The sequence below is a fragment of the Haliotis asinina genome, chromosome 11, assembly GCF_037392515.1.
Source record: "Haliotis asinina isolate JCU_RB_2024 chromosome 11, JCU_Hal_asi_v2, whole genome shotgun sequence".
In the NCBI taxonomy this organism is placed as follows: Eukaryota; Metazoa; Mollusca; class Gastropoda; order Lepetellida; family Haliotidae; genus Haliotis; species Haliotis asinina.
The window spans coordinates 37627729-37832528 of NC_090290.1; the positions used below are offsets into that span (position 1 = coordinate 37627729).

Below are 204800 nucleotides of genomic sequence, written 5' to 3' on the forward strand. Positions count from 1 at the left end.
ACGAAAGGACACCCCTTAAAGGCACACTATCACACCGCACTTCTCTAAATTTAATAATGCATTTCTCTCATTAATATTAGCTATCAGCCTTCAGAGAAGCTACCATATTATTTATTTGTTTATTTTTTACCTCTTTAGATTACAATATCAAATTAAAAAGTTCGAATAAATTAATTGAACGTTGAATTTTCGCGTCCTCTACCTTATTTCAAGCCAACCAACCAGAGTTATGTCCATTGGAACGCTCTTTACGAATATCCAAAGCATAACTTGTGAGTGAGGCCAGTGCGGCAAACACCGACAATACAGCGTGCTCCTGTCTTCGATATATAGTAATCGTTTACATTCCATCTATGGCAAACGTTCTCTGTTTGGAAACTGTTCGCCTTGAAGTTTCAATTATAGATTTCAGGCAAGTTGACAGAGATAATAAGTCCGTTATTGCATCCACAGTGAGCTAAAGTGGTTGCATATGCCCCAATACATATAATATAGGCCAAAATACTGTGTAACATGTGTGACACTGTGCCTTTAACGTTGTGCAGAGAACGAAAACATTAAACAACTAAGTCTCACAATGTGCGAAATGTCGGTGTAATATGTTCTTCAAAACATAATGATACAAATTTAAATATAAGTAGGATTGATTTAAAAATTGTCAGTCACTAAAGCTAAATATCCAAACGTTCTCCTGGATCAGCTGAGAGCAGAACAATACATCAACCTGTAAATACAAAATTAGCTATTTGCCCACGTGTTTCAATGGAGTCTTGATATCGAAGTGCTGTCATTACCGTCACAGAATACTTGTCGTGCGTCTATCACACACCAGGCTGACAGTGGGTTCTTCATCCCAACGATATGACGACTTAATAGTTTGTTTGGAAATAGCTGGTTTAGATGGCAATATCCATCAAGCATTGAGATCCTTATTATGATGAGACGATTAGAGAAGAATACATAGGGTAATAATTGAATCTTTGCTCTCAACGATTCCATTAAAGGTTAATATGAGGCGAGTCTCACAGTGAGAGCACGAAATGAGGCTGAGATGGGAGAGAATGGCACTTAACGTTGAACTTTATCATCTTTACAAATAAACAAGTGACATGATATCTTTCACATTGTACTCTGATGGTGATGATAACAAATATTGCAATATATAGAAGCAAATGAAGCAATTACAGAGATAAACAGAATTACTTGGCGTTTTCGTATTTTATATATAAAAAACAGTCATTGAATCAGTGAATCAGCCAGTCAGTTGATAGGTCCGGTAATCAGTGAAGCAGACAGTCAGCCAGTAGATAAGTCCGGTAATCAATAAATCAGACAGTAAGGGGATAATTAGAGTAATCAGACGGTCAATCGATGGATAATTCCGCTAATCAGTGAATCAGACAGTCATTCAATTGATAAGTCCTTTAGTCAGTGAATCAGTCAGACAGTGGATAAGTCCTTTAGTCAGTGAATCAGTCAGACAGTGGATAAGTCCTTTAGTCAGTGAATCAGTCAGACAGTGGATAAGTCCTTTAGTCAGTGGATAAGTCCTTTAGTCAGTGAATCAGTCAGACAGTGGATAAGTCCTTTAGTCAGTGAATCTGTCAACCAGTGGATAAGTCCTTTAGTCGGTGAATCTTTTCGTCAGTGGATAAGTCCTTTAGTCAGTGAATCCGTCAACCAGTGGATAAGTCCTTTAGTCAGTGAATCAGTCAGACAGTGGATAAGTCCTTTAGTCAGTGAATCAGTCAGACAGTGGATAAGTCCTTTAGTCAGTGAATCTGTCAACCAGTGGATAAGTCCTTTAGTCAGTGAATCTTTCCGTCAGTGGATAAGTCCTTTAGTCAGTGAATCTGTCAGTCAGTAGTACCTCATCAGGAGTACAACATGTATCTGTGCGTCTGTACGTTGTTTCGGAGCTGACATTGTGATCATCTCAATACTCAGCTTAGCTCTAGTATTGTTACAACTTAATTTACCTAAACGAATGCCATATTTGGCACTACTTACGTTCAGTGAATCTCGACAGAGACATAGAGACATGGGATTACCTTTTCGTGACGTTTCATGGATATGCGACAGTTCGTTTGGTGTTACACTGTAGCATTAACATCTGATCACGGCTGGGGCAGACCTGTACTTCACATACTTTGAATCGAACCAAGATCGTCGGAATGAATGTAAAACCAATTACTCGGATTGCCAACGTTCGGATGTTCACCAAGCTCACAGACTGAAATATCGTTAAAATGGCGCTTGATAACACCGCTTCTTAAGGCGTTACGAGTTAACCACACTAGATCAGCAACTGCGGATTTTAAAGCTCACTGGCAGTGCACAAAATAATCGGCTAATGAGAACTGCACTTATCTCACTGTGCTTACAAACCGTCGGTGACATCACGCCACTATACTGCCTACCACAATGTGCGTCATAAATGCCACGGAACTGTATGATCTACGGAATTATTACGCCATGCCTGGGATTGTAACACAAACCTCCCTTGACTTTGAACTATTACTTGTTTTGAAGACTGACAGAACTTTGTTTTGATGTCATTGAATGCGACTGTAAAATATCACATTAGCGATAACTTCCAACACATAGTGTCGATACCTGGTTTCGACCCTTCACTAGATAGGTAGTTTTATCCACTAGGCTACGAAGGATGGCTGTAAAGAATGAGACCGTATTTCCTCACAAGCCAGGTAGTGCGGGCAGCATCTGTGCAGGGCACGGGTAGCGCGTGCAAAGCACGTGCATTGCCTGTGCAAGGCAAGGTGTCGGCTGCCATTCTCGCCCTAGATGATTTCAACAGTAAATTCCACAAACCGAAAATACGTCTAAAGGATATCTTTAGTCGGTTAGTAAGCTTGATAACACATTAACCTTGTGGTTTTTGAAGCCCTCACCTTCGGGATAAACACCCAGGACCATAGCCCCTCGTGTTTGAGGGATTTTAAATTTCATAAAAACCCTCTGGCATGTTTTATCATGTGGCTAAGGAGGAGCTGGTGGTTTAGAAGGTGGTGTAGTTGGGGGTGCTCAAGCTGGAGCTGGTGGTTTAGAAGGTGGTGTAGTTGGGGGTGCTCAAGCTGGAGCTGGTGGTTTAGAAGGTGGTGGAGTTGGGGGTGCTGAAGCTGGAGCTGGTGGAAAAGGATATGAAGGGGCAGGGGTGGTAGGTTTAGGAGGAGCTGGCAGAGTAGGAGGTAGTGCTGAAGCAAGTGATGGTGGAGGAGGAGGTGGTGGAGAAAGTTATGACAAAACGAGGCGGTGGAGACGGAGGTGCTGAAGCAATTGATGATGGAGGAGGAGGTGGTGGAGAAGGATATGACAAAGCATGAGGTGGTGGAGAAGGATATGTTCGAGACGGAGGTTGTTGAGCAGGTTGTGGTGGAACAGGTGGTCATAGCGTATGAGGTGGTGGATTAGAAAGTCGAGCAGGAGGTGGGAAAGAGAAGTAGCTAGGGAATGGTTGAGCAGCAGGAGGTGCTCGAGCACGAGGTGGTTAGCAGGCGGTGGTGGAGCAGGATGTAGTGAAGCAAGGAGTGGAAGCACAGGAAGTGGTTAGCAAGAGGAGGTGGAGCAGTGGGTACTTGGGTAGGGGGCTGTTGAAGCAGGAGGTGGTGGGGTAGGAGGTGGTGAAGCAAGGAGTGGAGGCACAGGAGGTGGTTAGCAAGAGGAGGTGGAGCAGGAGGTACTTGGGTAGGGGGCTGTTAAAGCAGGAGGTGGTGGAGTAGGAGGTGATGAAGCAGGGGATGGAGGCACAGGAAGTGGTTAGCAAGAGGAGGTGGTTAGCAAGAGGAGGTGGAGCAGGGAGGAGCTGGGGTAGGAGGTGGTAATGTCTTTGCTTTAATAGTCATCATCACTTACCAGATTGATGAAAGAAATATTGACTAAGGTACACATTACATATACCGACTTTCCAAAACGTTTTCGTTTTGTTATAATTAGACCCATATATATCATATCAGAATTCATTAATATCGGACCAATTTCATTCCAAGAGTGAAATCAGCAGGTGAATTGATTACCAATTTCAGTTGAGCTTGTGAATAGGGTTATTAGTGATGGTGTGGTGCCTCAAGGTCAAATTTTAGCTTGGTGAAGTGTGCTTTTTATGGATGTGTGGGCTAGATTTCTGGAACGAGACTGATTCCTGACACGACACCCAAACAAACAGGATGACCCCAGAGGTGATCGAGTGAGTGGGTGAGGAGTGCATACTGGAGGACTAATGATTTGTTCTCTCTGTTGCGCAACCGTATTTGCGCAACAGTTTGCCACTGATCATCTTATCTTTGTTCCCAAATTGTAGCATTTTATTGAGCTGGGCCAGGAATTTATGTCGATGTACTTTCATTGATTTGCAATGAGCAGTTTATTTTAAGTTTTAATATTGTGAAATACTGAGCAACATAAAAAGAAATAAGTCCAGAGTTTCCCTTTGTTTATTGCTGTGACCGTAAAATATAAGATACAACATTCATAAAGTAGCTTCTTTTTGATGGTGAAAGAACATTTATGATCTTTATAGATACATGGCTTAGGTCAGGTGACCTCTATGTATGTGACTTAAACCTGAAATTGATAACCTGAACTGTACACTATGGTTATCAATCCCGTTGTCGTTTATGGTTACAGAATGACAACGTGTCATTTCACATATACTGTAAGTCATATAAGAAAGTAACGTAGCATTTTTTTGCACAAAAACAAGTATTATTTGAAAGTTATAAAAATTACCCTAAATTTTAAGGGACGTATTACGCGTGACACGTGCACTTTGTGGGCAATGAAATTACTCACATTTTGCATACTTTTTGACACCTGGTTTTCAAAAACCTGGCATTGAAAACTACAGAACAGTTGAACATTTTCTTGCCACTGAATATTGCGGAAAACACGGTAAGTTGAATGTAAACTGCGTGTACATCCTGCCACGACTTACAGAACATCAGCGTCTCCGCGCCGTGGGTATGCTGAAGACTGGAATGGCCCTAAAAGAAGAGGCCAGACATTTTGGTGCCCATCCAAACACGATTTCATCTCTATGGAGACGTTTTAACACGAGAGGTTTGCCTTGGACTGGCCGCCCTCTCGTAACGTCATGTCAGCAAAACAACCACACGTAAGCGGTCAAGGCATTGATTCCAGTCTGCCTGTTTGACTGCTCGGTAAATTCCTGGTTTATGTCAGTTCCAAGACTGTACTGAGCCTACTGATGGAGCTCCACATCCGGACCCGACTGTCTGCAATACGTCCAGTTTTGTTCCAGCGTCATCGATATGTACGTCTTGCCTGCTTGTCTTGCTGTTGGCAGCATCTACGGTACAGGAGATAAGACTGGGATGGTGTTTTGTGAAACTCACTCACTCAATCAATCACTCACTCGATCAATCAATCCATCGACCGACCGACCGACCGACCAATCAATCAATCAATCAATCAGAACTCTCACTAAAAAGTGAGTAGTGAGTTTTTATCAATATTTCGGCAATATCACGGCGATGGACACTATATATAGGCTTCACACATTGTACGCTTGTGGGGAATTGAACCCGGGTCTTCGGCGTGACGAGCAAACGCTTTAACCATAAGGTTAAACCTCAACCCAAACTTACAACGTCGAACATAAACGTGGTATTTTCAACTTCGTTTATGTATTTGTCTCAGGTTATGGGTTTCTGTTAGCCTTTCGAAACCTTTGAAGTGTGAAGATGTAAAACATTCTTAATTTTTTTATGTTTCCATTTCCTAGCTGATTGCTTACTGATCTATTGGAGAAGTTGTATATACAATCACGACGTTTGATACTACAAATATGACGCTCTCGGTGATAATGTTATGGGTCTTTAAATAATAAAAATAGATTTGTTAGTGTCATATTTGCTTTTCAACCGTAGATGTGTTATTAAATATCCATTTCAGATTTCTACTTAAGGTGATCCTAGTGTACACCTCTGATTTACGGTGATCAAAGACGGAAAAGTGAATCTATATGTTTAAGAACAAGATCGGTAAAGTAATTAAAAGGTTGAATTTAAATTCCGAGAGAAGGAATAAGAGATGAGTAAAGGTCTTCACGAAGAGCAATAAAAGATGCATCTGTATCAGTTATTTAAAAAGTCCTCAACGCACTGACAGATGTTCTGAAGGATCCAAATAGTTTGTTTATTTGTTTGGGTTTATTTTTTTTGTTTTTTGTTTGTTTGTTTTTTTTGGGTGGGGAGGGGGTGTGGTTGTTTGTTGCAATTACGTCAGAATGACGTGCTGGAATATTCCTAAAAACGGCCGATCACCAAATTTAGTCAGTCAGTCAGTCAGACACATGATTATACCTGCCTTCAAACAACACTGTACCCGTGAAGATCCGGGTTAGAATTGATCTTCACAAACCCATGCTTGTCGTAAGAGGCAACTAACGGGATCGAATGGTCAGACTCGCTGTCTTGGTTCACATATAGCACATCACCGAGTCCAAATGGCGTATATCGATATTCAAGATCCGGGTTAGAATTGATCTTCACAACCCCTGCTTGTCGTAAGAGGCAACTAACGGGATCGAATAGTCAGACTCGCTGTCTTGGTTCACATATAGCACACCACCGAGTCCAAATAGCGTATATCGATATTCAAGATCCGGGTTAGAATTGATCTTCACAACCCCTGCTTGTCGTAAGAGGCAACTAACGGGATCGAATAGTCAGACTCGCTGTCTTGGTTCACATATAGCACATCACCGAGTCTAAATGGCGTATATCGATATTCAAGATCGGGGTTAGAATTGATCTTCACAACCCCTGCTTGTCGTAAGAGGCAACTAACGGGATCGAATAGTCAGACTCGCTGTCTTGGTTCACATATAGCACATCACCGAGTCCAAATGGCGTATATCGATATTCAAGATCCGGGTTAGAATTGATCTTCACAACCCCTGCTTGTCGTAAGAGGCAACTAACGGGATCGAATAGTCAGACTCGCTGTCTTGGTTCACATATAGCACATCACCGAGTCTAAATGGCGTATATCGATATTCAAGATCGGGGTTAGAATTGATCTTCACAACCCCTGCTTGTCGTAAGAGGCAACCTTGGGGATCGAGTGGTTAGGGATTGGTTGGTTACATGGTATGGTATCCCACTTGCATAGATCGATGCTCATGCTGTTGGTCAATGGACTGTCTGGTCCAGGCTAGATTATGTACAGACCGCCGGAGTCGGCGTAGAACAGGCCTTCAGCAACCCATGCTTGCCAAAAAAGGCGACTATGCTTGTCGTAAGAGGCAACAAACGGGATCGGGTTGTCAGGTTCGCTGACTTGGTTGACACATGTCATGGGTTCCCAAATGCGCAGATCGATGATCATGCTATTGGTCACAGGATTATCTAGTTCAGACTCAATTATTTACAGACCGACACCATATAGAGGGAATATTGTTGAGTGCGGCGTAAACTCAACTCACTCACTCACAGGCCGCCGGAGACATTAGTGCTTGCAGGGTTAAAAAACAAACCTAACATCAAAGAACAGTTGCTTCTACCCTACAAGCTGACAATTCCTTGAAGCGCTGTAAAATAATGTCCTTCGCTCCACCTTGTCAGTCTCATACACGTCTCACTTAAGTGGAACGGGGGTTGATACGTAACTGAAAGGCACCGTCGTCCAGGCTCTCTCAGGTACAGAGTTGTCTCCCGTGGTCGTGGAAGGATCACGGGGCTCCTGGTGCGAATTCGGACGCTTTTCTATTCCTCTCTAATATTCCATTGTAATATTCATAGATTATTCTTGATACTGTTGGAATCCTGTGACCCTAGGTTTTATTTCGGACGCTCCTCGATTCATTGTAATATTCATAGACTATTCTTAATACGACTGGAATTCTGTGACCCTAATTTTTATTTCGGACGCTCCTCGATTCATTGTAATATCCATAGACTATTCTTGATGCTACTGAAATAATATTGTAATTCTTATGATAACGATATTGTGCTTGTTTTTGTTTCACCGGTATGTTTCATTTACAACTCCACTTTCGTAAGTCTTCCTCTCTGCCCTTGCCACGCGCGCTTGCGTGTATGCGTGCATGCGCGCGTGCGCGCACGTGTGTGTGTGTCTATGTATGTCTGTGTACATTTAAACTGTATCATGAGAAGTGCCTGCTACATCCTAGGTCATTTGTATTTTTCCTGATTTAGAAGAATTATGAAATAGCTATGTTAACCGGGGTTTGCGAAATAGAACCGTATCCTGTCTCACAAGTTTCTCACATCTGTCATAAACACACGCACAGACAAGGAAATAGTTTACTCTTCATGTAAATCGCGAGCGGCAGTTACTACCGGTTAACAGGTCAAGCTTAACCGTTTTGAAACAAACACGTGGTGTCTAAATTGATTTTTACTGATTTATTACCGCAAAGCCCAGAAATCTTTCGCCCCAAAGTGTCGGGCCTGTTTGTTATCTCTCCTTGATGTCTGACATCAAATTACGTTTGACACAGAAAGCGACTCTCAACAAATTCACCACTGACAACGCCATCACATTTACTAATAACTAGGAGCAAAAGAAGTTTCATCCAGAGTGAGTTTTGTTTTACGCCGCACTCAGCAATATTCCAGCTGTATGGCGGTGATCTGTAAATAATCGAGTCTAGATCACACAATCCAGTGATCAACAACATGAGCATCGATCTGCGCAATTGGGAACCAATGACCAAGTCAACCAAGTCAGCGAGCCTGACCACCCCCATCCCGTTAGTCGCCTCTTACGACAAACACAGTCGCCTTTTATGACAAGCATGGGTTGCTGAAGACCAATTCTGTTGTAAAAGGTGAAGTGGGGTGAAATGAGCTTTAATGGTGCACTTAAGAATATTTCACTCATGTGACACGAAATACGAGAACGTATTCGGCAGTATATGGTGTTTTGATCACTTTGCATGATTGATGTGAGGTGATGTGAAATAGCATTTCACGTCGTGCTTAAAAATATTTCACTCACATGACGCGTGTATGCATATGTATGTGTGACTGCTTGTACTTGCCTACAGTCTAAGGCTGGTTTTATCGTACAAGCTTACCGAGACACCATGCGTCAGTTAAGCTTGAATACCCTACTCAGGCACATTATACTGACTCCGAGCCGACCGGTCCTTTTTGTACCTATTAATGCAGAACATCGGCCTTGGACCAACAAGTACCATATTTTTACGACTCGGCCTGGGATTGAACTCGCGACCTTTCGCTCACCGGGCGGATGCTCTAACCACTACACCACGGAATCGGTCCTGTAAAAGGTAATATGTTTGCGGGTAATTTTGGGTAAAAATGATTTCGTTAAATGAATACGGGGGTGGGAAATAAATTACATTTTGCATCTAAATAAAACATGCCATGTTTGAAATATTGTAAATCTTCGACAACAAAAACACAGGCTTCAAAGATCAGCACATATAATATCAACGGACGTGCTAAACGCAAAAACATGTTTTTGTATTATTATTTCAAAAGTTTTAAACAAGTACATTTAATATCTTAAAATCATAAACCAATTTAAAGCATCATGTGGGTGGTGACTAAGAGTCAGTATATATATGAATCTTGTTAATAGATAAAATGAACTGTGAGGTATAGTTACATGTATCCTCAGTTTATTTTGGTTGCGAAGGAATGCTCGTCATATTTTCATTTGTTGTCATCATGAGTTGAATGACACCCATATTGTATATTCACACCAGATGATAAAATGGACGACTACATCTATCGTGTGACAGGTGCTACAATGTGCTGTGAGATGGTATAGTCCTTACTCTTTTGAGTATCGATCACCGTCAGTGCCACACCATTAGCAGTGGTTTTGACGATAGCCTGTAAAGAGTATATACTGCTACAAGGAATTATCTATGCTGTCTCTAGTCAGACAGGATGAAGGCAAAGGTGAAGGAACACATTTTATGGATGATCAACTTCTTTATTTTCACAATGGCGACGTTTCGGTATGGATTCTTATACCGTTTTCAAATTTTCTGGATGATCAACTTCTTTATTTTCACAATGGCGACGTTTCGGTATGGATTCTTATACCGTTTTTAAGCCATAACTGAATCCATACCGAAACGTCGCCATTTTGAAAATAAAGAAGTTGATCATCCATAAAATGTGTTCCTTCACCTTTAGCTCAGCAACTTCTAAAATGCCTCTAAAACAGTTTAGGATGAAGGCAAGTCTGTCCACGGGATTTGGTTTGGTTTTGGTTGTTGTTTAACGCCGCAGTATTCCAGCTATATGTCTGTAAATAATTGGGTCTGAGCTGCAAAATGCAGTCATCAACATCTTAAGAATCCGATGCCGTGTCAACCAAGTCAGCGAGCCTGACCACTCGATCCCATTAGTCGCCTCTTACGACAAGCATGGGTTGCCGAAGATCACTTCTATCCCGGATCTTCACGGGTCTGGTCTTTGGAGAGATTCACTTACGTAATTATAACTGGACGACGATCACAAATCAATTTAAAGTTCTAGTTTAGATGTAAATACCTTGTTCAGCTTTACTGAAATAGATCGGTAATTTATAAAGATCGTTGGTGTTTATAAATAATCTAGTCTGGACCAGAAATTCATTGACTGACCACCAGGAAACTTGTACATGGATGCATTCAGTCACCCGAGTCTTTCATCAGCCATAACAATCCAATTGCAGCTGTCAATTCTTTCCACAAATGTGATCTTCCCACCTGCAATTGTTCTGGGCAGCTAATGCTAAAAGTCTTTCTCTATCTGTATGTTTCCTTTACGCCTAGGTACGAAGTTGAGCATGTCCCTGTACAATTAATATGCTCGTGGAAATAAATCAGGGAGCAAGTGTTCCCTTATTTGTTTCGATAAGTATACAGAAACACTCTCTCTCTCTCTCTCTCTCCCGACTAACGATGAAATATGCAGCTCCTCACTACAACATGCTTCAGTCAGCAATATTCGCGGCGGGTGCGTGTACATATCTGACCACTAGATCCAATTCTCTGTCAGTTTACAAGTAATGGAACGTTGGACAAATTTCTATGGCAAATCATTATGCTGTTTCGGTGCTCGGAGTCTTGTTTGAGACACTGTTTAGAACACACTTCCGAAATGGATACTTTCACTCAGCAAAACATGTTTAGACTCTCGAAACAATCTTGTTTTTTCACTGACACTTTTAATTTTTACACGTAAAACATTCAATTTCTTTTTCAAACTCCTGAAGAAATTTCTTTGGAAATAACCCCCTTTCGTAGAGCGTGGTATCTGGTACCTTGCTAAACCATTATTCTCTTGAAGTCATTGTATCATTGCCATATGGGAATATCCTCGCGTTGTTTGATCAAGGTTACAGGATAGAAGACGCCTGTATAGTTTCATGGTGGACCTGTTGGGGACATTCTTTGATGTGACTCATTAGTGACAAAAGTGTCAGATGCAAATAGATATTTCTACTTCAACAAGAGGAACATCAATTGACTACTCATCTTTTCTCAAACACCTGATGCCATCACCTTGTGACACTACTTTCATAAACACTTTCTCATGAGATAGATATAATCCACAGCTGACTCTACCTTGGTAGGGAATGTTGTTTTGTTATGTTTATGAGTTGATGTTTTGTTGCTTCAAACTTCATGTTACACCAATGACACTTTGAGGGCAGTCATGGAACAAAAGCTATGCAACACATACTAAGATGAGTAAAGACACATTTTTCGTCAAAAAATGTTTATGTTCTATACTTTTTAATGTCAGTAATGAGTTAGTCACTACCTTGAGCCTGGAGACACGAAAGTTGGGATGGATATTGATCGACAATATGAGTTCTTTTCATAAATACGTTTGTTAACTCAGACACATTTAACCCCTTTTTCTTACTTCGGCAATTTCTTGGATCTAACCGCAAACATGCCACGCGGCACTCCATTGGCGAAAAGTTTTCAAGTTGAAACTGACTTTCTCTGATCGATTTGAACACTGCCAGGTCAAAATGTCGACGTAGATGTTGACGACAGGTGTCCGTTTGATGCGTTGTTTTTTGTTGTTTTTTCTCAAGTCGAATGTCACGCTACGTCACCTCATGCGTCTGCGAGATACATCATCAAGTGGGCATTCTCTCATGGCAACGGCATCGTGTCAACACCAGAGTAATTCGTCTCCCTAACACGCCGGATAATTAAGGCATTGGATGGCCACTGATGGGACATTGCAACAATGAGAGCGTCGGTGGCTGCGTTTTAAGAACCACACACAATCTCGCCGTGGGAAACAAGGCACCCTCTCCGAGCAGCCGTGGTGACGGAGGCCGCTGTAGCGAGCAGACGACATTGTTGGCAGCTCTGGCAGACGATTGTGCCCCGCCTTGCTGTTTCCAAGTGCTAATTACACAGTCTAAATCTTAGCCTTACCTCATTTCCTGGATGAAGCGCAGATTCACTGATTGAAACCCAATATGGCGTCGGTCGCCGCCTTCACATCAGAGCAGACGACGGCCAGCAGACGACAGTTTATTGTGTGGGACTAATTTGATACACTCTTCAAGACTGATGATTTTAGCTTTGAACTTAAACAAACAGTTTAATCTTGAAAGGAATCATCTAACCAGTTTTGAAAAGCAAGTTTCACGCCCCGGGAGAAAGGTAAGAATTTGAAAAGATTTCCTAGTCAGGATATGATACCTGTTTGACAAATGATGTTTTTAATCACCCGTAGGGTTTAAAAACACACACTTATCCTAACCACGTTATACATTTTGCAATAAAGGTCACTTGAAAGAAGATACTCTATATTTCTTTTGGGTATTTTTCTGATTTCTAATCCATATATGGTATACGCCAACATTTTGTAATAGTTGGACAAAAAATACACAAGCGTTAATGAAGCAAGAAGAAAAATGAAGCAGGTATTGTCATTATCAGTTTGAATTGGTTTACAGATACCATCCAAACAGGCTTATATCATTTTGATAACATTTGTAATCATGTATGCTAGCTATTGTCAGGTTTATCTGCATTTTGCCCGTTTCTGTTATTTTTTTTAGTTAAAAATCTGAAGGAAACAACTCTGTTTATCCCTGTCCCTCCATGGTATATCATAAGGGGAGTAACTTTATCGTGTAATAGTATATGGAGAGTGGCTTTATGGTATAGTATACGGAGAGTGACACCAATATAAATCATAAGGACAGTGGCTTTATGGTATTGTGTAAGGATAGTGGCTTTATTGTATCTTATAAGGAGAGTGACCTTCGGATGATCATGAGAATGACTTTATGTTATGTCGTAAGGGAAGTTGCGTTATGGCATATTATAAGGAGAATGGTTTTGTGGTATAAACGCAGGCAGAGTTTATGATAGAGTATAACGAGCGTGACTTTCTGGTATTGTCAAAGAAGAATGACTTTATGGTATATCGTAAGGAGAGAGACGTTATTGTATAACAGTATATGGAGAGTGACTTTATAGTATAGTATACGGAGAGTGATTCCTATGTATATAGTATAAGGAGAGTGGCGTCATGGTATAGTGTGAGAATAGTGGTTTTATTGTATGTTATAAGAAGGATGACTTTATAGCATGTTGTAAGGAAAGTGGCTTTAGAGCATGTTATAAGGAGAATGGATTTGTGGTATATCCTAAGCACAGTTTAAGGTATAGAATTAAGATCGTGACTTTATGGTATTGTATAAGAAGAATGACTTTATGGTATATCGTAAGGAGACTTTGTGGAATAGTATAACAAGAATTACCTCATATATAGCGTTAGGAGTTACTTCACAGTATATCACTAGGAGATTGATTTTGTGGTATGGTATAAGTAGAGAAACTTCATGGTATAGTATAAGGAGAGTTACATCATGGTATAGTATAAAGAATACTACTACAAGGTATATCACAAGGAGAATGACACTATTGTATAGTGTAAGGAGAGTTACTATATCGTATAGTATAAAGAGGGTTTGCTTCGTGGAATGTTACAAGGATAGTGAATTTATGGTATTTTAAGGAGGGTAACTCCATGGTATATCGTAAGGAGAGTGATTCTATAGTATAGTATAAGGAGAGTGATATTAAAATGGAAAATCAAATCAGACCGCAAGTGATTCCGTACCATCACCCCAGACCATTACCAGGCGTCCAATCAAAGACGAAACATTAGATGTTAAAGCCATTGACTGTCGCTAACCTTGTCTTGAAACAAACAATGCCTTAGCTTGATCAACACGATGCTTATGGGTCAATAATCAGTTCAATGAAACTAATGAATAATGTCTGGCGGGAGGTTCATGTTGACAGGATTGTGTTGATAACATGTAATATTATACTCGCTTGATAATTAGTAGTGTCTGAAGGGCTTGATTGTAGCTATCAGCGGGATCCAGATGGACAGACCTCGAGGTCTGGAAGTCGTATTAATTGTAGCTATTAAGAATTGGCGTCTTGTTTACCGGCGCAAGGAAACAAACAAACATATCATTTTTGCGAAAACGTGTGGGTGGCGGGGGCTGACCCATTTCGTCGGCACCTAGCTTCATTACTGATTTTCAGACATCTAATCCCCCTTTCAAAAAGTACTAAGGTGATTGTAAGTCACTTAGATAACCTTAGTGTTAACCTTAGTAAAGGCTGCTTCCTTATAAGAGCCGCTGGAAACTATTTCGCACACTGAATTCAATTACATGATAATTATTCGAGTAAAACGTGACGATTACATCAGCTGTTTGTTATTTGAACCTATAAAAACGCATTTTCTTACTGAGGTCATCGTCATTATTGCGTCGGATTTTGACTGACCTCGTGCGTCAGACCTTAGATGTGGGTGCTGTTATACAAAGCAGAGCTAACGTTACGATGTCGTAATTAAGGTATGGACTTACGATCATATTAGTGTTAAGATCGCTTCGTACAACTGTTGATTTTGGTTTCTTTGGGGTTACTCATGGTGAAATCAAGCCTACACCATCGGTAGTGTGTTGAAGTCACAACTTACGGTATTTGCTCTCAAGGGTTTCTATAAATGTTAGAGATGAAAAGCAACTCATGTGAGTGCTTTTAACAATATGGTGGAAAAAAACTGAAAATGTCAGTCAATGTTTGTTAATGATACGAAACTGTATCGAAATATCGATAAGTAAAGCATTTTCAAATGCCTCACAACTGGCCATTTGTATCATTTTCCCTTGTTTTCCCCCATTTTAAAATACGGCAACAGTATAATATTATATTCAGTTTTAGCAAAGTTTGCTTCAAATATTTGACATGAATTGCTTAGTAAAGGAAATTACTAACAGAGTTAAATTCACAACTAAAGACCTTTTAGCAGTATCTATACATTACTCTTTGCTCTGTAACCCACACATGCTTAAAGTAACCAAAGCAAGATCGTATTTCTTATGATAACAGATACTGTGCGAATGAGTTTAGTTTTACGCCGCAATCAGCAATATTCCACCTGTATGGCAGTAAATAATCGAGTCTGGACCAAACAATCCAGTGATCAGCACAAATGGGAACTGATGACATGTGTCAACCAAATCAGCGAGTCTGACTACCCGATCCCGTTAGTCGCCTCTTACGACAAGCATAGTCGCCTTTTATGGCAAGCATGGGTTGCTGAAGGCCTATTCTACCCCGGGACCTTCACGGGTCTGGTTGCTGAATCACAGGTACTGACTTTCACAGTGATAGTTATAGGTATTTCTAATTTCGAAAAAATACTTATTTTAATGACAAATCCTATTTTTTCCTTTTTTCAAATTAACGATTGAAACGACAGGGATATTCCAATGTCGTCCAAATTTCACGTAGATTTGTCAGTATGACAACAGTGACTTGTCAGATGTGGAAATCTGTTAACTTCAGCCATGAATGCTTAATGAATTCTCCGAAATCTTCTGAGAGACAGACAAAGCACATGCAACTTAATGATATAGAAGGTTTAGAGTGATACGGTTGAAACTGAAATTATTGGAATTAACAATCAAACAGTTGGACAAATGTAAATGTTGCCTTATTGTAAATGTTGCCTTAATGTAAATGTAAATGTTGCCTTAATTTAAATGTTGCCTTAATGTAAATGTTGCCTTAATTTAAATGTAAATATTGCCTTATTGTAAATGTTGCCTTAATGTAAATGTAAATGTTGCCTTAATGTAAATGTAAATGTTGCCTTAATGTAAATGTAAATGTTGCCTTAATGTAAATGTTGCCTTAATGTAAATGTAAATGTTGCCTTAATGTAAATGTTGCCTTAATGTAAATGTAAATATTGCCTTAATGTAAATGTTGCCTTAATTTAAATGTAAATATTGCCTTATTGTAAATGTTGCCTTAATGTAAATGTAAATGTTGCCTTAATGTAAATGTTGCCTTAATGTAAATATAAATGTTGCCTTAATGTAAATGTTGCCTTAATGTAAATGTTGCCTTAATTTAAATGTAAATGTTGCCTTAATTTAAATGTAAATGTTGCCTTAATGTAAATGTTGCCTTAATGGGAACTTCAAGCAGATCATGGGGCGGTGGGGTAGCCTAGTGGTTAAAGCGTTCGCTCGTCACGCCGAAGACCCGGGTTCGGTTCCCCACATGGGCACACTGTGTGAAGCCCATTTTCTGGTGTCCCCCGCCGTGATTTTGATGGCGTCTTGCTAAAAACGGCGTAAACTCACTCATTCACTCACTCACTCAAGCAGATCATTCTGAAATAGTTGACGTAATATGAGTGTTTATATCCCATGGTAGTAGGGAACTTGATGTAATTACAGACCCGAAATAGGCGTGGTTGGTCAAGCTGTGCCTTAACCGACGTGATCAGTCACCGGGCAGTCACTAGTGTGCCCTGTCCGGACTCGATATATTACAAGTTGCAGTGTTAAAACTTGGTTATTCCTGGTTGCGGCTTAAAACATCACCACTCAGTTACTCACGATCTCAGCCATCTTTGGTGGAAGTCCTCAAGAGTAGAGTTTTTGAAGATATCTATCTGTGTCTTTTTTGTGCAAGGGCGGAAGTGTTTATAAGGTTTAGTTTCGAATTAAAATAAAAATAACGCCATCCGCCTGTGAGTCCTGCTTAAGTTCCGATAAATTGGTTAGTGAACATGATTTCAAGAAGGATTTTTCTTGAAAAATGCTGTAAATAGTGTATGGTAAGTAGAGACTGGGCCGCCCAGCAGTAATCAAATTATGTAAAGTGAGAAGCAAATCAGAAAAAAAACATTAATCAGCTCTACTTTCTGCATTTTATCTGCTTTCATTCCCATTCGATTGCTCTTTGGGATCGATTGCATACTTATGTCCCATAACAGATCTTCACTGGCGTGTAGTGTTGAAGTATGTAAATGCTGATCCTCTGCCCACTCGTCGAACCAAGGGAGCAACCCCTTGCTGCATTAACTACGAATGAAATCAGTTGGAAACGATATTAACCCTTGACTACATACTGACGTTCGTGCATGGTCCCTGTTTATGTAAACGTGGTCATCAACGACGAAGATAACGTGGAATGCTAAGTACTATGACAACTTGGACGTCATCTGTGACCTTAGTCGATCCAATGGAGCATATTTTCCATTCTGTAAATCAAACTTTAAATACAAAATTTTGTTTGAAGGCCCGCGTATTAACCAAGGCTGCTTGTGGTGAGATGCCACGAGGCAAATCATTCATTAATTGTCTGCTTCGTCAAACCTGTTGGATACAAATCCTCGATGTTGGCGATTGTTTGTCATTCCCATCACTAACTGTCAGTGAAACAGTGTTAGCGTGTTTATCAACAACGTGAAGGGGCCAGGGCTTGAGAATGCGTAGGTGTTTCCATTGTGAACATCCTGTGATAGATGGTTTGTCAGATCACTCTGAAAATCCATGTAACAGTAATTCCAAAGGAAGGATAGCATCCCGCTGTCTGTTCTTTCTGGGCATTCTGCCTCAGCTGGAAGTAATGCCGTAGCATCTTCCATCGGAGTAAATGGCTAATATAGTCTGACAGTTTCCAATTCTTTTCATTACTGGATTTAGATTTTTTTAATTTGTTGTCGTTCTATGCCGCGAGGGTCATATCATTTTTGACCTTGTCTTCGCCGTGCTTTTATATTCTCTCAAAATGCATTTTCGTTTCATTAAACAAACAAAACCCCTATACCATTTTAAGTCCTATCCCATCTTTAACCCTGTAAATCCCATCTTTAAGCCTATCCCACTTTAACCCTTATACCGGTTCTATCCCACCTTTAACGTTTATACCACCTTTAAACCCTTTGTATCCCATCTTTAACCCTATCCCATTTTAACTCCAATACCATTTTAACCGCTATCCTACCTTTAACCCCTGTATATCATCTTTAACCCCTGTATATCCCATTTTAACCCTTTCCCACTTAAACCTATACCATTTTAACTGCTATCCATCTTTAACCCCTATCCCACTTTAACCCCTCTGCCTCTTTAACTCCTATCCCATCATTATCCCCTATCCCACTTTAACTTCATAACATCAAATATTCATGCAAGAGGTCAGGTGTCAGAATCGCGGACTTGGTTGACACATGTCATCGGTTCCCATTTGCGTAAATCAATTCTCATGCTGTTGATCACTGGATTGTCTGGTCTAGACTCGACTATTTACAGACCGCCGCTATATAGCTGGAATATTGCTGAGTGTGGCGTAAAACTAAACTCACTCACTAAAATAAACGATCATATACCATTACTTTGTCAAATAACTCGACGACATTTAACAAAATATAGAGGGCAGTGCAGAAAACAAAGGGAGCGTCATGACTCAGTACATTGACGTTTCAAACACCTTGTATCACCTGCGTCTCTGAAGTGATGGTTTCACACCTTACCTTCTATCATTTACCAGCTGTTCCGGAAACAATCTCCGTCGGTATAGTCCACACATTTAAAGTCCATAAAAGGGACAAGACTCTTTCCACATCCTCAAGAATATTTAGCCAAGTCGACTGTAACATATAAGCATGACTGTACTTCATGAGCATGTCTTTTCAAAACAGTGATGACACAAGGTACCCAGAGAGGGACATGTCACAAACACTTGAAAAGGCTAGTCAATTGTTCGCTTAATAATTCAAAGGTTCCTACAGTTTTTGTTGTAATGCGTCAGATCTGGAAATGTCCACCACCTGTCCGCCATAAAGCTTGTTGAAGTCATTCCTAGGGTCAGACAGCCGTGTAGAGTGTTTGAGATCTCTCAATCTCAATCTCAATCTCAATCGCTATTGGAGTTATTTAGCTGTAAATGGGAAACGTGTGATTCTGCCTTCCGTTCCCGTCCTGTTTGGTTCAGTGAAGCCTGAGTTAAAATGCTCGGTGGGGTTACCTTGTTTCACCTTTGCTGAACAGAAACGTTAACTCTAATTCATATTCGCTAAGAAACTGATCTTAAAGGAGGGTTACACGACTTTATCCCGAGGTTTTACTTAGTCTTTATCAGCATTTCGCATGTTGTTTTCTCACTCAACTCCACATAACATTTGTTTTCATTCATGATACTTCTGAAGCTCTAAAAAGGGCAGCATTTTCATATTTTGTGTTTCTCATCGCTCGACTGACCCCTCAAACTTAATTGCCGACCCCCAAAACTGTTTTCCTTCCAACATCGCCGACTCGAAATTAGGATGTACCGTCTTGTCATATCTGTTTATCTCTTAATCAGTTGCTCCCACAAGACCCAAAGAAGGCGAGATATTAAAATTACAATTACAAGAAATTAGAAACAAGAACACACACAGATATTTACAATGTACTAACAAACAGACGTGTAGCTATATGCATGCTCCAAACGTTTACTAACAAATGCCCCATGGATTAAATGGGGAAGTGTTTCGTGGAGTTTGTCTTTTGCCTTTTGTCGCTGCCAATTTGCGTCTATCAGTGTCTGCCCACCTGGTATCACCACTTTTTGATGGTGATTCATACACGCATACTCATCATAACGTCTTTGTCGTCGTTCGTCATCATCGTGCAACATCGTCCTGCCTCATCGTCCTGCATCATTGTCTTCCATCATTGTCGGTCATCATCGTTGTGCGTCATAGCCGTGCATCATCGCCCTGAATCATCGTCGCCCTCATCGTCGTGCGTCATCGTCGTGCATCACCGTCGGGTGTCATTGTCGTGCAGATAAAACGTGTTCAAATAGAAGCGACAAATACATAAGCTTTATATATCAAAATCACAATAATGACTATATCACGAACACGTGTTTATGTGTCACTAGCACAAAGTGACACCAGGAGGTGGCGAAAAGGTGGATTTTCCACCCAGTGGTGGCACCGGTCATAAACACATGCAAAGGCCAGTCATTTATTTATCTGAAAATATTCGAGAACGCATGGCACAAGTCAGAATCGGGAACTGCGTCAAAGTCGTGAGTATGCGTGAGTGAGTTTGGTTTTACGCCGCTTTAGCAATATTCCAGGTACATCATGGCTTCATTGTAACCATGAGGGGAACAGACCTCAGGACATCGGAGTGACGAGCGAACGCTTTAACCACTAGGCTACTCCACTGCTCCCTTAAAATTTGTATCTTCACTCATGTCTTAAAACTTATTCGTTTGGAAAGGAGCAAAGGAGATAGCCATATGATCAACGTCAGGACAAACAGAGATGAATTAACTAACTACGCGAATGTTATAAAAGACACGCACCGAGAGTTGACATTACTGTACGTCCTTGTCATATGGGGTCATTCTCGGCGTTGATAGACACATCTGTCAATCTATATTCACCACGTGTCAAATCGTGAACGAGTTGAAGGACTTCTGGTGTCTGTACTTGCTGACAATAATGACTTTGACAAATATTAGGAATCCCTACAAACAGATATCAGTATAGAGAAATTAATCCGCACGGCTCACAAACACAAAACCTGGCCTGTCCGGCACATAAGATCATCACATAACGCTACCAGATGATGATATTTCTGTACAAACATTTGCACAGAGCTGAGGTTTATTTCTGGAATTTGGGCCTTGTCGTTTATATTAGTTACAAATGCCATAAGGCAGGGTTCGCGTGTAACGGGTAATTTTCATGTATATATATAGCATGTGGTTTCTGTTTAACCTGCAGTTTTCATACACACACACACACACACACACACACACACACACACACACACACACACACACACACACACACAAACAAACAAACACACACACACACAAACCACACACACACACATACATACATATAATCTAGTTTACATAATGTACTAGTTTACGTTTATATAACATGTCGCTTACATATACCGCCTAATTTACGTATATTTAATATGTAGTTTCCACGTAACGTCAAATGTAAGTATATATATCATGCAGTTTACATAATACGTGTAATTTACATATATGTAACATGCAGTTTTCATATGTATATATGTTTCGTGCAGTGTATGTAATGTACAGATGTTTAACAGTTGGTCTACCCGTAGCATAAATATAATGCATATTGCACGTTATTTTACATATATATAATATTTTACACACACACACACACACACACACACACACACACACACACACACACACACACACAAATAAGCTTATCTATTAGCCTCGTATACAGAAAGTTATTTTCATACTAGTATACGTTTTACAACTGTATGGTATACTGTTGAATACAAATACGATGTATGTTTTAGATACACAGTGAGTGAACAGGTATATAGTGAGAAGAATATATTTCGCCTCACATTTCAATTCTCTTAAGTATATTTCTTAAAGGCTGCTATTTATGCCTTTATGAAACAAACAGTACGATTCATTCAAAATCAAAGGGGATATTTCTGCAGTATCTGTATGTATTTCCCCATTTACCTAGTTTTCTATTCCAAATACCTTAAAATTATGTATTTCAAGTACGTTAAAATAGTGAAAATATTATTCTCCTATTCTTTTATAATAGCCATTGTACATGAGAAGTAAAGTACACTTAACAGCAACAAAAAACAGCAACTCTGGCTTTTCGTCAACTTTTTAGACAGATGACATACACGTGATCGCTTACTTTTATGAGGTTTCATTTTTTTCGAAAATTGCGTTTCTTTTGCTGTTTAGTATACTTTACGAAGGCAGTTTTTACGTTTTACCAAAACTCATACTTTCACGGAAATCGGTAGAAATCTTGTTCTAGTTATTCTTGCTTGGCATTTGTACCTACACGCTGACTCGAAGTGGCTCTTTGACAATGAATGATCGTTTGTTCATGGCGCTCTTAGTGAGCTATGTGACTCTGTTACAAGACATTGACCAAATTGATTAACTGACACTTCAAGTGTTTGTTAACCAAATCTGTACAGATAATTATACGTTCTGGGTGTCGCCAAGATATCACTTCCAGATTCAACCAAATGAGTTGCCTGACGACACCTACATAAGGTGGATGCCTGTATACCCATCATACTCAGCAAAAAGGCGTCAATATGTGGTGGTTCTTCTTGTGATGGAGGTGCTCGCCTTTGTGCCGCTAATTCTAAGAGTAAATGTGAAATGTAAATCATTTCCATATTTGTAAGTCATATCTGCTAAAAGCACAGCCTATTGTATCATTCCAAATATATCTTGAACTTGTGCTTAGAAACACTGTCAAATAGTGGTAACACAAAGGTTGAGTCCTAAGAAGATGTTTCGTCTTGAGACCGGGATGTTCGCTCTTTTGCCACCAATTCTAAGAATATAATAAGTACATACAACATTTCACATCTGTAATATCTTCTAAAAGCAGAGGCTATTGTATGATTTCAACTCCACAGCTAGCTTTTGTTAAGAATCATTCTCAAATAGTGGTACTGCCGCTCGCGAAAGGGAGATCACATCCTGAGCCTTTATGTAGAAGAAATCTATAGAAATCTTTGCTCCAAATCAAACTAATATTCCGACTGTATCACAGGCGTGTGTTTATGAATCATTCTCTATTAAGGATGACTTGTGTTCGCGAAGACGTGAGTGGAGTGGGTATAAACACTTACAACAGACATGGACAATATGTCTGATCATTAGATCGGAAGCGTTTCGGGTTACAAAGAATTCTGACGTCATATTGTTAGAGTTACTGAGGGTTATCAAAAAATAGATATGGAAGAAAAACGTCTTTATTCACGTGAAACGACATTTCAATGCAGATTCATATATATGAGACATGAGATATAGATATATGCAGATAAATAGATATATATCGATATATATATGTGTGTGTGTGTGCGTGTGTACTATACATTACAAATCAGATAATGAACAGTCATCCCCTAGTGCCTACCTAGACCATTAGTTATTCTCCTCGTTAAGAACTGCCCAGACCACTGCTGACAACCACCTCGACGAATCTACTAAGTCTGTACACATCAAGACGTTTTGTCCTTATCTGATTAAGCAACTTCTAGACATGCCACTGAAAAAAGTCTGTTATTCTACTTGCTGCGTGTTTTAGTCCTAAAACGTCTTTGAGTGGCATTTACAAGTTGTTATAATGAACCACAGGGAAAGTTCCATGGATCTTCAACTTTGTTATTTAATGACAGCGTCGTTTCGGGTAGATGTTAACATCGTTATCACGATACATGCTTGACGGCTGTGTAAGGTTCGGGGCCGGAACGTCACTTACACATTATGATAGAGACGTATTCATTGAACGTTTGTATATAGGAAACTAGTACCCTTTAAATTCTTCATGCACTGAAAGGCAAGGGAAACTTCGCTGGAGATTGTGTAGACGTACTGTGGTTTGTTATCGTTCATCTCCCGTTAACCTAGCCATCTATGTTCAGAAAACAAGTGAACGACTGCCAGTCAAGCCCGCAATTTATGACTGAGCAGACATGATACTCATGCATCGCGATTTCAATCGCCAGCAAAACATTATTGGGTTATACGACCACGATTCAGGTTTTCCTCAAACTTTACTTTGGGTGATTATATTTAAAAGGTTCAAATACACCAAATTGATACTTAAATGTCATTTCCAATATGACAACGTTTCTTAAACCTTCCAGTATAATTTATACTGTAACTGTGCGATTTTTATATCAAACTACTTTGATAATTTCGCAGACTTTGAAGATGCTAATAAATACAGATTCAAATTTAATTTCAGTTTTTAACATGTGAGTATGCTATGAACTGATACTGCATGAGCACTTGTATTTTCACAAAGTGCATACTCCACGACTAACTTACATTAAGCCACACACCAAATACCGGAATATCCAATCTGTGACGGTCCGATCCGACTACACGGCTTAACTCAACTCGATGGGTTTTGAAACCTGTGTGTGTAACCGCCAAACACTGCTTAAAGTACATTCATCAGCCTGGTGTCCGATTTTCGTCTCTCAGTACTTAAATATGACAGCTGAGGCCTATCTATGGCTGTCGTCTGCCACGTCAGCCGCTATCGCAACCATCCTTTAAGAGCCTCTTCCTCAGAGACTTCCTCCAATATGAGATTCCTGTAATGTGCTTCATTCATTGCCCACATCCAACGAGACATCGCTTGAGCAAGCAATAAGCTGTTAAACCATCAGTGAAGTGTGATATAGCCTAGATAGATAAGCATTGGATCGGAAGATAATCTTGTCTGGATGTTGACGCTCAATGGCGAGGAGGTATGATATGATATTGATGCCATGTTACCTGCAGCAGACATTGCTATAAATAGGTATCGGGTTACCAAGGAATTTTCTACGGGAAATTCAAAATGACTTCGTGTTAATCACTCAGCTACCAATTCTGCAGAAATTCTGCCGTGTTATCGATTAAATATTTCTGATAATAACTTTCGACGTCTTTTCTGTTGTTTGACCTTGATTGTATTTATCAAAGCTAGGTATCTTTCTCTGTAGCTGACCTTCTTCGAACTATATTCTAAAGTATACCGTGTGATGTGTGAAAATTTGTATCGACATTGTAAACAATACCTGGTCGTGCCTGTGAAAGATAATTTAAAGAACGAATTTTCATTTTGCAGTATATTTCGAGTGATTGTAATTAAAAGAAAAAGTGAAATGAGCCCTCTTATGCGATGCATTCAAAAACATTTGAGAAATACTACCTATATTAAATACTAATTTCATATCAGTGGAGAGACGAAATGACGTAGATTGTAGACGTTCAGTTTTAAATCTCTCTCCAGAGAATAGCCAGTCTCGATTTTCCGACATAGATTCACTTACACGTAAAGGCATATTAGGGGTGATAGTTCCATAAAAATATAACCAAAAATCAACGTTGACACCAAGTTTTCAAAAAGAATGGTATGTTGATGACATTAAATCGGGGTCAATTCGGGATTAGAACTCATCAGGCATGTCCAGCGTCTTGATGACATATTGTAGCTAATATTCCTGGGCCTAGATTTTCGAAGCATTCTTAGCGCTAAGATAGTCGTAAGTGCCATACATGAGCATTAAAATACGACTAACTTAGCGCTAAGAGAGCATCGAAACTCTAGGCCCTGGATCTTACAACTCAGACTGAAAAATACATATTGAATATGACTTGACGATACGGCCATGATTATCACATTTATAGTATTTCACAAGTTGTGATAAACGTTTAGCAATATCAGGACGAGTTACATCAAAAATAGCTCCAACACATCGCCCCAGGCTGTGAAATCGAATCTTCGTCTTCAGACGTCAAGAAGAAACGCTTGAACCACTGGGCCACCTCGCTACTCCTTTGGAGTTCGAATTAGGGCAGTGTTTTTATTCTTCTACTTCTCTCATCGCCCGACCGATCTTTCGGTACTGTGTGTTTATCTTTGAATCAGTTACTCCTACAGGTCCAAAGAACAAGAGAAAATAAAATAAGAATGACATTAAATGAGAATCAGTGACATTATATTAATAAGATAACTTGGTCTTTATCATTGTTCTTTATTTATTTTATATTATATTTTCTTTCATATTTTTGTAATCTTCTACTTTTAATTTATTTGTCGCCCGATCCATGTTCAGAATTTCGTGGCTACTCGAGGTAATTTCGCGAAACACACAAAAAATGATGATGCCGTTAAAAAGATTCCATCCGTGCTCAATCGGAATACGGGCGATGGGACTGGTATCAATAGATGCAGAGATGCTGGGGAACAGCGAAAATAGACTTTATATGTTTTGAAGTAGTTGATGTGATCGATGAGACGTAAAGCTATTACGTTGTGACAATACCCACTGCTGAAACACAGCATTGCCTGAGACATGAAGCAGGCTTTGAGGCCATTGTTACAATAGACTGTTTTCGGACAAGACTTCCACCAACGAACTACCGACATAATCTGTTTATCCAGCTGCCTTCAATGTTTATTGATTATCTGTTGACCGGATTACCGGGGTTTCTTACCAACCGTAATTGAAATTGTTTCGGATCTATTTGATAATGTTTCCTTGTTTATGTGTTCTGGTTTGGAGAACTTGCTCAACGGGGTCTTGTATAATGCCTACATCTAAACAGGTCGAACTGAACAACATTGACTGCTGTTTCTACGAAACATAATGAAATTGAACGCAACAAAACCATTTTAGTGTACACATGTTTTATTCATAAAGAATTGAACAAGGATTGGCAAACAAGCCGTTGTAGCTTATTTGAATATCTCTGCATTATATTAATATATGAATACAACAAATACTAAACATTAAGGAACATGGTAGAAAAGCAAGCAGTCTGCGTATCATCCTCAATCATTTATCAAACCTGCAAATTTATAAAAGTATGTACAAAACTATGTTCATTCCCAAGAAGCATAGCCGTCCCCGGTAAAATATCACATACAGTATGGTTCAAAATTATTGAGAATAGCTAATCCTATACACAGTAGAAAGAGGAGTTCCTGTTCTCTCTGCCATTGTATTTACATCATCAATTCCTTGATTACACAACTCAAAAATCAACCTTCTTTTATCTTCAGCAGACATTGTTGACAGTGCTGAGGAAAATGACGTCTGCTACAAATTCAGGGGTGGTAACTCTAATTGTACTATACTCAGTAGGCCAAGATGAGTTACCTCCCTTATACCATTACTTAGTTTTAAGTATCAGTGAATCAGTTGAGGGGTTAGGATAGCTCAAAGTAAGAAGAAAAATTCTCAATAATTATGAACCAGACTATATATCATGGGCATGCGTCTATTTATCTCACAGTGATAGTACCAGCATCCTCAATATCTCCAGGGTATACGTTCCGATAAGTCTCTGCTATAGGTTTTACTGAAATCTGATCAAAAAACATTTCAGCACGATAAAAATTATACTTTTCGAAATATTGTCAGAAAGAGAATGATTAAATGTATTTCAAAATATAAACACCGATTTCTGGATCTGTTGCATTGCCCAACAAACGTGTGGTTTTATTTCAAATATTACTTCTTCAAGTTCCCACTGCGAAGTGTTTGTTTGTTTACTTGTTTGCTTGTTTGTTTGCTTGCTTGAAGTTTGTTTGTTTGTTTGTTTGTTTGTTTGTTTGTTTACTTGTTTGCTTGTTTGTTTGCTTGCTTGAAGTTTGTTTGTTTGTTTGTTTGTTTGTTTGTTTGTTTGCTTGCTTGAAGTTTGTTTGTTTGTTTGTTTGTTTGTTTGTTCAACGCCGAACTCAGCAATACTCTAGATGTAGCCTTATCGTCTCCAAATTATTGTGACCGGGCAAGATAAACTAGAAATTGACATCATGAGCATCGCTCAACGTAATTAGGACACGGTGACATGTATCTAGCAGATTGATAAGACTGACCACCAGATCACGTTAGTCGCCTCACACGAGAACACAAAGTTCGTAAAGTAATTGGAAAGCTTATTATATGCAGATTAGTAAAGAATTGCATTAGTGAAGTCACGCAGTGTCAAACGTGAGTGAGTGTTGTTTTACGCCACTTTTAGCAACATTCCAGCAATATCACGGCGGAGGACATCAGAAGTGGGCTTCGCGCATTGTACCCAGGTAGGGAGTCGAACCCGGGTCTTCGGTGTGACCAGCAAACGTTTAACCATTAGGCTACCACACCGTGTCAGTCATGAACAACTCACAACAAAAGTCTGTTTATCTGAACCTCTGAAGATCCGGGATAGAACTGGGCCCTTATTCTCGAAAGGTTCGTAGTCCTAAGAATTCTGAACGTTCATCGTAGCCAATGTGTTAAGACTGGGCTTAAGTCGTTCGTAGGGCTACGAACGTTTCGAGTATAGCTAGCCAGGTCTTCAGCTAAGCATACTTGTAGTAAGAGACAGCTAACGGGATCGGGTGGTCAGACTCGCTGACTTGGTGGACACATGTCATCGTATAGCAATTGCATAGATCGATGCTAATGGTGTTGATCACTTGATCGTCCAGACTCGATTTTTTAGAGACCGCCGCCATATAACCAGCGTTATGTCTGACGATGTTGACAGTATCATTAGAAGACTGAATGACATATGGCTCACGGCTATGTCAAACCGATTGAAGATTTATAGACTAAAAGAGAAATATGAAGCAAAATCAATTTAACATAGCGCAGTATTGACACATGTCTACACCAGTGGCTTAGTCAATACACATGAAGTTTGAAATGCAACGAATGTTTTATCGCATTATCTGCTTTACGTCAATGGCAACGCGAGGTACATTACGTCTTGAAATAAACAAAACGGAAATACTGTCGCATTTGTTTCTCAGGATGTTTTTTTCTAAATTTAGACATAGTGACGAAATTGAAAGCATTTTGAGAGCTGGTCACCCGAAATACGCCCAGGTTTACATTAGAGAAACTTTCTACCCCATAAAAACACCCTCAAAAAATACATTCTTTATATATTTCATACCGAGTATAGTGTATACATTAAGCGTATACGTATTCTATGTGGCAGAAATGGCTGTTTCCATTATATAACAATTGAAGTTATTTCAGAACATCTTTTCTTAGTTAAAGCTATATCTTGTTGGTTAGGATTTGTTTTTATCTTTTGTACTACAATGTTGACGTATAAGTACTTCAATACATTGGGATTTGATTAAAGGTTGCTATTATTCCTTTTGTTAATACCTTCAACGTGTACGCTGTATGTCCGTTATGAATTAACAGTCCATATGAAACCCCGAAGATCCGCTCAAAAATAAGATTTGTAAGAGGTGACTAAGGGAATCGGGTGATCGGGCTCGCTGACTTGGAGGAGACGTGTTGTTGTCTCCCAATTGCGAATTCGATGCCTATGGTGTTGTTCAACCTTTTGTCTGGTCCACACTCGAAATGTACAGACCGCCGCCATGCGGTTTTAATATGACCGAGTACGGCATAAAACATCCTACAATCAATCCTTATGTCAAATAGCGAAATCCATGCGAAGAGGTCTGATAGGGTGACGCATGTACAGATATTATTTCAACAAATGTGTGTCGACGTCGATGTAGTGTGCATAAGGCGCCAGCGATGATAATATACCAGTGAAGATGTAAAACAAACAAGACCATAAACTCAATCGACAGGTAAATATAGAGCATGCTTCCTACTGGTGTTCTCATCTGAGTCTCCATGCCAAGCTGATACCAAAAACCCAAGTTATACAATCGACGATGTTATTTGAAGTCGTTCCTGGCTTCCATGGTCACATTAACCTCGGACAAAGCCGTTGTGAACACAGCCGGGCAAATGGATCCAAAGGTGTTTGATATCCAAGATCAGACACATTTGCCAAGGTGCCTCTCCAGAAATAGCACAGTTCCTATAGTCAACAGGAAAGTGGAGTCTGGTAGTCATTATCTGTTTTATAACAATTGTTCCAACCAGCGACGGAAGCGAAAATAAGTCACATTACTGAAAACTAGCCCACTGAAATCTCATAACCGAGGCGGTGAGATATGTTGATAGTGTTAGGAGGAGAGTGGATAAATATATGTACCTTCATCACTACGCAGTGGATCTGAAAATCCATTAACTCCGAATGAGGTTCTTCAGAGATGCTTCCATTTCCATGTTGGTCACTATTTTTTTACATGTGATAGACTGTTTTGGATATAATATTCCAAGACTATGGCTGGAAGCATTTGCCCGAAAGTATTTAGCCTGACCACAGATCCTTTAACTCTCATAAATGGTGCGGTACACTAATGGTTAAAGCGTTCGCTCGTTCAAGTCCTGGGTTCGATTCCCGACATAGGTACATTGTGGGAAAACCAGCTGGATATTGCTGGAATATTCGTGAAAAGCGTAATACCATACTCATTCACTCACTCACCCACTCTTTAACTTGCCCCTTGCGGCAGGCTTAGGTTGGAGTCATTTTCTAAACTGGCAATTTTCCTTAGTGAAATTGCCCAATAATTGTATTCCTGCCAAGGTAATGTTTTACTTCGCTGAGAGAATTACATACAGTGAGTAAAATCACTCAGAGAATTACATACAGTGAGTAAAGTCGCTCAGAGAATTGATGCGCTGAAGAGGCAAAACGCCCAATGAAAGAAATGCAATGTTGCTTGCCTTTGCATGTGTTTGTGACTGGCGTCTCCGTAGAAGGTAATGTTTTACTTCGCTGAGAGAATTACATACAGTGAGTAAAGTCACTCAGAGAATTATATACAGTGAGTAAAGTCACCCAGAGAATACCATACCGCGAGTAAAGTCACTCAGAGAATTACTTTCAGTGAGTAAAGTCACTCAGAGAATTACATACAGTGAGTAAAGTCACATAGAGAATTACATACAGTGAGTAAAGTCACTCAGAGAATTACATACAGTGAGTGAAGTCGCTCAAAGAATTACGTACAGTGAGTGAGTATGTGTCTAAGCCGCTTTCAGCAATATTCCAGCAATATTATGGTGGGGAACACCAGAAATGAGCTTCACACAATTGTACCCATGCGCGGAATCGAACCCGGGTTTTCAGCGTGGCGAGCCATTAGGCTACTACATTGCCCCTAATTAATCGATAGAGAGTACGTCCAAGAATGAGAGTTAAATGCAGGTAACACAGGCATTAAAACAATTGAGGTTAACCAACTCCGGATTATCACTAATTGATGTGTTGAAGCGAAAGGCAAAACACCCAATGAAAGAAATGCAATGCTGCCTTGCCTTTGCATGTGTTTGTAACTGGCGTCTCCGTAGAAGACGATTGTTGTTCTGGTGGTTGATGGTGCTGTAACGATACATCGAACTATCAATGGATTGCAACTGTTGAGTCTCCGATAGCAATTGAACGATGGTACAAACACAAAACTATCGATGCATCGCAAGTATGTGTGAGTATAGTTTAGAAATTGACTTACGTTGATAAATGCGCGGCGTAAAATACGGGAAGTACCAGATCTAGTCACTTTGATTTAGAGTTATCCGCCCCTGTTATGTTTTAACTGTTTACTTGATCTGGATTACAGGTTTCTTGTCGTTTATCAAAAGACATATAAGCTACTTCAGTTTGCTTTAACTGTACCTTCATTACGGAAATTACTTCAAATTAGACAAGTCAAGGAGAGAAAAAAACTATTGCAATAGTACTGCAATAGTTGCTTGCAAAAGACTCTCGCAATAATATGTTGCAACAGACTATCCCCTCAAATGGTCCCTCCACGTTTTCGCACACATATGGTATGAATGCAATCCAAGAGAAATTAAAGCCACTTTTGATACCGTATAACGCTCAACCAGAGAATGGTTGAGTTCATTTGGAAACAGACTTGAATTGAATCCAAATTAAATTTCTTTAACATTTGGATTTTGTATTTTCATGGTTTTGCTTATTTTTAATCTCACATATAATTTATTATGAAAACAGTCGCGCCATATGTTTCAATAAGTACTGGGTAAAATTGTTTTGTTCAACGAACTGTTACCGCGTCAATGTTTAAGTAGTTCGATGCAGCTGTCGCCCCCGTATAAACTAACCCACCGATTTATTCCGGTCTTAAACACCCCGGGGGGAACAAAAACAGGAATGAGATATACCCCGGAGATGTGTTTACCGCTGTCTCCGATTTAAAGGGTCCCCTGTGGGTGTTTCAGAATTCTTTGCCGAATTGTATCGTTTATTTCACGTCGTCGTTTATCGATGATTTGAGTTTAAAACCTCCACTGGGTATGCGAATTGGAAATAAATACATTGCAAATTGTTTCCAAAAGTGTTTGGGTAGGGTTAAAAGGGTTATAAAATATATTAACTGTATTTTCATTACCTTGGATTAAATTGATTGAATGGGTCAAACAAACAAGACATTATTCACTTTCTAAATCATCAGTATTACATCATATGAGATTCAGATTTATTCCCCATAGGACCACCAAAGGTGGCAGTAGAAAGAGTGATAATACAGTAAGATAAGCGAAATGGTAGGACATGTAACTTAAAAAACAATAGAGAAATGCTAATACATCATTGCTGCAACAATATTTATACATTTTCAGTTCCAGATTTCAGTTCCTTTTGTGTTACTGAAAGAAAAAGAGTAATTTGAAAGAGTGGAGCCTGGCAATTCTTTAGTATATTTAAATTGTTCAAGATTTTTTTATGCCTTTTAAGTGATTTACGGCGAAATATGTTACGAAATTCGTCTGCTATTGGTGGTGAATTACAAAGGTTGCCGGTTCTATTATCTATCGGTGTATTGGTCCGCCAACTTTTTTCAGTTCTTTAGTTCTTAATGTAAGTAAAGCATAAGAGATATATTTTTGTAGATAAAGGTAATTTTTAAATTTAGGTAATTTCTTGTAACATTTAAAGTAAATGCCTTTTGATTTGCTATTAACTGTTCCATAATTTGAAAAAATCGATCACTGAGAGTCGTGTCAATCATACTAACGAACCACTGTCTGTCATATAGGCTTGGCGTCAATAATGCATATACACATATGTTCACTATTGATTCCATGTGGCTCTTCAAGTGACAAGTGACAAGTTTATTCGGTGATAAGGCCTCATGGCCAAGAGCACATAAAAGTACATTTCAGGCTATTCGAAGATGACTGATAGATACCTCTGCTGTGATAAAAGTTAACAGGTCACTCGATAGTTTATCCGTTCCTGATATCCTTTTTCAGAAGCCGTTTATCATTCTTTTAGCTATCGGAATTATTAATGGTTCTGGATATCTCGAAACAGGTAATCTCATTAGCGTCTTGTTCGTCACCGTCGCGGCACAAACTGAATAAGTCGACGGTGTTTCTCTTGCGGAATTCTTCTCCACTTTTCATGAAATGCGATGGCCAGTTGAAGACGTGTCTGCGGCGTGTTTTGACGTTGACGTACTTGTCGATCGAATTCATCCCATGGATGATGTTCTACCGGGTTTGGCACTGGTGAACGGGAAGGCCATAGCAAGACAATGACGTAAACGGTTAGAATTGGCAAGGCAGCGGACCTCGACGCGAGCTGTGTGTGAAGTAGCATTGTCATGCTGGAACAATTCCCTCTGTCGGTCCATAATTGCAAGCATGTGACGTGCAAGGAGCTCGTTGATATAGAGATATGCCGTCAAATTCCCTTGAACCACCACTAACTCAGATCTGTGTATGCTGGATAACTCACCTCACACCATGCCAGTTCCTTCGTGAAATCTGTCGAGAAGTGTCGAATGTAATTCGGGCAAGGCGTTCATTTCTGCGACGCTCTCCTCCACCTCGCCGGTGAAGAATAATTCATGATTCATCACTGAACAAGATTCGCCACCAGTCTACGACACCACGGCAAATGAGTGAGCCGATGGAAGTTTCTCGAATCAGGGGCGACAGCTGGCCTTCTTGGTTGATTCCCAACTTCAAGCGTTGTGCGGTCTCCATGGTAGTGGCAAGACGATGACACAAGTGAGCATCGGTTTGGCGAATAGTTCTTCAAACATATCTAAAACAAAGAAAAAGTTAAAGTTGTCGCGTTTTGGCTCTGAAGTTATTTACAATCACACAGAGATGACGTTTTGCAAAGAAATGGTACATTTATATTGTTTTTGCCGCAGCTGCAGAGCCCAATATTTTTCAAAATCACCAATGCGTTACTTTTTTTGAAGAGTGTACCACCCAAGTGCCGCCCACCCGATCATCAGCTTGTGGTCTGTTAGTGGTCGTGGCCGTAGTTAATTATGGAACGGACATGCGGAAAATATGTTTGGTTAGCCAATCAGATGCCAGGAAATTACTTGGATTGTATTTACCGTTACGTAACAAAGATCACATATTATAACGGTAGATGGGCTTTGAGTGATGATTATTTCCACGATCCACTGACTCAAGCGAGGACGAATATTTACTGCTGCATAGAAGGTTTTTTTCACCTGCAACGTAAGGCCTCGATGTGTAACTTTTTTTATTGTATTGTGGTATGTTGTTCTTCTGTGTTGTTGTCATTGTTGTCGATATTTTTGACGGTTTGGTTTGCATTTACCTTTTTAAACTTATTTTTTAACTTTATTTATTTATTTATTTATTTATTCAGAGGGGGGTCGTTCTGTCGTTCTGTTAACATGGGTAGGTAGAATACTGTTTGTGCACATTGTATCCGAACATCGTATATTTGTTTCTTGAATTTGCCTTTGCTTTTGTTTGTGACACCAACTAGGCAACGCCCGTTATCATCACTGTTTGAGAGTGATTCGTAAATACGGGCACATCATATAGACGGAATCGTACATAGGTCCTGCTTCTAAAAGAGATGCTTGCCATGCCTATGGACAAGTTTTGTTGCTTTAAGTATAATGGCTAAATATATTTTTCTCGTTTGAAGAGTACAGAGACAATACTACAACTATGCATGTCATCTTTTCAATTTACACAAAATATTTGCCGTTTCTTATATAACATATCTGTGTTGCTTGATATCTATTTCTTGTCTTTATAAAACTAAACAACGGGAAATGATATTACAATATGGACATGTAATTACGAAAACAGTCTTGCTTGAAACATATTTTAATCTGTAACACTTAGTCATTCGTCGTCTCTATGTTCTGGCGAAACATCTGGTATTTGTTAAGGGACTCTAGTACTGTAGAACCCTATTAATTTGTACGGCATCCTTTGGGTGAAATCGTACGGATTAGCGGATTGCCGGCTTAACGTATCGTAAATGCGAGCAAATTACTCTTGTACACGTCGGCCAAGTGGTTCCAACTATAAGAACCATCTTAAGGTGAGATTTAGGGCTCCTGGCCAACAAGTCTGCTATCAAAGTCCGATATTGATTATACATTGACATGTCTCTAACTGTTCACTGGCGTTAGTCATTTGACAACCTATTCAAGTGATTCTTCTTTTCTTTTCTTGTTTCCATCATTGGCGTCATTTTTCCATTATCTATATTGCGCCATTGCATCGTTATGTTCTATGCATCACCTGTGTGTCTTTTTCTTTTTTGTATCTGTATTGTATCATGTTTTCCTTGGCGTATTCTTCTTTTCATCATGTTTGCATCACCTTATTATGTCATTTTCTTCTTTGTATTTTCTTTGCATCATCTTTGTGTCGTTTCCTTTATAAACTACCGACAGAAAATAAGGGAACCAAGAAATTGAATGTAGATGACTTTGACTGTGACAGGGTCCGTTATCGTGGCGTATCTCCCAAACGCAATGACAATGGAATTTCGCATAATGCATGCCCAGCACGTGCTACACGTGCATACAGAAGTTAACTCCTGTAAATGTACTGGAGAAGTCGCAATCGCTAATGCAATAGAGATTGACACTTACTGACAGAAATGCCTCCGAGGCAGTATCTCGGGGGGGGGGGGGGGGGGGGGGGGGGGGGACATCATTTTGTGAAGTTGCCCGGCAGATGGGTAAATCAAAAAGTGTAATTTCACGCCTGTGGGATAAGTACCGTCAAACGGGTGGGGTTGCAACGAGACCTGGGCGTGGTAGACCAAAATCAACGACACCACGACAGGATCGTCTCATTACGTTAATTGCTCTACGCGATAGGTTTAAATCGGCCCCCTGCCATCAATAGAGAATTCCGCACACTCACTGGAAGACGCATTTCAACCTCAACCGTTTAAAACCGACTCTATCAAGCTCGTCTGAAAGCAAGACGGCCTTTTAAGGGTGTCACCCTTTCAGCTCACCATAAGCGCCAAAGATTGGCATGGGCTAGGCAGCATCAGGGACGGGCTATGCGCCACTGGCGTTACACCATGTTCTCTGATGAGTCAGGGTTTTGCCTACGATTCACAGATGGCAGAAAACGTTGTTGGCGTCGGAGCAGGGAGCGATATGCCAGAGCAGCAATTCTTGACCATGATCGATATGGAGGTGGTAGTGTCATGGTGTGGGGTGGGTTTACACATGACAGACGATCAGATCTGGTCATCATAAACGGAGCCATGACTGGTCAGCGATACGTTGACCAAATATTGTGTCCTGTTGTGGCTCCATTGGCTAGAGTTATCGGCCGAAATTTTGTATTCCAAGATGATAATTCCTCTAAGTCCCCAGACCTGTCCCCAATTGAACATCTCTGGGACGTTCTTGGTCGAAGGGTGTACGCCAGGGACCCAGGACCCGCCAACCTGGCCCAGCCTGGTGCAGCTCTCCAAGAGGAATGGCGGGCAATTCCACGGGCAACCATCCGGAAATTGATTAACAGCATGCCATCAAGGTGCCGTGAATGTGTGGACACACCAGATATTGAACTTGACGCCTAAAATTGATTTAGTGGATATTTAAAGCAGTTTCAAATTCGCTATTATTTCATTAGTTCCCTTATTTCTTGTCGGTAGTGTATACAAGTGTTGTGTCATGTTTTCAATTGCGTTATCTTCTTTTCATCATATTTGCATCTTATTTGCGTCATTTTCTTCATTGCGTCTTTTTTGCCTCTTGTTATTTGCGTCATGTACTCTCTGCATCATCTTTGCATCACCTTATTTGCGTCATGTTCTTCTTTGCATCTTTCTTGCATCATCTTTGCGTCATCTTAGTTGGCCATTTTCTTCTTTGCATTATTTTATTTTCTTTCCAACATCTTCTTCGTGGCTCCAAGAGTAATTAACACATTTAATCAAAAGGAATGACTATCTCAGACCTGTTCAACAATCAGTCTGACACGTGAACTACACAGATCTCGCGCTTATTAAGCTACACCAGAAGAATATATGTTTTATTTCTGCCCTCCAGTGTAATTTAAGGCCATCATATTCATCAACTCTGCAAATCTGCTACCTTGCACGACACGTGCGAAATTAAATGTCATCACGTCCAGTTGTGTATAATTGGTAATAGGTATTCACAATAACGTGTGCCTTGTAACGTGTCTGGTTAAAGTTATATTAACATCCTTAGATGTCCAGGTACATATTCGATAAAAGCTATATCTCTCCAGAAACCCGACGTGTCAAAACAATGACCATTTGGCCATTCACTGGCGAGAGATGGAAAGGGTTAAACAGAGATTATATGCTTTTAAATTATATTTCCCAAGCTGTGGATCACTTAATTCTATCTTTGTATAAACCCGCCACCCAATGGTCTGTCAAGCCGAAGAAACATATGTCCAGTAGTTTGTCATGTATCCGAAAGGTTGTCTTTTTTCCAAATATTGATCAGAATACTGGGAGACCAAAATCACCTATGAGAAGCAAAGATAAGTTCTTCTCAACTGGCAGCTACTCCAAGAAAGGTTATACGTGGAAAGCTGGCATATCATTGAGGACTGCTCCAGAAGTTTATCATCATCATTTTACTATTGAACAGAAACAAAATCAGGAAAAAATGACGTTAAGGACCACAAGTGTTCAGTTCGACCACGGTTGACAGGTCTTAGAGAGGATACAGGCCCTCTCAGAATCACAAGACCTTGACATGTCAAGTGACTTGTTAAAACAGAGAGTCTTCACAAGAAAAAAAATGGTGATTTACAAAAATTTACAAAATGTAAGTGCCATATTTACAAGCATTTACAACGATTGTAAAGGTGAGGTTTACAGGGTTTGTACATTTTTGTAAATTTAGGAAGGATTTTACCACTACTTCTTTCAATTTTGCCATTTCTCAAGAATCCCCATGACTCTGTAGACTTACTATTTTATTATTTCTTTTGTTCTGTTAGGGTTCTTAGTGTTGATATGCATGATGGATCTTGCATGTGACATATTTATTCATGAAAACTCCTCCCCGATCCAGGCTGTCTTATTACACGTACGTTATTATACTCAGAACACAGCAGTAGGACTAGCTCAGTGTCAAGGTCGACGCCACTGGTTTGACGTCATGGAGAATGTTCCTGAAGTCCATTTCTCTTGTTCACGACTGACAGCCCAGCTCGTGTTTTTGCGCTACAGAAACACATCATATACTCAAATGAATGTAATGGAGTATGAGAGTGCCTGACTGTAAATCTATCTTTGTGACGATTTGAAAAAAGTGAATAGACAACTGTGCATCATTGACATCCTCGACAGAGTTGTTCTACCACACTTCAATAGCCGCCCTCTAAAGTTCAGTCTTTATTAAAGACAATGTAAGGTCACTTTATTTTACGTCATGAGGACATTACCTAGGAGTCCAGATTTCAATCCCAAACAACATGTTAGGACGTTGTCAGTCGCAGTCTACCCTAGTGAAAAGCTTTCAAAACAAAATTGTGAACGTCCCATACTGTCAATGAAGAGAATCGTCGATATTAACTGTGTATTCGATTATTGGTACGTAAAGTTATACGACCACATTTATCAGTACTATGGAAGGAGTCCGTATTTTGCCATTCTTGCAACTCTGAATAATCTACAGTTTTTCGTTCTTTTTGCGTTTAGATTTGCCAATTAATTACTCCTTGAGGATAAAAATTTCCAGAACGTTCATTAAATTGATATGGCAATATTATAGTCACACTATGACAAAATTGGATGTTGCAATACTTATTGTCATGTGAATAGTTACCACATGATTATGCATGCTCTTGTCTTGTGTTGCAGAATGGCGATCGGGCCACGCGATGTGGCGGTCCTGCACGTCCTCTTTGCTGCCATCTTCACCATTGTTGTGGCTACCGTTCGAGCACCATACTGGCAGGACAACTGCCAAACACTGTCCACGGAAGTTGATATTGTAAAGAACATTGTAGCCGAGGTTAACGGTCAGAGATTACAGGTCAGCTGCGTTGCCAGGTTAACGGTGAACAAATGTGAGGGTGTCTGTGAATCAGTCTTGTCCCCAAGTGTACATCACTACCCCTTCAAGAAGGTAAGCATAGTTTAACTGTGTTCACTCATAGCATGGGCTTTTTAATGAACCCTCCATAGGTTAACCCAATAGCATATAGGATGCTGTAAGTAAGCTTGCAAAGATGGGTTCTCTGGGTGTGCCGTTTGCCGATAGTGCTGGTAAATTTAGAAACATGATTGGGCAAAGTGGGAATCGAGCCTACAACGATATATTTCTAGGCCGAAGGGTCTCGCTGCAAATTGCAACTCCTTGGACGGCGCTGCTACCAGATCCCCAACAGTCACACAGTCAATAAAACACAGTCACTCTTGTTAGGTTAGTAGAAAGGATGCTGGGACGTCATGCCAAGAGGTTGCTTACTTTTTAATACCAGACTCGGTAATATTGCAACTATATGATCTCAACCAGTATAATGATCGTGAGTGAGTAAGTGAGTGAGTGAGTGAGTGAGTGAGTGAGATTTACGCCGCTTTTAGCAATATTCCAGTAACATCAAGGCGGGGGACGCCAGAAGTGGGCTGCACACATTGTGCCCACATGGGGAACCGAACCTGAGACTTCGGCGTGATAAGCGAACGCGAACGAATATTACAGAGCTAAATTGAAATCATGAGCATTGCTCTACACAGTTAGGATACCATGACAACCTGACCACTCCACTCTTTGTAACATTGCTAAACTTTTGCTTAACTCGGTGCAAAACCCAGTTCCCTCACTCACTTTACTGACGTATACTGACTTGCTTCTCCAGGACTGCCGTTGTTGCCGTGAAGGGGAACAAGCTCAGAGGCGCATCGTGATGCAGGAGTGTTACGGTGAGGACGGCAATCTCATGCCACATCTCCATCCGACAACGACAATCAAGGATCTGCGCAACTGTGACTGTTTCCGGTGTGAAAACTGATACAAACGGGCTTGTGTTGGTGTGTACTGCATCCGGTTTCAGTCTGAAGAATTAGAATTCCGATTCATTATAATCAACCGACTCTACAAACTGTCTCATAGGAACCGATTGCCCGATTTGTGTCCGGGACTGCTGACGGACGCTGCTGTTCCTATTTCCGCGATATCTGATGGACTCGACGACCATCACATATGAGAAAGGCTTTTCCCCTACATGGTTGTGACCCGGATGTCTTCATGTCAACTAGAACCGGTTTTCTACTTGTATGGATTGACCGCTTAAACTAGACCAGAATTCATCATAGGCTGCATTTAAAAAAATGTTTCTCGGGCAAATTTTTTTTCAAATGTGACGAGGACGGAAGGACTTTTTTTGTAAAATTTTGGACAGAAAAAAGGGGGGAACACATTTTGCTTTTTTTCTGTCATAAATACAGCATGGAAAGTTTAGCACGTGTTAGTAAGTTGTAGATTCAGTCACACCCATTCTTACAGACATTCATTCATATAGTGGACAAAGGAATGATTGGGACGCGGCAAAGTCATTTTTTGTTCTTTAAATGGCAATAAAAATTGCTACGCGCGCAAAAACATGTGACGCGCCAATGCCCGAGAAGCATTTCTCTTTTGCTGTTTAGCCTAAGCCTCTGGATGTGTCTACTCCGAGTCCGATAATAGTTATACTCACGTCTGAAAATATACATACAGGCGTTTGATTCTATTTACAAACACGTCTTTAAATAGATATTGAGACGTTTTGTGCTAATTATAATCACGCTTGACAATTGTTATATGCGCGGGTTATGGTAGTTTCAAATGTACACCCAGTTAAGTTATAGTATATTTTACCACGCCATGAATACTCGAATTTTTTAGTCTTAAACAGACAATTCAAAGCATTTCAACATACAGTCTGAGATAATGGGTAGAGAAGTATGTTTTCTAAAATGTCCTCTTTAGAAGTGCAATAAGCCAGTGCTAGGTGTTATTAGTTGACCTCTGATGCAATACCTCTCGACAGTTCAGTCTTAATAAATGAATTAGAACAATGACATTGTGTTTTCAGAGAAAAGCGAACGGCACTGATACACAGAAAGACAAAAATAACGGTACTTTTTCAAAATTATTTGAATATAAATTTTGTTCTTGTTCTTGTTCTTGTTCTTGAAACAACAAGATGACTTTAGAGTCTGTGGAGAACTAGTCAGAGAAACAGTGTGTTAATGGTTTGTGTACATTTCAGGGTTCGAAATTAACGCTTTGGGGTAGCAAATTTGAAATTCAACATACTGTTTTACTTCATAATTGGTATGTTTTAGTGAAACCGATTACGTTCACCAGTTACCCGTCATTTTCAAAGGAAAGACCTCCACTTGTGCACTTTCACTCGTTAAACGTACCGATATTGGTATTTTTTTTTTAACAAAAAAAATGCTCATCGTAACTTTTCTTGGTCACTTGCGCCGTGGCGACGGAGAACCAGTCAGCTCAGTGCGCATGTGCAGAGGTATAACATTACTGCTTCCTGTGTTTGATAATGAACATTCATGATTTCCTGAAGCGGAGATAAAACGTTGTCTTCTAATACAAGCAAATGTATTACTTTTGCATAACTTGATATATACCAGTAAGCAGAGGTAATTAACATGCTATGAACTGATTATATGATGTATTTTACGCATTTCGAAACATTGCTGCTGCCAGGTGAGGGGCTTTGCTGCCCTTTTTTAAACCAGGTAGGAAATACTTGCTACTGAATGAAAAAGTTAATTTCGAACGCTGGATTTGTTTTATGTTGGTGTTGGATGGATTTTAGTGTTGATTATTTACTCGACCGAATGAGATTATCAAGTCGTGTTAATTGTGAAAGAAAGAAACCACTGGCACCAAAAATACGTGCTTATGTGGTGAGATGTTTAGATCTTCATATGTTTCCTCACTGCGATTTTTGTCCGCAAATGACGGTCGCACACACTGTTCAATGTATTTGCTGAGATAGTCTGTTGTTGCCGTTGTTGCTGTTGTTGCTGTTGTTGGCGTGGCAGTTGTTAATGTTGTTGTTAAATATCATGTTCTATGGAAAGTTACTTAATTTTCACATTTAAGACGAACATTGGATATGCTGGTTAATGAAAATACGTGCAGAAAACTAAAGGTAAAGCCGATTATATAATGAACTTGAACTTAGGGCCACGAAAACATAGATATTCAGCTCCAAGAGAAACGCGAATCACGTCAAACTGTGATTGATGTTTACATATGAAAACATACAAAGACAATAACGAATAACCTGAACTCACAAGTGATCTTATTCATAACCAGAGGTGTTTTGTTCCTGTCATAAAGATGTAGTTAAATGTCGCCATTTTGGTCATGGAAACATGGGAAATGATATCCCAGTATCGACTGTGGCCTCCAAACGTCATTTTGGCATCACGAAAACTAACAACTGACATGCATGACTATTTCGTGCATTTTGTCTCATTTCATGTAAATTTGAACATTTCTAATAGTTGCGTTTCTTTTGGAATTGAGCAATAATACGTGTATTACACTGACAACAGAATGTAAGTCCACCAATAGCCCTGTGACTCACATTAATACTCCTAGGCCAAATGTAGAGATATCATGAAAATCAGGTAATATGATACACCCAGCCTTATCACCCATACTGCATATCTTGACCATGTTGAACACCAGTGTTGTCACCACACATTAGACAATGTCATCAATTCTCAAGCAGTTTGTGCATGAACATGTGAACACTGTTTCAACAGTGGACTGAACCCAGTTAGTTTTTAGTAACCTGATACCTTCTGTAGCTAGTTCCACATCAACAAGAATTTTTGGAGGGTGGGAGGTGTCATAGTAATTACTGAATAACGCGTTTACTGCTGTTGAGAGATCCTAAAAGATAGGGACTTTTCTAGCATTTGGCCTTGGACTGTTAAAGCAGACATCAAGTCGATTCCATAAGGCCTGGCCCCTTTCAGCAAGTATCGAAAAATGTAGGCTTATAGTCAATCAAACGTAAGCATAGAGTTGATCATCATAATTACAATAAACTTTCTCACTTATTTGTGAAACTCATCATCGCTGGCGAAGTGTCACTACTTTCACTGATTACAAGTACGGTTTTCGGACTATCCAAATCAATATCCATCAATAGTATATTATTCTTTTCGTGATAATGTTTGTTAATTCACAGGAATAGATGACTTTTTACAATAAAAGTCAAATATCCTCAGATATTCCAGACGGATTTGTAAATGTGCTTGTTGTTGGCACTACAGCGAAGCTCACGTTACCGAAGTTTCCTTTCATGGAGTCTATTTCACAGCGTTAGACTAGCATGCACTCCTTATGAAGAGGTCACTATCCGAATGTTCTAAATTGTTTGTTGTTCATTATATTTTGTGTGTTAAATAAACTGAATAGAATGGTATCAACAGAACCCCATTATTTCTGAATAAATCACTATATTCTTTAACAATGTCTTCTCGCCTGTTAATTTATCCATGGCTGGTGTGGAGCGGTGGGATAGCCGAGTAGTTAAAGCGTTTGCCCGTCAACCCCGTTCGACCGGGTTCGACTCCCAACATTGGTGCAATGTATGAAGTCCATGACTGGTGCTCCCCGCCGTGATATAGCTGGAATATTGCTAAAAGCGGCGTAAAACTAGACTGACTCACTCATGGTTGATAACAGCAACCAGATGGAGAGATGGGAGTCACGCCAGTCTCGTGGTCTTGGCTGATACCAAACACAAGTATACTTATAATAAACACCAACGTATTGTAAATAACAATCACCCATACACTTTAATATAAAGCGCCTGTGCTCCTTACATAACAACACATATCAGGGGCTTTGTTTCAGTACAATGGCTAAAGCGTCCGTCCATCTTCGGTAAAGAGACTGTACAATGTATGAATCCCATTTCTTGCCTCCCCTGTGTAAAACCATATTCAATGACAACAGATTATTATTATTTATTTTATGTTAGACGAAATAAGTGCAGCAGAGGGGGTTCGGATCCTGGCACAGTCAGGCTGGTAAGGTTCACAATGTTTGAATCCCATTTCTTGCCTCCCCTGTGTAAAGCCATATTCAATGACAACAGATTATTATTATTTATTTTATGTTAGACGATATAAGTGCAGCAGAGGGGGTTCGGATCCTGGCACAGTCAGGCTGGTAAGGTTCATAATCAACGCTGGGCCCTTGTTCCTTCTACATGCAGCCCACAACCCTGCGATTTCTCCCAGGAAGTGCACTGCCATAAGCCACTAGTCGGAACCCACCAAGAATTTACTGGAGAATATGTAGACTCCCCAATACTGCAGCCTTTTCCATTACCCAGAGTGTCAGAAGGACTGTGCTCCCGGAGGAGAACCCGGACACTCGTCTGATCTGCGTCAAGTGATCAGAAGGTACAAAACTACTGACCTTTGATTCCTTGACTTTAGATTCTGTTACATTTTCTAGAATTACCTACTTCCATTTCCCCTGCCAGCTTCCGGTTCAACGGAGTGTAATGGACAGAGAGATTCTGATCTACTTCATTTTCAAAATTATCTTAAAACAGCGACACATTTTCTAGAATTACTTTATCTACACCCTGATCTAAAGAGCACATGGTCTGTGTACAGTATGTCACAACGAACATGATAATTTAATCTTTCTTGTTCAGTGATACATAACACATTTACCTTACTTCGTATATAAATGTCGCTCTCTGACTGGTTGAGCGCTCTTCTATCATATTTAATGTACCTCGCTTACATGCGAGTATCATTTTCTATTTACCACAATGGGAATGCCGAGCTCATTTGGTACTCCATGGTTGCAATATCTCGTATAATATTAAACCACGTATGATATACGGAAATTATCGATGTTTTGCATGGAAGGGAGATAACTCTAAATCAGTTTTTCTTGTCTGCAAAATCTAGTAATGGCTACGAAGGCTTTTGTACCCGTGCCTCAAACAGTTCAAAATTAACATTGAGGTGTTCGCCAAGACAAATACGTTGTTCAGTGGCCCCTCGGGGCCCATGGGTTGATGAACCTCAATATTTGGGAGGTTTTTTTATACCCTGAGCCTATGACGAAACATCAGGGTACGTCAACCCATGTTCCACTCATGACCTGTGAACAACTTATAATGTCAACTGTTACCTGTTGATTCCCAAGCTGAAACAAACATAAAAACTAACCGAGAATCGGTAAGTATGCGTGAAAGACAACAAAGAAACGTGCTGTAAATAACAGCTGCATTCTAAAATTGAATAACAAATCAACAATACAAAGGTGTGTGTAGCAGAACAAATCCAAAGACAGTATAACACAAGAGCAGTGGTTTAGCAATATAGGCAGTGGTGGTATTATTTACCTTTCAGCAACAATAGGCAGACCTAGGCAGGGTATATGACCATCCCACACAGTGAGCTACAATGATTAGAGCTGCAATGTGAGATGACAAGCAACAGCTAACTCTCCTTCTGTATAATACTGTGGGGTAGAAGAACACGGTGGAAGCCTCTAGGCTGTCTAAATATCGTGTATAACTGTTCCATGTTGAAACTGCTGTACAAGCTAATATATTATAAAACTGGCTTAAAACACAACTACATGATATATTGAGCCACAGGCAAATTGTAGCGCAAAAGGAATTGCGCAGCAGAAAGAAAGTGACCAGTTTTCATGGATGCGAGCGAAGCGAGCAAAAGTTGGATACGTGCTTCCCTAGCTTCGGTTCGAAAACTATTTTCCATGTCAAAACAAAATATCGCCACCATCAAAGGTATACACCAATTACTTCACTGGGTTGTGCTCTTACATTTCCAACCTGATTAGTAATTAATCACGTGTAATACATTTTATTCAACATTTAAGCGCAACTCATGGCATATCAGATTGTCCTTGCCTCCATTCCCCCTGCCAGCTTCCGGTTCAACGGAGTGTAATGGACGGAGAGATTCTGATCTACTTCATTTTCAAAATTATCTTAAAATAGCAACATATAAACAAAAACAATATTTTTTCAGGATTGTAATGAAAATTTGACGCGCAAAAGAATTGGACTTCATATTTATACTTTTATTTCTGCAGGCACTCGTACAAAACCCACAACGAACGATGATATTCAGTAATTCACCTCATCACACAATATATATCAAATTCATGTAATGCATGATATATAAATGTACATCAGTATATTATATGTAAGCTGCACTTGATATACAGAATGTACATGCCTTTTTATGAAATATGTTACTAGATTACTCATAAGCGTAAGCGATATCCTATATATTAAATGCACCTCTAAAACTTAAACGTAAGCTATACACAATATATACAATATATATCGGCGCTATAATTCAATATAATATACTGTATATCTGTATATATTAACTGTATGTAATACTTGATATGCTATGTAGTATCTGAATGCGAGTTTACTTTTACGCAGCATTCAACATATTCCAGCAGTATCACACATTGTGCCCATGAGGGGAATCGAAACCGGGTGTTTGGCGTGACGAGTGACCACTTGCACCACAAGGCTAACCCACTGAATGTACATCATTCTGTATGAAATGTATTCCATACACAATATATCGAACGTGCACCACATCTGTATTTGCCATGTGTGTAATACAGTACATAACAAATTTGTATGAGTCAAATCAATCACGATACATCCAATGAATGTTGAGATATGACATACCATATGTGCATGCCTCTTCAAGCATAATTTCCTTTCCTACAGCAATGGAAAAGGGACCAGCTTTGCCGTCACCGTCGCCGTCACTGTCACCGTCACCGTCGCCATCAGAATCAGCGTCACAGCTACCATTACCATCGCCATCACCGTCGCCGTCGCCATCGACAACAAACAATGTGCTCAGCTTTAATATCGCCGTAACCATCATCTGGAAATGTCCTTAAAGTCTTCCATTTGTCCGTTGAACATCACACTATTTCAGCCCTGTTCCATACTCAACCTCCAGGATGCTGGTCAGCTATTTTGGTCAAATAATCGATGTGCAGATCATTATGTTTGATGTGTGTACGTAAGACTATTGTTGCAGATCCTCTTTATCTATGAAATTACGGTGGGTTTATGTGCAGCATTTGACCAGTCGGCCATCTGCTGGAGTAATCAGACGCCAGGCGCAGGCGGGGGACCAGGTGCTTTTGTCATCAAAGTAATGAATGTTCATTCAGCTGTAAAGTTCTTGCTAGAATTCGGTACGTTTTTCAATCTAAATGATGACGAAGGCGTTCAACAAAAAAACAATAGTATTGTTCAGCATCTGACTAGATGTCTTAAGGGTTTTTCATTACCCTTCGTTTCTTGTATAACGCCACGCTCAGCAATATTCCAGCTGTATGGTGGCTGTCTGTAAATAATCGAGTCTGGACGGGACAATGCAGTGATCAACATCATGAGCAGCGACGGCCACAAGCATGAGTTGCTGAAGATCAATTCTAACTCGGATCTTCACGTGTTGGATAATGAACTCGGTTCAACAGTGTTTCCGTAAGTGGGGTGGATGTTCCCAAGTGTCAGGTAAATATAAGATTGGAAATGGGATTCAAACCCGGACAGCTGATACTGACACTGAGAGTTGGGTTCAGACGGTGCTCAGTTCTATCACTGGGACTAGTTGATCATAGCGGATCTAGGATTCGAACACACTCTTGTTGATAATCAGAATGTACTATATAGACGTGTAGACTAAGTCAGGTGAGAACAGATATCTCCTCATTCCGAGTTTGAACTCGTGCTGTCATGTGTCCACGTCCACGTTTGCCTCTGGAAGTGTTGTCATTGCCTTTGCCATGGCGGTTTGTTTCGGTCTGGATCGAGCTGTAAATAAATATCAACATCAGTGATACTAAAAATACACGTTTCGAATACTATACCGTTCAAAAAAGAAGGGGATATTGGACAATTGCAAATGATGAAGCTAGTGAGGAAACTGATGATGAACAGAAATTAAGGAAAAACAATATATCAATTAATTAACAGTACATTCCATTCCTTTGGAAATGTTTCATCTGTATGGATATTTATTACTTTTTTTCATATTAAGCATAAGCACTGGCATTTTTGCTCGAAAAAAATAATATCCCCTACCTTATTTTATACCTTAGTACATTACGTTTAAACTACTCGCGAGAGTGAATGAATGTAGTTTTACGTCACTAATAACAATATTCCAACACGGCTGTTGACACCAGAAATGGGCTTTACACATTGTACCCATATGGGGAATCGAACCCGGGTCTTCGGCGTGACGAGCGAACACTTTAACCACTAGGCTATTGCCCCGCCCAAGACGTTAGAGGGCATCCGATTTTACATATGAATAGATCGTGACATAAAAGATTAACCCCAGGTAAAGACAGAATCGTGATCCAAGAACATTTTCACTTAATCTGTTAAAGGACACCCGAATACTATAATGCGAACAGATCTTGACATGACAGGTTAACTTCAGTTAAAGAGAGAATCGGGAAAAGAGAACAACTTGAGACAAGAAGTCAAAGGACATCCGATTCTGGGGTTGGTCTTGTGGTAAAAGCGTTCGGTTTAGCTAAGTGGTTAAAGATCCGGGTTCGATTCCCCAGATTTCTGGTGTCCCCCGCCATGATATTGCTAATATACTTCTAAGAGCGGACCCGTGAAGGTCCCGGGGTAGAATAGGCCTTCATGCTTGCCATAAAAGGCGAATGCGCTTGTCGTAAGAGGCGACTAACGGTTTTCGGGTGGTCAGGGTCGCTGACTTGGTTGACACACGTCATCGGTTCCCAATTGCGTAGATCGATGCTCAAGCTGTTGATCACTGGATTGTGAGATCCAGACTCGATTATTTACAGACCGCCGCCATATAGCTGGAATATTGCTGAGTGCGGCGTAAAACTAAACTCACTCACTCACTAAAAGGGGGATACAACTAAAGTCATTCACTCACTCATACGATCATGACATAGTGACGAATGTCACTAGTCGGATTTACAATCATCGTTGCCGAAGCCTCGGTGGCTGTGTGGGTTAGATCGCTGATCGTGTGCTGATAATATGATAGATACAGCACTCTGGCAGCCTGGGTTCGACTCCGGGATAAACTCGATCCGTTAATCCGTACTTCACTAAGAACGTGTAATACCAAATACGCTGCATTTGACCACTTTTAAAAATAATTGTGCAAATATGTGGAGGACATTTCGGTTTGTGTCAGAGTCATCACTGTCATCACTGCCCTCCGTGTCATGAGTGTCAGGTATTCCTGAATTCTAGAAGATTGTATAATGACACTTTGCCAAGGTCAAACACAGTCGTCTGTGTATCTTTACATTCTGTTAATCAGACCAAAATAATTCTCCCTAGTCCATGTAATAAAATCGTTAAGAATAGCTGCAATTTCTTCAACTCATATTTGAACGTCCACTCTTGTACAGATTCCCGAGAAAATGACCAGCCTGCCACGCTAGGTGTACTTCCTCGTTATAACGCTCTGTCAACCGGCCAGGTCACATTGGTCTAAGCTTGTGTTCTTAAGTTAGCCTGTTGAAGAGCATCCCATTCAAGGTTTCCATTCTGAATCTACTGTCGTGGTCTAATGAGGACGCTGTGGCGAACACTATTGACAAGAATAGCCGAAAGCCAGACAAAACGTTGTGCAAATAGAAACTAGTTCTTTAATCCGTAACCCTATCGGCTGAGAGGGCGTAGGAGGGGGTTAATAGATAACTTAAGAAAGTGATACTAAGATGAGACTCAGATTGGAGTTAGATATACAACATCATCCTTCCTCACTGGATATATGGACATTCACTGTAAACCATATCGACCAACATATCAAGGATATTTTCGTCAGTAGGTCTCCTAAACTAACTTATAAATATAGAGCGAAGAAAATGTGCAGAGGGTGGGGTGGGAAGTAGGGGGTGGGGGTCGGGGTGGTGGTGTAACAATTCGAAATGTCAACGCCACGCATACCCAGCCACGATTATCCGCGCAGTGAGCTTGAAATAGTAGAGAGAATTAAAATCAATTTCAACAGGGATTTAGTGTCTTGCTAACGGTAGCACCAGCCTTTCAGAGTTTTCAGAACAAAAAGTGCTTGTTGCCTGAAGCGCACTAAACCATAGTCCTGCCAAGGCCAGGATGGCAGGATCGAGTCTGGACCAGACAAACCGTTGACAGACTTGAGATGTAATGCGCATGATTACGTGTGATAACATGTATATAGGTCCATATTCAGAATATGGCGTAATTGAAACGGAAAGTGCATGGACACTTCACAGCGTAAGGCTGGGTCATCGAGGTGGCCCACTGGACTGTGTCGCTGCTTCGGTTGTCAGGATACACCAATTCTGAGTTCGGATCCCAGAACATGCTTGTTCGGTTCTACGAATTAACGAAACATCTGCTCCCTGTGTCAAAAACCTATTATCGAGAGTTCGAACCCCATTTTTTGCCCGGATAATCTAGGTCTGTCAGTACTGTTCCCGTGTTTGTGGATTTCAGCAGAGTTCAAACCTTTCACAACTTCCGGTGATGTTCCACATCAAGCTATCACACACTGCCGCACCGAGATCTCAACTCGAGAGGGGCGGTGAGGTAGCCTAGTGAATAAAGCGCCAATCACTCGTAGTCGCGTCCCCACTCACTCACTCACTCACTTATTCAAAACCGACTCACCAACGTGTATCAATGTCCAGTTGAATATTCATGAGGTACATGATCAACAAACGATCAGTATGCATTCGCTTCTCCCTGGGGAGTATGCATCACCCAGCCTGTCATGTTCACCACACCCCTTGCCATCCACTACCGGGTACCCATGAACAGCATATTTTAATCATGGTCATTTGCTACATACTTCCATACCAGTTCCATACTTTGTGAGGCCATCATCATCCCAGTAGTAGCCACACCAAGGAACCTTTCTCATGTCAAACGCCGGTGCACTTACACTTATCGAGCGAGGTTTATTCCCGGAGTTACGATTCTGTATTTTGATATTGAATTTTCTTCTACAAACCAAACTCGAATACAAACGGGCTTTCTGCCCTACGCAGTTAATATGTTAAATTAAATCAACCCACTATACACAGTACTAAAAACACCAAAATAGCCCTACGAGACATTTCCGATTTGATAGTTTCCCAAAATATTTGCCAATTTGTGGCATCGCCGTAATAAAGCTGTCCTGCCTGAAACTGTTCAAAGGGTTAAAACTGTAACTTAAAGTAGGTTAACGGAGGAAGGATAATTATTGAATCAACGGGCTTGGTTAGAGAAGCGGAATCGGACTTGTCTCGACACCAGTGTCAGACGAATCTCTACCAGGACGTGAAATGGCGTCTCTGTCTTAAAACGGGGCATGTTCGGTGTTGTTAAACATAAAATGCGTCGGTGTACGTCCAGACTTGATGGAGATATCTACCTATATTTAGACTGGTGGCGGGGGATCGAAATACATCAGCAATTTATGTCAGGGCGAAAATATCCAGGGCTGTTGTTGGCGTGTGTTTTCGAATAACTCAACTAACAATGACATCGATGTCGGGAAATAAGACGTGGTCTTAGTTGTGTTGTCGGTGTAGAATACAACCTGCCTGTTTGTCGGCCTGTGCGGCTTTTTGTCCGTCCGTCTGTCTGTCAGTCCTTTCTTTGGTGTAAAGACGGAGAATGATCAATGTAGACTAGCGGATCAGAGAGATATGATGGGGCTGCGCACACCCACCTACGCATGCACGAATCCTCGTTTCTTTCAGCCATCAGTCTCTAGAGCGTCTGTCCGAACGTCTGTTAAGTACAGTGAGCTTAAGTTGACGTTGATGTTCCCACTAGGTAGAAACACGATGCGCTTTCGAGACCGAATGAGAAGCACTGCTTGAAACAGTCGTCACGACGTCGCATAAGCTCCGCCTACTTCGATATGTTTTTAACCCTTTAGTCCACTACGAGTTTCAGGCTTCCACAGTCGTCATCAGCTCACCCGAAATTGAGATTCTGGTAATAAACTAGCAGGAAAAAGAAAGTTGTCACTCTTAAAGAAATTGTGTAACTAACCGAAACTCTGGTACAGGTTTGAATCCAAGCAGGAAACATTCGCCAAAACGCAACATGGTCCCGATAACAACGCAGCTGTCCGAAAAATTCGCATTTTTCAAAACGTGAAATCGTAACTGTGTGACATAAAAATGCTCGTGTATGGCTGTCCCACAAATACAGACTCTGTTGGACAGAGCAAGTATGCAGTAACTATAGACCACCAGGAATACGCCTAGTCGGAAGCAAGCGAAATGAGACTAGGCAATCGGTATGGCCAATATCGGGGACGACCTTTACTGAACAATCACGGGCAAGTTACATATTACACGGGATTAGCCATTTAGAAAACAGCTGTCCCGAGGTTCACGACACTCGAGTTCCATTCTATTGTCAGCTAGCAAGAACCTTCAACTGCATCCTTCAGTAGACTAGCAATCTTCCTAGACCCAAGACCGCCCAAGATCGAGAAGACCAAGAGTCACAAAGCCCGCCAAAGACCGCTACATCCAGCAGATGCACAGCGGGACAGGCTAGACTCAAGACCGCCCAAGATCGAGAAGACCAAGAGTCACAAAGCCCGCCAAAGACCGCTACATCCAGCAGATGCACAGCGGGACAGGCTAGACTCAAGACCGCCCAAGATCGAGAAGACCAAGAGTCACAAAGCCCGCCAAAGACCGCTACATCCAGCAGATGCACAGCGGGACAGGCTAGACTCAAGACCGCCCATGATCGAGAAGACCAAGGGTTACAAAGCCCGCCAAAGACCGCTACATCCAGCAGATGCACAGCGGGACAGGCTAGACTCAAGACCGCCCATGATCGAGAAGACCAAGAGTTACAAAGCCCGCCAAAGACCGCTACATCCAGCAGATGCACAGCGGGACAGATTCGTGACGGCGACCCCAACGACGTAGACATCGTTAGGATACGCCATCAGTAGACCAGCAATCCTGCGACTTGTTATGGCTTGTTTCCGAGCCTATCGCAACTTCTGTGGCATGGCCTTGACCTGTCTCCACCGTCAGCGAAGACTGCCGTGGACACTAACTGAACGTCGGTGGCAACGACGTGACTGGCAGTGAGTGCTCTTTACAGATGAAAATGGGTTCAGTCAGAAGGAAGGGTTTAGACCTTGTGCGCTGCCCCGTTCCCGACCACTTGCAACACGACAACGCAAGCCCTCACACCGTCAGTATTGTTCGAGAACACCTGCACAACGTTAACGTGAAATTACTGTCTTCATCAGCGCGTTCTCCAGACATGAACCAATTGACAATCTGTAGGATCATCTTGAACGTCAGCTGAGACAACGTGTACTACCTCCAGAGAACCGACAAGAACTTGAACAGACACCCATGGGCTTATGGAACAGGATTCAAGCTGACGGCATCCGTGGACTAACGACGCCACTGCGGCGACGTGTGTTAGTGTGTATGGAAGCCATATACATTACTATTGCACCTTTTGAATGAACTCTGATTTTGACCCCTTGAGTTTGCTCACTGAATTGCATAGGGATAAATTCTCACTCAACTCATACGAAAATTATTTCTTTTTGTAAAATGATTATCATAAATCTCACATACGGTCTATAGTTTTGTATTTATTTCTTTTAGTCAAGTGGGGGGGGGGGGGTGACATCGATGATAACTGCTGATAGTTTGCTTCTCTTTATTTTCAAATTCCTACACCCCATTGGCTCTTCAACCCTTATAAAAACACATAATTTTGGACATCATATTGTTTGTAAACGCGCATATTTTATCAGTGAGTTTGCCGTTATCTCGATACACTATTTTTAACTGTGATGGTCTGTTCTTGAAAACTCTTTATCTAGCCCTTGTAACCCCGCTTTCAGTGGTTAGTAAATCATGATAATAATTGGAATTTGTCGCACAACGGACAGATCAACATGTGATATACTTCCTCCATTACCTGCGTAATGCCTCGGACAGAGATGGGGTAGTATTTCTCCATCACTTATTTGGAAATCACAAACCGACAGATCTCCCCGCATTAAGTTCCTTAACGAAAAGGCGTCCATCTTGCAGACATCCAAAACACTATACTTTCCGAGCAGCGTCTGTCGCCATACTGAGTTGTGTAAGGAGGCGAAACACATAAATAAAGTCACCGAGTAAAGTCTCTCTTACTGGCCTATATGAACAACCCTACTGAGGTGACACTCGAATTACAAACAGATTGATTTCTTGCTACCTCTTCCCAAACATCTGGGCTAAAGCGTTCGCTCGTCACGCCGAAGACCGAGGTCAATTCCCCAACTGGGTACAATGTGTGAAGCCCCTTTCAGGTGCCCCAGTCGTGATATTGCAGGAATATTACTGGTCACTTAAAGGACATCAAATGTCCGGTCACAACGACCTTGAGTGACCAATCACGGACAAGTTACATATTACACGGAAGCAGCCATTCAGAAAACAGCTGTCTCGAGGTTCATGACACTCGAGTTCCATTCTGCTGTCGTTTCAAAATTCAAAACTGAAAAAAGAAAATTCCACAATGTCTTTCAGATAATACAGGTGTTTTAGCAGATATAAATCTTTATGACAATCAAGTGAGACGATCATTTCGACGTTGGGACGCCAGGTGCGAACTGTTTTTTAACGCTGAATGATGGGGAAACAAATTCGAACAATCACTATCGTGATCACGAAAACTAGTAGAACTAGAGAATACTAAGGTTGCTTCAAGACAAAACTAAGGTTGTTTCAAGGCAATACTGAAGTTGCTTCAAGACAATCCTACGGTTGCTTCAAGGCAATACAAAGATTGCTTCAAGGCAAAACTAAGGTTGTCTCAAAACAATACTAAGGTTGCTTCAAGGGAATGCTAAAGGCGTTACAACAATACTTCAAGGCAGTACTAACCTTGCTTCCAGACAATACTAAGCTTGTTTCAAGAAAATTCTAAGGTTGCTTCAAGGTAATACTAAGGTTGCTTCAAGGAAATACTAAGGCTGCTTCAAGACAATACTGGAGGTGCTTCAACATCAGACTCTGCGTTGCTTTGCGACAGGGCAGGGGTAATGCAAGACAAGATTGCTGTTCCTCTAGAACGGGACTTGAGATGCTTCAAAACGAGGTTCGGGTGCTAGAAGACAGGAGGTGCTTAAAGACTAGACTGGGAGTGTTTCATGAGAAAAAACTGGGGCTGCTCCAAGTCAAGTACCGGAGGACTTCAAGAAAAAACAGCGTGTTTCAAGACCAGATGAATCGGTGCTTCAAGGCAAGACAGACAATAGGTGCTTTATGACAATATGTACAGTGACCCTGCATGAGATGACAGGGGTGCTTCAGGGCAAGACAGAGGTGGGTTGGGGTCACGCTTTAAGACCAGACTGGGAATTCTCTAAGGCAGAACAGAGGATGCCTTTTAGACATACATCAAAAAGCAGAAGTTGAAAAATTCAATTACATTTTTCAACACATCCATTTGAGACAATGATCTCAATCGAACAGTATTTTTTTGTTATTTTTTTCAGTTCTCAGATGAGCAACTGTTCAGTTCCTAATGTGCTCTTTCATAAAAATGTTTGAAGACCCCTGACAACCACGATCTCACATCTGTTGTCATGTAATCACCTCGCTGTTGTGTGGAACCAGCAGGAACAATGATTAGCACCGATAATAGGAAGAGGGGCGCTCGACTATATCGGCCACTGCCGACAGGTGCCCGAAACCTTATCCCCTCAACGTCAAGCGGGGGCACATGTTTAATGCTTCTCAGCTATTTCTACACCGCCCCCCTATGGCAGATATTTGGTTCTTGCTCAATAAACCTCGTCTGTCACACTGCTTATCTGAAGGAGACTTTTCCCCTGCGTCTAAGCAGGTCTCACCAGACTCTGGAATCTGACTTAAATGATAGATGTCACTTCGATAATGGATTTGTTTATTTATTTTGATTGATCGATATAGACGGAAGGAGGTGCGTCAAAGTGAAGTCTATATTTAATTAGACTGATCTTATAATCTCACTGTTAATTGGACTCTGGATCGTGTGTCTTAAAATCAAGTTTAATTGATTTTTTCACAATTAATAAGTAGATATTTATACGCACGCACGCGCGCGCACAAGTACAGACATTTATGTTTTGAACACATTACGAGATTATCATTTGCATATTTGATTATTCGTACTGGTAAATCTGTTTCGGAGCAATGGGGGCGGTGGGCTAGTCTCGTGGTCACGCTGAAGACCCGGGTCATTTCTCCACATGGGCACAATGTGTGAAGCCCATTTTTGTGTCCCCCGCCATGATGTTGCAGGAATATTGCTAAATGCGTCGTAAAACTAAACTCATTCAGTCGTTCTAACGAGATCGAGGGGCGTTGGGGTAGCCTTGTGGTTAAAGCGTTCGCTCGTCACGCCGAAGACCCGGGTTCGATTCCCCACATGGGTACAATGTGTGAGGTCCATTTTCTGGTGTCCCCCGCCGTGATATCGCTGGAATATTGCTAAAAGCGGCGTAAAACCAAACTCACTCACTCACTCACTCTAACGAGATCGGAATTCCTTTATATAATTCCTATATTTTTATATCATAAAAGGTGCATAAATACATAAGTCACAAACACAGCGACGGCTGTTGAGTCATCTCTCCCAAAGTATAGTCAATCGTCGACGATGACTGCAGATTTCCGATTTTGGATCAACCGAGTCGGGGATACTAAGCTGAAATTAGCCAGCTTGACAAATACTATACAGTTGTTGACGTTTCTGAAGTGGGAAGGCGTTTGTATGTCCGCGCACAGCCCCCCTATTTCTGGTAACTTTACTCAGCATTGTAAATATTTGAACCTGGGATGAGTGAGTGAGTTTAGTTTTACGCCGCTTTTGGCGGTATTCGAGCAATATCACGGAGGTGGACACCAGAAATTGGTTCCACACACTGTATCCATGCGGGGAGTCGATGGACCTAGGATATATTCTATTATATGATATGATTACTTCTCGGCCAGTGACATCGTGGCGTGGGAGGGGTGGGGGTGGGGATACATCGTGTTTTAGTCGTTGCTTCCTGCACCTTCATTGGGAAAAAATAACCAACTAATAAACAGGTTAAACTGGTTGTCAGAGGTTCAAACATTCTATCGCCCGATGTCAGGTTTTCTTTCGGGCAATCAAATAATGGTATCTTACTAGTCCGTTGGCTACTAATCTCTGCTTATGGTTTCAACCTGCAAATAAACTTCGATTTCATTTCATATTAAATGTAGCTAGTAAATTTCGCAGTGATAATAAAGTAGAGTTATCCTTCTTTGCTATTGATCACTTTTCGAAAATATTAGTCCGGTAGACATTCACATCAAATACCATTAAGATATATTTTTACATAACTGCATCATGATGATTATATCATAAAAATCTGGTAATTGGATAATTAGCCAGAACAAGTTATTTTCTTAAAGTCACTTGACCTGTGGCAATTGACATTTTAAAAAAAATTGTAACCCTTGGTTGTTTAACTTGTACTATCCCGTGGAATGTGTCTGATGATTTTGACGGCCGTTTCCAGCAAGTGAGTGAGTGAGTTTACTTTTACGCCGCGCTTAGTAACAATCCAGCAACATCACAGCGGAGGACACCAAAAATGGGCTCCACACATTGCACCAATGTGGGGTATAGAACCCAGGTCTTCGGCGTGACCAACGAACGCTTTAGCCGCAGGACCAGACAATCCAGTGATCAACAGCACCAGCATCGATCTACACAACTGGGAGACGATGACAAGTATGAACCATCCCGTTAGTCGCCTCTTGCGACAAGCATGGGTTACTGAAGATCTGTTCTAACCCGGATCTTCAAGGGTGGGTGCGCGAAAGGGACGAAACTCTGCACGGCTAAGTGAAGGACCTAGATATACATGTCCCACATTAAGGGAAAATTCACTCATTATACTTAGGTGGACAGACTGGGCGCGAACACCTACAGTTCAGGGCCTAGATTTTCGAAGCTCTCTTAGCACTAAGATAGTCGTAAGTGCCATACACTAACATACACTCACGACAATCTTAAAGCTAAGAGAGCTTCGAAAATATAGGCCCAGGTCCCTATCACTACCATATGTTATAAAAGACAAGATGAGTTTAGTAAAGATTTTAGGTAGTGCATTGTACAACAGAAAAAAATCAATAACTCATTTTTTTCAAATGCAACCGTTCTTTTTACCGAAATAAAAACACCCCAAAGTACGTAACTTACAGCACTGTCAATCAAACCTGCTGTAAACAAAATATTTGCAAGCGTACATAGTTTCCACAAATAGCCTTTTACGTACCAAAGTATGTCGCTGCTACCTCGTCAACACGCTGATCACAAGTGGAACAAATCTGATTCTCTCTGAGACACGTCAGACTGTCCACAACTAGAGGCTCGGCAGGAAGTAGATAATCGCGGCGGAGAGGGGTGTAGACCGAAAACGCAGGCCTCGAGTACTAAGCCGATTGCTTTGTCAGCAACGCAGCAATTCCCAAAGAGTCCTGGGACCAGATTTTCGAAGCTGTCTTAGAGCTAAGATAGTTGTAAGTTAATGCTAATGTAATGTACATATATGTACGCTAAGACAGCTTCATAAATGTGAGCACCATTCTAAGAAGGTACTTAAGCGTTACGATATCTGCCATAGGTTAACATAGGCTAGCGGTGGTTCTGGTGCATAGGTCGCTATGTGGGAGGGAGCCCTGGAAACCACTTCTTAAACTGCAGCCGTAATTGAAGTTGCAGCGCAAAGCAACAGTGGACCCAGTTTACGCAAGATGTAAAGCATTCCATACACCAATTTCACTCTCAGTTAAGAGTGAATGAGTTTAGTTTTAAGTTGCTTTAAGCAAAATTCAGCATTATCACAGCGGGGGACACAAAAACACCGTCTATCCATGTGGGGAATCGAACCCGTGACAAGCGAAAGCTTAAACCAGTGGGCTACCCCACCCCTTCAGTGAAGATGCTGTACCGATAGTTATATCACTGAGCCTAAATTTTTGAAGCTCTCTTAGCGCTAAGATAGTCGTATGTGCCTTACGATAACATTCACTTACGACTATCTTAGCGCTTAGAGAGCTCCGAAAATCAAGGCCCTGGCCCCAGCTCCACGAAGCGGGCTTAGCGCACGTGGGTGATCGTATCGTACATGCCTTTACAGTGGTTATGACCGAATCCGTGATGTAGTGGTTAGAGCGTCTGCTCGAAGAACGGAAGGTCAGGGATCGAATACTTTACAATTGGGTACTTGTTGGTCCCTGTTCCGCGCTCGTCATTAATTTGTACAATAAGGACTGGTCGGCTCGGAGTATAATGTGTGTGAGAGGTGTTCATGCTTAACTGCGGCATGGTACCTCAGTGAGCTAGCACTATAAAACCAGTTTAAGTCTGGGCTAGAACAAGCAGCCGCACAAACACACGCATCCACGTCGTCATAAGACCGAAATATTCTTAAGTGCGATACTAAAACACATTTCCCCTCACCTCACAATGGCCGACAGTCGTAGTGTTACCTAGTTTCGGGGAAAGGAACGCGGCACAATGTGAATTCAGCTGTTATGTACTTACATATTATGTGACTAAAGAGTTTCTTGCCTCTGCGAACAGAGTACTAAAGTCATAACGGTCCTTGGGGCCCGCTTAAAGAAAATGTTGCTTCCAGTTTAAACTTATGACTGTGCAGCCTCCTACTTTTTGCTCAAGCACTGGCTTCACAAATCGATCGTTTCACCGGAATATCTAATTTGAAATGGGATTTGATTTGAATTCCTTTGATACCATTTTTATTTCTTGTTCGTTCAAAGGCTGCAACATTGTTAAATGTTTTATCACAGAGAAAAACGAGTGCGCTGTCGAGGGAGTTTTGACGAGGTACATTCAGTGAGGAAAAACCACAGAGGTCAAGGTTGCAGCAGACAGTAGTTTAGTGGATAGAGTGTTTGACCGGAAAGCGAAACGCTGGTGGTTTGAACCCCAGATGAGTCGCACCCAATGAGTGAGTGAGTATAATTTTACGCCGCTTTTAACAATATTCAAGCAATATCATGGCCCTCGACATCAGAAATAAGCATCATGCATTTGTACCCATGTCAGAAATCGAACCAGGGACTTTGACGTGACGAGTGAACGCTTTAACCACCACCTTCCCCCGAGCCCCGTATCCAAAGATGTTTAAAGGTGGCATCGTTTTGTCCCTGTCTGGTCCTTGACATTAATGGGACAAAGCAAGTCGCCTGGTCGGCGAGAATGCAGTCTGACTGCGATATCCATGTTAAACGGCTGTGGCCAAGCACTATCCAACAGTAGTGAACAAGGAAGAGTACAAACGCGCGCGATGAAAAATGTGACTAAGTTTAGAACAATGGTTATTGTGCATCTGTTATGTTGAATCATTCACCTGATTAATGTACGGCGCAAGAATTAACTCTGAAATGTCGTGCATGTAATAGTGAGTGAGTTTAGTTTTACGCCGCACTCAGCAATATTCCAGCTATATGGCGGCAGTCTGTAAATAATCGAGTCTGGACCAGACAATCCAGTGACCAACAACATGAGCATCGATCTGCTCAATTGGGAACCAATGACGTGTGTCAACCAAGTCAGCGAGTCTGACCACCCGATCCCGTTAGTCGCCTCTTACGACAAGCATAGTCGCCTTTTATGGCAAGCATGGGTTGCTGAAGGCCTTTTCTACCCAGGGACCTTCACGGGTCTATTCTACCCCGGGACCTTCACGGGTCTATTCTACCCCGGGACCTTCACCAGGCCTATTCTATCCCGGGACCTTCACGGGCCTATTCTACCCCGGGACCTTCACGGGTCTATTCTACCCCGGGACCTTTACGGGTCTATTCTACCCCGGGACCTTCACGGGTCTATTCTACCCCGGGACCTTCACGGGTCTCGTGCATGTAATAAATAGACGTTGTTACCCATAAACACCTCGTGTATCCATACCATGTGGTAGTTGAGGTGGACAATTACAAGCTTGGCAAACCCAATGAGCTCTGAATGGGTTGCTCCACTACGAGTAATTCACAAGGACGTGTGGGTGAGTTTAGTTTTATGCCGCTTTTAGCAATATCCCAGCAATATCACGGCAGGGGAACACCAGCCATGGACATCACACACTGTACCCAGAACCCGGGTCGAGCTAACGCTTTAACTAGACTTTATCACCGTCCCCTCAAGAACGGAGCGCGTACTTGAACTGGAAGTCTCTCTAAAGTACTCTCATCGTACTCTCATCGTACTCTCTCTCATCGTACTCTCATCGATATGTGATGACGGTCAGTATTGTGTCGTCTCTGCCTCGGTTTCCTTGGAGACCATGTAGTAATCAAACCAGACAGGACTTCAGTCGGTTTCAGCCATGCTCAATTTCATCAAATTACTGCCCTTCCTGGTTCCAGTCAATAAGTGTGAGTTTTAGTTTCATGCTACTTTTAGCAAATCTTCCAGCAATATCGCATCGGGAGACACCAGATATTGGCTTCACTTTCTGTGATCATGTAGGGATTAGAATCCGGGCCTTCGGCGTGACGAGCGAACGCTGTAACCGTTAGGCTACCGACTATCCAGAGAATGAGTGAAATGATTCAGTTTCAGCTAAATAAGTGGGGTAAGTTTGAACTGATCCTGATCTTAGATTTGATATTTACCACTGAAGTAAAAACCAAACAATTAGACTGGTTTGGTTGTAGTTTAACGCTGTATTCAGTAATAATTCAGCAATTATCCCGCTACATGGCGGTGCGTTGTAAATATTCGAGTCTGAACCAGACAACTCTGATCACAGCATTGATTGGGATGATGAAATGTATCTTACAAAATCAGCGAGCCTGACCACCCGATCCCGTTAGTCGCTCTCCTAAGACAAGCATGGGTTACTGAAGATCAATTCTAACACGTCATTTCACTGGTTTAAACAATTAGAAGTAATTTGGGAATTGAACCCACGATCGTTTCTGATTCGGGCACGCCCAGGGGACAAAACTCTACACAACTAACTACCCCTTCACACAACCCCCTTCAATACTGACACAAACTATTATTTGAGTATCAATGTGACACGGTTAACGACAGTCGTACTTCAAAATGACACCGTTGATACATACTCTTATAAAAAGATTTCCAGATGAACGGGGGTCTGCACGTCCAAGAGCGACGACAGTGATTTTGTAGGCCTGCAGTATGGGGCTATTATTAGCTGCACTTGCAGATTGTGTTCTGAGAGACGGGATGAGTTGACGACCAAACGTGGCTTGTCCTACCGGATCAATCAACCCTTCGGCTTAGTAATTAGGATCCGATTAAGTGGAAGATTAAATGAAGCTCAAGATTTATTTCCACGTGATCGGCACAATGTCACCCACCCACGCGCCGGTTAGATCGTTGGAGATGGCCGTATTGGTTGGATGATGTGACACGAGGTGACGGCCAGGAGCATTGGTCGGCAGCAAGTTTTAGAGGTCGTAGAAAATATTTGCACGCGGAAGCATCATACAGTAAGTTATGTCGGCAAAGATTTCAAAAAAGGACTGGTAGTGTATTTACGAAACACGTTCGGTATTTGCCGACTGTACCAATCAATGATTTTCTACTAATTGATCAGTGACTTTGGAGGGTCAGAGCTCTTGCAAGTGAAATTCTGAATTGTCATACAACTATACAGTCAACTCTCGTCTGTCCGACACTCAATGATCCGACATTCACGTTAATCCGACCAAAAATTAGGGAACCATTTCAAACAGTGATTATTACTCTCATTAATCCGACATTCTCGCATTCCGACTCCGACACACCAAGCTAGCAAGTGATTATTGTAAATACATTGTAAAAACATTTGTTAATCCGACAATCAACACAGCTGGTCAGATAATCTGGCCGTAAACAAACAGTAAAACATGGGTGGTCATTAACGTGTTCCTTACTGGCTGCTGCTTGACACCACTGTCGGTGAACATCACACTTGTTAATTACAAACACAAGATGATTAATTGAGACGATCTAATCAAGAAATAACAATAGAGCAAGCTGTATAAAATGCTTACAACCGACCTGAGTATGTGCTTTCGACTCCTTGGGCAGTGTGCAAAATAGTTTCCAAGTTTAGGTAGCCAGTCAGTCAAGCTGTGACTCAAAGTTACTAGCCCACAAAATAAGTCATTATTGACCCGAAATTTGAATGTAGAAACTGCACAAAAATATTATGATAAGATATTGTGAGTGCGCGGTAACTTGACTTAACTTGGAGCGCTCTTTACGAATATCCTACGCACACCTTGTGATTGAAACCAGTGCCACAAACACCGACAACGCCGCGATGTAGGGAGCAATCGTTTACTTTCCATATATGTTCTCTATTGGAAGCCGATCGCCTCGAAGTTTCAATTATCGATTTCAGTTAAGTCGTAAGGGATAATAAGTCTTTTAATGCATCAATAAGAATGTAAGGTGCGCGCATGTGATTCCAGCCTATAAAATCTAGTCCAACATATTGTCGAAAATATGTGGCATTGTATCTTTAAATGACATGTTGTGAAGTGAGTGAGAGAGTGGCTACGTTAAATTATAAACCACCTGTAGCAAATACAGCAATAAATATTCCAGCAATATTCCAGCAATATAACGAAAATATCACGGCGGCGGACACCCGAAATGAGCTTCACACATATTACCGAATGAGGAGACGAACAGTGTCTTTGATGTGGCGTGAGATTGCTGTGGCCACTAGGCTACCCCCCACACCCTGATGTTTTTAAAGTGTCAGTTCTTCCACGGTAGCCAAGTTGTTTAAACGAGTTCACTCGTCAAACCGAAGACCCGGGTTCGATCGGTACACATGGGTACAAGGTTTGAAGCCTATTTCTGGTGTACCCCGCCGTGGTATGACAGGGATATTGCCAAAAGCGGCGTAAAACCAAAATTCACTCACTTCCTTGGCAGTTAACTACTGGGTATCCATTCACTGCTACTGCTTGACAAGTATTAGATGAGCCAGTGCTGTGAACGCATTTGTGACAAGCAGGCGGAGCAAGTCATCTGGACGAATACACTTGGTTACTGCAGGTAAATTGTCGATTAAGCACGTGCAATACATGCTGACCGTGGCGTGAAATCAATATCGCTACTGTTTAACACGTGACTCGAAGAACGATATAGTTCAGCAAAACACCACCACGACACGATCCGCACGAGGAAATTGAACTTTTCATTATTTAGACGACAACCTGTTTCCCCCTTGTTTCAAATGGAAATGGGGTCATTTGTCAGGTCGTGGCTCAAATAATACTTGTCAGGCAGTAGTTGGACATTGTTTAGAACAAAGCGACACGTGGTCTAGCGTTGAGAGAACGAAACGCAAGAAACGCCTATGAGTGACGGACCAAATAATCTTCGCGACCAACATTGAGCAATGCTGCCTTTTAGCACGCCAAACGGGTGGCATAAGTTATTAATGTGTGGCGAGAAACTGATATCACGCTAATGTTAGTGCTATAATGTTGATCACGTGTTTAGATTAAGCATCTCTTGGAATAATTGGTCGATGGCTACCTCCTATTTGATCTCATTGCATGACTGGCGTTAAATATCAGTACGATCAAACACGTCAGTATGTGGACAGCCCTATACAAAACCTCACCGTTCCTTCTCATCTTCGACATGGCTTCCATCACACCTCCAGGATGAGCTGCAAGAGGTGTAGCCACGGCGAGTTGTCCCCCCTTAGTAAGTTTGGTTTTGATGCCTACGTTCTGGGAGGAATCTGCGACTCGTGATGTTCTTTTTGGTCTTTCTGGGGGCGATTGCTCTTCTGTATTGCTTCTACTGCCTCGACCTGCAACAGACATTATAAGTTCTTGACTGATCACGAGGGGGACAACGTACCCTCGTTATTTGTTTGTGTTCCCTGAGCCCGGGGGAATAGTGAACAACGTAATTTACCGAACACCTCAATGATAATTTGAACAGACCTGCGAATCACCCGGTTAGAATATTGACCATCAGTAACCTTTGTTCGTCGTAAGAGGCGACTAACGGGATCGGGGGGTTTAACTTGCTTTCTTGGTGGACACGTCATCGGTTCCCAATTACGCAGATCGATGTTCATGCTGTTGATCACTGGATTGTCTGGCCAAGCCACGGCCCTCTCTCACTCACACACACTTCCCCCCACACACACACACTTCACAGAACTGGTCTGGTGGTTTCATCATGAACAGCGTCTCATTCAACATTTCATGTGTATTAGTTGTCGAGTTAGATTACGATAATCCTCGACATCTCCAGGGTCTACGTTCCGATAAGTCTCCACTTTACCCTGGACGCATCTACGGCTCTGCCCGATAAATTTATTACCTCCCTTGACTGTCTTTTGATCCAGCCAGGTGTCTACGCTGGGAAGTTGAGCGAACCCATCACAACTCACTTTCGTTTTTTGAATTATCTAACCGATTATACTTGTCAACAGAAACCATCCAGAGGTTCTCTGGAAGAGGTAGAAGGCGTCCTTGCATATGTTGTTTTAAAGTTTCGGACCTGTCAATTTGTTTGTATGATTTCCCTAAAATCTGGGACGCACTGCGAGCAAACCTTCGCAGTTGCGACCGCTACCTTTGTTGACACTGGCAAGATCAGTTATAACGGCGGCCTAGCTGATTGGCTACTGTGAGAAGGCGGAGTCAACAAAGGGAGGTAATAAATTTATCGGTCAGAGCCGTAGATGCGTCCAGGGTAAAGTGGAGACTTATCGGAACGCATACCCTGGAGATATCGAGGATGACGATTCATCGGCCCGCCTTGGAACCAAAGGGACGGTCAGAAGTGTCAAATATTGATTTTGTGAGTGGATGGAACTTAAATTTCAAAATTTATTCCAGTTTCCTAAATGGTAAATCCCGGGAAATGTCCTCTTTATGGAAAGTGTTGACCTGTGGTCAAAAGAGACTCTTCTCCTCCTACTAAAGAGAGTATTCAAGACAATATTAAATACTGATACTGGGTGACTGCATAGTGACCGGTCGCAATGGTCGCACAATTTTGCAGCTTTACAAACGTGTCTACCTACCTTTAGGTCTGTTCTTGAGTACATTCTCTGGGAGGTGATCCAAGTATTTGATGTAGTTCGAGTTATCTACTCTCTTCTTGTAACTTTCTTCTATTTCCTGCCTCGTTCTGGGAATCCGGAAGTCGCAACAGCAGCAGACGATTGTAACTGGAAGGTCAAATGGTGCTTAATGAAGGCGCATGGCGAAAACAAAACTGGCTTGCAAAATCTATACTCTGTGTTGTAATGCGTTGTGGGTGTGAGTATGATAAGAACCTTGAGGTACAGAAATATTGTATATAAAATCGTCAAGCCATGATTTTTCCGTTACAAATCTGACCGTGCCAGCCCCTATGCGTGTGCATACTCAAAGATGATTCGTCAGTCGAAAACTCGACAACGGACTGGCGATTTTTAAAAGTGGATTATAGGTAGGGGTTGAGGATTATTGACGGTGTTGGTGTTGAAGAGCAAAACACATGGCTAGTAGAACAGCCAGATGAGCATCAAGCGTTTTCAAATTCAGTTTCACACGTGCATCTCGCACACCTGCTTGTTCTGTCAGCAAGTGCACACCCCAACCCAAATCTGCGGAGCGTTGCAAGCCGGAAATAGCTTAGAATAAGCACATGAATCACTTATTCCGGGCTTGCAACAAGTCGAAGCGTTTGACACTCTTCCAAAAAATGCGGAACCCCTAGCGTTTGTTCGTCTGACCCTAATAAAGAACGTATTAGAAGAGTCTTCGTGAAGAGTCATGAATTAATGATTGTTGATGACTACACCGAACCTGTGGAACAGAGGATGATGGAATGAAAGCTATCTTTGCCAATTTGCCAGTCGAACAATTCTTTGTTGGCAGTAGAATTCAAATTTCCCCTAGCCGCTAATTTGGTTTACGAAACGACCACATCCAGCGATTGGTGCGATTGCAAGATGTTGAAAGTTAGCACGCCTCTGTACGTCGCTTACAAGCGATTGGTTGTTCGCAACATGTAGAACACAACGTCACAGGAGAAATGTGAGGTCATAGCATTGTTCATGACGTGACGTCACCATGGGAAAGTTATACTTTGCCGCAGGGCTTTGTATGAAAAAAAACTGAACCCCGATATTTTCACCTTCGTGGGTGATAAACACCTATATACTCACTAATCATCAGCAGGAATGACGCTATCGCGAATACAAGGTGCCAGACACGAAGAGGGCCTAACACCTTGGTTTCTATCGAAACTCCGTTGTCGCTGTTTATTTGGGCTTTGTTCACCTGCAACAGAAACAGAATGAAGTGTTAACGGTGTTAGCACCTACACCGATACGTTGTTACCAAGATACCAGTGTTAGCACCTACACAGAAACGTTACCAAGACGCCGGTGTTAGCACCTACACAGAAACATCTTCAGCATTACCATCTAAACGTCGCATATATTGCGAAAAATAATTTGTCTATCCATGCTCTTGTATTTTATTTGTCCGTTGGTTGTTTAATGCCACAGCATTTCAGATATATGATAGCCGGCTGTGAATAATCGAATCCACACAGTCCAGTGATTGATATCATGAGCACCGAACCAACAGTTTCGTGGTTCCACGACTCAACGATCTAAGTCTCCGAGTTTTACAACCGTTGACTTGTCTTTCATTTTTCTAGAGACGTAACTGTATACCTATGGATGTTCTGAGTACCGAATAATATTAATTGACTCCATAGGGAATCACTATATTTTAGTGCGGGGTGGTGGGGTAGCCTTGTGATTAGAGCGTTCGCTTCTCACGCAGAAGACCCAGGTTCGATTTCTCATAAGAGTACAATGTGTGGAGTCCATTTTCGGTGTCCCTGGCCGTGATGTTGCTGCAATATTGCTAAAAGCGGCATTAAATCACATTCACTCACTCACTACAAGACGAAGAACGTTCTCAAACCATGGTTGTTTTAAGAGGAGACAATCATGATTTGAGATGATTTTCTAAAAAGGATATCTTCATGTTATCACGTATGTGGGTAGTAGTGTTAGCGGCACGCGGTAATACAAATGATATAGCAAAATTGGTTACCAATTTTTTGTTTTGTGGGTTTTTTTTAAACAAGCTCTTTATGGTGTGTTGGACATACTGTCATGCGGTGGTGTTTGGGTCGATGGGAATGTTCGTTTTGAAAAGAATTCCGCCAAATGTTGTGGCTGAAATCACTGGGATTGTCGTATCCAGCCCTATACAATTTTACTGGCTGTGATCGTGTAGCTGTGAAATGGCTGTGGATGATTTTATGTCTCTTCACTATGATTGTGCTCTCGGGCGTTACTACACGCGCACGAGGACGGGGTCTCGCGCACATGCAGGTACTTCTGACGTTCGTGATTAACTGCTGTTTTATTTCCTGAGGAGTTACGGCCCTGCAGGAAGACCGGGATGAGGGTGGGACTCAGTACCTTGTTTTCGTGTCCGTCCATGCCAGATGAGGGGTAGATCGATTTTGTGCATGTTGTTTGACGCCGCCGCGCTCGGCAACTTTCCGCCTTTGTGACTGCGTATGAATGGACTAGACAGATACGGTTCACATAACAAGCAACGACAACCTCAACTGGAATACGTTGATCGAATCCATGAATTCCAGGGGCCTGGTCATGTGATCTCTTTTTGCCTCTAAACGCAACCAGGAGTTCGGGTTTTCTAAAAAGAAATACCCGTCGTTTGTCGTAAAATGCAAAAGCGTATGAAGATAGTAGTCCTGATGTAGACTGGTACTCTGCCTATGCTACGCTCAGTAAGCGCGGAATAGGGCAGGGGAACCAGTCTAGTTCTGATGGAACGCGGACGACTGGAGAAACGGAATAGGATTATTAAATTATATAAATGTCTTGTTATATATGTAAAACATGGCATTGTCGTTGCATGGTGAGCCTACAGTCCGTTTATATTTAATTTGAAACCGATGCACTGCCCATTAACTCAAAATCTAATAATAATAATAATAAATCAGAAGAGTGCCCGGGTTCTCCACCGGGAGCACAGCCCTTCTGACAATCTGGGTAATGCAGAAGGCTGCAGTGTTGGGGAGCCTCCATATTCTCCGGAAAGTTCTTGGTGGGTTCGACTAGGCAGTGTTTCCTGGGAGAAGTCCCATTCGCTGTCTGGGCTGCGTGTAGAGGGGGCGAGGGCCCTGAGCTGATGATGAGCTTGACCAGCCTGACTGTGCCAGGATCACCCGAACCCTCTCTGCTGCATTTTCATTCTAATCTGTAAATAATAATAATAATAATAATCTAATAATCTAATGTAATTGCAACAAAACCTAAATAATGTACAGTCACAAGAAATTGGCAGATCAACTCTGATGATATGTCTCACAAGTTTGGATACCCGAATAAAAACGTTATTTAACGCCCGATTGTTATTTTGTTATCACTTTTCGGGATTTTTTTGCGATGAAGCGAGGAAGACACTTACTGATAGAACAGCCAACGTGTGCACTGAAATTTCAACTTCACGCATGCAACTCGCACACATTGAACTATCACACGTGCAACTATCAGCAAATGGTAATCCCTCGTAAAAAAACGAAAGGTGACAGCAAAATGATGATCGTTTATTAAATAACGTTTTTACTCGGGTGTCCAAAATTATGAGACAAGTCACCAGATTTGGTCTGTCAGTTTCATAAACTGGAGTTTGCTATAATATGTGCAGCCGCCTGCTACAAGCAGCAAGCAAATACTGAAAACTGCCAACATCGCTGGGCCGACTCATTGACACCTAATAATAATAACAGTCCATCTATCATGCGCTTTTCTACTGCGCATGCGCATGCCCGAAGCACCCAAAGAATATGATTATTATCACTAAGAAGGATAAGTCAAGCTGTGAGGCGCTAGACATGTCTTAACCCACCGGGTACCCATTTTCTGTTGGGTGAACAGAGACAAATTTGAATAAACACACTTGCCCAAGGTGAAACCATACGAATCGTGTACTTCGCTGTGTGACAGGCCGGAAGTCCCCGAAACTCTCAGGAGTCACCCATCCGAGAGCCTAACGCTGCTTAGCTTCACGTGAATGGCCAGAGCTCTGTGCATATGTCATTACGCCACTACAGATGACTTTAGAGGTGACTAAGTCGCTGACTTTAGCTTTTGCACTCTTCACCAGGGATCATTTTTTCGCCAATTTCATTTGTGACAATTGTTTTTACAAATTTCGTCAAAGGGTATTGTGTTTGTACAGTTTGTGAAGCTGAATTCTAAAGTTGGGTCATTCTAATTATCTAAATCCCAGTTACATTTCCGACATCCTTACATTCAGTGAGGTCTCCCTCTGAGTATTGTCCCTTCAGTGCCCATATATGAGTGAGTGAGTTAACATTTATAGTAAGATCGGCAACATTGCAGCCATACCACATACATGACATTAAAATTACATTAATTAGGTCTAAAATGTATATAAACGCCATCAATGCTAGTCCCGCTAAACAAAAAGATACATGGCTGGAGATAAGCCATGTTCTATGGGCCTACAGCAATCTGTAGCTTTAATATAGACTTTAAAAACACTCGCTTAGATACATGGAGTATAATTTTTACATCTCCCTAACGGCTAAACGCAGTTCCAGAAACTGTATCCTTAATAAGAACACCACTTGCAGCGCCATACCATCGAACGAAGACCTCGATCCTCTGTTTCTCAAACCCATCTCGCGCTGTAAAACTGATAACTGTTTCTATCCGAGTCACGTGTTTCATCTGCACGTGCTGCTGATGGAGACGTATGTAGATGGGTCACGTGTAACGCCTTGAGCAGCCTCAACCGTATGACAATGTCATCTCGACTCGCGGTAACACCGGAAATGTAACTGCATCTTACATATATAAACCCTAGTGTATTCTTAGAGAACTGAGCGAAGGCTACACCACGAATTGCGTATTCGCAGTCTCAGGTGAATTCATTTTGTAAGACTCAACATTATTACAAGATGGCCATATAAACCGTAATTCCGAGTAAAAGGGTATTACTGCACAATGAAACCAATGCGAGCTTTTTATTAATACGAAAAATGCATCTGTACTCTTCACGCATTGTCATAATGACGTATTTGGTATGTATAAAACCATAGAATGTCATTCTCATAGCGTCCTTAGTGACATCATATCAAGCCCTTGCAGCACAGGCTAACTTTAGCTGAAAATCCTCTTTGAGAAAGGGGCGAGGTTTGCCACTGATCTGTTCAGTCAGGTCACAGTTGGAATGACGTCACTGACAATGGGTGACGTCTTTATTATTTGCGAAAATATTCGCAAACATCGCATTACGCAACTGTCTCGTTTCCTGCTGACTGGGTTCTGTCCTATTGCCCATCTTAGTACAGTAACCAGTCCAGACTTTTGAGTCTAACTTATTCAGCTCGATATGTAGATATCATTCAGTATTAGTTGATACATTTGATCGCCTGTACATTGCAACACTACGATCCTTCTAATCGTTGCAAACTAGTTGTGCAGCGTGCTCTGTCGTACAATGTGGCCTGACAAACGGAAACCTGCAAATCGTGGAAATCTCAAAACGAGGCTCGACCGCTAGAAATGTTTGGCGGTCTTTTACGGTCTTGATATGATATCAGTCACACTGCACGTTACAAAAATACACTTAATAAACTCAAAGAACATATAACAGGTGCAACCAGTGAACCAGATGAATTTTGAATAATTGTACGACCTCTTCTATCAGAGGTACTCTGTGACGTCTTAGTTGACGACATGTTGTCTAGACCTCAACATAAAATATAGAAATACGATATTAACTTTAAATTAAGATTAATTTGTAAAGACTATTTCCTGATGAAGCAAGGAATTCGAATTTACTGTTACCATGGTTGTTGGTAGTGTCTGTTTTCACTTTCGTGCGAGAAAATTCGGTTCGGCCGAAAAGTATGTCATTTTCTGACTTTGTTAATGAAACTCGATCATGTTTCGGTTTGGAACCAGTGGAACTATAGCCGCGAATAAGCCAGAATGAAAATAAATGTTCGAAATGTACAGAAGATAACTGCCTTACATCTATAGGCGTACTCTATGATTAATTAATACCAGATTGTCTGGTTTGTCTGGATCAGATAATCCAGTGATCGACATCATAATCATCGACCTAAGCAACTGAGATACGATGGTATGTGTCAACCATGTCAGCTAGCCTGACCACCGTTAGTCGCCTCTTACGACAAGCATGGGTTGCTGACGGTCAAAGGTGGACATTTGTAATTCATCATTGCCCCCCCCCCCCCCCCCCCCCCCCCCATCTTTTTTTCGTTTGCTTGTTGTTCAACGCCGCATTCAGCAATATTTCCGTTAACCGGCGGCGGTCTGAAACTAATCAAACCTGGAATAGGCCATCCATTTATCAACAACACGTGTCAACCAAGCCACAAACAAACTGACGTTAAGACTACAACGGGCACATCTTTAGTGAGTAAATACACGCTTAAAATGTATATAATCGCAAATTCGTATACACTGACAGTGAAGATATCTTCGCAAATAGTTACTAAAAAGTTGACAAAGGCTGGCAAACATTTCGAAAACGTGAAATAAAGGGTTGGTATTGACGCTAGCTATACCAGGTTTGGTCGATAATACGACCCTGAAATGAACAGAGGGTAGGCGAATATGACTATACCTCGTTAAGCCCTGGTGTCGTCTGCATCACTACAAGGTGGCAGTGAAGTAACACGCACCCGATGTTTCGTAACATCTTGACACTCGCCGCCATGTTTGCACCTTCAAAATGGCGCCCCATCCCAATAGCGTCTGGCTCCCCGTGAGAGAATATTAATTGATGTGAACGAGGTGTTGGTTGCATTGGTTAGGTAGCGATAAAGCAGATATTTCTCTAGGGAGTGATTTTCATAGTTACTGAAAGCGTTCGATATCTGTGACAAATGCTCTTCATGTAAATGGCAGCTCACGTCGCTTAAGCGAGAAGTCAGTTGTCATAGCAACGTGTAAACATATCGATCAGTGATCGGAGATTGTTTCTGAATTTGATGAATCCGAAAGGATGGATTATTAAATCGCGAAAGACGTGCTTGTGTAGACACTTAAGTGTATGTTATGACGACCTGGTAAATAAAACTCAATGGATTCATTCTCAAGTTATGTACGGAGACCCTTTGGAACCAGCATATACACGTTTATACACAGTATATGTATATGGTATATGGAATTCGGCTACTAAGTTATTGTATAGATATTTAGCCCCATATATATTGTATTGGGAGTTAGGCCACATATATAGTGTTGGGAGTTAGGCCACATATATTGTGTTGGGAGTTAGGCCCCATATATATTGTATTGGGAGTTAGGCCACATATATAGTGTTGGGAGTTAGGCCACATATATTGTGTTGGGAGTTAGGCCACATATATGTTGTATTGGGAGTTAGGCCACATATATTGTGTTGGGACTTAGGCCACATATATTGTGTTGGGACTTAGGCCACATATACTGTGTTGGGAGTTTGGCCACATATATTGTGTTGGGAGTTAGGCCACATATATTGTGTTGGGACTTAGGCCCCATATATTGTGTTGGGAGTTAGGCCACATATATTGTGTTGGGAGTTAGGCCACATATATTGTGTTGGGAGTTAGGCCACATATATGTTGTATTGGGAGTTAGGCCACATATATGTAGTATTGGGAGTTAGGCCACATATATTGTGTTGGGACTTAGGCCCCATATATTGTGTTGGGAGTTAGGCCACATATATTGTGTTGGGAGTTAGGCCACATATATTGTGTTGGGAGTTAGGCCCCACATATATTGTGTTGGGAGTTAGGCCCCATATATTGTGTTGGGAGTTAGGCCACATATATTGTGTTGGGAGTTAGGCCACATATATTGTGTTGGGAGTTAGGCCCCATATATATTGTATTGGGAGCTAGGCCACATATATTGTATTGGGAGTTAGGCCACATATATTGTGTTGGGAGTTAGGCCACATATATTGTGTTGGGACTTAGGCCACATATATTGTGTTGGGACTTAGGCCACATATATTGTGTTGGGACTTAGGCCACATATATTGTGTTCGGAGTTAGGCCACATATATTGTGTTGGGAGTTAGGCCACATATGTATTGTATTGGGAGTTAGGCCACAAATATATTGTATTGGGAGTTAGGCCACATATATTGTGTTGGGAGTTAGGCCACATATATTGTGTTGGGAGTTAGGCCACATATATTGTGTTGGGAGTTAGGCCACATATATTGTGTTGGGACTTAGGCCCCATATATTGTGTTGGGAGTTAGGCCACATATATTGTGTTGGGAGTTAGGCCACATATATTGTGTTGGGAGTTAGGCCACATATATGTTGTATTGGGAGTTAGGCCACATATATGTAGTATTGGGAGTTAGGCCACATATATTGTGTTGGGACTTAGGCCCCATATATTGTGTTGGGAGTTAGGCCACATATATTGTGTTGGGAGTTAGGCCACATATATTGTGTTGGGAGTTAGGCCCCACATATATTGTGTTGGGACTTAGGCCACATATATTGTGTTGGGAGTTAGGCCACATATATTGTGTTGGGAGTTAGGCCACATATATTGTGTTGGAGTTAGGCCACATATATTGTGTTGGGAGTTAGGCCACATATATTGTGTTGGGACTTAGGCCACATATATTGTGTTGGGACTTAGGCCACATATATTGTGTTGGGACTTAGGCCACATATATTGTGTTGGGAGTTAGGCCACATATATTGTGTTGGGAGTTAGGCCCCATATATATTGTATTGGGAGTTAGGCCCCATATATATTGTATTGGGAGTTAGGCCACATATATGTTGTATTGGGACTTAGGCCACATATATTGTGTTGGGAGTTAGGCCCCATATATATTGTGTTGGGAGTTTGGCCACATATATGTAGTATTGGGACTTAGGCCACATATATTGTGTTGGGACTTAGGCCCAACATATATTGTGTTGGGAGTTAGGCCACATATATTGTATTGGGAGTTAGGCCACATATATTGTATTGGGAGTTAGGCCACATATATTGTGTTGGGAGTTAGGCCACATATATTGTGTTGGGACTTAGGCCACATATATTGTATTGGGAGTTAGGCCACATATATTGTGTTGGGAGTTAGGCCACATATGTTGTGTTGGGAGTTAGGCCACATATATTGTGTTGGGAGTTAGGCCACATATATGTTGTTTTGGGAGTTAGGCCGCATATATATATTGTATTGGGAGTTAGGCCACATATATTGTGTTGGGACTTAGGCCACATATATTGTGTTGGGAGTTAGGCCACATATATTGTTTTGGGAGTTAGGCCACATATATTGTGTTGGGACTTAGGCCACATATATTGTGTTGGGACTTAGGCCACATATATTGTGTTGGGAGTTAGGCCACATATATTGTGTTGGGAGTTAGGCCACATATATTGTTTTGGGAGTTAGGCCACATATATTGTGTTGGGACTTAGGCCACATATATTGTGTTGGGACTTAGGCCACATATATTGTGTTGGGAGTTAGGCCACATATATTGTGTTGGGAGTTAGGCCACATATATTGTGTTGGAGTTAGGCCACATATATTGTGTTGGGAGTTAGGCCACATATATTGTGTTGGGACTTAGGCCACATATATTGTGTTGGGAGTTAGGCCCCATATATATTGTATTGGGAGTTAGGCCACATATATTGTGTTGGGAGTTAGGCCCCATATATATTGTATTGGGAGTTAGGCCACATATATTGTGTTGGGAGTTAGGCCACATATATGTTGTCTTGGGAGTTAGGCCACATATATATTGTATTGGGAGTAGGGTTTACGCCTCCTTTAGCTACAACCCAGCAAAATCACGACAGGGGGACCCAGAAATGGATTTCACACATTGTACCTAATGAGGAATCCAACCCTGGTCTTCGGCGTGATGAGCGAACGCTTTAGATATACCCGTGAAGATCCTGGTTAGAACTGGCCTTCAGTAAATAATGTTTGTCGTAAGAGGCATCTAACAGGATCGGGTGGTCAGGTTCGCTGACTTCGTTGACTCATGTCATCATATCACATTTGTGTAGAGTGATGTTCGTGATGTTGATCACTGGAGTTTCTATTCCGGCTTGATTATTTACGTGTACACTAGTTTCCTATAACTGGAATATTGCTGAGTGTGGCGTAGAATTAAACTCACTCACTCACTCTTGCGAAGCATGTTTGAAGTGAATGTAAACCAAAAGTAACTGTGCTCTGTAATCTGATTGGTTGAAAAACATGATCAAATGGTATTCGATTCCCGGAAACTGCAAGCTATTCGCTGCGTACTGACACGTAGAAACATCGACAACAAAACAATTGTACACAGCAAATAGTGGCGACGTCATTCAGATCATATTGTGGCACCGTCGGTTCCAAATGTATTCCCCAGCTTCAAATACTCAATAACACCCGGAAGTTAGCAAACACATGATGTTTATCCCCTAAATCAGTGACGTTGTCTGGGGTCATAGATTCCACACTGAATATGGTCAATCAGTATTTCTTCAACTGTGTTCACAAACACTGCCCACTTGATGATCACTCTGCATCTCTAGATCAAAAACTGCAGTCTAAGCAGTATGTTCTCGATTGCCAAAGTCGTTCGACTCTCTGTGGAACAAACCAGCGATGGATAATCTACAATCTAATCTGTATATAGTCTCCCTGGATAAACTGAACAGCGTGTTGCCCTGGGCAGTATTTACCAAATAACTTAAGTCTGAATAAACAACAGCTTTGATCAAAGATCAAAGATCAAAGATCTAATCATTTCTGCTCACAAACGATATTGTTGGAATATTGCTAAAAGCTCTGTAAAACCATCTCACCCACCTACAAACGACTTATACTGAAAAGGAGGTGAGCGGTTTCTACTAACCAACTACCACACACAGACTCCATAAAGCATTATGCAGCATGCAGCTATTGAAGCAATACTCGTGAAAGGTATTAACTGATTGCGGTTTTGAGTATCTTAAACATTCCGTAAGTCATTGTGTCTGGAAACCAACACAACTCTCAGTAGCCTCATCCTGGTAGGTGAGTTCCACTTACAAAGTAGGTAGCCTCCATGGTGTAGTGGTTAGAGCGTCCGCCCAGAGAGCGGAGGACTGCGGGTTCGATCCCGGCCGCGTCCTATTATAAAAAAACCCGTTACAATACTTGTTGTTCCTTGCCTGGCCTTTGGCATTACCAACAAGGATCGGTCGTCTCTTAGTCAGTTTTACGTGTCTGAGTGGAGTATTCATAAAGCCGCGTCATGGTATCTCAGTGAGCTAGCACTATAATTCCACACTTAGTCTGGGCTAGTACAGACACCCACATGTACCTTGTCACATGGGCGAAATAAGATATTGACACAGTTCACTAAATGTTACGAGGGAGGAGTGCAGAGAAGAGGACAGCCAGATGTTCAGGAAGCACTTGCACACGTGCCGATAAAGTCATTGATTCACTAGTCTGTGCTGTGCCGTATCCATTCTCTCTCGAACACCTGGATGTCCCTTTCTTTGGACTCCTTTCTCGTAAGAAGTAGTGAACTGTGTAAATATTTTATTTTTTTATGATATTTGTTCATATTTGATATTTGTTAAACCACTTTTTCAGATTATTTTAAGACTTCAATACCGATACCCGTGAAATTGCCGGGGTAGAACAAGCATTCAGCAACCCATGCTTCCCATAGAAGGCGACTATGCTTGTCGTAAGAGGCGACTAACGGGATCGGGTGGTCAGGCTCGCTGACTTGGTTGACACGTCATCGGTTCCCAAATGCGCAGATCGATGCTCGTGCTGTTGGTCACTGGGTTATCTGTTCCAGACTCGATTATTTACAGACCACCGCCATATGGCTGGAATATTAGCGAGTGCGGCGTAAAAGTAACCTCACTCAATCACTCATAAATTCCGAAAATAAAGATCCTATAGTTGGTCTGATGTTTTGATTATGATCAGCGTTTCATTGAGTATTATGTGTTCGTGAGTTTTCGAGGTAGATTCCAATTCATTCGTCCGCTTTTGGGCCAGACGGACTATAGTTTCCTCACATTTTCCTGCTACAGTTTCCTCTCATAGCATGCGCAGAGTGTGGGAAGCTGAGGTAAAATACTTCCATGTCAGTTTAACGGGTGCTTAAGTCGTAATCTATGTGACAAGTGTGTTTGCACCTTGGTTAATGACTCGCTTACAGGGATTTACAGAACCCGAACTCCTGGGTCCTATACGCATAAAAAATACAATTATAAGGAAATTTATTCGCAGAGTTCAAATACCGTTTGTGAAAAAAATGTAACTTATCACCGACTCTGCTACTAGCCAGGTTATGGTACTATTTGCAATTTAATTAGCGTAATTATGTAATGTTCATGATACACAATATAATAACAGTGGCTGAATGACAACAATATCACAGAATGGAACAGCAATAATCACAAAATTTAAGTGTCTTAAACTCTTATTTTGTAGTCATTTTGTAGTCCGGGGGCTATTTCCACGAAGCAACCTTTTTCTTTAACACTGCACTAAGGTTACCTGAGTGACTTACGATCATCTTAGTGCTTTGTGACAGCAAGCCCTGGGCCCTTTTGAATTAGAGCATGAGTCACAGGGACCCTCAAATACAAGACTAAAGGCAAATCCCTCTGACTGTGTATATTTTAGTTTCAACCCAACATTCCAGTGATCAACTGCATGAGCATCAATATAACGCAAGTGGGATACATGGTGACCTGTCATGTACAAGATACACAATGTCACACAGATAAATGAAAACTATGTTTATTAGATGCAGAAATACCCAACAATTTCGTACATGCACTGGTCATTTCATTCTTGCATTACTGTGCCGATTATTTACATGAATACAACATGGTATAAAATAACAAAATACACATAATCAACATCACTAATATCTAATCACAGGGATATGGAAACAATACTGGACCAAGGTGTAAATAATCTAATAGGTGCACAGGTAAGATAGCATTGCAAATGAGCACAATATCCTTGATGAACAATGTCACTTTGGCTCTATCTTCGTATCTTTGGCATGTAAGAGAGATTGGCAACAACAAACTAACTATTTTTTATTAACTACTAATAAAACCACCCCGGACTCTCCCTCGTAAAAATGCTGATTTTACAAAATAACAGTCTACAGCTTGCATTGTTCAAGTGAGTGAGTGAGTTTAGTTTTACGCCGCACTCAGCAATATTCCAGCTACATGTATATGGCGGCGGTCTGTAAATAATCGAGTCTGGACCAGACAATCCAGTGACCAAAAACATGAGCATTGATCTCCGCAACTGGGAACCAATGACATGTGTCAACCAAGTCAACGAGTCTGACCCACCAATCCCATTAGTTGCCTCTTACAACAAGCATAATCACCTTTTATGGCAAGGATGGGTTACTGAAAGCCTTTTCTACCACGGGGCATCATTCAAGTACCTACACTGAATGAAAATTTAATGGCATGAGTATTTGGGAGGATACTTTTATAAAATTGTCTGCTCATTCTTCTGAAAACCCATCTCCCAGATTATTCATGCAATAATTTTGTTCAGTGTATATGCCCTCCTTGTTAAATATATGGATTAACCTGTCTAACTAGATCTATTATCATCTAAATAATCTCTAAACAAAAAGAAAATCATTAAATTCACAATTACTGATAGCTAGTGATACCTAGGAAAATCTGTCAAAACATCCTGTGTAAACAAACAATATATTCAAAATGACATAAAACATCTGTGGCCTCACAGTCTACAGAATAAATAATCAATTTGTTGTTGCCAAAACTACATAACCAAAGAATTTTACACAGCAAAACCTCGAAAGCTTCTACATGCGCAACTCTGTATACCGCCTACTGTAGCTTCACGAGAATAGTTGCATTTATAGCAAAATGTCATTTTAATCAGATAATTTACTCCATTACAGCACTTCCCAGAGTGAAAAACTGACCAACTTCTCATTAGCTGAAGAATCTAATGAGCCAATCCCATTTAAGGAATCTGAATTGTCCTTAAAGAAAGCAAAACATTGATGGCAGCTTAAATGTAACTCAAGACGAATAGTGCTTTTCATTTTACCCCACTTACAGCAACATTCCAGCAATATTATGGCAGGGAACAAGAAATTTGCATAACGCATTATACCCATGTTGGAAATCAAACATTGGTCTTCATGAAGTTGTGTGAAAGCTTTAACCACTACGCTACCCCAATACTCCCAAGACAAATCTAATCGTCCAGTTCTGAATGGAAATAATCAAAGGGGAGCTATTTCCTGTTTGCATGGTTGGAAATATTATAAACCCCTGTTGTTTTTCAGGGCCATGTTATCTGTCCCTAACATGTTGTATCCCCAAAAACTACCAAGGTTGTATTTGTCTGAATAATTTATTGTTTGTGAAAAAAGAAATTTCTCAATGGTAATCATATCGCAAGAGACAATGAGATACAATTCATTGTTTTAGAAAGCTGACATGATTTGGTACAGAAACTATTATCCTTCATCTAGTGAAGTCACCTTCGTGTAGTGGAGTAACATATCTGATCTTCATTACATTGCATTACACACATTTCTTGCAGGTTGAGGAAAACTGATTATCCTTTGGCATAAACTCCATCCACACATTAAAAACATCAGGGCCTGCTGCTACGTGCAGGCTTTAAAATCTACAGGCCCTGAATCAATGAAATATGCAGGCCCATTTGGTTAAAGTCAAACCAATAAAAACAAAATACACAGCACTGTACACAGTTTCACACTGTTTCTACAAAATCAGTCAGCAAAGACTATGGCACTGAGAGAAATATAAATTTTAGTAAAGACTGGTGTTGCCATTCCTCTGCACAAAACGCTGAAATACCAGGAAGTGGGACTTTAAGTTATTGTAACACAATGAATCATGGATGGTTCTTGAGTGTTACTAAAAATAATATGGGTTAAGATTCTCATTGAAAAAACAAACAGATAATTCACTAAATGTCATAAGGGCCTGCAGCACATATTTGAAACTGCCGGCCCGATACAATAACAACAGGTGCTGGGCCTTTGGGCCAGTGGTTATTCCGAATGCTATCTAAACCCAGAAGAGTTAGTCAATATACTTCATGGTCGCTACATGTGGAGTTGAGGTATTGCTGCATGAAGACAAACAAAATAAACTTGTCTACAGGAAGTACAATGAATTACACGATTAAAACATGCCCCATATCGAAAGAGCTTCCTCAAATTGAGTAAGTACCCCTGAGTTTCTTTGAGGAAACACTTATTCATTGTGTTGTCAAGGTTTGATTTAGTGCATTGTCACATGCACTGGTGCAACCCAATATTACAAAGTGCAGGCTAAATATTAGTCAAAGTTGTACCAGACGCAAGTCAATTTTTAAAAATTATATCAACAAAAATTAAATCTAACAAAGTAACATTACAAGTATAAGTATGTCAGCTCATTTTTCTTCTCAACTTTGAATAGCTATGGTGCTGAAACACTGCTACTTATAGACAAGTCCAGGCTGTGTCAGCTCTTGTAAACAGGTATCAGCTGCGTTTCTGCGATGCTGTGGTTTCATGGGTACTACATCACAGGAATATGATCAAATGCACCGAACCCCCTCTTAACATCTCTTAAATCGATCCCTGGTCTTACTAGTAACTGGTCATGTTTATGACAATGTTTGAGTGAAAAATTAGAAATATTTTTTTATTTACTTGGTGAAAGATTCTTTGGTAGATGAGAAAAAATGTTTAAAAAAACATTTCAGATCATGCCCTGAAACGCTTACTTTGGTAAAAGGTGATACTCATATACTCCTTAAAAGAAATCTAGAAACACCGGATTCTTCCATATGACAATAATGCTACATTATTAATTAATCTTTGAGCACTTAATATAGAAGTAACAAGATTCAGTAGCATGTGTTGTGAAATACAAGAAAACTAGTGCTAAATGTCAAATTTAAATTAATAATAAAAGTTGAATAATAACAATAATTAATTTTCAAATTGTAGTAATTGAGCTATGTAAAACTTGGAAGCTGTATATGCATATAGAGGAAAACATATTCACACTACTGTCAACTGCTTCAAATGCCTTGTCGCAAAACACTGAGATATAGGTTGCAAAATAAAATATAAAACAAGATCACTGTATCCTACTATGTAAATTCATACTACCGAAGGAAGCAACCACAATATTTTCAGGGGATGAGTGCTGAGATTTCAGCAAAATCAAATTGGTTTAAATAAAATCTTTTAACCTAAATATTACATTTCAGAGAACATCGTGCAATATTTAGCATCCTATGCAATGGAATCACTGGAATTCAATAAGTTCTGGTCAAATTATGGCACAGCATGAAATTACCTTCTATCCCTTTAAACCTTTGAGTCGTATATTACAAGTATTATGTGACACAGTTGTGTTACCTGCTGATAACTGAGAACAAATTAGTTTTATACCTAACAGTTTTGACTTGCATGAAAACAGGATGCTGTCTGTTCCACAGTTGATATGGGCCTAGATTTTCTAAGCTCTCTTAGCGCTAATTTTTGATATAAGATGGTAATAAGTTAACGTTAATGTATGGTACTTACGACTATCTCAGTGATAAGAGCACTTTGAAAATTTAGGCCCTGACGATGCAAATATCAATCTACTGAAGACAATGGTATGATGGGACGATACAGATAAAAGCTAACCAAAACTTACGACTATCTCAGTGATAAGAGCACTTCAAAAATCTAGGCCCTGACAATGCAAATATCAATCTACTGGAAACTGTGGTATGATGGGACGATACTGATAAAAGCTAACCAAAACTTATGATTATCTTCAGTGATAAGAGCACTTCGAAAATCTAGGCCCTGACGATGCAAATATCAATCTACTGAAGACTATGGTATGATGGGACGATACTGATAAAAGCTAACCAAAACATAAATTTAAAATCAAATTAAATACAGGAACACTCCACAGCACTACAAGATAAATAACCAGCAAACAAACTGACTACAATAAGTGTTACTAGCACTATCAACCTTATAACCATACTGTATAAGGGTTTCATTTCTCAAATAGGTTTAAACTTAACATCAAAGTTCTAAGCCAATTAAAGAAATACTTGGGAATTTTTTACTTGAAAATGATTCAAAAATTGCATAAGATGTTTGATGATGTTTGAATACAATGAAAATGGAGAAACACACATAAGAACATCAATTCCTGCAACTATACGTAAATAACAAATGATATGCATTCAAACACTTGCTTACATTCTTATGTTAAACCTGAGATCATGATTTTCAACAAGATAATATACTGAACAGTAAAGGCAATGCCAGTTTAAAAAACTGAAATCTCATAAAAGTATGTGATAATGTTTCTGTCTTTTTTTTAAAAAAATGGACAAAAAAGCCAGATTTGCATTTCTTTTGCTGGTCAGTATATTTCTAACAGGAATGGTAAGGTTAAACAGGTGTGGCATTATGTTGGGCAGCAGCAAGTGAGTACCATATTTCTTCCTACTTGGCGCCTATGTGTGTGTTAAAATCACTACAGTGAAATGGTACATCTCGGTATTAGTAGAACCACAGCATTTGGCTTTGGTTCGGTATACTGTAATGCAATAAAAAGATTTCAGCATTTTCAGATTTCATACCGTCATTTCTATCAAATAATAAAATGAAAGGTTTGTTCCTTCAAAATAACTAAGATTACTTTTTTCTCCATGTTATTCAACAACAAACAATACGTCCTAGGTGCCACACTCTTTCCATGATGTGTATTCACATTATGTATATACAGATGGCTATCAATGAACGAGTGTTGAACCTGCATGATTTTCAACTGTGGTTTGGCACTGGTCATTTTTCTACATGATTGTATCTCATGTACCGAACCGAAACAGACTTAACCATTCCAAAGGCCTTGTAACCGCAATAGTAATACACAGTGGTAGGAGCGTAGCATTCACCTCTAAATATAGCACAAACTGTTGAACCGATGACCTGTGATAGTCAGTACACTGGAGGCACTGAGCCTTGTTTATTGCTGTCAATATATTATTACATGCTGTAAGTGAATAAGGGTCCTAATTTTTTCAAATTATGGAGTCAGCCTCTATTTGGGGCTCAATAATCCTGAAGAGGCACGACTTCAGTTTCTTTCAATTGCATGGCGATTCTGAAAAGAATTTATGGATTTCCACCAGTTTTATTTCAAAATGATCAATTCTATGAATTGGCTAAATCCGTTGATGCCCCTGAACACCTCATTCGATGCTACAATACTATTTTCAGCTGAGAAAAAAATTTCCTATTGCCATCGCTGGAAAAGACAGAGCACAGGCCCTGGTATCTATAAGAGGCTGGAATGTACTGGAGATTTCACAGATACATCTATATGTGCTGAAGCAATTTCGTGTTGGGGACACACATTGTAACCATGTAAGGAATCGAACCTAGGACTTCAGCGCAGTGTGTTAAATAGTTCCCAAATTTTGCTTGCTAGCTTGCCCGAAAGTTACAAGCCCACAAGATAATACACTAGCCCAAAATTTGAATGTAGAAATTAAGCAAAAGATTACAAAGGCAAAATACCATCATTTATCAGGCCATAATCTTGCATGATTTAAAACTGTATTTTAACTTAACAAGTCAGAGAAAGTGATATATTTGAAAAACTTCCCCACGAAAATTCACTAGTCAATCAGGGGAGCAACTGTGGAGATTTACAGGCCCAACTAGATTTTTAATAGCCTTGGGCAAGCAGGTCAGTGCCTATTCCAAAAATGTACATGTATACAACTATCTAAGCAATAATCATGAAATGTTAATATGTATTATTATGTATTATTGATTTTAATATTTTCAAAATTCTTGAAGTTTTTGTGTCTGGAAATCAGCGTGAAATTTTTACATAAGCCTAAACCACCGCCCCGGACATGTATTGGAAGAAGACCCAAGGAAATGCTATAGGTAATACTTGTGACACCTGATCTTGTAATGAAGGCACACATAAAGGGGATACACGCATACATTCTAAACAGAGCCAACAATCAACTGAAAATTAGTTTGTCCTTTTTGGCTGGCTACTATACTTTTTTACAGAAATAACAAACCACTCACCATAAAATTCGCTCTCTTATCATCTAAAAATGAAGGAAGAAGGCAATGATTCTGATAAGCATGTTTTAAAAATCTTAATGATTAAAAGATCTAAAAGTAAAAAATCTAAAATTGTGTTCTAACCTTCCAAGTAACAACTGACCCAACTCAACCCTCCCAACCCTACCCTGCTCCCTACCCTGTCATACAGGATCTTATAAAAAGTTAAAAGGTAAAAGTTTGAAGACTGCAGAGCGAAAAAGTGTTCCCTAGTCAACCAAAAAGTCGATTTTGAATTTTATCTGAGCCCTAGATATAATAAACATGATAAATTAACATTTCACAGAGACATTTGTCTAATTCTTCATGAATCAATCATTCCTATGGACAATTCAGCACCATTCATATTTTTGATAATTTCAAATCTTGATAAAATAACTACCTAACACTTTGACCAACCAGAATGAACAAAGTTCACGTCCATTAGTCCTACTCCTGGCAATTATACTCAGTGTATGCTGTGAGACATGGATCTCTCGGATCTTGTTCCACACACCACCACAAGTATAATAAGGCCTCATGGGACTTACGCTAATCATCATTACGAAGTGGAAACGGCCAGGTGTCCCCTATAACCTGGCAGATGTTGAACGGTGGTCCAGCAATGCTTGCATGTCCCGGAGAGTCTGGTGAAAGTCCTGGGTGAATTCCTTGGCACTAGTTTCCTCATCCTCTACCCAGGAGGACATGAAAGTGCCGATTCTGCAAGAATGAGTGACTGAGGTTTAGTTTCACGACACTTTTAGCAACATTCCTGCAAAATCATGTAGATACAGCTTGAACTAATGTTGGAATTGAACCAGGGTCCACTTGCACCAGGCAGTCTTAGTATTGCAGTCATCTTACGGCTTCGCTATAGCATAGGAGTTACAATCATAATAGCACAGAGATTGCATTGTGCATGGGGACCACAGCCTCCTTTTACAAAGCACTAAGGTGATCGCAAGTCACTAAGCTAACCTTAGTGCAGTGGTAAAGAATGGGAGTTAATGTTAACCTTAGTAAAGGTTGCTCCCTGAAAGAAGCCCCAGCTCTTCAACTGGATCACTTATGTTTCAACTGCTTGGCAACAAAGACAGAACAGTCTTGAAAACAGTCTGGATACTGAGTGTCATGGGATTCATATTTTGTATATTGTTGGCCGAGACTCACACATATTGGACCCAGGGGACCAATGAAAAGATGGAGAGTGAGTTATACTGCTCTAATGATGCATCGAACTATCTCCAGTCACAATTAATCAATGGTAGACACGAAAACCCATCGATGAATCGATAGTATCTGTGACTATCGACAGTTTAGTTATTAATTTACATTGATAAATGTTTATAAAATAATACATGTTGCTTGAAGCTGTCGTGTACTTACTCATTGGAAGCCATCCTATAGAAGCAGCCGTACCCGTTTCTGCACATGGGGGACACTCCGCCATACACAGTGGTGTAGCCGATACTGCTTGTCGACAACACATAATTACCTCCACCACCACTGAAAATTTCAAACATTAAATTTCCTTTACTTTTCTGTTCGATTGATCTGGGGCCCGTTTCACAAAACTCTCGTAAGCCTAAGATGTCGTAAGTTTTCTCGTAGCATTTGCACCTGGCGTACTGTAACATAGGAGGTGCATATGCTACAAGAAAAGTTAAGAGATCTTAGGCCTATGAGAGTTTTGTGAAACGGGGCCCTGTAATGTAATTATTGAGTGTAATACTGAGCCATTGAAAAGGTGAACGAGTGGTTAATACTGTGTGAAACAGTGTTTTAGTTACAGAGGAGTGTACCAGCACCTGAGTGAAGCCCAAATACATGCATTCATAGTAGGACACTATCACTGATAGAAGGAAAATGGTGTCCCCTTACTACCATCAACATGAAAGAGGCTAGAGGCTACCTAAAATGAGGGGCTGTTAAGGGGATCACTTTATACACATAATGGACAATCTCACCCCAACTAGTCACTGATGTTGTTTGACAGTACATATCTTTCTCATGACACTTGATCCAACGAACATTGTGACTACCCTATTATGAGTGAGTTTAGTTTTATGCCTCACTCTAATATTCCAGCTGTATGATGTATGTAAGCAAGCAAATCTGCACCAGAGAATCCATTGATCAATATCATGAGCATTAATCTATGTGCTTGGGAGAAGATGATATGTGTCATCCAAATTAGCAAGCCTGACCAGCAGATCCCATTTTTCACCTTTACAAGAGTGGGTTGCTGAAAATCAGTTCTATCCCGGATCTTCACGGGTTCCTACTGACGATTCTTGAAACATAAAACATTTTTTGATTTGCCATTGACTATTAATCAGCTGTAATGTTCGGGGAATGCATCCTTACTCGGGACTGATAAAACCGCATAGTTCCCTCGACACGATGTGATAACTTATAATGTGTTTAGGATTCTGAAAATATAGGAGATATTAATAACGGTATTTTTGTTACTGTGATGATTAAGCAGTTGTAATTGACGTTGTCCACTTGCCTCCTACAAACAGAAATTTTCAACTTACTTCAGCACTTCACATTTCACATCATTCATCTAGACATGGCTTAGTTATGGATAATCGTGACATTTCAAGATGGCTGCTGGGTGGCCATTTTAATATTTGTCACTACACCTGAAGTCGTTCTTCTAAACCACATTACAACATCTTTGTCATCACCATGAGCCTAGGAGTTTCAAAATGTACAAGTGTTTGACACAAAAGAAGATTGTAATATTCATAACATATTCACTACTTTTTACTTTTGGGTCACACACAAGATGCATGAAATGACCGGTATCTGCATAATCACCCTATGTAGGCTGTCGACAATGGTTGCAATGGTTTACGAAATATCATGTTAACATAAGTTTGAAAAGTGAACAAAGTGTCTTGGTCACACTGAAAGTAAGATCAATGTCACCAAAATCAACTGCTGTCTGGGTAATCCCCAAATGTAGGCTGTCACCAAACTTGAAGACACTGGGTACAACAGTGCATGAGATATCGTGTTAACGAGAGTTTGAAAAGTGGTCAGGGTCATAGCGACCTTGAAATTATGGTCAAGGGTAAAACAGTTCGTGAGACATCGCATTAACACAGAGTTTGAAAAGTGGTCAAAGAGTCAGGGAGACCTTTAAGATAAGGTCAAGGTCACCAAAATCAAGTGCTCTCTGTGATATTATGAGATATCATGTGAACAAGAGTTTGAAAAGTGGTCAAAGAGTCATGGTAACCTTGAAAATAAGGTCTAGGTCACCCAAATCGACAGCTGTCCGCATAATCCTGCATGTTGGCTGTCACCAAATTTGAAGACATTCAGTAAAACAGTTCATGAAATAGCACGTTAACAAGAATCGAGACCTACACACAGACATACCAACATAGAGACACTGCTGAATACACAGTCCCCTATTCCCCGTTGCGGTTGGGGACAAACAGCAAAAATTGAAATTGATGAGTCAGCCTTTTGGTAATAAAATACCAAATCAAAATTGCCAGCACATGTACGTCATTCCATTCGCTCAAGTGACCACCAACAAAACCATTTTGGCTGGCACATGGTTTCTCACTCACATCACTGATGCCCCTAGCACATGCACACCTCTCAAGTACACATACATTAACACATAAACGACATTCAAAAAGTGTACCTCTTGAAGAAAGTGGCATCTGTGAAGATATCTGGTATGGGCAGCCCTTCCTCCTTTGCTGTCAAGTAGAGGCCAAACAGGTGCCGGTCACATCCATTCATTTCCTGAGACTCACCCATCAGCTGCTGGTGTCGTGACGCAGCTCGCAGAAACAGCTGCAGGCGCTTCTGGGACTGTAACCATGGTAACAGTAAAGTGAAAAATCCAATCAAGGCTTCAGATGGTTATTGTTAGAGTGAACTGGCATTAACATACAACTTACAGATGCCAACATCTATGATATTATTGTAATCGCTACAAATTTTAGCCTCAAACTACATACATTTTCGCCAAAAACAGACGATGAAAAGAAGATTAACACTGATGATGTGGAAATCTGAATATATGAACTTAAAGCTTCACTCTTGATTAGTCTCATTTTATATTTCTCAGAATCCACCACGATTTCAAGCATTTAGTTGACTACAAATTCTGTAGTCAAACCAGTAATTTTGATGCTTGAAAGTATTATTTGCAACAATCTGGGGTTGGCATCTCTGCACAAAATGTCAGCGTATGAAACTCCAAAACAATTCAGCCAGACCACTGGGGTGGATAGATGTAATTTTTTAAAATTAGCCAGTCCTGACCAAATCTTACCTGCCCCCATAGAATTTAGGTTTGACAAGCGATGTAGATTATCATCCAAATGGAATTCATCATTTATTTTTACAAGTAAAATTAATAATGATTTATTATACTGAAATATTATGAATATTTTCATATACGTATCTCAGTTTTAACCCGACCATCCAGCAGGTGAATTTGAGAATCTGGCTGTCTCATACCAGGTAGTCAGTGGGGCATGGTTTTAAAGATCTGCTTCGAAAAAGACTAATGTGCACAGACACACCAAGTCCAATTTAATACCCTGAGCAAAACACACTGTGGGGGATAACAAAATTATGATTAATAAAAAATGTGTATTTTACAATAGATTTTTAATCCTCCTTACAACTGATTTTCAATTATTTTCAATCATCTGCACATCACTACTGGGGACATACTAAATCAGTTCAGGTTGATACTTACACTGACACGTGGATCCAGCATGGATTTACACCAGTCGATCGCCTCCACAGTGCACGACCTCATTGTCTCAGTGCGAGCATGGTAGAACCGACGAGTTGTTGCCGTTTCATATGTTGGTGCAGGTCTGGGTAATGAACATTTCATGATTCAATAACCATATCAAAAGTAACAAAGAAATGAAATATACAAAGATTTGAACATGACAATGTATGTGTGTGTCAGATTGATATCCTAAACAAAGCCAAACTGTGCAGAAAGACTTTGTCTCACATCAATAATGACAAGATGTTTATAACAATGGTGACACACTGTATATCACTTCCTGTACAGTTATGACAGCAATGACACTTTCATCGTGTAAGGTATGTACAGTAACAGGTCCAGGTGAGTATTTGTCACGCGGAAGGCCCAGGTTCAGTTACCCACATGGGTAAAATGCGTGTAGCCCATGACCTGACATTGCTGTCCTGAAGTGCTAAAATCTCTCACTCTCTCTGTCACTCTCTCAGTCACTCACTCACTCACTCCTTGCTTGTCTAATGTGATTCACTGACTTGGTGCCAATGTCTCCAATACCTAGATGGAGGATGTCAGTCACTGGATTGTGTGGTCCAGGCTTAATTATTTACAAACCAGCTAAAATATTGCCAAGTGCAGCTTTAAACAACATAGACAGACTACATGTTTTGTTTTTGCTTAGTAAACAAGAACACTATTCTGAACAAGAAGCATGGCAAACAATGGTGTCTGCCGACCATGTGCTTGGCCAGATCTCTTTTATCTTCAAAACACAAGAGTACACAAGGGGAGGTAACTCCCAGCATGACTATATGGCTATGTCAAATACACTACAACTATTTGGTTAATTTCATGTGATTATTTTTAAATGAGAACATCAGTACAGGTTGTGCAAGAAAAGAGTGATTTAGATTTGATCTCTGAAACATAATGGTTGGTCCTTCAGTTACAGGTGTGTTTAAACCATTCCAGGAACAATGTAGGACACAGGACACTTACTTTCTGTACTTCCTGTAGTAGGTGAGTTGCAGCGCCATCTGTACATGAGCGTCAGGGTGAACTTTGACAGACTTCAAGTATTCCTTACCATAGTCTGTAAACAGCCCTGTCTGAACCTCCACTGTGGCACACTATCAGGAAAAGAATGAATATATTAAAAAGTGAGTGAGTGAGTGAGTGAGTGAGTGAGTGAGTGAGTGAGTGAGTGAGTGAGTGAGTGAGTGAGTGAGTGAGTGAGTGAGTGAGTGAGTTGAGAGTGCCTATCAATGGTTTTTGTAGCAGAGATCATGCCAAAAGGGCACTTCTTTCAAAAGAGGGTGAACAAGAAAGCAACTGCGTCATGTCTCATGCCTCAGCCTGAACTTTGTCAAAACATGCCCGCACACCTCCAGCAATACTTGAGTAGACTGACAACATGATATTACTTTGGAAAAGACTTAACACCACATCATAATCAATAAATAAACAAACAGATTCAGTTATATCAGTTCCTTGAGTGGCAATTTAGAAGTGGGAAGTGCATTATTCATATACACTATAACCTTATTATCTCGATTCATGTACCTATAGAGGTGTACATCCGCACAACTCTACTTACCACACATCATTCATTCATGCCTACAACGTCACACAGACTCATAACCTCCACATACCGTTGTCAAGCAAGATTTAACATCAGATATATACACATATACTCAATGGAACAAAAACAACACAATTAATGTTAATTCATTAGAATCCATGTAATCACTACTCATCAACTAAGTAATAAAACAATCAACATGAATCCTGATGAGCTGTTCCAGAAACATCTAAGGGACACAACTCTGCACGGTGAATTCTGAGCCTTCTGATTACGAAATACACCCCATTATTCAAATTGTCTTTGGGTGTACAAGCAGATTAAAACCAAACAAAGTCTTCTAATGACATACATAACCATGGTAATTCATTTCTCAAGATCTTTTAACTGAATCTCTACATACCAGTTCTCTAAATGCGTCTCTGGTGCTCTTGATTTTCTGTTGGAGAACATCGTCAAGGTCAAACTTGAGTTCTTCAGCGGGAGGAAACTGTCTCACAGCCGTGCTTCCCTGTAATGAACGATTCACAGCACCATGTGATCAATACACCCAATACACTGGATACATGTATAAACTCTGAACAGTCCTTGGTCAAATGCTAGAAAAGTCCTTATCTTTTAGGTTCTCTCATCATCACATGTTATTCAGTAATTAGTATAACACTTCTCACCCTCCAAAAATTCTTGTTGATATGGAACTAGCCACAGGAGGTATCAGGCTATTAAAAGCTAACTGGGTTCAGTCCACTGATGAAACATGTCATCATGTTCATAAACAAACTCCATGAGTATCAACCATATGGTCAACTGGACAGTGACTAACACTGGTGTTCTACATGGTCAAGTTGTGCAGTATGGGTGATAAGGTTGGGGGTATCATGTTACCTGATTTTGATGCTGTCTCTACATTTGGCCTAGGAGTATGAAGGGAACCTACCACAAGATGATGATAATTTTATTGAATGCAAAATATTGTACCCTATACCATACATATTGTGAACACACCTTTATGGCACAGTGTCACATATTTTCTACACTATTTTGGACTACAGTCCACATACTGGGGGCATATTCACTCACTTAATCTTCCTACTGAAACAATAAAAGATTTATTATATCTTTCGACGTGCATGAAATCGATAATTCAAACTTCAAGGCGAAAAAGCTTACACACTAACATCACTTCCCATTTATGGAATGTAAATGATTGCTCCATACATCGAAAACTTCGGTATTGTCTGTGTTTGCCTCACTGGTTTCATTCACAAGCTATTCGTAAAGAGCATTCCACGGGACAACTCTATGGGTTTCACTTGAAATAATGTTTTGACCACAGCTCAAGAGTTGATTTAATGTAAGGTTGCATTAATTCATTTACACTTCATAATTTAAAATTGTAACCAAAATACGTATTTCTTTTAAATATATTTTATGCTAGCTTCCCTGAAGGCTGATAGTTAGTATGTTTTTGAGAAATGCATTATTTTCAGAAAAATGTGGTGTGGCATAGTGCCTTTAGATAATATGTGAGTAAACATGTATTAACTCTGAATTACAGCATGAGATACTTGGGGAGATAGTTTGGTGAACAGATTTGTCCAAGCCAGATTGGCCTGTAACCTAGTACATACACTAGTTTGAGGGGTGTACAAAAATATGACTGATTATGGCCACTGGAATATTTCAACCTGCATGATTTCAGGAGAAGTGTACAAAAGATTCTGCTTACACTGTGCAGCTTAGAAAGGTTTTCTTTCGGCTCAAAATGAGTTGTAAGATAGTTTCCCCTCTTTATACTAGTTTTGCCACTTTAATAAAGGCCTTCAGGTACATGCTGATTTTGTCCCTCATATATTTCTAAGGTCCATCATCAGTGTATGATATAAGCCAAAACCCAGGAAGAAATCAGGGCTGGTAACTTCAAATTGTTACCAACCCAAAGTGGATGATTTAACAAGACCAGACATCAAGATGTATTTCTGTATATGGAACATCTAAAATTTTACCAGACCACCAGGATGGTTCGCTGTAAACTTAGACCCTCCTTCTGAAATCTAGCCCTTCTCGGGCAGTCAGACAGGCCTCATTTTATACACTGCCATCATCCACTTTTACAAGGCTAAGATAAATATCTGATATCACAGGTGAAACATGTTATCAAAACTTTTATTTCCACACTCATCATTATTTCAAAGAATGGATTCCTATTTTATGCAGCGATATCATATGGACTACTAAAATGAGGTCACAGGGTACTTGACAATGCAGTGACACTGGGTGACTGACATAGTTTTATACAGAAACCACCCGATAGGACAGAGTCCATGACACATACCAGACAAGGTAGATAGCAGCTCCAGGTCAAGGTCACTCAGGTGGTAATCCACTATCTAGAGCTGACTGTCAACAACCCATTTGCTAACTTTGTAACACTCTGCTTAGACTGGGTCAGTTTCATGTTTTGTCAAAAATACTTTCTTTGTCAGTACGCTAAAGGCAAAATAGGAAAGTAAGATCACAACCAAAAAATGTATTTGTACAAAATGTTAAATTTAAGTAGATTTCATGAACAAAGCCATGAAAATTCAAATTGTTTCAGCCAAGCTGAAATCTCAACCAAATCACTGAGCCTGAAAGATCCAAATGCAAGACTATTTTAGTTCAAAATGTTAAATTTAAATTTAGTCCATGAATAAAACCATGAAAATTAAAATTTGTTCTGAACAACTGAAAACTCAACCAAATCACAGGGCATAAAACCTAACCCACTGCAACCTTAATTTAACCCCACTTGTATCAAACTGCTGAATGTTTCTTGCTGAACTTCTCATGCTCCTCATAAACTTTTCATGTGCACTAACCCGTATAAATGTCCTATCTCAGAGAGTCTCTCACCTGCCACTGGCCATCAACCTCCTGCAGTTTGAGGTGGACGTAGTATGTGCTTGCAACTAGCACCATGGCATCGAACGGAGCATGCTGCAGCAGAACAGATCATGTAGAACAAAACAGTCACTGAACTGGTAACATATTGGTATTGGTCTGTTGTTTAAGGCCACTCTCAGCAATATTCCAGCTGGTGATGTGACAATAATCGGGTCTTGAGTCTGGACCAGATAATCCTCAGATGAACAGCATGAGCATCGATCTGTGCAACAGGGACATGATTACACATGTCAACCAAGTCAGTGAGTCTGACCACCAAATCACCTCTTGGGTTGGGATACTGTAAACCAATTCTAACTCAGGTCTTACAGGTCAAGTTAGTAATGTTGATTCAGGTCAACAACTGAACGGACAGATCAACTTAGTTTGTAATTAGGAGATAAACATACTGTGTTGGGAAATCAGCAGTATATAACGCAATTATAATAGCTCTAAATTTGATTTAAAACAGAACAGGTAGTGTGAGGTTTTAAATACAAAATTTAGAGCTATTATAATTTCGTTATATACTGCTGATTTTCCAACACAATACGTTTATCTCCATTCTACCATAACCGTGTTATTCAGATTTTAAACAAGTACATGATGTGTTTGAAAATCAGTGGTATATAACGTCATTATATACCTCTGGATGACTTTGATTAGCCAATCACAATCCAGTATTTACTGAAGTCATGGTAGAATGTTTATTTATGGAGAACTTGCCATGCTTACATCACAGTTGGAGCAGAAAAGTCCGTTCTTGTGAGCAGAAATATTGAGGGATTTATCAAAGAATTTGTTGTCTGCATTTCCACCAAGGCCCCGATAAGCCAGCTGAAAGTAAAAAACATTGAATTGGAGATATTTGTCAATTGTGTACGCAGCACTAAATTTACATGCTGATTTGTCACACTAATCTGCATACCTTTAAATGAAAGCCTGAGAGGTGCTTGAAAAATCAGTGGATCCTGGTGGTAGTTTAGCATTTTATTTATTCCAATACCAGTGTATGAAATAAGCCAAAAACCCAGACAGACATCAGGGCTGGTAACTTTAACATGATACCAGCCCAAACTGGATTTAACCAGACCAGACACCAAGAATTCACTCAGATGTATGGAACGTCTAAATTTTGCATCAGACTGTCGGGCTGGCTAGCTGTAAATATAGACCATCCATCAGTTGGACAGGCCTTATTTCATACACTGCCAACACAGCTTGAAACAATGTTTCAGACCTTAGAGGTCATGTCAGATTTTGTGGTTTGAAGCTCAAAACAATGTTGGTCGGAAAAGCTTACTACTTCAGCGATGATCATAAGCATGGGCAGAAAGTGATGAAATGGCTGAACATGTAAGGTTATACACATTTCTTACAGTAATCAACAATATTCACTCTTCAGCATGATAAACGAACATCATACCCATACACTAACCCATTGCCCATGACAAATTAAGATTCAGGATAAATCTAGATGCTACACTAGTTCTACTTCAGTGTGGAACAACATGGCTGTGTCACATACCTGACTCTCATCTGCTGGAGATTCGTCTGTCAAGTCCATAAGGAATACAGACTGTTGGATTTTCTCAAGGTTCTCGTAGTTCTTTGGGTTCCTGGCAATGAGACGGCTCCTCATCTGACAATAATACACATGGGTTGTGTGAGCAATTGTATAAGTGGTGGAGTGAGTGGTTCTGTGAGTCGGTGACTGAGTCAGTCGCAGAGTCAGTGGCTGAGTAAGTGGTTGAGTCAGTGGCTGGTTGAGTCAGTGGTTGAATGAGTGGTTGAGTCAGTGTTTGAGTCAGTGGCTGAGTCAGCTGCTGGTTGGGTCAGGGGCTGGTTGAGTCAGTAGTTCAGTCAGTGAGCTGAGTCAGTGGCTGAGACAGTGGTTGAGTCAGTAGTTGAATCGGTGGTTGAGTCAGTGGCTGGGCCAGAGGTTGAGGTCAGTGGTTGAGTTAGTGGCTTGGCCAGTGGTGAGTGGTTCTGTGAGTCAATGGTTGAGTCTGTGGCAGAATCAGTGGCTGAGTAAGAGGTTGAGTTAGTGGCTGGTTGAGTCAGTGGCTGAGACACTGGTTGAGTCAGTGGTTGAATCAGTGGTTGAGTCAGTGGCTGATACATTGGTTGAGTCAGTGGTTGAATGCTTTAGTGGCTTGGCCAGTGGTTGAACTTCAATCCAAGCATGCAAATGTTCAAGAAAAACTGTCAAACCACTCGAAAACATAGCTTTCTCATTTGAGGCTACAAATCTTAAATTAGATCTGCATGAAAGTACCTTATGCTATTTTTCATCTCATAGACAATAAACATTTGCAGCAAAGTTTTGTGATGGGAGTTTTGATTGGCGATGTAAAAAGCACCAATGCAGTGTTCCATAATTATTTTATTGCATGCCCATTTTGATGGTGAGGTGAGGTTGTTTGTTTTTTGTGTTTACGTTTAATCCACACTCAGCAATATTAAAACTATATGAATCAAACGATGGCTGTCCAGATGAGACAATCCAGCTGTCGACATCAAGTGCATTGATAATTCAGTGATCAAGAACATGAGCATCAACCTATTGCAGTTGGGACATAATCAATCAAGTCTAGGAGTCTGACCACAAATGTCATTAGCAACCTCTGTCAATATGCATGGATTGCTAAATTCCAAACATCTTCACAGGTCCATAGTCCAAAGCAATGTGAGCCAACCAGTGTTTGTTTAATCACCTTAATGTCCAGAACTATAGAGTGAACAATTACATGAGTTTAGTTTTATGCCGCTTTCAGCAATATCACAGCAATATCACGGCGAGGACACCGGAAATGGGCTTCACACATTGTACCCATGTGGGGAATCGAACCCGGGCATACAGCATGATGAGCCAATGCTTTAACCACTAGGCTACCCAACTGTCCCTCTCCAGAACTATGCAGGGTGACAAACACCACCTGTTACTGTATTTTGGTATGAAGCAGTTTGGATTTAACCCTTCATCTCTTCAGGCAGATGCTGTTTCCACTAAACAATTCTGGTGAACCATAACAAAACTATCCATTGGAGTTTGAATATAGCATATATTTTGCAGAAGCTCAGGTATTCCTGAAACATGAAGATTTGGGTTAGAGCTGATCTTCAGTAACCCTTGCTTGTTGTAAGTGGCAACTAACGGGGTTGGGTGGTCAGACTCACTGGTTTGGTTGAGACATGTCATCGTATCCCACAGATAGATGCTAATGCTGTTGATCACTGGAATGTCTGGTCCAGACTCCATTATTTACAAACTGCCAACATATGGCTGGAATATTGCTGAGCCCAGCCTAAAACTAAACTCACTCACTCACATAATGAAAGTGAGATATAACATATTGGACGAATTTGGTTACACTATACCTTGGCCCATTCCGTGCGGTCATCAGTGGTCAGGTTCCCAATGGCTGGTCCTGGAAGCATCTTGTCACACTTCTCTCGAATGGCCTTCAGATGATGAAGAAATTCCGGCTGCGTTTTGACCTCGCCATCCGCGTCAAGACATTCCAGACTGAAGTAGTGACCTCGGCATGTCACAGTGACATTAGATGGGGCTGGCCCTTCAGTCTCTGCACATATTGAAAAGAAAATACAACCTTTCTGTACAACACAGTTCCTTGACAAGGGAGTATATAACATTTTAGTGTACCTTCATGTACTTAAGGACCATTCATAATTTAATGACTCGTGGGGTTACGATGAGCATTATAGAGAAACATGCATACAATGTGAAAGACGAAATAGGAGCCTCTCTCTCTCAACTCCCTATTCCCCTAAAAATCATCATCACTCCAACTAAGCCACAAATTATGGACAGTTCCTTAACACTTTATTAAAATAGTACCATAAATGTTTCATAGTTAATTGATCTGTAACTAAATTGTTTTAATAAAATAATGCCATTTCAAAAGTAAGGGTTCACCTGTTTGAAAGTAATACAGAATCTTATCCATGGTCAGCCCTGGTATTTTACATGTACTGTACACACGATGAAACTGGGACATGCAGAGTGGTCTCCCCTGGGCATCCTTCTGTGGACGTAATTTCTCTCTGAAAATCGAACAGATTCTGCAGAAAAAAACCAGTGTATTTTCTAAAATGTCAAATATGTAAAATCAAAATCTGGGGAATAGCGGCATTACCCAAAAAATACTAACATTAAGATGAATATTGGTGCATATTTTTCTGACACTGACTAAATATATTAAGTCTAAGGGTTAAAGTGTTTGCTCATCACGTTGAATACCCAGGTTTCATTCCACACACGGGTACAATGTGTGAAGCCCATTTCTGATGTAAACTGTTGTGATATTGCTTGAATATTGCTAACAGTGCCATAAAACTCACTCACTCACTCACTCACTCACTAACACAGCACAAACACACACTTACTCTCGGAGGACCTGCCAGAACTTGATCATGTAATGTAGGAGCAGAGCTGTCCGCTCCAACTGTGTTCCGTCCCGCTCTGGCCAAACGTCTCGCATGTATGGCCCGGGACCTGCCATGTTGACCAGCAGAGCAGACGGCATCCGCCATTCCAGATAAGCATGATCCTCCCACCACTTCTCCAACTGGAAAAACAGATTCAGGGTTGCTATGACAACAGGTTCAAAGTTGTTATGACAATATTCTCAGGACTGGTATGACAACAGGTTCAAGAGTGTTGGTTATGACAACAGATTCAGTGTTGGTATGGTAACACGTTCTAGGGTGGACTGACAACATATTCAGGGAAGCCATGACAACAGACTTGGGGTCTGCATGACAACAGATTCAGCATATGCATGCCTATAAAATTAAGATGGCATGACAACCCATTCATTAATGGCATAACAACAGACTCCAGAATCCCGGGATGTTGTAAACAATATACAAACCCAATTCCTCTTATACTTTGCTTTCTCACAGAGTTTCAGATGCAGCTCTTTGCCTAGACCGAATTGAAACTCTCTCACAATTCTCTCAGTTTCTCCATATTCTTCATCTGTCACAAATGGCTTAGCTGAAACAAAATTGAATAAATTTGCATGCCTTGAACAATAATAATCTAAATATACTTACATACTAGCTACTGTACACTTGGTGTATGTTCAAAACATACATCATGTTACAAATTATAGCTCAGTGTGTCTGTCCCTCCTGAATTCTGGGATGAATTTCAAACATTCCACAGCCAAATAAGTTAATTCTGCCTCCCATTTTTCCAAATTCTGCAGTTAAAAACAACAAAATAATGTAATTCTATCTTCAAAAAGATAACTTTTGTGAACATAAATGCAGCGTCAGTTCAAATAGTATCATTGCAAGGTGCTTAAGAAAAGATTACTGTATGAATAAATCATCTTTATTCATTGATATTTTGAAAATATCATTATAAACAATGCCTCAGTTCATTTTCACATAAGCAATCATACTTTTGCCATTTACCCTACTTTTAGTTTTGGTTGACCGTCAGTCTTGATTCATCTTTCAAAATAAGTCAATTCTGGGATATTCTGCATGTATTCTGCATAAAAATACATTTCCTGTGCATCAGACATCCTTCTGGATTAAAAGCTAATGTATTAAAAGCTGATGTATCAGTGTGCACTTAATTTTCGTTCTGAACTCCCTTGGGACTATACAACTCAACCCAAAATGCATCATCACCATAGCAACGGGGAAAGTTGATTTGAAATGCAATTCTTCCTCAGTCCATATACAAGTATACTGTTGCTTAGGATGGGCTTCCCTCAAAAGAAGGCAATTGTGCTAAATATTCTGAAAACTTGTTATAAAGCTTGTGGGAGCATATTTCTTGCTTTTTCATTCATTCAATCAATATTAACACTGTTCCTTTCTCAAGTGTCTTATTCAATATATTTGAAATATTTGATGTATCTGACATACATTCAATAACTTACTAAATAACTGGAATAAAAAAATATTGATTCTTTTAATAAAATGAATTATTACATAGTATATTCACGCCCGATAAATATTCAAAAATGGAAAAAATATTTTTGAGAAACTGGGGTGCACAGTTATTTATTTTCAACCTTTTTTGAGAGTTTATTTAAATAGTCCAACCCTCTGGATCTGCCTTTGTATTTGCATTTTATCCCTGAAATGTTAACATAACAATGGACTTTGTTGTGTAATGCAGCACTCAACCATACTACAGCTATATGTGAAGGTGAAGTCACCGTCGACAAATATGTAGAGGATATTGTATGAGTGCCCACATCACACGATGTTTACAATTCGAGCGCCTAAAATGTTGTATTTCCTGAGTGAGGGATATACTGATATTTAGCCACAAGTGTCGTAAACATGGTATGATATGGAGACAAATATAATATTCTGTTTATTACTGAAGTCATCAATTTGAGGAAAATAAACACAAATCTACTTTCAAACTTAGGCTGGCTATCTTAATCGCTGCATGTAGAACGCAACGTCACAGAATAAACGTGGCATCATAGCTTTGTTCATGATGTCAAATCACCATGACAAAGTCATTTCACCCTAGGACATCATATGAAAAGGATCAACCCAAATATTTTTGCCCTTTTTGCCCAGATCGCATTTTCAATCTTAACTCCCTGGGGATCATACAATTCTTGCAGCCTTAACAGGCGCACCTTGATAATGTGGCTTTCCCATCCTTATGAGGTACCCATTCACAGCTGGGTGGACTGGGACACATAGTCTCAGTACTTTGTCCATGTTTACTGCATGTTGCTGTACCCGCAACTAAGTGTTTGTACACATTCGTGTGGCCACCATCTGGTCATCTACCAATGGATTCATGAGTTCTTTTAAGTGCACAGGGTTGTGTGCTGCACACTAGGGTTTGTGACAACACTGAAAGAGCCTTCACACAAAGTTGACTCAAAGGTTTATGCACCCGGTCACAGGTGGGCTCGATCCTGGCACCGCCAAGCTCGCTGGATTAGTAGCCTGGCGCCTTAGACAGGAATATGTAATAGTGAAACTGAAATAATACAACAATGCGTTATACAACATATCCTCTAACAGCAGGTGATAGAAATAGCACTGCAGACAACAGAAGTCATGCCATGTAAGACAGAGCACCTTCCGCCACCTGTCATGGCTGCTAACTGGGAACACAGCAGGTTGACTAATGCTAAATAATCTCTGAAAATATACATAACTTTGAACAAGCAGTTCATTTCAAGCCCCAACAGAGCCCCGGTATGAAGGAAGATTGTGAACCTAAAGAAATGCTTTGTTCAGGGCTTAAGCATTACAGAAAGGTCAAGGCCAAAGGGAAAATAATGCTGCTCAGAGACTGTGAAACAACACAGCAGGTTACAATACATGGCACTGACAGCAGGAGGTATGACTTAAAATCTGGAATATACGAGAAACCAGTGGTTGAGGTTATGTACAATGGTTTGATTCATCAAAAATCAAACTTGACTCCTCAGTTTCAATTTTCAACAACTATTATCAGTTTTTTCAAATGAACATTTGAATAGCAATTAAAATTATTACTACACATCCAGAATGTTATATTGAATCCAAATCAAGCTGTTTCAAGCGCCGAAATAAGGCAAAACTGTGACCGGTTGACACTGGGCAAAAATGACCATTTTAGCTAGCAGACATCATCACGCGGACTATTGATTTCATGGTAAAAAAATTGTCTCTGTGACTTTTATGAAACCTGATGTTTCTACTTGCATGAAGAATCCAATCGAAAATTATCGAATCAAGGGTCGAAAAATGCAAATTTGTAGTTGTAAAAGCATGTCATGCCAATGGCATGGGTTCAGTTGGTCACATGGTCATGGGTGGAGCCCATTTCTCGTGTCCCCTGCCATGATATTGGTGGAATATTGTTAAGAGCTGAGCTGTGTAAAACCTCACTCACTCACTCACTCACTCACTCACTCACTCACTCACTCACTCACTCACTCACTCACTCACTCACTCACTCACTCACTCATGAACGGTAAATCACAGTTTCTGTATTCTGACAATAGACTACCACATAAATAAAATGCAAAATTCTTCCCTACTCATTCATGGGAAACAATAATATTGTTTTTAAAAGACCCTTAAAGACCAGTGAAATTCAATCCACTCAGACAATGTTTGAACATTTGATCTCAATGTTGTAATTAATTCTTAAATATACATGACACTAAAACTGGTTGTAATTCTTAATGTAGAACAAGACAATGGGAGTCTGTTAACTGGTCACCATATCAATGGACGCTCACGTCAATCAACAAATTGTCTACATACTAGCCCAAGGTAATTTCTACATACATGGTATTAAAAAACATCAGTGATATTACCAACAGGTCATATTTCTTTCAGAAACTGTTGACACCTTAGAATTAATAAACCTCTATAACAACATCTGTCTCCACTAGTCCCACATGCTTGATGCATCACTGACAGTAGAACCTGTATACAAATCATACTAAGGTCAAGGTCAGTTCATTCAAACTGTGCATCTAGGGCGGTATATATTTCGGCAATGAATACACTCGCATTACATTCTTCTGTGAAATAAGAACATAAATAATCTGTCCAAGAAAAGTATAAATCAATGAGGAGCCAATAAACAAGGGATTTACTGAACTTAAAGTCGCCAACAATTACATTGGGAAAAATGTTTTATTTTGTTGAAAATTTGGATTTTTTTTTAAATATTTTTTAAATTCTGAGGTCTTTCAACATATATTAATATTACATTCAGTTTGTTCCATTATTAGAGGTATACAAAATGTCCTGAAGAAGCCATCATAACTACATGGACATAAGCGTGGAAGTCGTGGTGGCAGAGCAAGCTAGGCGGCGGGTGCGGGTTTGAATCCCAGATGGGACTCAACCAAACGAGTCATCAGAAGATGACATATCCCCCCAGCCCCCACATATTTGAAATGAAAAATCATGTGAAGGTTACTACATGTTTTTTCAGACTATGTTTGAATCGTTTGCACAGAAATCATGAAAAATATAAATGTCATATATCTGTAAACAGCTAAAGGCAAGAATTCAAGATCTGTCTCATATATGTTCCAAGATCTGTTGAAAGATATCAAATGGTTTTCGAGTTGTGCTCCGGAATCGAAGCCAATTGCTCTATTTTGAGACGAAGTCCAAATTGTTTTCATGGAAACCGGGAAAAACAGAAATGCCAAAACTTTGTAAATAGCGAAAGGCACCACTTTGTAGTCTGTCTCACATATCTGCCAAGTTTTGCTGAAAGTCTTCAAGTTGTGCTCCAGAAACGAAGACCATATCACCATTTTGAGATTAAGGCAGAATCGTTTCTGTGGAAACTGGGAAAATGATAAATCACTAAAATCTGCAAATAGCAAAAGGCACCACCATAAGGTTTGCCTCACATATCTGCAAGTGTTGACTATATTGACTGTACATGCCTGGGGGGTAACAAAAATGCCAAAACTCTGTAAATAGCAAAAGTCACAACCATAGGTTCAGATTATTATATCTATCAATTTTGGTCTAAAAATATTGAACATAAAAGTATTTCAGTGTAATCCCAAATGTGACATATGTTACATTTAACCACTTTCCAAATGGCATTGCATAATCATTGTTTACATACGCCGTAAGTTTATTTGTTCTTTTGGTTGTTTAATACTGCAATTCAGCGACACGGTAGCAGTATGTAAATAATTGAGTCTGAACCAGACAATCCAGTGATCATGAGCATGCGATGCAATGACATCTGTCATGGGTGGAAACAAACATGGGGCCCTGAAGGTAAAGACAGGTGATAACAATCAATCAAAATCAGAATCAGTACCAAAAGAGTAAGTTCACAATCGGCACAATATGCTCCAGCCACACAATCAAGGGGGTGGCCCATTCACCTACACCAGCTGTAGTGTTATCATATGGATAACCCCATGATATTTAATATCTGCCATAGTACCTCGGGTAACTAAGTGCAAAGGTGGCTGGTTTCGTAATATGCATATTTGACGTGTCCCTGCTGCAAACATATCATACCACCTGTACTGATTTCAGGACACACAATCTGTGGTGATTGAATCCAGTGACCTGGATCTGTGTGGGAAGGTGTGTGTGTGGAAGAGGCAACTCCCTTGAGGTCTCCTAGTGTCTAGTGACTGAGGACAGAGACCATCTTGGTTCAAGGCCGTTGTCTACAATATGACTGAGGACAGGAACCTCTTTGGTTCAAGGTCCTTGTCTAGGGTATGACTGAGGACAGAGACCGCCCTAGTTCAAGGTCCTTGTCTAAGGTATGACTGAGGACAGAGACCTCCTTCGTGCAAGGTCCTTGTCTATGGTAAGACCGAGGACAGAGACCGCCCTAGTTCAAGGTCCTTGTCTAAGGTATGACTGAGGACAGAGACCGCCCTAGTTCAAGGTCCTTGTCTAAGGTAAGACCGAGGACAGAGACCGCCCTAGTTCAAGGTCCTTGTCTAAGGTATGACTGAGGACAGAGACCTCCTTGGTGCAAGGTGCTTATCTAAGGTATGACTGAGGACAGAGACCTCCCTGGTGCAGGGTCCTTGTCTAGGGTATGACTGAGGACAGGGACTTCCCTACTTCAAGGTCCTTGTCCAAGTAAGGCCTGAGGACAGGGACCTCCTTGGTGGAAGGTCTTTGTCTAAGGTATGACAGGACAGAGACCTCCCTGGTGCAGGGTCCTTGTCTAGGGTATGACTGAGGACAGAGACCTCCTTGGTGCAAGGTCCTTGTCTAAGGTAAGACTGAGGACAGAGACCTCCTTCGTGCAAGGTCCTTGTCTATGGTAAGACCGAGGACAGAGACCGCCCTAGTTCAAGGTCCTTGTCTAAGGTATGACTGAGGACAGAGACCGCCCTAGTTCAAGGTCCTTGTCTAAGGTAAGACCGAGGACAGAGACCGCCCTAGTTCAAGGTCCTTGTCTAAGGTATGACTGAGGACAGAGACCGCCCTAGTTCAAGGTCCTTGTCTAAGGTAAGACCGAGGACAGAGACCGCCCTAGTTCAAGGTCCTTGTCTAAGGTATGACTGAGGACAGAGACCTCCTTGGTGCAAGGTGCTTATCTAAGGTATGACTGAGGACAGAGACCTCCCTGGTGCAGAGTCCTTGTCTAGGGTATGACTGAGGACAGGGACTTCCCTACTTCAAGGTCCTTGTCCAAGTAAGGCCTGAGGACAGGGACCTCCCTGGTGGAAGGTCTTTGTCTATGGTATGACAGGACAGAGACCTCCCTGGTGCAGGGTCCTTGTCTAGGGTATGACTGAGGACAGAGACCTCCTTGGTGCAAGGTCCTTGTCTAAGGTAAGACTGAGGACAGAGACCTCCTTGGTGCAAGGTCCTTGTCTAAGGTATGACTGAGGACAGAGACCTCCTTGGTGCAAGGTCCTTGTCTAAGGTAAGACTGAGGACAGAGACCTCCTTGGTGCAAGGTCCTTGTCTAAGGTAAGACTGAGGACAGGGACCGCCCAGGTTCAAGGTCCTTGTCTAGGGTATGACTGCGGACAGGGACCTCCCTGGTGCAAGGTCCTTGTCTAGGGTATGACTGAGGACAGGGACTTCCCTACTTCAAGGTCCTTGTCCAAGTAAGGCCTGAGGACAGGGACCTCCCTGGTGCAAGGTCCTTGTCTAGGGTATGACTGAGGAAAGGGACCTCCCTAGTTCAAGGTCATTGACTTAGGCATGACTGAGGAGAGAGATATCCCTCATTCAAGGTACTTGTCTCGGGTGTTATTGAGGGTATAGACCTCCTCATTCAAGGTACTTTTCTTGGAGATGACTGAAGACAGAGACATCCCTCACTCGAGGTACTTGTCTCATAAATGACTGAGAGGGAAGCCAACTTGATTGAAACAACATCTATTGTACTGACCTGATTCCAGGTACTTGTCAAGAGTCTGCTTCAGAGGAGGGATGGGGAGAGAAGGAAGCTCGTCTGTGTACTGAAATGTCTTCTCAGTGTCCGACAACATCAACGCATCAGCCATGACTGAAAGCAAAATTATGCTGTATTCATACGGGCACCCACACAGTTGAGACCCAAGATTCAAACTAGTGATCACTTCCCAGCAGTTCATCACCATATCGCCATGACAACTGTATCTATAGAATCCTTCTTCACTTACTGGCATCTCCTCCTGTCTCCTCAGACTGATCTCAATACTGCAAACATTCTCAAAATTTTAGTCAAAACCTACAATTTTACATCAACAATGTGTGAGTAAATGAGTTGTTTTTAACATAACATTTAACAGTATTCAAGTTACCATATTTCCTCTAAAGAGTACAGGGACTCCGAGGGATAAGCACAGGGTCTACAAAAGGTGCCAAATGTGTTTTCAAATAAAATATAAGTGGGTAATATTGTTTTCTGTTGCCAAATGTGTTTTCAAATAAAATATAAGTGGATAATATTGTTTTCCGTTGAAACTTTAAATGCTGTGTCTCCCATAAGCACCAGGCTTCTGAGACGCGCTGGGTCTGCAGAGATGCCAACTTGGCCCACTTACCATTTTGGCCAACTGATACAATATTTGGGGGCCAAATATTTTCTATTTTATATAAATATTGTAACAGAATGGCTAAGGACTAGTCGGAAAATACTAGCAGACAAACTACAAAAATAAAACAGATGCTGCCACCAGTCACCAGTGACAAAATAAACACCAGAGTTTGGAGATGAAGTTTAGTGAAAATATATCACAAGGACCTAACAGATAGTGAATGTCGAAACTGTCGAAATGCAGAAGGATCACACAACAAGCACATATAGTTCCAATAATGAGTTTATTTAGTAAAGCACAAACTGAAAATGCATGTCCCGACATGACACCGACTGTCATCTGGTATAAATTGAACAGGAACTCAAAGCTGACCAGAAATTCAGCACATGAACCTAGGGAAATCTAGACATGCTTTAATTAGAGCCTTAGTATTGCAGGAAGGGCTAGGCAGTAGGGAAAATAATGTGGTTCTGGGACTGTGAGACAGGCTACCTTGCATGGAGGGCTAGGCAGTAGGGAAAATGATGTGGTTCTAGGAACTGAGAGACAGGCTACCTTGCAGGGAGGGTTAGGCAGTAGGGAAAATGATGTGGTTCTAGGAACTGAGAGACAGGCTACCTTGCAGGGAGGGTTTGGCAGTAGGGAAAATGATGTGGTTCTAGGAACTGAGAGACAGGCTACCTTGCAGGGAGGGCTAGGCAGTAGGGAAAATGATGTGGTTCTAGGAACTGAGAGACAGGCTACCTTGCAGGGAGGGCTAGGCTGTAGGGAAATTAATGTGGTTCTGGGAACTGTGAGACAGGCTACCTTGCATGGAGGGCTAGGCTGTTGGGAAATTAATGTGGTTCTGGGACTGTGCGACAAGCTACCTTGCATGGAGGGCTAGGCTGTAGGGAAATTAATGTGGTTCTGGGACTGTGCGACAAGCTACCTTGCATGGAGGGTTTGGCAGTAGGGAAAATGATGTGGTTCTAGGAACTGAGAGACAGGCTACCTTGCAGGGAGGGTTAGGCAGTAGGGAAATTAATGTGGTTCTAGGACTGTGAGACAGGCTACCTTGCATGGAGGGCTAGGCAGTAGGGAAAATGATGTGGTTCTGGGACTGTGCGACAAGCTACCTTGCAGGGAGGGTTAGGCAGTAGGGAAATTAATGTGGTTCTAGGACTGTGAGACAGGCTACCTTGCATGGAGGGCTAGGCAGTAGGGAAAATGATGTGGTTCTGGGACTGTGCGACAAGCTACCTTGCAGGGAGGGCTAGGCAGTAGGGAAAATGATGTGGTTCTGGGACTGTGCGACAAGCTACCTTGCAGGGAGGGTTAGGCAGTAGGGAAATTAATGTGGTTCTAGGACTGTGAGACAGGCTACCTTGCATGGAGGGCTAGGCAGTAGGGAAAATGATGTGGTTCTGGGACTGTGCGACAAGCTACCTTGCAGGGAGGGTTAGGCAGTAGGGAAAATGATGTGGTTCTGGGACTGTGCGACAAGCTATAGAGTTAGGTGCTGCTACTCCATATGAGCAGTGACATTCCAGTGGTCGGAAGCCACTTACACAGTTGACTGTTGTATGTTTCATCTGCTGTATCACTAAACAACCTGACATGAGGCTAATGTCACTACTGTCAAAGAGATAAATCATTCTTGAAGTGGGCCTACCTCATGGGCCTACAAGCACTTGCACTTTGATCACCACGGTGGAAGTCACTCAGTCACTGTTAGTTGGCTTAGAAAAAACACCCAGATGACTGGTAAACATATAGTCTGCTTGCTATCTGTCTGTCTGTCTGTCTGTCTGTCAGTTTGGTCAGGGCGCATCAACATTCCAACTATATTAGTGTCTGTAACTAAATGCCTGTAATTAATTGAAACTGGACCGGTCAATCCAGGCACTGGCATCATGTCTGTCTGTCTGTCTGTCTGTCTGTCTGTCTGTCTGTGTTAGTTTATGTCAAAGTCAACACTTCAGCTACCTGTATGTCATTAATTGAATCTAGACCAGTCAACCAGAGATTGACATCACGAGCATCAATGACTACAGTAGTGAGTGAGCATTATTTCAACAAGATCATGGACTGCACACACATTGTACCATACATTGTGGGCTATAGTAGAGAAATAATGATATGCCATCAGTCAAATCTGCCCATCTAACAACATGTCAAGCATGAAATGCTGAGATCTCCATCCTCCCCTGGAAGCCCCACAGTGCATGGATAGCCATGATATGGTAATTAAAGATAGTCCTTCCATCCAAAACACGCTGATTCAGTCGAGTTCTGTATTACTTGTTAATCAACATCATGAAAGCAGGGACAGACACAGACACCGGTTCCTTTGTCCATGATAAGCAGACATCGAGAGGGCTCGTTATTTTATCTCAAATCTAGTTGTTTTACATAAATCTAAAATAAGCCGTAAACAAGTTCTATAGAAGTTAAGCTATCTCTGTGTAAGTACAGCCTACAACACTGTATAAGACATCTTTCATGTTTTGCACATTTAACACTCACGTCTGCTGTCCAAAACTTCAAGATTTTTCCAGCAACTACTATACCAATGTTCTAAACTAAGAGACACAAGACCATCATTGTGATTAGATTCAAGAGTATTTTTATCTAGAAACATCCCCACCCTTATGCCTAAACAAAAGTCCATGACATAATTCAAATTATTATTCTATATTCATTATGCCCATTCACGTATTATGGTTTGCAATGGCCATGAAACAGTTTCAACATTCTGGGCATGGAATATAAATAGAGATTTCACAGGTTAAGCATAGCATGATGATAAAAATATGCTTAACTTACAAAATTGATGAACTGTATAAGACTTATATCTATGACTGCAGTATGTTCAACAAATTAACAGAAAAATTGCATTAATATTCTATGAGACAAAATCATTGATCTCTTGAACATAATTTCATACACCCGCAAACAACGGCAGCAACACTGCAATGAGCAAGCATTAGGCTTCACTCCCTTAATCAAACTTCACACCTTACAAATGGCTGTCATAGAAACCAAATTCTACCTACATTTGCTGTAATTTATCATGAAACTGACATCAAAAACTTGAGGATTGTCATTCTTTGCCTTACACAACAGTTATGCAAACATTGCATGAAAAATCTTATTCTAATGGACATTAACATACATATCTGCATTGACACGAAGTTCTAAAACCATTTTGTACCTGCCCTTTTCTTTTATTCACATTTTATGCCTTCAGTTTGTGACCAAAAAGATCCTAATGAATTATCTAAACAATATTACCCTGAAGATATGCTAATTACAAGCAAGATCAGAAAGATAATTCTGCTTGGTCATAAAATACTTGTTTTAACAACATGCCAGCTCAGTCTGCCTGTGAATTATTCCTGATGATACCTGCTGCTAAAATATGGATCATAAGTTACAAAATATGCCTGATCCAGTTCCAAGCTTGTCACACACAAGGATTTACTGTATGCACAGTCCTGCATTCTAAACGCATATACATCAATAGCATAAATATTTTACATCGAGGACCAGGGATGGAAATCAGTTTGGCTGTTTGAATCATTTATCACAATAGTAGATCATGTGCTATGAGTCACCTGGAACTTTTCAATGAGTGAGTGTTATGCTTTTAGCAATATTCCAGCAAAATCATAGTGGAGGACACCAGAAATGGGCTTCACACATTGCACCCACTTGGGAAATCGAACCCGGGTCTTCGGTGTGACGAGAAAACACTTCAACCACTTGTCTACCCCACCATCCCAGAATATTTAATGAATTAAGAAATATATCCAAACACTGACATTACTGGAATACCAGTCAGTTGTGAAAAGTCAGTTAAAGAAATGCCTGTACCTTATCAACATTTAAAAGCTTTAATGCTGAAATTTGAAAGCTGAGTCTCGAAATCATAACAACAACTCCATGGATTTTGACGCAGAGTTTGGAATTTTTCACATTGGCAATTTGAAATTTTTGCATTGAAAAAGCGTCTGATTTCATGGTGCTTCACAGCGCACGTATATACAACACTGCACCACTTCAGTTTGCCCACAAACATGACTAATCTCAACACACTAGACATGATGGAAATGCTGGTGTAACATTTATTAAAACTCGAAAACTACAATTATATGATACTTACTCCACAATTATCATGGTATTTCACTATCATATTACCCTCCATTATAAAAATATTCAAACTCAATTGCAATACACAGCCCCAACATACACAATATCGAATACGAAAATCTGAAAGCCTTGTAAAAATACACCTCTTTCTACATAAAATGTGTAGCAAAGACGTTAGTACAGCACTCAAAATAATCGCAGGGAGGGAGGGGGGGGTGGGAGAGAGATGGAGAGAGAGAGAGAGAGAGTACACAAATTCAACGGCACAATGAAATGGATCACACAACAATCTGACTTATAAAGATCCTGGAGTAAGAGTTCTGCCCATACCCCCTATTTTTCCTAGTTTCTCATTTTCCATAATTTATCAGAGTCCCAACATGGGTACAATAACAGATGAACATTCACATCTCGGGTACAAAAAGAACTGTCAAAAGCTCTATTCTCAAACTACTTTGAAACCAGATCAGAGCATCACTGAGCTTCTCCCTATAAGCTGGCTGACCACATTCAATCAAGTGATAAAAGCTGATTTCATCAAAACCCAAGCTGTACCTCTAGTTGCCTAACAAATTCATTTCGCTCATGTGAAAGCCCCTCACCCCCATATACAAAGTATACTCATCACTACCAAAAATGTCCGTTGGCTTTATCCCGCACTATCCATTATACGATAAAACACAATGTTTTTGACAAAAAAATGTTATAAATTATCATGATACATGTACATGATAATAAACATCGTGCGCTGTACCATGTTTTCGGGGAACTATGTTTGGGGGCATTTCTTTTTCTTGCAAATTTCTTGCGTACAGTGAGATAACAACGCCACCTGTAAAAACACTGTTTCAAGTGCAGAAGCTTTTGTTGTCACCAGGACACAAACTTTTTATAATATCCAGCTTTCATGAAAGTTGTGGCCTAATTTTCTGTCAAAGTACTAAAATTCTACCCTACAATGTAATACACTTTCAGAACCTTCACAAATTTGACCATAACTGTTAAATAAGCTCACAACTTGTCAAGCGGACCACCATTTACTCCAGTGAAAAGCCAAACATAAACATCACATGACTCTTATGGAACGTTGCCGACATAATAAAAAAGACTATGGAAAACCAAATTGGTCTTCTCTTACATATTTTTTTCATGACAACTGGGTGTGTTTACCATACTGCTGTGATATCACTGAACTGCGCAGACATGACATGTTTTCTTGTCCCTAACATGCTTTGCCATGCAGACAAGAAGGATAAATTTGCATGTATAAATGAAAAACTTACCTGTAAATATGTTTACTTTTAACAATTTTCACAAAACAACATTCATATAAACAAGAAGAAAATTGCCAGTTTGCTTGACTTTTTATCAAAATGACACATAGTATTTGTTTATTTCTATGAAAAAGAATTCATCACCAGGGTTTTAATACAAGGTAGTGATCCAACGCTGCAACAAGTAACCTGAAAATATGGCACGTTACTTCTCCCACTTGTGCTGGTGGACAGACACAAAATGTTCCCTGCATTGGAAACCAGAGGACAAAAGAACATTCTGACAATAAATTTATGAAAAGTGTGATGATGTTTAATTACAGAATTACAGTTTTGATAATTTGCTGATACACATGACACATAGTGGTTGTTTACATCACCCACCAGTAACCAGGAAGTTCCCCAAGTCTGCAAGTGTTCAAAATGTAGACTACATTGTAACAAACATTTGTGAGTTTTTACCACCATAGACAAATCATAACTTTTCCCACCCTCTCGGACAGGATTCCTCCTCCTTACATTTCATAACGTTAGTTCCTCATTATGCCGCGAGAATGGGAGATGCCTCGATAAGTCAGTGGCTGACAATCTTGTTTTTCATCGGGCTCTAGAGTAGTAATACACCTGATGGATCAAGCAGTTGATAGATGCAGATGTTAGAGGGGGAGTCTCTCCATTTAAAAAAAACAAGCATTCGTGCGATAAGAACTGTTTGTATTATTTCTTCAGTCGATATCCGTAAGTATCGCGAGGTAACGCCAGTATACCCCGAAAACACGTTACACTATGGTATTGCTAAACATTCAGGCTCCATTCTGCTTACTAGGCCACAACATAACGATCAATAATTCCTATAAATATTAACTCATTCACCGTAATTTGCATGTAACAGGACGATAGTGTAGAAAAAATCGCCGAATCACCATCTGCAAAACGTTTTTAAATTCATTTTATTGCAATTCACTTCGTATTGCCTGCACACCAACGGCGGATTAAACACAGCAATATCAAACGAGCAGTTACTTATAACAGATTATTACCCATCTGATATATACCACACATGACGATGATAAATACACGCAGTTGATATCATACAGGCATGTGATATTTCTCGGAAGACGCGACAATGGCATCTAAAATGTTGTTTGACATGTCTATTGTCAGACGAATACATGTGCAACTTTACCTGCTTGTTTCGTGTTGCAAGGAGAAGCTCTAAGTCACAAGAATGTATGCAGTGTTATCGTCGAGGTGTCTGCTATCACGTTCAAGGACTGAGTAGACTCTTCACCTGATGCTCGCACGGATAACACATTAATAAACGGGCATGTTTTGTGTTGACGGCCGACAGCTGTGGGTCATAGTCTATTTCCTCTTTCAGGGGAGGTAACTCCAAACAATGTACCCTCATCCTATGAAATCTAATAAAGACGACCTGTTTCAACATGAGTTCGAACCAATCATGTAAATGATAAATTTTAACAACAGCTTACGAGGAATTCTTTTGTCCATTGAAATATTTGTAACTCAGCTGTATCAAAGGTTTCCGTCGTTACGTATGAGAACTTCGGTCGACCATATATGATCCACCCCTCACCTCCTGTCTCATTTGGTTCATTCGGGTTATCCAATATATGTTAGCAACAGCGGTTTGTAATTTGTCAGTAATGACATAACAACATCGTTGCGCTCTGAAGAGCGCCCTGTGGGCCCTTCTTGCTTGATATCGGGGCTGTTACTTACATAGTGACGTCACCTGGAACTAGTCAAAAGGGCAGAAGGACAAAAGGGCCGAGAAGTGCAAGTTCAAAAGGGCCGATGGAAAAAGTCAAATGGGCCGTGACAAAAAGTAAAAAAGGCCGAGGTGAAAGTCAAGAAGGCCGAAAAGAAAAAATAATTAGCAAGGTTTTACATTATTTATTTATTTATTTATTTATTTATTTATTTATTTATTTATTTATTTATTTATTTAGACTCGGCCCTTTTGACTTTGTTTTCTTCCTTTTGACTACAACCCGACGTCACCAAATGTTTGTCTGTTTGCATGTCTATCGCCGCACTCAGCAACATCACACCTATGTGGTGATGGCCTGTAAATAAACCAGTCTGGACCACACAAAAGAGTGATCAACAACATGAGCATCGATCATCCCAGATAGGATAGGATAACATGTGCCTACCAAGTCAGCAAGCCTGACCACCTATTTGTCGCCTCTTACACTGGGTTACTGAAGATCAATTCTAACCCGGATCACCAGGGTCTGTTAATGTGAATGATGGCGGTCTGTAAACAATACAGTGGTCAGCTGCGATCTACGCAAATGAAAGACCAAATCTAACCTGGATGTTCAAGGGGTATAAAGGCGACTGAAAAACAGGAACTGTTATACAAGTCATCGTTTCTCAAAATACCTCAGTGTTTCCAAAATATGCTAGGATTCTATCCTCTTGATTGTTTCGCCGTTACCCCCCTCTCTCATTAAATTTGGTCACAGTTTCTCGAATTTACCCAGTTTTCAATTTAGTAAGTTAGTTAGTTAGTTAGTTAGTTAGTTACTTAGTTAGTTAGTTACTTAGTTAGTTAGTTTTCAAACTGAATTTGACAATTTGAATGTTTAACCCAACTGCATTTTTTAAACCAAACAGATCAAACAACATAAGTAATCTATCCACCAAATTCAAAATATCTACTATGCTTGAGTCTAAGATTGAATTCAGTTCAATCTGGAAAATGCATTTTCTTGTGTTATCTCAAATTTGAGTAAAAGCTCTAACTTAAGTCTAAACTCAGACTAAAATTTGTTTTGAAAAATCGGGACTTGGGCCAGGATTTTCGAAGCTCTGTTAGCACTAAGCTAGTCGTATGTGCCATACATTAACTGTCTAAGCGCTAAGAGAGCTTCGCCCCTTGAAGGTCCCGGGGTAGAATTGGCCTTCAGCAACCCATGTTTGCCATGAAAGGCGACTATGCTTGTCGTAAGAGGCGACAAACGGGATCGGATGATTAGGCTCGCTGACTTGGTTGACACAAGTCATCGGTTCCCAAATGCGCCGATCGATGCTCATGTTGTTGATCACTGGATTGCCTGGTCCAGACTCGATTATTTACAGACCGCCGCCATATAGCTGGAATATTGCTGATTGCGGCGTAAAACTCACTCACTCACTCACTCACGTTCATTTTTAATTAACGCAGTTAGATGTCTCCATCAAATATGTTTTCGAAACTTAAATATACGCACGTGGATGTTTCTTGGACGTCACATCCTGCTCCATGATATGATCAATATATTCTGAAATAAATCATAAGGGTGTTGCTATTAAACAAAAATGCATAAATATAACTATGATTTGTCTTTCCATTCAATCATATTTTGAAGGATGAAGACCACTGACATGAAGAAAAACAGCAGCTTGCACATTGTCGTGTCTTTTCTTAGTCCAAGTTAAAGTTCTGCACATGTTGAGTTGTCCGATATTCGTGAACTCGAATGGGCAGCTGTTCGACATAAACAAATCCAGCTGATGCCTCGCATATCAGACAAAGTGAGTGAGTGTGGTTTTACGGCGTACCTTTGCATGGAATAAGACAGGACCCGTTATGAGCAAGCGTTTTTAACCACTATGATACCCAACATATGCCAAAACCAAAGCTATATGTTATAGAATTGTCTATGAAAATACTTGGTAACTGGGTTTCTTGATATGACATCGCACTGGGCCGAGATCTTCAAATTGTTAAGTGCTTGGTTCCCTATGTTTAGAACCTTTAAATAAATTACACCTACTACAATTTAGAACGAGCAGTTAGATACACTTGCTCCAGACAGCAGCACACCAAACAACACTCACTCACAACTGGTGGTACAAGATGTTTAAGGTTTTAATATAGGACAGTGGTTCATCTTTGTAACATGACGGGCTGCACTGATACCTACCGACAGTTTAGGTCCGCGGGCCAGTGTTTAAATCCCATATACCTATAGTTCACGTAAGCTTGGTGTGTGTTTGTATGGAGATGTGAAAAAGGTTATTTGACTGCTGGCCCAACCATACCTTGTAACTCCGAGCTGACCCAAATTTCTGCCATTCTTGTTGAGACAGTCTCCATTATACCGTCATACAGGTGTGACGGTCACAACACATTAGCCAGATAAGACCGGTTCTGACTGTCTGGAACCAGTGCTCAACTTAAAGACCCCTAGAGCATTAATAACACATCTATACACAAGGCCGGTAGGGAGGCTAGTGGTTAAAGCGTCCCCCCGTCACACCGAAAGCCCGGGTTCGATTCCCCAAATGGATGCAATATGTGAAGTCCGTGATATTGCTGGAACATTGTTAAAAGCGGCGTATATCACACTCATTCCGTGAAAGTTGAAAGTCAACGTGATTAAAATCTGATTCAAGTTTCTGAGGCTGGTTGACAGTTATCTCATTCGGTATATTTAGGAATACTTTTATACGTATCGTTGTCAGTCCACACTGTAACAATTCTAGTCATGTTAATACTACCGTTAACATTTGTTTTTTTCAATTTACCATGTGAAATAGTAAGGCGGTTTGACGATTCTAGTGTTATTGTTTTTCATTAATGTAAAATGGACTATCCTATAACATAATAGATTGTATCATAGATACGCTCTCATATCAGGCTGGCCAATAAACCAATACCTATATGTTTCGAGTAATATAACGAATATCCATCTCCAGGGTCAATTACGCTTTCAATTTAATTGACAAATTAAAAAAAATCAATTTGGTATCCGATATGAACACCACTCATGGCTACAAAGGCCACGCATCACTTGTCCAGTAACAACGTGTTTACTATAGACCATAAAACCTCTGTGTTGTAAAGTTACCATTCAATCATGAGTTAATGAATGCTGAATCAGCAATGTTCCAGCTGTGTGACAGCAGTCTGTCGGCAATCAAAACCAGTGAGCGATGTATTGACAAACATTCTGAGATGTCAGGGCACGGGACTGTGAGTAAACGAGTTTGATTTTATGCCGCTTTCAGCAATATTCCACTTTTAGCCACTTTACTCCCGACCAGACCACATTTTCACACCGGTGTGAGACCCAGCCTGTCATACCCGTACAGTACATCACAGGTTTACACTTACACATATACATACACTTGCCAGCTGGTGCTGTGATAGAAGCAACAATGATGAAACATGTATGAATATATATATTCACTCACATACACACCAAGGAACACAGTTGCACGCTTTAACATGTACATACTAGTTTGCATTGTATCTAGCAAACTCTCTTTTCCGGAATCTATCAAGGGGTGCGTTTATTTGTTTGTTTGTTTGTTTGTTTATCCACCCACAGGTTCGTTCCTTCCTTCTTTCTATTTTCTTTATCATTATTTTGCTTTTTCTATTTATTCATTATTATTTTCATGTTCATTTTATTTTTGGGAGGTGAGATTGGCATAAACATTATTGTGTGTTCGAGTATGAAATCCGATTTAACACATGTTAGTTTCGACACAGTATTTTACACTCCTATCTATTCCATTTCAGACACAAGGATTATTCGAGGTAACAGAATAATGTGTTACGATCAGGTGACGACTCATGCGCATGAATGACTAGTCTGTATTAAAGATCACATTCACGCATGTCATTTCCCACTCTATAAGCCATTAGTCCCAGAGACCTCTATATCCCTAGGCCTCGCATTACGATAAGGCTATACTGGCTCTAGTATTGGCTTACAGGAATACGATCCCATGAGGGCCAAAGAGACACTGATTCCAAGCACCAAAAGAAAACTAAAAGAACTGAGCCTAGATTTTCGAAGCTCTCTTAGCGTTAAGATAGTCGTAAGTGCCATACATTAACATTAAGTTACGACTATTTTAGCGCTAAGAGAGCTTCGAAAACCTAGGCCCTGTTCTATATATATTCGATAGTGCATGTTTAACCATCATTCATTCTTCAGCCGTTAGGGAGAAATATTGTGAGGCTGGTTGTTCTTTGTGTTGTTTCTGTTATTGTTGCCATCTGATGGTTTTTTATTTATTTGTTTGAGTTTTCTTCAAAATAAATACATTGTTAAATGGAAACGTGTATGTCTACTAAAGGAAGCTGGTCATGCCATGAATAGGACAGAGTCTTTGAAGGGCATTTAGATGTGATACACATAAAGACAAGAGTTTCTATGGATGACAACTTCTTTATTGAGAAGAGTCGCGACGTTTCTTAGAAGAACGCGATGTTCTTACTTCCTCATCAGGTCGAAGGATGTCCTTTCTTCTTCATCAGGTCGAAGTATGTTCTTACTTCTTCATCTGGTCGAAGCATGTTCTTACTTCTTCATCTGGTCGAAGTATGTCCTTACTTCTTCATCAGGTCGAAGTATGTCCTTACTTCTTCATCTGGTCGAAGTATGTTCTTACTTCTTCATCAGGTCGAAGTATGTTCTTACGTCTTCATCAGGTCGAAGTATGTTCTTACTTCTTCATCAGGTCGAAGTATGTTCTTACTTCTTCATCAGGTCGAAGCATGTTCTTACTTCTTCATCTGGTCGAAGCATGTTCTTACTTCTTCATCTGGTCGAAGCATGTTCTTACTTCTTCATCAGGTCGAAGCATGATCTTACTTCTTCATCAGGTCGAAGCATGATCTTACTTCTTCATCAGGTCGAAGCATGATCTTACTTCTTCATCAGGTCGAAGCATGATCTTACTTCTTCATCAGGTCGAAGCATGATCTTACTTCTTCATCTGGTCGAAGAATGTTCTTACGTCTTCATCTGGTCGAAGTATGTTCTTACTTCTTCATCTGGTCGAAGCATGTTCTTACTTCTTCATCTGGTCGAAGCATGATCTTACTTCTTCATCTGGTCGAAGTATGTTCTTACTTCTTCATCAGGTCGAAGTATGTTCTTACTTCTTCATCAGGTCGAAGCATGATCTTACTTCTTCATCAGGTCGAAGCATGATCTTACTTCTTCATCAGGTCGAAGCATGATCTTACTTCTTCATCAGGTCGAAGCATGATCTTACTTCTTCATCTGGTCGAAGAATGTTCTTACGTCTTCATCAGGTCGAAGCATGTTCTTACTTCTTCATCTGGTCGAAGTATGTTCTTACTTCCTCATCAGGTCGAAGTATGTTCTTACGTCTTCATCAGGTCGAAGTATGTTCTTACTTCTTCATCTGGTCGAAGTATGTTCTTACTTCTTCATCAGGTCGAAGTATGTTCTTACTTCTTCATCTGGTCGAAGCATGTTCTTACTTCTTCATCTGGTCGAAGCATGATCTTACTTCTTCATCAGGTCGAAGCATGATCTTACTTCTTCATCAGGTCGAAGCATGATCTTACTTCTTCATCAGGTCGAAGTATGTTCTTACGTCTTCATCAGGTCGAAGCATGTTCTTACTTCTTCATCTGGTCGAAGTATGTTCTTACTTCCTCATCAGGTCGAAGTATGTTCTTACTTCTTCATCAGGTCGAAGTATGTTCTTACGTCTTCATCTGGTCCAAGTATGTTCTTACTTCTTCATCAGGTCGAAGTATGTCCTTACTTCTTCATCAGGTCGAAGTATGTTCTTACTTCTTCATCTGGTCGAAGTATGTCCTTACTTCTTCATCTGGTCGAAGTATGTTCTTACTTCTTCATCTGGTCGAAGTATGTCCTTACGTCTTCATCAGGTCGAAGTATGTTCTTACGTCTTCATCAGGTCGAAGTATGTTCTTACTTCTTCATCTGGTCGAAGTATGTCCTTACGTCTTCATCAGGTCGAAGTATGTCCTTACTTCTTCATCAGGTCGAAGTATGTTCTTACTTCTTCATCTGGTCGAAGTATGTCCTTACTTCTTCATCTGGACGAAGTATGTCCTTACTTCTTCATCTGGTCGAAGTATGTATGTCCTTACGTCTTCATCAGGTCGAAGTATGTCCTTACTTCTTCATCAGGTCGAAGTATGTTCTTACTTCTTCATCTGGTCGAAGTATGTCCTTACTTCTTCATCAGGTCGAAGTATGTTCTTACTTCTTCATCTGGTCGAAGTATGTCCTTACGTCTTCATCAGGTCGAAGTATGTTCTTACGTCTTCATCAGGTCGAAGTATGTTCTTACTTCTTCATCTGGTCGAAGTATGTCCTTACGTCTTCATCAGGTCGAAGTATGTCCTTACTTCTTCATCAGGTCGAAGTATGTTCTTACTTCCTCATCAGGTCGAAGTATGTCCTTACTTCTTCATCTGGTCGAAGTATGTTCTTACGTCTTCATCTGGTCGAAGTATGTCCTTACTTCTTCATCTGGTCGAAGTATGTCCTTACGTCTTCATCAGGTCGAAGTATGTCCTTACGTCTTCATCTGGTCCAAGTATGTTCTTACTTCTTCATCTGGTCGAAGTATGTCCTTACTTCTTCATCAGGTCGAAGTATGTTCTTACTTCTTCATCTGGTCGAAGTATGTCCTTACTTCTTCATCAGGTCGAAGTATGTTCTTACTTCTTCATCTGGTCGAAGTATGTTCTTACTTCTTCATCAGGTCGAAGTATGTTCTTACTTCTTCATCTGGTCGAAGTATGTTCTTACTTCTTCATCAGGTCGAAGTATGTTCTTACTTCTTCATCAGGTCGAAGTATGTTCTTACTTCTTCATCAGGTCGAAGTATGTTCTTACTTCTTCATCTGGTCGAAGTATGTCCTTACTTCTTCATCAGGTCGAAGTATGTTCTTACTTCTTCATCAGGTCGAAGTATGTTCTTACTTCTTCATCTGGTCGAAGTATGTTCTTACTTCTTCATCAGGTCGAAGTATGTCCTTACTTCTTCATCTGGTCGAAGTATGTTCTTACTTCTTCATTACTTACTTCTACGTTTATTCACACAAACCCTCAGTCGTGCTTCTACTCTAAACGTGGGCTGTAGCTGGATTAACTATATTCCCTCAGTTAGTAGCAACTTTAGAAAATCCAGACAATAATTAAAATAATAGAGTAGAAATCTAACGTCATTTCTTCTGCAGAGAAAGGTTTTGCATGCGAAATTAATAAAGGGTGATAAACACCCACTCATCAAAGAACCGTAACATAACGAGAGCATCACAGTTGGTGTTGAAAAAGTAGCCTGAAAATCTTTTTTTAAGTCAGTACACTATAAAAACAATAACTAAAGGTATATGACCACATAGGGTTCATAGGGACTTAAAGCACCCGTACTACCTGCATGGACCGTACCTTACATAGTCTCTGAAGGTGCTGACGAATATGACACATTCAGCCGTAGATAAAACGAACACATATGAACAATTTACGGTGCTTCAACCGCTTTGAAAATAGTGGGTTAGGCGGCTGACTTTGTGCGCTGGCGATTAGGTGCCTGACTCTGAGGGTGCGGGTTCGAATCCCGACTGGGACTCAACCAAAACAGTACTAGAATTTGTACTTTACTGAGAAATTGAAATCTCAAATATGACATACGTTGCATTTGACCACTTTCTAGATGGCATCGTGTAATCATAATACAACACTTGCTATAAAAACGTTCAGTCATGCTAACTTTCTTGCATGGCATGGACGGCAACTTGGCAAGATCAGATGGCGTTCTGATGGTAACTTCACGTTGAAGAGAACTCATGAAAAGCCACCTTAAACTTTTACCCCCCAAAAATGATTTTTTAGGTCTGAAATGTGTACGCCTCTCCCACTATACACTGTTGCAAAAGTCCTAGAACCGATGCATGGTACTTGGGATAGTTTATATCAAAGATATAGTTCAGAGCTAGTAATTCCAGAATGGCGGAAGTGGCACTACCCTCCCATCTGATCACTCCATCGCCAACAATAAACATGGCCTTCAGAACTTGCTTGTCCATGAATATGACGAGTCGAGGAGTTCCATTTCATTTGTGTTCAGGTTATTTGACACCTCTGAGTCAGCAACATCCTACAACAGGTAGAAAGGACAAAGATAAGTCTCGTAGTTCTTGAATATTTCAGTCAAGCAAGGTAACCCACGTTTCAAGTCATCTCAATTCGTAATGGGTATCGGTGCAAGGGATATTGACAATTAAAGCGCTGAAATAGCCTTAGTATGGGGATAGGGTGGGATATTTGGAAGTAAGTTAGATGCGGAAAATGGCATAACACTTCACCTACGGACTGGATAAGATATAAATGTGTGAGTGAGTTCAGTTTCACGCCGCACTCAGCAATATTCCAGCTATATGAGCACACCCATGCTCACTTCCTGTCGTTGAGTTAAAGCTTCTTTGTGAGCCACTGTCTTCATATTGTCGCTTATTTTCACCGATAACTGATACATTTTCCTTACGGATTTCGTGCACCGCTTATCATTTGTGTCAAAACGCCCAAGTAATTCGGATGAAAGCCCAACAAATGGACTCTGTAGCCAATGTGTCAGAAACTTTCACCAATGGCAGAGTTATAAACAGTCTTGAGCAGTGGCCCATGTCGGATTGGGTTCAACATTAGTTTAATGGAAGTTAACAGTGTGGGGAGTTACCTATGACTCAACTTCCTGCGAGGTACAGCAAGTGTTGTGTTTACCAGCTTGAGGGCATGAACTTTAGCACAGTCTGAAACTTTTGCCACAAGTTTTGTGACAGATTTTGATAGGTCTAGTACGCTAAGCTAATGCTAAAACATTGTCTTACAGCAAGCATACCTTCTTGTTAAACTCCACAGACATCAATATCCTAGATATTATAGCTGTGTGAAGATGGTTTACAAATAATCAAGTCTAAACCAGACAATCCAGTGATCAACAGTATGATCATCGATACATGGAGTTGATATACAATGGCAACTCAATCATGTTAAAACAATCTGAAAACCAATTCCAGCCTGGATCTTCAGGTGTAGAAATAATTTCTAATGCAAATGAAAAAAACCAACCAAGTTTGTGGTTGTAGAATCACATCTTTTGGTACAAAGAGGTTCTCTTTGAATTTGTGTCTTTGAGCATGTATGGTATGGCTACATTTGTACCATGTCCTGGCGGCAGTCTCCTTGATCTTACCTGTGGTGTATCTAATAATTACGCCATGGCTTCAAGGAACCTAAGACCGTGGCTATCTGATTGGCTCATTACAAGATAGCAAGCCATGCCAACAGCTCCATGTACATAAAAGTTTTAGCTTACCTGTCTCAGTCGAATGTAAATCTGCTGAAAATAAACCTCAACAAAGTAACGTTTATAACTTTTTCATTTCCAAAAGAATTGTGTCTTCGATTGTCTCATCCCATTCCAATCTATAACTGTCAACTTCGTCCATTATTTGTGAAAATGTAATGTTGTCAGTGGTGTCCTTCCACTCTTGAGGGCGCGTTACGAGGCAGTTAAGTTATCCAATCACTTGAGGTTTGTCCAGATAGACTATGGGTGAGCTGGTGTTGATTGACAACTGAATATGTGCGCCCTCAACATATTCAACTGTCAATCAACCCCGGCTCGCCCATCATCTATCTGGATAGCGTAACTACTACATACTGTCAATGAGCTTCAGGAGAATTAGACCCGTGAAGGTCCCGGGGTAGAATAGGCCTTCAGCAACCCATGCTTGCCATAAAAGGTGACTATGCTTGTCATAAGAGGCGACTAACGGGATCGGGTGGTCAGACTAGCTGACTTGGTTGACACATGTCATCGGTTCCCCATTGCGCAGATCGATGCTCATGTTGTTGATCACTGGATTGTCTGGTCCAGACTCGATTATTTACAGACGCATGTTCTTACTTCTTCATCTGGTCGAAGCATGATCTTACTTCTTCATCTGGTCGAAGTATGTTCTTACTTCTTCATCAGGTCGAAGTATGTTCTTACTTCTTCATCAGGTCGAAGCATGATCTTACTTCTTCATCAGGTCGAAGCATGATCTTACTTCTTCATCAGGTCGAAGCATGATCTTACTTCTTCATCAGGTCGAAGCATGATCTTACTTCTTCATCTGGTCGAAGAATGTTCTTACGTCTTCATCAGGTCGAAGCATGTTCTTACTTCTTCATCTGGTCGAAGTATGTTCTTACTTCCTCATCAGGTCGAAGTATGTTCTTACGTCTTCATCAGGTCGAAGTATGTTCTTACTTCTTCATCTGGTCGAAGTATGTTCTTACTTCTTCATCAGGTCGAAGTATGTTCTTACTTCTTCATCTGGTCGAAGCATGTTCTTACTTCTTCATCTGGTCGAAGCATGATCTTACTTCTTCATCAGGTCGAAGCATGATCTTACTTCTTCATCAGGTCGAAGCATGATCTTACTTCTTCATCAGGTCGAAGTATGTTCTTACGTCTTCATCAGGTCGAAGCATGTTCTTACTTCTTCATCTGGTCGAAGTATGTTCTTACTTCCTCATCAGGTCGAAGTATGTTCTTACTTCTTCATCAGGTCGAAGTATGTTCTTACGTCTTCATCTGGTCCAAGTATGTTCTTACTTCTTCATCAGGTCGAAGTATGTCCTTACTTCTTCATCAGGTCGAAGTATGTTCTTACTTCTTCATCTGGTCGAAGTATGTCCTTACTTCTTCATCTGGTCGAAGTATGTTCTTACTTCTTCATCTGGTCGAAGTATGTCCTTACGTCTTCATCAGGTCGAAGTATGTTCTTACGTCTTCATCAGGTCGAAGTATGTTCTTACTTCTTCATCTGGTCGAAGTATGTCCTTACGTCTTCATCAGGTCGAAGTATGTCCTTACTTCTTCATCAGGTCGAAGTATGTTCTTACTTCTTCATCTGGTCGAAGTATGTCCTTACTTCTTCATCTGGACGAAGTATGTCCTTACTTCTTCATCTGGTCGAAGTATGTATGTCCTTACGTCTTCATCAGGTCGAAGTATGTCCTTACTTCTTCATCAGGTCGAAGTATGTTCTTACTTCTTCATCTGGTCGAAGTATGTCCTTACTTCTTCATCAGGTCGAAGTATGTTCTTACTTCTTCATCTGGTCGAAGTATGTCCTTACGTCTTCATCAGGTCGAAGTATGTTCTTACGTCTTCATCAGGTCGAAGTATGTTCTTACTTCTTCATCTGGTCGAAGTATGTCCTTACGTCTTCATCAGGTCGAAGTATGTCCTTACTTCTTCATCAGGTCGAAGTATGTTCTTACTTCCTCATCAGGTCGAAGTATGTCCTTACTTCTTCATCTGGTCGAAGTATGTTCTTACGTCTTCATCTGGTCGAAGTATGTCCTTACTTCTTCATCTGGTCGAAGTATGTCCTTACGTCTTCATCAGGTCGAAGTATGTCCTTACGTCTTCATCTGGTCCAAGTATGTTCTTACTTCTTCATCTGGTCGAAGTATGTCCTTACTTCTTCATCAGGTCGAAGTATGTTCTTACTTCTTCATCTGGTCGAAGTATGTCCTTACTTCTTCATCAGGTCGAAGTATGTTCTTACTTCTTCATCTGGTCGAAGTATGTTCTTACTTCTTCATCAGGTCGAAGTATGTTCTTACTTCTTCATCTGGTCGAAGTATGTTCTTACTTCTTCATCAGGTCGAAGTATGTTCTTACTTCTTCATCAGGTCGAAGTATGTTCTTACTTCTTCATCAGGTCGAAGTATGTTCTTACTTCTTCATCTGGTCGAAGTATGTCCTTACTTCTTCATCAGGTCGAAGTATGTTCTTACTTCTTCATCAGGTCGAAGTATGTTCTTACTTCTTCATCTGGTCGAAGTATGTTCTTACTTCTTCATCAGGTCGAAGTATGTCCTTACTTCTTCATCTGGTCGAAGTATGTTCTTACTTCTTCATTACTTACTTCTACGTTTATTCACACAAACCCTCAGTCGTGCTTCTACTCTAAACGTGGGCTGTAGCTGGATTAACTATATTCCCTCAGTTAGTAGCAACTTTAGAAAATCCAGACAATAATTAAAATAATAGAGTAGAAATCTAACGTCATTTCTTCTGCAGAGAAAGGTTTTGCATGCGAAATTAATAAAGGGTGATAAACACCCACTCATCAAAGAACCGTAACATAACGAGAGCATCACAGTTGGTGTTGAAAAAGTAGCCTGAAAATCTTTTTTTAAGTCAGTACACTATAAAAACAATAACTAAAGGTATATGACCACATAGGGTTCATAGGGACTTAAAGCACCCGTACTACCTGCATGGACCGTACCTTACATAGTCTCTGAAGGTGCTGACGAATATGACACATTCAGCCGTAGATAAAACGAACACATATGAACAATTTACGGTGCTTCAACCGCTTTGAAAATAGTGGGTTAGGCGGCTGACTTTGTGCGCTGGCGATTAGGTGCCTGACTCTGAGGGTGCGGGTTCGAATCCCGACTGGGACTCAACCAAAACAGTACTAGAATTTGTACTTTACTGAGAAATTGAAATCTCAAATATGACATACGTTGCATTTGACCACTTTCTAGATGGCATCGTGTAATCATAATACAACACTTGCTATAAAAACGTTCAGTCATGCTAACTTTCTTGCATGGCATGGACGGCAACTTGGCAAGATCAGATGGCGTTCTGATGGTAACTTCACGTTGAAGAGAACTCATGAAAAGCCACCTTAAACTTTTACCCCCCAAAAATGATTTTTTAGGTCTGAAATGTGTACGCCTCTCCCACTATACACTGTTGCAAAAGTCCTAGAACCGATGCATGGTACTTGGGATAGTTTATATCAAAGATATAGTTCAGAGCTAGTAATTCCAGAATGGCGGAAGTGGCACTACCCTCCCATCTGATCACTCCATCGCCAACAATAAACATGGCCTTCAGAACTTGCTTGTCCATGAATATGACGAGTCGAGGAGTTCCATTTCATTTGTGTTCAGGTTATTTGACACCTCTGAGTCAGCAACATCCTACAACAGGTAGAAAGGACAAAGATAAGTCTCGTAGTTCTTGAATATTTCAGTCAAGCAAGGTAACCCACGTTTCAAGTCATCTCAATTCGTAATGGGTATCGGTGCAAGGGATATTGACAATTAAAGCGCTGAAATAGCCTTAGTATGGGGATAGGGTGGGATATTTGGAAGTAAGTTAGATGCGGAAAATGGCATAACACTTCACCTACGGACTGGATAAGATATAAATGTGTGAGTGAGTTCAGTTTCACGCCGCACTCAGCAATATTCCAGCTATATGGTTGCGATCTGTAAATAATCGAGTCTGGACCAGACAACCCTGTGATCAACAACATGAGCATCGATCTGCGCAATTGGGAACCGATGACATGTGTCAACCAAGTCAGCGAGCCTGACCACCGATCCTGTTAGTCGCTTCTTACGACAAGCATAGTCACCTTTCATGGCAAGCGTGGGTTGCTGAAGGCCAATTCTACCCCGGGACCTTCATGGGACGGATAAGATATAAGTAACTACTTAAATCAAACACTTGGATGAGTGTTCTGAAATGGTCACTACCATTTTTTCCTGACCGGTCAAATTTTGTTTCTTTGTCCAGGAGATGTATGACCTCCAGCATTGTTGATACCTAACTTATTATACAAACGGGTATAAAACATCTTGTCGAATTTCATAGGGCATTATAACAGAGAACACTACAAGGTGCAAAGACAACACATCATATCTTAGGGCATTATAAATGAGAACACTACAAGGTGCAAAGACAACACGTCATATCATAGGGCATTATAACTGAGAACACTACAAGGTGCAAAGACAACACATCATATCATAGGGCATTATAACTGAGAACACTACACTGTTCAAAATGAAATACCATAAACTGTTCGTGATTGAACACAAGAATTCAAAACTTAAAACTTAAACATCAACGACTATGGGTGTAAGTGTTTTGAACATGTGTGTTAATCAAGTAAACACCGTGTGTCCAGTGTTCTGTTGTTTTATAGAGCAGGGATGACACATCTTCCCTTTCTAAAAGAAGAACGAAAAATGTCTAATTTCAGATCATTTCTGCTTACAGAATTATCAAGGTGTGTTCAGTTGAACACAATACATGATACTGCATATCGTTTTCAGAATTTTTATTAGACATGCCAGACTTCTAATATGAAAGTGAACGATGGATAGGTCAAAGATGGATAATTATAAAAATGAAAACAGTTGAAACTAAAAACAAAACTCACTGAAACAGGTGCTCCTTCCAGTGGCGCCATGTTTTGATATATGACTTTCAGGACGCGACCGACAAATCACGGAAGATGGCCGAGCGTGTTTCAAGTATTACAGACATTGTTTCCGATATGTTATTACCGCTACACTACCAATATCACTGCAATTGTTTCGCGAGTGGGCTGCGATTGTTTACAATTTGCAAGTTGCAATTCCTTCAGATTTGCCGTAATTCCTTCCATTACTTAGGGGGGGGGGGGGGGGGCTCATTTTAGTTGTTATAAACCCACTGACGCATGTAATTCTCAACGCCAAGTCACATAACTGCAGCAAAAAACACGATCACTGAGAGCATGTGCGGAGCGCGACGATCACGATTACTTCATCAAACATTTTTTGTAGATTCTCTAAGATTAGGGAAGGAAAAAAATGGAAAATGAGCCAAAATGAACACCAAACTCTAGTAAATGATTTTACTTTCCACTTCTTCCCAAATAAATCTACATTGACACAATCCATATTTTTTCTGTCTTACAGATTGCTATAAATCATAACTCGCCGATAACTCTCTCAGTTTTACACCTACATATGTTATAAATGACATGGGGATGCATTGATGCCTACACATGGATGCCCTATGCATAGTCAGAAATTATGGTTTAATTGTCACAAGAACTCGAGATCACTCACCTTGTTCCATATAACCATTATGTATAGCTCAACACCCTTGACCTGTGAGGTGTTGTTGTGACTTGAAATAATGACAGCTCTTACAGACAACTTTTTTTATTATCGAGAGATAAATTATGACAATTAAAATGCTCAATGGTAGAAGAATTATAAAGCCCCATACCAAATTGGAAACGGATGGCGCTTATAGTTTTAAAGTAAAGTAACCAAACACCGTCCTGAAACATTTTATGCCAGACTTTATAGGGTAATGTCCGAGTAACTGTTTATTCCTTTTGCAATAATGGAACCGAGGCCTATTATTTTTAAGGAATGGGTAGTTACAAAGATATTACCCAACTTAAATTACATTCAAAGTATTAGGAATATTTCTGTTATTAATAGCAAATGCCAAAATGACAAGACGAAGTGCCTATATTGAAACTGTTACACATCACTCCATTCCTGAAAAGTTATGAAGCGAGCAGACAATGGAATGACGTCATGTAATTTGAAACTCCTCATTGCCTCCATTTTGTTGGACGCTGTTAATTTACAGGCGCTTCGTTACATTTCTCCCACTCCAGTAATATATGTGTATCACAGAGTGCACTGAATTGCACCTTTTCCTGGCTACCTGTCATGTCGAACAGGTATATATTACTGGTGCTTCATTTAGTATAAACGCAGTGAGAGGCACAATGTAAAATGGTTTTATAACTGTTATATTTCATTTAATTATTGATTTTTAAAGCTTACTATTGAAATCTAAACAAATATTGATATATTGTGATTGATATGTTTTGTAGATACATTTTAATGATTGGTAATTTACATTAGTAATTTAGGTTGGCTGTATCCTCAAGAAAGTGGGTTGATGCATTGTAAAATTACTGGGATAGTGTAAATCCAGCAAGGGTCCTTGCAGTTAGCAAAGGCACTGTTAGTCAACATAGTCCCCAGTATGGTGATATTATAGTATATTGTCTTAATAAAACAATTTTAGATTTACACGATAGACTGAACACCTCTCTCTCTCTCTCTCTCTCTCTCTCTCTCTCTCTCTCTCTCTCTCTCTCTCTCTCTCTCTCTCTCTCTCTCTCTCTCTCTCTCTCTCTCTCTCTCTCTCTCTCTCTCTCTCTCTCTCTCTCTCTCTCTCTCTCTGCTATTTTATATTGATGTAGGCAGTATTTTACTTGATCAAATGAGAAAAGCGCGGACACTGTACGTAGTTGGCCATATTAGTACCTTTATCTGCAGATGTAAGGGAAATTGCTCCGGGTTAGAACTGGATTTCAGCAACCTATGCGAAAGAGGGTAAGAGGCACCTAATGGGAGGTTTCTTTGAATATATCCTATGTGAAAAAAACTCATTTCACATCAGTTCACATTGACCGTAACCAGAGACCCCAGACCGGTATATTCTCTGCTGTAACATATCCCACGCATTGATTGATTAATAAGCATTACTCGGATTACATCATCAGTGACAAGTTATTGTAACTTTTAAAATAAACCTGAAATTTAATATTTCAATTTCTCTTGATAAATACTGTATACTTTCGAAACATACGAAATGCACAAGTGTATGTATGAGAAGGAAAGTTTCAGCGTGAGTTTCTCATGGATCATGTGACATGAAACAAGCCAATCAAACTCGCCGGTACTCCGCCATCTTTTATTGTCACTTCCTCTTTGGTGAGCACGAGCGAGGGTGGAAAGAAGTCCAACATCGTTAATTGCGATGATTTTACTCGAAATAAGCAATAGGATAGTCGAAGAGACTCTGACAACAAAATTCAGAAATGTTTTAGAAGGGTAAGTGTTTGTCAAAGCTTTAAAATTACCTGCAAGTCGTAGCCGGCGTGACCAGGTTCGGAGGCAGTGCCCGTTTATTCCACTTCCGCATGTCAGTTATTACTAAACGCAAGGGTTTTCAACGTTTACGAGATCTTTAATAAGTTGTGTTTTCCTTAGGTGTTTTTACACCCATGCTCACTTCCTGTCGTTGAGTTAAAGCTTCTTTGTGAGCCACTGTCTTCATATTGTCGCTTATTTTCACCGATAACTGATACATTTTCCTTACGGATTTCGTGCACCGCTTATCATTTGTGTCAAAACGCCCAAGTAATTCGGATGAAAGCCCAACAAATGGACTCTGTAGCCAATGTGTCAGAAACTTTCACCAATGGCAGAGTTATAAACAGTCTTGAGCAGTGGCCCATGTCGGATTGGGTTCAACATTAGTTTAATGGAAGTTAACAGTGTGGGGAGTTACCTATGACTCAACTTCCTGCGAGGTACAGCAAGTGTTGTGTTTACCAGCTTGAGGGCATGAACTTTAGCACAGTCTGAAACTTTTGCCACAAGTTTTGTGACAGATTTTGATAGGTCTAGTACGCTAAGCTAATGCTAAAACATTGTCTTACAGCAAGCATACCTTCTTGTTAAACTCCACAGACATCAATATCCTAGATATTATAGCTGTGTGAAGATGGTTTACAAATAATCAAGTCTAAACCAGACAATCCAGTGATCAACAGTATGATCATCGATACATGGAGTTGATATACAATGGCAACTCAATCATGTTAAAACAATCTGAAAACCAATTCCAGCCTGGATCTTCAGGTGTAGAAATAATTTCTAATGCAAATGAAAAAAACCAACCAAGTTTGTGGTTGTAGAATCACATCTTTTGGTACAAAGAGGTTCTCTTTGAATTTGTGTCTTTGAGCATGTATGGTATGGCTACATTTGTACCATGTCCTGGCGGCAGTCTCCTTGATCTTACCTGTGGTGTATCTAATAATTACGCCATGGCTTCAAGGAACCTAAGACCGTGGCTATCTGATTGGCTCATTACAAGATAGCAAGCCATGCCAACAGCTCCATGTACATAAAAGTTTTAGCTTACCTGTCTCAGTCGAATGTAAATCTGCTGAAAATAAACCTCAACAAAGTAACGTTTATAACTTTTTCATTTCCAAAAGAATTGTGTCTTCGATTGTCTCATCCCATTCCAATCTATAACTGTCAACTTCGTCCATTATTTGTGAAAATGTAATGTTGTCAGTGGTGTCCTTCCACTCTTGAGGGCGCGTTACGAGGCAGTTAAGTTATCCAATCACTTGAGGTTTGTCCAGATAGACTATGGGTGAGCTGGTGTTGATTGACAACTGAATATGTGCGCCCTCAACATATTCAACTGTCAATCAACCCCGGCTCGCCCATCATCTATCTGGATAGCGTAACTACTACATACTGTCAATGAGCTTCAGGAGAATTAGACCCGTGAAGGTCCCGGGGTAGAATAGGCCTTCAGCAACCCATGCTTGCCATAAAAGGTGACTATGCTTGTCATAAGAGGCGACTAACGGGATCGGGTGGTCAGACTAGCTGACTTGGTTGACACATGTCATCGGTTCCCCATTGCGCAGATCGATGCTCATGTTGTTGATCACTGGATTGTCTGGTCCAGACTCGATTATTTACAGACCGTCGCCATATAGCTGGAATATTGCTAAGCGCGACGTAAAACTAAACTCACTCACTCACTCAGGTGAATTAACAGATTAAAAAATTATTTGTTTACTTTAATTCAGCTTGCATTACACATCTTTTCACAATTATTTCAATGTGTGAAGCCCATGTCTGGTGTTCCCTGTCATGATAGTGCTGGAATATTGCTAAACGTGGTGTATAATCAGAAACAATACATCAATTTTATTATGAATATAATTGATTTTGGTTTTGTTTTCAGAGGGAAGCCTGATGGAGTGGACATAACAGTAGCAGGTGTGTGTTTCAATGTCTCCTTGATTTATGTGTCTGTATAACTCCATAATTAGTGGCTTTGGCCATGTTGCATAGACGTCTTGATTATGCATAACTAAAATAGGCAGATATACCAGCTGAATATGTAGGGGTTGAAGTAACTTTACAACTGCAAGGGTACTCTGGTACATTGGTACATGTAAAATTACTTGACATGGTCATTTTTTCACCATATCCATCGGTTTTCTTGTTCATTTTTTAAATAAGCAACATAACTAACATTGGAAAAGTAAGTGGACACCAACACAGCGTGATATAAAAATTTGCTTGCCCAGCAGACGAAAAAGCCACTGACAGAGTAGTAATATACATTGTAGTAAGTAGGGCAGCGCAATAAAACTGGTTTACCAGTATTTACATGAAATCGATACGTATAGAGATAACTTGATCAAAAACTGGTTTTTCAGCATGCATTCAGAAAATTTTGGAAATCTTCAGAGATTTCCGTTTTTCACACCAGAAATCAAGTTAAGTTTGGTTTGAACTTGTGTTCTGTTTTGGATCTGAGTGTTATAAATGTTTACTCATTAATAATTAGTGATCTCTGAAATGTCCTGACCAGGTCAAGCTGCTGTCTAAGATCCCAGGAGAATCTAGTGTCCACTGTGTTGATGTTAAATTGTTTTTTTCCTTGCTTCCTTTGTTTTGACATGATTAGAAGTTTTTATTAAAGCATAATGAAGCATAGTCATTTTTGGTGTGTTTTTGCTTTGTAAATCAAGCATTAACTCTATTATACTAGAGTTTTTCTTTGTGGAATAATATTCTTGCAATATATTGTAATACATATCACAATATATGTTTTCGAATCGCAGTATGAAAATTCTCTTCAATACCCATATCTAGTAATAAGGGTTATTGAAAATGACAGCTGGAGTGATCAGGTGATTTAACAGTTCATTGGCTGATGGGACGAGGTATCCTTAGTGTCATAAAGCTATACTGACTTACTTCCACTGTCCATGCTGCAAGTGACACCATTACTCACATGACCAGTATTTGTTTACCACACACGTATTTAGAGTAGTACTAAACTAGCTCATATAGAAATAAACAGTGCTCAGATACACAGCCAGAAATATTTATCAATATTTGTTCACTGTTTACAGATTTCGATGGAGTGTTGTACCACATATCCAATCCTGATGGGGACAAGTCAAAAATCATGGTAGGTTGGTTTTTATCTCAGTGAGATGTGGAAATATCATGCTTACCCAATGTTCAAAATTAATTTTGATCCTGAGGCCTGAAGCCGACTGAAAACTGCTCAGACCCACAGCTTTGTTTTCTGCAGGTCCTAATGGCTGACAACTTTTCATCCCCAAAACTAAGAGATTTATTTCCACATTAAAATATTGGGCCTACGCATTATGATCAGGATCAATGTTTGACAGTTAGCAACTTTCTGTTACACATTTGTATTTTGTCATTATGGGCACACAAGTCAACAACTAACTGAAGCGTTTCTGTGATTTCCTTTGCATATTTGGGATGCTACAGATATAGTTTAATGCATATTTTGTAATTTCAATGCATATTTTACTCAGCAACTTATCTAGACGTCTAAGAGCCAAGGACAGACACTGGGCTGTGAAAATTTATCATGGTCATGTACATTGATATATTTGTTTGTAACATTTGAACCAATCAAGTAAACAATTAAAACAGGATAACCATCTTCCCACAGCTATATTTTGAAATAAAAATTCATATTTTTCCTTGTGTATAGTAAGAATAGTATGATAATTAATATGCTGTTTCATAAACAATATCATGGATCAATAAATTTTTTTGTTCTATTGTAATATTTTACAGATTAATATCCCTTTACCATCATGATGATTTGCTTGAATGTGTCAGAGTGATTAATGCTTCACATTTGAATCTTTCTTAGTCTGATTCCCATGTGTGTGGGGAATGTGTCCGAAATGTTGAATGACTGTGTTGAATGTTTCCCATGTGTGTTGAATGCGTGTCATGTGTTTGAATGTTTCCCATGTGTGTTGAATGTGTCTCATGTGTTTGAATGTTTCCCTTGTGTGTTGAATGTTGCCCATGTGCGTTGAATGTCCTGTGTGTTGAATGACTCACTGTGTGCCTGTACATTAAATGTCCTGTGTGTTGAATGACTCACTATGTGTTAAATATCTGTTGAATGTTCCTCCTTTGTGTTGAATATTAGTTGTGTGTTGAATGAGTTTCCTGTATGTTCCCTGTCTGTTGAATGTTGTCTGTTTCCTATGCATGTTGGATTTGTTGCATGTGTGTTGAATGATTATTTTCCATCATTTACAGGTCAGTATCTCCCTGAAATTCTACAAGGATTTGCAGGAACATGGAGCAGATGCAGTAAGTAGTTTTTGTACCAGTATTAGCTTTCATCCTAATGTTCATTAATTGTATCCATTTCTTGTAAATGGTGTTATGCAAGATTGATTTGCTCACACTTCGATTTTCTCTTGAATGTGGAAAAACTTACTGGAAGTGTCTTTTTCAATTCTTAAACCAGCTGGAACCAAACAAGTTACGATCTGTAAGAAAGAATGCCTTGTCAACCTTTTGAACATGTCTGGGATTCATGTAGTTGCCAAACCATTAATGATTACGTTTTGCACAACATTTGTTATTTCCAATGGGTCAAAAGCTCTTGTGTCACCTTTCCTTATGTCAAGTGTTGACTGAGATCAGAATTGGTCAGGTTTCATTGTTTCCTAAATGTAGTCATTTCTCTCCCCAGTTGATCAAGAGAGTCTACGGATCGTATCTCACCTCTGCAGAAGCAGGTATGTGGTATATCACTGGGGAATGTTGGGATATGGGAGGGTTGTCTTATCAGTGTAAAATACCTTCATTATTTCCCGTGAAACCACAGCACCAGTTAGTGGACAATAATTAGTGGTCCTGTCGGTACTTTTTGGTTTAAAATAACATTCATATATTTACTTAACTATTGAATTTATTTGAACTTTTAACATCTTTTATGTTTTTAGAAAATTCACTGGCTAACAGAAGCACTGTAAATACACAATTTAGTGGTCCTGATGATTTTATACTAGGTCAGGGACCACTGGTTAGATGTAAAACTTGCCAGACCTGATCAAAACTTAACTGCCCACAAAATATGTACATAGATACATGTCTAACTTTTAACTCGACCGTCTTTGTTAAAAATAACTCGTCCCTTTTGGTCTGGCAGGCAGGTATTTCGAACACTGCCCAAGTCATGACTTGTGACGTGACAAACTCTTCATCTTTTCACTGTTTTGATTTCAATGTGAGAGGATATCTCCAAAGCCTATCACTGATTCAGTGTGTTATTACTAACTGGTATACTATCGTTTAACCCAATACACCAACCAGTATACCAGAGGTTTTAAATGAAACAATCCCGTGCTTCAAATACTCAATAACACCTGGAAATTGGCCAACACATGATGTTTATCTCCTAATTGCAGTACACATATATCCTTGATATTATAGATTTCCCTATTTGTTGAATGACTGGATGTTCAGTTCAACATTGTTACAGCCTGTAACTGATGACTGATGACTGATACTTTCTCATGAAGAAATTTGCCATTATCTAGTAAGGCATTATGTATTATTTTGGACAGGCTACAACGTGTCAATCGTGTTTGACCTAGACAACATTCCGTCAGATCATGAAGAACAGGTGAAGAAGGCAGCACTTCTGAAACGGAACTGCTTTGCATCGGTGTTTGAGAAGTACTTTGACTTCCAGGAGCAAGGGGAAGAGAGCAAGAAGAGAGCTGTCATCCAGTACAGGGAAGATGAAACTATGTAGGTGCTTCCTCATACTGACAGGGTGGTGGGGTAGCTTAGTCGTTAAAATGTTCCCTTGTCACACTGAAGACCAGGTTTGATTCCCTACATGCGTAAAATGTGTGAAGCTCATTTCTGTTATCCCCTGTGAGGGTGGATATGACTGTCTTCCCACATCAGTCTGTCTTCAAGTGAGTTATATTGGTTCCAAGTGGCATTTCACCTTCTCACCTCACCTCACCTCACCTCACCTCACCTCACCTCACCATTTAATAAATACCATGTTTCTGTTGACAGGTACGTAGAAGCTAAGAAAGATAGAACAACAGTAATTTTCAGTACAATCTTCAAAGACGATGATGACATTGTGATAGGAAAAGTGTTTATGCAGGTAAGTTCAATATCTGATGATAACTTTGAAAAACAGGACTATCAAATACATCTATATGATCCAAGTGACATCCAGTGAGGTGATGTAGTATATGAAGTTCTCACGACTTGGGACAGCCTAGTTGTCTCTTATCCCAGCATTATGTTTCACCAAGGGAGAGAAACCTTTAAAAGGTTCCCACTAGCCCACATTTGAGTGGACAATAAGTGTTCAGTCCTGTGAGTTCTTCTCTGGACACAAAAAAAACAAAAAAACATTCTTCAGATTTACTTTACTATCAATACTAATTTGCTAACTTATTATTTAGTGGTCGAGATTAATTTTTGCTAGTCAGAGACCAAAGGACCAGCATAAATTTTGCATACTGTGATATGATTCATATCATAATACTGTGGAAGTATGAGGAATATATCTTGAAACAATGAAACATATCAATACAAAATTCAAGGGCCGCTAGGATCACTGCAAAAGTATCATTTCATGGTCCTGATGAACTGTTTCTTGTCTGGGACCACAGGACCTGCATAAATTTTCAACTCTGTTCTCATAAGTGATAAACATTCATGTATGCATACACTTCATGCTAAGCCTTGAAATGAAATGATTTTCTAGGAATTCAAGGAAGGCCGAAGAAAATACCAGCAAGCACCTCAAGTGTTGTTCAGCCACAAAGAGCCACCTCAGGAACTAGATAACACGGAAGCTAGAACTGGGGACAATATAGGATACATCACTTTCGGTGAGTGGGCTTCGTTCTGACGTTACTTGTAACTTGATGTGTACAGATCTTCTAAGCATGTTTCGTATGGAGTATCATGTCTCAATATAGTAAAGGGGCAGTTGAGTGACTTAGTGATTTAGGTGTCCGCTTGTTGTGCAGATGGTCCTTGCTCAATGCCACAAGTGGGAACAATGTGTGATGCTCAATTTCGGGGTCGTCTGTCATGATAAAAACCCAGCTATATAGTACAGATTCTACACTTGTTGTGAGGTTGAGTCCTCCTAGGATTCAAACCCAATCTTTGCAATGAGTCATTTCAAATACATGACAGTGTTTTGGATACTTTGACGTTTTGAATTGACAGTGCTATGCGTTTGCAAGTAGTTGTAATCACAAATCTGGTTTAGCTGTTCACTGATGGCTTGAGGGATGGTGGATTAGCCCAGTGGTTAAAGTGTCCGCTTGCCATGCAGAAGGTCTGGGTTCCAACTTCCATACCCCACGTGGGTACAATGTGTGAAGTCCATTTCTGGTGTCCTACATTGCTGGAATATTGCTAAAAGCAGCATAAAAGTCACTCACTCACTCACTCATTCATTCCTTGTACTGTTTTCCAGTTCTGTTTCCGCGCCACACCAACAAGAATGCACGGGATAACACCATCAACCTAATTCACACTCTTAGGGATTACCTTCACTATCATATCAAGTGCTCGAAGGTGAGTGTTTTCAGGAGTGATAACCAAGTACCCCACTACCCTTGGGGATTTTACAGGACTCTTTAATTACCCTGCATCGTGTTCGCACCCAATCGAGGTGGTTCCACGGTGATTGAATTAATTAGGGGGAAGCGCTTCATTTAGTACCGCGGAGCGCACCATCTCGCGAACAAGAGACGATAGGCCGTCTGGCGCACACGTTACATCTCGGAGTGATAACAGTTGACGGTGAATGCATGTTAAGGTACTTCAGGGATCGAAATGATTAGTGCCACATCTAAAATTGAAATGGCAGTTAAATTCTTACCAGCGTGCCTTTATGGCACACTTGATGTTTTGGAAAGTGCATTAAGGCATGTTTCACCATATTGTCTTTCCTAGGTTTAACGTGACATTATGAATATGCTTGTCAGACAGACAACTAATGATCAGTGTCTTTTCACAGTTTGAGGTCAGTAAACAAACAAAAATACATGCCTACTACTCATGGTTTATTAGTGAATATTACAATTTTTATATTCACTTCACTAATGATTTGAAGTTCAGTTTAATAGACCATGAATTTTTGGCACGCCTGAAACTGAAATGGTACACTTATCATAACAGTGCCCATGAGACAAGCTTGAAAAAGACAGTCCCTGCATTTGCTTGTCACACTGATGAAACTTTGGTTTAATATGGTTATTACCCCAATACATAATATGTGTGAAATCCATTTCTGGCATTTTTGCTTGGATTGTCCTAAAACCCAAGTCACTTGTTGGGTTTGTTTTTGAAATGTAATGTACGAATGTCACCCTTTTTACCTCGTTTGAACATACTGATCTGATCTCGTTCAGGCATACATCCACCAGAGGATGCGAGCCAAGACGACAGACTTCCTGAAGGTATTGAACCGAGCCCGGCCAGAAAACAAGGAAAAGGAAAAGAGGACAATAACGTATGTAAACGGTTGCCATGGGTATAACTTGATAGGTGATTTGTTATTCGCAACTCCCACCTCACCTCAGTGGTGTAGTGGTTAGAGCATCCGTGCAGAAAGCTCAAGGTCGTGTATTTGATCACGGACGCTTCATACCAAATAGACATTAAAATATGGTACTTGTTGGTCCCTGCTCAGCATTAAGGGATACAACAAGGATTGTATATTGTATATTGTGTCTGAGTGGGATATTCATCCTGAACTGTGGCATGGGTTTGTACAAGCAGCACGTACCCACACATGCACATTATGATATGAGTAAAATAGTCTTTAGTACAATGTAAAACCCTATTTCACCTCACGTTTTGGATATTAGTGATATTGACCCATGAAGGTCACGGGGTAGAATAGGCCTTCAGCAACCCATGCTGGCCATAAAATTCGACTAACAGGATCAGCTGGTCAGGCACACTGACTTGGTTGACACGTCATCGGTTCCCAATTGCGCAGATCGATGCTCGTGCTGTGGATCACTGGATTGTGTGGTCCAGACTTATTTACAGACCGCCGCCATATAGCTGGAATATTGCTGAGTGTGGCGTAAAACTAAACTCACTTACTCACTCACTCACTCACTCATTTGTGAGATAGGTTCGATGCTCTCAACTCAACTCACTCACTCACTCACTGTTAGTGATACTAGCACCACATTTTAACTGATTGTCTAACAAAGCATTTTCTTTCTCTTGCAGGGGTAGAACCTTCAAGGCCAATTAAAGAAGATTATGTTTAAGCCATTATTCCAATCATAGTGATAATAATATACACATCATTGTATGATTGAGGTTCTGCATAGGTTGGACATGAAAAGTGCTCTGTTTCCATGGTTACAACTGAGCTCTCATCCTGTAGCACTCAGCCCTCTCAGATAATTATTAGACTTTGCTTTTGTGTGCAAAATCATAAACATTTTGCTGATATCTCTTTTATAAACAAGGTTTAGCTTTCTGATAAGATTTTCAAACGAATGAACTATATCCCATACACAAGAAAGTAGACAAAACCTGTGGGTTTTTTTATTTAACTACAGCTAAACCATCAGGCTAAAGAATTGTAATTTGAGTAATAGGCTTAGGGCTGCAATGCCCACACTTCAGTTCGATTCGATTTTCTATATTGGACCCTCAATTTGATCATTTTCGATTCAAATCTTGATACAAGTAAAAACCTTCGTATTTCATTTTAACTCTCAACATTTCATTAACATTCTTAACATTTCTCCTTATTTTAGTGCTTTAAACTGCTGGAGTTGGGAGTCAGAATCATGTTTTGGCTGTGTGGGAAAAATTTAAATAGGTATTCAAATATTGAATCGAAATAGAGATAATGGTTATTGAAAATGGAAACAAAGGTGTCAGATTTGATTTTCGATGAAACAAACTGAATCGTTGCAGCCCTAGATAGGTTTTCTTTACTGTGGAAATAGGTTTGTTTTAAAATCTATGATATGTTTACTCCAAGGACATAGGAAATGGTTGCTTGCCATTTGATGGGATTATTTATTGATGGTGGGCTCACTGGTTCATGCATTCAACTGCCATTCCAGAATTTCAGGTTTGAATCCTGACCTTGGTACTGTTTAAGATTTTAGTGTACCTTATCATTGTAAAGTGGGTGTCACCTACAAGGGATAGATCCCAACTGTAATTGTCATGTACCCTTCTTTCAAAATTCATGCTGGTCCACTAGCCTGTGGCTGCTAAATTCTGCTGAGGAACAGTGACAATTGGATACAGGTAGTCCTCAATAACTGTTAGCATTAATTTTGAAGACTATTAATATAATAATAATAGTATTATTTTGAATCAGTTCTCAATGCTTCCATTTTGTTACGATACAGAACTGATTAAACTGATAGACAACTCTATCTTTAAGCCAGACAGTTTACAATTGAAGACTTAACTGGTCCACTGGACATGTCTCAGAAAAAAATATGTTGCTAAGGCAGCGTGTGAAGTTTGCGCTGGCCCTGTGGTCCCTGGCTAGTACAAATGCATCAGGACCACTAAATTATAAAGAGATCCTTTTGGCCAGTGGATTATGTATTGATAGGTAAGTAAATCTACAAATGTTGTTTTGGATCAGTGAAGTACAAACAGAACCAATAATTATTGTCCACTCACTTGTCCTGTGGTCTAGTGTGAAATTTTGAATGGTTTCTTTCTCTGCTAAGGAGGTGCTTTACAAGGTTGACTAACGAAAGTAATAACCTTTACTTCTTGTTATCATAACTGAAATATATCACTCTCAACAAGATTTTCGTTCGCTCTGTATATGATAAATTGCAGTTGTCTATTCATTCTTTGGAGTCTTTGTGACACCCTTGATTTTTTCCCCCCATTTTTATTGTTCATTACAGCCTTTGTCATGTCTCTCCTATGCTGAGAGATTAAAAGCTTATTTTAATTGTTGATTTTCTTCATTTAATCTTTTTTCTCACACAGAATCTATGCATTAGTTTTGTTGAACAAACATGTACATGAAAGTGATTAGACCAATGTTGATATGTGTACATTTTTGGTGATTGTGTTAAAACATGTATGTAAAACATAAAATGTAAATAACTTTCTAAACACCAACCACAGTACACATACATGAGAAAGATCCTCTATTTTGTTAAAATCATTTCAATGTAATTGCACAATACTGTCACACATACAAGCTTCCAAATACTCCTTTTCTCAAGGGGAAAAAAAGGTTTATTTTTATTGCAGTGTAAAGGATACATATATGTTTATAACAAAGCTTGCACATATTAAGCTTACAAGGCATGATTGAAGAAACCTGGCCTGGTTTTGTTAAGGAATAGCTGACGTCTTTATATGACACTTTTTCTCTGACAGCTTTCAGCTTTCATGAAGCAAAATATTTGTCTCTGTTGCTGAAATATTAAACAGCTGATGATGCTGTATTTGACTGCATTGTTATGGTTCAAGGTTAATTGAGTTTTTATTGTTTCAAAAAATATTAGTATGTTCCTAGTCTAAGAAGCAAAACAAAAGAGTCCTTCAATTTTTAAAAATGACAAAATGGGTATGCTAATGTTTCAAGAAATATGTTTCAAGAAATATACTTAAAGATGGAGGATGTCCCATGCTGGAGGGCAGAATTTAGCATTGTTCAGGGTGCTTTTGTATCATTACTTGTTTATTTTATGATATATTTATCATAGTATATCTGTTAAAACTGTTGACCTGGAGGTCAGGTTATAACTGTACTTAGCAAATATGACTCTGTGCTTTGTTTCTTTATTGGCCGGTCTGATATAGCTGACTTGGCTTTATGCCATCCTTATGTAATAACACCAGATATTTTCTGATCATAGATGTGACGATTTTAATTTCAGTTGGGTCACTTTAAAATAATTCATTTCAATTTATCTACTTACGATTGCCTTATAGTACAAATCAAGCATTTCTGTTTCTTGTTATGAAGATTGAAATAGTTCAATTAAGAATGTTCTGATGAACAATGGTGACTCCATTTTATGTTGTATCAACAAGATGTCACTTTGACATAGGACTATGGTAAACTGTGAGCCTTAAGACGATCACTTTGTGAATGGCGCCAAGGAGAGTAGAAGGTCTGTTTTTCCATCCCTTGCTGTCATACCAGGGTTGATGTTGAAATATGTTTTACGAGAATGGTGGCCTCAAGAGTTCTTAATGTGTCTGATTGGGGTATCCATAAGGGTTTTAATGGGCTATTGCTATAAAACTGACTTCGGTTTTGCCTAATACAACAGTGGCATTAATAAAAGTCATGTTTAGCCTCATATCTCTACACTCGTGAGGTATTTTCTCCTGAATTAATAGATGTTTGACTGCTTGTGAATTTCCAGGCAACTAATGTAGCCTAACTTGCATCATTCTGTATGTTATGTCAGAAACATTTGAACTCCACTTACCTTAAACAAGGACAAGTGGTATTTTTTCCTTGACAGTCACTTTAAAGTTTTGTGGATTATGACATGACAGGTCATTTCTACAGACAAGTGAGTATTATTTCTGTAAGAAAAACATGAGGTGGTGCGGCAGCCTCATGGTTAAAGCGTTTGCTCGTCACACCCAAGGCCCAGGTTCTCTTCCCCACATGGGTACAATGTGTGGACCCCATTCCCCTGGTTAGATGTTCCTAAATATTACTAAAAGTGGCTTAAAACTCAAGCTCTGTGAGGAAGCAGTGTTTCCCTTCTTATGACTCCTAGCATGTTGCCTCTCATAAAATTATGTTTTCCTACTATTCCTGTCTAATAAGACATAGTCTAATATAATGAACTTGTTACAGGATATGTTCAACTGTGTAACAGGTAGTCCTGTATTGAACATACTGTCTTGTATATATATATTGATAATATCATAATAAAACCAGTGCCTAATGAGATGGTGTGTTCTTGTGTTTGGTAAATGTTTTCAACCCAAATGTTTTCTGACCCTTGCTGGTCTCGTGGATGGAGTGCCTACCTGGAGGAGGGTCCGAGTTTGATCCCAAGTAGTTTTTGAATATCTCCTCAGGTGCTTTGCATTGATTGGATGAAACAATGAATGGTTGACTCACTGTGTGAAGAACCCAAGTCCTGGACATGATGCTTGTCATAGAGGGTGACTAAATGGATTGGGTGAACAGACTTTTTGGCTTGGCAGATTGTATATTGCTGTATCCCAACTAAATGGATTGGGTGAACAGACTTTTTGGCTTGGCAGATTGTATATTGCTGTATCCCAACTAAATGGATTGGGTGAACAGACTTTTTGGCTTGGCAGATTGTATATTGCTGTATCCCAACTAAATGGATTGGGTGAACAGACTTTTTGGCTTGGCAGATTGTATATTGCTGTATCCCAACTAAATGGATTGGGTGAACAGACTTTTTGGCTTGGCAGATTGTATATTGCTGTATCCCAACTAAATGGATTGGGTGAACAGACTTTTTGGCTTGGCAGATTGTATATTGCTGTATCCCAACTAAATGGATTGGGTGAACAGACTTTTTGGCTTGGCAGATTGTATATTGCTGTATCCCAACTAAATGGATTGGGTGAACAGACTTTTTGGCTTGGCAGATTGTATATTGCTGTATCCCAACTAAATGGATTGGGTGAACAGACTTTTTGGCTTGGCAGATTGTATATTGCTGTATCCCAACTAAATGGATTGGGTGAACAGACTTTTTGGCTTGGCAGATTGTATATTGCTGTATCCCAACTAAATGGATTGGGTGAACAGACTTTTTGGCTTGGCAGATTGTATATTGCTGTATCCCAACTAAATGGATTGGGTGAACAGACTTTTTGGCTTGGCAGATTGTATATTGCTGTATCCCAACTAAATGGATCACTGATCATTATTTCAGTGCTGGAAGTTGCAGAAGTTTAATGGGGACCAGTGAATTTGACTGCACCTTGCATTGATAAATGAAGTGATAGGACGCCAACTCCAAAGGAGGGATCATATATGCTTTCAAGAAAGCTTTGGAAAACGTTACAATGGATAAAATGACCAGGGTAATGTCAGGGAGATTCAAGTGCGGGAGACTTGTATGTCTCCACATGCAAACAGATTGTCAACTTACAATGGTAAATAACAGGAAAGGAAAGATTCAAGACAATTGTTAGAACTCATTGGCGGAATAATTCTCCAAAGAGATCGCTGAAATGGCGTCAAGGACAGCCTCAGTTGTGAAGTGGGCAGAAGGGTGAGGTTTGATCCTCGTCCGTTTTATATAAACGTCTGGAATGCAGTATGATAGGAATCAAAGATTTCAGGACAGGTTGACCAGAATCTTAGAGGGACGTCCTTGTCAGAGCTGTGGCTGGTATTGCTTTGGACCAAGATGCATTTGTACAACCTCAGACCTATGCTATATTTAAGTATTGGAGTTACCATTACATTAGCACTAAGATCGCTATGTACAACGTCATGTAGTGAGTGAGTTTAGTTTTCAGCGCTCTGCAATATTCCAGCTACATAGCTGCAGTCGAATCTGGAACGGGCAAGCCAGTGATCAACATCATGAGCATCGATCTACTCAATTTGGATACGATGTTAACTGAGTCAGCAAGTCTGACCAGATCCCGTCAGTCGCCTCTTACACAGCATTCTGTAATATATATATATATATATATATATATATATATATATATATATATATATATATATATATATATATATATATATATATATATATGGGTTTCAGACTGCCTTGAATATTTACCTGTAGACGGTCAAGGAAAAAGAACATAGCTGATGTCACTGATAACTGAGGCCCGGTACACTCAGATACGCTTCTAAAAGCGCAGTAATATTGAAGGCAAACAATTGACCTTACCTCATAACATTGTGACATTAAGTGAACTGTACCTGACTTAAGGTAGACAACTTTTTAAATTCACAGTGCCACGGTATTCACGTATATATTAAATATGTAACATATCTTAGACTAGGTTTGTCGTGGTTAGTTGTTTAACTCCAAACTTATAATTATCCAGGAACTTGACAACAGTTTGGAATATACGGAACAGCAAAAGAAACGCAATTAAAAAAGATGAAATCTGAATAAAAGTAAGCATTCATGTTTGTCTTCTATTTTGAAAAAAAATGACAATAAGCCAAAGTCGTGTTTCTTTTGTTGTTCGGTATATTTGAGTCTGTGGGAGGTAATCTCGGGACTCATTTATTTCGGCAAGTTTGGAAATGATGCCATACAGTCAACCATGTCACCCATAGAGACCAGTCGACAAACAGGGACCGTCGACAAACAGGGACCGTCGACAAACAGGGACCGTCGACAAACAGGGACCGTCGACAAACAGGCTAGTCAAACATTTTACCCTGATTTACATCTTTGACAAGATCGATTAAATGAAACATTGATTTCATAAAATATGGAGTGACACGGGTAATTTAGTTGGGCAAATTCCAAATTCAAATGTGAAATATGCAGCTTTATGGAATACAACTTGTTGTTTATTACGTTGAGCGACGTTTGTTGAGCGACGTTTCGATGTAGATTCTTACATCGTTTAGCTTGAAAACGATGTAAGAATCTACATCGAAACGTTGGAATCCATAAAGTTGTATGCTTCACTTTTGACTCACCAACTTCTAGAATACCCTTTAAACAAGTAACAAATTCAAATGTTTGTTGATTAAGACTTCACATAACAATCATTGAGTCTGGTCCAGACAATCCAATGATTGACATTATGACCACCGTTCTACATAATTTTGTCACCATGTTAGCGATTCTAACCATCCGTTCCAGTGGATTTCGTCTTTTGCAACCCATGCTTGTAAAAGGCGAGAAACGGAACAGTCGCAATATAGCAGGGATATTTCTGAGTGCAAGATACAAGCAAACAAATCGTACCCCCTTACGACAAATATGAGATGCTAAAGATCAATGAATGTTCAATGAATTCAGTTCTGTTCACATTATATGAACAGTGTGCAAAATATTTCCACTTGATAAACTGAAAGAAGGATACATGTCGATAATGAAACAAAGTCGGCATGGAAAGGTGATTCGGTTAATATTAACACAATGAGTGCATTTGTGAGATGGCCCGTGAAGGTCCTGGGGTTGAATAGGCCTTCAGCAACCTATGCTTGCCATAAAAGGCGACTATGCTTGTCGTAAAAGGCAACTGACGGAATCGGGTGGTCAGGCTCGCTGACTTGGTTGACACATGTCATCGGTTCCCAGTTGCTCATGCTGTTGATCAAGGGATTGTCTGGTCCAGACTCTATTATTTACAAACCGCTGGCATATAGCTGGAATATTGTTGGGTGTGGCATAAAACTAAACTCATTCACTCATTTGTGACATAGGTTCGATGCCCTTTTAGCAATGACCACAGTTATCAATATTGTCGGCACCATTATGGGCTTGTCGGTTTGCGAAGTAGACACTGGTCCGCTAGCTCGTTGCTAGTAAAAAATCCAGTCGGGCCAGTAAATCTCAGTCACTGGCCAGAATTTTCATTTTGTTGATATGTCACTCCCTCCGACTTGTTAGGTTATAGTACACTTTTAAAGCATGCAAGATTGTGGCAAAAAAAATGTGTGTCGTCATATTATTTTACCTTCGTATAATCCTTTGCTTAGTTTCTGCATTCAACTTTCGGGCTAGTGAATTATTTTGTGGGCTAGTAACTTTCCGACATAGCTAGTCCGACTGGCTAGCAAAATTTGGAAACTATTTGGCACACACAATAGAATATGTTTCTATTTAATTCAATGTGCACCCTACACAGGCAATTGGTCCGAGAAATAAGCTCATTTTATTGAAATATTTATCAACAAATTTTAACAGAATCCAAATAGATCCCTTGAAATCTATATGGTGTATGAAACGGGACATGTCTTCGATGTTGCTGTATGATATAAATATATGTATTATTTCACGAATAGCTTGAGAAATTCGGAAGGGCGATAACTGTTACAGTTAGTGGTGAGAAAACATATATTCATATTGCCATGATTCGTTCCTCCTTGATAAATAAAAACATGGTCGTCGGCAGTGACACATAGGCGAATATGTAATTAAGTATCATAAGTGCTTCATTAAATTTGTAAATACTGCTAAAATATGGCGATAACTGTTCGCTGGTCAGTCCTGGTTTTATTTCATTTGAAAACGAACAAATACAAGCTGTTTTTGTAAGAGATTCAAGCATATGTACATCAGAAAATACAAAACATTCCAAGATGGACAATTAAAAGGGATGATCGTTCCTTTACGGGTTATTTTGTTCTCTTTTGGTTTAAGGCTATTTAAAAAAACAAACAAACAAAAAAGAAATAATCACTCTGGCATACTGCTGTGTGTGTGCTCGAACTCCTGCTATGGAAGCTTTGCCCTCTTTAAAGAGCAAACATTCTTCTGAAGAGTTGTTCCCCTTAGATATCTAGATGGCGCACTTTTTACTTACGCGTTCCTGATTGGCTAATAGTGCTTCGTTTTGAACCAGCCGCGGATTGTGAAAATATACATGGAAAAGTCATGATCCCTGAAAGAAAACCTTACCAGGTATGAAAGAATCATAATTTGGTGGATATATTATGGTATCTTTATAAATTCTAACACCAGAAATATAGTACTTTGAATTTACTGATTGTTGGAAAATCGGTGCATGCATGAGAGAATTTCAGATAGTGCCCAGGTGTGTGGATGAGCTTCATTCACGTTCACATTGTTAACATTCTCATAATATCAATATATGACGCTCAGACTTTTAGATTGCATAATCCTAATGTCTTACTTAAGAAGTTTTAATCTGAAAATATACCACGTTCCGTATGATACAAATGATATGGATATCATCCTGGCTTACAAATGAAATGTTGATTTCAGCTTACCATGAGACTTCCCATGAAAGGCACAAGCAAAGAATATACATTTAAATCAGTGAGTTGTGCACAGAATGATGATTATGTTTTCTTGTGCACACACTTAATGTTAATATAATATACACCCAAAACTGATATATGAAGTTGAAAATCTTTCGAATCATGACTAAGCTTTTGTGTCTCTCTATTGTCAACAACAAACAAAATGTCCTCTTGTCCAGTTAACTAGACAGATGAAAAGAAATACGCAGAATTATTCTTTAGTGAAGCTGGTAAAAGCCATCATACACATCTGAAAGATTTCATGAAGACACAACAGGAGTGTCAAATGTTCATTGTAAGTTCAATTTCACGTCTTAAGTCTGCACACTCAACCTCGCCTAGAATTTTGTATATAGCCCTCACTTCAGCATATACCAAGGGTCACAGAAATTGATGTGTAATGAAACAGTATCCATTGTATAAGGTTTGCATGGAATACCAATAAACACAGGTTAAGACATGATAAGAATGCTGAAAGAGAAAGGTGTATTGTGACCAGATTGAACTTTTGCAAGCATAGTGTGTATTGTCAGAGGCCATAATATTGTCAGAGGCCATATGATATAATCAGTAGAGGACGTAACGTGTACGCGAGACGGTCTCCCGTTACGCGTACAAGTGACTACCTGAGAGGGGGTCACTCATACGCGTGACTCCCTGATCACAGAGAGAGAAATTCTGCATGTCACACAAAAACATGTCTAAAATTGTTATTTGTGAAAATAATTAAACAAAATTTGCTACAGTCATTGACAGATGGTCAAGTTATCGGATGACGTGAATGAAAACATAAAAAGAGGAAATTAAATTGTCAAAAAATGACAAAAATGTGCAAAATTTGAGCAAAAATTGGCGATATTCAACTGCGAATTTCACCTATGTGCATAATTTTCAGAAACGTACATTTAGTATTTTCTGAAAGCTCATTTATCGTAGATTCATAATATATATGCAGCTTTCGATGCACACCAACGCACACCTGTTTGTTATTGTGTTGAAACATGTTTACTTTCTTCGAAACCGCGCGAATCGTCTCGCGTGGAAGTGACCGGGTTAGCGTGTCATTAATGGGAGGTAACTGATGCCTGACTAAATTGCCCAGTCAAAACATCCGTCTTGAGTCTGAGACTGTGTGAAGCGTGCGTAATGTACATGGCGATATTTCTTGCGTTACATCAAAGGGGTATAATAAATTTAAACAAAATCACGAATAACATTTTTTCATACGGACTACTCTTTTGTTGGAAAACACGATTAAGAGTGGGGGTCACTTCTACCGATGCAAAAACAGTTTTACGTTTTATGGTAGCTGCCATACCAGTAGATATTAGACTTCAGACGACAATTTTCACCTATGTGTACACTTCACATAAACATGATTTTCATATTTTCTGAAAGCTTATTCAACGCAGATTTACCTCGTACATGTACTTGTTCGTGTACATTAACGCACATAGGTGTATCATCGTGTTGTAACAAACCTACCTTCCTCCCACCGCTCGTCACAGACACACACAGCGTCCTCACAATATAGTTACGCGTACGAGAGACGCTTCCCAGAAGCACGAACAAAAGTAGTCAGTTTTTGACGGCAATTTTCACCTATGTGCACATTTCACACAAACATGATCTTTATATTTTCTGAAAGCTTATTCCATGCAGATTTACCTCGTATAAGTACTTGTTCGTGTACACGAATGCACATAGGTGTACACTCGCGATGAAACACATCTACTTTCCACCCACCGCTCGTCACAGACACACACAGCGTCCTCCCAATTTCGTTACGCGTACGAGAGACGCTTCCCAGAAGCACGAACAAAAGTAGTCAGCCTTTGACGACAATTTTCACCTATGTGCACATTTCTCACAAACATGATGTTTATATTTTCTGAAAGCTTATTCCATGCAGATTTACCTCGTATAAGTACTTGTTCGTGTACACGAATGCACATAGTTGTACACTCGCGATGAAACACATCTACTTTCCACCCACCGCTCGTCACAGACACACAAACGGCCTCACAATTTCGTTACGCGTACGAGAGACGCTACCCAGAAGCACGAACAAAAGTAGTCAGCCTTTGACGGCAATTTTCACCTATGTGCACATTTCACACAAACATGATGTTTATATTTTCTGAAAGCTTATTCCATGCAGATTTACCTCGTATAAGTACTTGTTCGTGTACACGAATGCACATAGGTGTACACTCGCGATGAAACACATCTACTTTCCACCCACCGCTCGTCACAGACACACACAGCGTCCTCCCAATTTCGTTACGCGTACGAGAGACGCTACCCAGAAGCACGAACAAAAGTAGTCAGCCTTTGACGGCAATTTTCACCTATGTGCACATTTCACACAAACATGATGTTTATATTTTCTGAAAGCTTATTCCATGCAGATTTACCTCGTATAAGTACTTGTTCGTGTACACGAATGCACATAGGTGTACACTCGCGATGAAACACATCTACTTTCCACCCACCGCTCGTCACAGACACACACAGCGTCCTCCCAATTTCGTTACGCGTACGAGAGACGCTTCCCAGAAGCACGAACAAAAGTAGTCAGCCTTTGACGACAATTTTCACCTATGTGCACATTTCTCACAAACATGATGTTTATATTTTCTGAAAGCTTATTCCATGCAGATTTACCTCGTATAAGTACTTGTTCGTGTACACGAATGCACATAGTTGTACACTCGCGATGAAACACATCTACTTTCCACCCACCGCTCGTCACAGACACACACAGCGTCCTCCCAATTTCGTTACGCGTACGAGAGACGCTTCCCAGAAGCACGAACAAAAGTAGTCAGTTTTTGACGGCAATTTTCACCTATGTGCACATTTCACACAAACATGATGTTTATATTTTCTGAAAGCTTATTCCATGCAGATTTACCTCGTATAAGTACTTGTTCGTGTACACGAATGCACATAGGTGTACACTCGCGATGAAACACATCTACTTTCCACCCACCGCTCGTCACAGACACACACAGCGTCCTCCCAATATTGTTACGCGTACGAGAGACGCTTCCCAGAAGCACGAACAAAAGTAGTCAGCCTTTGACGACAATTTTCACCTATGTGCACATTTCACACAAACATGATCTTTATATTTTCTGAAAGCGTATTCCATGCAGATTTACCTCGTATAAGTACTTGTTCGTGCACACGAATGCACATAGGTGTACAATCGCGATGAAACACATCTACTTTCCTGCTACTGGCCACAGACACACACACACCGCCCTCACAGACGTTCGAGAGGCAAAAGTAGTCGGTTTTGACGACGATTTTCACATATGTGCCAGTTTCATAGAAACATTAACTTAACATGTTCTGAAAGCATATTCAATGCAGATTTACACCATACAAGTACTTGTTCAAGTACACGAACGCACATAGGTGTGGCATCGCGTTGAAACACATCTACTTTCCTCCCACTGCTCGTCAGACACTCAAACCTTACTCACAAGATCGTTACGACTACGAGAGACGCCTTTTGCCACGGGAGCCGACCCGGTGCTCAATATGTTCACTCGCATCAGGTGGTAAGTAACTTCGGAGGACTGCATGATCTTTAATAGTTTAAGCAAAATGTATTCTTGAACACACTGCATGCAGGAATTACCACTCATTTCCTTAAGTTTTATGTCATTGTCATCAACACGTAATGTTATAGAAATGCGATTTCTCCACTTTTAAACAGATGACGTGAATGTGATAAAAAAAAGAGTTATTTAGACGGAGATTTATGTATTCATATATATTGTTTCCAGTCTAAGTAAACTTAGCCTCAGTACTTTTCCTTACGCTCCATTACTGAGTCTAACAAAACCTTATGGGAGGTCGCGTCAGGTAACCTTTGGGACTGACCAATCAGAACACAGCTTTCCAAATCGCGAAAGTGGACATTCGCACACACCTTTTGAACTTTTTATCTCGAAAAGGTTCGTACCCGAACGATTCCGAATGTTGTTTAGCGTATGATCGCTTCTGGGTGATTCACACGGCGCACATTACAACCATGACAACAGAGTTAACTGTCTCCGAAAACAGTGCTTTGGCAATATTCAAGGGATCTCATCTTGCAGAAATATTAGCCAATGGTCACCATGTCAACAGAAACCCCAAAGCGTATATATCGCAGGTCAAATATCTGTATTTTCTGCGGATTGTTGTTTGTGGAGAGAGCTGTGCCCCTAAGTAGTAGCCGTTGTCTGATTGGTTAAATCTATATAACCGTCTCGCTATTGATTGGACGGTCATAGGTCGCTCAAAGGTTGCCTGATGCGACCTTCTGCTAGGTTTTGTTAAACTCAGTGGTGGAGTTTAAGGAATAACATTGAGACTGAGTTTACTTAGACTGACATTGTTTCAAAGCTGTATTATTAGTCAACTACAGCAATAAAATCAGTCGAGCCATCCCTGAGCAGATTTTGCTCACCTACATATCAACTGAATTTTTGTCACAACTGAATAAACATGATTCTGTCTTTTACCAGCTTAACAACACCAAACAAAATAGTTAGCATTTAATTGTGCGTTTTTAAGTTTATCACGGACGATAAAAGCATCGTAAGCAGGAAACTGCACAGTGGCTGGCAGTGTCCACAAGACAGCCGTGTCAACTGTCTGCAAATATGCTGTCTCCAAACCCAATAAATGGGTATCCAGTCTCCTACCTGTATATTCAGGGCTAATCAACTGCAGTCATAAACTATGCCTGACTGCATCCTCTTCATTCCGGCTTAATCATTGCTGGAAAACAGTGTCGTGTGTGATATTGCATAATCTGTGTGAAATTTATTTGTGTTTCATTCTGTCAGGGGACAAATACAATTCGCCGTACTGAAGAATTTTGAACATGCACCTGTGTCCGAGAATATATAACTATTTCCATAGTTATACTAAATACATATAAAACAGTCAGTGAAAGGTTACGTAATTATGACAAATAATGCAAAACTCCCTGGTATACACATATTTCTTCATTCTGCAGATGATGGCTGAAAAGGCTGTCCAAACCAACATGCTGGACTGTAGCTGGGTCTGGTTGTCTTCTCCTGTCCATGCTGTCGTCCAGGAAGGAAAACCCTTCCTATTTCACGCATATACATAAAATATATATTTCTGTGTTGGCTTTGAATGTATTGTTTTTATCTATGAATACTGTTTAAATAATCTACCAAAGTAAAAGATAGGAAAGCCGATGATAGTGTTGACAACGACGCACAGCACTTTCAAGTACTCTTCGAAGATAATCAGTACAAGAATAACTCCTTCATACCAAAACAGAACACTTTGAAAAACATTATAACATTAAGCAATAAAAATCTGTTTATAAGTCGTCGATCAGTAATGCTATGGACAATATTTTGAGTTTGTAATCATCTGGAACAATTTTATTCCTTTCTTCCTCATAAATATGTCATCTCATTATCACGTGAGAGATCGTTATCACGTGATCAGTTCAATCGGAATGAAGTAAGAAAACGCTATTTTGCCCACCTCCATGCGACTTGAATATTTGTCACCACAAAATAAACATTTCTATGGCCTTTCACAGATTATCAAACACAAACAGGAAACGGAATACATATAATTAGCATTTAATTATGTGTTTTCAAGCTATCATAAAATATACCTCGAACGACAAAGGCACCGTAAACAGGAAATTGCACAATCGCCCCCCGTGTCCACCAGATAGCCGTGTAAACTGTCTGCAAACTCATTAGATGTACACACCCTGAAGTAACGTGCTGTACTGCATCACACCTGTTGCCTGTCTCCACCTGTATATTCAGTGATACCCAACTACAGTCATTAACTATGCCTGGCCGCGTTCGGCCCAGTCTTCACTCCAGTGTCACGTGTGTGATACAATAAATTGCGTAATCCAAATGAAAGTTAATTGTGTTGCATTCGGCCAAAAAGATGAACCAAGACAAGCACAATTCGCCGCACTGATCTATTTGAAATATGTACCTGTGTTTCATAAACATAGCTGTACTACATACTGTGATACATCTAAAACATTCAGTGAAAGCTTCATACATTTTCGTTTTTATAACAAATAATGCAATGTTCTCAGGAATGTGCGTGTTCCCTCATTCTGCTGACTCCTGGCGGAAACGGGCATTTGGCCGTTCCCAGTCCAACGCAGCATGCAGGATTATACACGGGGCTGGTTGTCTTCCACTGGCCATGCTGTCTTCCAGGAACGAAAACCTTTTCTGTTTCAAGCATATACATAGAATATGTGTAAACAAGAAAGTCCCAGTTTTTACCTGAAGTAGATCTGGTAATGTGTGTTGTTAGTTTTGTTGTAGAAAAGGTATGTATGCAAATACGTATGTATTCGATCTAATTGAAGTTGCCTGTGTGTGTACAGGGTAAGTGAAACAACACATTCTTACCTGAATATACTGTGCACACTGAAGGGGATAGAGGAATGATGTCTTCCAGGATGAGGGATGTTACGCAAATCGCCGACATGATGCACAATTCTTCAGAAAATGATGATTTGTAGACTTAACATGATCTTACCGAATGCTTAATGTATCCGCCAGGTCATATGGAGTTTGATCGAAAGAGGGGGCGAAAGATATTAAAACCTGCAGGGGGCGTTATGTTTCCTTATTTAAATTCGTACTTTTTTCAATTCGAAATTATGTCACAAAGTGTGATTTCTTTTTTTAAATGCCTTTATCAAATCATGTCAATTTCCGAAGGCATAAATTAGGTTCAAGTTACTTATATGCATTTTCATGATCAACAAGTCATCATTCGCAAGCTGGACCGTACAGAGGAACACCATCCTCAACTTGCAATAAGCAAACACGAGATCAGTGAGCCGCTTGAGCGGCTCACCAGAAACCTTATAACAGTTACCGTCTAATTAGTTTGTTTTCTTCCCAACTTCTGTCATTTTACACAATGCACATCTATTTACGGTGGTCTTAAAAGAAACATCATTTCTCTTTCAAGAGGTTCAGAAACGCTAATGCGGGCATAAACTGATATGTACTCTGGAAGATACGATATCCACATGTCAACACCATGAGCTGTAATGAAATATCGAAGCAGGTATTTTAGTATAACACTAATTTTGATCAGTACGAGATGTCAGCTTTGGCTGGCACCGCGAGTCCCTTTTTTCAGTGTGCTGTGTGGAGTTACACAATGGACGTACGTCACTTCCGAAAAATATGCAAATGATTTAATAGTTTTCGCAGGATTACTTTTGACGAAATTGGCAAAGTTTTGATTCATGCAAGATGCGGTAGGGGTCGTATTAGTTTCAAAATATTCTGTAACTTTCTGCAAGATGATTACGTTGACATTTCCACCAGTAATACATTCAAATGAAATAAATCACCTTTTCATGAGCGATGAGTTGATTTTTGTGTAATTGGCATGTGTAAACAGCCGACCTTGGGCGTGGTATTCTGCTTTCCCGATGTTTTCACGTGCCGAAAAAATCGAAAATACAGAGGCCAAGTATGCATCAGCCTAGGATGATTGTAAATATTTTGTCGGACAAACAACTTGTATTCTGCAGGTTGTAATCTGTTCAGTGCAAATGACGAAAGCGTGGCATCCGAGATCGAAAAACCTGTTCATTCACGACTGTCAAGTACCCCACCACCCTTGGGGATTTTACGGGACGCTTTAATTACCCTGCATCGTGTTCGCACCCAATCGAGGTGGTTCCACGGTGATTGAATTAATTAGTGGGAAGCGCTTCAGTTAGTACCGCGGAGCGCACCGTCTCGCGGACAAGAGACGATAGGCCGTCTCGCGTACACGTTACGTCTCGGACTGATAATAGATCTGATCACAGGTAATGTGTATTTCGTTATGTGAATGGGTAGGCAATAAACATGATAAACAATGGTTCAACTTCATATCTCATAATTGGACATAACACTGTTTTTCTGTAGTGTTGGGCTGGTATATCATATAGTATGTATAAATATTGTAAATATTTTCCTTGTTGATATCATATGGCAAGTTTTAATGAAATACATGTAAACAGCATAGATCACCCTCTACATGGTGTCATTATGCTTGTAGTAGTGCGATTAATCACTGTTGGTATGTCATTATCTCAATGTTATTATCAATATCAGCATGACTGTTTTGCCAAATCATGACAATGTGTCGTGCTAAATCATGACAATGTTCGTCACTCATTTTATTGACATTACCCTTGGCCATATTGTCATATATCATGCTAAATCCTATTGTGTATATGCCATCTTTGACTATAGGAATGGCTAAAGAAATTGATAATCAGAAAATATAGTCAGTAGGAGAACACCACTCTCTATCAGGGCTCCAGATAATATTTCAACATTAAGAGTGTGTATTCCATGTTTTTCAACATAGAAGTAATGGAAAAACTTGAGTACATTTACAGTCTGTATGACTGTACATAGTTGCTGTGGTGCATATCTGCAATGTTTTCTAAATTGTTTCCTACTGTATAGTGCCTTTTTATTTTTATCTGTACATGTACCAATACAGCCCTTACCTGGAGCCCTGTGAATTATGTTCAGAATGCTGTTTTGTTAGTAGTAAAAACATTAAAGTGTTACACATCACCTGTGATTTTAAACATGTTAAGTGTATTCATTTCTTTCTGTATGTTCTATATTGATAACCAGCCCTATTTCCTGTATTCTGTACATCATGGTACAGTTACAAGGTCAAAGCACCATAACCAGATAACAACCCAGACAGAAGGAAGCATGTCTAACATTCCGTAAGAGAGTTTTCACTAATATTGCTAACACCATGTTTACCATGTTACCACCTTGGAAATGTTTGTATTTAAATTTGTAGAAACATTTGTAATGGGATAGTACGAGGGGTTAATCTAGTCCGTCTTACAGTTCCTAAACAAACATTATTTTCCCCTACTGCTTAGCCCTCTTTAGGAATGCTGAAGTCTTTATGAAGCCAGTCTAGATTTCCTGAGGTTCAGGAATCTCTGGTCTCCCTGCATCCTCAAAATCTACAGGGTATAGGTTCCGATGAATCTCCACTATACAGTGGATGCAGCCATGGGTAAACCAGATAAATTGATAACCTCCCTTGGCAGGCTTTTTATCCAATCAAGTGTATATGCTGGGAAGTTGAGCAAACCAATCACAAATCACTTTCACTTTTTAAATTATCTAACCGATTAAACCCAGCAACATGAACCATGCACATGTTCTCTGAAAGAGGTAGAAGGAGTTCTTGGATATGTTTTTAAAAAAATTACACATGTGTCAGTATGATTTCCCTCAAAATCTGAGTCGCACTGCGAACAAACTTTTGTAACTGCAGCCTCTATCATTGTTGACACTGGCAAGTGGCGGTGAGAATGCGCAGCCAGCAAAAGGAGGTAATAAAATTTTCTGGCTGAGCCGTAGATGTGTCCTGGGTATAGTGGAGACTTATTGGAATGTATACCCTGGAGAAATTGAGGATGGGACTCCTTTTCGATTTAAATGGGTTTGTTTGTTATTATCAAAATGATATATATTCAAGGACTAAACTTTAGTGTAGGGTGAATGGCGTGGATTTGATTCACCACATGGACATAATTTTAAGTCCATACTTGGGCCCCCTTTCACAGAGCTCTTAGGTGATTGAAAGTCACTGAGGTAAACTTAGTGCAGTGTTAAAGAACAGGAGTTAAGGTTAACCTTATTAAGGTTGCTTCATGAAATGAGCCCCAGGTATCCTGTGTGATATTGTTGGAGAATTGGTAGAACGATGTTAAACCTAATGCTTTCAGTGATTTTTGGAATCCATGTTTCTTTTTGGATATAAGAATTTGGCTGACCAACATCTCCTTTCACAAAGCACTAAGGTGATCATAAGTCACTAAGGTAACCTTAGTGCAAATTGCTAAAGAAAGGGTGTTAAGGATAACCCTAGTAAAGGTTGTGTCGTGAAAGGAGACTCTGGAAAAGGAGAAGGATATGCATAGCTTTTCTGTCTTGTGTAACACTTAATAGGCATTCACACAGTTACATAAACCTTGGACAGTAGCAAAACAGTTTCAGTTTTGGAAATAGATTATACCAACAACCATCTTGACAATCATTTCAAAACATTTTCTAATGCAATAGTATGAACACTGAAACATAACACCATGTTTAGTAGTGTTACAAAATCCATGTAAACATGGTAAAGGTGACACTTGTCTGCATGTCCCTAATTTCCTCACAACTTTATTATACATCCATTTCCTCACATACATTTTTCATCATCTCTCAGTACCACTATCAAATAGTCAGGATATAATCAACTGAATCATGACAGGTTTAAAAACAAACCTTCTCCTCTGACACCATACACTTTTGAAAATATGAACAAAGCAGATATTTTCAAAATTTCATTCGACCCAAATTGATTCATATGTTAGTATTTTCTATTGTGAGACTCAGTCATCAGTATGTTTCATGATTTGGCTCAGATTATTGTGATTATGCATGGGATGATAATTATAGGAATTTAGAATTGATTATTAGATACTGATAATAATTTTGATAAATCGACAAAACCTCCATTTTTTTGTCCCACAGGATTCTATTACTGACTGATTGTCACTTGCAGCAGTGGTAGTTATCTGCCTGACTCACTTATCATGTCTTAGACATGCTACATGTTGCAGACTTTAGCAATATGTAATTATGAATTCTCTATTGATTAGTTTTTCAGCCAGCAAACCCTAATCTGTATTGTTGCATGATTACCACGAATGAGTATCTGTAGATTTGCATCTTTGTGTACAAATCAGAAAACAGTGATTGAACTGGACTGGAACAAAGTGTAGCCAAAAGATATTATGTGTTTGACAGCTGAGAATGAGCTGGTTAATTTTGTAACTAAGGACATTAATAATTTAATTTGTCAAGACGGACTCTTATGTTGACATGTGGAGTCTGAAGCCCTAGATACATCATAAAATGCTGATGTTTTGTTTTGTGGCCCTGATTTCAGATGAAGCCCAAGTTATCTCGGGTGGCAACGTTTGATGACCTGCTGCGTAACGCCCGGGTGCTCAGAGATGGATGTGAGCAAGGTGAGGTCCATAGAGCAGACTGCTGTGGCTACTCTGTTTGGCAAAAGTTTGTGGTTCTGATTACACCTCTTTAACCTCAACTTAAACCTTGTGGTGATTGATTTCCCCAGCTTAAAGTCTCTCTGCTTCTTTTCATTATAATTCTTTATTTTTTCACTATGAACTCTTTTTCTGTAAAATATGTTCCTTTCATAAACCAGTTGTTATTTTAGTATTATACCACAGTACAATGCTGTAATCATGATAATGAAATATGATAACAATATTTTGTTAAGATGGATAATAGACTGGCTGTTATAAATGAAATAGTAAAACAGTTTTGTCAGTTTCACCCTTGTGTTTAAGCTGTGTAGTTGTGAGTGTGACACTGATGTTGTTTTTCCGCCAAGTGTCCTCCACCTTGTTCCACTGACTTGTAGGGAGGTTGTCTTAGAGACAGGTGTGATCCATGTGTTGTGTTGTAGTGTCACACAAATGGCAAATCTGTTTTCACGTATGTATTTCTTGAGTGAAAAATCGAATTACAGTCTCTGAGATGTATGTTTTGGCCCTTCTGGGTAGTATGGTTTTACCGGTTCTTGGTGTTGGTATTTATGTGTTTGGCATAGCCTAATGAGAGATGAAATCACTGGCTAGTACAATTTATCAGGGCCACCAAATTCTATGTTTGCAGTGGTCCTTTAGACCAGAGAACTTGGTATTGATTAAAGGAAATATAAGCATGTCATGTTGGACCAGTGAACTACAGACGGGACCGCTAGTTGTTGACGTTTCACTAGTCTGGTGGGAAAGTTTGAAAGGTTTCATTCCTTGTACCAATATACTCTATAACAAGCTTTTCCATTGAATGTTCTCTTAACTCATAGCACTGAGTAATCATAAAGGTGATCTTTAGGGCTGCAGCGATTCAGTTCGATTGATTGAAAATCAAATCTGACCCCTTAATTCTGACTTTTGATAACCATTATCACTGTTTCGATTTGATATTTGAATACCTATTTAAATTATTTCCATGCAGCAAGAACATAATTTTGACATCAACTCAAGCAGTCTTGAGCACTGGAATAAGGCAGACATGATTGGTTGGTGCCAGTCTAATTATGTATTGGGAATTGTTAAATAAAATTATTTTTTTAACTTGTATGAAGAAGTGAATAAAAATCATCAAATAGATCTAGAGGGTCCAGTATAAAAAAACCGAATCAAACTGAGGTCTGGGTGAATCGTTGCAGCTCTAGAGACTATACTTCTGAATATTACTGTGGTATTATACACAGACTCACAGAGTAACAGAGTTGAATGTACATGACTATTTTAAACTTTTGTATTTCACTAGTGTCCAACATTTAATCAGTGAACTCTGTACAAAGTGATGTTTGAAATAAATAAATACAAAGCACCAGAATAGATAAAGCAAAAGGTTTGGAAACAACTGTAACAATGTGTGTATTACCCAGTGTAGATTTCTGTACAAGTGAAAAATGCTCATATGTGCAAAGTCTCGCATACTGTAGTACCAGACAAGACTGTCTCACTGGGGCTGCACACATACACTTATTGTTGAATAATTGTTGAATAAATGGAATACCCAGAGATTTACAGGAACAGTAACAGTAAGTTATCACTGAGTTTGCTACTAGCTAGGTTACAGTATCATTTGCAATTTAGTTCCTGTAACAGTTTGTGATGATCATGATACACAATACAATAGCATTATTATTTATAAATAATATTAAGCATTGAAGGATCCAGGGTCCCCATTTTTTGTCAAGGACACCTGAAAGGGAACGCTCAAATATAGAGGTCATGGTAAATTGTTCATATCCATTGTGAACAGTATGTATATGAGAAATTAATGGTTCAAAATATCAAGTGGTGCCCTAAAAGCATCGTCATGTTAAAGACCAAGGTTCGATTCCCCACATGAGTACAATGTGAGAAACCCATTTTCTGGTGTCCCTTGCTGTGATATTGCTGGAATAGTGCTAAAACTGAGCACAAGACAAACAAATAAAACTCGCTCATTCCTGTAAACATCGTTCGTATGTTTTTTATTAAAATATGCCTTTGATATTTATTGCGACTAAAAGTAAGAGTCTTTGAGAAAGGACAGCACAAGCTGATATTAGTTTAGGATGGTGAGTCATTAGAACACATAGTGGTGACACTGTTCTTTGTACATGATACTCAAAGTCAGGTTTAAAGTGCTTCCCAATATGGAAACCACTTCCATGCACCACATCGGTGCGAAGTACTAAGAGAATCACATGGTCAGCAGTAGTGTTTTCGTACCAGTCTGGTTTATTGTTGTAGTAACAGATTACCGGTGACCTGGTTCCCCTGAACTCAGTCAGGTTGTTAGTGTGAGAACCAACGTTTGTCAAGTGTTACCTAATGATCCCACATCTTCCTGTATGAACCATTTCCTTCCCTGTGGATGTCGCCTGGTGCTGCTTCCTACAATACTATCACCTTACAACTCTCCAAAATGTTTTCCTTCAAACACATGAACATAACACCACAGCTTTTAGATCCCGGCTAGGCATTGCTGCTCTGTGCAGTGAGGGGTTCATTTGAAGCTGACAAGATGGCTTGAGGCAGGCTGACGTTGTGTGGCCTGGGATAATTACGCAGAGGATATTGTATTGTTTCATCCTTCATCATGAGGATGCCATCATTTCGGTCACTTTTTGGCAGTGGTAGGTGTTTCCTTTATTGACATTCTTTAGCTGAACGTTTGACAGATGGAATATTCATACTTTCACTTTTGCCTTCATTTCATTTGATACTTTGAAAATGTATTTTCTTGTATGTGTGAAATAGTATTCATGTGTACTTTGTTTCTATTTTGTACTACTGATCTGTTGACAATGTTAGGACATTGTAACATTGTCCAACATGTCAGGAACATTTAACAAATATGGGTTGAAATTATTTGTTAAACTTTTCAAAACACACTACATTGTTTTCATGATCCTATGATGATCATTGATTATAAAACTAAATTGAGAATGTTGAGAATGACTCGGAGTCAGACTGAGACTGATTTGATGGGAATGATATTTTTTACACAGGTTTCTGAGATACCTTTCAAGTGACACATAACTGTTTTATTCACTGCATTTCAACCTTCTAGGCCTATTTTTAAAACTAAGATATCATTTAAACATGGTTTGTGTAAAATGTTTAGGAATATAGTTGTGCAAAGTTTTTTTTTCAACCTGCTAGCTATGCCAGCTTGTTAGATATCGAAGAGATTGTCTGTTAGCATGTTTAGGCGCCAAAACTGTCAACCATTTGAATGGCTGAATTTCTTGGCACATGGGACAGATGCCATATGTTACACATGCCATGTGGTATCAGTTCTACACCGACAAACAGGTTTGTAAATGGGCCATTTCCTTATTTTGTTTTTAATGTTTAGCACTAAATAAAGCAGTCTTTGTTCTTGACTCCAAATTATGCGACATAGATGAAACAGTGATTATAACTTCTTTCATAACACCAGCTGTAGTGATCAGTGGTTCTAGGCACTGTTCAAAATTAAGGTGGGGCATTTATGTTGGCGCCTTATTACGTATTTGAATTTTGAACTTTAGGCTGCATGCATCAGAATTATGACCCTCTCTTTCTGTTGGCTAGTATTTTGTTTCCTTTATGGACAAGAAGAGTACTTTTCTTAACTTTGAAAAAAAATATGTCTTTTGACATGATAATCATTCAAAACCATGGTAATTATTATAACAATTATCCAAAATTAATTGTTTGTAAAATGAAATGTGCCTGTTCATGTTTTTCATGGTAGCATGAACCCTGCTAATCCAGTAATTGAGGTTGGGAACTTGTGTATATGTGTATCTAAATTTATGCAAAAACCAGCACGATTCCACTTCAGGAAACGGCTACAGGAAATATGTATTTTTTTTTTACAAAAAAACCCCAATGAATCAGTAGAGTTAAGTAAACTAAAATTTCAGATGCTCATGTGATTTGTTTGTTTGTGACATAAACAGATATGAATCAATCCTTTCTAACACATGCTAAGGATTTACAATGCTGGTAAAGTACTTTGTAGAACATTCTAAGGATTGACAATACTAGTAAATGATTAGTTTCTGCATGGCTATTCTAACAGTAATATGACTTAAGGGCTGCAGTAGAACAGTGGGTCAGGTTAATTGAAAAACAACTAATTTATATGAGTTGAGTTGTTTTTTGTTTTGTTTTTTTGTTGTTTTTTTCTTATTGGCCATTTGTTTAATTTTAAGATCATGATGTATTTTATAAAATGTGTTCTATTTCAGAACTTTTATTTTTCCTTTTGATTCAGAGTTCCGGTCATTTGTTCGAAGTCAGGATGACTGTCGTAAAAAGTGGCATGCAGCAGAGCAGAAGGTGGAGAGCATGCAGGAGAAAGTGAAGGAGCTCCAAGCAGACCTGAATGCTCTCAATACTAGGCTTAAACATGCCCTGTAAGTTCCTAGTCTCAGATCAGACCACAGTATGTCTGTTGAGTGTTGAGAGCTGAGTGTTTTCAACGCAAGGTTTATACATATCTTAAACTTGGTATACTGACAGGGATAAAATTTTATACCAGAATAGCTACAGTACTGACCAGAATTAACCAGTCAGATAACGGCTACTATTTAGGGTTCCATGGGACTGATAAATTAGCACGCAACATGACATTTACAGTGGGTTCACTTCGGAGTTTCTGATGACATGGGTACTATTAGATTGAATTTCTACAAGATGACATCCTGGAATAAACGACAAAACATTATTTTCAGCAACTGTTTACGCATGTGTATCACATGCAAGTGATTGCATGGAAAATAGCATTTGGAATCACTCGAGTGCAAATGTTTTTGAGATAAAACTTCAAACGGTACTTGCGAATGTTTTGAATTTGGTAAGCTGTGTTCTGACTGTTCAGTTAAAAAGGTTAGCTGACACAACCTTCAACTAGGTTTGTTAGACTCAGTATAGCAGTGTAACAGATAATACTGAGCCTAGTATAGCAATGTAACAGATAATGCTGAGTTTACTTTAATACTTAGATTGTTCATGTATGTATTTGTACTTTTTATTTGTGTGTGATCAGTCTTGTGGTGAGGGCAGCTGTGTCTGTTACAGGAACACAATAGACAAGGAGATGTACAGGAGGAAGCATGCCGAGCAGGACAGAGACTCTCTGGTAACTACACACATCTCATACACACCTATGTCTTTAGTCTTTTGTGATTAAACATCAAGATCCAGGTTAGAATTTGGTTTTCAGCTTGTCATAATTGGGGACTAACGGGATTGGGTGGTCAGGCACGTTCACTTGTTTGACACTTGACATTATACTATGCTCATGATATCACTCACTGGATTGTCTGGTCCAGACTTGATTATTTACTGACAGCAGTCATTTAGCAGGAGTATTGCCAAGTGTTGCATTAAGCTACAAACAATATTTTATGATTCAACCCCAAAATAGTATCCTTCTGTGAAGTGACTGTGTGAAGAGATGCTAAGTATTATGTGATTGTATAGAGTTTGTAGTGTTTCCATACTGTTAAAATAAGTAAATAATGCAATATGCGCAGCTGTACATTAGAGACTGTATTTCTTGTCCTTGTAAAAGTCCAGGTAAGATTGGGTTTTCACTATTTCAGCTACCCATGCATTCATTGTGTTCACGACCATTGAAGGTCCTGGGTTTGAATAGGTCTTCAGCAACCCATGCTTGCCATAAAAGGCGACTATGTTTGTCGTAAGACTAAGAGGCGACTAACAGGATGGGGTGGTCAGGCTTGCTGACTTGGTTGACCCATTTCATCGGTTCCCAGTTGCACAGATCAATGCTCATGTTGTTGGTCACTGGATTGTCTGGTCCAGACTGGTTTATTTCCAGACCGCCACCATATGGCTGGAATATTGCTGAGAAAACTAAACTCACTCACTCAGTCATTGTGTTCACACCAGAGCATCCAGCATAAGGATCATCATTATGAACAAAGACTGCTGGTCTAATGTTTCTTCCATCTTCATTGTTGAATAGGTACCTTGTAGGTCTGGGACAGATCCAATTTATTTTTTATCCAAGTACCCCACCTCCCATTACTCTATCTGGATACCCATTGTGTTGATTCCTGCCATAATTTAGAAGAAGTGGCAAAAAGTTCTTCAGCTCAGAGGGTAGACGTTTTTCAATATCTTAACCATATGTAGTATTCAAAACAAGTGACTGTAAATAATGTCAAAATATGTAAACACAACACAGCCATTTAATCATGAAAGAATAACTTATTACCAATACATTGATTAATCTATTAGTTGTATGATCCTGAGGCGGGTACACAGTTCCAGTTCATTACCCCCTGACCCAGGTATCCATGCTTCTCTGTTCCAGCCCTAGTACTTTAATTTATTATGCTGAACTGGACAACAGTGTAAAACATTGCATCATTTGTCAGGGATGGCAAGTTTTCAAACATCAGCAGAAATCCACGGATTTCAATGCAAATCAGTTGATCTTGAGATTCGTCTAAATCTGGGGAGAAAATATTTGGGAGGCTGAGGTCCCACTTACAAATGTCAAGTACCCACAACTGTGTCTCATGGACAATCAAATTTCAGAATTTCACAATAACTTCTTAGATACATTGTTTTGTCCCCCATACCCCAGCTGATTTTCATCAGAAATGACTTTCACCTGTTGCCATGGCTAAGTTGTGGTATTTTATCTACATTTTGACAACTGTTGTGATGTGGCTACTGTGTTGTGTAGGAGCAACAGCTGAACAAAGTGAGGGAGCTGCTGTTTGACAAGGAGAATAAGAGCATCCGCATGAACGACCACGACAGGGAGCGTCTCAGTGCCTTTGTCAACACCAGCAACCTCAGATCACACTACAACACCCACAACGACTACGAATCACCACAAAAGTAGGTACTTCAATGATGAACCTAACTGTCTTCCGGGGTGTAGTAAGGTAAAAATGAGCAAATGAATGTTATTTTGAATGTTTTTAAGACATAAGGAAATATGCTATAAATGACCCCGAATTCAATGTTTTTGGGGTTTTGTTGTTGTTGTCTTTTTTCCATACTCAAGTCTGATTCATATTGGAATACCCTAGTATAAATGTTTAACATTCAAAGGGTTGTGACAAACCCCTGGTTTACCATTTTGAACATGGTGTTTGATGTCCAAAATTTGCTGTTTTCTTTGCCTTCTGTTTTGCACATGAATCAGTTCGTTTACATCGATTTATTTCAACCATCAGACTGAACACAATAATGGAGTCATCATGTTCTATGCTGGATGACATTGACTATGACCAGAGTGAGGGGGACATCGACATGGCATACCCATCACGGCGCTACAAGCGTCGCAGTCCCACTGCTCCTCCAATGGAGGAGTATGAAGGAGGATCATCACCAAAGAGACATCGCACAGATGTAAGTGTCAAGTCACCAATGCACTAATGAAATGAAACTGATTTCTCTTATGTGTGCTTTTTGGTCTGTTTTGATAATTGTAGTGATGGATATGTGACATATCAACTTAAACATTTATTCAACAAGATTTTTTTTTATTTTTTATTTTATTCTTCTTCTTTTTTTATTTTATTTTTATTTATTTTATTTTTTTATTTTATTTTATTTTTTTTTTGTTATTTATTTATTTATTTATTTATTTATTTATTTATTTATTTATTTATTTATTTATTTATTTATTTATTTCTTTTTTCAAACTGGATAAAACAAATGCCTCATCAGTATAGTTGTTTTCCAGGACCCCAACAACTCCATTGTAACAACCACCACAATCACAGTGAACGGCAGTGGCAAGCCTGTGTCAGCAACTACTGAAGTGAATGTTCCAAAGCTGAACAAGAGTTTCAGTGAGCCAGCCCTAGATAAGCACCTGCAGACACCAGTCAATGACAGAGATGCTGGTGGGTGGATGTTAGCATCAGCTGTATTGATGTGTCATGATAACTGGAACATGAATACTGACTTTTTCAGTAATGTTATGAATCTTGTTGTCACTGCCACTGTCCTTAAAGCTCATTTGTAAACATTTTAAACAAATTTCAGTTCACTTTACAACACATTCACAGAGGCTGAAAGGCATTTATTCCGAAAAAAAAGAAATCAGTATCCATTCAAAGTATTTCTGATTTTTAGCTAATCATTTTCATATTTTGAGATGTTGCTTGACTTGTACTCTGCAAGCCTTTTATTTTTGAGATGAATCCTGCAGAAGAGATGAAGTTGTATGACTTTCTTGTTTGTTATCATCCTTGTAATGTGATGTAATGTGTTCAGTTTCTTGTGAACTGCACCACCTATGGCTTTCTCCCAACTTTTAGCACCAAAATGTGGACAAGATACCGTCTAGTGTGGAATGAGACAAGTAATACTGGTCATGATCATGAGAGTACTCACAGAAAATATCTCCCAGAATATATCTATTTCCACTTTGATTTGCAAATGTGATGTGTCTCACATTGGAAGTCTTTGTATCATCCAACCTTTTCTGTTTTCTGTTCATCCAGTGTTTTGAGGGTAAATAGTTCCATTGCCGATTCAGTAACAGACAAATTATTGTGGTGATTTTTTATGGCATCATAGTAGTCTGCCAAGATATGTGATGCAAGTTATTGTAGAAATATCTCCAAGGATGTTCAGTCTCACTCAAGCAGTGCTTCCTTTTGCATCAACAATTCATGGTTATGCTTGATGATTTGATGGCTGCTTTTAGTCAATGAGATGCTTCATACAGCTAAACCTATTTCTGTTGGAATATTGTTAAGAGGGACATAAAACCCAACTCATTTAGTTGAGAGCATTCTTCAGCTAAAGCAGCATGTTACCTTTGTTCCAGACAGTGAACCCGAGTCTGATGATTCCTTCTTTGGTACCCCAAGAAACAGGAACTCCAACAGCCGCACCAGGAAGGGAATCCTGAAACGCACACCATCACATCCAGAGTAAGTATCAACTCTGTCCACAGCTTCAACCACAAAACACTACATTTGTCATCAATCTCACAGACGTGGATAGTTATTTTCTCTAGATTTGGTTTCTAAACTAGTGTCAGAAAGGGAAGACTGAGCTGGTGTCAAGGTGTGGACAAATTGTGCAGGAAGTAAGACTATCGACCAGTTTGGTTGTTAAAGCGTTTATTTTGGAGATACGTCTTAAAGAGACCTTGCTCATAACGATATTTCAATGAATAATGATAATATTAATGTGATAGGTTTTACCTGCACTGTCAACCCCACGCTTAAGCCTGCAAAGCGCTCATCCTTACGCAGGTGAATGGATAGGTGTATTATCAGTATTTTTCCCTATATTTCTGACACTCCTTTAGTTTTATTTGCTTTTCAGCTATTTCATGCATTTTTATGCCAAGCTTTCAAGAAGCACGATAAGGCCATGAAAAAATTACTAGTTTAACTATGTTAGGAGAACAACTAAGTTAGCACCCTCAGACATATACATTCTAACTGCTGATTTCAGCTGTTTTCACTGAAAATTGAATAGAGAAGTCTTGTGTCTTTGCTATATGATGTTTTATTTGTTAGAAACATAAGTGGCACAAAGCCGCCTACAGGCGCGAAGACTGGCAGTAAGTTGTTTAGGTACGTGGCGTTTATCAGTCAGTGTAACCACAAGTCACATGACCATATTTAGCCACTCATCTGTGATCTATGCCTTGTATACCATGATACCATGCATCCATCATGAACATTTATCTAGCACCGCATATACCGAGCTTGCCTGTCTTTATCATCCTGATCATTTTGTCTGCTTGCTTCCGGCTATCAATAGATTCCTTTGTCTTCATTCGGTATCCTTGTTGCTTTCCCTATTGTGTTATGGCAGTGATCATGGTAAGTTTTGTGCGAGTGCCTAGAGAAATAAACTTATAAATATGTATTCTGAACCTTTCGTGCGTGAAATTTTCAGTACAATCCTGAATCCTGTTGAAATTTATTGTTTGTCTATATGTTGCAGTTTTAAGGTACTTTTTAAAATTAACCATGGTTACTAGTTTCACAGACTAGTTGATTGGTTGAAGCATGTGTCTGTCACAATTAAATCTGGATTCCTCAGGTGTCTGCAATGTATAGCAGGGCTCTATATGTTTTCAAACCAACAAATACATGTATATACTATTACTAACATGTTCTGATTCATTTTGGGTGTAGGTAATTTTCTTTTAAGTTTGTATTTTTTCATACCCAGAGAAACAGTCACCTGGACATGAATGAGAAAATGTATGAATGTCAGTTCTGAAGAACAGGGAATATTACATTTTAGAGTACTTTCTTATTCTTTTGTCAGTCTGTTGGGTGTTCTAGTTCAGTGTGTAGACAGAAGTGTTTAAAGCTGTTTAAGGTGGTTTATAACTTGTATCTGGTCTTGTACTGCCTTGAGTGTCTATTATATCACAAAACCTCACAACAGCAATATGCTGGACTAATTTACAAAAGACAGAATTATGTTACCTGTTTTGAGACTTAGTTTTTGAATACACAAAAATGCACCTCAGCTGGAGCTCTCGTGAAGCCCGTTCCTTCCTCCGTCTGGATGTGGCTGAAATATCTCCTAAAGCTTAGTAATTGTATGCACTCACTTTCTTCACTCATGCATATTCATCATCAAGTATACACATAGCTATTCGGAGTTATGCAGGTATGCTTGTCATATTTAGCCACCATTTATTGAACAAACTTTCTGTTTGTTTTGCCTTGTCTCCAGTAGGTGGAGATTGTGTCAAACATTATCATCTGCACTGTCCTCCACTATTCTCTCTTCTTCATGGACTGACTGCTTGTTTTAGCATGGCTTGTATTCTGAGTGCTCTGATGCAATACTTATGGAAATTCATATGTACCCTATAAAAAGGCTAAGAGACATACCTGTATGTGAGTTTCCTATGCTGCTCTTAAGCAGGTTGTACAAGGACATATCTGAGTCATGAAACAAGAAAGTGACATCATCAGACAAATTTGGGAAATGTTTAGACATTGTTCAAATCCAGAGTGTTGTTTATGTTATTATGTTTGTAAGTTCTGAGAATTAGGAAATGTATTATTTCAGTTTGGTATTTTAACTGTCATTTGATGCATGCTGACTTGGGGATGTATAGTGTTCTTTGAGCTGGTCTCAGGTGCCGTGGGGTAGCCCAGTGGCTAAAATGTTTACTTATCACACTGAAAACCCAGATTCAAATCCCCACATGGGTGCATTGTGTGAGGCCCATGTCTAATGTCCCCTGCCTTGATATTGCTGGAATATTACTAGAAGTGGTATTACACCATCCTCACTCACTCAGAACTGGTTAAGATGAATCCCTTTTGTAACACAGTCACTTTCTCAGCAGGACCCCAGTGCTTGGTCGCAGCTCCTCGGCTGGGAAGGGCCTTAACAGAGTCCATGTGTTCATCTCCAGGACGTTCATCAAACCAGAAACCTGTGTGCCAGTAAGGAGGGACATGACCCCTTTGTGCAGATTTTCTTTCAACAGAACATACATGCAATTTTTGTTTTAAGTTTTATTAATTCAATTAATTTTTTTTCATCCATTGTTATTATAGAAGCCCATTGTTAATGAGGGTGGTTTTGTTATGTACTGGTATTGATCAGCATCTGAGCTTGTCTTGTGATTGATTAGCTATATTGTGCTCTGCATATGTATCTGTGGATGGAAGCAATGCCAGCGCACAGGTTAAGGGGTGAAAGCATATATTGTAAACCAAAAGTCTCCAAGTTCTTTAATCTGATAGGTTGTAAAACATGATTGAATGGTATTAGAATCCCGGAAATTTCAAGACTTTTCTTTGCATTGCGTATTGCCACGTACATATATTGCACTATTTTACTGTTGTGTCGTCAACAGTGGTGACATTATTTAGATCAAATTGTGACGTAAAGTCAGAATGACGTCACAAATAAGCAGTTCCAGATGATACTTCGGGAACCAGATGCAACAGCTAGCTAATGACACTTCACAGCTGTACCTGTACTCAGTGTCAGCAAGTGCAGATAGTATAACCCATGTGCGCCTTTTGCTTTACTTCTGTGTTCCCAATTCTACAAGCATGGTCACTTTAAAAATGACACCCTTCTGTTTCAGTGTGGTAAGAGGATTCGCTTCGGCAAGCTGGCAATGAAGTGTAAAGGTAAGTGAATGCTTAAAATGGGGTTTCATCATGTTTAGTGCTCAAGGTTAAATATTTCTTGGCATTGTCTATCTACCACCATTTTACCCAGGTGGTTATTTTACCCTGATTTTACAAGAAAAACCATATTTCCATTTGATACTTGTAATTTCAACTTCTTCATATAAAGTCTGCTTATGAACAGCAGTATTAATTAAACCTTACGGTTAATGTTGTGGTGAATTATTGGCACCTAGGTTGGATGATGCATTTTTTGTTTATCTGAATTCCCAAGAAGGTGTAAACATGATTATTCCCATTGTATGTGTTGTTCCATTCCTGATTGTGTGTGTTCCCCTAGACTGCAAGGCCACCTGCCACCCCGACTGCAAGGACCAGCTGCCCCTCCCCTGCATGCCTAATGCACCTAGCACCCCAGGGGCACACCAGAAAGCAGGGGTCAGTACATCAACACTCCATACTAAACTAAGGTTGCAATGATTTGGTTCAAATCATCAGAAATCGAATCTGAAGCCTTGGTTCCAATTTCAATAACCATTTTCACAGTTTCGATTTAATGTTTGAATACCTCTTTAAATTATTTCCACGGAGGCAGTCATATATTTGACTCCAACTCAAGCAGTTTTGAGTGCGAAATGTTGGTTGACCATTGGTCAATGCAGGGCTAATTATCCATTGAGAATTGTTAGTGGCTTCCTTGATAATAAGGTCGACTCTGAGAGATAAATGAAATCTGATGTTTTTACTTGCATGAAGAAATGAATCGAAACTGACCGAATTGATAGTATAATACCAAAAATCGAATAGAATCAATTCATGGATGAATCAATGCATCCCTACACTAAACTGATACAGTTGTCATCTAACAGTCGCAGCCTAAGAATATTTCTTAAGACTAGTTCAGAGAATGCGTAGAAACTTTTGCTTTAAAAGACAGATATACATACAGTACTTACATTTTCCCTCAGTTTATTCATTTTAAACTGGTAACTAAGTCTTTGAAAACATGTTCAGGTCTTTAGCATTAAAATGCTACAAGTCAGGCATCACTAGCATCCTATGATTTATGCTTGAATTCATCACAGATCATTTCTCAAGGGCCAGCAGATGAACATCAAAGTAAGGGAAACAAAATCTTGGAAGGGTAGGATATTGCTCAGTATGTTCATAGACCGTTCTTTAATTTGTTATGTTTACCATCACCTACTCATAACTGTTTAATCCACAGCAATGTATGTCTATCAGCTTTGACATGAGATTACCATGTCTGTTTCAGGGCCTGATTTCTGACTTTACACCCAGTGATTCTCCAATGATCCCATCGCTTGTGGTGAGTCAGTATGAACTAGTCATTACAGTTCTATTCCATATCTTGAAACACACGGTTTCATTAGTGTAAAAATTGTTGTATGTGTCTGGAAAGTATCATTTTATGTTTAACAGGATGTCAAAAGGTGTTTAATTAATTGGTGTAATTAATATGACTAATACAGCTTAGTTGACTGATTTAGTCCCAATAGGGATATTTATATAATGATAAATTATACTATCTGTCATGTTTCAAGAAGAAACTGAAATAAAATTACTTATATGATTTTAATACATGCCCGGATTAAATTTGCTCAGTTGACGTCACTGTTGCAAATCCGACTTTATTCTTCCCAGTCTTAATAAATGTCAGTGTATTCATGAGTTATTCATACATTAGCATTAATACAGTATCAACATTGAAAGTGTGCGGCTATCAATAGTATTCATAATACAGCATGTCTTGTGGTACTATAAACATACATATTTTCCCCTGCCAGGTTCACTGTGTGAACGAGGTTGAGACACGGGGTCTTGCAGAGGTGGGCATCTACAGAGTACCAGGGTAAGTCTGTGGTGTCTCCTGGCCAGGTAAAAATGCCCTTGTAGTGCTGAATCTTGGGAAATCTCTAATTGTGGGATTAAAGCAGCACTGAGCTAAAATGTCACTACTATCAGGTATAGCTTGGCAGTGATCCCCTGAATGTCACCTCATCTTCATTTCATGTGTGCTCACGTTTTTACAAATTTTGTAATGACCAGGAATTTGGAAATGCATTGAATGTGTCATCAGTGAATCTATAACATCTATCAAACTTGAAAAAGTTACAGTTTAAGAATCTCTTTCCTGACCATGATAGAGTTCAAAAGTGAATGTTTCTGTTTCATACCTTGGGAATAAAAGCACTGGATTCCACCGAATTGATAACACTAGCCATTATATGATCAAAGATTGATTTAACTTTTACAAATTTTGAATTGTTTGATGTTGTAAAGAGACAGCGGGGTAACCAAGGGTAACACATTCAGTACATGAATTTCCATACGTGTCCGTAATGGACTCACTTACTCAGAGTGGTGGGTAGCCCAGTGGTTAAAGTGTTTGCTTGTCATGCCCAGTCAAATCCATTTCTGGTGTTCATCGCTGTTATATTGCGAGAATATGGCGAAAAGTAGCATAACACCATACTCAATCACAATTGTAAAATTGTTAGACATCTTACAAGTGACATAATGGGCTATGTGTATCATAGAAGTATTTGTTTAAAGGTCAGACAGGGAGGTGAAGGAACTGAAGGAGAAGTTCTTCAAGGGAAAGGGTGTCCCCAGGCTGGTGAGTACAGGAGGCTCTATCATATCCTTTGTGAGGAGTGTAAAGTAGAGCAGGTCCACTGTAGAATATCCTTTGCAGGAAGTTAGGGCTAGAGTTTGGGCAAGAACAGATCCATGGTAGCATATCCTTTTTGGGGGGACTAAAGGGCAAGAACTTTACCATGGTAGCATATCCTTTATTGGGTGTAGGGGCTAGACACCGTACCACGTTAACATTTCCTTTGTTGGGAGTAAGGGCTAGAATCGTGCCATGCTAGCATGTCCTTTGTTGCATGTTTGGGCAAGAACTGTACCACGGTAGCATATCCTTCATTGGGAGGGAGGGCTAGAACAGGTCCATGGCAGTGGTTTCTTTTGGACATGTTGAATTGGTTGATATATGTCCATGGACGTAGATCCTCATGATGTCAATAACTGGATTGCCATGTTACCGCTTGATTATTTACAGACTAGTCATACAACTGGAAGAATGCAGTGCTGTGTTAAACTTAAACCGCTAACAAACTATGTAGACCTTTTGGCTACTCATAATTATCAAATTGTTTATTGTCTTATCCAGTCTATAACTCCTTCAATACTGTGTAGTGTTAAAGAGTAAAGGAAAAGATATAACTGACTAAAGATGTCCCTAGCGTTTATTGGCCAGGTGTATCATGACGTGCTTGTGTTTCCAGAACAACATCCATGACATCCATGTTGTCTGTGGTTGTCTGAAGGACTTCCTGCGTGGGCTGAAGGAACCTCTGGTCACATACAAGCTGTGGCTAGAGTTTGCCCAGGCTGCGGGTAAGTACAGCTTCCTTAGCAACAGAAATTCCCACTATAGTCTGTTTGCAGTGAAAATGTATAGATGAGTTTCACTTTAAACTATGCTTGTTGTAAGAGGCACCTAACAGGATCAGGTTGTCAGGCTTGCTGATTTGGTTGACACGTCATCGGTTCTGATTTGTGCAGATTGATGCTCATGCTGTTGATCAATGGATTGTCTGGTCCAGACTATTATTTACGGACCGCCACCATATAGCTAGAATATTGCTGAGTGCAGCATAAAAGTTAAAACTAAACTCAGTCACTCACTTTAGACAAAAAGGTAAATCAAATAAAGTGAAATTAAGATCGTGAATCCTCATAATTTCACCTTGCTAGTTGAACATGTAAATCACAGAATTTTATTCAGCTGAGAACAAAAGTTGTTTAACAACAGATCATAGATTAAAATCGCTGTTATCGATTTGTATTACGAAGGGGTAAGGGCATTAGTTAAAACAGCCGTATATGACGAGCATTAACTTAGACAAACCCTACTTGTTCTCAGTGCTTCATGTAATGTGCATACACCTTGTGGTTATTGCTGGTTAAAGCATTTTATCGTCATGCTGAAGACCAGTGTTTCGTTCCGCAGATGGCCACAGTTGTGTGGAGCCCATTTCTGCTGTACGCTGCCTCTAAATTGCTGGATATTCAGGGATGAGAATTTTCTGTGAAGCCGTGGAATTCCGTGTATTTGATAGCAGTGGTGTCATTCATGATATATGTTATACTGTTTCAGTTAACATGACCCCAAAGATGGCCATCCCATTTTCCACTTTTTTCACTCAGACCCATTCTCATCCCTGGATGTTGCTAAAATCTGCACAAAACCATGCTCACTCACTCAATTTTTAACAGCATGTGTTACATGAGTGTCGTTTTAAGCACATTGTGATGATAAACTTATTTGTTTGTGCAGAGATTGCTGACAAAGAAACCTCCCAGAGACACTTGTACAGCCTGGTTGAGCACCTCCCACAAGCCAACAGAGACACCCTAGCCTTCCTCGCTCTGCATCTTCAGAAGTAAGTCTTGGTCCCGTTTCACAAAGTTGTCACAGCACTATGACCGTCGTAAGACAACAGATACAATATAGGAGACTGAATGCTACAAGAAAAGTTTAGAGGTCCTAGGTTCACGAAAGCTTTGTGAAACATGTTAGGTAACTTTCAATGGTAAACACAGCTGTTGATTGGAGATATGAAGCTCTGGTCTGAAGTGTTTTGATTACCTATCATATGAATGTCAATGGTGAGTCACTCTTTGGTACTGTTATAAGAATCAGTCAAGATTTGTATGCTATGCTTTGCTTGTATGAAATTGGAATAATTTCATTTAAAAGTAATCAAATTCCACCTGACCATACATTTGACAATCTGTGAAAATCATTACCACTAAACACTAGCTATTGTGCACTGCTTGTGATCATAGCCCTTTAGTCTAGTGAAAGATGTCCAGCTGTTCTATGTTATCATGCGCCATGACTCCATAAGCTGTATTGATAATGTTTCAGGATCGCGGAGTCCCCCGAGTGTAAGATGCCCATCAGCAACCTGGCCAAGGTGTTTGGTCCTACCCTGGTGGGTTACTCCACCCCCGAACCTGAACCCATGCAGATGATCAATGAGACACGCAGGCAGAACATGGTGAGTGCACCAACATCTGTAACCACAGTAAAGAAGACCTTTTCATGTATCATAGCTTTTTCAGACATGAATATTATAGGTCTTGAGAATGATGACTTTCTATTTTACTACAGGAAGTTAAATCACGAGTTAGTTAGTTTGTCATAGTTTGGAGCATGAATGCCTTGATGAAGTTCAAAACGGAACCCATGTTACAATTTGTTACAGAGTTATAACACTTGTTATGCAGTTCTGGACTTACTGCATGGTGGCTCCAATGGGGGCAGATTTTCTCAGATACTGCTGCAGATAAGGAACCCAGATGTGGGTTTTCAGGACATCAATGTCATGTTGGACTTAAAAAACAGGAACCAAAGAGGACCGAAAAACTGTGGCAGGGATACTGATGACATGGGCCCCATTTTACAAAGCCCTCATAGTGCTACGATTATCGTAAGTCAGTGTTACAGTATAGGAGGAAGGAATGCTGCAAGGAAAGTTACGAGATCTTAGGCTTTACGAGAACTTTGTGAAACGGGGCCCATGGACATTTCACTGATTTAGAGTGAAGCTGTGGTTGACTAATATAAAGTGAATGTACTTATGACCTCCCCTCATGTGCCTGTACAGGTAATGGAGAACCTGCTGGAACTGTCTGGTGAATTCTGGGTCAAGTTCCTCAATATTGAGGACACCAGTTTGTATCCACTCGACCCCAACACGCCGAACACACCCGACTGCAGCCGAGCAGGTAATACAATCCTCCTGACATTTCTTACATCTACACATCCCCCTTGTGTCTTTTGGGGGTAGGTTCTATAGAATAGAATTTAATCTTCCAAAATCTGCCAGGCTTACAGAGCATAGAGTCATCAAGTAATGATATACATTGGCACTGTACACATAGTAGACTTTGTAGCCACCACGGCATAGATGGAATATGGCTGATGACACTGTTACACATTCACTTACAGGCATTGAAAGCTGCTTCTCGTGTTTGCACCTACACAAACTACACTTGTAAAATGAAGTGATTTAAGCTGAGGATGATACTATATATCGTATTTGAGGAACCGTGATATTTTGCCTTCAGTTCGGCATACTGTAATACATTTGCAAAATTCAGTATTTTCCATGTTATGAAACAATGTAAGGTTTGACTCTTGTCAGTTTTGTGCATTATGATCATATCTCAAATACCAAAACAAAATAAACCGAACTGAAGGCCATGTACCGTTTAACCCTTAATGTATACAGCAGAGTAATTTGTGTTTTATGGATTTGAAATGATGCATAAATTGATTAATGATGATAATGACAGTTCCCCGAAGTCGACTTGGCCCAGTACTGACCCCTGGTTCTTACGAGGCTGAGACACAGCGAACACAGACCTGGTCCAGAAACACAACAACTCCAAGGTATGTGCTCGAACCTTGCTCAGTTCATTGCCTCATCAAAACAGGCAAAGTATGTTAGGGATAAAAACATGTTTCATATCACACATTGCTGACAAACCATATTTGGCTAGACAACGCAAATATTTTTACAAAAGACTATTAATTTACTGATGGTAAATGTAAGAGTAAGAGCAGACGTCTGAGGTATAATCTGCACCTGCTCGGATAAGCAAAACATTTGCAGTAATTGACAGTCTACAGAAAGCAAGATGATCTGACATTACAGTTTATGGACTTACTTTCATCACATAAATGGCGCTCTTTGTAGCCAGATTGACACTATTTGTCATCAGATAAGTGGGCATTCATTGTTGCCTGATTGATGTCAATGTTTAATATGCCTACTGTAGGAAGTAAATACTTGCAGTGACATTTTTCCTACAAATTTGTGTTAAAAGGACTTTATTCATTTTAACTAAACCTGCATATGATTCTGTTGATCACACACCTGACAAACTGCTGTTCATGCAATACAGTTGTGACCATCTCACCTGTTTTTAATCATCACTAACATCTGTGTTCACCAATATGCTGACTACATACTGAGTCAGCCATTCATTGATGTCACTATGGTGTTAGACTTAACATTGTGCTGTCCTTGCAATACACTTGCGACCATCTCACCTGTTTAGGCAGTTTAGCTCGTGTTTGTTCGTGAATATTCATCAAATGTAATGGTTACTGTACTTCATTCAGTCGATTTTCGATAAGTTTTTGAGGGGCATTTAGAAGTGAAATACATTAGAAAGAAGATTTTTGGATATCAACTTCTTTATTATGAGTACACAATGTTTCAGAGTTGATGTTTACTCCTTCATCAGGTGAGTAAGCATTAACTCCGAAACGTTGTGTACTCATAATAAAGAAGTTGATTTTCGATAAGTTTCAATCATTAGAACACCTCATAGGCATCACTAACATCATCTGTATAACTCATACTATACTAGGCACTTAAAGAAACTGTGTATACAAAACTTCAAATCTAAATTTATGAAACCTGTGTAGACACATCAGGATTTAAACTCAGAGATTAGTGACGTATGCAATAAGCATGCACATGCCACATTTCGTGACGTCAGTGGTTTCGTCCTTGAGATGTGCTATATATTGTTGCATGTGCATTCCACGAAAGAGCAAATGTATGCCACACCATGCCGTCACTTTGGAAAGCTCAACCCCTACCCTTGCGATCGTTCAAAAAATTAAACGGTTATAGAAACGCTCAGCATGCCAAGGTCTGCACAGCGTCATGAGGCCATAGGGATGGTCTGTCGGGGAATGTCTCAAAGACAAGTGGCTGCACATTTCCACTGTCACTCGAACACCATTTCTGCACTGGTGAGATGCTACCACACAAATGATGTCCTCATAAGTCAGCCATGTTCTGGACATCCACATGTAACAACGCCAAGAAAAGAGAGATGGATAAAGGAGACCCATCTTCGCTACAGGTTTCAGATTGCATTGATGACAGCACAGACCATCCCAGGACTTCATCGTATTTACCCCAACACAGTTCGACAACATCACATGATCAGATATGACATCCCACCATACGACCTACCCAGACTCAAGGTCACCAACAAGCTTGCCGAATGTGGTTTCCGAAATCATGTCCGCAGATCCTGGTTTGGGTGGAGAAATGTTGTTTTCCCTGATGAGTCCACGTTTAACATTTCCCTTAGTGATGGACATCAACGTGCCTATAGACGCGTGGGAGAACATTATGGACAGGCCTGTATCTTGAAGAGGAATTGCTTTGGTAGCAGTTCCATAATGATTTGGGGTGGAATAACAGCATGCCAAAGAACTTTGGTGATTGTTCAGGGAAACTTAACTGGTGTGGGCTACAGGGATCAGATTCTTCGACCTGTGGCAATTCCTTTTCTGCAACGTAATGAATGGCCCAGGATTAACAGTACAGCAGGAGAATGAGTGCCCTCATACGGCAAGCGTTGCTGTGGATTTCTTTTCAACACCACAGCGTTGAATTACTTCCTTGGCCTGCAAATTCACCAGGTCTCTCCCTGATAGAACATATTCTGGATGAGATGGATTGACATCTACGCCATCGTCCACATCCGCCAGATATCGTCCTTGACCTTGCAGCAAAACTTGAGAGAATCTGGTGTGACATCCCACAAGCCTTCCTTGCATTTTTAATAGGCTCTATGTGGACTCGTGACATCATTATGATTGACTTTTCAATTGAAATTTTCCCGATTTTATATGGTCTCATGATCCCTCCATTAAAGTTTATATGTACCTTTGACATTGTCATCATACTTATCAACTGTAATATTTTGACAATGCACAGTTTCTTTATGTAGCTAGTATGCATACTGAATCAGTCATTCATGGACCAAGGGATCACACCTAAAAATGTGCCCTCTGTGTACTACAATCCATGCACACAGCTCATCTGTCTCTTGGCATCTCTAACATCTGTGTTCCTCAACATAAAGGCATACATACTAAAGAACATTCATTAATGTCACCTGGTATCACACCTGATATGTGTTATCCATGTACAATACTGGTGTTCGAAATACCCGCCTGCCCAACCATCGGGGCCTTATTTTCAATACGAACCTCCAGATTCTCAAATTCACCTGCACGAAAAACAGACTAACAATAAGACATGTATATGATGATATTCATCATAATGCAGGATAAATAAATCATTCATTCACTCATAAAAATAAATTCTGAACTGCAATTGTTGATTGTCAAACCGAAATTATTTGCGGGCAGGTAAGTTTTGGTCAGGGCTGGCAAGTTTTACATCAAACCACCCCTGCGGTCTGGCATAAATTTTGGGGAGTTTCATACCCTGACAATACAGTTGGGACTATCATCTCTCTCTACGAGTGTAGGACAGCTTCAACCTCAAATCAAGATTAATCCATTCATTGATGACCCATGATGTGGGCCATTGTCCTCGTTAACCCATCCCAGATATGCTGCAAGTCTTCTTTGCTGTTAGCTCATTATGTCAGTGGTTGAGGCACAGTGCTTAGCCAGGCTTGTGACAAGGTTTGTTCTCTGAAAGGATTTGATTGAGATCTGTGGAGGTTCTTGGTGTGTGAATGCAGTCTAATCTAGTACGTCCTCTCCTGTTGATAATGCATCTCTCCCTGGCTTATGTGTCACTGCTTGTAACTGTTATTATATTAGAACTAAACCAATATACCTTCATGCTCAGTTGTCCTGCCTTACAATCACCCGTCCATGTCCATCATGGTGTAACCCAGATATATGTCCATCCCCTGTGTTGATACATCATCCTTGTATACACATGATTTATCATCATCTCCATTGTAACCCTGAAGCCATGCTTAAGGCTGTTCTGCTTTTTCTCGCCCTGCTCATCAGACTGGTCTCTTCTTGTGACTGCATGCAGTTACCTCCCTTTCCTCTGTTGGTAGGCTGATGCCGCCATTAAAGCGATTGGCTCCGCTTGCAGTCAGTGAGAGTTCTCTCTGATGCCCAGGTCTTATTTTTTCACCTTTGCTCAGGTAGGACAAAACATATATGACATAATTATAAGAGTTTTCTTGCAGTCTGTAATCCTTGAAAAAATCAGTAAGTAAATACAGTATGTGACTAAGGAATAATGTCTGTTGGAGTTTAAAGAGTTGTGTGAGAGGTTACTGAGCAAACAGAACTTTATGTTGAGAAACAAAGTTGTTCATTGGTACTGGATTAAATAATGGCGTTGCTGAGCTTTATTCCCCAGCTTTATGCATGTCTTGCTCCCAACATCCCTCCTCCCTCCCTGTCCTCTGGAGCCTCTGAAATACTTGCTCAGCCATTTCCTGTGTAGAAAATGGGGTGACTGGAGTCTTACCAGACATCAAAACATTCCAATATGTGCAGTTTCACTTAATTGTTGTTTCATGGCCATTAGGTCTGTTCTGCTCCATATCAACCAACATTTCCACAGAATGGGATAAAGTGTATCTAATGTTTCTCATAATTGATGAGATTGATAAAAATCATGTTTTGTGTGGTACAAGACCTGTCATAAAATTAAACTTAAGACAATGTTTGCTCGGTTGTCATTACCCACATGTGACGAAAACATTACGGTCACATTAATGTCTTATGATTATTCCACATTAGAATTGGTCAAAAGGACTGTCAGTGATTTGGTTTGTCTGTCACAGATCTTCAAGCATCTGTGATGTAGGTAGAAATGGAGATGTAACACTCTGCACACGGTTCATATACGATGAACGAGGTTAACGGTTTCCTGTCTGGCGAGTATGCTGCTGTGTGCTGAGGGAGGTCAATGGTTTCCTGTCTGGCGAGTATGCTGCTGTGTGCTGAGGGAGGTCAATGGTTTCCTGTCTGGCGAGTATGCTGCTGTGTGCTGAGGGAGGTCAATGGTTTCCTGTCTGGCGAGTATGCTGCTGTGTGCTGAGGGAGGTCAATGGTTTCTTGTCTGGAGAGTATGCTGCTGTGTGCTGAGGGAGGTTAACGGTTTCCTGTCTGGCGAGTATGCTGTTGTGTGCTGAGGGAGGTCAATGGTTTCCTGTCTGGAGAGTATGGTGTTGTGTGCTGAGGGAGGTTAATGGTTTCCTGTCTGGCGAGTATGGTGTTGTGTGCTGAGGGAGGTCAATGGTTTCTTGTCTGGAGAGTATGCTGTTGTGTGCTGAGGGAGGTCAATGGTTTCTTGTCTGGAGAGTATGCTGTTGTGTGCTGAGGGAGGAGTCTGAATTATGTTCATACATGATCAAATGAAAACATTTCTATGGAATCTAATACTGGATGAAGATATAACATTACAAGTTTAATGTATCCTGTATGGTGATCCCAAGTCATTTACTAAAATATGATATATGCATTTATTGATTTAAGAAATTTGCATTTTTCTTGTACAGGTTGCCATCTCGACACAATAACACAACCCAGAGGCCACGCCAGTTCTTCACGTCACCTTTTGTGTCCAACTAAGAAGACAACTTGTGTCATGTGTAGAGAGTTCTCGTGTCTCGTTTCTTGTGTCTTGTGTGTACAGAGCTCCAGTGTCCTGTATGTACAGTGTCGTCATATCACTGCCACCACACCTCCATCCCCTGTGGGCATCCGTGTATATAGTGTCAGCAGCCGAAGCCCACAGGAGTCTGGTGTGGACCAGCCCACCATTAGATGGTGGAATTGTGATGTAAATACTGACTGTGTATAGTAATCATGTTGCAATAACACAGCCATGTTATGCAGTAATCACATGTATAAACGAATCATGTATCAATATTAGTGTATCGTGTGGAAATTCACAGTATCCCCTGTCTGTTCCACTGTTGTGAGTTTCAATGTCTTGTGCTGGCCATCCCGAAAAATCATCTCACTACAGAAGCAGTGATTTATCTTGATGAATGTAGGAACATATTTCCTTTAGGCATTAATTCATGTATTCATAAAGGTTGCTAGTTGACCCATAACAAAATGTAATTTACGCCAGACCAGTTGGTTTTATGGATCCGACAGTCATATTTTTTGCTGTATTATGTTAATATGATATAAGTAAAATACTCTTGAAATCAGTGTGACACCTGAGTTCACTCAATGTATTTTTAGTTGACATAAACAAATCAAAAGACTTAACATGGAAACTCATGTGGGTTTTTGCTTGTATTGATGCTAATATTATATTTTTCCTTCTATTGGTGCTTATGTTTTTCTTTTTCCCTCCTGCCGTTAGGTATTTTGAGGACAAAAATCTGTAAAACAAGACACAAAACTGGTCTGGCCTAAGTTGCATATTCATTAATTGAGGGAGTACAACATATATTTTACATTTGGAATTGCCCTTCATGATATTTCCCTGAAGTGCAAGGATGACTAAGTAGACATTCTACTGTTTCAGTGAAGTTCCCTAGACCTACAATTATGTCACTAGATAGTATAATTAAGAGGTCATCCATACCTGTTTCAACTATATCTGGACATAGTTGTTTGCATCTCCATGATGCTTGGGTGTTTTATTTATTTTTTTCAACATCGAAGACACAGAGAATAGGGAAACCTTCTGTAAGCAAAACAAATTTGCATAAAATAATGTTTCTTCACCAGTTAAAATCCCTTGACTAGTTTAGATTCCACTGTCCTTGGAGTCAAGCTATTCACGGTAATCTCGTGTTGCTTCCTATTTGATAGTCAGCAGTAATAGTTGGTATATGCCCACATTACAGCAGGGGACCACCTTAGTGAAACTTAATCACTTTGCAGGGTTGTAGCGCCATCCAGATGAAACATGAGAACTTGCAATATGTTTAACAGCTCCATGTTGCTCGTAGTTGACTCCACTCATAGCTTAACTCCAATGTGTTTCAATGCCAGCTTCCTCTTCTCTGAAGAAACTTGGGACATGTGCCCATGAACAATATTAACCTAACTTACATGTCTCCCTGTTGTGAGGTGACATTGACTGGAACCCATTTAGATAATGCAGGCCATTTCTAGATGAGTGGTGAAATCTACCAACATACTGAATATACAGAAAGGGATGCTGTGGTGACTGAATGGTGCACAGTGATGCTTTATTTATGTTGCTCGACACCATAGTGCATATTGATAGGTATCTGTTTCATAGATGGTTCATCTTCAGGTCAGATGACTTGTTAAATTTGGCAACCCTACGACACAACAATCGTTCATTGTTTTTCATTTGTTTTATTCTGAAGAGCATCCAGAACATCTGTGCCAAATTGGTATCGCCTGCCATTTGGTTTTATTTTATTGTATGCACATTTGGTCAATACTTAGTGTGCATTTATTGGTGGGGTGGGGGCAGGGAGTTTATGAATATTAAACTTTTCTTCCAAATTTTAATGTATTTTCATGATCTGAAGGCCAGTGAACCCCTTTTATACAAGTATCAGCTTATAAATCATACAGAATCATTTTGTTTTGGGAACTCGCATTCAGATGTGCCAGATTGTGTTGCTGTGTTCCCTGTAACACAATACAGGGAAACCTCATTATTCCAGACACTGTTGACTGAGACACCCCATTGAGATAACTGCTCCTGGTATATATATATATATATATATTAAAGTGATAATCACTGATTTGTTCACTCCGAAGTTTCTCAATCCAGAAAATTTAAAGGTATCCAGATTAACATTGTTTCTTGTGGATTAACAAAGTTTTATTTGGATGTAATGAGGTTTCTCTTGAATTGATTTTACATATATGAATAAATCCATCACCAACTACTACTCCCTTTATTAATTAAGCATATGATTAGTAAAGTGCTGGTTGTGTAAAATACAGGGTCAGTACCTGCTGTTGGCAAACTGATAATTTGAGGTCAACCTAAATGGTATTTAAAATATGCGTTATGAACTGCATGCAGTATACATATTTTTGGGTTTAGGAGTAGTTCCTCAACTTCACTAGTTGCAAGGGTTCTGATCCAAAAAAGCGTTTGTACTACTATGATATTCATAAGACTGATAAACTAAAGAGTTTTGACAGGTTACCAACGCTTTGTGGATTGGGGCCCTGATGTATGTGATGCAACATGGAGCCTCATTTTCGAGTTTCGGAGGGTGGCCACTTTTGTGTTGTCATTTTATGTCTAGCTTTTGTATAAAATATCTGTCTAGTGATGTTCATAAGCTAAGTAGTCAAGCTTGCTACATTGAACATTACTTTCATGGTAAATGTGTTCAAAATAACATAATTGTGTCTTGATAAGCAATATTATTTTCATATTGGTTTTACTGTCTTGTAAGTAAAATATCCTTTCTATTTTTACAAAAATCAATATTCTGCTATTTATTATGTGGCCTTCATGAATATTATAGATGCAAATAGTGCATTTCTGAAAGCTGTTACGAAATGACATTTATATCACAAGGGAATTATATATCAGAACATTTATTTACATGTATCATCCGACGCTTGTCTACAAACCATACATTGGTTGATTGTGTTGGAATTATCCTTTTGCACTTTCACAGCCATTGAAAATAATTTGATGAAATTGCAAATATCAGGAAGTTTTTAATTTAAGAATTCTTGCAGAAAGGTCTATCTAGCTTCAGTTCATAACCATTCAAGCTGAATGCCGTTATATTGAAATATATTGCATCCAGCATGTAGCTTATGATATACGAATAGATTTCAAACTAATACCGTTGAGATTCTTGAAGGATGCCATGTTATTCCTGTCAGTACCTGCCATGAAGGCAACATCCATTGCAACCAATGAACATTCTTCTTGTTCTGATGATTAAGGGCTGTGGTTCTTCTAGGCCAAGACAAGTTAATTATCTGTTGGTTTTTCATGGTGAAGTGATAATTTGGCAGAAAATTATTGTGTTACCATGATTGCATTTAAAGACATTTTGTTGTGTCCAGGATATCCTGTTGACTTTTCTTGAGTAGCAGAATGTGCCATAGAAAGAACAAGGTTGTGTACTGATGAAGATTGTTAAAGTAATCATTTGTGAAAAAATCCCCAAAGAAGTGCTTCCATGTTTTGTTTACTTGACGAAAAGGACCAGTCTAAGTAAACTTATCCTCAGTACTTTTCGTTACACTCCACCACTGAGTCTAACAAAACCTTATGGGAGGTCGCCTCAGGTAACCTTTGAGATTGACCAATCACAACACAGCTTACCAAATCGTGAAAGTGCACATTCGCATATCCCTTATAAACTTTTTATCTCGAAAAGGTTCGTACCCGAACGATTCCGAATGCTGTTTAGTGTACGATCGCTTCAGGGTGATGCACATGGTATACGTACTGCCATGACAACGATGAGTACACAGTCGCTTAAAATAGTATTTTTGACAATATTCAAGAATGTTATCTTGCGGAAATATTAGCTAATGGTAACCATGTCAACAGAAACCCCAAGGCGTATAGACTGCTGGTCAAATAACTGTGTTATAGGCTGATTTTTGTCTGTGGAGAGATCTATGTCGGTGACCTAAATATTTTGAAAGTCCCTCCGATCCCTAAATAGTAGCCGTTGTCTGATAGGTTAAATCTGTTTAACCGTCTCGCATTTGATTGGACCGTCATTGGTTGCTCAAAGGTTACCCGACGCGACCTTCTATTAGGTTTTGTAAGACTCAGTGGTGGAGTGTAACGAAATACACTGAAACGAAGTTTACTTAGACTGCGAAAAGGACAGGCTTTTAACGTGAACTTGGCATTTCAAAATAATTTTTGTAAAGTTCATGTGACTTAACATGTTTGTCTCTACTGATTCGGCATAACTGTTAATTCAGGGCGTAGATTTTCAAAGCTGTCTTAGTGCTAAGAAAGTCGTAAGTTAATGTTAATGTATGACTCTTACAACTGTCTTAGCACAAAGAGAACTTTAAAAAATGTAGGTCCTATTTTGTATGTTACATGAGCAAATTTTCACAAAAACTGTATGTTCATAAAGCATACACAAAACAATAGGATTAGCATAAGACAGCAATAAGGGAATTTGCCAAGTGCTACAATGCTTTTGTATCCAGTTTGGAAACTGACAACAATCTTCAGAGATGGAGATATGACAAACATGGTGGTACAATGTATTTTATGTTTGTTGTCAGCCTTATTCATATGGTACGTTTGTTTATCAAGGAAATGAAATCATGGACTCTTTCATGGGAAACTGATTTGTTATTTTGAGTGAGATCGTCATTCAATCAGCATACATTGTGCTTCTTACTATGAAACAAGCACTGTGAATGCCTGGAACCAAGGTATTGTCTGTTCATGGCCTTGACATTCTGCAGCCCTTCATTTGCTGTTACTGTGTTGGTAACCTTGCCATTATTCTGTTACCTGATGTTACCTATCTCTACAGACAACTGTCTTTCTCTTGTCTTTCACTCCATTCCCACATATCTGTGAAATAAATACTTTTAGAATAATTTTGGTTTTGGGATGTTTATTTGTATGACCATGTGACCCAGATCTCTTTGGACGTGTACAGCAACCCATGCTTGCCATAAAAGGCGACTAGGCTTGTCGTAAAAGGCGACTAACGGGATCGGGTGGTCAGACTTGCTGACTTGGTTTACACGTGTCATTGGTTCCTAATTGCGCAAATCGATGCTTATCCTGTTGATCACTGGATTGTGTGGTCCAGACTCAATTATTTACATATAGCTTCATATAGCTGGAATATTGCTGAGTGTTAAATATCTTTCCATAAACGATGACAGCTGATTTTCCTCATGCACTTCGTGAGACGAAAGATAACGCACTGACACAGAAAGGGGACATAACTCTGCTAGACTTAGAAGTACAATGTTGTTCAATGTAACTCAGACCCGTGAAGGTCCGGGGTAGAATAGGCCTTCAGCAACCCATGCTTGCAATAATAGGCAGCTATGCTTGTCGTGAGAGACGACTAACAGGATCGGGTGGTCGGGCTCGCTGACTTGGTTCACGCGTGTCATTGGTTCCCAATTGCGCAGATCGATGCTTATGCTGTTGATCACAGGATTGTGTGGTCCAGACTCAATTATTTACAGACCACCGCCATATAGCTGGAATATTGCTAAGTGCGGTGTGAAACTAAACTCACTCACTCAATGTAACTCGAGTGACGTCTTGAGACTTCGCAGTAAATACGGAAGATATGTTTCTGTGAGGTTCAGTTAACCAGGACTTTTATCATTCGAGCACATATATCAAACTGCAATAGTGTATCACATGTCATATAATAGATGGCAAATCCATGTTCATAAGACGCAACTTAGAGGCGAAATGGATGGAAATGACTCATAAGTGTGTTCATGTAATTTGACTAAATGTTGCACCGTGATTAGTGGAGAAACAGCCTCATTATCAAAAGTGATGAATTAATCTTTTACACAACTTTCAATGGCGTCAGTGTGTTTTGCCTGACGATGTCGGAGAAATGCGACCGGGGGCGAAGAAAGCAAATTGTTTTATGCACAGGGGTTCGAATCTCTGATTGGACGATAATTATCACGTAATGAGTGTAGCGGTAGATTTTTCTAAAACATTTATGTCTTCACCAGTTTCGTGCAAATTTGAAATATGTGCTAATCATAACATAAAAAACAATATACGACTGCAAAGGTCTACATTTTTACTTTAAAAAATTACAGTCCAAACAGAGACTCGAATCCTTCAGGTCATGTCTAAGTCCGATAGGTTGCAAAGTCTACTTTCATGTAGTACTGACCTTTTCAGCAACATTCATGTGTAAGTCAGGGTCTTTTTTATGATGGAAGCTACTTTAGCATTTTCATTATAACATGTATCTCACCTTTCAATGAATGAAAAACTGAATTTGACCCTGATTCTAAAAAATACTACACTAACTGTTTTACCATGTAAATATTGTCAAAGTTGAAAGGTTCAGTGTTTAGTGGTGACGTTTCTGAATAATCATTTATTATTTCAAATAAGCAGATTACTGTGATAATCAACATGCTATTTGGAAAGTCAAATCTCGGAGTTAATATCCCGTTTCAAAACGTACGCTGAAAACTCGTGAACTGCGTTGCATGGACAAAAAATGCGAGATTTTTTTTAGGTTATTTTCAGCCATTTTGAAGTTTTGAAGTATATCTGTGACATACATGAAACTTTCTTGACCCGAACTTCGAACTAAACTTGCCATTATGCCTAACTTCGTAAATATTACCACGTGCAAGTTCTACATGGCAGAAATTCAACTTGCATCCAATAAACATGGATGTGTTTTTATGGTCTGTGAGACGTCTTGATACATTTGACCTCTCATCTACGAGAACTGTGTAATGTACACTGTGCTATTATTTGGTATTGTGATTGGAGAAAGCTACATTGATTGTTCGATGTGTCACACGTTGTAATTTGAAGGAACAGTTTGGGGAAAACCGTGAAAGTTGATCAGGAAACCCTTCGAGGGCGATTCTCTTAGTCTCCCTATTTTGACCCCAAGAAAACGTCATGACGAATCCATAGAAACGCAGCTGCATGACGTCATGTCGTTTCAAATGACCAGTCAGCTTTGAGAACCGAACACGTGATATTGTAAGGGTGAAAAAGTAGGAAAGTTACTGCATGGCACAGTTCAGTGGATATTCCCAATGTACCAAGCATGCTAGAGGCAATTAAAACCTGACTTCATAAATACTCGTAAAAAAAATGGGGAACGCGGACTTTCAATTTGGATAGGAAGTATAAGAGTTAACACAATTTTCAAACGCAGACATCTTATGAACGCACCGCCATTTTTCTTGTTCCCAATCCCTAAACACAATGCATGGGGTGTGTTCTTGAGTTTCAGGGTTTTCAAGAAGGTCGATAAATCACTGTCAGCCATTAATGTTGACATTCATCTTGCATCACAAAGTTGAGTTTGCTTTTGTTTCAAGTATGTTTTTCTTATCTTTTTTTCTCTTCTTTTTTTTGCTTTCACAACATCAACTACTATCATTTCAACATTGATTGACCCCTAAATATCTCCCAAATCTGTCAATCGTAAATTAAAAATGAAGTATGTTTCCCTACTTTCTGTGGAGAATATGTATGATTTTTTTTCTAACTACATGTTTACCTGCTGAACCAGCCCATAAATGTCGTGAGAAACAACTAAAGAGGTTGTAATCAATATATTTGTCTCATCCAGGGACTATCATCAAAGATGATTCTCCTGCACATGACGCACATTGCAAGTGTTATTATAAACGGAGCGGACTTTTAAGCTGCGCCAAAGTATTATTAAACATAATTAATAAGGGCACTATGATTAAACGTATAATTTATTAGATGTATCTTCGGTACATTTTAGATTTTATGTGGAAAATAATATACTGAACTTTCGCGCATTCTGACAGCTATTTTAAGTATATATTTAACAGCGCACGCACAACTAAGGCATTTCAGCAACGGGATAGTACACTTGTTACGAAATGAGGTGGAACAAAAAAATAGAAGTTTTGCAAGAGTAGCGTTAAATAAATAAATAAATAAATAAATAAATAATAGTGGAAATTAAATTGGGAGGCCGAATTTAAAAAGTAAACTAAATGTGAAATAAGCAAAAGCCTGTTATCTGCAAGGGATATTGTATTGTTGTTATCAAAAGGGAATGCGTGCAGGGATAGGGCGATTGGAGACGTTTGCAAGTAAAACAGAGCCAAGTCGTCCGATCTGGCGACTAATTGTAACCCGGATTCGCTACCGGGCGAAAATAATGAGTCGCCACTTTGATCTCCGACCTGCAGGTGCGGATGTGTGCTTACAAGGACATATTCTACTCATTAGCTACACAGCTTCAGCTATATGATTATAACAGCATTGTGACGATGTCTTTTACTCCAGCTTGAACCGGACTACACAAACAATGCTGTAGAGGATTAGGTCGCACAAAGACAACTGACACCAACAGCTTTAAGGCTGTTATTCAACATTTGTCATATCACCATCACAGTGAGTCTTCAATCTCAGCTTGGGCTTACAGAGGTGTGATGCTAGTTATCAACGCCTGTTGATCATTGTTCTAGCCACAATCGGCATGCGCGGTGACGTTGGAGACGTCCTGGGAGATGCTTCATTGCTGGATATAAGTGTAATGAAGCCGATCCTTGTCATTATCACGATATTGGTGTCAGTTAGAAGGCGACATTTCAACATTTCAACATTTCAACTTTATATCGTCTCCCACCTTATTTTTGAACTGCAAATCATCATCACCTGGCCATTAGAGCTGAAAGTGATCGTTGCATCTTTGGCTTCAGCTTGTTTCATTTCCTCGTTGTCAAGGGAACAGTGTTCATCTTTCATCCTCCACACTCCGGTTCATCCTCTATCATGGACCCGATATTCGCCGACATCATCCGGACTCAGAGAGTCATCACCCGGGCTGTCCTTCAGGTGCAGCTCCTCAACCGCCACCTGGCGGACATCCAGACACGGTACGAGCATGCCCGGAAGATGCAGCTGTCCATGTGGGTGTACAAGTTGAGAATGAGGACACTAACGGTGGAGGGGGTGAAGAACGTCTTCGTGCAGTTCCTGAATGAGAAGATGGAAGAACTTGAACTGCTTCACGAACAGCAGTACTGGCGGGACATGGAGGTCGACGTTGATGGAGAGGAAGACGAGGACGAGTGGGAAGAGTATACGAGCGTTCAATCCATCTCCGAGTCAGAGTTGGACACCAGTTTTCACTCAGCTCATGAACCAGATCACGAAGATACGTCACCTCTCCAGGGAACATTTATGTCAGGACGGATGATAGAGAGATCGTCACTGGAAATGCGTCAAGCAGACCTTAATTCCACGTTACTTTCTTATGAGGAAGATTAAAAATCCCAAGACACATCGCGCACCAAATACTCGTACATCTTTTTTCAGCCGGAGAGTCGAGTTTCGGCTCTCAATTTTGTGGTCGCCCCGGTGGCTGTGTGGGACAGACCGCTGACGTTGTGTGTTGTGATTATAGGTGCCTGACTAATAAAGTGTGTTCGAATCCCGGGTGGGACTCAATCAAGTGAAAGAATGAGAGTAGTTACAAAATGTAAGATGACATGTTAAAAGACTCATGAGTATTAATTGACAAAGGCTTCTCATATTGGTTACACATTGGTGCAAATGATAAAATAAAAAAGTGCTACCAGTTTAAGCGTTTATTTGTCATGACGTCAGAAGTCCTCGAATAGACTATCAGGAGACTAGATCTGAAAGGTGAAAAAAACTCATTCCATGCAATATACCGCATTCCTCTTATAAACGCCGCATCTTCAAGGAGCGCCTGGCCTCTAATAAACGCCGTACCTCCAATAAGCGCCAGGGGTAAAGTAGCCGACTAACAATTACAGTAATAATACCCAGTAATGCCCGAAGGGGCCTTACCTCTACTATGTCCGTTGAAAAGTCCGTTGAAAAATAAGCGCCAGAGTGTTTATTAGAGGAAATACTGTAGTCGTGAAAAGTTAGCAACCTATGCTTGTCGAGATATGTGGTCAGCTGAGCTGACTTGGTTGACACATGTCCCCCAACTGCATAGATCGATGTGCATGTAGTAGATCACTGGATTGTCTGACCCAAGATCGGCGCTCTAGCATTTGATGAGTCAATAACGAAGCATCTTTATGGATGACAAGTTCTGTTAACAAGACCCTACACCAAAACGCTGCTCTTTGCTATTAACAACATGTTGTCATCCACAAATTCGTATGTCTTATTATTGTCTGGCCCTGATTGGATTACTTATCATCATAAAGCTAGAACAGTACAGAGTGCGATGACTGACAAAAAACCCACAAAAACAAACAAACAACACACACACACGCGCGCGCGCGCGAGCACTATGGGTAGATACGGGACACAGAACACAATAAGTACAAACGACACTGGCTATATATCGTAACAGTTACTTCACGATAATGGTGGTCTTGAAAATTAGAATAATTTATTTGCTTGGCTTGAGAACGACATTAGAATCTCTGTCGAAACGACGTCGTCTACACAGAATAAAGTTGTACATGTATAAAAAATAGTCCTCATCCTTAAATCAAGTACATGTACATGAAATGAGCATTAGGATATACCGATGAGGACAATGCTGACACATTATAATTAAATATGTAAAGTAATGAAATTAACAAAACAAAATTTATGCTGATTGCACTCGAACGCACACTACTGTGTTTCAGTTAACACACGTCGATTAACCAAAAACCTGTACGATAGAGTTACCTCCCTTGTGCTAAGAATGTCTCTTCTTTGCTACGCCATCCCTGTTTATTGATAATCGTATTTTCTTGCGAGGACAATTTGTATAATAATATCACAATAACTAATAGGACTATTTGAGGTAAATCAGTCAGTTTTACACACAACCCCCACACTCCCACCCCAATCACACACACACCTCCCACCCCAATCACACTCACACACATTTCACCACTGCCGTACCAATTCATGACTACTGGTGAAAACATGTCTGCCGTATGAGGAAAGAATAATTCAATCCATATACATTTCTCTTTCACAAAAGTTTGGCTGCTGTGTCACAATCTTTTCTTTTAATCTAGTGATATATAGAATGCGCCCCTGTTATATTCTCATGTACCTATTCATTTAAACTTGAATGTACAATTGACAGTACACAATTGACTGTAAATCGACTGTAAATTGACTTCGTATATATACACCTGGAAATTAATCAAGCAACACCCCAATTTTTTCTATTGGAGCAACTTTGAAGTGTTCTGACAATCAAAATATGCCGGGTTGATATAGTTTGACACTTTTTTATTCAACAGACGATCTCTGACAAACAACTTAAAGGGAAAAAGTATCAAGACTTTGCTTTATTGCAACGAAATCCAAATTCTTAAAACTGTCTTAAATTCATGAAAAAATGGACACAATTTACTATTCATCCACAGACGTTGTTGTCAGGTGTATTAACACAAATGTCACATGGAAAGAAAGAACAGTCATCTGAGAGTCTGCACACCGACTTTCATCAATATCTAGTGTGTCCTCCCTGCGCACGCACCACCGATTCCAGACGCCTCCTCATTCCTTGGATGAGTCTCCGGATCTGATTCTGGGGGATCCTGTTCCACTCCTCATGCAGGGCAGCCGTCAATTCGTTGAGATTATGGACTGGTGGGTCTCTCTGCCTCACACGACGGCCAATAAAGTCCCACAAATGTTCAATGGGGTTGAGGTCAGGGCTCATGGCAGGCCATGGAATTCTGTCAATTGCATTTTGCCGCAAAAAATCATTTACAGCATGCGCCCTGTGAGGTCTAGCATTGTCGTCCATAAATATGGGTCTCGTTGCCAGAGGATGGTTCTCAAAATGAGGTACCACAGCCCTGTCAAGAACCTCCTGTTGGTAACGAACACCGTTAAGGTTGCCACGGATGGTAATGATATCCAACTTGCAGTTCATGGAAATGCACCCCCATACCATAACGGAACCTCCCCCAAAGGCCACAGTCTCCTGGATGTTCCGTGGAGCCATTGCTGTGTTCCTCTGCCTCCAGACCCGAGTACGACCGTCCACCATGTGCAGCAAGAACCGGCTCTCATCTGAGAAATGGACCTTCCTCCAAGAGGCAATGTTCCAGTGCAAACGGTCATTACACCAGGCCAGTCGGGCTGCCTTATGGGCTGGAGACAGTCTGGGTCGCTTGATTGGCCTCCTTGCCCGGTATCCTGCAGCTTTCAGACGATTCCGAACAGTCCTGTTCGAGATGGGTCTCCCTGGAAGCCACTCCTGTCTCAACCGAGAGCTCGAGTCGAAGGACCTGCGCCGTACAAGTCTCAGTAAAGCTCTGTCCTCCCGGACTGTGGTCTTCCTGGGTCTTCCTGGTCTAGGCAGGTCTTTAACTTCATTAGTGGCCCGGTATTTTTTCAAAAGTTTTGAAATTATGGAATGATGTCGTCCGATTTGAGTCCCGATTTGTCTTAGAGACATACCAGCATTCCTCATGCCGATTATTTGCCAACGAGTGGCCTCTGATAATTTCCTACGTGCCATGACATTGAAATGAATGAAAAACCGAATGCAATCGACAACCTGCGCTTGTAAACACCCCAGGGAAAAAGTGCATTTTTCGAAAGTTGAGGTTAAAGCAATGCACGTGCGCTGTGCAAGCTTCACGCGCGTCATATCAACCCATGAAAAGCTCATGCTGTATGTCAATACATCAAAATTGAATAATCAATCATCAAAATTACTTCGTTAAACTTTGTTAAGTTTTTATGTGTCTTTGAATTTGGTGTTGCTTAATTAATTTCCATATGTATATTTGTGAATCGTGTTTATCCCCATTTGTAATGTTTTGAACTGACCGTATGACTTCAGATTCAAAATACAAAAATAACCCCCCAAAATGTTCATTTTTGTTCCTAAAATTGTTTTCATATGCTTCTATAATATTATTTCCACTTTCTGCCTTATTCTGCAAATATAAATAGCATCTTTTGAAACATTTACCGTGCATTCATTTTTTTTTCTCGAAAATATTTCAGTATTTTTTAAATACGTGTATTTGGATACTTTCATGAACATTATGGCTCCTTTTTAAAATGGAACTATCACGATCGTCATATTTAGATACATCTCTTCAAATATCAAACAAACAGTAAACAAACTGAAGCGAAAATGTCAGCGACTACTTTGATTCGCGTTTCATAAACATACAATGTCGGAGTTGTAAATCTCAAATTACTATCACTAACGATTGTCGTTAGCAAATTTGAACACGTGAAAAATGTCAAGCGCTATATATACAACAAAGCAACTGATCTAGATATTTATCGTTCAAAGAATAACCTCGCTCTATATATCAACATATCCCGTCATAATTACCGCTGACAAGCATTTAGCCGGAAAAATAGAGTTTTTGGTGTTTAAGAATATATAGAGAGACATTTATATTTATACCGTATTAAAACAAAAGATTAGCCAAAAATATTGACTTGAAGTCGGACGACAGTGTTCAGTTTGTGCACGTGGATGCAGGAAAATATTTGGAAGTTCTACTTGTGCGCGTGAATGCAGTTGTTTGACCGCCATGTTCTGTTTGTGCACCCATACCCAGGTTAATTCTTGGACTACAGTGTTCTGTTTGTGCATGTGGGTCCAGAAAGATATTCTTGGACTAAAGTTCTATCTGTGCATGTAGATCAAGTGGATTGTTGAAGCACTACGGTCTATGTGTGCTTGTAGACCAGGTGGATTGTTGAAGCACTACGGTCTATGTGTGCTTGTAGACAAGGTGGATTGTTGAAGCACTACGGTCTATGTGTGCTTGTAGACAAGGTGGATTGTTGAAGCACTACGGTCTATGTGTGCTTGTAGACCAGGTGGATTGTTGAAGCACTACGGTCTATGTGTGCTTGTAGACAAGGTGGATTGTTGAAGCTCTACGGTCTATGTGTGCTTGTAGACCAGGTGTATTGTTGGAGCGATATGTTCTGTCTGTGCATGTAGAGAAGGTGTATTGTTGGAGCGATATGTTCTATCTGTGCATGTAGACCAGGTGTATTGTTGGAGCGATATGTTCTATCTGTGCATGTAGACCAGGTGTATTGTTGGAGCGATATGTTCTGTCTGTGCATGTACACCAGGTGGACTGTTGAAGCGATATGTTCTATCTGTGCATGTAGACCAGGTGGATTGTTGGAGCGATATGTTCGATCTGTGCATGTAGACCAGGTGGACTGTTGAAGCGATATGTTCTATCTGTGCATGTAGACCAGGTGGATTGTTGAAGCGATATGTTCTATCTGTGCATATAGACCAGGTGGATTGTTGAAGCGCTATGTTCTGTCTGTGCATATAGACCAGGTGGATTGTTGAAGCGATATGTTCTGTCTGTGCATGTAGACCAGGTGGACTGTTGAAGCGCTATGTTCTATCTGTGCATGTAGACCAGGTGGACTGTTGAAGCGCTATGTTCTATCTGTGCATATAGACCAGGTGGATTGTTGAAGCGATATGTTCTGTCTGTGCATGTAGACCAGGTGGACTGTTGAAGCGCTATGTTCTATCTGTGCATATAGACCAGGTGGATTGTTGAAACAATACCTTGCATCTGTGAAGGAGAATTAGGTGGATTGTTGAAGCACTACATTCTGCTAGTGAACGTGGACAAGGCCGACTATGTGTACAAGTAAGCACGGTGGAACCATGGGCCTGTAGTTTCCTTTGAGAACGCTCCTTTCATCAGATGTAGGTGTTCTCAACTGCGGTTGTCCAGCCCTTGAGCTCCGATTGTCATTGTCTTCACTCCAGGCTACCCATCACTACCTGAAACATATACACATAGTCGTCAGGTATTAATCTGACACTGACAACAAAAACAAGTCCTTGTAGGTTAACGATGTGAAAATATGTGAGCACACAAAAATCGAGGCAATACAAGATAAAACGTTGCCTGTCAAATATTTGATTTATGACTGTCTGTTTCTCTAGTAATGGCCAGGAATGTCGGACTGCTGGCAGTTCTATTTATAGCCGCACATCTGCAAGGCTGATATAACAGGCCACGTTGGTAAGTGTTTTTTAATGGCCATGATTATCAGAAGGCTTTTACTATCTGTTCCACATCAGCCTGAAATAGTTCGCGAATGTCTCTACACCAACGGTGAGAGAGATGACACGTGAAAGTGATGGGTGCTGCTGAAACTAGACTTTAACAGTCTCCATATATATATCATAAGGGAAATAGTATATCAAGTTACATTAAACAATCCAACAAACAGCAACAAACTACTTCAATTTCATATACAGCTCCAGGGAAGTGATTTCACGCCGAGAGGGCAAAAAAATCGTATTTGGGATTAATGTGCAACAAGCAACTGAAATGCCACATACATTTCCATGAAGATGGCTTTCCAAGCACTAGGAACACCCCAACTTAGAGGAAAAGGAAAAAGATCGTATTTCAGATTTTTCAAATTCATGTTTTTATTCGTAATAAAAACCTTGACTGTGCCCAGTCTAGAAGCAGCGCTACGAAGATGTGCAGTTGGACACGGTCACTCTGAGGGCACGACCCAGAGCAATGAAACATGGCATGTCTTTTCGCCTTCAGCGAACTTTGGTACATTATATCTATTTGTGTTTTCATATGACACTTTCTTAGCGTTCACATCGCGCTGAGTTATGATGTTGTTTTTATTGTTGTTGTTGTTAATTTGTGGCATGCCTGTGGCAATATTTTCAAGTATGTACATATGTTTCAGTATATTTTGCTTCATATTGCCGAGGAAGGCTTTGCAAAGAATCAGAACAGCCGATTCTAAGTATATTGGTTGCAAGATTATATTCGCGACTCTCGACAATCAGCTCACTTAAACAACACTAAAAGAACAATAAAAGCTTTGTAATGCATAATTTATAATAAACCTGGGATTGATATACCTGTATGCTGATTTACGTCAGTAGGGATCTAACTTTTGATTATTGTCATAAATACTTTAGAATAAATAATTCAACGTTCAAAATCCGTTTTCATCTATGATTGATGCTTTCCATTCTGTTGCTTAACAGAAAAATACAATGACATCATTGTATAGCAATGAAAAGTACCCTCGTGCTTAAGTCACTTAAATGACTGAGTAAAACTGAGTGTCTGAAAATATGTAATTTTGACCGAAACAAAGACCTCCATTTAAAGGAACGGCAGTGAAATCTGAGAGGCGGAATCAGAGGAACATGGGTGACTTTTGCGTTGCAGATAGGGTGGGGCGAAAGGGGTTGTGTCGTGAAAGGAGCTGTGTGGTGGTTCAGGGACGCGTTCAGTGCACTGACATGCGATTTCACAACAACAACTTTATTGGTGCAAGTCGTTTCAGACATACATAAAAGCAGGTATGACGCTTAGGTGTAAAAGCAGGTGTCACGTTTTGGTATAAAAGCAGGCATGACGTTTTGGTGATTTCACCTGTGGCGTGTTTGAAAATAGGCATTACGTTCTGGTATACCATTATAGGGATTTCGCCTCTAACATATAAAAACAGACATGACGTTATAGTAGTTTTTGCCTCTGACATATAAAAGCAGGCAAGACACGATCGTAGTTTTCGCATGTGACACGTTAGAGCAGATATGCCCTTATGGTAGTTTTCGCCTGTGATATATAAAAACTGACATGACGCTGTGGTAGTTTTCACCTATGGCATATAAAAGCATGTATGAAGTTATTTCAGTTTTAACCTGTGATTATATAAAAGCAGACATAACGCAATGGTAGTTTTCGCCTATGCCATATTAAAGCAGATATGACCTTACGGTAGTTTTCGCATGTGATATATAAAAGCAGGCATAACGCTATGGTAGTTTTCGCCTATGGCTCATAAAAGCATATATGAAGTTATGTCAGTTTTCGCCTGTGATATATAAAAGCAGGCATGACGCTATGGTAGTTTTCACCTATGGCATATTAAAGCAGATATGACCTTACGGTAGTTTTCGCATGTGATATATAAAAGCAGGCATAACACTATGGTAGTTTTCGCCTATGGCATATAAAAGTATGTGTGAAGCTTTAGCAGTCTTAGCCTGTGATATATATAAGCAGGTATGACGTTATGATAGTTTTCGCCTGACATATAACAGCAGCTATTTCGTTTTGGTGATTTCGTCTGTGACGAATGTATAGAGACTCTCACTCAAGGGCCTACTGATAACAAATATATCAACACTCATTGATAAAGTAACAAATATTTATTTTTACCTTTATCAGCGAGTGTTCATATAACTGATATCAGTAGACATAAGGGTGAGATTCTATTTGTCATCCAAAATGATTCTTCGTTAGTTTTAAAAAATGTACATCTCTGAACACAGTAACAGTCTAAGTAAACTTATCCTCAGTGCTTTTCATTACACTCTACCACCGAGTCTAACGAAACCTTATGAGAGGTCGCGTCAGGTAACCTCTGAGATTGACCAATCAGAACACAGCTTACCAAATCGCGAAAGTGCACATTCGCACATACCTTTTGAACTTTTTATCTCGAAAAGGTTTGTACCCGAACGATTCCGAATGCTAATTAGTGTACGATCCCTTCCGGGTGATGCACACGGTGCACGTTACAACCATGACAACGGTGAGTAAACTCTCCTTGAAAATAGTGTTTTTGGCAATATTCAAAGATGTCATCTTGCGGAAATATTGGCTAATGGTAACCATGTCCACAGAACCCCCAAAGCGTATATACAGCTGGTCAAATAACTGTGTTATATACATTTTTTTGTTTGTGGAGAGATCTGTGTCGGTAAGCTGAATATTTTGAAAGTCCCTCCGATCCCTAAATAGTAGCCGTTGTTTGATTGGTTAAATCTATTTAACCGTCTCGCGTTTGATTGGACGGTTATAAGTAGCTCAATGGTTACCTGACGCGACCTTCTACTAGGATTTGTAAGACTCAGTGGTGGAGTGTAACAAAATACACTGAGACTAAGTTTACTTAGACTGAACACAGTATTGACGTTAGATTTGCAGTGCTGCGTAGTCAAGGCATTGTGGCGTCATCAACTTCATGACGTCATAGCATTGTCAGGGCATTGTACAAAATCTGTCAAATATCTTAGGAGATATCGTCTGATCTCACACAAGCGATATATCCTGTAGAACACAGTTTTGGATGATAAAAAGGAATTCATCACGATGTTGTTGGTAGTACTAACAAACTCCATGTCGGTCCTCCACACACACACACACACACACACACACACACACACACACACACACACACACTCACACACACACACACACACACACAGACACACACACACACAGACACACACACACACACACACACATTCAGTCATATTTTGGCTGCAGTAGAGATCAGATAGCGGTAGCCAAATGCTTAGAGCGTTCTCTGCGTCATGCCGAAGACCTGCGTTCGCTTTCCATATGGGTACGATGTGTGAAGCGCATTCGTGATGTCCCGAGTCGCGGTATTGCTGGAATATTGCTAAAGGCGTCGTAAAACTACACTCACTCTGCATATAGCAGTTTATGGTCTCTGGCTATTAGGACAGGACGATCTCTGCTGCCATTGGACTACATGAACGTTCTACCCAAATGTACTGAGGCTGTGAATCTTCAATCCATCAAATCTATCAATCTAATACATTCTATACCTGCTAGGCACGAGCATGATAAATGTTATATTTGTGTTTTAGATTATTAATGCAGATAAGTGGGTTCTATTTTGGTACCTTGGTGCTAAATACGGGATGCTGTCCTTACAAGTAAAACTCTACCTATCTGGAGGGTGTATTAATGTGCGTCCTAAAAACGTGTTTATCAGAGAAGAAAACTCCAAGAAAATAATTAGATAACAAAATTCTAAATTTGGTGTGTTTTTGATCTTTTTATAGTTCTTCTGTTATCAATTTGACGTATTTGTTACCGAAAATAGGAGCGCCTTAGCTACTTCTGTGATTAAGAATAGCAATCACTTTCGTATGACGTCAAAAACCACGTGACGTAGTCGCTGGTTGTGGTAAACAAGGTACGTAACGACCTGAAATATTAAACATATTTTAAGCCTTTAGAAACCCACAACCAGATGAAAGTTTCAAGGGGAGATAACTACCGAGAAAAAGTCACCACGTTGAATCTAAGAACCTGCAAAAGCTACACTGTCTACGACAACGTATAGATCAATGAAACGAACAACCGTTTCTGTATCAAAGGGAAGTAATTACTGTAGGAAATAACGTGTCTCAAAATAGAATGCGGCCTGCACTCTGAAATAATCCAATCGATTTCGATGCTTCACTTAAACAGAGTCGGAAGAGGAGGTCATTAACTGAGAAGGTTGAGGGAAGAAGGTTTGCGTTGCCGATTTATCATAGTTTGCTAATGATGTGATCAAAATAGCCGCACTTCTATCAGCGAGGCCTGGGCGGTATAGATCCTCGTTGCTTCGCCATTCATAATTATATATAGATCGCTGCGGCAGTGTCGCCACTAGGTTAGGAAAGACACAAGAAACAAAGATGTTCGCGCTTGCAACTGGGTTAGAGCTACACATAAGCGAGCATGGACGACACGTACATCAATTACTGTCAAGTAAAAGCCTACTTGACCATTCCTGGGTTTGTTGATGTCGATATAGCGCTCCACAGATATTGTTTTGGAAGGGGAGTCGCGAATGACGTCATTGCCGACCGTTTGTGTGAAGAGCGCGGTGACGGTAGAAAATGTGTCGCGCGAGGGGCTATTTACGGATATGACATCAGAGAGGTCCTTGCAGCGATGACGCTTGTTTTTCACGGGCGGCATATTTGTCACGGGGTCCTCGGCTGGCGGCCTTGGTTTTGAGAGAATGTCTATTTCTGGCCCTGTTCTTCAAGGCGTATTTGGTATTTTCGATCGATTCTATTTTCTTGTGCAAAGGCGGTCCCTTTTCTGGCGGAGATCTTCAAGCAGGATTCTAGTAGATTGTTGATTCTAAATTTTAGCTGACATTTTGGGGTTATTTCAGTCATTACTTAATAAATGGGTCTTGAGATATGGTCCAAATATCTTTTATGGATTCTCTGTGACGACACACTGATTAATGCGTTTTGGTGTATGCGTTAACAAATACATGTATTTATACCGCATTTCCTTCAAAAAGGGCCGGATTCCAATACGTGCGAGCTCCAAGCAACTGTTCAAGAAATACGCGCCGGATGTTTACAATTGAGTTTCCAAAATGAATACCAATTGAAACTTTATGAATTCACATCTAATCTAATTAATAAGCGCCGGGTCTTCTGCAGTCAGTTGAAAAATATAACCGCTTACTAGAGGAAGTACAGTACTATTTTTATTTTTACGTATTGTTCTCCCAGACATTAATGGAATGTCGCTAGTGACCTCTGTATACTACGAGGCCGTACGATGCTAATAAAATGTGTAAAATGTTGGGGGTTTTTAAAACTGAATATATCTCCTTGTGTTTGCATGTGCATATAGTTGGTTTAAAACAATTTAACAATCTGATTGGCAGAGAGACCAATTTTGTTGTCGCTACTGGGGGTCTGTAAGGCATCCTGGTCAGAATGAGTGGGTGAGTATAGTTTTACGCCGCACTCAGCAATATTCCAGCTATATTGCGGCGGTCTGTCAAAAATCGAGTCTGGACTAGACAATCCAGTGATCAACACTGCGCAATTGGGAACCGATGACATGTGTCAACCAAATCAGCGAGCCTGACGACCCGATCCCCGTTCGTCGCCTCTTACGACAAGAATAGTCGCCTTTCATGGCAAGCATGGGTTGCTGAAGGCCTATTATACCGCGGGACCCTTCAAGGGCCTGTTCAGAATGGGCCCCAAGAACAAGTGCCGTTTGAATTCGGCCATCTGGATCAGACTGGACA

General features: G+C 40.0%; 5 protein-coding genes across 7 annotated transcripts; 3 read left to right on the forward strand and 2 right to left on the reverse strand.

Moving 5' to 3' along the window:
* Positions 1-34233: 34233 nt before the first annotated feature.
* On the forward strand, positions 34234-40050 carry LOC137256360 (partner of bursicon-like). The gene is made up of 3 exons (XM_067794149.1): positions 34234-34269; positions 38897-39164; positions 39898-40050. Exons 2-3 carry the CDS (start codon positions 38898-38900, stop codon positions 40048-40050), a joined length of 420 nt encoding a protein of 139 aa, XP_067650250.1. The 5' UTR covers positions 34234-34269; position 38897.
* A 6080-nt stretch (positions 40051-46130) lies between these two features.
* Positions 46131-72968, reverse strand: LOC137256010 (uncharacterized). Its single transcript, XM_067793665.1, has 5 exons — positions 72849-72968; positions 67337-67451; positions 66206-66352; positions 64781-64975; positions 46131-47928 (listed from the first exon to the last, which is right to left on the reverse strand). Exons 1-5 carry the CDS (start codon positions 72966-72968, stop codon positions 47849-47851), a joined length of 657 nt encoding a protein of 218 aa, XP_067649766.1. The 3' UTR covers positions 46131-47848.
* A 6028-nt stretch (positions 72969-78996) lies between these two features.
* LOC137256008 (peroxisomal carnitine O-octanoyltransferase-like) lies at positions 78997-113937 on the reverse strand. Its single transcript, XM_067793663.1, has 16 exons — positions 113753-113937; positions 106528-106644; positions 99554-99678; positions 99066-99247; positions 98596-98723; positions 98037-98242; positions 96184-96297; positions 95391-95492; positions 94626-94709; positions 92134-92241; positions 91148-91278; positions 90131-90254; positions 89060-89232; positions 86779-86898; positions 85941-86112; positions 78997-85394 (listed from the first exon to the last, which is right to left on the reverse strand). The coding sequence occupies exons 2-15, from the start codon at positions 106640-106642 to the stop codon at positions 85980-85982; spliced, it is 1845 nt and encodes a 614-aa protein (XP_067649764.1). The 5' UTR covers positions 106643-106644; positions 113753-113937; the 3' UTR covers positions 78997-85394; positions 85941-85979.
* A 17024-nt stretch (positions 113938-130961) lies between these two features.
* On the forward strand, positions 130962-144112 carry LOC137256009 (actin-related protein 2/3 complex subunit 2-like). Its single transcript, XM_067793664.1, has 11 exons — positions 130962-131117; positions 133063-133097; positions 134246-134304; positions 135432-135485; positions 135874-135919; positions 136751-136937; positions 137217-137310; positions 137923-138049; positions 138649-138749; positions 139589-139689; positions 140424-144112. Exons 1-11 carry the CDS (start codon positions 131044-131046, stop codon positions 140446-140448), a joined length of 903 nt encoding a protein of 300 aa, XP_067649765.1. The 5' UTR covers positions 130962-131043; the 3' UTR covers positions 140449-144112.
* A 4585-nt stretch (positions 144113-148697) lies between these two features.
* On the forward strand, positions 148698-188845 carry LOC137256007 (rac GTPase-activating protein 1-like). Of its 3 annotated transcripts, XM_067793659.1 has the most exons (22): positions 148705-148762; positions 149087-149140; positions 160150-160231; positions 164562-164703; positions 165368-165428; positions 167010-167167; positions 167509-167683; positions 168021-168183; positions 169116-169221; positions 169819-169875; positions 171624-171723; positions 172377-172422; positions 172763-172860; positions 173699-173752; positions 174231-174295; positions 175000-175063; positions 175737-175848; positions 176792-176897; positions 177386-177518; positions 178128-178248; positions 178819-178915; positions 183841-188845. In XM_067793659.1, the coding sequence occupies exons 1-22, from the start codon at positions 148736-148738 to the stop codon at positions 183911-183913; spliced, it is 2094 nt and encodes a 697-aa protein (XP_067649760.1). In that variant the 5' UTR covers positions 148705-148735; the 3' UTR covers positions 183914-188845. The 3 variants fall into 3 exon arrangements, with proteins under 3 accessions (XP_067649762.1, XP_067649760.1, XP_067649763.1); XM_067793661.1 differs by lacking the exon at positions 149087-149140 and having other exon boundaries at positions 148698-148762; XM_067793662.1 differs by lacking the exons at positions 148705-148762; positions 149087-149140; positions 160150-160231 and adding an exon at positions 162653-162930.
* The last annotated feature ends 15955 nt before the right edge of the window (positions 188846-204800 follow it).

Bases quoted from the DNA above. Each gene is read 5' to 3' on its own strand.
- LOC137256360 (XM_067794149.1), top strand. From the start codon at position 38,898: ATGGCGATCGGGCCACGCGATGTGGCGGTCCTGCACGTCCTCTTTGCT. The intron at 39,165-39,897 runs GTAAGCATAGTT...TTGCTTCTCCAG, and splicing joins ATCACTACCCCTTCAAGAAG to GACTGCCGTTGTTGCCGTGA.
- LOC137256010 (XM_067793665.1), bottom strand. From the start codon at position 72,968: ATGGGGCGCCATTTTGAAGGTGCAAACATGGCGGCGAGTGTCAAGATG. The intron at 64,976-66,205 runs GTAGGTAGACAC...TGTCTGTTGCAG, and splicing joins ACTCAAGAACAGACCTAAAG to GTCGAGGCAGTAGAAGCAAT. The intron at 47,929-64,780 runs GTGAGGTTTTGT...ATTTATTTACAG, and splicing joins GTCGAAGATGAGAAGGAACG to CTCGATCCAGACCGAAACAA.
- LOC137256008 (XM_067793663.1), bottom strand. From the start codon at position 106,642: ATGGCTGATGCGTTGATGTTGTCGGACACTGAGAAGACATTTCAGTAC. The intron at 91,279-92,133 runs GTATGTAGAGAT...TTTTCCTGATAG, and splicing joins GAGACGCATTTAGAGAACTG to TGTGCCACAGTGGAGGTTCA. The intron at 86,113-86,778 runs GTAAGTACACGA...TCATTCTTGCAG, and splicing joins TATAGGATGGCTTCCAATGA to AATCGGCACTTTCATGTCCT.
- LOC137256009 (XM_067793664.1), top strand. From the start codon at position 131,044: ATGATTTTACTCGAAATAAGCAATAGGATAGTCGAAGAGACTCTGACA. The intron at 135,920-136,750 runs GTATGTGGTATA...TATTTTGGACAG, and splicing joins TCTCACCTCTGCAGAAGCAG to GCTACAACGTGTCAATCGTG. The intron at 138,050-138,648 runs GTGAGTGGGCTT...ACTGTTTTCCAG, and splicing joins TATAGGATACATCACTTTCG to TTCTGTTTCCGCGCCACACC.
- LOC137256007 (XM_067793659.1), top strand. From the start codon at position 148,736: ATGATCCCTGAAAGAAAACCTTACCAG. The intron at 169,876-171,623 runs GTACGTGGCGTT...CTTTCTCAGCAG, and splicing joins ACTGGCAGTAAGTTGTTTAG to GACCCCAGTGCTTGGTCGCA. The intron at 178,916-183,840 runs GTATGTGCTCGA...TTTCTTGTACAG, and splicing joins AGAAACACAACAACTCCAAG to GTTGCCATCTCGACACAATA.